Genomic DNA, 288,358 nt, shown 5'->3' with positions numbered 1-288,358 from the left:
ATCAATGCATTCTCTATATAGCTGATCTATACATCAATACATTCTCTATATAGCTGATCTATACATCAATACATTCTCTATATAGCTGATCTATACATCAATACATTCTCTATATAGCTGATCTATACATCAATGTATTCTCTATATAGCTGATCTATACATCAATACATTCTCTATATAGCTGATCTATACATCAATGCATTCTCTATATAGCTGATCTATACATCAATGTATTCTCTATATAGCTGATCTATACATCAATACATTCTCTATATAGCTGATCTATACATCAATACATTCTCTATATAGCTGATCTATACATCAATACATTCTCTATATAGCTGATCTATACATCAATACATTCTCTATATAGCTGATCTATACATCAATACATTCTCTATATAGCTGATCTATACATCAATACATTCTCTATATAGCTGATCTATACATCAATGCATTCTCTATATAGCTGATCTATACATCAGTACATTCTCTATATAGCTGATCTATACATCAATACATTCTCTATATAGCTGATCTATACATCAATACATTCTCTATATAGCTGATCTATACATCAATACATTCTCTATATAGCTGATCTATACATCAATACATTCTCTATATAGCTGATCTATACATCAATACATTCTCTATATAGCTGATCTATACATCAATACATTCTCTATATAGCTGATCTATACATCAATACATTCTCTATATAGCTGATCTATACATCAGTACATTCTCTATATAGCTGATCTATACATCAATGTATTCTCTATATAGCTGATCTATACATCAATACATTCTCTATATAGCTGATCTATACATCAATACATTCTCTATATAGCTGATCTATACATCAATACATTCTCTATATAGCTGATCTATACATCAATACATTCTCTATATAGCTGATCTATACATCAATACATTCTCTATATAGCTGATCTATACATCAATACATTCTCTATATAGCTGATCTATACATCAATACATTCTCTATATAGCTGATCTATACATCAATACATTCTCTATATAGCTGATCTATACATCAATACATTCTCTATATAGCTGATCTATACATCAATACATTCTCTATATAGCTGATCTATACATCAATACATTCTCTATATAGCTGATCTATACATCAATACATTCTCTATATAGCTGATCTATACATCAATGCATTCTCTATATAGCTGATCTATACATCAATACATTCTCTATATAGCTGATCTATACATCAATGTATTCTCTATATAGCTGATCTATACATCAATACATTCTCTATATAGCTGATCTATACATCAATACATTCTCTATATAGCTGATCTATACATCAATACATTCTCTATATAGCTGATCTATACATCAATACATTCTCTATATAGCTGATCTATACATCAATGTATTCTCTATATAGCTGATCTATACATTAATACATTCTCTATATAGCTGATCTATACATCAATACATTCTCTATATAGCTGATCTATACATCAATGTATTCTCTATATAGCTGATCTATACATCAATACATTCTCTATATAGCTGATCTATACATCAATACATTCTCTATATAGCTGATCTAAACATCAATGCATTCTCTATATAGCTGATCTATACATCAATACATTCTCTATATAGCTGATCTATACATCAATGTATTCTCTATATTTGGCCTTCTGAGGTATATGTTCGATAATGTTATGAATTAAATCCATGATCTGGTATAGAAAGTGTATATATGTCAGCGGAGTTACACATTGCTGATGTCAGGAACGGTCTTATAACATTATTCACTACATACAGACAATTCTTGTTGCTATGAAACATATAAAATCATTTCTCCCAGGATTCGGCCAAAAACTACTTCTATAAAATGTTAAACAATTCTGTTTACTTCCCTATTTTAATCTATTCCTGTTATAGCCAGCTGTTCTTGGTTTGACGTCTTATTAATTCAGGAATATTATATCTGTACATCTGGCTTGGTTTTATCCTGAAGACATACTGTGATAAATCTGCTTCCCATTCTGCAACAATAAGTAAATAGCTTCATTCACAGGTGGACTGTCATGTCTAAGTTTATTTGATGCAATACCGACACTCCACGTTATGTAAAGTTATGACCGTTACCAAGATCAGAACAGCTAATGATTTACATAAACCTTCCTACAGTCTCGGCTTCAGGGGGGCAGAGTCCCAAACTGGACTTTCTCTCGTCATTAGTTGGTTCCCTGGTGTACGGCCCACCTTGGTCACTCTGCTCTGCTAATGACCTGGTTCAGTTATCTTCATTCTCACCACAAACTCTTTTGAATACAGAGACTCTACAGGGTTGTGATACCGGATCTGAGATTGGCAAGTCTTAATGTGTAAAAGGGAGAAATCGCAGTCAGTGTGCAAGTCAAAATCAGAATTATAGATACACGGATAAATGGAGTAACTAGCCAGGTCTTGGTCACATAAATTCGGGATATCGTATAAACTAGCCAAGTCAGCGTTACAAAGGAACACAAAATTCCAGAAGCAAACCAAGGTCAAACCGGGAAAATTGAGAAACAGAAATACTAACAAACTAATCGGTTACTAGAACAGAAACCTCAACAGCGCAATGTAAAAATAGATAGGTGTGGCTTTAAATACGTTGATGTGCAAACTGATTGGTCCAAGTCACTACTGTGATCCTAAAAACTGTAGGAATGAGACACATGACACACTATCATACAAACTAGGCCAGGGATAGGCAACCTTCCGCACCCCAGATGTTGTGGACTACATCCCCCATAATGCTCTTACACCCACAATGCTGGCAAAGCATCATGGGAGGTGTAGTCCAAAACATCTGGAGTGCCGAAGGTTGCCTATGCCTGAACTAGGCAATGGCCCACTGACTATCTAATTTCTAGGCAACACTTACACACACCAGCTGAACTGGGTCCTGCAAGATAGCTAAATGGGATTCAGCACTGGGAGTGCATGTAGGGTTAAGGTTAGTAACTCTCTATTGGGAGTTTTCGCCTGGCAGCCATGCTGTGCAGTAGCAGATAGTGTATTACAATATTTGGAAGATTTTCCCTGTTTTTTTACTCCAGATTTCAAACTTTCCCTCGCCTTATGCCAGCAAAGTCTTTATGTCAAGTAACACTGAGGCCGAGTCTGCTATCCTGGTGGGGGAAGTGGCCAATCTCCTGCCTGGGACAAGCACAGTCTGCCAAAGCAGGGCTTTTCAAGTCCCCATTTCCTCACCACATCTGCCAAGGGACTTGAGACTCATCATGGGACTGTGTTGGCATCATTCTGCTGCGAGGTAGCAGATTTACACTGTGGATATCCAGACCAGAACTCCTAGAGTTGGTGTGGGCTGAGGGGGGCCTACACATTGTGCTGGACTTGTTTAATTGATTTGACTACAATTGACTACTATTACTATACACAGAATGCTAGGGTTATTTTGTGGTTGAATAAATCGCTAGGCATCGTTACAGAGTTCCACAGTTCCTCCTCAATTGTTTCATTTATGTGCTTTGGCAGTGTCTTCTTAATGTCTTTACTTTAGTTGTGTATGCATACCTTCTAAGCTATCCAGGGCCGGTGCAAGGATTTTTCCCGCCCCATTTGTTCCACCCTCTCATGCAGATTTACATACCACACACTGACCCCCCTCCACACACACATACTGACTCATAAAGACACACGCTGACCTATACACACAGAGACCCATACACACACACAGATCCATACATACACACACACACTGACTCATAAAGACACACACACTGACCTATACAGACACACTGACCCATGCAGACACACACACAGACACACTGACCCATGCAGACACACACAGACCCATACATACACATACACACACACACCCATACATACACACACACACACAGACCCATACATACACACACACACAAACACACAGACCCATACATACACACACACAAACACACAGTCTCATACATACACACACAGACCCATACATACACAAACACACAGTCTCATACATACACACAAAGTCCCATACATACATACAGTCCCAAGCAGACAGACATACACAAACATACTGACTGAAATATACTGACACACATTCTATGAAACACACTGTGTATGCTGCCTTACCTTCATTGCAGTTTGCTCTTCATTCCTATCTTCTTTACTGCATCCGGCGGCCGACACTTTTTTCCCAAGCCCCATTTCCTGTTATTCTCCTGCCCCCTTGTCCCTTCGTACAGGGCAAGGGGTGGGAGCGAATGAACGACGCGCCCTTGCGCTGCCGCGGTACTTCACTGGGAGAGCGGTCCTGACTCTAGCAGGCTGTGGTAAATGCCGGACCGACCAACGTTCTGCGAGCGCTAGTCTACAAGTAAGTGCTCCCTAGCACCTGGTAACGCGACCGGTGGTCACCACGGCCCGCTATATATAATCAGTCCCACTTTAGGGGTGCGGCCAGACAAGCAGTAAAGCCACTGCTGGCGCCCCCCCTAAGTAGACACCCTAGGCGGCCCCCTACTCAGCCTGTAGGACATGCCGGCTCTAAAGCTATAGTAACACAATGAACTGTAATAACACAATGTACTGTAATAACACAATGTACTGTAATAATACACTGTGCTGTAATAATACAATGAGCTGTAATAATACACTGTGCTGTAATAATACACTGTGCTATAATAATACAATGAGCTGTAATAATACAATGTGCTGTAATAATACACTGTGCTATAATAATACACTGTGCTATAATAATACAATGTGCTGTAATAATACACTGCTGTAATAATACAATGTGCTGTAATAATACACTGTGCTATAATAATACAATGAGCTGTAATAATACACTGTGCTATAATAATACACTGTGCTATAATAATACAATGAGCTGTAATAATACACTGTGCTATAATAATACACTGTGCTATAATAATACAATGAGCTGTAATAATACAATGTGCTGTAATAATACACTGTGCTATAATAATACAATGTGCTGTAATAATACACTGTGCTGTAATAATACAATGTGCTGTAATAATACACTGTGCTATAATAATACAATGAGCTGTAATAATACACTGTGCTATAATAATACAATGTGCTGTAATAATACACTGTGCTGTAATAATACAATGTGCTGTAATAATACACTGTGCTATAATAATACAATGAGCTGTAATAATACACTGTGCTATAATAATACACTGTGCTGTAATAATACACTGTGCTATAATAATACACTGTGCTGTAATAATACACTGTGCTATAATAATACAATGAGCTGTAATAATACACTGCTATAATAATACACTGTGCTGTAATAATACACTGTGCTATAATAATACACTGTGCTGTAATAATACACTGTGCTATAATAATACACTGTGCTGTAATAATACAATGAGCTGTAATAATACACTGTGCTATAATAATACAATGTGCTGTAATAATACACTGTGCTGTAATAATACACTGTGCTATAATAATACAATGAGCTGTAATAATACAATGAGCTGTAATAATACACTGTGCTATAATAATACAATGTGCTGTAATAATACACTGTGCTATAATAATACACTGTGCTATAATAATACAATGAGCTGTAATAATACACTGTGCTATAATAATACACTGTGCTGTAATAATACAATGAGCTGTAATAATACACTGTGCTATAATAATACACTGTGCTGTAATAATACAATGAGCTGTAATAATACACTGTGCTATAATAATACAATGTGCTGTAATAATACACTGTGCTATAATAATACACTGTGCTATAATAATACAATGAGCTGTAATAATACACTGTGCTATAATAATACACTGTGCTGTAATAATACAATGAGCTGTAATAATACACTGCTATAATAATACAATGTGCTGTAATAATACACTGTGCTGTAATAATACACTGTGCTGTAATAATACACTGTGCTATAATAATACACTGTGCTGTAATAATACAATGAGCTGTAATAATACACTGTGCTATAATAATACAATGTGCTGTAATAATACACTGTGCTGTAATAATACACTGTGCTATAATAATACACTGTGCTATAATAATACAATGAGCTGTAATAATACACTGTGCTATAATAATACACTGTGCTGTAATAATACAATGAGCTGTAATAATACACTGTGCTATAATAATACAATGTGCTGTAATAATACACTGTGCTGTAATAATACACTGTGCTGTAATAATACACTGTGCTATAATAATACAATGAGCTGTAATAATACACTGTGCTATAATAATACACTGTGCTATAATAATACAATGAGCTGTAATAATACACTGTGCTATAATAATACACTGTGCTATAATAATACACTGTGCTGTAATAATACAATGAGCTGTAATGACACAATAACATGTAATAGATGCAATGATACCATAACTGTAAGGATACAATAAACTATGATGATACAATAAGCTGCAATGATACAATTAATTGTAATACACTGTGCTGTAATAATACAAGAACCTGTAATGATACAATAAATTGTACTAATACAATAACCTGTAATAATAGAACAAGCTGTAAAGATACAAAAAAACAATGATCCTATAAACTTTAATGATACAATCATGCTAAATAAGCTGTAATAATGCAATGAACTGTAATAATACAATAAGATGTAATAATAAAATAAGCTGTAAGGATACAAAAAACCATGATCCTATAAACTGCAATAATACAATAATCTATAATGGTACAATAGATTGCAATAACACAATAAGCTGCAATAATACAATGAACTGTAATAATACAATAAGATGTAATAATAAAATAAGCTGTAAGGATACAAAAAAACAATGATCCTATGAACTGCAATAATACAATAATCTATAATGGTACAATAGATTGCAATGATACAATAAGCTGCAATGATACAATAAGCTGCAATGGGGCCACGAGCAGTAACGATGCATTAAATTACATTAATACAATACAACGTAATTATATAATAAACAGTAGCATTCTTGGTGCTAAGATTAACCCTTTAAATACCTGCACAGTCACAAATAACAATTAAGGATTATACTCCAAACAACAGTATTTACAGACGTTAATCAAACATGCAGAAGGGCTATAGCAATGTCATGGAAGGTAAAATGGCAAGCCATGCTTTGAATGAAATGTCACAGTGAGAGAGAAGCTATATTCCTAATTCCACTTCAAGAGACTAATGTGTTAATAGTAGGTTCTCCAATGGACAGTAATCTGATAATACACTCACTAAATGGGCAGTAATATGGCGAGTCACAGAGCAGATTAATTCCTGGGGCCATATTCAATACCCAAGCCCAGGTTGACATACGTTTCAATTATAACCATCGGTTTATTAAAGCATTATGTGCTTACTAAAGTCCTGCTTTAGCTCAATGACAACTTTAATGGGTTTTATGTCTTTCTGACTGCTTTAACCGCGACCTTCAAACTGTCAGAAAACGCAAATATCATCCAATCAGTGTAGAACAGGCTTCAAGATTCATAATGGCAAATTGTAGGTATCCTAACAATCTAGGAATGTACCAATTTACCCTGAGAATCTGCCAATTCACCTTGAGAACCTTCCCATTCTGCCCAGAGAACCTGCCGATTCCATATATCAAAGGAAAAACATAGACAAAAAGCAAATCATCTATATGTAGCTACAGAAAAAAGAGATCACTCTGAGAGAGAGAGAGAGAGAGAGAGAGAGAGAGAGAGAGAGATGTATGAAGATAACTGAGACACAGTGGTGTATCCTGGTTTTGTGCTGCCCTAGGCAGGACAAATCTCAGGCGCCCCCCCGCGCCACCCCCACCCAACCTTTCCCCCCGCCCCGCATTCTAAATACACACACACACATTCACTGACAGATACGCATACACTAGCTAACAGAAACACACACTCGCTAACAGAAACACAAACACACTAACAGACACACACTAACAGACACACACTAACAGACACACACTCACTCACTAGCAGACACAAACTAGCAGACACACACACTCACAGGCAAACACACACACTAACAGACACACACAGTCAGACACACACTAACAGACACACACTCACTCACTAGCAGACACAAACTAGCAGACACACACACTCACAGGCAAACACACACACTAACAGACACACACAGTCAGACACACACACATTCACTAACAGACACACACACTCACAGGCAAACACACTGTGACAAAAGTACTCCTTTCCCTTGTTACCTTGTCCTGGGATTGGGGTGTTACACACAGTCTTTTCAGGCTTTAGAGACACTTCACACGCTGGATGAGGTAAAAGGACTTGCTCTTTTATTGTGGCTCCAAAATAAATGCACAGTAAGGTATAAAGGTAACAAAAATATACAAAACAAAAGCCTTGCTCTTCTGAGCACTAACTAAACAAAATAATCAGCTAACTGGGTTGGATGGCTTGTCCATTTCCCAACATAAACAACCTTACTGTTTCAGGTTTTCAGCTCTCTGTTTCCACTCACAGAAACCAAACACAATCTCCCTCCTTCCTTGGCAGGGGAGTACTTAATAGCACCGGTAATTGATAATCCTTTTCAGGTGAGTTAAATTAGGATTCAAACTCTGGAACTGGACTTCTCACCTGTAGGTTACAAGCAACTTCCAAAATGTGGAGTGGAGCACTGGCCCACCCTACTCTCCAAGTACTCCACCCCAGGGCCCAAATATACACATATTTAAAGTGCAACATTCATTATAACATTACACATTTCCCTGGGGCTAATTACACAAAGTAGGATCCTTGCAAAATCTGGGGAGGTATATAGATTCCCTCCAGCACAATTCCTTGCTTTCGGTCACAACACTAACAGAAACACACTAACAGACACACACACTAACAGACACAGACAGTCGCGAGGGAGCTGAGCAGACAGCTCAGAGGAAGTGCTCCCTTGCCAGCCGCCCAGCAGCGCCGCCCAGCAGCCCAGCATGTCTGTTAGCTGCAAGGCTAACAAGACATTTGCCCTAGGCATGTGGGGGGGGCTTTTTTTGCCGCCCCCTGGAAAATGCCGCCCAAGGCAAATGCCTTGTTTGCCTCGCGGCTAATACGCCCCTGCTGAGACAGTCACACTGGGAGATTACTGAGCAAGAATGAGAGACGTAGGAAGATCCCAGAGAGTCATAGAGAGCATTTACAGAGACATACACGGAGAATCCTGAGAGAGTGCTTGTGAGAGAGACTGAGGGTCATGCAGATAATTGACAGAGATAGAGAGTCTAATAGGAAGAGACCCATGAACAAAGAGGGCGAGTGGAGACACTGGGTGAGACAGACATGCAGAGAAATGAATGACAGAGAGTAATATAAGACAGCCCACTGGCAAGGTGATGCATACCAGCAGGTCACTAAAAGACTTGTAGGTGCAGGTAACTGAAATCTATGTGGTCTGCAACAATCTGTTAGTAGGTGGTACGTGTGAAAGTAACAGCTGCATGAATGCCTGAACCCAAGGTTTCCAGCAGAACATTGCCCAGAGTATAACACTGCCTCCGCCAGCCGTTCTTCCTCCCATAGTGCATCCTGCTGCCATCTCTTCCCCACGCACCCAGCTATTCACATGCTCTTAAAGAAATCATGATTCATCAGACCATGCAACCTTCTTCCATTGCTCCATGGTCCACTTCTGATGTTTTTGTCCGGCGGTGGACCAGGTCATCATGGGCACTCTGACCGGTCTGTGGCTACACAGCCCCATACACAGCAAACTGTGATGCTCTCTGTGTGTTCTGACACCTTTCTATCATGGCCAGCATTAAGCTTTTTGAGCTTTGGTAGCTCCTCTGTGTGATCGGACAAGATGGCCTTCGGCCTTCGCTCCCTATGTGCATCAATGTGTCCATGATCCTGATGCTGGTTCATCAGTTGTCCTTCTTTTCACCAGGTACTAATCAATGCACATCCCACAAGATCAATCACTATTTGGCCTTTGTCAAAATCACTCCGATATTTCGCTGGCCCATTTTTCCTGCTTCCATCACAAGAGCTGACTGTTCACGTGCTGCCAAATATATCCAACCCCTTGACAGTGACATTGTAAGGATATAATCAATGCTATTCACTTCCCCTGTCAGTGGTTTTAATGATCTGGCTGATCACTATATTTATATTAATATACCTATTTCAGTGACCTGTAAATAACTGTATTTTAGTGCAATGCTGGTATGTTTCATGACATTAAATTGTGACTTTAGGCTGCTTTCCATTATTACAAATGACAGACAGTACTCTGCACCCTGTTTTCCTGCTGGTGGTTTATAACTGCAGTAATGTGTAAAAAATAATACTATCCCCTGGCTCAATAACATCAAAGGAGAACATTTACTTTGTCTTTTGCTACATACGATCCCCCCAGCTTGTACAGAGATCCCTTTGAGTAACTGCTACACGTGTGCAGTCAGCCCTTCGGACGATTACGGCACACAGCCCGCTAACAAAACTGAACTAGACTGGGGACATACTGATAGAGCTGCCAACAGACCTTCTGCTCATCACACCAGTGATACTTTACTGGTGGGTAAATTACAATTGGGTTTATGTATGGACCAGAATGATGGGCTATTGACTGATGGAGACATTTTCTAGTCCGGACACCTGCTAGTGTCACAACATTATAAACTTCTATTATATACATTTGTTCTAATTTCAATGTTTTGCATATGTCTTTTAAATTATCTCTATTGATAAAGGGGCATTGATTTCTGCCTATTGTGCCAGTTTAATAAAAAAAGGCTTGGGATGAATTGCTGGGAGATTAAACAGTCCAGTCTTTCTCTCCAATTCACACAATGGGAAACATTAACATTAATTAGTCGATCCTTTTCTCTAAGTCACACTCTCTGGGCTAATAGTTTACACAGTAAAAATGCATTGTGCAGCCCGACTGATACAGGCATCAGAGCTAAACGAAGGGTTATATTCTGCAAGCCATTGGTATACTATCAGAATAAACTGTACCTGCAATCACTCATCCTATAATAAGCAGGCATAGAAGACCAGACTAATGACCACACGACTTACCACTGTGCAATGAAAGCGTCTGCTTATAATAGTGGAGATTTATACAGATTTCTATGAATTCCTGCTTGGAAATGACAGAAACCAGCTTAGGGAGCCCTGCATGCCAGCGAACCTTCTCTCGTCGGGCTCACCGGAGAAGCCACGTCACTGCCATTCACGAGTTTCAGCTAACCGGCTTCATCAGAAGTGGATGTTCTAATCCTGCTTATTACCTTGTGCGTAATCACTGATCTGCATTAATTCTCGTACTATGCTATCCAGCAGCACAAGATAATCTCCAATTAGACATCTTATAGCTTTCATATATAACTGATGGACAAGATTTTTTTTTTCTAAAACACAAGTGGCGCCATTTGAATGTGTCTATAAACTGAGGGCGCCTTTCAAGGTGCAAATTATAAGCAGACGTTTTACAGAACTTACACGTAACAGATACCCAAAGCTGTGCAACTCTGGAAGGCCTTATCTCACCAGATAAAAACAATTTTAAAAATGTATAGTTTCGGACAAACGTTAGGCCAAAATAGCATTAAATCAGTTATGCTGGTGTAGAAAGCTCTCAGGGTGAGCTGAAAAACTCCCACAGAGAAACATGGAAATAGTGATGAGGAATGGTATTTATTAGATGGAGTAAGCAACTTACCCGTGGAAATGGGATACATTTATCTCAGAAACCCTACACTTGCCTGGGGTTGGCATATCCACATACCTGTTGCTACTTTTTACTAGCCAGCTGCTACATGCTAAAATACCTCTGTATATCTGTGTGTCTGTGTATCTGCATGTGTCTGTATGTGTATCTATCTACGTGTCTACATATGTAGCTGTCTGTTTGTGTGTCTGTGTATCTACATATTTGTATGTGTACCAGTTGTCTCTCTGTGTATCTGTGTGTCTGTGTATCTATCTGTCTGGGTGTGTGTCTTTCTCTTTGTGTGTGTATCTGTGTGTCTGTGTATCTATCTGTATATGTATATCTATGTGTCTGTATATCTACATGTGTCTGTACGTGTGTCCATGTATCTGTGTAAATATGTGTGTGTCTGTATGTGTTTCTGCATGTGTATATATGTGTCTGTGTGTGCCCCTGTGTATCTGTATGTGTTAGTGTGAGTATATGCATACATCTCAGCATTCATCTCAGCCAACACTACACAAAAATACACCTGCATTCAAATGTCACCACTAAATTCAGACACACCCCTACATTCAAAGGTAAACACTACACACAAGTAAACCACTGCCATAAAATGGCAAAAGTACAAAAAAACCAACACACAGCACTACACACAAGTACACCCCTACATTCAAACACATACAAAAACATGCTTACATTCAAACATACTAACAGTACTCTGTGCTAAGTACAGCCTTGCAATAATACTTTGCCCAGCCCTTATTATCACCCGAGGGGCGGCATGTCCAAGTGACTGGTAGGAGAGGAGCGCACAGCACTCCTCTCCTGCCGGTCAATCCACGTAGCAAGGCCAAGCTCTGCCATCATCTCCGTCCAGTCCACCGGCTCTGTCGCATGCCGTGAGCTGTGTGGAGGTGGCATGCACCCTGTATTCCTCACCTTTATTCCATCTGTCTTCAGGACACACAATGCTCTAGTTTTACTACATACAGTTTGATGTTTCTACGAAATAACAACAAAACAACCCATTTACAAATTCCACTGCTTTCAGGACTTCTGTTTCTCCTGAAAGTGACCTGGCTTAAATGGAAACTATAGTGCCAGGAAAAAAGTTGTTTTGTTTCTACTATAGCTCCCTATATTGCTCAGCCCCCCTCCTGCAGTGCAGAAGGGGTTTAAAACCTGAGTTGAGTGCAGGTGTCCCTCCACGCTAGCTCAGGTCCGCCTCTGCTCCTGGCCGCGCAATGACCGCAATCGCACTAGGATTTCCTAATAGGAATTCAATGCTTTCCTATGGGATTCCAGTGAAGCTGGATGTCTTAATGCATAGCGTGAGGACATCCAGCATCAGTTAAGTGGCCAAAAGTCATCTAACGATCGGGAAGTCCCTTTATTGGCTGTCTGGTAGATAGCTGCTAGAGGTGGTTACCCCACAGAGCTAATTATTGCAGTTTATAAAAAAAAACTTCAATCATTACCTTTGCAGGGTTAAGGGTGCTAGGACAGTGCACCCACACCCCTTCAATGAGTTGAAGTCTTCTGGGTGCCTATAGTGTCCCTTTAAGAATGAAAATGCTCTGCAGAAAACATGTATAGTCTTAAACATGAAAAGAACTTTAGCCAGCTTAGAATAGTATGCAACATTGCAGAGTTCAACTATAGCAACGTGTTTAGGATCTATTTCCGGAGGATACTCCCTGTGCAAAGTGTCATTGCTTGTCATTGCTTCACAGTGCATTTTAACACAGTGGTAACACATATCCCTCTGCTGCACACTAATTGCCATGATTTCAATCATTGCTACTGTATTTAACCAGTGGAAAAGTGGCACGGACTCTGATTAAAGTGACAGATCAATATACTTTCATATTCATAGACATTCAGTAAAAAAGATTGCAACAAAATCACAATATCTGTGGATTACTGGGAAGGTTAACTACAAAGCAGACAACATTTCACTCATCTCTCATCCCCAGGGGTGTTGCCAATCTGAGGAGAACCTATTGACATACTATACAGTTGTGGGATCTAGCAAACGAGACTGCCCAATGCACAGAATTCCATCTTGAGAACACTTTGTTTACGCACACAGGTTAACTTACTACAGTGAGAGTTCAATGTGATTTTCAAGTTTCAGGTCAGAATAGCAGAGCTAGAAGAATTCTCTAAGCTAGCTATGCTATTAGCTCTGCTTTGGCCTTAAATTTTAAAATCATATTGAATTTACCCTCATTAACTAACAAATTGCCCCTTCCCAATGGAGGGGGGCATAGATCTCACACCTGTAGGCATCAGATGGGGGGAGGATAGATCCATTAAAATCACGTTACCCTACCTACCCCCTCACCCTAATAACAGGGAAGGGATGGGAATATTAAACTAATACTGGTACAAAATATTAAATTATACTGACCATCATAAGTCTTCTTTCTTATAAATCTTTTCTCCAGCCCCCAAAAAAGGGCAACATAAAATCCATAATAATGATATACAAAATACCCAATGAAATAAAACCAAAACCCAACACGGCAAACGCATATCCATCTTCACGCAGCATGAGCTTCTTCAAGGTGGGAATAGCCATTCTTTGAGTTCTCATGATAGTGCTCTTGTAAGCCAACCAATGAGAGCGCTCTGACAGGCAAGTCTCATATCTCTTCAGGCTTGCCATGGGATTTCAGCCATGTTCACCAGATCTTGTCATAACTTCTTTCTCATCTTTTGTTAATGTGAATAGAGTGCATATATTTGGGATTCTGTTGTCCTCACTGTAAGATATTTATTTTCTAATAGAAGTTCTGATGGTGATCTGATCTAATTTTACATCAAATTAATGGAGTAATACCATTAAATTGGCAGGATTCACAAGCTTCTTCCTATCACTGCAGATAGAAATCAAGTAAAACAGAGAACATTTATGTGAATAAAAAAGTATAGTGCAATCCTGTCACGGCATGGCTATGCCATACTCTTGTTGTCCTCAAAGGGTCTGTGGTCAACAAAACACCTTAGACAAAACACGATAATCCCTAAATCCAGGACTGGTAGGGGTGCCTTGAAGACTGGTTTAGGAACCACTGTTCTAGAGTATTGTAAGGAAAGATATTGACACTGGTAAATGTTCTAGAGTATTGTAAGGAAAGATATGGACACTGGTAAATGTTCTAGATGATTGTAAGGAAAGATAAGGACACTGGTGAATGTTCTAGAGGATTGTAAGGAAAGATAAGGACACTGGTGAATGTTCTAGAGGATTGTAAGGAAAGATATGGACACTCGTTAATGTTCTAGAGCAGGGGTAGGCAACCTTCAAACTCCAGATGTTGTGAACTACATCTTCTACAATGCTCTTGCATCCATAATGCTGGCAAAGCACTGGCCGAGATGGAGAATTGATAAGGAAGCTAATGAATGTTCTAGAGAAGTTCTGCCTCTGAGAAAGGACTGACTGAGGTCCGAAATGCATGAGACTGTCTTTGACAAGCTTGTGTAGGTTACCTATATTTTTTAGTTCAATAAAGATCACATATAGACGTTATCTAGGAACACCATGTCTTTGTTTTGTGCTTTGGGGGTCTGGTTTAAATGTTGATTTTGTTTCTATGAGCATTGGAACTTTGATGCCTGGTGTTTTCTGTATGAAATGGATAAGAGTAAATGTTTTTAATCTTTTTGTTCTGTTAACAGATTGCATGCCCTGTCTTTGTCTTCTCTTTGTACTACAGCAGGAAAACCATGGAGGTGTCAGGGTACCTGTTGTCTCTACCTCGGAGGAGGTGAGACACTTAGACGCTCGTCCTCTGAGAGGGGTTGACTCACTCGTTCCTCGCAGTCCTCTCGGCCGTTTACACGCCGGCCGCGATTGATCCGCCTCCTTTTATGACGCGGCGCTCTGTAGCCGACGTCATGACGACTATCCGTTCCGGCCTGTCAATCAAACCCCGAGCAACGAATCAGGACTCGTCGGGGGTGGGATCATCAATTTAGAACCAGGGTATAAAATAGGGTTTTGTGTATTGGTTCATTGCCCTGTCGTGGTTCTAGCTAGTCTAGTCACTCAGTGCTCTTATTACTGTTTGTCTCTTTGGTTCTGACCCGGCTTGTATTGTTCTACTCTGCTTATCTCTATTATCCTTTTGACTCGGCTTGTCTCTCGCTTACCTGTCCTCTCGTTCCCTCGACCTCGGCTTGTCTCTAGACCATTCTTTGCTTATTCCTTACGTTAGTCCGGCCATTCTAAGGTTCGGTATACGTACCTAGCTCCTGTTTGTACTCTGCGTGTTGGATCCCAGTCCCGATCCTGACATTACGACAGGGCCAATGGATCCTGCAGGTACAAACGCTCAGGTCGGTTCTCTTGACTCTAGATTTGAGGCCATGGATCATAGAATGCTTTACTATCTCGTTCTAGTAATCAATCAGAAGAGATGCTTTACTATCTCGTTCTAGTAATCAATCAGAAGAGATGCGTACTACATCCATCTCTCCTGTAAGTTCAGGCCTAGAGGTAGCCACAGTAGGTGCTTCCTCCCGTATTACTCCTCCTGTACGCTATGGTGGTTCTCCGGATACCTGTCGAGGTTTTTTAAACCAGATAGGCATTCATTTCGAATTACAACCCCGCTCCTACCCTACAGATAGGGCGAAGGTTGGATTCATAATCACACTACTCATTGATAAAGCTCTGAGATGGGCTAATCCTCTATGGGAGAATGATAACCCGTTAGTCTATAATTATAATGCCTTTGTCGCTGCTTTTAGAAGGACTTTTGACCCTCCAGGAAGAAAGGCCAATGCAGCTAGACTACTGTTACGTCTTAGACAACATAACCGAACCCTTGTGGATTATGCGTTAGAGTTCAGATCCTTGGCAGCAGAAGTCAAGTGGAATGAACAGGCTTATATGGACGTATTTCTAAACGGACTATCAGACGATATTCTAGATGAGGTTGCCACAAGAGAGCTTTCTGAAAATTTGGAAGATTTAATTTCTTTTATTTCTCGAATTGATGATGTTTAAGACAGAGGCAGAACACTTGAGATAGAACCCGTAGACCTTCCTTTCGACTAGCTCCCTCATTTCAGAGTCCTGAATCTACAACTTTAGCTCTGCCAGAACCTATGCAGATAGGCAATACTCGTCTCTCAGAAGATGAGAGACAGTACAGGAGAAGGGAGGGGTTGTGTATGTATTGTGGAGTAAGAGGTCACCTACGCCTAAACTGCCCTAACCGTCCGGGAAACGCTCGCACCTAAGTTTCTCTAGAGGACAGGCCTTGGGTGTTTCTATCTTGTCCTCTATACATGATTATAAAGATCATAGGCTTCTGTTACCTGTTTCTTTAGCTTGGGAGAAGGGAGTACTAAATACTATGGCATTGATAGACTCCGGAGCAGCTGAAAGCTTTATTGACCAAGCCTTTGTCACTTACCACTCTATCCCATCCCAGCTAAGGGATACACCCTTGGCCGTTGAGGCCATAGATGGTAGACCATTATCTGAACCTGTTATTTTTCGTGAAACCATACCTGTTAACTTAACTGTTGGTATTTTACACGAGGAAGGTATATCCCTTATGCTTATTTCATCTCCTTCAGTTCCAATAGTCTTGGGGTATCCTTGGCTTAAGAAACATAACCCTATTATTGATTGGGAACTGGGTGAGATAGTCTCTTGGGGTCAGGGTTGCCAGAGCAGGTGCTTACAGAAAGTCTCACCGGTTTGCGTAGTTGACGCACCGGTTAATTCTTCTCAATCTACAGACTTACAAATACCGCCTCTGTACCTGGATTTAAAGGCAGTCTTTGACAAAAAGAATGCTGACACTTAACCTTCACACAGGCCCTTTGACTGCAAGATCAGACTCCTGCCTGGTACCATGCCCCCGAGGGGTACGGTATATCCTTTATCCACCAAGGAGAACTTAGTCTTAGAGGAGTATATTCGTGAGAACCTAAACAAGGGATTCATTAGGAGATCCTCCTCCCCTGCCGGGGCCGGGTTCTTTTTTGTGAATAAGAAAGATGGTACTCTAAGGCCTTGCATTGATTATCGGGGCTTGAATAAAATAAGCATAGGAACTATCAGTCAAAGCGCAAACTCTGACCAATAGTTAAGGAGGGGTTACAGGGGTAGTATAGGGCTTAACCCTGAATATATAACTATCAAACAGAGGGAGTGAGAAAAGCTCCCCGTAAGAACGGGGTCCTTAATCTCACAACCACTACCCCCAGTCTTAGTATCAAAGCAGTTAAAACAAAGAAAATAACAAAAACTTTAATAGAACAAATTTTATCCAAAAAAAGAAAAAAAGTATAATATCAAAAAACACACCACCTATCAAATCACCCCACAACGTGAGGGTTAAAAACAAAATGATGATAAGATGCGACTGTAAATGTAAACTGGCGGACCAGTATGGCTGGGAACCTAATGGAATACAGGCAGCAACAGCAATCACAAAAATGCTAGTGTATCAAGTTTCTAAGCAAGATTACAATTGTGAAGATACATAGTTGCTAATACAGCCTCCCTTGGAACCTCAGCCTACCTGTCACTAATTTATGCCAGGAGACAGCAAAAAAGCCGAGGGATACCCCCAATTAAAGCAGTCCTAGGAACAGCTGAAATCTAGTTATCCCTATAATAACTTCCGATAGTCCTAAGGTGTGCTTAACTTTAGTCCATTATCAAAATACCTGGTATATCTAATGCACCAAAAGGAAGTAAATCGAAAGGAAAGTGAGATCAAAAAATATATAGAGAAAACAAAGTAATGAAAGGGGCTGAGTCTAGACAGAGTTAAGCAAAAGATTCAGTTACCATAGCTGCTCCTAACTCAGAGTAATCCCTCTAGTCTGTACCTAAGACTGCGGGGTATCCCTCAGGCTGTCAAAACAGTCGACATCGGAAGTTTTTCTGTGTGTCCAATTACAAAATCATGTGGAACAAACTGCCCAACGCGCGTTTCGGCGGTCTCACCGCCTTTCTCAAGGGCAAATAGTAGTGCATAATGAGCCTCCCCTTACTTTGTTTATATACCCAAACAACCTACTAATCCAGTAGGAGGTGGGATTTCAAAGTACCCGCCAGCCGAATACACTGATTACCGCTGGTGGTGTGCGCATGTCCATTTCTCCGGCGCATGCGCGGGAACTTCTCCCCCTTCGTGGGTATAAAACCTCCTTTGCATGCGCATGCGTCGGGACTCAGTCTCCGGGCCAGGCAAATGGCCCGCTCATGGACATGCGCATGTCCGTTACTAGATACCGGCGCATGCGCGCGGACTTTGTTTGCAACTATATGTCCGTTTGATCGCGCATGTGCCAGGACTCAGGGTTGGGCGATCCGCTCGTGGAGGTGCGCCTGTCCGTTGTCAAGTATTGGCGCATGCGTGCGGACTTTATGCTTACAAGTATGTTCTCTCGCGCATGCGTCTGAACTTAATCACCAAACCAGGCGGTCCACTTGGTAAAGATGATAAATAATAAACCGGCTGCCTACCGGAGTATCCCCTAACGATTTCAGCGGAGTCTGAACTCTAGAAGAGCCCAGAGAAGATTACCTTAAGCAGTATTAAGGACCCCAGAATATAGGCATATATTTCCCACGTCGGGATATCATTGGTCAAACCGTGTCTGCTAATAGGCATCTATGGTTAGTCTCTGTCATAGTACGATAGGGGTTACGCATCTCAACCAATATCCCCGAAATTGTTTAAAGAAGGGGAAGGCGGATGTATGTAAAGCGGCTTGTTAGTCCGAATATTATATAATTCAGTATCTAGTGAGGGCATACATTTAGGAGAGGCACAATTCATAATAAATGACATATTATGTATCAATAGGAAAAAATAAATAAAATTAAAAAAGTCCAATCAAATGTTATGAACTAAGTTGATTGTATACAATGAAAGAGTGGTTTATGAAACAAGAGAAGGCATGGTTCAAAAAACAAAAAAACTAGATATTTAGTCCATATCAAAACAATACAAGTATAAATCATAAATTAAGTATACGTATATAGACAAGTCAGATGAATGGGGCAAAAGAGAAGCCCTCATTTAGGCCTCTGGGTTGGAGTGTCTTTAACCGATAAATCCATTTGGATTCTCTCTGTCTTAGGATTCTATCGAAATCTCCACGTCTTTGGTTCCTTTTTACCAGTTCAAGGCCACAAAATCTAAGGTTATTAGAGTCACCGTGGTGATGTTCCTTTAAGTGTCTAGATATTGGTGTTTCTAAACGATTCCTTGGGGACCTTATATGCTCCATAATTCTCGCTTTGAAGGCCCTGAAGGTCTTGCCTACATATTTCTGTCCACAGGAGCAGGATAAAAGATATACTAGTCCCTTGGTGTTGCAATTAAATAAATCTTTTATCTTTACGGAATTTTCACCTGTGTTATCAATTACAGTCTTTGAGCCTTTGGAGATGTATCGACAAGTGACACATCTACCGCAGCTGTATGAGCCACAGGGTGGGGTACCTAACCAGGTGGCTCTTGGTTGTGTTGGAGTAGAGAAGTGACTTGGTACCAACATGTCTCGGATGTTACGTCCCCGTCTAGCCGTAATATCAATGTGAGGGCCAAGGACCTGTTTAAGGTGGACGTCATTCAGCAATAGAGGCCAAAATCTGTCCAGTGACTTCCTAACCTCGGGCCAGCCTGCATCATATGTCGCGATCATGCGTATTTTGCCAGCTTCCCTATCATCCTTGTCAGGTTGGTCACTAAGGAGTACACTCCTCTGGGTCCCTAATGCCCTTTTGTATGCCATCTTCAAGCAGCGATTCGGATAGCCCTTAGCCTTAAAGTGGGCTCTGAGTTGTTGTGCTTTGAGTTTGAAATCTAGAATATCGCTGCAATTCCTACGGAGACGGAGGTATTGACCCGTAGGGATACCTGCCTTCAATGGTCTTGGATGATAGCTACTCCAATGGAGAAGCGAGTTTGTAGCAGTTGGTTTTTTGTACAGTGTGGATTGGAATGTACCCCCCTCATCCATGGTGATGGTCACGTCTAAAAAGTTGATAGAACGTCCCCCAAATTCAAATGTAAAGCGGAGATTCTCTTCATTGTGGTTAAGAAGAGTGACCAGGTCAGAGAATTCCTGAGGGGTGCCCTGCCAAACAATTAGAACGTCGTCAATATAGCGACCCCACCATAGGATCTTGGGTGAGTACTCTGTCATATTCTCCAGAGTGGATATCCAACGTTCCCACCAACCCAGGTGAAGGTTCGCGTACGATGGAGCACACGCTGTGCCCATAGCGGTACCCCTCACCTGGTGGTAGAACTTGGAATTGAACAAAAAATAGTTGTGTGACAGAATAAAACCCAATAAGCGTAGAACAAAAGTGGTATGGGGATCATCCTTAGGTGGTCTCTCATTAAGATAGAATCCTACATGTTCAATCCCCCTCTCGTGGGGAATGGAAGAATAGAGGGATTCAACATCCAGGCTACAAAGACTCGCTGTAGATGGAAATTTGAGCTCTGATAGTTTGTTTAGGGCTTGTTTTGTATCCCTGATATACGAAGGGAGGGCTTCGACAAAAGGTCTCAAGATCTTATCTACATACAGACTGCCGTTCTGTGTGAGATTATCCACCCCCGAAACGATTGGGCGTCCGGGGGGGTTCTCTCTGTTTTTGTGAACTTTAGGCAGGCAGTAGAAGGTTGCTATCTTAGGGTGACGATTAAGGACGAAGTCATACTCGTCCCTAGATAGCAACCCCCTACTGCGGCCGTCATCCAGAATTTCTTTGTATTTCTGGAGATAATCATTTGTCGGGTCAAACTTGATAACTTTATAGGTCTCAGAGTCACCCAAAACGTGTTCCACCATTTCAACATATTTATTTACATCCATTATCACGACATTACCCCCCTAGTCCGCTGGTTTAACAATGATATCACTATCACTTTGAAGTGATTTCAAGGCCCGCTGTTCCTTTTTTTGGAGGTTGTCACTTGATCGGATGGAGAGAGTTTTAAAATTAATTTTTTCGATCTCATTCCTTGCTGCTTCAAGAAAAAGTTCAATATTTCTGAAGCCAGCAAAGCTTGGTGTGTATCTACTCTTAGGTTTAAGGTCGGTATATTTATGGGTGGTACTTGGGTCGTTCTCGTCCAAAAGAGACATGAGAGTGGTCAGGCACTGATAGTCTTTGGTCGTGAATCCAAGATCTCTAGCCTTTTTCTCATTCTGAATTGAATGGAACTTGTGTAAAGCCAGTTTACGGATAAAAAGGTGGAGATCCTTGATCCAACTAAATCTGTCAAATGATGGAGTGGGTACAAATGATAGTCCCCTTCCGAGGACCCTAAGCTGGTCTTCGTTCAATGTATGGGATGACAGATTTATGACCTGTGACTCAGGTCCTGTATTTTGAGCGGCATCTAGTACCTTTTCCTTCTCCCCCCTCCCCCTCCCCTTGGGTACCTGGTTTGGTATCGTGTACGTTGGCTTGGGAATTCTTCCTGATTGCCCATGGCTAAATAATTAACCCCTTTCTTAAGAATCCCCCTTGGGTTAGGAGCCATTGTGGAGGTGGAAGGTTGTGATTGGGACTCAGATGGGATTATTTGGCTGCCTGAGTCCGTATCTGAGGAGTCGTAGTCTGATGTTAAGGCGTTATCTGAGGTACGTCTCATTCTTCGATTAAAAGATTTGTAGATGTTCCCGGTCTCATAATCGTTCAAATCCCTTAAAAATTTATCATGTTTCCTAAATTTTATTATATCTTGGTATTTATCTAGATTTTGTTTTAACCTAGATTCCATGAAAGTAAAATTAGGATCATTTTGAAATTGTTTAATCGTAGTGATCTCCTCATCAAGACTAGCATTTACTGTCTTAAGTTTGTCTTGCTCAAATTTACAAATGATATGCATAAAAGTTTTAGAACAGATTCCAGCTGCACACTCCCATTCCTTCATTAGCTCAATGTTCTCTGATTGAGATGAAGGGGTATTCCTCACCCTAAGGCCCCTCGGTATCATTTCCCTCTTTATGTAGTTTTCAAGAGAGGAAATTTCCCAGCAGGTCCTGATCTGACTTTTATATAGACCCTGAAGTTTGTTAAAGGATCTGTTTATATCCGGGGTCATGGCATTGGGGTCTAGTTTAGTATTGGAAAAGACATTGTCTGCATCCTTACACCAGATGCTGCTGTCCAGCTTATTAGATAAAAAAACAGCCATAATATCTTCTTAAAATAAATATAACCACTCACGTAACCCAGGTATTGAAACCAAAGAAATATGAGCATAGGAACTATCAGTCAAAGCGCAAACTCTGACCAATAGTTAAGGAGGGGTTACAGGAGTAGTATAGGGCTTAACCCTGAATATATAACTATCAAACAGAGGGAGTGAGAAAAGCTCCCCGTAAGAACGGGGTCCTTAATCTCACAACCACTACCCCCAGTCTTAGTATCAAAGCAGTTAAAACAAAGAAAATAACAAAAACTTTAATAGAACAAATTTTATCCAAAAAAAGAAAAAAAGTATAATATCAAAAAACACACCACCTATCAAATCACCCCACAACGTGAGGGTTAAAAACAAAATGATGATAAGATGCGACTGTAAATGTAAACTGGCGGACCAGTATGGCTGGGAACCTAATGGAATACAGGCAGCAACAGCAATCACAAAAATGCTAGTGTATCAAGTTTCTAAGCAAGATTACAATTGTGAAGATACATAGTTGCTAATACAGCCTCCCTTGGAACCTAAGCCTACCTGTCACTAATTTATGCCAGGAGACAGCAAAAAAGCTGAGGGATTCCCCCAATTAAATTAAAGTTATGGGCACTATGGGCACTATGAGTACACGGTAATGCCCTTTGGGCTCTGTAATGCACCTGCAGTATTTCAGGACCTGATTAATGAGGTTCTTAGGGAATTTCAACATGATTGCGTTATTGTATATCTGGATGATATACTAATACACTCTAGAGAAATTGAGACTCACCACAGACAAGTCAGAAGGGTATTGCGCAAACTTCTACAACATGGATTGTACTGCAAATTGGAGAAATGTAGTTTTGACCAATCTCAGATAAACTTTCTTGGGTACGTTATTTCTGGAGACGGGTTTAAGATGGATCCGGTTAAACTCCAGTCTATTTTAGATTGGCCATTACCCAGGGGGCTCAAGGCCAGTCAGAGGTTTATTGGATTCTCCAATTATTATAGGCGCTTCATTAAAGGGTACTCTTCTATTATTGCTCCTATTACCAATATGACTAGACAGGGTGCTGACACTAAGACTTGGTCTACTGAAGCTCTCGTTGCTTTCAAAACACTCAAGGAACTTTTTGCATCAGCACCGATTTTAGTTCATCCTGATACGTCTTTGCCTTTTTTACTCGAGGTAGACGCCTCGGAGACGGGTATAGGCGCTATCTTGTCTCAAAGGTTAGGTGTGGATAAACCGTTACATCCATGTGTTTTTTTTTCCAAGAAATTATCTGGGCCTGAAAGCAGATATGACATTGGTGACAGGGAACTATTGGCAGTTATTATGGCTTTAAAGGAGTGGAGACATTTATTGGAAGGGACCTTGCACCCTGTTACTATTTTGACAGATCACAAGAACTTGTCCTATATTGGGGAGGCCAAGCGCTTGTCCGCCAGGCAAGCTCGTTGGTCCTTGTTCCTCACTCATTTCAATTACGTGCTCACTTATAGACCTGGTTCTAAGAACTCTAAGGCCGATGCTTTGTCTCGCCAACATGAACCTTCTACTATATCTGATGCGGTTTTGTCTTCTGTAGTTCCCAAGTGTAATATTATCGCCAACACGAGCCTCAGGATACACTCCCCGTTGCTTGCCGAGATCATGAAGGTACAGCATCTGGCTCACAGACAGGTTCCTGGGGTACGGTACTTCGTTCCTCCTGAACTCCAACTGGAACTGCTGCAGTGCTTTCACAACAGTAAGGTGGCTGGGCATCCTGGCATACGCAAAACGTGTTCTCTGATTTCCAAAGATTTCTGGTGGCCTTCATTACGTAAGGATATTAGGGATTTCGTCGGGGCATGTGAGGTCTGTATGAAGACTAAGCAACCTCATACGCTCCCATGTGGGCTTTTGCACCCCTTGGAAATTCCCGAGAGACCATGGTCCTGTTTGGCTATGGATTTCATTGTTGATTTGCCTGTTTCTAAAAAGCAGACTGTTATTCTCACGGTGATTGACAGGTTTACTAAGATGGCTCATTTTGTGCCCTTACCTAAACTTCCATCTTCTCCCGAATTGGCTGAGATATTTGCGAGAGAAATTTTTCGTTTGCATGGTATACCCTCCGAAATTGTTTCTGATAGAGGTTCCCAATTTGTTTCCCGTTTTTGGAAATCCTTCTGTTCTCAAATGGGCATCAAATTGAATTTCTCTTCTGCCTATCATCCCCAGTCTAACGGAGCTGCCGAACGCACTAACCAAAAGATTGAACAGTATTTGCGTTGTTTTGTTTCCGAACACCAGGACGATTGGGTCGGTCTGATTCCTTGGGCGGAGTTTGCACACAACAATCTCGTTTGCGATTCTACTCGCTCTAGCCCCTTTTTCATGAATTATGGCTTTCATTCTTCCGTCGGTTTCCCCTTCCCAAGGGGTACCGTCGGTTGATGTTCATGTTGCCAATTTGAGGAAGTTGTGGGATCAGACTCGAAAAATTCTCCTTCGTAATTCCACGTTGTTCAAACAACACGCAGACAAGCGTAGAAGGGCAGCTCCGGTTTTTGCTCCAGGTGATAGGGTGTGGTTGAGTACCAGAAACATTCGCTTGAAGGTTCCTTCTATGAAATTTGCTCCTCGTTACATTGGTCCTTACAAGGTTCTGACTCAAATTAACCCGGTTGCGTATCGCCTTGCTCTTCCACCTGCCTTGCGCATCCCTAACTCTTTTCATGTTTCCTTGTTGAAGCCTTTAGTTTGTAACAAGTTTTCCTCCGCTGTCTCCTCTCCTCGCTCTGTTCAAGTTGAGGGTCAGGAGGAGTATGAGATCAACTCCATCCTCGATTCTCGAATTTCTCGAGGCAGGGTACAATATCTTGTTGACTGGAAAGGATATGGTCCTGAGGAGAGGTCTTGGGTGGTTCAGGAAGATGTGCATGCTCCTCGCCTCCGCAGGGCTTTTCATGCTCGTTTTCCGTCTCGTCCCGGTTCCTTCCGCCCGGTGGGCGTTTCTGAGAGGGGGGGTACTGTCAGGGTACCTGTTGTCTCTACCTCGGAGGAGGTGAGACACTTAGACGCTCGTCCTCTGAGAGGGGTTGACTCACTCATTCCTCGTTTACACGCCGGCCGCGATTGATCCGCCTCCTTTTATGACGCGGCGCTCTGTAGCCGACGTCATGACGACTATCCGTTCCGGCCTGTCAATCAAACCCCGAGCAACGAATCAGGACTCGTCGGGGGTGGGATCATCAATTTAGAACCAGGGTATAAAATAGGGTTTTGTGTATTGGTTCATTGCCCTGTCGTGGTTCTAGCTAGTCTAGTCACTCAGTGCTCTTATTACTGTTTGTCTCTTTGGTTCTGACCCGGCTTGTATTGTTCTACTCTGCTTATCTCTATTATCCTTTTGACTCGGCTTGTCTCTCGCTTACCTGTCCTCTCGTTCCCTCGACCTCGGCTTGTCTCTAGACCATTCTTTGCTTATTCCTTACGTTAGTCTGGCCATTCTAAGGTTCGGTATACGTACCTAGCTCCTGTTTGTACTCTGCGTGTTGGATCCCAGTCCCGATCCTGACAGGAGGTTGGTGAATGTTCTATGGGTTTGTAAGGAAATATAAATATTGGTGAACGTTCTAGAGGATTATACAGAAAGTTTTAAAGGTTGATAAAAGTCCTGGAAGATTGTTAGTAATAATATGGATAGTTGTAAAAGCCCTGGAGGATTTCAAGCAAAGACTGGTGAAAGCTGTGGAGGCAAATGAAAGTTCTTGAGGATTGTGAGGAAATTTGAAGAGTCTGGTGAATGTTCTGGAAGATTGCAAACAATAATATAAATTGGTGAAAGTTCTGGAGGCTGTAAGGAAAAATATAGAGGATGATGTGGTAGATTGCTGGTTGTTAGTGTGCGATAGTAAGGGGAATAATGAGAAACGCATGCTGTTATCAGAACAGAGGAGGGACTGGGAGAACGTGGTAGAAAAGGGTTTGTCTTGCTTAAGTGATTTTAGTACATGGAAAGCAATAAGCACACAGCTCAGATCAAATCACCATGACAACATGACCAGAAAAAAATGTGTGAACAAGATTTTACTTGCTATTTTAATTAACCTATTATTTTCCTAAACCGATACTTTAACCTCGTTATTACTTATTGCCCTGGCCGGCATTGAACATGTCGAACCCATTATTTGAGGTTTTGTGATCACTGTACGTTCACTTATTGGTCAGATACTGTGCTTGATTAAACCCATTAGGGCCTGAGCCATATATAGTCCATTTAAATGTGTTGCGTAACCCGTCTAGAATTAGTGTCATACTATGCTGATATAGCCATTACTGACGTATGCCCTGTCTGCGTCTCTCAGTTATTAATATAAATATAGTAGATTCATGAATAGTTAGCCTGGACAATGTGATAGCAATAATTCTATTTAGCAGTAATCATTATCATACATACACAGCATCACCAAGAGCTGGCAGAAGTATGGCTATTTCTTCTCATTATAGCTGTTGCCCCCCACCTCCCCCCAAAAAAAAAGGATTTGGTCACAAACCAAGAGAAAAGTTAAAAACACACAGCAAACACAAATTCCTTAGTTACAGATTTTCCCAGTGAAAATAGCAGATATTCATACCTTCCAAGTGTCCCTACTTAGGAGGAACAGCCCCTATATTAGGCCCAAAATCCCTCTGTTCCTCTTTTCTATCCTAATGCTAATTGCTTTTTTCTAGGAGCTCCATATTGTTGGTGTGTCTCAGTGTGTAACAGGGATCCACACCAATAATACTCCCAATAAAATGCATTGTCCTTCTAAATTACATTTTAGTAAGTCATTTAAGATTTCTCAGAGCCCTCACCCATGTCTCCACTCCCACTCCTACAATTAAAGTGTCCCTCTTTGTCCATTTGAAATTTTTGGCAGGTATATGAATTTGAAAAAGTGATCAAGAGTCTCATAGTTGCAGAATTATTATGATTATATTAATATATCTGCATTAAATAAAAAGGTATTAGACCCAGATACTACGCGTTTCGCTCGTGTTTTCTTTATACCTTTTTATTATGATTATTTTACTCGTTCTCAATACTTTGTTCTAAGCTCTATGTAGCATGGTGCGCCTGCGCTATTTGGATCCATAATAAAGGTTTTCATCCTTATCTTACAATCTTGAAAATGTCACTGTTATGATCAGCATGTTTTAGCACTACTATCACATTGTGCACGCGTTTCATATGCCATATATTTGCTCTCTTATATGTTGTATTGCGCTTGCTTTAGCTGTTGTGGCATTGCAAGTCTGCGTGTGATTTGTCTCCTCACAGCAGAAATTACAGAAAAAAGATACAATAGCAGCCATATTCACTAAAGTGTGAATTGGTGGGAAGTAAAGTGATTTTCAAATGTGACAAAAGCTTAACAGAAAACATTGCTGGCTTGTCGAATTTTTCTAATTTGGCTTCTTAGGCACAAAACGTTACAATCTGGATTCCAAACAATTTACACATTAGTGAATAACACAAAAACACAGTAATCTGTCTCCAGATTTATATATATTAAACTCTTATATAGTTAACTCGGCTGTGCTACATATCGTTTAACAATGTGGTTTAGTTTTTTGAAAAATTAAATTAAGAGAGAATTGTCAGAAACTCAAAGTGAATTTAAGTGAATTCAAATTTGATGCCAAAATAGCAAAGCTAGAAGCATACTGTGCTATGGAGCTCTGTGATACACTCACACTGCATATTACTGTGAGTTTTGTTGCTATGAAGCTCTGTGATACACTCACACACTCTGAATATTACTGTGAGTTTTATTTGCTATGGAGCTCTGTGATACACTCACACTGCATATTACTGTGAGTTTTGTTGCTATGAAGCTCTGTGATACACTCACACACTCTGAATATTACTGTGAGTTTTATTTGCTATGGAGCTCTGTGACACACTCACACTGCATATTACTGTGAGTTTTATTTGCTATGGAGCTCTGTGATACACTCATACACACTGCATGTTACTGTGAGTTTTATTTGCTATGGAGCTCTGTGACACACTCACACTGCATATTACTGTGAGTTTTATTTGCTATGGAGCTCTGTGATACACTCATACACACTGCATGTTACTGTGAGTTTTATTTGCTATGGAGCTCTGTGACACACTCACACTGCATATTACTGTGAGTTTTATTTGCTATGGAGCTCTGTGACACACTCACACTGCATATTACTGTGAGTTTTATTTGCTATGGAGCTCTGTGACACACACACTGCATATTACTGTGAGTTTTATTTGCTATGGAGCTCTGTGATACACTCATACACTCTGCATATTACTGTAGATTGTATTGTTGTGTTTCTCTGTAATACATGTATTCACACTGTACATTTATGTGTGTATTTAAATGTCTTGTTGCTCACAAAATGAATTTATAGAATAGTATAACAACAGGTAGGAAGCACGTACAGACAGATTTGGGACTAAAAATAAGTAAAACTTATAAGACTCATACATTTAAGAATGATGGGTGGTTTAAGTTGGGTTTATTCCTGGAATGCCATCACAGTCTATAGACTATGAATATACCCAGCAGGTAATCTATCTACCCAGAAGCATCCTGAAGACTGATAGTGACATCAGAGTTAAACATTAACTCTGCAATACTTAGCAATGTCTGGCAGCCGCATGGTTTGTCTTGTAAAGAGCTGGCGAGAAGACAGATGAGTTACAGTGGAGGCTGATCATTAACCCTGTCACATGTACAAATAGCTGCTACACATGGAGACTGTGAATTTAGGACATGGGACAAAACTATGTATATATCACCTGATGTGCTATTATTTCAAGAATTGTTTAAGTCCTTTATATTGCGCATGCATTAAAACCTGTAATTCAGTGACTGACACTCTGAGTCCCTGGGTCCCTAATATCAGGCAGCACCCCAATATATACCTGTGCATGTCACTGCCTGACTGAGATTAGTAGGAGTTATACTATTGGGCAGTAGTTGATATTTGCAGCAGCCTCTATTAATGAAGTTCTTCTCCTGATACTGATAGACCAGAAGAGGAGCTAGTTACAAGCATAAGCAACCTTCGGCACTGTAGATGTTTTGGACCACACCTTCCATGATGCTTTGCCAGCATTATGTGTGTAAGAGCTTTATGGGGGATGTAGTCCACAACATCTGGAGTGCCGAAGGTTGCTTATGCTTGTAACTAGCTCCTCTTCTGGTCTATCAGTATCAGGAGAAGAATTTCATTAATAGAGGCTGCTGCAAATATCAACTACTGCTCAATAGTATAGAGGCTGTAGAGGCTGAAACTGCTATGTTTACAGCAGGCAGGGTTAACCCTAGCTGGACCTGGCATCCAGACCACTTCATTAAACTAAAGTGGTCTGGTTGCCTATAGTGGTCCTTTAAATTAGAGATGCAAAAAGAGAAGTCCTGCGCTCACTCCCATCACTACTGGGCCTGCAGCAATGACTACAGTACACATCAGCCCCAATATATCTCTCCTTAATCCCTATGTTAATATACATAGGGATTAAGGAGAGAGCGCAGGTAACTTTTTCTTTTCTTCGTTTTTTACTATATATTGGGGCTGATGTGTACTGTAGTCATTGCTGCCGGCCCAGTAGTGATGGGAGTGAGTGCAAGACTTCTCTTTTTGTATTTTTATTTACTTTGTATCACACAGCCTGGTTACAATGCTGCCGCCCATCCCATATGTTCCCTATTAAGGGTTAATAAGTATATAGGGGTGAATATTATTATTATTATGATATTTATAGAGCGCCATCAAATTCCACAGCGCTTTACAATGGGTGGACGAACAGACATGTAGTTGTAACCAGACAAGTTGGACACACAGGAACAGAGAGGTTGAGGGCCCTGCTCAATGAGCTTACATGCTAGAGGGAGTGAGGTAAAATGACACAAAAAGGTAAGGATAGTATTAGACTAGTGATAGTTGCAGAAGAGGAATAAGTTGGGAGCTATTAACAGTTTAATTGATAGGCTTTTATGAAGAAGTGGGTTTTTAACGATTTTTTTGAAGGAGTGGAGACTGGGTGAGCATCTAACGGAGGAGGGAAGCGAGTTCCACAGGAACGGTGCAGCCCTTGAGAAATCTTGAAGGCGAGCATCAGAGGTGGGAGTACGGACAGAAGATAGACGTAAGTCTTCAGCAGATCGTAGGGGCCTAGACGGGACATACTTGTGTATAAGGGAGGATAGATAGATGGGAGCAGCATTATGTAGAGATTTGAAAGCAAGAAACTGAATTTTAAATTGAGCTCTATATTTTATAGGAAGCCAATGTAGGGACTGACAGAAGGGTGAGGCATGGAAGGTGCGGGCGGACAGGAAGATGAGCCTCACCGCCGCATTCATTATGGACTGTAACGGCGCAAGTTGGGAGCACGTAAGACCACTGAGAAGCAGATTACAGTAGTCAAGGCGAGAAAGGACAGTGGAATGGACCAACACCTTAGTCGCATCTGGCGTTAAGTAGGGGCGGATGTGCGCAATGTTTTTGAGATGGAAATGACAGGATTTGGCGATAGATTGAACATGAGGCTTGAAGGAGAGGTCGGAGTCAAAGAGAACACCTAGGAAGCGAGCCTGCATGGTTGAGCTGATGGTAGCACCGTTGACTTGGAGGGAGACAGACACAGGAGTAACAACACTTGAGGGAGGAAAGACCAGAATTTCAGTTTTGGTCAAGTTTAGTTTAAGGAAGTGGGCAGCCATCCAGTTAGAAACAGCGGAGAGGCAGTCAGAGACACTAGTCAAGAGGGACGGGGAGAGATCAGGATAGGACAGGTAGATTTGCGTGTCATCTGCGTAGAAATGATATTGGCAGCCAAAGGAGCTAATGAGTTTACCAAGGGAGGCAGTATAGATGGAGAACAGTAGGGGACCAAGGACTGAACCTTGGGGGACACCAACAGAGAGGAGTTGGGGAGAAGAAACAGAGCCAGAGAAAGAAACACTGAAAGAGTGCTGGGAGAGGTAGGAGGAGCACCAGGAGAGAGCAATATCTTGTAGACCGATATTGCAGAGGATGAGAAGAAGCTGTTGATGATCGACAGTGTCAAAAGCCGCAGACAGGTCAAGGAGAATTAGGATAGAGTAGTGACCACGAGATTTTGAAGCGAGTAGCGAGTGTATATAAAAAAATACCCCTCTCTGTCTCATTAGAGATATCTTTGCAAGAAGCTCAAGGAAGCAGGCTGAAGGGTCAGTGTTAGGACCCGCTTAGGGGGGTCTACCTTGATGTTGGCAGGCGGGCATTCCCTCCAATGGCCATTGGAACAACTAAATGACCTCCATTTGTCTAAATACGCAAAGGGATTAAGGAGAGAGCGCAGGTAACTTTTTCTTTTCTTGGATTTTTACTATATATTGGGGCTGATGTGTACTGTGGTCCTTGCTGCCGGACCAGTAGTGATGGGAGTGAGTGCAGGACTTCTCTTTTTGTATTTGTATTTACTTTGTATTACACAGCCTGGTTACAATGCTGCCGCCCATCCCATGTGTTCCCTATTAAGGGTTAATAAGTATATAGGGGTGTATATAAAAAATACCCCTCTCTGTCTCATTAGAGATATCTTTGCCAGAAGCTCAAGGAAGCAGGCTGAAGGGTCAGTGTAGGACCCGCTTAGGGGGGTCTGCGTTGACGTTGGCAGGTGGGCATTCCCTCCAATGGCCATTGGAGCAACTAAATGTCCTCCATTTGTCTAAATATACAAGGGGATTAAGGAGAGAGCGCAGGTAACTTTTTCTTTTCTTCGGTTTTTACTTTAAATTAGAGGGGCAAAGGTTTAAAAATAATATCAGGAAGTATTACTTTTCTGAGAGGGTAGTGGATTTATGGAATAGCCTTCCAGCTACAGTGGCAGAGGTTAACACAGTGAGGGAGTTTAAGCATGCGTGGGATAGGCATAAGGCCAGGGACTAATAAAAGTATTTAGAAAATTGGGCAGACTAGATGGGCCGAATGGTTCTTATCTGCCGTCACATTCTATGTTTCTATGTAAGTACCTGAGACTTGTGGAAAAAAACACTTGTTCATTTTCCAACAGCTACTGTATCACAGGATCAGTTAGATCGCAGAATGCTAACACGGGTGGTTACGTGTTTTCTTCATACGTGATAACCAGTTATTATTAACAGCCTGAGGGTTTAGTATACATCATCTATTTACATTGCTTTTTTGTCTTTTGGCTTAGTAAACGTGAATTGTTTGTATTCTGTCAGAACCTGCGAATTCTGTGTAGTACGAAAAACGTGTGGATAATGTGCCGTGCCAGATATGGCGTTCTGTATACAACTGCAGGTTTTGTGTGTCGAGGAAAGCTATTCTTAGTAAAACCCAGCGATTACATAATCTGTGCCTCAAATGTTCTTCTCGGTCTGCACATCTATTAAAAGCAATCATCAGTATCTCGTAGTGCTATACTAACTGAACTGAAACATAGATTCTGATAATAGGGATCAAACGTGGAGAAACACGGGAAAGCAGTCAGATTTACTAAAGCGCAAACTGTTAGGATTTTAAAGTCAATTTAGCATTATTAGGCCCAAACTGCTTGGCTGAAAACAGAGCCGATTCGAAGAATTTTCTCAGTTCAACTACTGTGCCCTGAAAGTTTAAATTCTCTATCCACACTCTCGTTAATAGCCCTAACAGTGTTTGCATATAGGAGACACATTCTGGGAGCATATCCACGACACTAGTTAATATGTAGAATTGAATATAGATTAAATATTATTAGTCAAATTGGGAAAAAAATCAGCTACTGTGCCAGCCTGGCTCTTGTTTCCTAAAATATGCAGTTCCCTTGTCAGATCTGTACAATTCTCAGCTTAGTGAATACATTCCGATGCAAGAACTATGATTATACACAGCAGATTATCTATCCAGGAGCATCGTGAAGACTGATAGTGACATCAGAGTTAAACATTAACTCTGCAACACTTAGCAATGTCTGGCAGCCTCATGGTTTGTCTTGTAAAGAGCTGGCGAGAAGACAGATGGGTGTCAGCGGAGACTGATCATTAACCCTGTCACACGTACGAATGGCTGCTCTGCCTAGGGATACTAACAATAATATATGCAGACTTACAGTACAGGAATCTGTCAATATTCACAGAGACAATTAAAATGATTAGGTGGACGGCATGATGTTATTATGCTCTAAGATAACTTTAGAAACATTGTACAAGAAACTCTTAGGAAACCTCAAATTCTGCTTTTATGTTTCTTTGATGTAGCGGTAATTTTGCCAAATCATTACCAATAGCTCAGTTGAAAAATACCATATTTAAGGCAAAGGCAAAGGAAAGGGTTTTTTTTACTGTAAGAACAATCAGGATGTGGAATTCTCTGCCTGAAGAAGTGGTTTTATCAGAGTCCATACAGATGTTCAAACAGCTACTAGATGCATACTTGCAAAAACAGAATATTAAAGGATATAATCTTTCAATGTAGGGTAATAACTGCTTGATCCAAGGATAAATCTGACTGCCATTCTGGGGTCAAGAAGGATTTTTTTGTCGTAGCTTGTTGCAAAATTGGAAGTGCTTCAAACTGTTTTTTTTTTTTCCTTCTTTTGGATCAACAGCAAAAAAACAAATGTGAGGAAGGATGAACTTGATGGACGCAAGTCTCTTTTCAGCCTATGTAACTATGTAACTATGTAACCCACTGATTAGGTACAACCGCTCACAGTGACAAACCTGAGAACAAAATGACTCCTTTATGCTTTATTATTGACCCGTACAGAATGCCTGTATAATTTAATTAACATTGCACTGATATATGAAACATAATATTTGAGAGTGTGTTGCTATACACGGTCATGGTGAATACATGTAAATACTACCCTGAAGTTATGTAGAATGGAAACCCTGTAGGTATAAAGGAGAACATGTAGTATATGAGTGGTAAATACTATACCTGTATAAGTAATATGTGTTCTGGAAAACATGTTGGATCTGGAAAGCGTAGCATCAAGGGATTGTGGGTGCCAGACCACCCAACCTTAGCAGATCTGTTATTGGGAGATGGTCAATGGATTCTCCCATAAAGGAGACTCCACAAATGCTGAGCACTACTAAGGAACTTGCATATGGGCTTCAAGAAACTCACTTTTGTGAATTTAGAGATAGTCACTTTTGAGCTTTTTGTTCTATATGACAAGTTTTTTTTGTTTTGCTAATATTTTTTTTTTTATTGTGCAGTTTTACATAACAGCCAGCAGCCACCAGGGCAGGAATTGATTGAATGCCATGGAGATCAGCAATGGAGGCAGGGCCTTCGGCAGAATCTTTTTAAGCAGAAAACACCGGTGTCCAGCCAGGTGAGGTTAGTTGAAGACCACAGAAGACAGAGCTGGACTGAGAGAGAGGATAAGTGTTTCTATGTCAGGGGTCAAGTCCTGGGGAATAAAGTGTGGGAACTCTCCCAAGATTCCCTCTCCCCCCCCAAAAAAATAATAAAATACACTTGTGTATTCATGTATATACACACAGGCATGCAAACACAGAGACACACATATACATATACGCCTGCACACACACACACTCAGACACACGCACATACTCACACACATACATTCACAGAGACACACACATACATTCACATACACATTCATTCACAGACACACACACAGACACACACACACTCACAGAACACATACATACACTCAGACACACACACTTACAGACACACACATACTCAGACACATACACTCACAGACACTCACACTCAGTCACAGACACACACACACACTCAGACACACACATGCATTCACAGACACACACATGCATTCACAGACACATACACATTCACAGACACACACACATTCACAGACACACACACTTACATTCAGTCACACACACACATACATTCACAGACACACACATACATTCACAGACACACACATACATTCACAGACACACACACACATACATTCACAGATACTCAGACACTCACACACACACACAGACATTGTTTGTTTGTTTTTCAACTAAAAAATGTCCACCCAGCATCCCTACCTGTAGAGCTGGCGTGGACGTGTTCCTGGGGTCTAGTGGTGCGGGCGGCTCTCTCTCTGTCACACGCGGCGAGGGAGCTGTGTCCTCTCTGCTCCCTCGCGCCGCGCAGGCTGTCTGCTGATGCTGGGAGCCGGAATATGACGTCATATTCCGGCTCCCAGCATCAGCAAACGGCGCGCGCCGCGTGTGACAGAGAGAGAGACGCCCGCTGGGGGGGGGTCCAGCAGGTGGCCATTAGGCCACCTCTGGGCCCCCCCATGACAGGGGGAACACGGGGGCATTTGGGAGCGGCATGAGTCCTGCAGCAACAGCGGGAACGGCGTTCCTGCTCAAAAGAAAGTGCAGGAACGCTGTTCCCACGCGTTCCTGCAGGACTCGAGCCCTGTTCTATGTGTGTCAGTTTTTGTGTGTGTCAGTGTATGTATCTGTGTATGTGTGTCAGTATATGCATCTGTGCCAGTATTTGTGTGTGTCAGTGTATTTATCTGTGCATGTGTTTCAGCGTTTGTGTGTGTCAGCGTATGGACCTGTGCATGTGTGTTGTGTATCTTTGCATGTGTGTCAGTGTTTGTGGAGCTGTGTGCGGGAATCTGTACATGCATGTCAATATGTGTCTTTGTAACTGTGTATGTGTGTCAATTTGTGTGTATATCTCTCTCAGTGTAACTTTTTGTATATATGTCTGTGGGGATCTAAGTGTTAGTGTGTTTCTGTGTGGAAATGCATGTGTATTTGTGAATATACCTATGCATGCAAACACTAATATTACACACAAACACACTCCTGCATTCAAACGGCAACACTGTACACTAAAACAGTCCTTCATTCAAACGCCAGCATTGTACACAAACACACCCCTGCATTCACATGCCAACATAACAGACAAATACAACTCTGCTTTCATTCACTACATAAAAATTGCATTCAAACACCACTACCACACACGCACTACTCAGGGCTGTATTTACTGCGAGGCTAACAAGGCATTTGCCTTTGGCTTTCCAGGGGGCAGCAAAAAATGCTGCACCCAAATGCCCAGGCAAATGGCTTGTTAGCCTCGTTTTAAGGGGGCCCAAGAGCTGGCCGGCAGGCCACCTTTGGGCTCCCCTGGGGCGGGTGGCCAGTTCTGTCCCTCGCGCGCCAGTTCTGTCCCTCATGGCATTACTCTGTGGCGCGTGAGTGAGCTGAGCAAGAAGAGCTCAGCTCCCTCACTTACTGCTTTTCCTGCCAGCCTGCCCGTCTTCCTGCCTGCCCAGCAGCACCATCAGCCAGCCCAGCAGCCCCACTGAACCCCAGGTAAAAAAAATCCAGCCAGCTCTCTCAAAACTAGGGAGGCTGGGTAGATTTAAATTGGCAGTCACACTTTGCATATGATTCCTACATCCATTCTGTCAGTCGTTACATATGCATGCACACTCACAGTAGCCCTTTCCATCCTCTTTTCGATGCTCCTGTGATATCATTTTGATATCATTTTAAAACAGCCAGTATTTTAGTTCTGTGCTTGTAGGCAGAGCATGATTTATAGGTAGGCAAGATAATAAGCACCTTCCTACTTGTTCATTCTTCATTAGAGCACTTGTTTTAGCACCTTACAAGTGCATTATTCACAGAAAATGTTAATTGAGGCAGTAATGCAGCAATTTGGTGTCTGTATATGGCATATGAATATCAAAGGGAGGGATCAGGCTGAAGAGGGAGCTCTGTCCCCTTAGTCTCCCATCTGAAATATTAGATGTTGAATATTGATAAAAAAGTACGTTTTCCCTAGAATATGTTGTATATTCTAAACATTTATTCATTTCTTTTTTAAATAACTCCTTGTAGCTGAACACCTGGTAACCCGACCAGTTACCTCCACTATTTCTCTTCCTTCAGCTGAACAGGAACCATTTAGGATATAAAGACGACACACAGTTCTGAAGGTACAACAAACACTTTATTGGCCACACACGGCTTTTAAGCATAACCCCATGCAAGAGGTGTGACACACAGCATAACATGTCCCCTCCCAGGGTCTGCACCCTCCCCGGGAACCTAACCAAATATTGTGGTAGTGACCAAATATTGTGGCTTTGTCCCTTTGTCTCCAAAGTCCCGCCACCTAAACACAGGGTTTCCCACATCCGGTGACAGGGAGGTAACAAGGGGGGTCTTCAAGCGCAGGAAAAAGGGAATGTCCCTTTGTCTCCCAGGCACAGAGAACCGCCAGTGGGAAAAGAGCTGGTCTCTTTGTCCCAGCGGGCACCAGAAAGCCCGCCAAATGCGCCAGCGCCCCAGAAGTGTCCACACCAACCTCAGGGACACTCACAAAGGCCCCTGTCGCAAACTGCCTGCATTCACAGCACCCCTGTGTGGAAACCAGGCAAGGAAAGCATCTCCTTTCGGGATACAAATGCTCCCCCTGGGTGCCATTCGTCTATACGAAATGGCAGCCACCCAGGGTAGCATTCATTAATTACTTTCCTTGTGTTGCGAGTGCAAACGTTCTAATTGATTGTCGCAAACATTCTAATGGGGTACTGGGGAGGCCCTCGTACGCGAAACGAACAAGTTGGGAAACAATCCTGTGTGTACGAATGGCCGCCAGCTGGAGGAGTGCTCATTAATTGTTTCCCTTGCGGTTTGACACTATGTGGCGAGGTGTGAAGGTCCTAAGCCAACATTCTAAATGGGGTATCGGGGTGGTTCCCATTAGGGAGGCGAATGAACTCCCTTCGTGGATGCACTCCCGAACGGGGAGCGGGCAGAAGACACGAAAATATGGGGAAACACACATAATATCAGACAATTCATGGACCGGCAGCCGTCCCGCCACACTCATGTTTTATCTCTTTTTAAGGGAACTATTAATCTACTGCTCTTTTATTTTATTGCTTTCTACCTTTGTATTTGGTAGTGACCAAATATTGTGTGTGTGTCTGTCTGTCAGTGTGTGTGTCTGTCAGTGTGTCTGTTAGTGTGTGAGTGAGTGTGTCTCTGAGTGAGCATTTGTTTGTGAATGAGTCAGTCTGTCAGTGAATGTGTGTATGTCTGTCAGTGTGTATGTGCATGTGCGTGTATGTCTGTGAGTGAGAATGTGTGTTTGTCAGTGAATGTGGGTGTATCTGTCAGTGTGTACCTGTGAGTGTGTACATGTCTGTCAGTGAATGTGGGGGGTGTCTGTCAGTGTGTGTGTGTGTATGTCAGTGAGTGTTTGCATGTCTGTCAGTCAGTGTGTGTGTCTGTGAATGAGTGTGTGTGTCTCTCAGTGTGTGTCTGTGAGTGAGAGTGTGTGTGTGTCAGTGAGTGTGTGCATGTCTGTCGGTCGGTGTCTGTGAGTTAGTGATTGTGTTTGCCTGTCAGATTGTGTCAAATCAGTGAGTGCGTGAGTTTGTGTCTGTCAGTCAAAGTGTGTGTAAGTCTTTAAGAGGAAGAGGTGTGGCTTTGACAGGAAGGGGTGGGGCACATTTAAATTAAGGGGTGCCCAAGTTTCGTCATGCCTAGATTCAAAATACACCACTGGCACTAATGCTCCACAGTAATAATACTCCCAGTAATGTGTCTGAGTGTATAACAGAGCTCCACAGCAATGATACTCCCAGTAATGTGTCTGAGTGTATAACAGAGCTCCACAGCAATAATACTCCCAGTAATGTGTCTGAGTGTATAACAGAGCCCCACAGCAATAATACTCCCAGTAATGTGTCTTAGTGTATAACAGAGCTCCACAGCAATAATGCTCCCAGTAATGTGTCTTAGTGTATAACAGAGCCCTACAGCAATAATACTCCCAGTAATGTGTCTTAGTCTGTAACAGAGCTCTACAGCAATAATACTCCCAGTAATGTGTCTGAGTGTATAACAGAGCTCCACAGCAGTAATACTCCCAGTAACGTGTCTGTGTGTATAACAGAGCTCCACAGCAATAATACTTCCAGTAATGTGTCTGAGTGTATAACAGAGCTCCACAGCAATAATACTTCCAGTAATGTGTCTGAGTGTGTAACAGAGCTCCACAGCAATGATACTCCCAGTAATGTGTGTTTAAACTACAATAAATGTGTTTAGAAATCAGTCTGTGTAAATAAGCTACATTGTTCTTCTAAAATACATTATTATAAATGTTACCCAACATTTCTCAGAACAGCCCCACCCCTGGCCACATCCCCAGTCACACCACTGAAATGAAAATGTCTTAGTCTATTTGAAATGTTGGGAGGCATTGTTGAGGGTTATTTTTCAATATTGATAAAATAAAGTGACATAGCCCGGCTGAATGTGTCACAGTCCTATGGCTAAGCTCCCAGTGACATAACGGAGAGAGTGATAAACTACTTCTCCGGTTAACCATTTACCGTGTCAGAGAGAGACTGAGAGGGCATGCCACCTCTCACACTGTACGTACTGACCACGTGGACATCTCAGCTGTGTAAAGGGCAGTCCTGCAAACGGTGTCAGTCTGGGTGCTTTCACAACCGTGGGAAAAACATGGCCGAAAACAGGGAACGAGTATTTTGTCTGCAAGCTCTCCGCAGTGTGCCCATGCAGTAATGGCCGGAATGTATTGATGCCCAGCGTTCTTTTATACTAATGCACAGCCATGGTGCACTGACAAATCAAAAGGGTATATTTATTATCATACTGATTTTCTCTCATTGGGACGTACATGACTGACTGTTAAGTAACCAGGTGTAGATGTATGTCTATTAACCCAACCTCTGCTATTGCACACATTAAAAATGTTACACAACATACTGTGAGGTCACAGGTCAGCTTTAGGTATCATTTTATATTTCAATATAAATGTATCTGCCTTTAACTGTCCTGGCTATATTAGTAAGTGCTGTGTTATTTGGATTATACAGTGTTTCTCGTAGTTACTGTATGTCCTGTATCCAGAGAGCAGGCAGATCATAGAGCTGGGATCCCAGGTTAAACATTAAGCCTGATCTCTGCAGGAGGTTTCAGAACACACAGTTGAATGGGGAGAGTGAGAGATGGATAGGGGGCACTGGATTAAAGTTTAACCCTGTCACTTTGGACCAGGAGACTGACTGTAACAGAGGGCAATGTTTGGGACAAGGTATCGGGAAGATGGATTGATGCTAATCATGAAATCCATCAACATATCCAGGATGTACAGGAACAGAACCCATAATTAGTGTATAGACAGATAGAAATAAGGAGGAATGTTGGGCCAACTCTAAATTAGAACAAACTCTAAACTTGAAGTATTCATTCTTAAAATAAATCTGTTGTTTTACAAAAGAGTGCTTGCATTTAATTGGAATGAGTCTAATTCTTGGTTATGACATCACTGTGTAAGTGCAATGGTTCTGAGTGTGTTTCGCCATATATTGACCTAAATGAACATGGCACTAGTTGGTGGATCATTCTCCATTGGTAAATAAAGCCCAGTGTAGTATTTAGCTCTGAATATATAATATGTAAATAGTACATTAGCCCATTTATGAGACTCACACCAGTGTCAGGCTCCCCATTGCTCTGAAATACCATATTGCGTCAGTTAACCAATGACTAACAGGTATAACAGCAGTGATGTAATAATAATCCACTGGTAGAATATTGTAACATGTTATAACTGTAATACAATAGTAATATCGCCTTGGAGCTGTATATGAGGACACCAGAGACCAAGTGCACAGGAAGCACACAGCTCACCTCCCAGCATTCAATGTCAAACACAATCTACCCACCAAGCAGCCGTTTTACACTGTACGGATTTATTTCTGCTGTCAGGTACACGTGGTTAACTAGCTGTGTAGGTAACCGGTATGATCATATTTGGCATTAGCCGTGTGGGTAACCGGTATGATCATATTTGTTATTAGCCGTGTGGGTAACCGGTATGATCATATTTGGCATTAGCCATGTGGGTAACCGGTATGATCATATTTGTTATTAGCCATGTAGGTAACCGGTATGATCATATTTGTTATTAGCTGTGTAGGTAACCGGTATGATCATATTTGGCATTAGCCCTGTAGGTAACCGGTATGATCATATTTGGCATTAGCCGTGTGGGTAACCGGTATGATCATATTTGTTATTAGCCATGTAGGTAACCGGTATGATCATATTTGGCATTAGCCGTGTGGGTAACCGGTATGATCATATTTGTTATTAGCCATGTAGGTAACCGGTATGATCATATTTGGCATTAGCCCTGTGGGTAACCGGTATGATCATATTTGTTATTAGCCATGTAGGTAACCGGTATGATCATATTTGGCATTAGCCGTGTGGGTAACCGGTATGATCATATTTGTTATTAGCCCTGTAGGTAACCGGTATGATCATATTTGTTATTAGCCATGTAGGTAACCGGTATGATCATATTTGGCATTAGCCCTGTAGGTAACCGGTATGATCATATTTGTTATTAGCCATGTAGGTAACCGGTATGATCATATTTGTTATTAGCCGTGTAGGTAACCGGTATGATTATATTTGGCATTAGCCATGTAGGTAACCGGTATGATCATATTTGGCATTAGCCGTGTAGGTAACCGGTATGATCATATTTGGCATTAGCCGTGTAGGTAACCGGTATGATCATATTTGGCATTAGCCGTGTGGGTAACCGGTATGATCATATTTGGCATCAGCCGTGTGGGTAACCAGTATGATCATATTTGTTATTAGCCGTGTGGGTAACCGGTATGATCATATTTGTTATTAGCTGTGTAGGTAACCGGTATGATCATATTTGGCATTAGCCGTGTGGGTAACCGGTATGATCATATTTGTTATTGGCCGTGTAGGTAACCAGTATGATCATATTTGTTATTAGCCGTGTAGGTAACCGGTATGATCATATTTGGCATTAGCCGTGTGGGTAACCGGTATGATCATATTTGGCATTAGCCGTGTGGGTAACCGGTATGATCATATTTGGCATTAGCCGTGTGGGTAACCGGTATGATCATATTTGTTATTAGCCGTGTAGGTAACCGGTATGATTATATTTGGCATTAGCCATGTGGGTAACCGGTATGATCATATTTGTAATTAGCCGTGTAGGTAACCGGTATGATTATATTTGGCATTAGCCATGTGGGTAACCGGTATGATCATATTTGTTATAAGCCGTGTAGGTAACCGGTATGATCATATTTGGCATTAGTCGTTTAGGTAACCGGTATGATCATATTTGTTATAAGCCGTGTAGGTAACCGGTATGATCATATTTGTTATAAGCCGTGTAGGTAACCGGTATGAACATATTTGTTATTAGCCGTGTAGGTTACCAGTATGATCATATTTGTTATTAGCTGTGTAGGTAACCAGTATGATCATATTTGTTATTAGCTGTGTAGGTAACCGGTATGATCATATTTGGCATTAGCCGTGTGGGTTACCAGTATGATCATATTTGTTATTAGCCGTGTAGGTAACCAGTATGATCATATTTGTTATTAGCCGTGTAGGTAACCGGTATGATCATATTTGGCATTAGCCGTGTAGTTAATCGATATAATCATATTTGGCATTAGCCGTGTGGGTAACCGGTATGATTATATTTGGCATTAGCCGTGTAGTTAATCGGTATGATCATATTTGGCATTAGCCGTGTGGGTAACCGGTATGATTATATTTGGCATTAGCCATGTAGGTAACCGGTATGATCATATTTGGCATTAGCCGTGTGGGTAACCGGTATGATCATATTTGGCATTAGCCGTGTAGTTAATCGGTATGATTATATTTGGCATTAGCCGTGTGGGTAACCGGTATGATCACATTTGGCATTACCACAGATGTAATTATCAATTATTAAGGTTTTTTGTGTATCCGGCATTAGCCGTGTTGGTATCCTGTATGAATATATCTAACAATTCTACTTATCTATATCTAACAATAGCCGTAATTATTTTAATTTGAATATATCTGAAGCTTCCAGGCTGGAGGCATTGTATAAGTAAGTCCTGCATTATTTGGATTATGCAGTGTTTCTCGTAGTTACTGTATGTCCTGTATCCAGAGAGCAGGCAGATCATAGAGCTGGGATCCCAGGTTAAACATTAAGCCTGATCTCTGCAGGAGGTTTCAGAACACACAGTTGAATGGGGAGAGTGAGAGATGGATAGGGGGCACTGGATTAAAGTTTAACCCTGTCACTTTGGACCAGGAGACTGACTGTAACAGAGGGCAATGTTTGGGACAAGGTATCGGGAAGATGGATTGATGCTAATCATGAAATCCATCAACATATCCAGGATGTACAGGAACAGAACCCATAATTGGAGAAATGTTCTAAATGGCTCATCAATTACTGAGCCATAACATCTACTAGTGGTTCATAACCATTCTTGACAGGACACAAATGACCTAAACGGAATTATCCCTGAAACCCATTCTCCTGTTATAAAATTAAAAAACTCCGCAAACGGATACTGGAAATATAAAAATTGAACTTTTACTTAACATTCTGGCAAGAGATGGGGTTTAATATAATATATCATATATAGCACCTTCATCTTGCCCATTTAAAGGGCTCTCCCTTGCTCTGACGCTACAAACTAGAACGTTCTCGGCATCTACTTAGCATTTGGTAAATATTAGATTTGTGGACAGCGAGAATATTTGTTTCAGTCAAACCATTTAAAAAAAAACCATATATATATTTTTGGGGACGGACGAATTTCACCCATTTGTCGGCCTGGCTGTATAGAATTCTGGTACTAAAACGTGATCAGAAATTAATTGGATTAACCAAAAGGGCACAGAAATGGGCCAATCAGTGTACAGCAAAATATGTCCATAATGTAATATTATGTATTTCTTTTCAGTACACTGAGAGGAGCGTTTTTGAGCCATGTGGTTCACATATCAAGTCAGAAAAATAAACCAATAAAGGGAAAAAGTTGTATTTATTAATTCTATAATTAATAAATAAAAATATGGATTTTTTTTACCGCTCCTTCTTTTTAGCTCTGTTGTTCACTTCACACTTGATCTGAATAAAATCCACATTTAGTGACTGACCCTAACCATCGATCATCTTTTTTTCCCATCAACCATCTCTTTTTTTGGACTCACGGACAGGAATAGAAACATAGAAACATAGAATGTGACGGCAGATAAGAGCCATTCGGCCCATCTAGTCTGCCCAATTTTCTAAATACTTTCATTAGTCCCTGGCCTTATCTTATAGTTAGGATAGCCTTATGTCTATCCCACGCATGCTTAAACTCCTTTACTGTGTTAGGAATCAGAATCACCAATCACGAATCGGGTGAATTGCAGTTCGGAACAAAACAAATCTCGAAGTCTAATAAACATAATGAACATGACATACCTGTTCCAGCAAGATGGACCCTCTCAGGCTTTAATCACATTGAAGCCATTTATATTAACCTGCTTGGAACCAAATCTTTGCTTCTAAGTGTATAAGCAAACCAATAGAAAATAAATCTTTTATTCACACATATTTATATACAATGATTGTCAAAAGTAAATTCTACTGAATTGAGTTATTTTTAATGAAAAAGAAATGGTTACCCATTAGATTGGTTACTTCAGTCTAAAGTCCTAATCAGTCTTAATGTCACTCGGAGTTAGAAATCTGTACCAACAATAAAAGTGTCCTTTTTAGATGTTGTCCGAGTTAACAGGGCTGGAAACCTAATTACATTGGTCATTAGTGAAGGTCTATAATTACTTTAAATATAGGTAGCATAGGCTCCTGTTTCGCATCCCTCTCCACAAGTGAGCAGAAAATATCTAAACATGCTCCATTAGACCTGGAAATCGGGCAGTCTGTGATTAGCTGAAGGTCAATCTTTAAGATGTATCACCAGAACGAAGGTGGTGTCTGTAGCTCTTGTGCCACAACCATCAAGCAATATCTGAAACTCCGGTGGTTAAATGTGGCCAGTCAGAACGACTTCCCAATCAGAAAAAGAAATTCACAGTGTTTGGTCTCCATTGAACTGTCCAATGAAAAACAAGCTTTAACCCTTAAAGGATGGGCACAATTGTCCATGTTCTGAACCAAAACAAAACCTAGAATTTGCGCTATATTTGTCTGTCCAACCGTAATTCACTTTTTTTCTATTAAGTACACCCACACTTATTATATATCATTTTATTCAAGAGAAACAGGGCTTTCATTTAACATCAAATATTTATTTATAAAACATAATTTAATATAAATAAAATCTAAAAAGTGTAGGAAATCTAGAGATTGTTATTTAAGTTCTGCATGGCATTATGACATTACCTGTGAATGTCATACTACTGTTAGATTTTACTTAAATAAAACTCACATATTTTCATGCTGTGATGTCACACAAGTACAACGATGCCCCCATATACAGGTTTGACCGTGTTTTTTGGAAAATTTCTGAGTCAAACATAGGGCTTGCCCATTTAAGTTTTTTACACATTACAATTTTCCAGGCTGGTTTGCTGGGCCTATGTTGCCTTTGAGACTGTATGGCAGTCCAGGAATGGAAATTATCTAAGGAAACAATTAGCAAAAGTAGAAAATCCTGGGTATTCAAATGGCGTCTACTCATATATGTCTCACAAGTACAACAGTACTCTTCATGTTCAAGTTTTATTTTGGAAAGTTACAAACTCAAATATAGAGTTTGCAAATGAAATATGTTATTAAATATACACACTTATTAGGGTGGGGGTGAATAATAGGGTTATTTGTTTTTAATGTGGGTGGCTGGGGAATTGGGGACTCTTCACTGCAGGCATTGAAGGTGGGGTTCTCTTTTATATTATAATCGCTCCCACTCACTGACCTCAGTAGTCTGTCAACCCTCATTATATATTTTACTGTCCCCCACCTGATGCCCGGGAATTTCATATTTAAGGTCATAAAAGTCAGGAACTCATTACCCAACTCATGCAGCAGATTTACGTTTATTTTACTAAGCTTTTTCTCAGAATTCGTAAGACCTTAATCAACGAATATTAAGAAATTGGCTCAATTTGATGTAATACGAGTAAAGAATGAAAATAAAATATTAGGATTAATTTGAGATCTTATTCTCCATAGTAACTTTCATTTTCACCTTTCATTTTGTTAAGCCCAGGAGTGCCACCAAACCAAGTATCGGAGCCCCCTTTGGAATTTGCAGGGTTATTGGTTAGTGTTGGTTACAGACTCAAACTCCAGTAACATTAGTCTGGACTTGGATAACATTGGACGTTATCCATGCGTGTGATTCAGGCACTGATTGCAGTCTGTACATAAACACACTGTGGGCTATTGGATTCCCATCCCCTCCCACTGACAAGCTCACCCATTGTGTACCAGACATGCACCAGCTGGATTAGAGGGCACAATGAACGCCTATTCATCTCTCAATTAGTTGCACTCCTGTAACAATGTCTCATTTACATGTCTACACCAGCTCTCATCAGGGAGGAAGCTTGTTTTATGTTTCCCCCTTTATCTTACCCAAATGAAGGCACAAGAGGATTCATTCACAACCAGAGAGAGAAAATATCACATAATAATGAATGATAATGGCAAGTAGCAGGGGCTTTAGCTAGGGTGACCGTAATGTCCCCAAATAAAGATATGTCCTGCAATTATATTATAATGACACATGGAGTATGTTATATTTTTTTTTACTTAAAGGGATACTATAGACATCAACACAACTTTAGCTTAATAAAGCCGTTTTGGGGTATAAATCATGCCCCTGCAGTTTCACTGCTCAATTCACTGCCATTTAGGAGTTAAATCGCTTTTGTTTCTGTTTATGCAGCCCTAGCCACGCCTCCCCTGGCCGTGACTCATACAGCCTGCATGGGAAAAATGGTTTATGTTCAATCAGACATTTTTATCTCCTGCTCTGTAAATTTAACTGTAATTACACACAGGAGGCTCCTGTAGGGTCTAGCAAGCTATTAAAAAGACCAGGAGATACGATTTTCTAAATTAAACATAATTTGCAATAAAGGAAGTGCAAACATTAGATTACTCTTTACAGGAAGTGTTTAGGAAGGCTGTGTGTCAGGATACACTAATAAGCCCAACATGCAGAAATTAAGTAACAATAAAAGAAAACTCTAAGACGTATTACCGGGCCTTAGAACGGCCAGATTTAGCGTATAAAAGGAAAAACACAAGACAGGCTGAGGTCAAGAATACAGATATAGCATAAACGGTATGTAAGCCATAGGTCAAGGAATATAGAAGTCAGAATAGTCAGGAGCCAGGCCAAAGGTTAAGGGATACAGAGATCAGAATAGTCAGTAAGAAAGCCAAGGTCAAAATACACAAGAAACAATACCAGAAACGCACTCACAGATACAGAATGGAAACCACGACAGGGCACAGAGAAATGAAGGAGAAATGTTTAAATAGTCTAAGGTGCTCTTTGATTGGCTGCAGGGAAGCATGTGACAGTGAACGTGTGTGTGTGATGTCACACACACGTTCCAAATGGATGGGCACTAGAAGGGTTAATTATGAACCTTAAAAGGATCTATCTTGCAGCGGCCGGCGTCTCTAATGTTTACAGACCTGGCAGCTGTGTAAGGGGAGGAGTGTCTGTCAGTGAGGCCAGGGAGCGTCGCAGGAGGAGGTGCGTAATCGGCGGCATTCCCATTGCCACGTGGGAGTGCAGCCGCAACCGGATGCAACGCCGGGTCCCAGTCCTCTCTCGGGCAGTAGTGGACCCGGCGGGTGCCTTGACATAAGGTGGGTATTCAGCGGCATTCCCTTGCAATGTGTGAATGCCGCCGCAACGAAATGCGGGGTGACACTGTTTAAGTCACATGCAGGGAGGTGTGACTAGGGCTGCATAAACAATGTGATTTAACTCCTAAATGGCAGAGAATTAAGAAGTAAGACTGCGAGTCATGATCTATACACCAAAACTGCTTCATTAAACTAAAGTTGTTTTGGTGCCAATAGTATCACATTAATGTAGGCAGCAAAGGGCTCTCCTGTAGTAGGAAGAAATTAAAAGTTCTGATGTACTGATATAATGTATTCTATAATTAGTTATTTTCCTCAGTGTTCCAACATGTCCTCTTTGCTGTGACTTCATTGTATACAACACAATACAGGGGAAAACACAGGGAACATCTCCTATCAATTCACGAATAGGCAGGTCCTGCCACACAGGCCATGGACCTTACGGATCATTTAAAAATATTGATAATAACGCTCATTATTAGTGATACATGGACTCCCTTGATCCGGCTTTATGACGTCAGAGGGGACACTATGATTCTTCCCATTTAATAAATCAATTTTTACAGTTCTGTTTTCCTGGTTTGCTGTTCTGGTGTAAGGTTTGTAAGTTGATTGTCAGCTCTTTGCTCTGTGGTGGGAGCAGATACTTTATTGTCTGAAGGATTTTTGTATTTTGTAGAAAAAAACGTGGACACATGATTGTATGAGAAATACACGTTTACAAATTTGGGCCCCTATCCCATCTTCCTGGGTTTGTATTTAATTGTCCCTCTGCAGGGGATGTAAGAGAACTAAGAGAATCATTCACTTCATTATTTGATCCATGCAGAGCGTATGCTGATAGTCCCCCTGCCGTGCACCCCCGCACGGGCCCCACCTCACCATTATATTGTTATTATTCACGTTGATGGTACTCAAGTTGATGACACATTGTGATGAAAGAGTGAGATGACTTAAAAAATAATTAAAATGTACAAAGCTGGAGCTGGAGCTGATTACAATAAAGGGTTAAACTAGTGTGTGTGATGAGCGTTTTCCATTCATTTACCACCATCTGTAATTCTTCAATGTGCGTTCCGTCACTGAGCGTCAGGATCATATGTTGTGTTTTTATTTTATTTCTGTTCCTTTAAAACAAGTTCCTGCTCTGATTTTATTATTTACCACTGTGGCCTCCCTTGCCTCTATTTCTGGAATCTCACCTGCTCCTGTTTAATTACTTGCTTCTAGACATGTGCAATTCGTTTCGGTCCGAATACGAATTCGGACGAATTTCGGGCAATTCTGACATTCGGGTACTTCCGAATGTCCGAAGTGCCGAATTGCCGAATTGGCGAGGTCCCGAAGTTCCGAAATTACCGAATTTCTGAAGTGTCAAAGTGCCGAAGTTCCGAAGTGTCAAAGTGCCGAAGTGCTGAAGTTCCGAAGCACAGTATTGCCTAAGTACTAATATACTTACCCAGTGAAAGAAAAAGAATGTTACATTGTATACAATTTTTAATAAAAAGTATACAAACATAGCCAGGATTCAGCTGTAAGCATTTGCAACACTTACAACAATCAAGTAACATACATTCATATAAAATGTAAGTAACTTGGCCAGTCAATGTAATGACAGGAATGAATAAGTAGATAACTCCCTGATTCCCACGGAATTAGGGAGCTATCTACTAAAAGGCTGAAAGACCTAAATTGGTCTTTCAGCCAAATTTACTAATACTAAGTAAAGATTACTTAGTATTAGTAAATTATGCCCCTACTCGCTATACCGCGAGTAGGGGCATGTCTATTAAACAGAGAGCAGCCTCTGGCTGCTCACTGTTAAAAAAAAAAAAAAAAAAGTTCCCCCACCCGCGCTTTTAAACTAAAGGGGGGACCAATTGCCCCCCCGGACCCCACCCCTGAGCGGCGGGTGGGGGCCCTAATGTAAAATAATGGGGGGGACCTATTGTCCTCCTCCCTGGCCCCCTCAGGGGTGGGGGCCAGGAGGGAGGACATTAGGTCCCCCCCTTATTAGTATTTAGGGCCCCCACCCACCTTCCTTGAGCCTCTGGCAAAAATCTTGTTACAATGCAGCCGCCCATCCCATGTGTTCCCTATTAAGGGTTAATAATGTATAGGGGTGTATATAAAAAATACCCCTTTCTGTCTCATTAGAGATTTTTGCCAGAGGCTCAAGGAAGCAAGGTGAATGGTTAGAGTTAGGACCCACCTAGGGGGCCTGCCTTGATGTTGGCAGGTGGGCTCATCCTCTCATGGCCATTGGAGGTAACTAAAAGACCTCCATTTGTTTAAAAATACATAGGGATAAAGGAGAGAGCGCAGGTAACATGTTTTTCTTTGGTTTTTACTATGTATTGGGGCTGATGTGTACTGTAGTCATTGCAGCCGCCCAGTAGTGATTGGGAGTTGAGCGCAGGACTTTTCTTTCTGCATTTGCCTCTGTTACCAGCCTGCCTCTGTTACCAGCCTGCCTCTGTTACCAGCCTTCCACTGTTACCTGCCTGCCTCTGTTACCAACCTGCCTTTGTTACCAGCCTTCCACTGTTACCTGCCTGCCTCTGTTACCAGCCTTGCACTGTTACCTGCCTGCCTCTGTTACCAGCCTGCCTCTGTTACCAGCCTTCCACTGTTACCAACCTGCCTCTGTTACCAGCCTTCCACTGTTACCAGCCTGCCTCTGTTACCAGCCTGCCTCTGTTACCAGCCTTCCACTGTTACCAGCCTTCCACTGTTACCAACCTGCCTCTGTTACCAGCCTGCCTCTGTTACCTGCCTGCCTCTGTTACCAGCCTGCCTCTGTTACCAGCCTTCCACTGTTACCAACCTGCCTCTGTTACCAGCCTTCCACTGTTACCTGCCTGCCTCTGTTACCAGCCTTCCACTGTTACCTGCCTGCCTCTGTTACCAACCTGCCTCTGTTACCAGCCTGCCTCTGTTACCAGCCTGCCTCTGTTACCTGCCTGCCTCTGTTACCTGCCTGCCTCTGTTACCAGCCTGCCTCTGTTACCTGCCTGCCTCTGTTACCAGCCTGCCTCTGTTACCAGCCTTCCACTGTTACCAGCCTTCCACTGTTACCAACCTGCCTCTGTTACCAGCCTGCCTCTGTTACCTGCCTGCCTCTGTTACCAGCCTGCCTCTGTTACCAGCCTTCCACTGTTACCAACCTGCCTCTGTTACCAGCCTTCCACTGTTACCTGCCTGCCTCTGTTACCAGCCTTCCACTGTTACCTGCCTGCCTCTGTTACCAACCTGCCTCTGTTACCAGCCTGCCTCTGTTACCAGCCTGCCTCTGTTACCTGCCTGCCTCTGTTACCTGCCTGCCTCTGTTACCTGCCTGCCTCTGTTACCAGCCTGCCTCTGTTACCAGCCTTCCACTGTTACCAGCCTGCCTCTGTTACCAGCCTTCCACTGTTACCTGCCTGCCTCTGTTACCAGCCTTGCACTGTTACCTGCCTGCCTCTGTTACCAGCCTGCCTCTGTTACCAGCCTTCCACTGTTACCAACCTGCCTCTGTTACCAGCCTTCCACTGTTACCTGCCTGCCTCTGTTACCAGCCTTCCACTGTTACCTGCCTGCATCTGTTACCAACCTGCCTCTGTTACCAGCCTGCCTCTGTTACCAGCCTGCCTCTGTTACCTGCCTGCCTCTGTTACCAGCCTTCCACTGTTACCTGCCTGCCTCTGTTACCAGCCTGCCTCTGTAACCAGTCTGCCTTTGATACCAACCTGACTTTGTTTCAACCCTACCTGGAGATCACAGACTTTCTTTATTATTTGCAAGTATCCTGTTTTGTGGCATATTGCCTTAATTCATTTTTTTCTCAAGTTTCATAATCTGTCTAAAACCAATAAAGTCTCAAATAACAACCCTGGCCAAAGTCTCCTATCTGACCTGCTCAAGATCATGACACTGAGCGTTTTGGCCAATTTTATACAGATTACCAAAAATGCTAAATATGATTCGCAGGATCATCCTATGTATCAGATCTAAACTGGAACATTGTTTGTGGCAACAATGCTTTAACATGCTATTCATAAAATAAAATCATCGGTGACATCTTATCTGTATCACAAGTTATAAAGAAGAATACATTCAGGAGAACTTGTAATGTCTGCTGTCTGTTACCTAAATAAAATAGATCATCGATTAAAATGTATTTTACTCCCATATCAAAAAGAGAATAATTGAATCCACTGTAAAGGGGGAGCTGGGGATAGCAGACGCATTGTAGAGATAAGTATGTCTCCTACACTCCATCCATTATTACCATCAGCCAGTTGTAGAAGGCGCTCCAAAAAATCTTGCACCAGGGCCCTTTATTCATTATTTCCTTTATTGCTGCCCACAATACTATATTAACCCCACAACATGCTGTATTAACCCTATACCTGCCACACTGAATGGACACTCCACTGCCCAAATGGGCAAAAAGGTGCAAATCACTGTGTAGTAGATATGCCCCCAATGAATACAATCATGCATTTTTCACGCATGTAGCTGTTGTTATGACCTGGTGCCTTTTCCCTGGGACAGACTAACCGTTTATTCACAGGGAAGAAGACTCTGAATCTGACTCCATGCTTGTCTGATTGGATGTCTGAGAAGGAGCCAGGAGGTATGGAAGAGGAGGCAGGCATGCTCAGGTAAAAAGATACCTCCCTGGTGGTTTGATTGGCAGCTCGGGGAGTGTGTTATTTGATTAATGATATGAGAAATCAGCACTTTTCTAAGGTACCTGTGACATGGGATTGTCCTCACTCATAAAGCATTTCAGCAAGCTAAGTGCTTTACATGTTATTATTATTATTTTATTATTTATATAGCGCCAGCAAATTCCGTAGCGCTGTACATGTGTGAATGGTCCTTTAATCTAAAATTAAACAGCATTAAACCTGCTCCCACTACATTAACATCCTGCACCCACAGCAATGCCGCCACAATGTGCTGTATAATTAACTCCAAATATGGTGTGCTAATGTGGCACTGTCACAAATGATGTCATTTGAGGTGTTTTTCTTATTTTCTCTCAGTGGCATTTTGGGCTAACTATAGAATAATGGGTAAATCAGACCTGTGGCTCATTAGGACCCCACTAGATACAGCAATAGAGAGATGGATCAGTGTTAGACATTAAACATGTCACTAATACAGGCAGCCCAGTGATTTAAATTGGCTTTGACAAGCAGACTTCTTGTTAACTCGCCAGCACTACCTAGCTGTGTTTATTGGAACTGCATGTAAAAAAAATCTATCAAACTTTCACTTTTCATTTTACAATCCATCCTATTTGGTAACCCAGAGAACTCACAAGGCTTTTATTTATAGAAGAAAACTGTAAATATATGAAAATAGCTGAATTGAAGAACATTTCCCATTCCCAGGTCAGTTGGGCACATTCCCCAGTTTAGTGACTGGGATGATTGGCGATGTAGCAGCTGGAGAGTGTAATTATAAAACTATCTGGGCTATTCACCAAAACAGAATTCAAAGCGAGGTTTTCATTTTTCGTCTAAAATAGCAGAACTCAAATTATAAGTGATTCAGAGAATGTTTTGATTTTGAACTTTTAAATTTTGTTTAAATTCACTTTGAATTGTTGACTATTCCCATTGAAGTGAACTCCAGTACATGATTGGCAGCTGAATGTCTGTCAATAAACAGCCTAATTCTGTGTTTGATTTATTAACTATTTTCACTCTAGGAAATGCTAAAGTTATCCTTAGCTGTGTGAATTGCGCCAGGATCGCAGTTTTTCCAGCTCTGATTGCCGTTTATTACATGAATACAGTAAATATTAAGAAACTACGTGCATGAGACAGGGCATGTAAGTGGAGAGCTGTGTTAAGGATATATTTAGAGACTTCTGTGAATATTGCTGCCTGTGAGGTCACCGAATGGGAATCTGCTCTCATCTAACGCACTGCAGTGGTTATGGTGCCAGGAGAGACCCAGGTAAGTGTCAAATGGGCTAATCTGGGTGTGGTGGTTATGGTGCTTGGTGTGTTTGCTATCTGCCGTAGCTATACCTTTAATAAATGGACCTATTTTCATTCACCTATTCTTTATTTGAAGTGGTCTGGGTGCTGTGTCCCTTTTGCACTTAGTGCTGCAATGTTAAACATTGCAGCTCTGAGTCTGCCCTCAGTGGCTGTCTACCAGACAGCCACTAGAGGGCTTCCGGAATCCAAACGGACCATTGGTCCGTTATCTGACGCTGGACGTCCTCAAGGGCCTCCAGTGTCAGTTTTAACCCCTTTAGCCACGAGGGAGGGGGTTTTCCTGGCACTATAAGATCCCTTTAATGAACACCGAGCTCAGGTGCACCCTCTGCAGGTTACATTGTATATTGCACTGAAATCTTTCATAGGCAGACATATTTGTAAACGATCTTTATTTGAGATATGTTCTGCAGTACAAACAATGAAGCTGCAAAATACATCATATACAAAATTGTAGAAAGGATACCAAGTTTGGCAAGGTCCAATCCTGTTCCAGCATGACTGCTCCCCTGTGCGAGGTCCGGGAAGACATGGTTTGAAGAGTTTGGTGCGGAGGAACTTGAGAGTCCTGACCTTAACCCCAATAAAAATCTGTGATATGAACAACACCCGCTCACTGCAGAGCATACAAACTTAGACACATCGCATACAACACTCTACCCGTATAAACCTAACATTGCTCACAAGATTTGGTCCACACACCGTTCAAACACCATAGCACCATCATCCCAATAGGAGAATGAAAATACACCAGGAATACATATGGGATCATAAAGGATAAAATGTAAATGTTACATTGTTGCGGAACATGATAATATTGTTGGTATTGGATGATGAGACAGCTCTACTTTTTCATGTCACTGCACTATGATCATATCCTATTGTTGCGGGCCTACGTGCCCACCGAAGTTTGTACCGTGACTATTAAGTACCCACCAAGCATTGGCACTCGACACTACACATACACTCTTCCAATAACAGCGACTCCAGTATGATGGCGTTTAACGGGACACCACACACATCGACACTACCACACAAACGACATTCACACGACAACCACCGCTCACTATGGGGCATGTGACCCTTTACATACCACATGCACCATACTAACTACATAAACACAATACTAGATGACAAGTCTTGGCTGACACATCACTCACGCACCACAACACCACCTCTTCATGTGGGATACGATAACGCACTTGAAATATATGAATGGATATATGCTGATAAAATGTACCTGTATTATTACTATCAAACGTGACATTGTTTACCTATTGATTGTCATGCCTACGTCAATATTAACAATCTATGTACTAACCCTGACACCAAATAATCACGGGCCTGCGCGCCCGATTGCTTTGTTCTATTTGCTTCACAATAAAACTTGATTAACAAAAAAAAATCTGTGATATGAACTGGAGTTGTAGACCTTCTCATCCAACATCATTTCCTGACTTTACCAATGCTCGTTTGGATTGATGGGTACAGACACAATCCAATATCCTGTGCAAACCTTTCCCAGGAGAGTGTGGCTATTATAGCTGCAAAGCGGGAGGTGGGAAACTCCATATTAATGCACTTGGTTTCTGAATAGGATGACCAACATGCTCATGTAGGTCTGATGGACAGGTGTTCACATACTTTTAAATATATATTATTTGCCCCCAGAGGAGGGCGCTAATATTTCCCCTTATTAATGCCCAATTAATACTTGCCTTATTAAAAATAGCCCATTGCATATATCCTATGTACATGTAATATTGATGCCCAATGGAAAGCTTGCTCCCAGTAGAGGGGCCTGTAATTTTTAATATCTAGTCACATTGACAGAAGTGTTATCATAATGAGGCATATCAATATTTGATCCACTGTAGGATCATCTCAGTTTAGATAACATATTCAAGGAATGGCAAACCTAAAACAGTACACAATAGCGATAAAAATATCAAAATATAAAATACTCTAATATTGAAATAGTCCCTAATTGTAAAGATGGAAAATAATCCTTAAATGTCCATATAAAAATCCAGCCCTTTGTAGTCACAGCTTGAATACACAGTATTTCACCATTTTCCAAATCACATAAAAAATAGAAAGCACAAAAAATTGTGTTAAAAATATTCCTACTATAAAGACCAAGAATCAATATAGTAAAAATGTGACACTTTAATGAGATAAAAAGTAAAATGTTTAAGTTACAAAATGAAAAGTAATTTGTAGCATAATCAGCACATAGCTCTATACAAGGTCTGATAGCCAATCACTGGCGATCAGACCTGAGATTACTAGCTCGGCATTCCAAATTTTCGCTGTAGCAGGATTTTGTAGAAGTTACTGAGATTACTAGCTCGGCGTCCCAAGTTAGTTCCATGTTTTCACTGTAGCAGGTTATTGTAGAAGTTGCTGAGATTACTAGCTCAGCTTACCAAGTTAGTTCCATGTTTTCACTGTAGAAGGTTATTGTAGAAGTTGCTGAGATTACTAGCTTGGCGTCCCAAGTTAGTTCCATGTTTTCACTGTAGCAGGTTATTGTAGAAGTTGCTGAGATTAGTAGCTCGGCGTCCCAAGTTAGTTCCATGTTTTCACTGTAGCAGGTTATTGTAGAAGTTGCTGAGAGTACTAGCTCAGCTTACCAAGTTAGTTCCATGTTTTCACTGTAGAAGGTTATTGTAGAAGTTGCTGAGATTACTAGCTTGGCGTCCCAAGTTAGTTCCATGTTTTCACTGTAGCAGGTTATTGTAGAAGTTGCTGAGATTACTAGCTCAGCTTACCAAGTTAGTTCCATGTTTTCCCTGTAGAAGGTTATTGTAGAAGTTGCTGAGATTACTAGCTCGGCGTCCCAAGTTAGTTCCATGTTTTCACTGTAGCAGGTTATTGTAGAAGTTGCTGAGATTACTAGCTCGGCGTCCCAAGTTAGTTATAAGTTTTCGCTATAGGGAAGAAGACTCTGAATCTGACTCCATGCGTCTGCATGCACAACGCTTGTCTGATTGGATGTCTGAGAAGGAGCCAGGAGGTATGGAAGAGGAGGCAGGCATGCTCAGGTAAAAAGATACCTCCCTGGTGGTTTGATTGGCAGCTCGGGGAGTGTGTTATTTGATTAATGATATGAGAAATCAGCACTTTTCTAAGGTACCTGTGACATGGGATTGTCCTCACTCATAAATCATTTCAGCATGCTGAGTGCTTTACATGTTATTATTATTATTTTATTATTTATATAGCGCCAGCAAATTCCGTAGCGCTGTACATGTGTGAATGGTCCTTTAATCTAAAATTAAACAGCATTAAACCTGCTCCCACTACATTAACATCCTGCACCCACAGCAATGCCGCCACAATGTGCTGTATAATTAACTCCAAATATGGTGTGCTAATGTGGCACTGTCACAAATGATGTCATTTGAGGTGTTTTTCTTATTTTCTCTCAGTGGCATTTTGGGCTAACTATAGAATAATGGGTAAATCAGACCTGTGGCTCATTAGGACCCCACTAGATACAGCAATAGAGAGATGGATCAGTGTTAGACATTAAACATGTCACTAATACAGGCAGCCCAGTGATTTAAATTGGCTTTGACAAGCAGACTTCTTGTTAACTCGCCAGCACTACCTAGCTGTGTTTATTGGAACTGCATGTAAAAAAAATCTATCAAACTTTCACTTTTCATTTTACAATCCATCCTATTTGGTAACCCAGAGAACTCACAAGGCTTTTATTTATAGAAGAAAACTGTAAATATATGAAAATAGCTGAATTGAAGAACATTTCCCATTCCCAGGTCAGTTGGGCACATTCCCCAGTTTAGTGACTGGGATGATTGGCGATGTAGCAGCTGGAGAGTGTAATTATAAAACTATCTGGGCTATTCACCAAAACAGAATTCAAAGCGAGGTTTTCATTTTTCGTCTAAAATAGCAGAACTCAAATTATAAGTGATTCAGAGAATGTTTTGATTTTGAACTTTTAAATTTTGTTTAAATTCACTTTGAATTGTTGACTATTCCCATTGAAGTGAACTCCAGTACATGATTGGCAGCTGAATGTCTGTCAATAAACAGCCTAATTCTGTGTTTGATTTATTAACTATTTTCACTCTAGGAAATGCTAAAGTTATCCTTAGCTGTGTGAATTGCGCCAGGATCGCAGTTTTTCCAGCTCTGATTGCCGTTTATTACATGAATACAGTAAATATTAAGAAACTACGTGCATGAGACAGGGCATGTAAGTGGAGAGCTGTGTTAAGGATATATTTAGAGACTTCTGTGAATATTGCTGCCTGTGAGGTCACCGAATGGGAATCTGCTCTCATCTAACGCACTGCAGTGGTTATGGTGCCAGGAGAGACCCAGGTAAGTGTCAAATGGGCTAATCTGGGTGTGGTGGTTATGGTGCTTGGAGTGTTTGCTATCTGCCGTAGCTATACCTTTAATAAATGGACCTATTTTCATTCACCTATTCTTTATTTGAAGTGGTCTGGCTGCTGTGTCCCTTTTGCACTTAGTGCTGCAATGTTAAACATTGCAGCTCTGAGTCTGCCCTCAGTGGCTGTCTACCAGACAGCCACTAGAGGGCTTCCGGAATCCAAAGGGACCATTGGTCCGTTATCTGACGCTGGACGTCCTCAAGGGCCTCCAGTGTCAGTTTTAACCCCTTTAGCCACGAGGGAGGGGGTTTTCCTGGCACTATAAGATCCCTTTAATGAACACCGAGCTCAGGTGCACCCTCTGCAGGTTACATTGTATATTGCACTGAAATCTTTCATAGGCAGACATATTTGTAAACGATCTTTATTTGAGATATGTTCTGCAGTAAAACAAACAATGAAGCTGCAAAATACATCATATACAAATTGTAGAAAGGATACCAAGTTTGGCAAGGTCCAATCCTGTTCCAGCATGACTGCTCCCCTGTGCGAGGTCCGGGAAGACATGGTTTGAAGAGTTTGGTGCGGAGGAACTTGAGAGTCCTGACCTTAACCCCAATAAAAATCTGTGATATGAACTGGAGTTGTAGACCTTCTCATCCAACATCATTTCCTGACTTTACCAATGCTCGTTTGGATTGATGGGTACAGACACAATCCAATATCCTGTGCAAACCTTTCCCAGGAGAGTGTGGCTATTATAGCTGCAAAACGGGAGGTGGGAAACTCCATATTAATGCACTTGGTTTCTGAATAGGATGACCAACATGCTCATGTAGGTCTGATGGACAGGTGTTCACATACTTTTGAATATATATTATTTGCCCCCAGAGGAGGGCGCTAATATTTCCCCTTATTAATGCCCAATTAATACTTGCCTTATTAAAAATAGCCCATTGCATATATCCTATGTACATGTAATATTGATGCCCAATGGAAAGCTTGCTCCCAGTAGAGGGGCCTGTAATTTTTAATATCTAGTCACATTGACAGAAGTGTTATCATAATGAGGCATATCAATATTTGATCCACTGTAGGATCATCTCAGTTTAGATAACATATTCAAGGAATGGCAAACCTAAAACAGTACACAATAGCGATAAAAATATCAAAATATAAAATACTCGGGGGCGGAGCCTAGCAGCCGGACTGAGCGGTTGTGCTGAACCTCAGCTCCCGCTCTAATCCACACTTTCTGGGGTGAATTCCCCTAAAAAACGGCACAAACGCGCACCAACTGGCAGCTATCATGTCGGGGACACCCGGGGGAATCTCCCGACACCAAACCCAAGCCTGTAACCCTCTGGGGACCCGACAAAATACCCTGAGGCCTGCCGGAGATCGAGCAGCGGGGAGACGGCCGCTCCCCGCGCTGACTGACCTGGACAGTGATTCCTCGGTGTTACCACCTCCTACCCCCCCCCCTCTGGACCGATGGGGGTCATCTCGGTCCGCTCTAAACGACGGGAGGAGCAGTCACAGGCGGAATCTACAGTTTGAATCACCGCAGCACTCGGGCAGCAGAGCGCATGGCGCACCCAAAATGGCGGCGACGAGCAAGCTGAGCTGCGACCCTGCAACGGAGATCCACAGCGATGTTGAGCGGCGTATAGAAGCCGCCTTTACCCGCTTCTGGCACAACCTAAACAAACGGCTGCAAGCACCCCGAGCAACACTGCAAACATCCCCAAGAACGAGAACCGCACCTAAAATGGCGGCGTCAGGCCCAACCACGAAAAAAGCCTCCACTCAGCCCCCACAAGAGCGGCTAGACACACTGCTCCGTGGGCCCTGGCAGATGTTGGAGGAGCGGAAAGCATACCAAGCCTCTACACACTTGGCAGAGGTGAGACAGCCCCAAACTATGCAGAGAGGGCAGACCCCGGGAACAACCGCCACGCACCGACGAGCGGTTCACCCGACCGGGCAGGGGAACGTCGGGAGACTCCCTCCCGCACACCAACCACACCGCCGGAGAGCCACCCGCCGCAGGCGGCGGACGACCACCAGGACCCTCCAGAGCGCCCACCATGGGAAAGACCCGGCCCCGAGAGGCAACCGTGTCTGTGGTGACTGGGTGCCAACCCCACAATATGCCCGGACGACGGGTGACGCCTCCTGCACCTACCATCCCCACTCCCCGCTGACCAACCTACAGCCGTTACCAGCGAGCCTACCCAGAGGGAACCGGTGCGACTGCAACACGCCGACAGCATTATCTCCCTGGGACCTTACGACATATACCCTACCAATGCCGACTACAGGGGTAGGCTGACTCTCATTATCTACCACTGCCGCGCGGCGGCCTGGACTGTGGCCACACCACCGCAGCTATGCAGTCACAATGGCCTACATCCCAGCAAAAACCCAAGCCTGAACTCCCTGAGGAAGACAACCGATGCCGATGTAACCAGAGGAATAGGCAGAACAGGCCCCACTAACTGCCAGTCCAAACACCATCACTCTGAACCAACGGCTGCCGTGACCTAGCCTGCCTTCCTCACATGGACTCCCCTCGCTGGACTTTTGTATGTAGCTATACTTACCGCATTGCCTACTAGTATAACCTCACGTTACTATTGTATTTTATTCTCTATATAGGCACCTCTCACATGCCCAGTGAATTGTACATGCAAGCTCCTAGTGAATTCACACAGCCATATATGGTTAGCCTTGAGTACAGCCTACACTGTATGTATGCTCGTTTAACATAGTTGTCTCCCTGCAAATTGTTCTTCCTACTGATTAGTGTCCAGATTGTAGTCTAACTTACAGTTCTCCTGAATGTTTTAGCCTGACGATTTAATCATATAATGTGGGTCTGTGATGTTGCATAGCCTACTGACTCCATATGTTGATAGTTTACCTAGATGAGCACCGTTTATGGTTATACTCTGTTCATGCTGCACAGACATTACCTTCAGACACTCGTGCACCTCACCATGGGGCCCAACAGTAATACAATATCAATATCGCCACCTGTCTTGTACCTGTATCTGTTCTGACTTTTGTGTTTCTCTCAATTGTGAGTATACCGTCTAATCTTGGGTCACCTGAGTTCTGATTATCATAATGACTTAGCTAGTTACTAACCGGACCTTACGGTCCATAGCCTGAATTTACAAACTACAGATTAACATTAAAAATTAAAAAATGAGGCATCGCAACTCTGGAAACGTACTCTGATATCGCTGATTGTTGTATCAACCCTATGCTGTAACCCTCTTGAATGTTTCCCCCAACTTCTCTTCTGTACCCCATACTACATGCCTTAATAAAAGAAAGATTGACAAAAAAAAAAAAAAAAAAAAAAAAAAATATAAAATACTCTAATATTGAAATAGTCCCTAATTGTAAAGATGGAAAATAATCCTTAAATGTCCAGATAAAAATCCAGCCCTTTGTAGTCACAGCTTGAATACACAGTATTTCACCATTTTCCAAATCACATAAAAAATAGAAAGCACAAAAAATTGCGTTAAAAATATTCCTACTATAAAGACCAAGAATCAATATAGTAAAAATGTGACACTTTAATGAGATAAAAAGTAAAATGTTTAAGTTACAAAATGAAAAGTAATTTGTAGCATAATCAGCACATAGCTCTATACAAGGTCTGATAGCCAATCACTGGCGATCAGACCTGAGATTATTAGCTCGGCATTCCAAATTTTCGCTGTAGCAGGATTTTGTAGAAGTTACTGAGATTACTAGCTCGGCGTCCCAAGTTAGTTCCATGTTTTCACTGTAGCAGGTTATTGTAGAAGTTGCTGAGATTACTAGCTTGGCGTCCCAAGTTAGTTATAAGTTTTCGCTATAGCCGGAAATTGTAGAAGTTGCTGAGATCAGTAGCTCAGCGTCCCAAGTTAATTCCAAGTTTTCGCTGTAGCAGGTTATTGTAGAAGTTGCTGAGATTACTAGCTCGGCGTCCCAAGTTAGTTCCAAGTTTTCGCTATAGCCGGATATTGTAGAAGTTGCTGAGATTAGTAGCTCAGCGTCCCAAGTTAGTTCCAAGTTTTTGCTATAGCCGGATATTGTAGAAGTTGCTGAGATTACTAGCTCGGCGTCCCAAGTTAGTTCCAAGTTTTCGCTGTAGCAGGATATTGTAGAAGTTGCTGAGATTACTAGCTCGGCGTCCCAAGTTAGTTCCAAGTTTTCGCTGTAGCAGGATATTGTAGAAGTTGCTGAGATTACTAGCTCGGCGTCCCAAGTTAGTTCCAAGTTTTCGATGTAGCAGGATATCGTAGAAGTTGCTGAGATTACTAGCACGGCGTCTCAAGTTAGTTCCAAGTTTTTGCTATAGCTGGATATTGTAGAAGTTGCTGAGATTACTAGCTCGGCGTCCCAAGTTAGTTCCAAGTTTTCACTGTAGCAGGTTATTGTAGAAGTTGCTGAGATTACTAGCTCGGCGTCCCAAGTTAGTTCCAAGTTTTCGCTATAGCCGGATATTGTAGAAGTTGCTGAGATTACTAGCTCGGCGTCTCAAGTTAGTTCCAAGTTTTCACTGTAGCAGGTTATTGTAGAAGTTGCTGAGATTACTAGCTCGGCGTCCCAAGTTAGTTTTCAAGTTTTCACTGTAGCAGGTTATTGTAGAAGTTGCTGAGATTACTAGCTCGGCGTCCCAAGTTAGTTCCAAGTTTTCGCTATAGCCGGATATTGTAGAAGTTGCTGAGATTACTAGCTCGGCGTCTCAAGTTAGTTCCAAGTTTTCGCTGTAGCAGGATATTGTAGAAGTTGCTGAGATTACTAGCTCGGCGTCCCAAGTTAATTCCAAGTTTTCGCTGTAGCAGGATATTGTAGAAGTTGCTAAGATTACTAGCTCGGCGTCCCAAGTTAGATCCAAGTTTTCGCTGTAGCAGGATATTGTAGAAGCTGCTGAGATTAGTAGCTCGGCGTCCCAAGTTAGTTCCAAGTTTTCGCTGTAGCAGGATATTGTAGAAGTTGCTGTGCTGCTGGACAACAGGTCCTGGATGGGAATGATGAGTGTTGGCCTCCAGACGCGTTTCTCTGCTACGGCAGCTTTATCAATGGATGTCGGCTGTCACATAATTCGCTCATTTTATATGATTGGCATTTCAATTAGCAGTTATTCTAAAATCTTGCTCTGTACATAAAAACGTAACTAATAATAGATGTGATTGGAACTAATCCTTTTTTTCATATTTGCGGACGCTAAAAATGAAAAAACTGATTATTTTGCATGATTCTTTAATAAAAGTAAAAGACTTGTTGCGGGCTGTCATAGTTACTCCCGCAAAAATTCAAAATTCAAATGGTGCTTAATATGTTATATAGCACCTTAATGGGAAGGGGGTTCATCTTAGCTAGAAATGAAGTATTCGTATGCGAAAGGGAATCGCTATTAAAATAATAGTACGAGAGGTTGAATAATAGTAGAACAGATTAACTACTATGAGCTTTTTTTCCCATTATTCCTAGTTCATTTAATAAAACTGTAACCGTCCAAAGTGTGCTTGAAACGTTTATTAGCACCATATTCCTCTTCATTTGAAAACTATCATGATCATAAAATGGAACAGCATCAATGCATGATTTATGGTATTTGAGGTTAGATCCTGTTCAAACGTAATTAGAATGATGTAGATTAGATAGGTTAAAAACGGATTATTCTCTATGGTCTTTTCATAGTTAACTTCATAAAAATTAGGCAGTTCAAACTGTGCTTAAGGTGTTTATTAGCACCATATTCCTCTTAGTTTAAAACTATCATTTAAAAAAAACAATAATCTTTTTATAATAAACGGAACAGCAACAGTGCATGATTTATCTCGTATATGATGTTATATCTTATTCCCACTTAACTGGAGAAAATAAAAATACAGATGAAAATCACTTAATGCTTGCTAACAATCATATAAAAAGATAATATACATTTTGGTTGTGTTTACTTAAAGGCATATACCCACACGTGTATATATATATATATTTATTTAAAGGGGTATCTTTTCTTAATATTCATAAATGCCTTAAACATAAATGATTGAACAAAAAATCCTTTAATTTTATACAATTCTCTTCATAATGAGCCTTTATGCTCCTAGTTGCAAGATAAAAAGGAGATCGCTGCAATTAAAACATTTCCAAAATGGAAAAGACCTGCAGATATTACATCTAAAAAAAGATATAAACAGATATAACAAACGATCAGAGGGGATAATAATATTAATGACAGTATAAATAGACCATATATATATATATATAAATTATATATTAAAAGAGCTTAGTGGTGTACTAGCAAAACCATTAACAGATTTATTTAACCAATCATTGATAACAGGAGTAGTCCCAGAAGATTGGAAGTTAGTGAATGTTGTGCCCATTTACAAGAAAGGTAGTAGGGAGGAGTCGGGCAACTCTAGGCCAGTAAGCCTAACTTCAGTGGTGGGGAAAGTGATGGAAACCATGTTAAAGGATAGGATTGTTGAACATCTAAAAACACATGGATTTCAAGATCAGAGACAACATGGGTTTACTTCAGGGAGATCATGCCAAACTAATCTTATTGATTTTTTTGATTGGGTAACTAAAATAATAGATCAGGGTGGTGCAGTAGACATTGCTTACCTAGATTTCAGTAAGGCTTTTGACACTGTTGCACATAGAAGGCTTATCAATAAACTGCAATCTTTAAGTTTGGATTCCAATATTGTTGAATGGGTAAGACAGTGGCTGAGTGACAGGCAACAGAGGGTTGTAGTCAATGGAGTTTATTCAAAGCTTGGGCTTGTCACCAGTGGGGTACCTCAGGGATCTGTACTTGGACCCATTCTCTTTAATATTTTTATTAGTGATATTGCAGAAGGTCTTGATGGTAAGGTGTGTCTTTTTGCGGATGATACTAAGATATGTTACAGGGTTGATGTTCCAGGAGGGATAAGCCAAATGGCAAATGATTTAGGTAAACTAGAAATATTGTCAGAGTTGTGGCAACTGACATTTAATGTGGATAAGTGCAAGATAATGCATCTTGGACGTAAAAACCCAAGGGCAGAGTACAGAATATTTGATAGAGTCCTAACCTCAACATCTGAGGAAAGGGATTTATTGGTGATTATTTTGTTATGGACAGAAGAATTAAGCCAAAATGGCTATTTACTAATGTCTATTTATTCTGTGTTCACTATGTTAAAACTGGCTGCTAGAGTAAATATTCCCTTCCCCCTACAATGTGTTCAGTCACAATTTTCTCTGCAAATTCCTCCCATCCTGCAAGCTTCTTGTAACACATTACTGTGTTAACAGCTTCCTTTACTAACTCCTCCCCCACTTCCTTTGTGCCAGTTAACAGCTATATGCCACGTGTAACAAAATGGAGAATCACTGTTAAAGTAACTCGTGTATCCAAGAGGCGCTAGAGGCGCGTCTGCCCTTCTCACTGTGATTTTCACATTGAGAATACGCCAGCGTCCATAGGAAAGCATTGAGAATGCTTTCCTTTGAGACTGACTGAATGCGTGCGCGTCTCTTGCCGCGCATGCGCATTCAGCCGGTGACGGAAGGAGAGGGAGGAGAGTCCCAGCGCTGAGGGAGCCCGGCGCTAGAGAAAGGTAAGATTTTAACCCCTTCCTCCCCCTTCAGCGCCACGGGAGTGGGACCCTGATGGTGGGGGCACCCTCAGGGTACTATAGTGCCAGGAAAACAAGTATGTTTTAATAATAACAATAACACTGTAAGTAAAAAAGAGACATATAGAAAACTAAAACCATGTGTGCAACTTCCCCTAAAAATGGTATGAATCAAATTCTGCATTTTATCCATTTGGGTGCATAGAGTCTAAGTTATTAATCCATGTCATCTCTTCTATTTCTAATTGTTTGGTATGGTCACCTCCTCTCCAATAATTACTTTTATAGGTTTCCTATTTTTCTCTACCCTTTTTTCACTACGTTAGTGGACTGTCTCTCTTTTTTTCTACTTGCTCCACTTATTTATTTGCAAATATTCCAGAAATGGATTGTACGTCTTTCTACTTTACCATTGAGTGATCCAGATGCCATGGGGATTAAATGTGACCAAAATTGCAATGTAGGCACCTCTTTTAGTTTTTGGACTCTCAGAAAGGTCCTCCAGTGTTTTATTTGAAAGTTTCCCAAACTCAGTACAACTAGGAGTGTCTGTAGGGAGAGGTCTGGGGGAGCTCCAGCCGGAATGTAGGGCCTTTGAGTCCTAAGTCTTTTTTTAACAGCCCTCTCCCTCCTAGGTCTCTTTAGTGAGTGTGCATGCAGTTTCTACTATTGTCATTTAATGTTTCTAATATTTCATGTACACAGTTATTCATATTTTGGGTGATAGAATTTGGTTGCTAAACTTTCCAATTATATTAACTCCTTAAGGCCTGGACTGTTTTTGCGATGTACATTTGCGACCAGGCATCTTTTTACACTTTTGTGGTGTTTGTGTTTAGCTGTAATTTTACGCTCTCTCATTTACTGTTCCCATACAAATTATATATTGTTTTTTTCAGGACAAAAGGGGCTTTCTTTACATACCATTATTTATATAATCTCATGTAATTTAATTTAAAAAAAATGAAAAAATATGATGAAAAATTGAAAAAAATACATGTTTTTTTACTTTTATGTGAAAAATCTTTTACTCATCTACAAAAGCGAATGAAAAAAAATGCTAAATAGATTCAAAATTTTGTCCTGAGTTTAAAGATACCCAGTGTTTACATGCTTTTTGCTATTTTTTTGCATGTTATAGGGCTATAAGTACAAGTAGGATATTGCGGTTTCAAAACATACATTTTTAAAATGTATCAATAGTGACATTGTAACACTATTATCTGTCATAAATCGCTGAATAACACCCCACATGTACATATTTTTTTTAAAGTAGACAACCCAGTGTATTCAATATGGGGTATGTCCAGACTTTTTTAGTAGCCAGTTAGTCGCAAACACTGGCCAAAGTTAGCGTTCATATTTGTTTGTGTGTGAAAAAAGTAAAAAACTAAATTGAACCCTAATTTTGGCCAGTGTTTGTGACTAAGTGGTTACTAAAAAAGACTGGACATACCCCATTTGCAATACCTTGGGTTGTCTTCTTTTGCAAATGGTATGCCATCATGGGGGTAATTCTCATTCCTGGGCTACCATCCTCTCTCAAAGGCAACGTAACCAACCTGGCCATTTTCAATGTAAAAATATTTGACCCATATATTTGACCTTGTAACTTTCAAAAACGCTATAAAACCTGTACATGGGGGGTACTGTTATACTCAGGAGACTTTGCTGAACACAAATATTAGTGTTTCAAAACTGGAAAATGTATCACAACAATTATATCCTCAGTAAAAGTGCTGTTTGTGTGTGAAAAATGCAAAAAAAAGTCACTTTCACTGACAATATCATCGCTGTGATATGTTTTACTGTTTTGAATCACTAATATTTGTGTTCAGCGAAGTCTCCCGAGTAAAACAGTACCCCCCATGTACAGGTTTTAGGGTGTCGTAGAACGTTACAGGGTAAAATACAGTGATAGCAAATTAAATTCTCTGGACTTTCGGCCTGGGTTGGCAGGCAGGTCCCTTAAATTGCAATCAATAAAATAACTTAATTATGTAAAAATATAACATAAATACGCACGTAGAATTTAAATATAAATGCATATTTATATATTTGAAGTCTACGTGTATATTTATATAATTATTTATGTAATTTTGTATATGGACATATGAATAGTTCGTATTCTTTTTATTTATTTATATATACATAGATATATATACAATTTCATTCTAAGTGTATTTTGATATAAATATATATATTATTATCAAAATACAGTTAGAATAAAATTTCGTATAGATATAACTTTTTTTAAAATTTTTATTATTATTTTTATTTTTTTTAATTTAATTTAATTTACTTATTATTTGTATTTTATAATAATATATATATACAATATATATAGTTTATTATATATATTATATATATACGTGTGTAATTTAATAAGTGTATTTTTATATTAATATATGTACATATTAATATAAAAATAAACTTAGCATGACATTATATATATGATATATAGACATATATTGTATAGGTATAATATATGTCTATATATCATATATATATATATACACATATATAATAATATTTTTTTTTTATTCACTATAACTTTAATTTTTTATTTTTTTTTTGTAAATCTGTTTATTGAAATATAACGAGTACGTTGAGTCGGCTCGCAGGCCGGAAAAAGAGGTACATTGTTTTATAGGTTAACATGATAAACATTAAAGTATACGTTTCAACAAAGTACAGGCACTCATATCATGTCTAATCGCATTCTAAAGATCTGAGTGTGTGGCTGGTTACATAAGTTATGGCATCTATCCCAGAGGAAGAGGTGCAACAGATACCTCTCATCCAAGATTGGTATATTCGCATAGATAGACCTAACCACAGTTGTAAGCACGATAGGCTGCTATACACTTTTGGTCGCTTTAGGTGATAAAGTTACACACTTTGTGAGTAGACAAGCGAAAAGAGGGTTTAACAAACTGTAGATAGGTTCAACAATTATATGTAGGTATGTGTGTTCCCAGCGTACTGCCATTCTCATATCGGAAACTACTTGCGTTCGTGCTTGTTGTAGGTTAGGTTAACACAACTTATATATAGTGTCATCTTCAACTGTACATAGTCAGTCATACCCTGTTATGTCGTAGGGAAGGAGGGTCGGGTGGCCCAGTAAGAAGAGCATGCCAATTCGGGTCAGAAGGGACAGAGCAGAATCGAGTCTAGAAGGGGCACGGGTCGGGGATCAACTAGGTCATATCGGGCACATGCGGTAGGGCATCAAGGTTAGCGCCTCTTCTGCGTCTTGGGCGTGTGTCAGTTATGCTTCTATGTGTGCAATAGCGCCTATGTATCTTTCTCTGCTGAGTTTATCATCCCGCTCCTCGCCCCTCCCCAACTCCAAACACTCAGACCACATCCCACATATGAGATTATCATAACCTAGGGCTCCCGTCTAAGGGGAGGGCTCACCCGATCTCCGCGACCGCCACCTGTAGCAGAGCTCGAGAATCAGTTGTTAGGCTATGTCAGCCCCAAGCCGTTGTGTCATGTCCATATGTCAGGGTCAAGTCTTATATGAGTCATGGCAGGAGTTACTAAATCCGTCACTCATGTATTGGTAGGCAATTTTCAGTCAAACTTTAATTTTTTTATGATTTTACACTGGCAGCGAGACTGCCTGTCAGCACAGACAGTCCCCCTGCAGGCAGACACATGGACACCTATTGTGACCATGTGGTCTCCCTGTTGGGCGATCACATGGCCCCAGGGGTCCTAATCTGCCATGTGGAGACTGTCTGGGCTGCAGGCAGTCTCCCCACAACGGGAGCACCGCCGATCGCCGCCGGGGGAACGACGGCGATCGGGTAAGTACATTTTAAATTTAGGACGGTTCAGGACCGTCAACGGTCGGCAATGGGAAAATGCAGATGACGGTCCTGAACCGTCCTGCGTCCTTAAGGGGTTAAACACATGGCTAATCTGTTTAACACAGGCACAATGGCCCACTTATAAACATAGAATGTGACGGCAGATAAGAACCATTCGGCCCATCTAGTCTGCCCAATTTTCTAAATACTTTCATTAGTCCCTGGCCTTATCTTATAGTTAGGATAGCCTATCCCATGCATGCTTAAACTCCTTTACTGTGTTAACCTCTACCACTTCAGCTGGAAGGCTATTCCATGCATCCACTACCCTCTCAGTAAAGTAATACTTCCTGATATTATTTTTAAACCTTTGTCCCTCTAATTTAAGACTATGTCCTCTTGTTGTGGTAGTTTTTCTTCTTTTAAATATAGTCTCCTCCTTTACTGTGTTGATTCCCTTTATGTATTTAAATGTTTCTATCATATCCCCCCTGTCTCGTCTTTCCTCCAAGCTATACATGTTAAGATCCTTTAACCTTTCCTGGTAAGTTTTATCCTGCAATCCATGAACCAGTTTAGTAGCCCTTCTCTGAACTCTCTCTAAGGTATCAATATCCTTCTGAAGATACGGTCTCCAGTACTGCGTACAATACTCCAAGTGAGGTCTCACCAGTGTTCTGTACAATGGCATGAGCACTTCCCTCTTTCTACTGCTAATGCCTCTCCCTATACAACCAAGCATTCTGCTAGCATTCCCTGCTGCTCTATTACATTGTCTGTCTACCTTTAAGTCATCAGAAATAATCACCCCTAAATCCCTCAGAGCTAATCCCTCACCCCTAAATCCCTCAGAGCTCCCCCAGACCTCTCCCTAGAGACACTCCTAGTTGTACTGAGTTTGGGAAACTTTCAAATAAAAAACTGGAGGACCTTTCTGAGAGTCCAAAAACTAAATCCACTTATATACAATACAGAGACACAGTAAACATGCCCATGACACTACCATAAACACACCCACAAAATGTCCCCAAAATGCAATGCAACCGTGACTCAGCAATGAATGACAAAATATGAAAAACACAAAATAAATTACATATTTCCCACCTAGGAACCCACATAGGTTATACATCCCCAGATAGCCTGGATTTGAGCGCCCAACACAAATTTCTGACCAGCCGCACACATTGTCCAGGGCATTTTGAGCTTTTGCCGGTCAACTTCGGGAGTTCCATGTGAATGAAATACTGAACGCACACTCTGGTTATTTAGTTAAGTTCGTTCGTATGGTTCATATGAACAAATCTACCGAACGTCGCTCTCCTGACATGTGTGGGAAGGAAGCAGGCGTTCATAAAAGCATTCCCGCGAACAAGATGGCCACCAGCACAGTTCCCACGTGTTCGTGCATACAGAACCGCCGAATTAGAACACTCAATTAAAACACATGAGATTTGAAGTGTCAGGAGAGGTTACCAGGGGTTAACAAACCCAGAGGTGTTCCGCAGTTCCTGAGTTGGTTCGGTTCCCGAATAGTACATATAAATCCCACAAACTAAGTCTGTTTGTAAGCCTTTTCCACGGCCCATAGTCAGTGGGCAGGAGGCTAGCTTCAACACTCCTCCAGGAGCCCGTGGCGAACATCCAGGCCAAGGGGCGTTTGTTACACAGCCCATATCTCTAAAAGTGTTGCATGAAGTCTGATTCTAAGTCAAGTGTATTACAATCACGCATTTCTCATAATTCATAAAGTATCTAGTCTGTGGAAAATAACAATTCATGATAGATTATGACCCGTCGTGTTCCAAAGGCATTTTATTACAAAGGAATTATTATATAGAAAGACAATCATCAACTTGGCTATATAAACATGCACCAATAAAATCTAACGGGCAGAAAACCCCCAGAAACAACTGAAAAATTCCAGGTATCGGCATAGTAAAGAATGCCTCAGAGTTAAACATTTATACTGAATGACCATGAGCTGGACAGAAGATTATTCTACTATATGAGGGTTATTTAATAGCTTCATTCTTTTCTCTGCAGTTTAAAAGACGACTGCAAAAGGCATCATTCTATATAAAGCTCGAATAGATATTATTATTTTGTTCTAATGGTTAGAAAGACTTTTAACTTGCGTAGTGGCTGCTGGTGAAGGTTTAAGATGGCGGGATGCATGAATCTGCCAATTAAATCTGACTCAACCCCCTCTCTCTCCACCTGTGGATCTATTGATCTATCTATTAAATATATAAATGGCTGTCAGATAACAAACAACCGCTTTATTTCATCGCGTGCAGGAAACTGCTTAATCTAATGAGTTACTGTTACCGAGTAAACTAGCAGAAGCCAAACACAGAGAGATGGATGCAGGTCTTCAGGAAGTAAGAAGTCTTTATTAACATACCGATCGGGCCTCAGATGAACTCCTGTTCCAAAAATATCTGAGAGACCAACACATGGTGTACATTCCTTATATAGCACTATAACTCCTCCCATTAATAGCTACACCCACATATACCTTTAACCCCTTAAGGACACATGACATGTGTGACATGTCATGATTCCCTTTTATTCCAGAAGTTTGGTCCTTAAGGGGTTAAAGGGACACTATAGTCACCTGAACAACTTTAGCTTAATGAAGCAGTTTTGGTGTATAGATCATGCACCTGCAGCCTCACTGCTCAATCCTCTGCCATTTAGGAGTTAAATCCCTTTCCGCATACACCTCCTTCCACTGCTAATAGATAATCTAAAGCTAATCTATTATTATAGATGGCTGATCTCATCCTGGTATTTTGCTTAGCTAGAAGATTAAGCGCTTGAGCTGTCTCCTTAGTAATAATCTCAACCAACGCCTGTAGTCTAATAATGCGGTTGAGCATATATATCGGAGTTCTATATCCATAAGTGCCATCTTCTGCCCAAGTAGCAGGTCCATAATAATTAATAATACGTTGAGGGGGCCACTCATCATCTTCCCAACTACCTATATTCAAGGATGCTCTCTTCCTTTTATGATTTACATCGTAAACCTTAACTCCCAAGGTCTCTCCTGTCTCAATTGGCAACAAGAAGAAGGATGGTTTGAGCATACCTAATACACATGCCCCTTCCCAATCTTGTGGTAACTCCGAATAAGCTTTCTTACCACAGATCCAGTATAAATTTGCTGGGGCTTTCCAACTAGATGTAGCAGATAAGTCAAACCATACCTCCTTTAATGAGTGTAATTGGCAAACAGATTAGTAGGCTCTGAGACATTTGAAGCTGACCACCAAGTAGTATTTTTAGTATTAACATTATAGGCTTTTTGTCCCAAGCAAGTTAGCTCACCTACAGACGTGTTATACATCGTCCCTTTCCTGGCTATACAAACATGACCTATAATGGAGGTTTTTAACCGCCCTTCCGATTTACTTCTAGTACTTACTTGATGATCAGACTGAGAAGGTACCTGTTGTTCATATGTCTCAGAACCAGGGTACCATATTTCCTTTGCCTCCCATGGCCACTGGTCTCCCATATTAGTACCTCCACACACATAGCAATTAGTTACATTAAGACTACCCGCAATACTCTCAGCCAAATCAATAAATAGGTTCTTATCATTATGGGGAATTTTATCCTCAACACTCATCTCCTCATCAAAGGAATGGAAAACCTGATTACTTTGGGTTGCCACTGTCTCAGTTTCAAGACCTACATATATTATTGTTCCTGGATCTACTCCTGTGCCATGTATTTGGAACCCAAAAATATTTCCAAATTTGTCAATAAAATGCTGGGGATTAGAGATGGTCATATGGACCGGATTACATTCCATAGATTTACAGTATGGTGTGGTAGGCAACCTTTGGATAATCATATCTTGATCCACGGTTTTTCCCCAGGTTGCCCACACTACACAAGACCAATAGGGACTGTGGCAAAACTAGCCACTTCTGAACTACATTCAGTACAGGTTGTCCGTAGGCTGAAGATATCATGTGTAACGTTTAATGTGTATGTATTGTACTATGGCCGTTCGCGTGCTGGCAGCCGTATGCTGCCAGCACACCAAGCATTCATACGACGAGGCACGGCTGTCCTGGCCGTTCGCCGTACGGATACGGGCTCCCCAGGTCGACCACACATTCCCAAGTCGTGTGGTGCCAATTCACCGATTGCAACATTGTTGCAATCGGTAATTAGGGGCTCTCCTGGGTGGCCGTCGATCCACTACCGACCATGCGGCGGTCGGCCATCTTGGATCCTTTGTCTCTGCGGCGGTGTTCGGTCGTCGAGAGCCTGGAGCTGAGAACGGCTGCTCGATGATTTGAGCGCCGCTGGACTTCCAGAGCGTTCGGGAGTCCCGCGTTCGGTACATTGTATGTCCCGTACTTATTCGGTACTTTTAGACCCGCTTTAATGTTTTATTGTATTATGTGCGGCGTTCGGTCAATTCAGCTGGGATCGGAGCGGTATTCTCACAAAGTGTGCGCTCCGACCTCAGCTATCTACCGAACGTTCGACTATTGCAAAGTACCGAATATTCTGTGATTTCTGTATTTTAATGTCAATTGTCGGTTTTGCTGCACGAGGAGATAATCCACTTAGTCGTCCATTTTAGTGGAAGTATCTTTCTCGTGCAGCAAGGCCTGTTGGGAAAGTCACAGTGCATGGTGGGAGAAATCCCCTGGAATTACTGTCTGGAAACCCCTTGCATGGGGAACTGTATAAATATGCTGCCTGTGAATAAACCGAGTTAGTTGACTCCCAAACTGTGTTTCGTCCGGTTATTGGGAGGATTGGGAATATTGCCTTGCTTTCTATTCTGACTGTGGATTTCCTAGATGTACCAACGGATATCGTATGCTGTTACACTGCATTCCGTTACAATTGGTGGCAAGCAACGGGATCCGAACCTTACAGCCGAAAAAGCAGCGTTCGTGGAAACTGGAACGACCGAACAAGGAAAGCAAGGGCAATTCGTATGGAGATTGATTATACCATACTAAAACGACAAACTTTAAAAGAGCTACTGGAAGCCAGGGGTAAGATAGCCAGCAACAAGTCTAAGGCTGTGCTGATCGCTGAACTGATGGAGGGAGACAGAGCCCGCAGCGCTACACCCCCACCAGCCAAGGAAGAGACCCCATTCCAAAAAGAGCTACGAACCAGGTTGGAGTTTTTACCGCAACCAGTACCGCTGGAAATACTGACCGTGATGGTATCGGATGTACAGGATTATCTGATGGCGACCAGCACACCAGCGACCCCGCCTAGGGCAGAGTCTGTTACTGCCTCCACCTACGGACAGGTAAAGCCCAAAGTCCCACATCACGCCTTTAAAGCGTTTTGTGAAGAAAAGGACGAAATCGATGGGTATTTGCAGGACTTTGAGCGGCTGTGCGATCTGCACGATTTGGAACCCGCGGTATGGGTGCCGCTGCTGGCAGGCAAATTATCGGGTAGGGCAGCTGAAGCCTACCGTGCTGTACCCCGAGAGGACAGTAAGGATTACCCTAAAGTAAAGAGGGCAATCTTGGAGAGGTATGCTATTACCCCAGAGGCATACCGGCGGAAATTCCGGGGCTTGCGCAAGCCTGAGAAAGATTCTCATGCAGAATGGGCGCACAAGCTGGACCAAGCATCACTAGGCTGGATACAGGCCAGCAACGCCACTAACATGGAGGAGTTGAGGCAGTTAATGCTGCTGGAACAATTTTTTAATGGTTTGTCCCCAGAAGCACAAGAATGGGTGAGAGACCGGAAACCACTCACCCTACCCGAAGCCGCTAAATTGGCGGATCAGCATTTTGATGCCAGGAGGCATCACGGGGCCCAAAATAAGACTCTCCCTCGGATTACAGGGCCCCCCAATAATTTTACCCCTACCGGCCCCACCGCACCCCTGCACAGGCCGGCACTGAATACTCCACCAGCCCCCTCCCGATACAACGGCAGGGCTAACATTCAGTGTCACACCTGCAAGCAGTGGGGGCACATTTCTCGAGAGTGCACCCAAAACCGGAGCCGGCAAGCTTGGAATCAGGTGCGACAAAATTTGGCACCCAGGGCTGCTGCGCACCATTATCAGGTAGCACCCGCCACCCAAGACGTGCTGAGCGCTCAAATTGAGGAGCCTCTAGGGGTGCTGCACGAGGTAATGTCAGTCCGAGCCACCGACAACCGACAGCATCATCGGCAGCTAGTGACCCTGGAGGGGAAGGAGGTGCAAGGGCTCCGGGATTCGGGAGCCACTTTAACTTTGGTTGCACCACATTTGGTACCAGGCGCAACCCACACTGGCGGCTCCGTGGCAGTACGAGTGGCCGGGGGAGCAGTATACCGGCTACCTACTGCCAAAGTTCATTTGGATTGGGGTGTGGGAGAGGGGACCGTAGAAGTGGGGCTGATGCAGAATTTACCTGCCGATGTTGTACTGGGGAATGACTTGGGCCAAATGACTTCCGCTTTTATTCCCCAGACTCCGTACCAGGAGGCCCTTCCCGTAACCACCCGGCAACAGGCTCGCACCACGGCTACACCAACGCACTCTGAGGCTCAGACGCTTCAATGTTTGGATTGGGGGCAGTACTGAGCCAAGTGGGAGCCGATGGCGGAGAACACCCCGTAGCCTATTTAAGCCGCAAATTGCTGCCTCGTGAAGTGAGCTACGCCGCCATCGAGAAAGAATGCCTGGCCGTGGTGTGGGCCCTTAAAAAGTTACAGCCCTATTTGTACGGACAACCTTTTTCCTTACTCACAGATCACAACCCGTTAGTGTGGCTAAACCGTGTGTCTGGAGACAATGCCAGGCTGCTGCGCTGGAGCTTGGCGCTGCAGCCCTTTGACTTTACTATCCATTACCGGCCAGGAAAACAAAACGGTAACGCTGACGGGTTATCCAGACAGACTGAACTCGAGAAGTGATCTGTGAGTACTCTCCCGGACATCCCCAAGCCGATCCGTTGGGATCAGACTGTGTATGCCGGCTTGGTTCTGGGGGAGCATTGTGGCAAAACTAGCCACTTCTGAACTACATTCAGTACAGGTTGTCCGTAGGCTGAAGATATCATGTGTAACGTTTAATGTGTATGTATTGTACTATGGCCGTTCGCGTGCTGGCAGCCGTATGCTGCCAGCACACCAAGCATTCATACGACGAGGCACGGCTGTCCTGGCCGTTCGCCGTACGGATACGGGCTCCCCAGGTCGACCACACATTCCCAAGTCGTGTGGTGCCAATTCACCGATTGCAACATTGTTGCAATCGGTAATTAGGGGCTCTCCTGGGTGGCCGTCGATCCACTACCGACCATGCGGCGGTCGGCCATCTTGGATCCTTTGTCTCTGCGGCGGTGTTCGGTCGTCGAGAGCCTGGAGCTGAGAACGGCTGCTCGATGATTTGAGCGCCGCTGGACTTCCAGAGCGTTCGGGAGTCCCGCGTTCGGTACATTGTATGTCCCGTACTTATTCGGTACTTTTAGACCCGCTTTAATGTTTTATTGTATTATGTGCGGCGTTCGGTCAATTCAGCTGGGATCGGAGCGGTATTCTCACAAAGTGTGCGCTCCGACCTCAGCTATCTACCGAACGTTCGACTATTGCAAAGTACCGAATATTCTGTGATTTCTGTATTTTAATGTCAATTGCCGGTTTTGCTGCACGAGGAGATAATCCACTTAGTCGTCCATTTTAGTGGAAGTATCTTTCTCGTGCAGCAAGGCCTGTTGGGAAAGTCACAGTGCATGGTGGGAGAAATCCCCTGGAATTACTGTCTGGAAACCCCTTGCATGGGGAACTGTATAAATATGCTGCCTGTGAATAAACCGAGTTAGTTGACTCCCAAACTGTGTTTCGTCCGGTTATTGGGAGGATTGGGAATATTGCCTTGCTTTCTATTCTGACTGTGGATTTCCTAGATGTACCAACGGATATCGTATGCTGTTACACTGCATTCCGTTACAGGGACAAAAATTATAATCTCTATTTGGGCAATCAGGATCAGTAGATCTTTTACTGGGACATAAGTATTTATCATTAAACCCATAAATGCGTTCCCATTTAAGATTACCAAATACATTCCAAGGTTTTCTACTACCAGAAATCGCCTTACATGCATCAAATAGCAGAACACCCGTAGAATGTATGGTATTTATCACAGTCCTATTTATCAAAGTTCCCTGGGAATTACTATTCCTAATTACCAACCAAATTGTACAGGGTTGGAATTGGGGATCGAAACATTTAGACTCTCCTGGTATTGGCTTGCACACACTATAATCAATATCCAAATATCTACATTTAAATACAGATCCCTTACATTCATACTGTGAGTGCCAGATGAGAGTTTGGGATATTTGGTTACCTGTTTTAGTAGTCTTAATGCAACTATCGCAATTCGGTATGTCTGTACTCCTACCTTCCTGAAAAATCACACAAATACCTAAACACACAATATAACACATAATTTCAAAATTCCTAATTTTTCTTCGACCGTACAACGGCACCTCAGCTTCCCGTTTGTGAGGGCTGCAAGGATGTTGTTCTTCTGATCCTCACTTTCCTTCACAGAGATCCCTACGAGACACTCTGGCTATGACACGTAGGTAGGTGGTCAGGCTTTATTATGGCCGTCAAAACACTTCTTGTTGATATCTGTTGTTATTCTAAATGTCCCAATATCTCCTCGTCACTCCGACTGAGTTGCACGCTTCAACCGGATCTTGCAAGGATTCTCAGGATCTGGGATAGCTTGCCAAGAGTCTGATGCTGGTTTAACCCTAGAATGATGAATCCACGGAGTCACCTCTGCCACCTTTACAGCTGTTGGGGTAGATAAAAGAACAACATAAGGACCCCTCCACTTTGGACCTAATGGAACAATATTCCATTCTTTTATCCACACTTGATCTCCTGGTTGATAGGAATGAACAGGTGGATATATGTTCACAGGTAACCTATCTTGCACTCATTTCTGCACCTCCTCCATAGTTTTACCCAACTGTACAACCTGCTGCTGAGTAATTCCTTCACCCAACTGATTTAAGTCCCCCCTTAGATTACTTAGTATGGGAGGTGGACGCCCATACATAATTTCAAAGGGAGACAAACCCATCCTTCTGGTAGGCGTACTACGTATTCGCAACAGAGCTATTGGCAAAAGGACATTCCACTTGAGCTGAGTTTCCTGACACATTTTAGCCAACTGGGTTTTTATTGTTCTGTTCATCCTTTCCACCTTTCCAGAACTCTGAGGTCTATAGGCTGTATGAAGTTTTCACTTGAAACCAAGCACATGAGTTAGTTGTTGCAAACAATGATGAATGAAGGCTGGTCCATTATCTGATCCTATAGAACACGGAAGTCCATATCTGGGTATAACTTCTCGCAAAAGAAATCGTACAACTTCTCCTGCCTTTTCTGTACGAGTTGGACAAGCTTCTACCCAGCCTGAGTAGGTGCACACAGCTACCAACAAATAACGATATCCCCCAGATTTAGGCATCACAGTATAATCTATTTGCAAATCTTGCATTATTTTGGGCACACAAAACAGATCTCCGAACTATGGCTTGAGTCAGACTAGATAACCTTGGTATATAGAAATGTTTCCTAAGAGATTCTTCCATACTATCTCTTCCAGTATGTGTACCATTATGGAAGTTTTGAACAATCTCTATAGCCAGAGATGTCGGAATAACTATTCCTCCATCTTCTAACTGATACCACTTATTCTCCAGATATTTCCCAGCTTCAGTCTTCAACCACTCCATCTCTTGGGTTGTATATATTGGAGTCCATTGAGACAGAGGTGCCGGTACAAGGGCTGCGACATATCCCACATATTCCTCTTGCCCAGATTCAGCAACATGTTTTGCTGCGTTGTCGGACATGCGATTTCCTTTGATGACATCACTATCACCCCTCAAATGTGCTCTACAGTGTATAATACCGACTTCCTTCGGTTCCCATACCGCCTCAAACAGTTTGAGTATTTCAGCCGCATACTTGATCTCTTTTCCTTCCGAATTCAGCAATCCCCTTTCTTTATACAATGCTCCATGTGCATGGGTGGTTAGAAAAGCATACTTCGAATCAGTGTAGATATTCACTCTCAGCCCTTCAGCTAATTGCAAAGCCCTGGTTAATGCAATCAGTTCTGCCTTCTGTGCTGATGTCCCTTTTGACAGTGGCCGTGCTTCTATCACCTTATCTATAGTCGTTACTGCATATTCTGCATAACGTACACCTTCCTTCACATAACTACTACCATCAGTATAATACTGTATGTGACAAGAGCAATCTCGCCACATTGCATTGGAGAAGCCTGGTTGCCCGCCTGCTGCCTTTGGACTATGGCCCTGGGAGATTGGGCCCTTTAAAAACCATATTCAGCCCTAACAGAGTGCATGTCACTCATTCTGGCCCTTTAAATACAGTGGGGTCATTCGGTACTTGCCCTGTGTGAGTGGTCATACCCCAGATAGCTATGCCATGGAGCCCATTCATACAATGAAAGACTATGGGAAAGACTTTGGCTCCATGGCAATTGAACTGTATGTGTGTGGTCTGAGCGCCATTCAGTAATAATGTGTGCTCAGACCTAAGCTATCTGGGGATATGTTGCATGTCTTTATTTTATGTAGTAAATGTAACCTTGTGTATTTTATTGTATTTTATGTCTTTTTGCAACCACGTGCTCAATGGAGTCTGCCTCTATCACTGGATATAATTGGATTATTTTCCCATTGTCTCCAGGAAAGAGGGCTCTGTAAAACCGGTCTGAGCCAGATAGCCATGTGCCAGCCAGAGCCCAAAAGATATTTTACTAACTTTTGAACCCCTGGTCTGATTCATGCCATTTTTTAATATGTTGTTCCCCTGAATGGATTGATTGTGCATATGTAATTTATGTGAATGTGATGTATGGTTTTAGAGTTATGAAAGTTGGGTAGAAAGTATGTTTAACTGTATGTATAATTTAGTTTCCTCTCAGGATAAGGGGAGGGAATATGTGGGATGTAACTGATATGTGATTGGTTGTTTTATACCTCCCTGTGGGCGGTCCTGTATTTGAAAAGACTGTAATAAAAACCAGGCTGGGTGTGCCAGCACCTCAGACCACTGCTTGACCCTCAACATGGAGCCTTGTCTCGTTCTTGGGGGGGATTCACTGTATGCTGTTGGAGACTGATTGCCAGGAATGTAAGCTGATGTATGCTTTTCCTGTTCGTCTGCTAGCAGCTATTCGTGAGGTTCCAGTTTGGAGTGCTATTTTGTATCCAGTTCGGGAGTTTGCAGTGCTATCTTATTCCCTTGTATGCAGTTCGGGAGTTTGGTGCATTCACTTATATCCAATTCGTGAGTTTTGGTGATTTTACAGTAGCTGTGCCTGTTTGAAAAAGGGGATTATCGCCTAAACAGATTTTAACCCCTTGTCTGCTGAAACGGTCCGTTACACTGTATGTCTGGATTCTGGATGGGAAAATCATGAAGATCAGGCCTGCTTGAAAACACTTCATCCATTATCTCCAAACAATCATGTTGACTTTCAGTAGTCTGAGGCAAAAGGGTAGCTGGATTCAAATTGTTGACGGTTTCGAGGTGTACTCTTGGATTTTCACACAACATAGCCTGATATTTGGTCATTTGACTGTTGCTAAACCAATGATTTCCTTTATAATCCAATAGGGTCTGTACTGCATGGGGTACTCGCACATAGAGTTCCTGACCCAAGGTGAGCTTGTCAGCCTCTGCTACCAGTAGGGCAGCAGCAGCCACTGCTCGCAGACAAGGTGGAAGACCACTGGCCACTGCATCCAACTGTTTGGACATGTAAGCTACCGGTCTTTGCCATGATCCCAAGTATTGAGTTAATACTCCCACAGCCATTCTTCTTTGCTCATGCACATACAGATAAAAAGGACGCGTGTGATCTGGTAAACCTAAGGCTGAAGCTCTCATAAGAGCTTTCTTAACATCTTCAAATGCCGTCTGTTGTTCAGAGGTCCACAAAAAGGGGTCATATTCTGTTCCTTTCACAGCTTCATATAGAGGTTTCGCCAATATTGTATAATTAGGAATCCATATTCTGCAGAATCCTGCCGCTCCTAAGAATTCTCGCACTTGTCTTCTACTCTTAGGTATAGATATCCAACACACTGCTTCTTTTCTTTCAGGTCCCATCATTCTTTGACCTTTGGATATATGGAATCCTAAATATTGTGCTTTCTTCCTCGATACCTTGTATCCTGCTCTCCATAGAATATGAAGCAAATCATAAGTGGCTTGTTGGCATATCTCTTTAGTAACAGCCGCTATCAATAGATCATCCACATATTGAAGTAGTACACATTCTCCTGGGATGGACTTGAAATCTTGCAAATCCTGGCTTAATGCAGATCCAAATAGGGTAGGTGAATTCTTGAACCCTTGAGGTAGTCTGGTCCAGGTCATCTGACGCTTTGAACCTGTAACACCATCCTCCCATTGGAAAGCAAAGATATGTTGACTCTCAGCAGCAATTTGAAGGCAAAAGAAAGCATCCTTAAGGTCTAGAACTGTGAAGTAGGTTGCTCCACCTGGTATCAAAGCAAGCAGATTGTAAGGGTTGGGTACAACTGGGTGTATATTAACTACTGCATCATTAACTGCTCTCAAATCCTGTACAGGACGATATTCGTCCGATCCTGTTTTTTGAACAGGTAATAATGGAGTGTTCCAGGAGGATGTACAGAATTTTAGGATGCCATACCTTACGAACTTATCCAAGTAGGTTTGTATGTTTTCCTTAGCCTTTTGGGGTATGTGATATTGACGTAGGCTTACAGGATAGGCCCCAAGCTTTAGTTCAATGTGTATGGGTGGGATATTACGAGCAAGTCCTGGTGGATTATTCTCTGCCCATACTCCTGGAATGTCAAATAAGGATTCATCACTCTTAGGGTTAACACTTGTCACTATGGAGTAAAAACGCCATTCTTCTTCTCTTGGCACCGATACCGCCATTATGCCTGGTAATCCATTAAACTTCAGAGACGTTGATCCATTAGGTAAAAAGGTTATCTGGGCTTGATGCTTCGATAATAGATCTTGTCTTAGAAGTTGAATCGGACACTCTGGCATATATAGGAACTGATGCTTCACCAAATGGCCTCCCAGAGTACAAGTGCGACTCTTAAGAACCGGTCTAGCTGCGCTTCTCCCAGTAGCTCCTATCACAGTTATAGTCTTCCCCGAAGGCGGAGCCACCATCTTAGTTACCACGGAATGTTCAGCACCTGTGTCAATCATGAAAGAACTTCTCTTTCCCCCTATTGCTACATCGACCATAGGCTCCGCTCGGCCAAAGGGGATAGAGCCCGGTCGGTATCAATAGTCTTCCATGATAGTGTCAGCCAGACCCACAAAATCTCTATCCTCTCTTTCTCTAGGTCTTTGCGTGGGTGGATAGTATCTGTCTCCTTGAACACTTCCTCTACTATTCCCACTGTTCCCTCCATAACTTCCTCTTCCTCTATAATTACCACTATAACCTCCCCGTACTCTTCTCTCTCCTTGTCTGTTGCCTTCAAAATGCTCTCTCTGTGGACACTCATTCTTCCAATGTCCCTCCTTTCTACAAAACGCACATTGGTTCCTACTTAAAGATCCCTTACTCAGCCTATTCTCGTCTCCTCTATTCACTTCCCTTCCCTGTCTTTCTACGCTTGTGATAGCTACCGCTAGCATATCTGCCTTTTTCCTCATTTTACGTTCTTCCTCCCGCTTTACCTCAGTCTCCCTATTCATATATACTTTATTTGCAATCTCCATTAGCTGTGATATGGACATCCCTACAAATCCCTCTAATTTCTGCAATTTCCTTTTAATATCACCTTGGGCCTGGCTGACAAATGCTGAATTAATCATCCTAGAATTCTCAGGAGCTTCTGGATTAAGAGGAGTATACAACCCATAAGATTCCAACAATCTCTCATAAAAGGTACTAGGTGACTCATCAACCTTTTGCAACACCTCAGCCGTTTTTGACATATTAATTGCCTTCTTCCCTCCTGCCTTCATGCCAGCAATTATGGCTTCCCAATAAGCCCTTAGTTGGGGCATGTCAGCACCATTCACTTTCCAATTTGGATCAACATTTGGATAATGGGCTGCAGCCCATGCAACTGGATTGGCCTGATTTTGAGTACGGGACGTTTCCTCAAGCGCTTTAATAGCCGCTTGATTAATCCGGGTCCTTTCCTCACAATTAAATAAAGTTAATAATAATTGCTGGCAATCAGCCAGGTGGGATTATGTGTTTGGATAATTGAAGTAACCAAATCTGTCATGACTTGAGGTTTGTCAGTATATGAGGAGTTATGAGTCTTCCAGTTAAATAAATCAGTCGTAGTGAAGGGGACATATACAAACACTGGATCTGCCCGTTGTATTTGGCCATTCTCATCCACGTGTGTTGGGCCTGGTGTAAGTCGGAGGGGCATTTGGTAATGTCGGGGTTGGAGGCTACCAGTCATCTGTCGGGTTAATATGGGACTACGATACGATGATTTCATAATGAGTTCCGGTCTAGGGGTAGTAAGGCAAGGGGAGTGAGGCGGATTAATTTTGCTGGGCGGAAGTTCAGTCAACAGGATATTACGGGCCGAACTGGGAGGAGCCTGACCAGGAACCAGAAGTGACATCAGTTCCGGATATATGGAACTAGTGGGGGCCGATACCGGAAGGGGAGGGCTCAGAGTCAGTGGGCTGGACTCTGAAATAGATGCATGAGTGGGTAGGGACAATGGAAAAGGGGGAGTGGCATCACCAGTAACACCACCTCTAACCTTAGAGGAAGTGTAAGGGGGTGGGTAGGGAAGTTCAGTTTCAGAGGGAGAGTCTAAAATGGGCGGGGTTGCGGCCCTAATGGAGAGGCGAGCCCTGGCCACCATGAGACGACATTGCTCCTCATGGCATACCTTAACCCATTTAGGCAATTCTTCTACAATCTGTTTCCAACAATCAATATACGGAAACTGATCATAAAATTCAGGCCTACTAGATACAGCCGCGTGCACACGTTGTACCAAAATTAGATCGAGGCTACCACGTGGTGGCCATGCGGTCACCAGGATAGGCCATTCTCTACTACATAAGGTAGTCAAACGTTTTGGGGACAATTTTACCCCAAAATCACAAGCTTTATATCCCTTTGTAAAATTCTTCAACATACACGACAAGGGATCAACGATCTTTGAGTCAGACGCACCCATACTGGCAACGGAGCGTCTAATACAAAGAAACACAATACTCCAAATACACTTCCAACAGTCACACTTGTTTCCCTAGCAACAGCACCACGTGGCACAGTTGCTAAGCCAAATATTCACACACGATAACACGCAGAGAATTCTCGTGCATACAGTGATATCACAGCGTCTCACTCACAAAGAATTACCAAACACTAGCTACTTACCTCTATAACTATAAATCGCCTCTACAATTATCCGTATTATAAATTAACTTTTAACTAACCGACTATATCACATTCTAGTAATCTCATCTTTACAGTCAGTGGTTATGGTACAGTTAGTAAGTAGTTATAATACAGTTTTAAAGTCACAGATCAGTTAGTAACAGTTATGGTATTATACATATAACATAAAACAACAATTGTTAGTAATTTTTACACAATGTCAGTGGTTATGGTACATGTCAGTGGTTATGGTACCGTGCGCTATTTTACAGTTATACACACAATTTACACTCCCACTAGAGGGGCAGGGCTCAAGCTTTCTAACAGGACATACAATTTAACCAATTCAGGTTATTGAATACACTCCCACTAGAGGGGCAGGGCTCAAGCTTTCTAGCAGGACATACAATTTAACCAATTCACCAACTACAGTATATTTAACAACATTTACAATAATCCCAACTATTCTAACTGGCCAGCACCTCGAGAGCTTTCGATCTATTTGTACACCAGAGATTCGATAAGTCTTCGCTGCCCAGACATTACATATAGCGAACTAGAGGGCAGAATTTACACCAATACCCTTTTAGTCTATATACGCTATCAATAATTTAGTGGCTGGATTTACAAGCAAGCACACTTAGTCAGAGATAGGGCGAGATCTAGCGGACGGAATATACACCAATATCCGCTTAGTCTCCCGGTCTCCCCGACCTAGCAACCAAAATTTACACCTAGCATGCTAGTCAAGATAGGACACCGGTGTCTGACATGAAGTATGTCCACCAAGTTTCTGTCTGACTATACCACCTATATTAGACGGGCTGACTACAGAGTGTCTAATGTCCAATAAGCGTTGTGCCTTCGGTTCTTCCTTCCAGAGGGAAGGGGCCAATTCCAATAACTGGTTCCAAATATAAAACCCCTTGTGGGTCTACCGCTCTAACGGTATCAGTCTTACCTGTTAGTTCCTGGCCCTGGGTTCACATTCAAACGACGGGGAACCCCGGTACTCACTGCGCAGAAGCCGATGATCTCCTGGACAAAAGGCCAGTGGCGCCGAGACGAAAGGAGGTCCACGCAAAGGTCCAGGGGTGCTGCCGTGGAGAACGTTGGTAAAGTTTTACCGTCTCAAATCTCTGCGCCAGCTTCCGTGCGATGAGAAGTTCCCGCCAATGCACCAATTATGTTACCGAGTAAACTAACAGAAGCCAAACACAGAGAAATGGATGCAGGTCTTCAGGAAGTAAGAAGTCTTTATTAACATACCGATCGGGCCTCAGATGAACTCCTGTTCCAAAAATATCTGAGAGAGCAACACATGGTGTACATTCCTTATATAGCACTATAACTCCTCCCATTAATAGCTACACCCACATATACCTTTAACCAATCAATGAGGAGAATATAGACTTGTACATCTGGTCAGACCACATGGCTCATCCAAGACAAAGGAAATAAGTGCAATTTCAGTTCCTGCATTCCTGCACATGCTCAGTACATTGATGACAGTATCCTAGCTATGTGTAGCTAACTAACTGACACAACATACACATATACCACGTGGACTAAATTTACATTCACTGAAATTCCACCACATTTTCTTATATGGTTGAACAGAGGGTGATCCAGAATCCAGGCTAGAGGTATTGAATGAGGATATGGGAGGTGAGCATTATAAAACTCTATAAGAAGCAATAGCAGCGTTCATCTTTATCCTGCTGGCTGTGATGATGCTGGATGTTGAATTTTGAATCTTGTAATGAGGAAATATTGGCCACTAGAGGCCAATCCTCTAAGAAACGTTTCTAAGAAATGGCAATGTTTACATTTCTGTGAGAAAAGAGGCAATGCCAAATCCTCTATTTTAGGATGTAATGGTTTTAGTGCTTAGAGTGTCTCTTTAAGAATAACATGGTATCTTACTATATAGAAATATATATCTGACTGTCCAAATAACTTTACAGGAAACTCTCCAAACACCATGATCACTACAGCAAGCTGCAGTGGTTATGGTGCTAGCAAGCTTCGCCCATTGGCTGATAAAGTAACAGATGTTGTAATTCAGCTATCAATATATCCCATTTCCTTCAGACTGACTATATCCTCCTCTGCCTACACCGTGTCTAAAACCCCATAACATTCCTGAAGGTAGGTGGCCACGTTTGTGATGTTTTTCTGAATTCCTATGCAGGAGGAAGAAGATAGGTATTGCAGGAGTTAAGGCAGTAAACCCACAATGTGTCCGCAATCAGCTTCAGAGCCCTCGGCAGACAGCATGTAAAATACCTGTATTTAGGATATTTTTATAATTGCCACATAATAGAGTGAGCTGGAAACCTGCGCTGAGACCAGAAGTAACCCAGTACATGGCATACCGGCAAACTAATAATGAAAGGGAGCATGCGGGGCAGAACAAAACATGTTCTAAAATAGGCCTGTACAGAACCACGTCATTCCCTGCCTTGTACTTAATCCAGGCATTAACCCTGAGTGTCCCAGAGATAACGCTGCAATAGTACGCGCAATGGCTGCCCAGGGAAAACATCACCCCCCGCCTTTATCCTATCTCTTTAATATAGGAGTTGTCAAACCTCCAGGCATTCTATTGACCGCTTTGTGTAAGATAAAACTGAACTGATCCTGTCAGTGCCCTATAGACTTAGCATTGAATATTGCAGAGTTCTCACAAGCAAATTTAATCCTGCTGGGTTCTAAAAGGGTTACATTTATGGAATTATTTAATTCTCATTCGACAATAAGAAAACGGGGAGTTTATTGACAGGGCCACAAACAGTTATCCCTTTCACCGTCCGTAAACGGGTGGGAAAATGTAAAATTAAATTTAGCAAATTCATCAATTAAAAAAAACGTGTTTATACAGAGACAGAATAAAATTAATATTCATTACAATGCTACTGTAACACAGCACATCAGCAAACACCCCTCTGATTTACAGGATTCTGTGAAGGAATGTGACCGGGGAGATCCCCCCACCCACGATGCTGTAGATTTGTTTTAGCCTTAGCTTTTAAAATAACATCTCAACAGGAAGATTCACAAAATATCGGTGAAAGCACAGCAATATATTCGTTTTTGTTACTTTTTCTAACTTATTTGAATAGATCCTCATATTTTCTTTAACATATCATTTTTTTTAGAACAAGACTGACAGAAGGGACGCCATAACAATATTTAGGGTTCAGTGAAAATTCAGCAGTTTAAATGACCCCATCAATATTAACAACCAATGCTTACCATTTAATAGAATTAGGGAGAAACAATATGAAAACATGGGGAAAAGGGTAAATAGTAAGAAGGGGGTGTGATGTCAAGAGAAATGTGTAGGCATTGCACAAAGTCACTTTATAAAAATAGAAATCCAGCGCACTCCCTTATCTACTAAACAGCTACTTTGATGCTGACAGATTTGACTAGTTTTATTAAAAACACCTAATCTAGGCAAATAATAATGGGGGTTTAGTTACATTATATGATCATACATTGCATAAGCCTGCCACAACGTCAATGTACCCCATCTTTGGCAGGTCCTACTCTCACTGCCAACTGTCTACTAAATGAGCTACTCACTTGGGGAAATCCTTCCATCTCGAGTTCTCTGCAGTACAAGGCTTAAATAGGGTCCTGAGATGAGACACCTGTGCAGTGGCGGATCCAGGGGGGGGCAACGGGGCAATTGCCCCCCCCGAGATTCTCCCCTGCCGGCTAATGCAGGGCTGGCATTGCCCAAGTGGCAGCCCTGCAAAGTGCCTGCGGACCGGAGGGGAGATCAGAGGGAGAGAGGACCCGGGAGCTCAGCCTGCAGCTCCTCCGGGTCCTCCTCTCGCGAGATTTGGAGCGTTGCCGCGGTAACCACGGCAACGCTCCAAATCTCGCGAGATGAACTCTAGCCTTGTAGCTGGGTTTGAGTTCATCTTACCGCCACTGGGACCACCAGGGATTCCCCACCGGACCACCAGGGACTAAGAAATGTCCCCCCTCCTCCCAGTAAAGGTAAGAAGGGAGGGGGACATGAATATATTATTTTTAATTAAATTAAAAAAAAAAAAGCCTCCCTACCCTCCTTACCCCCCATACACACACTACCACACACTGCCCCAGAAACACTGCCCCCATACACACACTACACACAATGCCCCATACACACACTACCACACACTGCCCCAGAAACACTGCCCCCATACACACACTACACACAATGCCCCATACACACACTACCACACACTGCCCCAGAAACACTGCCCCCATACACACACTACCACACACTGCCCCAGAAACACTGCCCCCATACACACACTACACACAATGCCCCATACACACACTACCACACACTGCCCCAGAAACACTGCCCCCATACACACACTACACACAATGCCCCATACACACACTACCACACACTGCCCCAGAAACACTGCCCCCCATACACACACTACACACATTACCCCCATACACACACTGCCCCACAAACACTGCCCCCATACACACAATACCACACACTGCCCCAGAAACACTGCCCTATACACACACTACCACACACTGCCCCAGAAACACTGCCCCCATACACACACTACACACACTGCCCCATACACACACTACCACACACTGCCCCAGAAACACTGCCCCCCATACACACACTACACACACTGCCCCCCATACACACACTACCACACACTGCCCCAGAAACACTGCCCCCATACACACACTACACACACTACCCCCATACACACACTGCCCCACAAACACTGCCCCCATACACACACTACACGCACTACCCCCATACACACACTGCCCCACAAACACTGCCCCCATACACACACTACACACACTACCCCCATACACACACTACACACACTGCCCCACAAACACTGCCCCCATACACACACTACACACACTACCCTCATACACACACTGCCCCCATACACAAACTGCCCCCATACACACACTGCACACACTGCCCCCCGTACACACACTACACACACTGCCCCCATACACACACTACACACACTGCCCCCCATACACACACTACCCCCATACATACACACACTACACACACTACCCCCATACACACACTACACACACTGCCCCACAAACACTGCCCCCATACACACTGCACACACTGCCCCACAAACACTGCCCCCATACACACACTACACACACTGCCCCACAAACACTGCCCCCATACACACACTACACACACTACCCCCATACACACACTACACACACTGTGTTGCGGTCACCGGCCCGCCGAGCCTCACGGTCGTGCCCGACCGGCACGACCGCTCCGACTACACGAGCTTACCTGCTCGTCGGCGAGCCGGGAACCGCGCGTGTAGTTCTTCCGGGCATCACGCCCGAATCCAATATGGCGCCGACCACGTGGTCGCGTCTATGGATAGCCCCGCCCCCGAGAATTATACTAACGTGTGCGTGACGTCACGACGTCAACGCACACGTACGTTCTGGGGTCAGAGGTCGCCCTCTGACCAATCATAGCTTAGAGAGGGGTATTTAAACCCCTAATTCACCCTAGTACTTTGCCATGTCGTGGTTTCAGTTTCCTGGTTTCCTGAAAGTGCTAGTTTCGTGTTTCTGATTTCCTGGTATCCTGATCCTTGGCGTTTCCCTGGTTATTCTGATCTCTGGTTTCCCTGACTTGGCTTGTCTTATCGGTATTGAGTATTTTCTGGCTTCCTTGACCTCGGCTTTCCCTTTGACCATTCTCTGTCTCTAGCGTATTAGTCCGGCCATTCTAAGGTCCGGTTTACGCTCTGTCCTGTTATTTTTCCTTTTCTGACTTATGTATATGTTTACATAGATTCTGCGTGCTGGACCACATTACTAGTCGTGACATTACGACATGGCCATGGATCCTGCAGAACTATGCAAACATATGATCGCCTGTGAAAATAGGGTGGAGGATATGGACCACAGGTTAGACCAATTTGCTCAGGCATTTCAGACCTTGCTCCAGAGGACTGCCTATTTAGAGGTCCCTCCTGTACCACCTGTGGTTCCGCCACCTGTAGTGGTTCCCGTACCACATAAACCACCGTCCATAACTTTGTCACCGCCCCCTCATTATGGAGGTGATTCTAAGGAATTTAGAGGTTTTTTAAACCAAATAGAATACCACTTTGAGGCCTCCCCAGGTTCATTCCCAACAGATAGATCTAAAATAGGCTATCTGATGAACCAATTAACTGGAAAAGCCTTGACTTGGGCTAACCCCTTATGGGAAAGTGGTGACGCAATAGCCCGTGATTACAGTACCTTTCTTACGGCCTTTAAGGCTACATTTGAACCTAAAGGCAGGGAGAAGAACGCTGCCAAAGCCCTTATGAGAATCAGGCAAGGCAATCGTTCTGTAGCCGATTATGCAATAGAGTTCAGGACATTAGCGTCTGAGGTTGATTGGACCAATAGCGGTCTGGTGGCTGCTTTCTCTGAAGGTTTAGCTGAGAATATACAAGATGAAACTGCAGCTAGAGACCTTCCGGTTAGTCTTAATGAGTTTATTGCCTACATGATAAACATTGATAACCGGCTCAGAGAGAGAGAGAAAAACAAACAACGTAACAGACGTTCTAATTTGTCCATAGCTCCTCGTTTCTCTAACCCAGTGGTGAGTAGCCAAACGCCTCTTCCAGAACCTGAACCCATGCAATTGGGTAGTGCTAAACTCACTGAGGCAGAGAGACAACACAGACGTAACGAGGGGTTATGTATGTATTGTGGCAAGAAGGGACATCTAAGATCGTCATGCCCGGTTCGGCCGGAAAACTTGCACACCTAAGGCACGTACGGGGACCGACCTTAGGTGTGATGTATATGTCCCCTAAATTGACTAAGAACCGTTTCCTGGTCAAAGTAACCTTATCTTTCGAGAACACTACTGTTCAGTGTGAGGCTATGATTGACTCTGGGGCAGCGGAGAATTTCCTAGACAAAGAGTTCTCTGCTAAACATCTCCTGCCCTTAAGACATAAAGAGAAACCTATAGCAGTCGAGGCCATTGATGGAAGGCCTCTTACCCAGCCTTTCATCACACACGAAACTCTGCCAATCACTGTTTCAGTGGGTATTCTCCACTCTGAAGAAATTACCTTTCAAATCATATCTTCACCTACAGTTCCGATAATACTCGGTTTCCCTTGGCTCCTGAAACACAATCCACGTTTAGATTGGATTGAAGGAGAGATTGTGAGTTGGGGTGAGAGATGCAAAGGTGTTTGCTTTAAGCAAATCCCACAACCTATTGGCACCATTAATGTTCCTGTTACACCTCCCTTGACCACACAAATTCCTCAGCAGTATATGGATTTGAAAGAGGTATTTAACACGGTCCAGTCAGAAGGGTTACCTCCTCATAGACCTTATGACTGTACTATAAACTTATTACCAGGGACTATGCCTCCCAAGGGAGGAGTCTATGCCTTGTCCCCCCAGGAAAATCTTTGTTTGGAGGAATATATTAAGGATGCTCTCAGAAAGGGTCATATCCGTAAGTCCTCCTCACCAGCCGGGGCTGGATTCTTCTTTGTCTCTAAAAAAGAAGGAGACCTACGCCCTTGTATTGATTATAGGGGTTTGAATAGGATTACCATAAAAAATGCCTACCCTATTCCCCTTATATCAGAGCTATTCGACAGATTAAAGGGAGCTCGAGTCTTTACCAAGCTCGATCTCCGAAGTGCCTACAATCTAGTCAGAATTAAGGACGGTCACGAATGGAAGACCGCATTTAACACCAGAATGGGACATTACGAATACCTGGTTATGCCGTTTGGATTATGTAACGCTCCAGCGGTATTCCAGGATTTTATCAACGATGTCCTAAGAGAGTACCTTCACATGTTCGTTCTAGTGTATTTGGACGACATTCTCATCTATTCCCCAGACCTAGAGACACATCACGAACATGTGAGAATTGTACTGAAAACCCTGTTACAGAACGGCCTTTACTGTAAACTGGAGAAATGCCAGTTTGACCAAACGGAGATACAATTCCTTGGATACGTTATATCTCCGTCTGGTTTCCAGATGGATCCTCGTAAACTGGAGGCAGTCTTACAGTGGCCATTACCCAAGGGCCTTAAAGCTACTCAACGCTTTATAGGTTTTGCGAATTACTACCGCAAATTCATAAGGGGATTTTCCTCCGTGATTTCCCCTATAACCAATTTAACAAAAAAAGGAGCAAATTGTATATCTTGGCCCAAAGAAGCAAGAGAGGCATTTGAACGATTAAAATCTTTATTTTCCTCAGCACCTGTCCTGACCCATCCTGATCCATCCAAACCATTTATCCTAGAGGTGGATGCATCAGAGACAGGAGTTGGAGCCATTCTGTCTCAAAGAGAGAGTCCTGATACGCCTTTACATCCCTGTGGATTTTACTCTCGCAAACTCACACCTGCAGAGAGGAATTACGACATAGGGAATAGGGAACTTTTGGCCATTGTACTTGCCCTTAAGGAATGGAGGCATCTCTTGGAAGGTTCCAAAGAGCCACTTTTGATCTTTACTGATCATAAGAATTTGGCTTATATTGGGGACGCTAAGAGACTGTCCTCTCGTCAGGCTAGGTGGTCATTGTTCCTCTCCCGATTCAATTTCGTAATTACATACAGACCTGGTACTAAAAACACCAAGGCAGATGCACTTTCTCGGCAGTTTGAGACAGATGAAGTTCCGGAACAGGTGATATATCCTATTGTACCTCCTGAATGCCTCATTGCCACTACAGTTTCCGAAGTGTCTTCTCCACTCTTCTGTGCCATAATAGCAGATCAAACTCAGGCACCTGTGGGAAAACCTCCGGACAAACTGTATGTGTCACCTCAGTTTCAAAAGAAGGTACTAGATTTGTTCCATGACAGCCTCACAGCGGGCCATCCTGGAGTCCATAAAACTCTCTCTGCCATCTCCAGGAGATTTTGGTGGCCTGCTCTTAGAAACGATGTCAAAGATTATGTTGGGGCATGTCAAATATGTGCTGTTTCTAAAGTTCCTCCCAGGTCACCTCCTGGACTATTACAACCACTGCCCATACCTAGTGCTCCATGGACCCACTTGGCCATGGATTTCATTGTGGATCTACCCAGTTCAAACGGGTTTAATACAGTCCTTATGGTCATTGATAGATTCACGAAGATGGCACATTTCGTCCCACTTAAAAAATTACCATCTGCTCAAGATCTAGTTCAAATATTCTTGAGAGAGATCTTTCGGTTGCACGGTGTACCCAAAAGCATAGTATCTGACAGAGGTACCCAGTTTGTTTCTAGGTTTTGGCGTTCCTTTTGCAAACAATTGGGCATCGAACTCTCCTTTTCGTCAGCATATCACCCTCAAACAAATGGAGCAGCAGAGAGGGAGAATCAGTCTTTAGAAGCCTATTTACGTTGCTTTATAAATGCCAATCAATCTAACTGGTACGAGCTCTTACCCATGGCTGAGTTCGCCAGAAACAACGCCACTCATGAATCTTCTAATCACAGTCCATTCTTTGTTAATCAGGGTTATCACCCCACTGTTTTTCCTTCTGCATTCTCAGACACAGAAATCCCCGCTTTGAACACCCGTTTAGATTCGATTCATGATACTTGGGATTCCGTCCATTCAGCTCTGCAAAAAGCCTCATTACGAGCGAAGGTCCAAGCTGACAAGAAACGGGGCGCTAATCCTGTCTATATTCCAGGTGACAGGGTGTGGCTCTCCACAAGACATATCAAGCTTAAGGTCCCGTCCATGAAATTTGCCCCTTGGTACATTGGTCCCTTTCGAGTTACCCAACGTATTAATCCAGTGACCTATACTTTGGCACTACCGGCTCATATGAGAATAGCGAATACTTTCCATGTGTCTCTGCTCAAGCCCCTTACTTGCAATCGCTACACAAGGGTATCCACTCCTCCTCCGCCCTTGGTAGTGGGTGATCAAGAGGAATACGAAGTCCGTTCTATCATGGACTCCAAATTATCCAGAGGTGTCTTGTCCTATCTCGTTGACTGGAAGGGTTATGGTCCCGAGGAACGTTGTTGGGTTCCTGCTGACCGGGTCCATGCGCCCCGTCTTATCCGGTCATTTCACAACCGCTTTCCTCTTAAGCCGGGTCCTTCCCACTCGGTGCGCGGTCTTCGAGTGGGGGGTACTGTTGCGGTCACCGGCCCGCCGAGCCTCACGGTCGTGCCCGACCGGCACGACCGCTCCGACTACACGAGCTTACCTGCTCGTCGGCGAGCCGGGAACCGCGCGTGTAGTTCTTCCGGGCATCACGCCCGAATCCAATATGGCGCCGACCACGTGGTCGCGTCTATGGATAGCCCCGCCCCCGAGAATTATACTAACGTGTGCGTGACGTCACGACGTCAACGCACACGTACGTTCTGGGGTCAGAGGTCGCCCTCTGACCAATCATAGCTTAGAGAGGGGTATTTAAACCCCTAATTCACCCTAGTACTTTGCCATGTCGTGGTTTCAGTTTCCTGGTTTCCTGAAAGTGCTAGTTTCGTGTTTCTGATTTCCTGGTATCCTGATCCTTGGCGTTTCCCTGGTTATTCTGATCTCTGGTTTCCCTGACTTGGCTTGTCTTATCGGTATTGAGTATTTTCTGGCTTCCTTGACCTCGGCTTTCCCTTTGACCATTCTCTGTCTCTAGCGTATTAGTCCGGCCATTCTAAGGTCCGGTTTACGCTCTGTCCTGTTATTTTTCCTTTTCTGACTTATGTATATGTTTACATAGATTCTGCGTGCTGGACCACATTACTAGTCGTGACACACTGCCCCACAAACACTGCCCCCATACACACTGCCCCACAAACACTGCCCCCATTCACACACTACACACACTGCCCCACAAACACTGCCCCCATACACACACTACACACACTATCCCCATACACACACTGCCCCACAAACACTGCCCCCATACACACACCGCCCCAAACACACACACTGCAACTCTCACACACACTGCCACCCTCACATACACACTGTACCGCTCACACACACACACACACACACTTCCCCACACATACACTGCCCCCTAACACACACACACTGCAACCCTGACATACACTGCCGCCCTCACGCACTCGCACTTCACCACTCACACACACACTGCACCTTTCACACACACTTCACCCCTAACACATACCACTGCTCCTATGCCCAATATCCCAGCAGACCCCAGGTAAGTTGTCAAACTGTTCTTAAACGGTTTGACTACTTACTCTGGGATGGGATCCTGGCACTACTGGCGCCATAACTACTACACTGAGATGTAGTGGTTATTGTGCCTGGATTATTTCTTTAAATAATCTACAAGTGCCCCTCCCGAGATCAGGTTCTGGATCCGCCACTGCACCTGTGACAGGGGGCGGTGCAAAACCAAGGAGCTGGCTAGAACATCAAAGTAGCTGTTTAGTAGATAAGGGAGTGCGCTGGATTTCTATTTTTACTGTACTTAATGGCAGGCAGTCTTATCGGGCATTTTGCAAGGGCACAGAATTGCATCGCTATGTAGGTTTTATACAACAGCCACAAGCTAAACCATTCTCTAATGTTAAAGCCAAACATATAGAAAATAATTGCTCTTTTTTTAATTAAAAGAATTCTACTCTGCGGGGGTGGAGCTAACTAGCAAACGGAGAGGTATCCGATACAGAGCTGTCTTGTCCCCTAAAATTACCGCATTTGTGTGAGCTAATATGCTCTTTCAAGGCACTACCTGGAGGAGGAGAACATGGGGAAGCACCTTACACAAATCTTGGGGTTCGAACGGGAGCCATACCCAGGATATCGGCTTCTTACTCCCCCAGTCATCCACGCCTAAAATGGCGGACCTAATGCCAGATACACCACGCGGTTCCACATTGGCCTCAGATGAGGATGACCCAGAATCAGAAGAGCTTCAGCCACAACCCCGTAGTGGCAGAGCAGTTCCCGCAGTGGGCCACAAAAACAGACATCACCGTGATGGTGAAGGACATCAAGGACTACATCGCCTCAGACATGTCAGTCCTGAAAACAGACAAAGAGTAAACAAGCAAAACAAATGATACATATGGTCACAACCAAAAAAAGTATGTGACTCACTGTATCTCCTGGAAGGTAAAGTAGCCTAATAGTTACAGAGTATATATATACAGAAAATGTGTCCAAATATGAGTGAGTAGAATATCACTCAAGAGTGGTTCTCCATAGCAACATCATCTTTTTTCCTGATGATTTTCCTTATTTTCATCATCTGATACCGCACCGAAACGCGCGTTGGGCGTTTTGTTTATTATTTTGTTTGGACTATGGGCACTTGACACGGCACTGTAGTTTGCTTCACATGCTTTTTTTTGTAATATGTGATTTCTCACTATCATTTTCTCTCCTATTTCTGCCTAGTCGGTTTACCAGGGAGAGAGGCTATATTAACTACTCTTTCCTGCTAGCTTTTCTAGCGGTCTTTTTGGAATGTTTCCCCTTTCTCCTGCATCTATCTACCCTCTGACAGACTGACTCCTCCACTATCTTGTCATTGAATATCCCCATGGGGGATCCAAAGTATCAATATTAAGGGCACCCAGAGGGAGAAATGATACAGTATGTCAATTTGCTGGATATAACTTAATAATGATCTGCACCTCTGTCTGCTTAGTCTATCAATGGAGCTTATAGGACTGGATTTCATTGCTAGCTGATGTAGATTAATTTAGAAATAAACAAATATGTTTAAATGTCTATCTGTTCCTGTCCAAATCTGAGATGATTAAATTGCGTATACGCAGAAGTAAGTTCACACTGACACATGGAGTTCAGGTTAAAAGCACTTCAGAAATTTTAATGGCATCTGGTTAGAAAACGAGTATGCAGACCCTTTTAAAGGCAAAATGACATCATCATTGAATATCAGATCATAACAAATAAACATCATTAATTGGATTAAATGTTAAGTGGCTATATCAGTGTCCACCCATCAATATTATTAATTGGCTCAGGGATTTGAGTGACTAGCTAGGTGTCCTCCCACCGGGAGGTGGTATTGTTCTGGACACGGGTGTGGACAGAAGGCTCAAGCGCCATCTTTCCCAGCATGAGGTTTACTCGGTGGAAAGGGGGGCTTGAGCGTCATTTTACACAGTCAGTGATGTCAGGTCTTGTGGTCAGGTGCAAGGTTCTCTTATGAATAGAACATTTCATTAGTACAGTGTTCTCATGGCCTTGACTCTGGCCTTGGTTATACTTTGTTGCATGTTACAGGAGATTCAAAAATTCCGCAGTCAGCTATGTCTTTATAGAAAATACAGTCTCTGTTCATTGTATTGAATGTTGCTGGGAAATTCTGTCATGTAATGTAGTTTAAGATGGAGGATCTGTCAGGTAATGAGGACAAAATGGAGGGTCTGTCACAGTGTAAGGTTAAAATGGAGGGCTTGTCACAGTGTGAGGTTAAAATGGAGTTAGTACAATAATTCAATACAAGTTCAATAAAGATTTTTAATAATTCTACATCACTTCCAACCCTGTACTAATAACATGTATCTTTTACCTAAAATCTAAGGACTCCTCTTGACAGAGTGTGTGTATATATACAAATCTTTTTTTGACAGAGTGTACTTTTGGACGTTAAATCATCTGACATTCAGATAGTATTAAGTTGTTGTGCAGTAAAACTTCTCACTAGGGGATGGGGTAATATGCTGCCATTGGCTGTCTGATGCCAGCATGCTGTGTTCTGCATGCTGGCATCTGACTACACATTTGCATATTATTCACATTAGCCACCCAGATTTCTTGTTGTGGGCTGGCTGACACCTCTTAATTTCAATCTTTGTTTAGCAGATAACGCTTCTATTTGCTATCCTTTGTGGGATTGCCATATTTAAGGACACCAAATAAGGTGCTATCTGCTAAAGAGCACCCTCATTTAGTATCTTTAAATATGGAAATCTCACATACGGGCACCAATTCAGGGAATGATCTACTAAACAGCTAAAGGATAAAAAAAACGCCCTCCTTATTTTCAGTTGTTTAGTAGATAAATCCCTTATTTGTTATCCTTATGTGGGATTGCAATATTTAAGGACAGGAAATAAGGGAGCTATCTACTACACACATATGCAGAGATACACACAATCACAGGCATAATCACAGATTTACACAAACACAATCACTGACCCACACACACACACACATTTAATAATTAAGAGGTCCACCCAGCCTCCCTACCTTGCTCTAGAAGGGCTGGAGTGGATCCTCAGTCCCTGGTGGTCAGTGGTTGCTGCTGGGATCTCTGTGCTCTTTCTGCACAGGTCCATCGCACGCCCTGTAATGACGCCGAGGCCGCGATGACATCATATCCTGGCTGCCGGCTCACTGCAGGGCGAAGACCGTCAGACACAGTCAGATGCACACAGTCCCACACACAGTCACTCACACAGTCACTCACACACAGTTACAGGCAGACAGTCAAACACGCAGGCAATCACACAGGCAGACAGTCACACATACACACACAGATTCACAGACAGTCACACACACAATCACAGGCAGACAGTCACACATACACACAACACAGGCAGTCACTCACACACACACACACACAATCACAGGCAGTCACACACACACACAGTCACAGACAGTCACTCACACACACACACAATCACAGGCAGACAGTCACACACACACACACACACACAGTCACACAGACAGTCACACACACAGTGGCACACACAGTCACAGACAGTCACTCACACACACACACAATCACAGGCAGACAGACACACACAGTCACACAGACAATCACAGGCAGACAGTCACACACACACACACACAGTCACACACACAATCAGAGGCAGACAATCACACAGGCAGACAGTCACACATACACACAACATAATCACAGACAGTCACACACACACACAATCAAAGACAGTCACAATCACAGTTACTCACAGCACACACTCTCTCACTTACAGTAAGCTTGGGCTGGAGGAGGAGTGGATTCAATCCCTCCTGTGCTGTAGTTGGGGAAGCAGGGACTCCTTCCTGCTTCCCCTCTGTGTGATCAGTAAGTAGCTTCGCCCCCACATCCATCTTGGCTCTGCCTCCACAGCCATTTTAGCTCCGCCCCCATGGCCGTTTTAGCTCCGCCCCCAAATCTCTGTGCAGGTTTCCTGCTTCCAGCCCCTGCGTGTGAGCTGTGTCGGCTGCCCGGCGCCCCTGCTGCTACGGCACCCAGTGCAGCCACACAGCTCACAGAATAGAAATCCTGGCCAGCCCTGGTGGCACCCCCCTGCCTGATGGCACCCGGGGCGGACCACCCCCGCCCCACCCCCACCCTTAGTACGCCACTGCACTGAGACACTAGGGACATTGACTGGGAGACATGGGGACACTGGGAGACATGGAGACACTGTGTCCCTAGTGTCTTCCAATGCCCCTATGTCTCAAGGTGTCCCCTAGTGTCTCAGTGTCCCCATGTTTCCTTGCTGCCTTTCCCCCCTCATCCTTCACTTCCCTGAGCTGTTGTCTGTCTGAAGACTGGGAGCTGCTGTCTGAACTCCCTGTGCTGTGTACCTGCTCCCCCGTGGATCAGTGAGTAGAGAGAGGCAGGGAGGGATATGCTGTAACTTCCTATCCCTGCCTCTCCCCACACACAGTGATCCCTACTGGCTGGTGCTGGTATTGCAGAGTAATCTCCATTTATACTGAGAAAAATATCTGCATTTGTATTGCCGGGATTACTGCAATACCGGCACAGCCAGGCAGCCCCAAATACCGGCTGTGCTGGTAAAATACCAGTCAGGTGACAAACCCAAGAGTTGTGTGTAAAAAAAAAAAAAAAAAAAAAAAAAAAAAAGTACAAAAATGTTTTTATAATTTTTTAAATGGGCCTATTCCATGGGCCTGGGCCCGGGGCTGCAGCTCCATCAGCTCCTATGTTAATCCGGCCCTGTATAGAGCCAGATCAAATAAAGCTTGTTCAGTTAACACAAGACATAGTACCTACTTATCCGAATATCTGTATACTCCTGTATATATAGGAGCAATTCTATAATTACTTTTATTTTATTATTAATTTTTTTTTTTTTCATTCAGACTACTATTTTGTCTCCATCATGTTGCTATGGAGAACCACTCCTGAGTGATATTCTACTCACTCATATTTGGACACATTTTCTGTATATAAAAACTCTATCTATTAGGCTACCTTACCTTCCAGGAGATACAGTGAGTCACATACTTTTTTGGTTGTTACCATTTGTATCATTTGTTTTGCTTGTTTACTCTTTGTCAGTAACACTTGGGGTTAAGCCCCTAGAGACCCCTGGAATCCCTACTTGGTACTCCAGACAGCAGGTTGACATTTGCCAGAGTGGCTCAGTGGTGCCCTGCTGCCCCATATAAGTTTCTTATTCTCTGTCCTGAAAACAGACCTCAGCACTCTGGCATTCAGAATGAACTCCCCGGAGGAAACTGTTTGCAGCCTCGGAGTCAAACAAGACACCACTGCAGCTCAACTACATGAGGTATCCCTTACAAGTGCAGAGTTGACCAGAAAAGTGTAACAGCTGGAAGATATAGCAAGACAACACAATTTGAAAATCCGGGGGATTCCAGACACTGTTGATGCTGGCGAGCTCCCACAGTTCATCAGGAGGCTACTCTCCACTACCCTGACACCTAAACAGGGAAAAGGGAACGCTGCTTGATTGGATATACCGCCTCCCATGGAGCCCTACAAGCAAGTCCTCTGGATCCAGAGATGCAATACTATGTTCTCGGTCAAACTGACAAGGACACATTTATGGCACAAGTTAAAGGCCAATCACCATTTATTTTCAAACAGCACTGCAGTGGCGATCAACTTTGAAGGAGATGACCTTTCAACTGTGAAAAGCAGGTATTCAGTACAGGTGGGGGACTCCACGGGCACGTGTGGCAATGTGAAATGGCAAACAGCACACACTCACCTAAGTGTCTAACGCTGATCGCTTCCTGCAATCTTTGGGACTGGCTTCTATCACCACCTCAAGGCCAAACAGACCTACAAACCAGTGGGGCGTGTACAACGTTACTGTCTTTACACCTTCAAGCTCAATGACCTCAGGATGAGGCAACTAAACGAATGGCCTCCCTCTGCTAACTTCATTTAAAATGTGCATAACTTACCGTTAAATCTGATTTCTGTAATATTGTACCTCTGCACTTTGTTTTACGTTAACGTTTTTGTTCTCCCCTTGATATGTCCTCCGAGACCCTTAGACCTTTATGGGTCATTAACAATTTAACACAATGTGACACTACTTGAACTTGCTCCCAACCCATCCCTTGAGTTCTGGGGTTATGCAGCTTACTTAATTCTCTCTTGGGCTCATCTGCACTCCTGCTGCAAATAAATACAACACAGCCCAATAATTCTTGTTGGTAATTTCAACTTACTAAACTCTTCTGCAATAGGGATTCTGGAAATGACTGTGTGTCATGGGCATGAAGGGGTGCTGCCCAGAGACAGCACTATCCCTTTAAATGTAGGAACCAATTTAGCAAAGAATAAATGCAAAAGACGCAATGAATAGTGCAAATAAAGAAATATATATTATAGTAAATCAAAGTACAAAAAGATAACAAAACAACATAATAAATATATACAAAGTCACAGAACAAAATGTATATAACAATATAGGATAAGCATGAATAGTGCTGGCAGTGAATACTTAAATAGTCCTTTGGTATGAAGGCAGGATTGTGCAGGCACCACTAGTAATAGGTAGGACACAGATCCAAAGATCACAAGGCAGATATACCAGGAAGCAAGACCAGAGGCAAAATAAATGAACCAGGCTGCAGGGTCAGGATCACTGGAAATAAAGCAGAGATCACGGAACCAGGACACAGGATCGGAGGGCACAGCAATGAAGGCCCAGGAGGACACAGGATGAAGCCCAGGAGAACACAGGAACAAAGAACAGTATGCAGGATCAAGGAGCCAGGAGGCAGGAAACAGAATCACGGGAAACCAGGAACCAGGGAAACAGGAAACAAGAAACAATGATCTGGCAAGGAGTGAGGGGAGAATCCAAACTAAATAGGTGCTAAACAAGGACCAGGTGAAGTGCTAAATGAAAAGAAATGAGGAACAGTGCCAAACAGAAACAGTGGTGAGTATGAGTACTGCACAAGGGCAAATCAGCTAAGGAGTGGCGTGACAGTACCCCCCCCCCCCCTCAAGGAGCGACTCCTGGCGCGCCAAAACCCCAAGACCCCCCATGGGTGACAGAAGAAAAACAGGGTCACCCAACCAGTAGAGGAAAACAAGGAGGAGGTTCAGGAGGAATGAGAGGTGGAGAATCCCATGGGAGAAACCAACGAGGCAGAATAGAAACATACAAAAGCAAGGACTGTAGAGTACCATTTAGCATTAGAAGGGCAGACACATAAACAGAAGGTAAAGGCACATACGATAAGAAATACTCTTTACCAGTGACCGACAAATGTGCTAACCCACTAGATCTGGGACTATTGCTGGTAACAGGTGCCTCACTCAGAAGTCCTGGGTCTGACTTGGTTTCTGGCTTGTAAGATCCTCGGAACAAAAACTGCGATGCAACTTCAGTAGAAGGGAGAACAGTCTGTGTAATCTTGGGTAGATGCCACTGGAATCAAACGAGGAGAATCCCCTGAATTAACGAGTACAGGATCAGGAGCACTCTGCGAGCCCTCCTCCTCAGACATGCATCAAGGAATAGTTCCCCCAATATCTCCGAGCATGGGGCCAGCCGAAGCAGGAACGACTCTCTCTCGAATTGAAATAATTCTGTAACGGCTAGTGATACCTGGTTACAGAAATCATTCGCTTCTTCACTTGTGAGCTCAACTTGAGGTAGTTGTTTACTTGTCGCAGAAGTACTTTCAATAGAAGGCAAGTCTTCTTTTAATACTTGCTGGAGTTTAGGTGGTGTGACAGACATCATGGATACTGATATGTCATAGAAGGAGCTTCCTTCATCATGGGAATAGGTACCCCTTGTTCGGTTTCACTCACTTCTTTTGGCGTTTGGTCAAGCGGCTGATTTGAATAATCTTCGGCGCTTGGTTCAGGTACAAGTGTGGTAGTTGGTGTTTCCTCTTGCAGTAGAGAAATTGTTCTACCAGAGCATGTATCTTGAAGAACGGTATTATGCTTGCATAGAACTGTAGAGTCTTCTTCAGACTGTGGGTTCAGAACAAGCCTGGTCTCATTAAGATCCTTTACTTTGGCTTGATCCATCACAGGTTTGTCACGTTGCACTAAGTCTGACTCTTTGTCTTCTTTACTTGGCGACAACTCATTTTTCACAGTTGCGGTTGTGAGAGAGGTGCCAATCTTCGAACCCCCAGAGGTAGAAGGGTTAAAATTGGAATCATCAAGCCTCTCCTCATCAAAGTCATGAACTGCCTTCGGCACAATAACCTCTTCTTCCACGGGTTGCTCTGAAGCTTTCACCTTAGGTTTTTCAGCATTCTCAGACAATGTTTTGAAAGAAGTAGGTCGTTTACCACGTCTCCTACGTGGTGGCTTTTTGGCAGGAGGATCACCTTCCACGAGGTTGGTTTCCAATTTCAATGGTCCAGCCTTGTCGTCACTTGCAGATCAGATCCAGTCACCTGGTCAAGGTCACTGGTAATCTCCTCAATAGGCACTGTGAGGGAGGAATTAGTATCTCTGGTTGCAGACTCAGGGGAGTCTGTTTCTGCTTCGTGGCTGGGCAGACTTTGCTTGAGACACTTTCTAACCTGACTTGTACCCTCCTGAACAGTGTCAGAGTCGCTCCTCTTGGTGGCCTGTATCCTCACCCTGGGAATAGGCGAGTGGATCTTACAGAACAGAGACGGTGGGACAAGAGCATAGTGGGTCTCTTGTACTGAGATACTATTAGGAAATTGCGTATTTGTACTCCCTCCAATTTCAGACTGCTCATCCTCCAAAGCCGCTGTGCAAAGAGCACCCAGTTCATCAAAGACCTGGTCCATGACGGGATCGCCTGTGCTATATAACCCCTCAATATCGTCTTCTGGAAAGCATTCAGCTTTAATTTCGTGAGGAACCTTGGTGGGAGGATCAACAAGCCATTTGCCCAAGTCAGAGTCAGGAGGATTAGGGATGCTGTGCAAATTAGGAAAGGAAACATAATCGTCATTAGCAGACTTAAAGACACTCATCCTTTCCTGTACTAGATCAATAAGGAATTGAATGTTCTCGGTCAAACTGACAAGGACACATTTATGGCACAAGTTAAAGGCCAATCACCATTTATTTTCAAACAGCACTGCAGTGGCGATCAACTTTGAAGGAGATGACCTTTCTGGAAATGACTGTCTGTCATGGGCATGAAGTGGTGCTGCCCAGAGACAGCACTATCCCTTTAAATGTAGGAACCAATTTAGCAAAGAATAAATGCAAAAGACACAATGAATAGTGCAAATAAAGAAATATATATTATAGTAAATCAAAGTACAAAAAGATAACAAAACAACATAATAAATATATACAAAGTCACAGAACAAAATGTATATAACAATATAGGATAAGCATGAATAGTGCTGGCAGTGAATACTTAAATAGTCCTTTGGTATGAAGGCAGGATTGTGCAGGCACCACTAGTAATAGGTAGGACACAGATCCAAAGATCACAAGGCAGATATACCAGGAAGCAAGACCAGAGGCAAAATAAATGAACCAGGCTGCAGGGTCAGGATCACTGGAAATAAAGCAGAGATCACGGAACCAGGACACAGGATCGGAGGGCACAGCAACGAAGGCCCAGGAGGACACAGGATGAAGCCCAGGAGAACACAGGAACAAAGAACAGTATGCAGGATCAAGGAGCCAGGAGGCAGGAGCCAGAATCACGGGAAACCAGGAACCAGGGAAACAGGAGACAAGAAACAATGATCTGGCCAGGAGTGAGGGGAGAACCCAAACTAAATAGGTGCTAAATGAAAAGAAATGAGGAACAGTGCCAAACAGAAACAGTGGTGAGTATGAGTACTGCATGAGGGCAAATCAGCTAAGGAGTGGCGTGACACTGTCCATTACCAAGCAGACGTCCAGAAGCGCGCATAATGACTGTGAATCTGAGCTTAGTGTGCCTCTACGTAGTTCAAGGATACACTTCATCATAATGTGTATTAATGTTATCGACCTCCTTACTTTCAAGACATGTCTAATCTGTTATGCAGGCTACTTCATGTTTACACCACACATAACTTTTCTTTAAATACAAACAAATGGGTGTTAATGCTAGACGAAACTGTTAGCTTCCCCTCTTATGCATATATTACTTTTTGTCTATGTTTATGGTGATATTCTAACACCTGCAAAAATTAAAATAAAAAGTTATATTCTTGAGATCTGAAAAGGGAATCAATTAGCAGGTAGACCCATGTTTTGTGTTTACATGGGGAAAAAAAATCCACCTAAAAGAACAACCAAAAACCAAAACACAGAGAGCAGTAATGCCTTCTATAGAATGATCGATTCTAGGCATTTAGAAAGCCGCAGTACAGGTGAGCAAAAATAGGAGCCATTTTGGCGCACACCACAAGGGCTCTCTGTACAGTTTGCTCTGAGCTGAGACCCAAAACTACAAGAAATAAAGTATTGTTTTCTATTAATCTAGAGCTACAGATCTGTCTGCGGAGACGTTACAGGAAGATCGTACATCAAATGAAGGCCTTAATTAGCCCACAAAGTGAGGTGTAGTGTGGAAATGAAACTTTCAGGGATGTAGTGTACCCGGCGCGGGGAAGGGAACGCTGTGCAATGCTTTGCAGTCGTTGCATTACGGCGGATGTTCTGTCAGTTTTCTATCTCATGAACTTAATGTTCTCTATACTGTATACCCTCATACGTTCCCAAGCCAGCTGAGACAATTAATGTGTGATCACTGGGGCTGACTGTGCTCCCGTTTCTAGTCAATCATTTCTCTGTCAATTTCCGCTCTGCTACTTCAACAGAGCGACACTTCCAGCAGAAATAGGAAGATTGGGACATGACGTCCCACTCTGCTTATTAATCTTCCAATATTTTAGTCATCTTACAGTGATTTCTGTACATGACCATTAATGAAAAGTAGTGTGACCCACTAACGGCTAGTGACCTATATCTGAATAATAACATTAAGGCACACACAGACTGTTATTAAATAACTTGTGGCGGAAGTGAAGTCTTTAGAAGTAATGCAACGTTGAAGCAAAGAAGGAACAGAACTCTTCCTTAAAGGGACATTATATGCATCTCAATGAAGTGGAGTGGGTGCAGTGCCCCTGTCATTTTAGCCCTGCAATGGAAAATACTGCTTTTTAGTAAATATGGCAATCTTTCCATTGCAGAGCTCACAGCTGTCTTCCTGAGAGCCACTAAAGATGGTTCTGCTTTGAGAACCAATGCAGACTCAGTTACCTCCTTTGAATGCATCTCACAGAGCATTCAGTTGCAGGAGTGCGGCACTTGCTGCTCATGTGCTTCTCGTCCCCAATGCTTCCCTACGAGAAGCATTGGATTGGATGAGAAGATGAAGAAGACACATGTGAAGGAAGCACTGGACAGGCACATGGATAGGTAACCGCTGGCACTCCAGATGTTATAAACTACATCTCCCATCATGCTCTTACCGCCATAAAGCTGGCAAAGCATCAGTGGAGGTGCATTCCACAACATCTGGAGATTGCCTACCCCAGATTATTGTATGCATAGAAACAGAATGTAAACTGGAAATGTGGGGCAATGAATCCACCCAAAAACATCACGTGATCTCAGCGTTCCAGTTGAATAGTATGTTCCCAGTGATCACAGGACGTAAATAAACAAAGGAAATTAAAGACATTATTTTAAAACCGTTATAGAAATTTCTACATATAAAATAATCAAAGACTATGCAGTGTCCTGGTAACTGTATAAAATGAAAGTATGACATACAAATCACAAAATAATCCATTCATAAAAAAACTGCAAGTGAAAAACTATATCCCAATTTCGTCAAATTGAGAAAAAAATTAAACCAAGTTTCATTATGACCATATTTTGTATGGACTCCTTAATCAAAACATATTTATTCAGACGACACAAAATACCTTTTCATAACAAAAACTGTAACCATATTATAAAATCTTATTGAATTTCCGAATATTAGTTCACCTTGACGTGGGACAATGGACTGCTCATCAGACGTGGGACATTGGACTGCTCATCAGACGTGGGACATTGGACTGCTCATCAGACGTGGGACATTGGACTGCTCATCAGATGTGGGACATTGGACTGCTCATCAGACGTGGGACATTGGACGGCCTGATGGCCACTCTTGGTGCTTCATAATTCTTGCATGTAATCATTGCAAAATAAACAAAGAACAGAAAATGAAAAATCAATTAAAAATGATATAAAAGGGAAATTATTTTAATCCCTCTTCACTCCCAGTTGTAAACGTTTTAATTCTTTTATCCAGAAAAGGTCTTTTTACTTCATTTGTTTAATTGTCTCTACTCCCCCTTAATCTTTTAACTGAAGATGTAATTGTCAAGTACCGGTTAAAGTCAAGCTTTTCTATTAGTAGAATAATAAGTAGTAGAATAATGTTAAGAGAACCTATACACAATCTCTTTTTTTCTTAGTCCTATTTAGATAAAGTAACATGCAGTGAATAATATGTCAGTTCCACATATAAGAGGACAAAGTTGTATTTCTATCTATTGACTATTGTGTGCCCGTTCACGATCCATCCTTTTATGATCATTCCTGTTTTTGATATATCAATTCATATTTGAATTTCTCATCAAATATAGGAACTCAAACAAGTGTGTGGCAATGTATATAGTAACATTTCAATGTCAACGGTAATGACCTGTTGAGAGAAACAGAATATCTGAAGGAGACGTAAACAGTGACAAAGATACACCATAGTGCAAAATGTTGGTGTAGTTAGCTTGCAACAATATGACATTGCAACCTGGCTTTATCAAATTTGTTTAGAGTGCTTAAAAGTCTATGCAGCATTTCCTCATAAAGATTATTGCTAGCCAGTCTCACTAAAATGGGGGGATATATTAGGACGGAAGTCAACGGTCAATTCTTGAATTTCATGTGTTGGAAGCAGAATAAATGGGCAAAAATTGTCAAGAGCCAAATAGTGATGGCTTGATGACTGGGTAAAACCATTTCCAAAATACCAGGAATTGTAGGGTGTTCCCAGTATGCAGTGGTTAGTACCTACCAAAATTGGTGCAAGGAAGGACAACTGGTAAACCAGCATTAGGTTTATGGATGTCCTAGGCTCATTGATAAACTTGTGGAGCAAAGGCTAACCCACCAGGTCCGATCACACAGAAGAGCTACTGTTTGCTCAAATACTTAATGCTGGCCATGATAGAAAAGTGTCTACATAGCCACAGACTGATCTGAGTGCACATGATGACCTTTGCCCACCATCTAAAGTCTTTTGTTAGGGACCTGAGCATCAAAAATGGAACTGGGCCATGGAACAATAGTTGAGTCTGATGAGTCACATTTTCTTTCATATCAGGTGGATGGTCAGGTGCGTGTGCATCATTTAACTGGGTAAGAGATGGCAGTTTGATCCTGTCACACTGCAAAAATTCCTCAGTTCTCAATCCAATTGAGCATTTGTGAGATGTGCTAAAACAACAAATCTGATGTATGGAGGCCTCACTTGTAGGATTTAACTTGTAGGACTTAAGGACCTCTATAGGCACCCAGACCACTTCAGCTCAATGAAGTGGTCTGGGTGCAGATCCCCCAGGTTTTAACCCTGCAGTTGAAAACATGTTTACATTGAGTATGTAAAAGGATAGTACTGGTATACCTAATGTAATACCCAGGGGAGAGGGAGTCTGACTAACAATAGGTCGCTCAAAACTGGAAAAATAGGGATTCACTAAAACCTATACAAAAAATGGAACACTCTGCTATAGTATGCAGAAACCAGGAGCTAACCTATGATACTGGCTGAGTGTGGTGAATGGTGAGGGATTGCAAAATATAAAAGGTGGACTGTGCCTTTAAGGTGTAAGAAATATGTGCTGTGCCTTTAAATCTCACATAATGTGCCTGGTAGGTCTGCTGGTAAGAGGGAAAATGAGACAAAACAAAACAAAACAAAAATGGATAATCCAATAGATCACAAAAAGAAAGAAAGATGAGAAAAATAAGAGGAAGAGGGATGAAGAGAAGAAAAGAGTGAAATGAAATAGAGTACGGAAAATAAAAATAATAAAAAGGAGTACGGAAAAAAATAAAAATGAGTAAAAAATGATAATAATAAGATGGATGAGTAGTGGAAAACGCAGCCGATGATATGTGCAGTGCAGATAACTCTATCCCTAATGGGGTATAGGGTAGATGGTATCTGCTCCAAATATTATACTTTGTATGTGTCAAAGATCTGGTTCAAATAATAATAGCAATACAGTATATGGAACTGGATGCTAAGGTGATAGTCTATTCAAAAAGTGTCACTCGATATAGAAAGCAATGGTACAAACTGGATGTAAATAACAAAGCCAGTTTATTGGTAAAATTATAAAAATATAAAAATATGTAATAATATAATACAGGAACTGTTCATACAGAGGTTACCAGTCTAATGAGTTTCAGAAAAGTGCAGGAACCCTTGGATTTGGCTGGGATTGATGTGGATTGACTCGGGCCGATGAGCTTCAGAAATCCTGCTGCCGGTGAGGACGGCGGGCTTTTCGGTGTGCGTCCCGATAAGGATCTCTCTCCAGGGGACGTGCTCTGTAAACGGCTCCACTCGGCAAATACACAAAAGGTCCTGTGCGAATACTGTTCTCTGCTGGTAAGCGCTCTGCGCGCTGGAACTCAGTCCTGATAGATTGCTGTGCTTGTCTAACGCGTTTCGTAGGAGGGTGCCCTACTTCTTCAGAGACGGGATATCGACCATTGCTATCTAGTTGCTTAAATATACATTTTGTAATTTGCTAATAAAAAACTTCTAATCATATACTGCTTTTTCATTATTGTGAGGATTTATAGGATTCATCGGTCTGTATGCAATACATAAACCTCACATAAATTTCATGTATGATATGTTTAAAAATACAGATTATGACACAATTATATGGGAATCCGGACTAAATTGGTAATTCAGACCGCATCATTCGTGATACTTAATAATCATACAGGTATACAAAATGATGTTATTAATGACTTAATATTGTTACAATGCATAATTGCTCAGTGTACAAAAAATGTTACAGAAGGAATACAGTAGTGGAATAAATAAAATAAAATAAAACAAAATAAAATATGATGGATGAAATAGATCTGAGGGTATATAAATGTATGGCTACCGTATAATAAAATGATATTAATAAAATACGACAATAAATGTGACACAAAGTTGAAAAATGGCAATATCAGTTAGGCATAATGAAGAAATGGGGCTGCTTGGTGTCGAATATTGGAAGATTATACAAAACAGAGACATAAACATATGTAATCCTATGTATATGATAAACTGGGAGATGGGGTAGATTGCTGTACAATAATATTAAACATATGGAGTATGGAGTATAATATACATATTCTTCTTATCTAAAAGGGAAACACATTGGTTAGTAATCAATAAATGAATAAATAAATATAAGGTCCAAGACTGAAGGTGGACTCATAAAAGATACATTAAGTAAAAAATACATTAAGTAAAAAATAAATTAAATCCATTAAAGGGGCAACGATTAAAGTGCCATTAGTGAAAAAAGTGATACGTGCATAGTATAGTGCATATCGGAAAAGGAATGACCAAGTGTATGGTATCAGATTGGGGGAATCAAATTATAGGAAAGCATGTAGCTCAAAATCAATGTTCAGTCCTTTAGGAGCTAGGGTGTCTAACTCAAAGATCCATTTTGCTTCAGTCTGATCTAATAGTTTATCAATACTGCCACCTCTCCAATGGACATTGACTTTTTCTATAGGTAGAAACTCTAAACCTGTGGGGTCTCCCCCATGTTTCTCTTTAAAATGCTTTGAGAGGTTGTGTGTTAGAAGTCCCTTTTTGATGTTTCTGATGTGTTCGGCAATGCGTACTTTCAGAGGTCTTTTCGTCCGTCCCACATATTGCTTTGGGCACGGACAGGTAATGAGGTATATGACTCCTGAGGTGTTACAGTCCATTCTGCTTTTCAAGTCATATTCCTCTTGGTTGATCAGTGAAGTGAATCCGGTAGTAGTTTCTCTCATAGTGGGATTGTTTTTACATGCCAGACATTTCTTACACTTTGTGAATCCATGAGCAGGGTTTCGACTCCTAATGGTGTGTGGAGGTTTGATGGTAGGTGCCAACATTAGTTGGAGATTGGGTGCTCTAGTGAATATGATCTGTGGTTGGTGATCAAGGAATTGAGAAAGGGATGGGTCACTCTTTAGGATTCCCCAGTGTTTTCTCAGAATCTTCTGTATGGTCGGTGCTTGGTGATTGTACTTCGTGATAAAAGTAGGTGCCAAGGTGTGTGGTTCCAAGGTCTTATTTCTTTCCTTTAGAGTGTCTTCCCTTGGGATGGATAGTGCTTTCTCCATGGCTTCTTCTAATAACGTTGTGGGGTATCCTTTGTTCACAAATCTAGTCCTCATTTCGTCCATTTGGTTCTTGCATACATCCATTTTGGAGCAGTTCCTTCTAACTCTCCTGAACTGGTTTTGAGGGATGTTCCTTAACCATGTGGGTTTGTGGTGACTGTTAAAAGGAATAAAACTATTGCAATCAACATTCTTCTTAAAAGTCTTCGTGTGGATTTTTCCTTCCTCAATATAGATGTTGAGGTCTAAAAACTCTATTTGTTCCTTCGAATGGTTAAAAGTTAATTTCAGATGGTGAAGTAAGTAATTCTCTCAGAATATGTGGATCACTACCTACAACGTTTAGTTTTATGCCTCAAATCGTATCTGAGAGAAACTACTACCGGATTCACTTCACTGATCTCAGGAGTCATATACCTCATTACCTCATTACCTGTCCGTGCCCAAAGCAATATGTGGGACGGACGAAAAGACCTCTGAAAGTACGCATTGCCGAACACATCAGAAACATCAAAAAGGGACTTCTAACACACAACCTCTCAAAGCATTTTAAAGAGAAACATGGGGGAGACCCCACAGGTTTAGAGTTTCTACCTATAGAAAAAGTCAATGTCCATTGGAGAGGTGGCAGTATTGATAAACTATTAGATCAGACTGAAGCAAAATGGATCTTTGAGTTAGACACCCTAGCTCCTAAAGGACTGAACATTGATTTTGAGCTACATGCTTTCCTATAATTTGATTCCCCCAATCTGATACCATACACTTGGTCATTCCTTTTCCGATATGCACTATACTATGCACGTATCACTTTTTTCACTAATGGCACTTTAATCGTTGCCCCTTTAATGGATTTAATTTATTTTTTACTTAATGTATTTTTTACTTAATGTATCTTTTATGAGTCCACCTTCAGTCTTGGACCTTATATTTATTTATTCATTTATTGATTACTAACCAATGTGTTTCCCTTTTAGATAAGAAGAATATGTATATTATACTCCATACTCCATATGTTTAATATTATTGTACAGCAATCTACCCCATCTCCCAGTTTATCATATACATAGGATTACATATGTTTATGTCTCTGTTTTGTATAATCTTCCAATATTCGACACCAAGCAGCCCCATTTCTTCATTATGCCTAACTGATATTGCCATTTTTCAACTTTGTGTCACATTTATTGTCGTATTTTATTAATATCATTTTATTATAAGGTAGCCATACATTTATATACCCTCAGATCTATTTCATCCATCATATTTTATTTTGTTTTATTTTATTTTATTTATTCCACTACTGTATTCCTTCTGTAACATTTTTTGTACACTGAGCAATTATGCATTGTAACAATATTAAGTCATTAATAACATCATTTTGTATACCTGTATGATTATTAAGTATCACGAATGATGCGGTCTGAATTACCAATTTAGTCCGGATTCCCATATAATTGTGTCATAATCTGTATTTTTAAACATATCATACATGAAATTTATGTGAGGTTTATGTATTGCATACAGACCGATGAATCCTATAAATCCTCACAATAATGAAAAAGCAGTATATGATTAGAAGTTTTTTATTAGCAAATTACAAAATGTATATTTAAGCAACTAGATAGCAATGGTCGATATCCCGTCTCTGAAGAAGTAGGGCACCCTCCTACGAAACGCGTTAGACAAGCAGAGCGCTTACCAGCAGAGAACAGTATTCGCACAGGACCTTTTGTGTATTTGCCGAGTGGAGCCGTTTACAGAGCACGTCCCCTGGAGAGAGATCCTTATCGGGGCGCACACCGAAAAGCCCGCCGTCCTCACCGGCAGCAGGATTTCTGAAGCTCATCGGCCCGAGTCAATCCACATCAATCCCAGCCAAATCCAAGGGTTCCTGCACTTTTCTGAAACTCATTAGACTGGTAACCTCTGTATGAACAGTTCCTGTATTATATTATTACATATTTTTATATTTTTATAATTTTACCAATAAACTGGCTTTGTTATTTACATCCAGTTTGTACCATTGCTTTCTATATCGAGTGACACTTTTTGAATAGACTATCACCTTAGCATCCAGTTCCATATACTGTATTGCTATTATTATTTGAACCAGATCTTTGACACATACAAAGTATAATATTTGGAGCAGATACCATCTACCCTATACCCCATTAGGGATAGAGTTATCTGCACTGCACATATCATCGGCTGCGTTTTCCACTACTCATCCATCTTATTATTATCATTTTTTACTCATTTTTATTTTTTTCCGTACTCCTTTTTATTATTTTTATTTTCCGTACTCTATTTCATTTCACTCTTTTCTTCTCTTCATCCCTCTTCCTCTTATTTTTCTCATCTTTCTTTCTTTTTGTGATCTATTGGATTATCCATTTTTGTTTTGTTTTGTTTTGTCTCATTTTCCCTCTTACCAGCAGACCTACCACGCACATTATGTGAGATTTAAAGGCACAGCACATATTTCTTACACCTTAAAGGCACAGTCCACCTTTTATATTTTGCAATCCCTCACCATTCACCACACTCAGCCAGTATCATAGGTTAGCTCCTGGTTTCTGCATACTATAGCAGAGTGTTCCATGTTTACATTGAGGGTTAATCCAGCCTCTAGTGCCGTTTTCCCTGACAGCCACTAGAGGCCACTTTCGCGATTCTCAGTGTGAAAATCGCATTGAACTCACACTGGATGTCCATAGGAAAGCATTGAGTAATGCTTTCCTATGGGCGTTTTGAATGCCTCTGGACGTCGGCAGGGGGAGAAGAGGTCACCAGCACCAGCGCCGAGGGAGTCCAGCGCTGGATTAAGGTAAGAGGCTTAAACCCTTCAGCCCAGCTGGAAGGGGGCTCCAAGGGAGGGGGGGATCCTAATAACCCTATAGTGCCAGGAAAATAAGGGCCCAGACACATGATGGCAGTGGGGGTGTGGGCTTTTTGGCAGAGGGCAAATGGCCTCTACCTGTCTGAGCAATGGTCCCCAGGAACAGGGGCACTGCCCCCAAGCAGCTGAGTGAGATCAAGGAGGAGATGGAGTATGGGTTGCTCTCTCCCCAGTGTCCCAGGCAGCTCCAGTGGTAGAGCACAACTGGATCTCCTCCCCAGAAGCCAGCCAAGACCCCAGCGACTGACAGTTAGCAGAGAAGTGACGGACTCCACAAACTACTCCCATTATCCTCAGGCAGCCGGGAAAACCGCAGAGACCCTGGTGATGGAATGGCTGGGAGGGCACGCTTGTTTGGGTGGGGGGGGGGGGGGGGGGGTTACAGGCTCGGAGACTCCTGTGTACCGGAGCCTGGGCTGGGTGGCCTCCCTAGCTAATGGCACCTTATGTTTAAGTCACCCTGTACCCAGGACTGTAGGGACTGGCTGAGGGTTGTTTTAAAATTGTTTTTTTTTTGTACCTGGGAGATAATTGAGATTGTATAGTTCTTGACTCAATTATCTCCCAGGTACAGGGGAGTAGTTTGTGTGTAATTGTATGGAGACCCCTTGCTGGGGGTTTCTGTATAACGTGGCTGTACCATTGTCAGGGTACCTGTGGTCTCTACCTCCGAAAGAGGTAGAGACTTAGCTGTTCCTCCATCCAGACGGTCTGATGGCTCCCTTCCCCGCGGTCTATCCGGTCATGCTAGGCCGGCCGCGAGGGAGTGACTGCCTTTTACAGCATCTAGGCAGGAAGTAGTCATCAGGACACTCCCCCGGAACAACCTGTCAGTCAATGGCTGCAGGACCAATCAGGACGCCTTGGAGGCGTGGTTACTGCTCTGAACAGGGTATTTAACAGAGCTTCTTTCATTAGCTCATTGCCCTGTCGTGGTTCTAGCTTGTTCTAGTCACTCAGTGCTTGTGTATTCTATTATCCCTTTTGGTTTTGACCCGGCTTGTTTACCTTACTCTGCTTATCTCTGTTACCCTTGATTCGGCTTGTCTCTCGCTTACCTGTCTCCTGTTACCCTCGACCTCGGCTTGTCTTTGACCATTCTATACTGTACTACTTACGTTAGTCCGGCCATTCTAAGGTCCGGTATACGTATCTGGCTACTGTTTGTACTCTGCGTGTTGGATCCCTGTCCCGATCCTGACATTACGACAGGGCCAATGGATCCTGCAAGTACAAACAGTCAGCTGGCTGCTCCTGATCCTAGGTTTGAAGCCATGGATCACAGAATGGATCAGATGGCGCTTGCGCTACAGGCTCTATTAGCTTGTGCCAATAACCCACCAGAGGAGATACGTAATACCCCTGTTTCTCCTGTCTGTTCAGGTCTAGAGGTAGCCACAGTGGGTGCTTCTTCTCGCATTACCCCCCCAGTACGCTATGGTGGGGCTCCTGAGAAGTGTCGTGGTTTTTTAAACCAAATTAGTATCCACTTTGAATTGCAACCTCGCTCTTATCCTACAGATAGGGCAAAAGTAGGATTTATTATCACCCTACTCATTGAGAAAGCTCTGAGATGGGCCAACCCACTATGGGAGAACGATAACCCATTAGTTTATAACTATAACGCATTTGTAGCTGCTTTTAGAAGAACATTTGACCCTCCAGGTAGAAAGGTTAATGCAGCCAGATTACTGTTGCGCCTGAGACAGGAGAACCGAACACTGGTGGATTATGCACTAGAGTTCAGGTCTCTGGCGGCAGAAATCAAGTGGAATGAGCAGGCGTATATGGATGTATTTTTGAATGGCCTATCTGATGTAATCCTTGATGAGGTTGCTACCAGAGAACTCCCTGAGAATTTAGAGGATTTAATTTCGTTCATCTCTCGTATAGATGAACGTCTAAGAGAGAGACAGAACACTCGAGAGAGGAACCAGAGACCTTCTTTTAGGTTAGCTCCTGCTTTTCCAAGTCCTGACTCCACGATATCTTTGCTTACTGAACCTATGCAGATAGGGTATACCCGCCTCTCTGAGGAGGAAAGACAGCACAGGAGAAGAGAGGGTTTGTGTATGTATTGTGGAGCCAAGGGTCATTTACTCTCGAACTGTTCTAACCGCCCGGGAAACGCTCGCACCTAAGTCCCTCTAGAGGACAGGCCTTGGGTGTTTCTATTTTGTCCTCTACTCCTAATTATAAGGATCACAGGCTTCTGCTACCAGTTTCCTTAACTTGGGGGAAGGAAGTAGTAAGGGCTATGGCATTGATAGATTCCGGTGCTGCTGAGAATTTTATCGACCAAGCCTTTGCTAGTAAGAACAATTTTCCATCCCAGCTAAGGGAGACGCCTTTGGCCGTTGAGGCCATAGATGGTAGACCACTACTAGACCCTGTTATCTTTCGTGAGACCGTACCCATTGATTTAAATGTTGGTATCCTACACGTGGAGAATTTATCTCTTCTGCTCATTTCGTCTCCTTCCGTTCCCATAGTTCTGGGGTACCCATGGTTGAAAAAACATAACCCTATTATCGATTGGGAGTTAGGAGAGATACTCTCGTGGGGCCAGGGCTGCCAGGATCGGTGTTTGTGCAAGGTTTCTCCATTAGCTAATATTAACATACCGGAGAATCCTACTCAGTCCACAGAAAGACAAATACCAGACCTTTACCTAGACTTAAGGGCAGTGTTTGACAAGAGGAATGCCGATTCTTTGCCTCCACACAGGTCATTTGACTGTAAGATTAAGCTTCTACCCGGCTCTATGCCTCCGAGGGGTCATGTATATCCTTTGTCTGTTCAGGAAAACTCGGTTCTAGAGGAGTATATTCGGGAGAATTTAGAATAGGGATTCATCAGGAGGTCTTCTTCTCCGGCCGGGGCTGGGTTCTTTTTCATTAAGAAGAAGGATGGCACGCTGAGACCTTGTATCGATTACCGAGGCTTGAATAAAATAACTGTCAGAAATGCCTATCCTATCCCACTGATTACCGAGTTATTTGATCGTCTTAAGGGCTCCAAAATCTTCACCAAGTTAGATCTCAGAGGGGCTTACAATTTGGTGAGAATTCAGCAAGGTCACGAGTGGATGACGGCATTCAATACCCGGTATGGCCATTACGAATACACTGTTATGCCATTTGGACTATGCAATGCTCCTGCAGTATTTCAAGATTTGATTAATGAGGTACTTAGGGAGTTTCAGCATGATTGTGTTATTGTTTACCTGGACGACATACTAATACACTCTAAGGAGATTGAGACTCACCATAGACAGGTCAGAAAGGTATTACACAAGCTGCTGCAACATGGTCTATATTGCAAATTGGAAAAGTGCAGTTTTGATCAGTCTCAGGTAGACTTTCTTGGATACGTGATTTCTGGGGAGGGTTTTAAAATGGATCCTGTAAAACTCCAATCTATTTTAGACTGGCCCTTGCCCAAAGGACTCAAGGCTATCCAAAGGTTTATTGGTTTTTCCAACTACTATAGGCGCTTCATTAAAGGATACTCCTCTATCATTGCGCCTATTACCAATATGACCAAACAAGGGGCTGATACTAAGTTCTGGTCTAAGGAAGCTCTTGGTGCTTTCAAGACTCTCAAGGAACTTTTTGCCTCGGCTCCCATTCTAGTCCATCCTGATACGACTCTGCCTTTCTTGCTCGAGGTCGATGCCTCTGAGACAGCAGTTGGGGCTGTTCTGTCTCAAAGGTTAGGGGTGGATAAACCGTTACACCCTTGTGGTTTTTTCTCTAAGAAATTTTCTGGGCCTGAGAGCAGATATGACATCGGGGAAAGGGAACTGTTAGCAGTCATTAAAGCCTTAAAGGAGTGGAGACATTTGTTGGAGGGGACCCTACACCCTGTTACGATTTTGACGGACCACAAAAACTTGTCCTATATTGGGGATGCTAAGCGCTTATCCTCTAGACAAGCTCGTTGGTCCTTATTCCTGACTCACTTCAATTATGTACTGACGTACAGACCTGGTTCTAAAAACTCTAAAGCCGATGCATTATCTCGCCAATATGAACCTTCTACTGTACCTGAACCAGTTCTTTCTTCTATAGTTCCGAAATGCAATATCATTGCTAATACGAATCTCAGGATTCATTCTCCATTACTGGCCGAGATCATTAAGTTGCAACATCTAGCACCTAAACAGACTCCTGCGGGCCGTCATTTCGTTCCTCCTGCTCTTCAACTGGAACTTTTACAGTGTTTACATAGTAGCAAGATGGCGGGACATCCTGGTATTCGCAAAACTTACGCGTTGATCTCTAAGGACTTCTGGTGGCCTGCTTTACGGAGGGATATTGAGGAGTTCATCGCTGCATGTGAAGTTTGTACTAAAACCAAACAACCCCATACGCTTCCATGTGGATTCCTGCACCCCTTGGAGGTTCCAGAAAAACCATGGTCCTGTTTGGCCATGGACTTTATTGTCGATCTACCTATCTCTAAAAGACAGACTGTTATCCTCACCGTGGTTGACAGGTTTACTAAGATGGCACACTTCATTCCCCTGCCTAAACTCCCGTCTTCTCCCGAATTGGCAGAGATATTCGCTAAGGAGATTTTTCGCCTACATGGGATACCCTCTCAAATTGTATCGGACAGAGGCTCCCAATTTGTTTCCCGCTTTTGGAGGTCCTTCTGCTCTCAACTTGGTATTAAATTAAACTTTTCTTCTGCCTATCATCCTCAGTCTAACGGAGCTGCTGAACGTACCAACCAGAAAATTGAACAATATTTACGATGCTTTGTTTCTGAACACCAGGATGATTGGGTCGGTTTGATTCCTTGGGCGGAGTTTGCACACAACAATCTCGTTTGCGATTCTACTCATTCAAGCCCCTTCTTCATGAATTATGGTTTTCATCCGTCTATTCTTCCTTCGGATTCCCCTTCCCAGGGGGTGCCGTCGGTTGATGTTCATGTTGCCAATTTGAGGAAGTTGTGGGATCAAACTCGACAAATCCTTGTGCACAACTCTATGTTGGTCAAGAAACACGCTGATAAACGTAGAAGGGCGGCTCCGGTCTTTGTTCCAGGTGATAGGGTATGGCTGAGCACGAGGAACATCCGTTTAAAAGTGCCCTCCATGAAGTTCGCTCCTCGTTATATTGGGCCCTACAGGGTGCTGACCCGTATCAATCCAGTTGCGTATCGTTTAGCTCTTCCTAATACCTTACGCATCCCGAACTCGTTTCACGTTTCATTGCTGAAACCACTCATATGTAACAGATTTTCCTCCACAATAGCCCCTCCTCGCCCCGTTCAGGTGGAGGGTCAGGAGGAGTATGAGATTAACTCTATTATTGATTCTCGAATCTCCCGGGGGAGAGTACAATATCTGGTTGATTGGAAGGGATATGGTCCTGAGGAGAGGAGTTGGGTACCTCAGGAGGATGTTCATGCTCCCCGTCTCCGCAGGGCGTATCACTCTCGCTTCCCATCTCGTCCCGGTTCATTCCGCCCGGTGGGCGTATCTGAGAGGGGGGGTACTGTCAGGGTACCTGTGGTCTCTACCTCCGAAAGAGGTAGAGACTTAGCTGTTCCTCCATCCAGACGGTCTGATGGCTCCCTTCCCCGCGGTCTATCCGGTCATGCTAGGCTGGCCGCGAGGGAGTGACTGCCTTTTACAGCATCTAGGCAGGAAGTAGTCATCAGGACACTCCCCCGGAACAACCTGTCAGTCAATGGCTGCAGGACCAATCAGGACGCCTTGGAGGCGTGGTTACTGTTCTGAACAGGGTATTTAACAGAGCTTCTTTCATTAGCTCATTGCCCTGTCGTGGTTCTAGCTTGTTCTAGTCACTCAGTGCTTGTGTATTCTATTATCCCTTTTGGTTTTGACCCAGCTTGTTTACCTTTCTCTGCTTATCTCTGTTACCCTTGATTCGGCTTGTCTCTCGCTTACCTGTCTTCTGTTACCCTCGACCTCGGCTTGTCTTTGATCATTCTATACTGTACTACTTACGTTAGTCCGGCCATTCTAAGGTCCGGTATACGTATCTGGCTACTGTTTGTACTCTGCGTGTTGGATCCCTGTCCCGATCCTGACAACCATGTCCCATTAAAAATAATTTGAGTTGTGCTCCCAGAACTGTGTGTTGTCCTGTTACTGGGGGGGAAATGGATGTCTGTATATTTTAAAGGTTCCAGAGTGGCTGGGGGAACCGATCGGGTTACACGTGGTCCACTACACTGTAGACAGTTTGATTGGTTATAATGGTACAATTTATAACCATGGTATTACATAGAGTGCATTCAATGATCTGACAAGGGAGGGATGAGAATACATTATGTTATGTTAACTAATCTCTAGAACACAGCAAGTAATGTTTGGTTATTCATATATTTTATTAGAAGCCCATTCAGCTCTTTACTATAGGTAAGTGTGATTATTTAAACTGTGTAACGGATCCCCTGGCACCCCAACTAGGTACCTCTGTTGAAGGATGCTCCTAGCGCTTCCTGAGGGCTCCAAGCACTCCAGCCGACACCATAACCACTGTAGACTCCTCCAGAGACCAAGACAGGAACAAGCTCTTACAATAGCTTAGTAGTGATATAGCAAGGGAGTATGACTAGCATAGCAATCCCTTGTAGCAGATTCCCCCAGTAAAGAGACGACACTTCGTTTTGAAGGTCAAGCAGAACTGACTGTACTGGCACATACAGCCTCTTTTATTCCCAATCCACAAACATAGTACTGCCCACAGGGTTTTACAGAACAACGAATCAATCCGTACAATACACACAGACACTCCCACACAAAATCCTCCCCTCTGCCTGTGATATGATTACTGAACACAATGGTTAATATAATTATCACAGGCAGAGAAATACAGTTTTTACCAAATATTAATAACGTCCAAAATATACATGCCATAATCACATATTCGAACTCAGCACACTTTAATTATAAACATAGTCAAAATTCAGCCAATTCCATCCAGGGGCTAAAAAGTTAAGGGAAAGTCCTATTTGACCAAATGAAGCATGGCTTTTCTGCCCAAAACCAGTTCCACCGAGTCTTCTATCCTAGAGATAATTGGGAAGTAATCCAATTATCTCCAAGGACAGAGGCAAAACTCCATTAGCCACATGGTAGCAAAATACAATAAAATACAAAAAAATATATAACTGTGCAGCTATTGCATAAAACATATACATTCAACATATCTCCAGATAGCTTAGATCTGAGTGCACATTATGACTGAATGGCGGTCAGATCCCATACATACAATTCAATCGCCATGGAGCCAAAGTCTTTCACATAGTCTTTCGTTATACGAATGGGCTCCACGGCATAGCTATCTGGGGTAACACTGCTCACATAGGGAAAGTACAGAATGACCCGGCTTTCGGGTCCTTGCAGGGGAAATCAAGCGTTTTAACATGGGGCCATAGTCACAGGGCAGGAGGCTGGCAATCAGTCTTCTCCAATGCCCAGTGGCGAGGCTCGTTTTGCCACAAACTGTATTTGTCCTTCCATTTAACTGCCATTCGATTACGTATTAAATCAGTTGTATCTGTAGCGGATTAATACCGGGCTGTCCTACCACATGTATGGGAATAATTGTATTTGGTCATATTGCTGGTTTAATGTATGTGAACATGTATAGAAATCATGGTATCCGGTTATACTGGCAGTTGAATGTATGTAAAGAACTGTATTCCTCTGGTTGTTCGGTAGAATCAGTCAAAATAAAACAAGGGAATGAAACTACCGAACAACCAGACCACCCTGTGTAAAGTGTGCCTTCAATTACCGTTTGCAACAATGTTGCAAACAGGTAATTACCTATTCGTGCAGTGGGGTCTTTGTCCTCTGGGTGGCCGCCATTCGGGATACAAACACGTGGCGGCGGCCATCTTAACTTGCCGAACAGCGGTGTTTTGCCGTCGAGTGTCTGGAACCGAAATCGGACACTTGACTAGGCAACCACCGCTGAGACCTCCAGACTCCTAATACTTCGTGGGGAAACTACCGAACGGCCCGCCGTTCGGTAGAAAGGACCCCACGAACTAGGGGATTCATCCGAATCCCCGTCAGGCCACTTAACAGCAATACTTCACCCGTTTATATTCGCCTGTTTGTGGCCGACCGCAGGGCCAAAATGCATGGAACTGTTTTCGGATACTTTACCCCTGTGGTCGGTCCAAACTTTAAAGTCTCATAACTCCCGAACGCGTTATCCGAATAGGCTGATTTTTAAATATGTTGGTCCTCCAGACTAGGGCTATCTGGAGATATCCAGATTTATGGATTTATGGATGTACCCCAAGTATTTAGGGTACATCCAAAACTTGGGGAAAATTATGTACAGGATAAGAGGATTATGATGCTAGAGGAGGGGAGGAGACCTGTGGGAGGTTACTGTTTGTAGATTGGATAATGTCTTAAGTGATAGAACCTCCTCTCTTGCATGGGAGAGGGCTTTATAAGGAACTGTGGAATAAAGCTTGTCAGTTCTACTCCTGAAACTGTGTGTCGTCCAGTTATTGGGATTGCGATGGGGATATTGCTGTATTACTCTACCTGCTAGAAACCTTGCATGCGGACTTATCATCACCTTGTTCCTGAGCCTCACTGGGATCTCTAGTGGAGAATAGCTGTGCAAGATCGGCTCTCCGCTACAGTATCTCTATATGTCTGCAAATTTGGCTATTTTCAAATAACAATCTTGATGTCAAATATTCTTTAGTTTCCATTATTTTGATCCATTTTCCCAGATACAGACCCAGGATTTGTATCCGTAACTCGAAGACCATCAAAACTAAATCACTATATTGCTCCCCCCAGCCACCTTTGCCCTATAATGATACCTTGATTAATCATTATAATATATCTTTGTACCATCTTGGAAACCGCAGGCATTAATGCTTTATTTTACATTAATAAATGTAATGGTTTATGTTAAATAAATAAAATATAGCTATAGCCTGTCACAGTAATAAAACGCTCGGACTCTAATCTGAGAATGTTGCCAGATGGTTCAATGTAGCTTTAAAAGTGCAGTCTTGGCAGGTTTTAAATTAAGTTCATAGTCCCTTGAGGTAAGGGGGATTTTGGGACACTTTTAGGCCTCAATTTAATATTTTTGGATAAAAAATTTTTTTAAATGTAATATTTTTAAAAACAAAAATATAAAGAATATCAAAATATAAATATAATAATTGTTTTCATTTTAAACCATTTTAAAAGTGTATCCAAACATATAAAATCAAGGTCAAAATTGTGGATTTTATATTATGATAAAAGATGTGTGCAGTCACCATGGAAACTAATGGAATGTTAACTGCTCCACTTTTAGACTCCGCTTCCCTGTGCATGTGTAATCTACATGTCTACTGGTGGCCAATAGCAAAAGAGATGACAAGATAGAACCATAGAAACATAGAATGTGACGGCAGATAAGAACCATTCGGCCCATCTAGTCTGCCCAGTTTTCTAAATACTTTCATTAGTCCCTGGCCTTATCTTATAGTTAGGATAGCCTTATGCCTATCCCACGCATGCTTAAACTCCTTTACTGTGTTAACCTCTACCACTTCAGCTGGAAGGCAAGATGGTATGAACTGAACAGGCTCTTGTCAAATAATCTTTAAACTCAACATTACTAAGCGCATTTTGTTTTAGAAATATTAGCATAACGTTTATTTAAAAAAAAAACAAGTTATGATCATTTGCAAAAATAAATTTCATGCAGTGACAAAAAAAATGATGGAATTGTGACAATACAGATTCCTAAAATGGCAATATTATGCAAAATAATCTCAGTATATCAGCATAATTCATAAAATACAGGGATTTGAAAAGTGTTATAGCAACTTGTATTTAGTTCTGTACATTAAAATCTGCACAGTAAAATCATGAACTAATGCCTTCGTTCTCAATTTAATAATATTTTCTATGAATCAATACTGTTGGAAAAACTCCCCAAATGTTTTATCTACAACAATTCTCATAGGCTTTAATAGTGACTGCTGTAGATGAATCGTTGGTTTGTCTAACAGATTTAAATCACATCGCTTATTAAATTGAGGTCATTGCTAGAGAAGTGAGGTTTGTTGATGTTGAGATTTGGTTTAATTTACGAGATGGATCTGTTTGTTGCTTTTTGATGTACTATAGCATTATTCGTATATCCCTGGAAGTTTCTTTTGAATTTTGTCGTTCCCTAAACCCGATGTATGCAAGGTTTGCAAGATATTGTGGCTTATTGGTGCAGCTCTCACTGTTCCTGATTCTTCAGTTAGAATATTTTTATTAATGTTTTGATAATGTGTTGATCCTTGTTTTTATGTATTGTACATAGTATCACTGCAGTAACCAGTTTCCGACTGCAGGTGGCATAATATAATTATTCCGCGGAACAATTTAAACATTAACATTGCTGCTTGTGACAATCCACCCTGTCCCTGGATTATTACAGCTCTTTTCCATTCTCCTGTTTGTTTGGTGTATCGTGTTTGTCTAAAATGTTATTCTTATTTTGTTTGAATACTGAACAAACCCACGAACTATCAGACCACCCGTATGCTGCGTGTGCTGCTTGTTAACCTCCGTCACCTCTGTCAACACTTAATTAACACTGCTCACCGCAGTGTTCTAAGCGGCTGGCTGGTTGCTGTTCGTATGCACGAACACATGGTGGCGGCCTTCATGAGCCGCGAACACAGGCAGTGGTGTTTGGTTGTCAAGTGCGTGGAACTAAAATCGGACACTCGACCATCCGAACACCGCTGAACTTCCATCTCTGCCTTCGTTCGGCTATATTCATCTGAAAGGAACACTGTTCGGTGGGAACTTACTCCCGAATGAGGGACACATAACCAGCATATGGGCTAATGTCTACGTTCGGTATTTTGTGAGATTTTTGTACCCCCGAAAGGGACCGACCATCCTGATTCCATGGAACTATTCTGGGCAGGAGTCTCGTGTGTGGTCGGTCAGAACTTTACCCTGGTGGTGTTTCAGTTGCGTTCGTTTGACCTGAGCACTTTTTGGAAATGTTGGCAGTTCATGTGATGGACCGCCTGGCACCCTGTCAATCACTTCTTCCTATTAATCCTTGAGTACCATAAGCACCGCACCAGACACCATAACCACCGTAAACCCCACAAACCGCCACAGCTTGATTGGTGTCTCGATGTCCTCCACCCACTCTGGATCCAAGATCAGGATCCAGCTTCCAGTGGGTAGACCTGTCCTAGTCCAGAGAGCGAAGCAGGTTGCTCTTACAAGAGCAAGTGTTGTGATCCAAGGGAGTATAGTGATTATAGCAATCCCCAGAGTGAATATAGCTCTCCAATCAACCAAACATGAGCCTAGACTTTATGAAGGGTAAAACAAATCTGTTTATTGGCAGCCACAACCGGCCTTATATGCAGGTCCCCATGCAAGTGGCACTCCCCCCTGGACATGAGAGTAGACTACAGTAAAAACATATACACAATTACATTGGCTCTCAGGTCCAGGACACTCCCTTACAAAACAAGATAATCCCTCCCCTGTGCCTGGGAGATAATTAAGTCAAGCACTGTATTAAACTCAATTATCTCCAAGCACACAAAACACACATTTCCCAACACCCCAAAAGTACCTTAAAAATACATAAAACCCCATAAAAGTATATATATCCCCTAATAGCCCCAATCTGGGTGACCAACGTATCCAAAAATAACCCAGATTGGTTCAGGAATTTCCTGGAAGTCATAATTTGACCAACGTGCCGCTGGGTACCGACCGGGAATCGCGAAGTCTTCATGCCAAAAATAGTTCCAGGGCTTTTGCGGCTAAGTCCCCCTGAAGTCTATTCGCAGTTTTGGTCTGTGCGAACGGCTGCCATGGAACTAGCGTTCGTTCTGTGAGCACTGATGGAAAGTACGGAACCAGGGGAAATAAAATATGGGTCTTTACAGTCGCTGACCTGGCCAATAGTTGTGTGGCCAATAAACCAGTTCACCCCAGCATTCAGTCTCGACTAATGTCTGTGGGGGAAATCTAAACCTGCAATACCTGCTTTGGATTATCACTATTGTGAAAGCCTGCTTGGGATTATTACAGCATAACTCACTACTAGGGGGAAAAGGACATCTCTGGCGGCGAAACCCGTGTCCCTAACCGGGTGGCCGTCACACTGCTTAATCCCTTTTCTGGAGTCTATTCCCTAAACAGCAAAATGTTTTAGAAAACGGAATTACAAGTCTTATACCAAACAGCTGAAAACATTCTCCACGTGAGGTACTGTGATGGTGGCAGCGGGGATGGTGTCAGTGTGCTGATAGAAATTGCTGAACAGTGTGTGTCCATATTGAAGCAGGTTATTCACTAAAGTGTGAATTATTGGGGATTCTAAGAGAATTTCACATTTATGGCAAAATCAGTGAACCGAAAACAGATGGCGTGTAGAATGTTTAATTCATTTCTTTTGCCCTAATACTTTGTATTAAGTTTGAATTCCTCAAAACTCCCACCTTAGTGAATACCCGTGTTTGGCGGCATGCCATGCTCATTGATAGCTCTGTTTTATTTATCTCATCGTTTATCATCTTACTGATACCGGAGAAACTGACGGAAGCCAAGCACAGAGAGATGGACACAGGTTTCTTCAGGAAGAGATTCTTTATTGGATCACCGATCGGGACTCAGAGGGACTAATGTCACCAAAATACAGCAAGTTCTGAGCCCCGGACAATAGTGCAGGCTCCTTATATAGGCACATAACTCCTCCCATATTAAGCTCCACCCGCACATTCTCTTTACCAATCAATACATATAAGAATTAACTTCCTGCTTGACCGCATGGCCTGTCCAACACAATGGAGGAGGGGAATACTATATCCTGTATTCTTGCACATGCTCCGTACACTACTGATCGTATCTTGCCTCGTGCAACCAACTGATCGATACGTCAGCATATGCACGTACACATGCCACGTGGTAATCTCGGCCTACTAAATTTATTTTTACCGAGATTCCACCACATTACCAGTTGGATTTTCTAGAGATTTTTTAACACATTTCTGTAATAATTATAAACACAGGAACATTAAATGTATCATTTCATCTTCATTTGTTAAATTGGTGTCAGAGGGAGAAAACCAAAATCTCACTTTTCTACCTTATTTTCTCATAAATGTCGCTTCTGAACTATACTTTGTGTTGCTTCACTCCATCCAATAAATTGGTGCATGATCGCCACCTGCTGTCTGTTTGTTCTAACTGCAATACAAGCTGCATTTTATCATCCCGTAATACATTAGCAGACAGTATAAGATGCACATCTGGATTTCTAGAAGACAAATATTAATGATTTCACCACAAAATACCCAAACCTATTAAGAGAAATTGTCAAAATAGAATGCATTCTGGGTATGGCAGATTACTCTGAATTCCTACATAGGCTGAAGTAGACATGGGTCCATCAAGTTCAGCTTTACTCACATCTGGTTTTTTTGCTGTTCACCAGTTTTAACTACTTTCCATTTTTGCAACAAACTAGGAAAAAAATAATTCTCAACCCCAGTATGGCAGTCGGATCTCTCCATGGATCAAGAAGCTGTTACCCCATATATTAAAAATTATATTCCTAAAAATTATGTTTTTGCAAGAATTCATCCAGTTGCTGTCTAATTAATCTGATAAAACCACCTCTACATGCAGATAATTCCACATCCGTATTGTTCTCACTGTAAAAAAAACCTTTCCTTTGCCTGCTTAGACCAAATTCTTCCAGTCTAAACTCACCACTTGCCACCTCTGTCCAGCTTAAAAATCTAGCATTAATCACAACTCGTTGTACTCTATCCTTAAGCCAATGTTCTACCCAAGAACAAGAATATTCATCTAGACCAATTTCTTTTAGTTTGAAGCCTAACCTATTGTGAGGACATCCACTGCAACACCCTGATCTATACTTCTACTTACTTCTTCATATAATGCAATTAGGTTAGTTTGACATGACCTATGTTTCATAAAACCGTGCTGATTATTGCTAATGATGTTCTTCTAAACTAATTCTATAAGTATCCATTAAACCCTTAAAATACTTTTGCAGCAACATAAATTAAGCTTGCAGTTTTTTTTGAAAATTGAAATTACATCTGCCTTCCTCCAGTCCTCTTGTGGTTCATATCTGTTGCACCACTTCTGATAAATTAATTATAACGGCACCTGTGCCCATCAGTCTTAGATCTTTAACTTACCCAAACAGCCAGGGACCAAGGCAACCAGTCAACAGATCTGACGGCTCAGTTGTTGGGATCCCCAAATAAACCAACCAGGACACGCAGTTACAAAGAGAGCTATCTCACAACACTTCATTTTTCACTCAAGACTAGCCCATATCCATATTACATTACAATTATGGTGCCAATCTCAATCTAATACAAATAACCAAATCTTATGGGAAAACATGCAGGAACTCATAATAACAAAATAATATATTCATAAAGGGGTGGGGAATAGAATAACTAACGAGAAATATCTATCTGGCCTGCAGAGTTCATAATATCCAAATCTAATCTGAGTATGCAAATTAACAATCTTTGCTATTCGGGTAGTGCAAATAGCTGTTTCAGGATCCTTGCAACCAACAGATGGCGCTGTACAGGCTTCACAGTCAAATCCACCTAGTTGGTTAAAAGCAACAGCAGGACAGGAGAGCAGGCAAAACATTTAACAATAAATACATTATACACACCCTGCACCTATAACGGCACAGGGTGCCTAAAACATAGGAATAATCTGGGGACCTACATAAAGTGTGTGCATTCAGTCCCCCAGTGATAGTGATTACTGTTACATGTACAATATCTAATGGTACCTCTGATCTTGGGAATTCAATCTGGGAGCCAGCCCACGCTGCTCATCAAAAGCCTCGCTAGGACTGCAGAAACTGTTATTTGGCTGGACTGCAAATACTAGCGTTTTCTTATATATCTGCCTTTTATTTAATCTGCTTGCTTGATGTAATGATTGTAATATCTTTTTATATGTGACTGCTTTTACTCCTAATAAATGTTCCATTATCAAAGCGATCTTCTGGAAGCATTTGCTTGAGCCGTAGCGATAGGCTGAGGTTAAGTAGTCAAACGGGTCTGCAATGCTAGCTCTAGTGGTTATAGTGGTTGTGCCATTTTTATTTTAGATTTATCATTGGTGGAAGTTTAAAGTTTGAGATTAGAGATCCCAGACCTGTATAGGTATCTTCCTGTCTTCATGACGCTTTTCATACGCCATCTTACAATCTCCGAGTCTCTCCACAAAGAGGTGTAATTATTTTGAGATCATGTGACACTTCGCTTGCACCATCATTGATCAGTCAATCGTTTTGTTATTTCCCATGAATGATAATGGGTTGCGCAAAAGTGGTGCCACAGCAGCTGGGGCGAGTGCCTATGTAAACCATTAATGTGTGTTTTATTTTATTTCATTTAATTCAATCTTGTGTCACAATAAAATATATTTATTGCATTCGAATAATACTTTAGTATGTAAGGTAAAAATCCTAATAAAATGAGTTGTAATTCCAGTTTTTAAATCTACATAATATGGAAACATCCAATGATACGAATGCACTTTCTTCATGTAACAAGGTTATTTAATGAATTGAAACGCGTTGGGAAATCAAAGTAGATTTCCATGCTACGGCAAAAAAAGGCAAATTGGAAAACATAGCCAGCCATGTCTCTTGTTTAGCTACTTCGGCCTTAAATTTGAAATTGTCTTTGCATTCACTGAGAATTCTGGACAAAGTAAATGTTTGTGATTGAGTAGAATAATGTTAGAAAAAAAACTTGTTCGGTATTGCCGAGCTTCATGGTAACCATAGAAACATGATGTCCGAGTCTGTTCATCTAAGGTTTACTTGTTCTCCATATTTAACCAATGTGTATCTTTGAGGTGTGAACGATCACACAAATCAATATCTCTTTATCCAGCAACTGTTTGCCTCTCTCTTAGCTCCCTGTCAATCATGGTTACAAGCTCTGTCCTTTGCAGCTGTCAGTCAGCGTAGAGAAAGAAGAGCGAAGAGGAAATATGAAACAATGTTTGTGATGACATTTGCCAAATCTTTAAAGCGACCCCATCATCATTTTTAAAATGTTGGCTTTCTTTTAATTTTGCCACTGTATCTTAAAAGAACACTACATCATTAGGAATGCAAACATTACTAACGCTATTGTTTCAAACTACCAATTAAGATAACCCCTCCCTGCGCCTGTGAGGGTTTAAAAGGTGATTTATTTATTGGGACGCTTCAACCACCAAAGCACTTTTTATTATCTTTCAAAGATTTCAACAGAAATTGGCATTTTTATACGTTTATTTAACTCTTTTATTTAACTGAATCTAAACTCAGGAGGCAGCAATTTCCCAGAGGACCTGCCTTGCACAGATTTCTCATTGAGTTGTGATTGGACAGCCACATAAAGTCTGGGCGGGGTTAGAAGGGGAGGGCTTGCAAAGACTGCAGACAAGAGAACTGCTGCTTTTGTAAGCTGTTTTTAGATAGAACTCCAATAAGGAGATGCAAAATTAAATGCATACAGTATTCATTTGGGGTATATCTACTAAACAGTGAATTTTTATTTGTTTTGTATCTGGGAAGTGGAGTGGCCCTTTAACTTTTATTTCAGGCTGAACCAGGCTCGATCCTGCCGATACACCTCCTTGGCTGAGATCATCAGTCAGTTGACGATCTCAACCAACTCTTCATTCACAAAACTGTCTTGAAAAAGTTTAAAAAAAATTTCAAGGCAGTTTTATGAGTGGGGAGGCTCACTTTGGGGTTAAACCATTCGAGAACAGTTTAACCTCTTGAGTGCATCCAAGAGCCATCTGGCACCATAAGGTCTTCATTTAGATTAAGTTGTTATGATGCCTAAACTGTCCCTTTAAATTTGAAATTCCATTGAATTATTAAATTTACATGGAATTCTCACTTTAGTGAATAACTCTGTACATCATTGCAAGAAGGTTTTAATCACGTTAGATTGACCACTGATATATTAGTTGTAACAAGTCTTTAAACTAACCAATGCTAAATGACATATCTGATATCTAAATGAATACATATAAATGACATATCTAAAATCTTAATAAACAAATGAATACAAATGATTCAAAAGGTAACCAGTAATACAATCACAGGTTCCAAAATGAGAAAATGAAAAATGGCACTGATTAGAAAAAGGTGATTACTGATTGAAAATAAATAAATCTCTTGTCAAAGGTTTATCAGTGCTATCATGGTAAATAGAATACAAATAAACCAGTGATAATTCAATCCTCCAAATGACATTCCAATTACAGTCTCTTTCAAGTTAAAGGGACACTATATTCACCAGGACAACTACAGCTTATTGAATTTGTTCTGGTGAGTAGAATCATTCCCTTCAGGCTTTTTGCTGTAAACACTGTCTTTTCAGAGATAATGCAGTGTTTACATTACAGCCTAGTGATAACTTTACTTGCCACTCCTCAGATGGCTGCTAGAGCTGCCTCCTATCTCAGTCTTGCCTAGTTTGAATCACAACATTCAGTGTCTCCTTTCTCTGCATGCAGGCACTGAACTTTCCTCATAAAGATTCATTGATTCAACTCTATGAGGAGATGCTGATTGGCCATCCTATGGGGAAGCATTGTGATTGGCTCAGAACAACACTCCTGATTATGTCAGCAGACAGCTTGCTGTTCTGAGGCAGTCAGGGACAGAGCCAGCAGCGTCAGGCTTGAATACAAGTACGGTTTTACTATATTTAGGGAGGCAAGAGGGGGCCATGGGGCTAGGTGGTGGTTTTAACACTATAGGGTCAGGAATATATGTTTTTCTGTTCCTGACCCTATAGTACTCCTTTAAGTTTTGAAATCTTTTCTGGGATTTTGTGTTACAGTTTTTTTCTTTTTTGCTCTTGTAGTCAAACGTTGTGAAGTTAGGGCGCATGCGCGATAATAACCCGTGATACACCAATTGAATGCTGCTTTGTGAGAAGCATTTGATTGAGATCCTAATTTGACTAGGTTCTCAACACGGATGAGACTCTTCCAGACAGCCACTCGAGGTGTGTTAACCATTTAATGGAAACATTGCAGTCTCTATAAAACCAGAATATTTTACATTGCAGGATTTATTGAGATCAAGTGGTCTGGGTACCTTTAGTGATCCTTTAAAGTGTATATTCCTCCCGTTTGCCACTTGCCTTCATATATAAATATATAATTTCTTTTCTTCCTTGTGTTGGATCACATTTGGATTTGGACAAACTGTGATTCGGGTAAAAAATGGAGGGTTTGGCAGTTAGGCCAAATAAGAAATGCTAAAATCGCCTGAAGACCGAATCAGATGAGTGCCAAATGATGGATGCAATTCTTTCATACGGGTACCAACTTAGAGAGGCATCTAGTAAGATGGAAATAAAATATATTGCAATTTTGATTTTACAGCTATTTAATAGCTCCATAGTTTGTTACCCCTATGTGGGATTGACATACTTAACGATACCAAATTAGGGAGCTGTTTGGTAGATAGCTCTTATTTGGTATTCTTGAATATGGCAATACCACATAAGGTACCGATTTAGGGAGGTGTCTACTATAGCTGAAAGAAAAGTGCTTGTCATTATATAGATCTTTCAGCTTTACTAGATAACTCCCTAAATTGGTACCCTTATCTAGATTGAAATATTGAAGGATAACTAATTAGAGAGCAGTTTAGTAGATCACTATTTTACTTAATATCCCATGTAACGATACCAAATTAGGGAGCTATCTGCTAAGCAGTTGAAAGGTGAAACTTAATCTGATCTTTCTGTTATTTAGTATATAAGTGCATAATTTGTATGTGAGATTGCCATATTCAAATACACCAAATTAGGGGCTATCTACTAAACGGGCTGAAACATCAAAATTGAGAAAAGTATGCATCATTTGATTTGACTGAATTTAAAGAAAAATAACCAAATTTTTTGTATGAAATTTGGACAAACCGAATTGTTCAATGGATGAAATTTGGTTTGTACGGCCTCACATTTTTTTAGGGTGAATACATTCAGAGGAACCACATTTTTTTGCTGCTGTGCACAAGTCTACAAGTCGGTATTGGTAAGAAGCCGTTTTTTTTTCTGTCCATGGTGCCTGCTATGTTATGTTCCCTTTCGTTCCATTTCGTACCCCAAAAAATGGCAATCCCAAAGTTGAAAAATTAAAATTAATAAAATGCTTTTTAAATTGTATTTTGATCTTTCAGCTGTTTAGTAGATAACTCCCTAATTTGCTATCCTTATGTGCCATTGTCTTAAAGAAACACTCTAGGGTCAGGAAGACAAACATGTACTCCTGAGAGTATAGTGTTACAACCACTATCTAGCCACTCTGCCCCCTGCTCCCCTCCCCCTCCCCCCATATATATATTAAAATCTTACTTTTATCCAAGCTGCTGCTGGCTCTGGCCCTGATCTGCCTGCTTGGCTGACATCATCAGAAGTGGTTGAATGGGCTAATCACAATGATTTCTCATACGAGAGCACTGGATTGGCTGAGACTATCAATTATGCAGATCAGCCAAACATAGCCCTGACCAATCAGCATCTCATAGAGATGTATTGAATCCTCTATGAGGAAAGTTCAGCGTCTGCATGCAGAAGGTGGAGACACTAAATGTCAGTGCTGCTCACTGTGCAGCACTGCCCCAGGAAGCACCTCTAGCACCCATCTAAGGAGTGGCCAGTGGAGTAATCACTAGGCTGTAATGTTCTATGAAAAAACTGTGTTTACTGCAAAAGGCCTGAAGGGAATGATTCTACTGACCAGAACAAATGCAATAAGCTGTCGTTGTTCTGGTGACTATAGTATCCCTTTTAATATGGTAATCCCACATATGGGTACCAAATTAGGGAGCTGTTGTGTTTAGTAGCTAGCTCCCTAATCTGATATCTTTAACATTGAAATTCCACATATGGGTAGCACATTATTGAGCTATCTACTAAACAGTGGAATGACCAACATTTTAAAAAAGCACTTTTCATTATATTGCTCATTCAGGAGCTTTATATATAAGTTCCTTATTCGTTTCCCTATTTATGGCACTCCTACCAACAGATACCAAATTAGGGAGCTATCTACTAAACAGCTGAAAGAAGAAAAATACGATAAGCCTTTTTTTCTTCATTTTGCACGTTCATTTGGTTAGTAAATAAGTCCCTTATTTGTTATCATTAAGAAAACGAGTAGATCAGAAATAATTTGTTTTGAGTCTTTCCAAATTTGGTCCTTGGTTTGTTAAGTATGTGGAATTGATGAATTCTGATGACATTTGATTAATTGCACGTATCTAATAAACAATCAAATTCAAAGAATTCAAAGCGAAATTCAAATTTAAGGTCAGAATTGGTGAACTGAAAAAAATCTTAGTCAGCTGTGTTTCTATTGCTGTTCCTTTGGCCATAAATGTGCAGCTCAGTTTCAATTCACTTGGATTTTTTTGTGAATACCTTGGAATTGTCTTTCAATTCATGGACATGAAAATATCTGCTCCTGGAATAGGAAAAGCGATTGGCGTTAAATAAGCTGTTCAGAGCTGCCAGTTGCACGTTTTCTGTTATATTTTTTTCCTGTGACATTTTGTCCTGTACTCCTGGAAAGCATAGCGGACAATGAGTGCACAAATATAATAATAAAAATAGAAATTGGTTATAAAAAAATGTCACCTGTTTTTCCCTTGGTATATTTCCCTATTACTATTTGGTGGCAGATATAATACGGACAAAATAAAAAGGAATGCAGAAAAATCAGACAGACATTCACGCAAACAGACTTATAGACAGAAGTTTTTAAACCTACAGACAAAACATGAATGGATGGATGGAGAGATGAGTGGATGGATGGGTAGAGAGATTATTATTATTATTATTATTTTATTATTTATATAGCGCCAACAAATTCCGTAGCGCTGTACAATGGGTGGACTAACAGACACATAATTGAGATCAGACCACTGGACGTACAGGAACAGAGGGGGTTGAGGGCCCTGCTCCATGAGCTTACATGCTAGAGGTGAGTGCATGGATGGAGAGATGAGTGGATGGATGAATGGATGGATGGAGAGATGAGTGGATGGATGGATGGAGAACGGATGGATGGAGAGATGAGTGGATGGATGTAGAGATGAGTGGATGGATGGATGGATGGATGGGGAGATGAGTGGATGGATGGAGAGATGAGTGGATGGATGGAGAGATGAGTGGATGGATGGATGGATGGGGAGATGAGTGGATGGATGGATGGGGAGATGAGTGGATGATGGATGGATGGAGAGATGAGTGGATGGATGGAGACGTGAGTGGATGATGGATGGATGGAGAGATGAGTGGATGAATGGATGGAGACGTGAGTGGATGATGGATGGATGGAGAGATGAGTGGATGGATGGATGGGTGTTGGGATGGATGGGTAGGTAGATGGATGGGTGTATGGGTGGATGGATGAATGGATGGGTGTTTGGATTGATGGATGGATGAGTAAATGTATGGGTGTTTGTATGGATGGATTAATGGGTGTTAGGGATGGATGGGTGTTTGGATGGAGAGATGAGTGGATGGATGGATGGATGGAGAGATGAGATGATGGATTGATTGAGAAATGAGTGGATGGGTGGATGGATGGATAGGTAGATGTATGGGTGTATGGGTTTATGGGTGGATGGATGGGTGTTTGGGTGTATGGGTGGATGGATGGGTGTTTGGGTGGATGGATGGGTGTATGGGTGGATGGGTTTATGGGTGGATGGATGGGTGTTTGGGTGTTTGGGTGGATGGATGGGTGTTTGGGTGGATGGATGGATGGATGTATGGGTGTATGGGTGTATGGGTGGATGGATGGATGGGTGGATGGGTGTATGGGTTTATGGGTGGATGGATGGGTGTTTGGGTGTATGGGTGTTTGGGTGGATGGATGGGTGTTTGGGTGGATGGATGGATGGATGGGTGTATGGGTGTATGGGTTTATGGGTGGATGGATGGGTGTTTGGGTGTATGGGTGTTTGGGTGGATGGATGGGTGTTTGGATGGGTGTATGGGTTTATGGGTGGATGGATGGGTGTTTGGGTGGATGGATGGATGGATGGGTGTTTGGGTGGATGGATGGGTGTTTGGATGGATGGATGGGTGTATGGGTGGATGGATGGGTGTATGGGTGGATGGATGACTAGATTGTAAACTGTCTCCTGGATTTGCTTTGCTAATTGCTGCACTTGTTGCTCCTCCTGCTATAATATAATGAATTATTTTGCCCACAGACAGCTGGAGCCCTGTTATTAGCCCCTTTATTCGCTATATATTACCATGTAATGGCAGCAGATGGGCTGTCCAGGGCTGGCCCCTTGGTGCTGGCTATATATGATCTGCATAGTAATAGGGGGTGATACTCAGTACCTGTGTGTACTGCTGTCTGCCAGGCTGGCACTGGAGGAGTTAAATCAGATTAGCTGAGAATAGATAAAACTATTGCATTTAATAGGAGCAATTTAGACACAGTATCACTGCTGGAAGCGTTAGGGATCGTGGATAAATTCACCCTCCCCGCGGCAGACGTTGTCAGCCCCCCCACCTCCCTATGCTGGCTGAGTAAGGGCGGACAGCGGGCTGGCACGGACAGCGGGTCTATCCCCGGACAGGGTGCCCGCTCCGGAGCGGTACTGGGGGGCTGAGCCGGTAGGTGGAGGTGTGAGGATCCGGGAGGGGGAGGTGAATTTGCAGACGGCCCCTTAGCAATCCGCACATCTGGGCAGCTCAGGAGGTCCCTGTGCAGAGAGCCACTGCGGGCATCGCAGCCTGGGCAGGGGAGCACAGGCAGAGGTAAGGGGGCACAGCCGGGGGGCACAGGGGGCATGCCAGGAGGGCAGACAGGATGGGACCCACTGCTTCCATCCAGTGCCAGCAAGGGGCCATGCCAAGCTCCCAGCACTGCCCATTCATGGGGCCACAGGGGACTCCTCATACAGAGTAACACCCCATCCCTGCAGCAGGGGTTACAATCCGTGCATGCCCACCTACTGGGGGCATCCTGTGAGGGGGTAGGTGGGGGTGCCAATAATCCGTGCATGCCCACCTACTGGGGGCTGGGAGTGGGCATCCTGTGAGGGGGTAGGTGGGGGTGCCAATAATCCGTGCATGCCCACCTACTGGGGGCTGGGAGGGGGCATCCTGTGAAGGGGTAGGTGGGGGTGCCAATAATCCGTGCATGCCCACCTACTGGGGGCTGGGAGGGGGCATCCTGTGAGGGGGTTAGGTGGGGGTGCCAATTCTTTCATATCACTGATACTGGGTGCTCTATGGAGGCATTTCATGTAAGATTTCTAAGGGAGCAGTATTGGGATATTGTAAGATGCAATGTTCATGATTAAACCTTCCAATGAGATTAACTAACATTCCATCTTTATCCTTACAGATATATTAATATGTATTGCCCCTCATTGACTGTGATCTGTATCCCTTACAGGGGGGGTCAGTGCCAGAGAGCACAGGATGAGGGGATGCATGTGAGCAGCTCTGTATAATTCATCACACTCCTTATAGGGGGATATAGACAGCCTGCATCCTCACCTCTATCTGCAACAAGACAGGCTGCAGCAACATGCCTGAGGTAAGCATCACACATTGATAAAATAATGCTGGGAATGCAGGGATCCATGGGGGTGGCTGGGTGGCATGATTGGGGGTCCCCACAAAGCTGGGTGGGAAGGGAAAGGCTTGCATAGTGCAGGATTCAGCTGATTTTAGCTGGGTTTGCAGAGAGGAGCTGGCCAGGCTGGCAAGATGTATTGCAGCTGTGATGATCTTAGAAGGAGAGAGGCAATGGAGGCACAGAGCAGACAGTACACCAGGAGGAATTGTCAATAGCTCCAGATTGATCAAGTCTGGATACATTTCTTTATTAATCCCTGGCAGGATACACAGTGAGGATCATGTAGTACAGAGGGAGGAGAGGGTGATACCTTGTGCTGGAGGAATATTGTGGGTGATTGAGATCAGACTGTATAATAAATAGCTTGGCAAATAAATGATAACAGGTATGTGTTTAATGGAATTCATGTGAATCGGATGAGCAGATCCCATGAGGATGTACAGAATGGGGGCTTATTCTATAAAAAAAATATACTGTATATAAAGCATATATATGGGTAAATATATTTAAACGCGTGTGTTTATATATATATATATAGAGAGAGAGAGAGAGAGAGAGAGAGAGAGAGAGAGACGTAGAGAGAGAGAGAGAGGGAGAGGGAGAAAGAGTGCAAAATACATAGCTGCAAATAGTGCCATCAGGGGGATCTAGCGACAGCACAATAAAATGCGAGACCGAAGGTCAAGTGATTTATAAATGTCCCCAGAATGCCGAGATGGAAGTTTTTTGTTTTTTTTAATACAATACATGCTTGCTGTACTGTTCTATATCTTTAATATTACATGCTATTTTTAGGTTAGGGGTAGTATATGTGTACAGCTAGTGTAGGGGGTTAAAATTGTAAGGAATATTATATAGCATTATATAAAGGTCAATAATAAAATTAATAATGGGGTTTATGATTAATAGGGGTTAATGAGTAGTCTACTGTGTTAGAGTAGTGTAGGGGTATATGTGTATTTATTGGTAAACTATTTATTTGTTAAAGGAACAATCCAAGCACCACCATAACCACTACATCACGCTGTAGTGATAATAGTGCGACTAATGGTTTGACTTCTTATCTGTGGCCTGCCTGGCACAACTCCTTGTCTCTTGTCTTCTAGAATGGACTGTTTGAAGCTCCTGCTAGGAGCTTCTGTAAGCTCTGCTGAGCTAAGCCCTACTTTGCAGAGCCAGATCATTTGCTGAGAGCATCACCTAATTGCTCTCAACCAATACGTTAAATCCTGTGCATACCGGCGCAGCTCAGACAGAGAGTGTCTTGCTGCAGAGAGACACAGAGTGCCGCCCGGCTGATCCCAGGTAAGAAGTCAAACAAATAGTAAATGTTTTGTCTACGTACTTTGGGGGGCACCAGGGCAATTGTGGTACCATAACCACTATATAGTGTTGTAGTGGTTATGGTTGTGCGGGTTCCTTTCTGTATTATGTATATGTTTTGCCCGTTGTGTGAGTGATTATAATGAATGCTAGATATGGTAAAAACTATTGTTAGTACTTCATTCCCAGGTTACAATTTCCTGCAATCAGTTTGGACCAAATTGGATTGTATATACATAGTATTTAATACCTACTAGTTATATGTACATGCCTGCTGCTATCTGATTCTGATTAAATTAAGAACTATTTAATCATGTTATGAATTAGGGTTAATAGAGCTGAACCTCTCAGTCGCTGGCTTGGCACAATTTGAACACCTTGTGGTACAGAGATTATTTATTCAACTTAAATTACATTTTCACTGGCAACCCTCTTCACTGACTAAGCCAACACTTCACTAGTCTAATAGAGCCAATACCGACTGGAGTATGATTTACTAGACTTGTTACACCATCATTACTGTACCAATACTCACTGAGCCAATACCGACTGGAGTATGATTAAATAGACTTATTACACCATCATTACTGTACCAATACTCACTGAGCCAATACCGACTGGAGTATGATTTACTATACTTATTACACCATCATTACTGTACCAATACTCACTGAGTCAATACCAACTGGAGTATGATTTACTAGACTTATTACACCATCATTACTGTATTAATATTCACTGAGCCAATACTGACTGGAGTATGATTAAATAGACTTATTACACCATCATTACTGTACCAATACTCACTGAGTCAATACCGACTGCAGTATGATTAAATAGACTTATTACACCATCATTACTGTACCAATACTCACTGAGCCAATACCGACTGGAGTATGATTAAATAGACTTATTACACCATCATTACTGTACCAATACTCACTGAGTCAATACCGACTGCAGTATGATTAAATAGACTTATTACACCATCATTACTGTACCAATACTCACTGAGCCAATACCGACTGGAGTATGATTAAATAGACTTATTACACCATCATTACTGTACCAATACTCACTGAGTCAATACCGACTGCAGTATGATTAAATAGACTTATTACACCATCATTACTGTACCAATACTCACAGAGCTAATACCGACTGGAGTATGATTTACTAGACTTGTCACACCATCATTACCGTATTAATACTCACTGAACCAATACTGAGAGGAGTATGATTAAATAGACTTATTACACCATTGTTACTGTATTAATACTCACTGAGCCAATACCGACTGAAGTATGATTTACTAGACTTATTACACCATCATTATTGTACCAATACTCACTGGGCTAAAACCGACTGGAGTATGATTTACTAGACTTATTACGCCATCATTACTGTATTAATACTCACTGAGCCAATACCGACTAGAGTATGATTTACTAGACTTATTACACCATCATTACTGTACCAATACTCACTGAGCCAATACCGACTAGAGTATGATTTACTAGACTTATTACACCATCATTACTGTACCAATACTCACTGAGCCAATACTGTCTCGCACCCATTCCTGTATCTTGGTAGGGAGCCCGTTATAAAAGTGTTCCAACATAAACAGCTGGAGGATCTCTTCGGGAGATTTTGTCTGCTGTGAGTTCATCCAGTTGTGGGTGGCTCGAGTCATGCGGCATGCCCACTATGCATGGGAGTCCTTCTCCCCTTTCTTTATCTCCATGAACGTCCTGCGGTATGCCTCCGAAGTTATGGCATACCTGGATAGCAGGACCTGTTTTACAAAGTCATATTTTCGCCCGCCTTCCCTGCTAGCTTTTGGGCCAGGATGTTGATCCAGTTTGTGGGGGCGACTTCTTGCAGGAGGCACTGGCGTTCAAAGTACTGCAGGAAGTCGTCAATGCCTTTCTCTGCGTCCCTCCGGTTGGAGTACAGCTGCCCCACTGCTTTGCCGGTCGTCTTCCATGAGGATGGCATTTGGCTCAGCCTTTGTACGAGTGCCGGCTGATTACCCTCTGACTTCCAACAAATCTTGTAATGTTGGCCTTTTTAAATTCGTATAGTCCATGGGTATGTTCGGCTCACGAAAGCTGATTCCATATGGCTGGGAAGTGTGATCCTACCGCTTACCACCAGTTGTAGCGGAACACGGGTAACCCGACCGGTTACCTCCTCTGATTCCCTTTCTTCAGCCGATCCAGAACCATTTAAAATACAAAGAGACCCATTTCCCCCCAGTAACTGGACGACACACAGTCCTGGAGGTACAACAACCACTTTATTGGCCACACATGGCTTTTTTACATAACCCAAGCAAGGGGTGTATCATACCATCATCCAGTGTCCCCTCCCTGGGTCCCCAGCACGGGAAAGAACTCTGTTCCCTTTGTCCCCATCTCCTTCCACTAAAGGTATAGGGTTTCCCACACCCGCCGCCAGGGGGTCTTCCTTCCAGAAGCCTCTGTGCCTGGGTGTCTAGGCATGGGAACAAGGGACCATTCCTTGGTCTCCCAGACACAGAAAGCCTGTCCGCGGGAAAAAGAGCTAATCTCTTTGTCCCTGCAGGCACCGAAAAGCTTGCCAGTGCCCCAGCAGTGCCCACACCAATCTCAAGGACCCTCACAGCGGTACCTCCCTCGACCGGCCTCTGCTCGCGAGGTCCCTGTGTGAATTTCTGCATGGGAAGCGTCTCCTATCGGGACATGAATGCTCCCCCTGGACGGTATGCGGCTTTGCGAAATGCCCGCCAACCTTGCGGTTTCACACTTAGGTTGCCAGTGAGAAAGTTCTGATTAATTGGTGTGAACGTTCTAATGGGGCACTAGAGAGGTTCTCATTTGGGAAACGAACGAGTCGGGATACAATTCACGAATGCTCCCCCTGGCTGGCATTCGTCTTTACGAATGGCGCCCGCCCCGGGGAGCACTCATTAATTGTTTACCTTGCGGTTTGGCACTTATTTTGCGAGGTGAGAAGTTTCTAACATTCTAAATGAGGTATCGGGGTGGTCCCCGTTCAGGAGGATAATTAATTCCCTTTGTGGAGGCACTCCCGAACGGGGAGCGAGCACAACATATGAAGAAACACACATACTATCAGAAAGGCAATTCACGGACAGGCAGTGGTCCTGCCACAACCACCTCCTGTGCACACTACTGATTTAAGAACCCCCAGTGCTCTGCACCATGACACCACTGATCTAAGAACACAACCTCCATTGGATTATGACACCACTGACTTAAAAACACTCAGTCCTGTGCACCACGACACTACTGATCTAAGACCACCACCTCAATTAGACCATGACACCACTGACTTAAAACACTCAGTCCTGTGCACCATGACACTACTGATCTAAGAGCACCACCTCCTGTGCACCATGATACCACTGACTGAAAAACACTCAGTCCTGTGCAGCATGAAACCACAGATCTAAGAGCACCACCTCCTGTGCACGATGACACAATTGATCTAGGAACACCACCTCATTTGCACCATGATACCACTGATCTAAGAGCACCACCTCCTGTGCACCATCACACCACTGTTCTAAGAACAGCACCTCCTGTGCACCATGATACCACTGATCTAAGAACACCACATCCTGTTTACTATGACACTAATTATTTAAGAACACCAGCTTCTGTGCACCATGGCACCACTGATATAAGAACACCACCTCTTTTGCACCATGACACTACTGATTACTGATTTAAGAACCCCCAGTGCTGTGCACCATGACACCACTGATGTGCACAGTGACATTACACGCAGTCCTTTCTCTGAAGACAGGGCTGACCTGAGAACACCCAGTCCTGTGGACCATGACACCATGCTTGGGTACCACGACACTACTGATCTTAGAGTACTCATGCTTGTACATCATTACACTGCTGAACTAACCACTTATTTGCTGTATTTGTATTGTAGACAAAGCTCCCATCTGGACATCAATTCCCAATGTTCTGTTCAGCGGAGACCTTTTAATGTAGTCCAGTTGGGGAGATAAAAAAAATTCCCCATAACAGGTCAATATGGCTATGTGCATCTGAGTGAGTGAAGCAGTGTATTACTGTAAATGTGTCAAGCAGTGTATATTTGTGTGTGCCTAGCAATGTGTGTGACTGTTTTTGTGAATTTGTGCATTTGTGTTTCTGAGTTTGTTTGGAAATCTGAATGTGTAGTTGAGAATGGGTATGAGTAAGTTTGTATCTGTGTTTCCATGTGTTTGGGAGAGTATCAATCTGTGCATATGTCTGGGAACTGTGGAGGAACCAACCTCGCCACTGTGCACTGGAGAAGCCTGGTTGCTCGCCTGCTTCCTTTATACTATGGCCCAACAGTTAAAACCTTTTATTTTCCTTGCAGAAAGGCGTATTCGTGCCTTTCTGCCGGGGTGTTCGGTAGATTCAATCTACCGAACAAAGTACCGATCAAGGGACCACCTGGGAACTGGAGTGTGCCGTCAATTGACCACCCAGCAGCTGCGGTTAACCGCAGCTTAATTGACGAACGCTGGGTGGCCTTTGTTCGTCAAACGAACACGTGGCGACGGGCATCTTAAACTCCCGAACAGCGGTGTTTTGCCGTCAAGTGTCTGGAACTAAAATCGGACACTCCACTAGGCAAACACCGCTGAGACCTCCAGACTTCTGTGGATTTGTGCCAAAACTACCGAACGAGTCTTTTGATAGAAAGACTAATGCTAACATGGGGATTCTAACGAATACGAGGAAACCCACGGATGGCAAGCCGTTCGAGACTTTTTATAGCACTAACAGAGACCGACCGCAAGGCCAAACTTCATGGAACTATTTTCGGCTACTTTGCGGTCAAAAATTTAAACCTCCATAGCTCCCGAACCCCTGGTCTGATCTGGGTGATTTTTGAGTATGTTGCTCACCCAGATCAGGGCTATCAGGGGATACCAGACATTTGGGGTACATCTAAAACTTGGGGAAAATTGTGCACAGTTTAATTATGTTAACAGATAATGTGGTGGGAGGAGATGTGTGGGTTGTACCTTGTACTGTATTGGTTAATGTCCTAATTGTGGTGGGTGCCTCCCTTGCATGGGAGAATCCCATAAAAGCAGGGGTTGTGTGATTAAACTTGAGATTCTGCTTGACCCTCAAAATGAAGTGTCGTCTCGTTCTTGGGGGGGAATTGGATTGTATGCTGACTGCCAGGAGTGTAAGCTGTTCGTATGCTTTTCCTGTTCGGCTGTTTCCAGTATTCGTGTGTTTCCTGTTCGGGAGTTGGTGAATTCATGTGTTTGCAGTTCGGGAGATTGGTGCTTACAGTAGCTGTCGGTGCATCTGGAAAGGGGACTATCGCCTAAACGGTTTTTAACCTCTTGTGTGCAAAACGGTCCGTTACAGGAACATATATGTGTTTGTGATTGTATATCTGTGTGTATGTCTGGTGTGCTCGGGGCCATTAAAATGGCTTTGTGGTTCCCCTATAATTTCTGAGGACAGCACTGACTGTAAAGCTTTGTTGGGGTCCAACATTCCCAGAACCGTTACCTGCAACATGCAGAGTTCTGTTACCATCCCCTGTAGATTCACTCTGTATATATTTACTGTACACGGACATTGTGTGCTGCTCTGCTCGCTTCTCTATGGAGAGTTATAAATGCTGACTGGCCTATTTCTATAAAACAAAGTACACACTGCAGGTACCTTTGTGAATAAATGAACTGGCCTGAGCTGCACGTGTCTGTCTAAATATGAAGGATCCAATCTCTGCCTTGCTTTCCAGTTTTCCTTGGTAATTTTTTTCTCTTTTGAAGTTTTTACTGTTTGCCATTTTAAGATCGTGTTAAAGGTTTACACCAAGCAAAATGCAGGATTTTAAGAAAACAAAGTGTTGGTTAGAGTAACTCTTATTATCCTGATCATCTAAAAAAAAAAAAATAGGTAAAACTCGCCTTTCTTTCCAGAGCAGAGGCCGGTATCGCCCCTCAGACTGAGCCTCCTATGATGAAGCCATTCTCCCTCGCTGTTAGGGGACAGATATCAGGGAGGCCGGCCTGATGGGAAGACCGAGACGGCACAGAGGAGAGGTGTGTCACCATTAGCCACCACCAAACATGCACAGAGTATGGCCCCAATGATGCTGCCAGAGGTGGAGTTACAGGTACAGACAGGTTAAACGAAACACTACTACTACCCCAAAAGCTACTGACAAAGCCGCCAGGACAACCTCTTTATATTTAACATGTTGGTGATAAGGTCCAAAAATCGGACATGTCCAAAAAATAGTTAACCAAAATATTGAGAAATTGTTGGAAGAGAAGATAAGGATGGGCAGAAAGTAACATAATCACACTGTGCCTGGAAGGTCCACTATAAGGTCCAGAACTGAAAGTGGACTGATAGAGAGAAAGAAGAAGCAAGAGAAAATAAAAGGAAAGAGGAGAAAACAAATGTTCTCCTGACTTCCTCATGGATCCTGGTTCGACTGAACTTGTAAGCCTCTGCTCAATTTTTGGAAAGTGGCCACCTGTATGGTTATTACATACGTACTAAGCCACCAGGCGTGTAATGACACCCCCTCCCCCGTCCCTACAACCTCTGAAACACAGAGCAGAGCTGCCCCTAGAAAGCTGAGCCAAGTGTCATCACACCAGGACTTTGAAAGAGTTTGTCTTTATCAAACTGCTGGATGTTATATGCATGGCTTTGTTGTAGATCTTGTCTCACTCCTCCTGACCCACGAGCTCCAGACCAGAACCAGCAGCATGCTGACGAGCCCCATAGGTTCAAAACCTTCCATGATTGGTTTCTGGTCACTGGTACGTTTTGTTCAGAACCCATGTTATGTTTAAAGCAGCATTCATTGCTAAATGTATCTGCAGAAATGTCTGCAAGGGGAGAAGCTGACATCATCCTTTTTACACAGAATTAACATTAGGCAGCCCCGAACAGAGCTCTGAGCATTCAAGTCATGCTGGGGGTGCAACTAGCCCCCGGCACAAAAGGGCAGATTAGTCTGTATGTGTAGCTTTAGGATGAAAACCTGCCCATACAGACTCATACCACCATTACCGTTTCTAAAAGCATAAGTGGTCTTGGTGGTTGAAGAGCGTTCCATTTATTTCACATAGTACACCCCTCGCCAACGAAGGGGTTAAACTCTTTACAGGTAGTCCCCGACTTTATGAACTTGTTGCTTCCAAAGCCTAGTTCAGGGGTAGGCAACCTTTTAGCAGCACTGTGCCGATATAGGATTGTGATGTCCCGTAGCGTGCCGGTCCTATTTTTTTTAAAAATGAGGTGTGTATGCTGCCGTATCCTGCTTGTGTTATTTTTACTGTAATGTTTGTATCGTTGTATTGGTGCGTATATGCAGGGCCGTCTTTAATATTGACTGGACGCTGGGCAAAGCATTTGTTTGGGGCCCCCTGGACCCTGTCCCCCCTCCCCAGGCGTGCAATCACGTCCTCCACCTCAACGCAGTGGGGGACCTAAAGTAGAGAGGTGCAATAATTTTTTTGGGCCTCCCTGTTGCACGAGTGATTAAAAGGTAGATCCCCATCTGTCGTGCAACTCCAATAATGCATTGACAGCTGGGGCTCTACCATTTACCCATGTTTCCAGGTCTTAGCACTAAGCGTTTTTTGTGTGTTTGAATGTAAACAGGTTTTTGTATGGAATATGTTTGTATGTGGTGTTGGCGTGACTGCAAGCATGTATTTGTGTAGTGTTGGTTTTTGATTGCAGAGGTGTATTTACATATAATTTTGGTGTGTAACACAGACATGTGTTTGTACGTAGTGTTGAAATTTGAATGTAGGGGTGTATTTGTGTGTAGTGTTAGTGTGTGAATGCTGAGATGTATGCACATATACACGCACACAGAGATATATACACACTGAAACACACACACACATACTGACACACACAGAGATATACTGACACAGATTTACTGACACACACACAGACATACTAACACACACACACACAGACACGCTGACACACAAACATACTGACACATACACAGATATACTGACACACAGATATACTGACACACACACAGACAGACATATGACACAGACATGCTGACACACACACACACTGACATACTGACACACACAGATATACCAACACACACATACTGACACACACACAGATACTAACACACACACTGACAGACATACTGACACAGCCATACACACATACAGATATACTGACACACACAAAAATTAAACTTTTAAACCCACCCTCCAGTTTCCTACCTTTCCTGCTGGTGGCTGAAGGTGTTGGGAGTTGGGGTCTGGCTCTCTCGACCAGCCCCCCTCCACTCTGCCTACTCTTCTTTCCCGCACGCTCCTCTCTTTGTGGGATGAAGTGATGCACGGCCGTCACTTCCTCCCAGCCTGTTGCCAAAAAGCAAGGGGCCCGCTCGCGCTGTTAAAGCGCCTCAGTGCGCCACCGGGACCCTGCTGACAGAAGCCCACCGGGTGGCCCTTTGTGCACGGGCCATCCGGTGGGCCTCCTTAGTGTGTGTGGATTACCGGCCGGGGGTTAGAAATAGTTGAGGCCAGCGGGGCTCACGGTGCAGCTGCCTAGTTTGCCCCACATTAAAGACGGCCCTGCGCATATTAGCTATTATATTGTATATGTTCATGAGTAGTTTATGGTATTGTGTATGATGCATATGAATGTGAGTTGTGTATGGCGGCTGCTTGTGGAATTGTGTGAATGGATATGTCACATTGTGTGTTTGGTAGTATGTGTGGGGGCTGTTTGAGGTATTGCATGTGAGAGACTGCATGTGGGGTTGTGTGCATGTATGTGGATTGTTAGTGGTGTTGCGTTTGTGCAGATTATGTGTATGTTTGTGTGTGGGCTGTCCGTACTATTTGTATGGGGGATTACACAGGAATGCAGGATTCTGCATTCCTGTGTATATCTAGCAGTCTGGGTGGCTTCCCTGGGTTCCAGTGGGGACCAGACCGGCCAGGTACATGTCAAGGACAGGAGCTGCAACAGCAACTGCGAGCTGCTCTACTACAGTGTGGATTCCTATTCACAAGTGCTGTGAGGAAGTGATCTGAGATCACTTCCTCTACATGCTGCAATGCATAAATTGAGGATTGTCCTTCACCACCTTTTCGGATTAGCAGATATCTGAAGTTTTACTGGGATTCCTGATAGGCCAGAGCCTATTTGTCTCTAGCAGCCTTGAGTGCCGTGCAAAGACACCTCGAGTGCCGTGCATGGCACTAGTGCCGTAGGTTGCCTACCTCTGGCCTAGTTCATCAAGTGAGAACTAATTTCCCATAGACCGCAATGTAATGAACATGGGTTCCGTTCCGTTCCTGACCAACAAATTTTACCATAGAAAACCTAAATTATTAAGTAGAATACAAAATGAAAGCATAGCAAATACATATATATTGTAGGAACATAAAGGAATACTTACCATATTGAAATCTTCATCAAATCCTCATCAATCATTATCGTCCTCAATGAAGAGACATACTGCCCTTGTTGAACAGGGCACCGCACAGTCCACTTTTTACCTCCCTCCTCCTGCTTCTCACTGATGCGGCCTGCCAAGACATCAACACACACACACCCCACACACGCACACGCCGCACACACCCCACACACGCACACACACGCACACACCCCTCCCCATGTGCGAAATGTCATAACAAAACACTACATATCCAGGGTCCAAGTTAAAGTCATGGTGCTTGTTACAAATCACTATGTAACAGTGTGTCCTGCTGACATATTAACTTATGATTTCAGGATTCTGTATTTTTAGAAAGGTAACATTTTTATATTAATTGTATTATTATTTGTAACTTTATATATAGTCTTATATCTGAAAGAAATTGTAAACGTGTAAATATGAGAGATGCTCTTTAATAGTGAATTTGCACACTGTTTTATGTTTTTACACACAGTTTTGCACATCCACTGTCTTTTTGTGTAGAAATTACAATAGATCTAAAACCTTAGACCAAGAGTTTCTGGAAGGATTGGTAAACAAGTAGATATGTTCCTATTTTTTAACCTTACTGTGTAGATCGTTAGCCAGGCTGTGTATCACTAGCTTATTACTAATACCTCTAGCAGAACATGGAAATACATATACTGTACGTACATTGCAATTTGATCATTGTTGCACATTGTTAGAAGTGAAAATGAACGTCATGTTTGAGTGAATATAGGCAATAAATTGTCATTTCTCATGATTAACACAATCTGTCTCTGTTAGAATTACATGGAGAGTGTCTATTGGGGAAAAAAAGCCCTGTGATGGTGCTGGAGGCCAAATCCAGCCCACAGCTACATACTGAGGAACCCAAGCAGATATATCTAAATGTCCAGCCACATGCTAAAATTACCATGTATCCGATTACCACTAATCTCACCATGTATCCGATCGCCACTAATCTCACCATGTATCCGATCGCCACTAATCTCACCATGTATCCGATTACCACTAATCTCACCATGTGTCCGATTACCACTAATCTCACCATGTGTCCGATTACCACTAATCTCACTATGTATCCGATTACCACTAATCTCACCATGTATCCGATCGCCACTAATCTCACCATGTGTCCGATTACCACTAATCTCACCATGTGTCCGATTACCACTAATCTCACCATGTGTCCGATTACCACTAATCTCACCATGTATCCGATCGCCACTAATCTCACCATGTGTCCGATTACCACTAATCTCACCATGTATCCGATTACCACTAATCTCACCATGTGTCCGATTACCACTAATCTCACCATGTGTCCGATTACCACTAATCTCACCATGTATCCGATCGCCACTAATCTCACCATGTATCCGATTACCACTAATCTCACCATGTGTCCGATTACCACTAATCTCACCATGTGTCCGATTACCACTAATCTCACCATGTGTCCGATTACCACTAATCTCACCATGTGTCCGATTACCACTAATCTCACCATGTGTCCGATTACCACTAATCTCACCATGTGTCCGATTACCACTAATCTCACCATGTGTCCGATTACCACTAATCTCACCATGTATCCGATCGCCACTAATCTCACCATGTATCCGATTACCACTAATCTCACCATGTGTCCGATTACCACTAATCTCACCATGTGTCCGATTACCACTAATCTCACCATGTATCCGATCGCCACTAATCTCACCATGTATCCGATCGCCACTAATCTCACCATGTATCTGACTACCACTAATATCTGCATGAATTTAATCACCATTAATATCACAAAGTTTCTGATCACCATGATATCATCATGTAGCTTATCACCAATAATATATGCATGCATCTAATCACCATTAATATCACCAGGTGGCTGATCACCAATAATATCACCAGGTAGCTGATCACCAATAATATCACCAGGTAGCTGATCACCATTAATATCACCAGCTAGCTGATCACCATTAATATCACCAGGTAGCTGATAACATTAATATATGCATCTGATCACCAATAATATCACCAGGTAGCTGATCACCATTAATATCACCAGGTAGCTGATCACCAATAATATCACCAGGTAGCTGATCACCAATAATATCACCAGGTAGCTGATCACCAATAATATCACCAGGTAGCTGATCACCAATAATATCACCAGGTAGCTGATCACCAATAATATCACCAGGTAGCTGATAACATTAATATATGCATCTGATCACCAATAATATCACCAGGTAGCTGATCACCATTAATATCACCAGGTAGCTGATCACCATTAATATATGCATGCATCTGATCACCAATAATATCACCAGGTAGCTGATTACGACTGATTGTTTATTGTTAAAACCATAATCCAAACCTGTTAAATATTATTTCATAGGGTGTCAGTTATGAGCAACAAAATTAAATAATTTATGTTTAAAACAAAACATTTCTCATCCATCTGAATTCTTCGTCTGGAATAGTGTAATATACAGTGTTGGCTTTGGAAAGAGTGCTTGTATATAGTTTTAGTGTTTTAATATAGGGGTCTGTTTGTATGTAATGGTTGTGTTTGATTGCAGGTGTGTGTTCGAATGTTATGTTCACTTTTAAATGCGGGTGTACATTTGTGTGAAGTATTTGTGTTTGAGGGAAGGTATGTGTTTGTATATGCTTTTGGAGTTTGAATGCAGGGGTGTGTTTGTATGTAATATTTGTGTTAGGAGTGTCTTTGTATGTTGTGCTGGTGTATGACTGCATGGATGTATGCACATAAACTACCACATACATACACAGGGCTGGTGCAACCTTTAGGCAAGCTAGGCATTTGACTGTGTTTGACTGTCAGTGAGTGTGTTTGTTTGTGTCTGCCTGTGTGTGTGTGTTTGACTGTCAGTTAGTGTCTGACTGTGTGTGTGTGTGTGTGTCAGTGAGTGAGTGTATGTCTGTCAGGGAGTGTCTGAGTGTATGTCTGTCAGTGAGTGTGTGTCTGTCAGTGAGTGTGTGTGTCTGCCGGTGTTTGTCTGTCAGTGAGTGAGTGACATGAGTGGGCGGCAAAATGGATCTTTGCCTAGGGCAGCAGAAATCATTGCACCAGCCCTGTATATGCATACTTACAAAGATATACATACACACAAATTCATATAGACACAGACACATACACACACACTGACACACTGACACACTGACACACATCTTAACACGCATACACCGACATATACACATGCACCCTGACACACACAAACATTGATACATTCACACACCATAATACAGGTACACACACTAATATAAAAACACACACAATGACACACAGATGCACATGTACAGACGCATATCCTGACACACAGATGTGTGCACACACACTGACACAGCAGAAACTGACATATATACACAAACAGATGTACAACCTGACACACACAGATGCAAAACCTGACACACACACATACACAGATGCACAACCTGACACACAGATGCACAACCTGACACACAGATGCACACCCTCACACACACACACACACACACACAGTCATACATACACCCATGCACACTCATACATACTCACACTCACACATACACAATCATGTATACGCACACAAGTGATATTTTTATATCTCCAGCCACCCTCCTGTTAGCTTACTTTGTGTGTCCAGGAGGGTGGCTTGGAGTCCTGCACCTCTCCCCACATGCTGCGGCTGCCTCCTCTCCCTCCTGTGCCGTATCCCTGCATGATGCTGGGAGGAAGTGACAGGCTGTCACTTCCTCCCAGCCAGCCGACATTATAGGAGCCCGGTCGTGGTCTTAAAAGACAGCGACACCCTACCTGACCCTTGTTCAGAAGTAATGTTATCCCGGTGCAACACAGTTTGGGAACCGCTGCCTTAGAGTCTATGGTGTTTTTATTTAAAAAAAAAAAATGAAACACCTTTTACTCACCCAGTTAATCCCTAAATCCTGGACTGTTAGTTGTGCCTTGTGGAGAGGGTTGAGGAGCACTAGCCTAACTTACGCTGGGAGTCCTCACGCTATGCATGAGAACATCCACGGTCATGTAAAACCCCAAATACTAATGAGAGAGTGGCCATTGCCACGCATGCGAATTAGGTGTCCCATTGGTGAGACGTCAAAATGGAGGAGTGGAGGTGGAGCCCGAAGCAGCACTAAGGGATATCGGCGCTGGACACTGGTAAGTGACAGAAGGTTTTTTTTTAACTCCTTTTACACCACGGAGGGGGTGCGAAGGAGGGGGGCACTATAGGGAGCTATAGTGCCAGGCACTATAGTTTCCATTTAACCTTGTTAAAATCAAACCAACTAGCTCAGTGAAACTAAGCTCAAGAGGCAAAAAAATTGCCCAGAGCACCTGCCTTGCAAATACTTCTCATTGAGCTGCATTGAGAAGTATGTGATTGGTCAGCCACTAAAAGTCTGGGCGGGGTTAGAAAGGGAGGGCTTGCAAAGCCTGCAGATAAGAGAAATGCAGGTTTTACAAGATGTTTTTAGATATACCCCAATGAAAAATGCTAAATTAAATGCAGGCAAGTTTTCATTGGGGGTATATTTAGTAAACAGTGATTTAAAAAAATATTATAATGTATTTGGGCAGTTTAATATTACACAGAGGGAAGTAGGAGCCGTAGACATAAGGGGATACTAGTGAGGATTTTTAAAAAAGGGGCAATCCTTAGGATGAAATAAAAGAGAAGAAATGCCCCCAAATAATATTTTGTACAATAACGTTTTAATGATGTAATCATTAAAATGAGGTAGTGTTCACATGACATCAGCTGACAAACATATTGAACATGTAATATGACAGCAGGTCTAAATGGAGATTAAAATACTGAACGTCAACATTCTATAACCAGAATTAATTAAAATCAGTTTATGGTAGTAGGTAAAATAATTAAATGATCAGTTAATTGTAAATGCAGAATGTCCCTCATCTGCCCGATATTAACTGTAAGGCAAAAGGTAAAAAAGGGGTCTCCAGGGGAATGCAAACCGTTTAATGGGTTTCACTATTGGACGTAGTGTTTTGAATTGTAAGTCCTTCAACATGTTTTCTACTAATTACTAGTTTTTAAAAGAGGCATAGATACAGTGACTAAACTAAATTATACCTAGCTTTGCCACTGGCACGGTGAATGGGTCAATGCTCAGATATCTTACAGAATCAGTTGTTACATTGAGCATTGTTATGCATTGGTAGAGTGTGCTACAACATTAATGATGTGGGCGGCTGTATCTTTTATTTTAAGTTATCTCTGCAGTTATTGATTTTTCCACTTATTTTACCAGCTGTTGTGTTAATTGCAGATTGTCATTGTGCATTTTGTATGTACATACGTAGACGACACTCCTCACTGATACATTCATTAAAAGATGGACAAAGAACTTAGTTTATTTACATGGTGGAAAGGATTTATGGCTGAAGGCTGTGTCCTACAGGCAGGGCCGGTCTAGAATATTGTGCGCCTTAGGCAAGACTAGCTACTTGCACCCTCCTCCAAAACAATATTCGACAACTTTGTGTTGTCAGCAGCTATTTTGTTGGTCTCTTTTTCTCCTTCCCCAACCCCTCTGTGTGTCTCTTCGCCCCCAACCCCTTTGCTTCTTTCTCCCCTCCAGATCCTTTGTGTTTCTCTTCCTCCAGCCCCTTTTAGCATATCTCTCCTCCCAGCTTCTTGGCATGTCTCTAGCCCCTCTGTGTGTGTTTGTGTCCCCCCTCCTGGCCCTTCTGTGTATGCCATTGACCCCTCTATTTGTCTCTTTGTCCCCCCAGCCCCTCTATGTTTCTCTTTGCTAACTCAGGCCCCTCTGTGTGTCTCATTGTTAATGCAGGCCCCTCTGTGTGTCTCTTTGTCCATCCACCCTCTCCTGTGTCCCTTTTTGGTCTTTCCTCCACACTTGTTAACCTCCATTTAGTATGGCCGAACGGACAGTGGTAGAGGATCTTCTGTTTCCTCTACCTAGTCTGACAGGAATATTCTTCCTGTCAGACCAGGTAGAGGATATAGAAGCTCCTCTTCTGCAGTCCGCTTGGCCATGCTACATGCAGTGACCAGCAGGAGGGGTGCGGTATGCAGGACACTCCCCTCCTCGCAGTCACCCACAGGCTGAGTCCCCCAGGCCAGTGTGCTGTGCACTAGCTCCTGCTAGTTATAGAAAAAAACTGGTTCTCTACATATACATACATAATTCTGCTGACAGTAATGACTTCTCTCATTTATTTTGTGTCCGTTACCCTGTATTGGTTAATTAATTAATTTAAAAAAAAATTACATTCTGTATAATTGTAACTTTTCATATACCAATTCTTTCTTATTCATGTAAAAAGTCAGAGGTGATAATTCCAATAACTGTACTGACTGCATTAAATCTGAGAATAGTTCATTCTATGCTTTGCAACTTCCTTCCAATTTAAAGCCTGTAATATCCTTTATGTACTGTTTATGCGACTGCCAAGCTAGCATTGTTACGATTATTATAATTATATAAATATTTATCTTAAAAACAATTAGCATACTAATTTTGTGGCCGTCTTTGAGGAAACGTCCCTTGACAGCCAGGTTTGGAGAGAGCATGCTGTATCTCTTCCCACGTGATCACCGTATCACAGCCAATCCCACCACGCTCCTCCACTGGTAGATATATAGAAATTATATGATATATTGTCAAATCAAGCAGCCCCCAGGGATACAGAATGGATAAACGGATCCACTATCCATTAGTGGTCTAAAGTATTGAAAGACTGGGTACTTGTCTTGAACATTATTTACTTGTCTACGCTTGCTAACAGCCTTACTAGATCTGATTTTAACCCCTTCTGGAATAAAAGGGAATCATGACATGTCACACATGTCATGTGTCCTTAAGGGGTTAATGTGCGATCGTCTGTAGAGCAGACATTGAGAGAAACAATTTCCAAGTTTGATTGTAGGACATTTCTACTCAATTCCATCTCAACATTGCTTGAACTCAGCAGGCCACAAGCTACCGAGAGATCTGACGGAGTTCAACTGCTGCAGGCTCCTCGATCACTCAGTGCATTTATAATGCTATAAGCTGATAATACGTATTGTCAAACTTTCAAAATATCGCCCACACTGACGGGTCGATTACAGTCAAAATCCAAAGTTATTCAGCTTTGGGTCAGGTTCACAAATGTTGGGGTGATACATGTTGAGCAAACTCTGCACAGGCTGGACTTCCCATTCATAGAGGGACTTTGTGTAGGGCTCAGCACAGTGCTAGATGTTATCCATCTTTTCGAGATATTATGTTTGAGAATTATCTAAAAGGGACACTAGAGTCACCCAGAGTTACATTGCACTAGAGGCACTTCATGATTGCTAGGCGCCTTTAGATCACCAAACTGATGCTGGACTTCTTAACTCTCAGGATGAGGGCATCCAGCGTCAGTGAAATCCCCATAGGAAAGTGTTGCTACAATGCTTTCCTAAGGGGAGAGCCTAATTCTCTTGCCACGCATGTGCACTAGGTCCCCCCATCGGAGGAGGGACGTTGGTGCTGGGATTGGGTAAGTAAATAAAGGGTTTTTAACCCCTTATTGGCCGGAGGGGCCGTGAAGAAGGGGAAAGACAGAGGAAGCTATAGTATTAAGGATACAGATTTTTATTCCTAACACGATAATATCCCTTTAATCCCATCAACTCAACTTGGCAGGTTGTGAATAAACCCATAGAACAAGAAACTCCAATTTTAATTTTGCACCTTAGAATATTTATTTATTTTTTAATTTATTTAGTTTGAGTATAAAATAGTCTGTTTAAATTTAACTCCTCTTTTTATTTGTCACGATGTGTAAATGTGGTTCTCTGGATGATTTGATAATGAAGGCACTTTCTGTCCGTCTGTTCAGAGATTGAGATTTCCATCCCAAGATTGCAACAGATCGGCTAAATGTTCTGGAACATTCTACTAGTGGGTTTTCAGCACACTGACTCCCCTCCCACCCCCCCTACCTGACAGACTGGAGCGGCTTTTATTGCGTGACCAGGCTGCAGCAAGCCCATAGAACAAAAACAGACAGGTGTACACAGACAATGCACGCTGGCGTGCTATGAACTGCAGGAATCAGATCCAGTTATATACTGTACACAGCTGCAGATTTAATTCGCAACTTTCGCTAACTTTCACAGCTTTAACTCAAAATAGTAACATTTTTATGTATTTAAAGGGATGATGAATGCACAGAATCTCTCTAAAGTCTAGAAGACAGCTGAGGGGACCAGTTTCTCAAAGCTTATCACATGATTTGTATGGGGATTATTCACTAAACATCGATTAGCGAAATTTAGCCCAGAGCAGCTGATTTAGGAAAACGGTCTAAACTAGCTATAGTTATACAGCAATAACCTGGATTTTGTAATGCAGTTTCCAATTCACTCCACTACAAATAGAAAGGTAAAAAATAAAGAGAGATACAATGATTGCTTATATTCTATAAATACAGTGAGCTGTAGTGGTGATGGTGCTTGGAGTGTTGCTGTACAGAGGTGTGCTGTAATTCTAAATGAAACCGAATAAGGAAATATATTAAAATACATTGTGTCAGCCTTAGCGCTGCTGATGTTGACCCAAGATTGCACTGTTAAAAACTTCTAAATGAAATGTTGCCTCCAGTCCCAGATTTACTGTAATCCTGGGTAATTGACACAACGAGATATATTTAGTTCTAGAATTATTTGTGTGTGTATGTGCATGCATGCGTGTGTTTGCGGTCCCAGGACACCTTCTACAGCTGATTGCTCCCCCCATGTGTTAGACAATCATGATAACTGTAAGTAGATTTAATACATTGTATTTACGATTATTCCCATTGTTACCCATATCACCCATCTCACTGGCTTCCTGCTGCCCCAGGTCATGTGGACCACTCTTATCTTTATTGGCCATCTACTCCACATGGAGTTGGCGAGAAAGTCTAATATGTGCTAACCCTCACATTCAGAGGCCTGCAACACTTTCTTATTCTTGTTATAGTAACAGCCCCATGACGTACTTCTGAATGTACCTTTCCTGGTTAAATACTTTGTTATTATTATTCATTTTGGTAATCGTGAATAGCCTATTTGGACAGTATTTTATTCTGAATGCCTACAATGTGTTCCCCTCTGATAAAGTGCAATAGTAACAGGTTTGGGTGAGTGAAATTCTTAGTCATTAACCTCTATTCACTTTAATGTATTTCCGATGACGTTGAAGCTTGAGTTTTACCACGGCAAGGGAATGTGTCTACTGTGCATTTGTTACAGTAAACTAAATCCTGGGGATGCTGGTTTTAGAGACTAAAATGATTTTAAAAAAGTTATTTTCATTTGTAAAACAAGACTACAATAATATGGACACAGGAAGACATGATTCCGATTAACTGAAGTCCATTCCATAGTTCGATGTGCACACAGTAAGACCAAGCAGCAGGCTGGCCACCGCTACCTGAGCCATCTGCTCCTGCTCTTAGTTTTGAGGAAATATGGGCTTTAGAGAGGGCTGAACTAAACCAAAGGACAGTATTGATGAGCTGACTCACTGAATAGTGTAATAATGTGATTTACTGCTTACATAAACATATTCCAGGTTTTAAAGCAACAACTTGGTGAACAGCAGAGACATGACACACTTTGTTCAAATATGTCATCTACCAAGCACAACTGGAATGTCCACTAACTCGTTATTTATAATGCCTAGTCTTAGATCCTCTCTGAAAAACACTTTTATGGAACATCCGCTTCATTCATTTTTAAATAGTTTTCTTAGTATGGTTAATACAATAATAGAACCCAATGAACCAATCAGTGAAATACTGTGAAGGTGCTGACTGCTCCAATACCTCTCTACTATTGCTCCTCTGAACCTTGACCCACTACATCCATCTGTTTTCTCGGACTAGTAGAATACTTATAGACCATTTTCCTTCACTGGAGTACTAGACCATACTTAAATTATGTGTTTCTGACCATCACCACTCGGGGTGCCCTTTTATGATGCTACAGCTTCAGCACATATAGTCTATGGAATGTATACCCATTACACCTATGGATTTGCCCCACCTTAGGTTTGGGTCCCCTTACCTAGCAACACATAAGAGAACCTATGACCCATATATTATGCTATCTCTGCTATTTCACCAGTGACCTTACTTCTGCCCAAGTTTGTTGGAAATTTCACATAGGGTTACCAGATCTACCATATTTTCTAAAAAAAAACATATCTAGTCTTTTCTGGTATTATGTCTTTGTGATGTATTATCTTGACTAATACATCATTATGAACGGGTTATCAGAAATCTCTGAGCCATGGGATGAGAAGAACATTAATGTTAAACAGGACAAGTTACAGATCTTATATAACAAGCACAGGCTTTCAGCCCAACACAAACCACTGGACAGGCCATTGACAAAGAGAAATATAATCTCTGTATCTGAGAGAGTGTAATCCCAACGTTGATCTATGGAGTATCCTGTGGACTTACACTGACCTATGAATTACGTGAGGGTACACCAATGACATTAACAAGTAAAGATGCCAAAAAAAAACACAAGTCAGAGTTGAAGAGGAAGATGGCAACATCTAGAGGTGAGAGTAAGAATATCTTCTTTTTACCTCTCAGCCCGGTACTACCTTGCAAGCGGTTTCTATGGGGGTCTTTCAAGCAGCAAACCATTGGTACACGGTGCTCAGCGTAATGGCTCTTTTATGAGTGGAAGAGTAAATGATGTTTACCTACCACTCACTGTCTAAATCCAGACTGGCAATGGTTTTGTTTTTAAAATGTATGTAATCTCTTTATTTTGTGCGTTAATTTAAACATATTTAATGACTTTACAAGCTGTATAAACCAATAACAAGACTGAAATGACAGATTGCCTGAGCAGCTTCTGCTGGGGTCTTCCTGGCAGACATTCCGATCCAAACTCTGTGTTTCCCTTACCCTGGCCTGACTAATGTGAGCATTGCCATGCTAGGATTTTTTTATTTTTATTTTGGAAAGCGAATGGGCAACGGGATTTGTCAGTTGTTCCATTCCTGTTGGAGTACTGACATTATCTATGATCTTGGAATACTTCTAGAATCAATAATATAAGCTAAATATGTTTATATAGAGTATTAATAGTTTGAGCACAGTCTTTTATGCCAATATAGGTTATATGTGAATTTATGTGCCAGTATAAATGTGAGTACCAGTGAAAATGTATAAAAGCATGGCAAGGTGGCACCTGATAATTAAGGCTACTGATGTCATTCTCCTGGGGAACGGGTGGCCTGGTAGTTTAAACTCTGGCACCCATTGGACTAAGTATTAGAAGGGATGTTTTTCTTTCATGATCAAAGTGTAATGTGAGTAGTGTCAAGGGTGTGGGGATTAAGATTGGGAGAATATAAGGAGGATTTGGGAGCAGAACTGGCAGATCTCCAGTTCTATGTATAATTAGATCACACAAGTCCATGAACCATACATAGATGCCATCAATGTGCGCACAGGGGGTGTCTTGCAAAGGGACGGTGGCACAGTACAGATACAATGTCCCCACTTACTTTACAGTGGTTTGCTGGTTTACAGTGCATGTGTGAGCAGCTACAATTTATTTATACAGGGAAAGAGTGATAGAATCAGAGTAGGGAAAGGAAATACATCAACTAACATGACCACTGGTCCGATACTCGTTGATTGATGTGCTACATTTTTCCATGCTATATTTCCCATTAATAAAGCACACAATTGTGCTTTGCTCTCCAGTAGAAATGGTTGGATGGAGATGAATTGCATTGCACACACACACACACACACTCACTCACTCACTGACAGACACATACACATACCCTCTGACAGACAGATACACACACACACATACTCACAGACAGACACACACACACACATACTCACAGACACACACACACACACACATACTCAGACAGACACACACACACACACACATACTCACTGACAGACACACACTCACTGACAGACACACACTCACTGACAGACACACACACACTCACTGACAGACACACACATACTCACTGACAGACACACATACTCACTGTCAGACAGACACACACACTGACAGACACACACATACTCACTGACAGACACACACATACTTGCTGACAGACACACACACACACTCACTGACTGACAGACAGACAGACACACACACACATACTCACTGACAGACACATATACGCACTGACAAACACACACACACAGACAGACACACACACATACTCACTGGCAGACACCCACATACTTGCTGACAGACACACACACACATGCAGACACTGACACACATACACTCACACACACACACACACTCACAGACAGACACACTGACAGACACACATATACTCACTGACAGACACACATATACTCACTGACAGACACACACATACTTGCTGACAGACACAAACACAGACAGACACACACACACACTCACTGACAGACATACACACACACATACTCACTGACAGACAGACACACACACACACACACACACACATACTCACTGACAGACACACACACACTCACTGACAGGCAGACACACATACATACTCACTGACATACACACATACTCACTGACAGACACACACACACAGAATCACTGACAGACACACACACAGACAGACAGACACACATACTCACTGACAGACACACATACTCACTGACAGACAGACAGACAGACACACACACACACACACACAGACAGACACACATACTCACTGACAGACACACACACAGACAGACACACACACATACTCACTGGCAGACACACACATACTTGCTGACAGACACATACAGACACTGACACACACACACACAGACAGACACACGCACTTACACACACATACTTTTATTTATTGCTCCTTACCTTATGGAGCCTATGGGGGGGGACATCTCCCTGGGGTCCTTCCTGCTCCTCACTGCTCCCTCGCGCGGTTTAGTGATGCCGGGTGCCGGAATTTGACGTCATATTCCGGCGCCCAGCTTCATTTCAGTCGGCACGCGCGAGGGAGCAGTGAGGAGCAGGAACACTGAGCTCCTTTGCTGCCAACAGAGACCTCTCCCCCGGCCGGGTAAATGATAACAGAGTAGACACCTGAAAAATGGGGAAAGCAGTTGCCTACTCTGCTTGGATCATTAGGCATGTACTCGCGGCTCGCTGGGCCGCAAAGATGGTCCTTGTGGGCCGCATGCGGCCCGCAGGCCGCGAGTTTGACATGCTTGATGTAGATGTATTGTATTGCTCTCCAGTAGATGTGGTTGGATGTAAAATGTTTTATATTTCCCATTAATAAAGCTCACAATTGTGACATTTTCTGTAGAAAGATTGTACCATTATAAAATGTTTTATAAGTGAGGCATGGTACAAGCACACTCTTACCCAGTGGAAGGCCCATCCTGCTCTGAGACGGCAGAGGTCTTTATGGACTTATAATTCAATACCTTCACTTGGAGAAGGGTATAACAAGCATGCTTTATTCAGGCTAACTGCCTGGTTTATATGCAGTTAATAATGTACAGGGTTTACGTTGACATATTCCAGAGGCATTCCCCACTGGACCTGAGAGGGGACACTAACAAAATACATTCTGCAAGTATATTGGCTCTCAGGTACAGGACACTCCTACTGACAATAATATAATCCGTCCCCTGTACTGGGGAGATAATTGAGTCAAACACTATACGAAACTCAATTATCTCTCAACACAAAAAAACATACATTTCCCAAAAAATTTAAAAGTACCCCACTCCATGGGAACTCCACAAATCATATCCCCTGATAGCCCTGATCTGGGGGACCAACATATTCAAAATTCACCCAGATTGGTTCAGGGGTTCAAGAGTTACATGGAGATCTTAATTAGACCGACCACACACGATGCTCCTGCCCAGAAATAGTTCTACGAAATCAGGCTGTGCGGCCGGTCTGTTTTGCAAAGTACAAAAAACAAATAAATCCACGAACGGTTCCCCTGGCTCATATGTGGCGTTTGTTTTCCTAGTTTGTGGGAACAAATCTACAGAATAGCGCTCTCCTGGCTGCTCAGTGAAAAGAAGCAGGCATTTGTGCAGTTTGACCGGCGTTCTGGAAGTCGAGTGTCCGATTTTGGTTCCAGGCACTCGACACCCAAGTACCGCTGCCTCCTTGAAAACAAGATGGCCACCATTTTCTCTTGCACGTGGCGTTCGTCACAGAGAGAGCACTGAATTGGCAGTTTGCTTTGAAGTGAATGAGCCGGGGGGGTGGTCGGTGTTCGGTAGAAAAATAACAAGGGTAGTTTCTTCACACCCATAATGCTCACCCAGGAGAATGCAATCATCAAACATCTGCAGTGCCAAGCCGAGTCACCAGTCCCATAAGGGGTCCAAGGCATCATACAGGCTGTGCTGCAGAATGGAGAGAAACACACTGCCGGCTCCTGGTATAGAACCTTCAGCCAGCCTTGTACTGATACCAACTGCGTTCTGGACAAACATGAGCCATGGCTAGCTGTTATTTTCTGCTGTCCTTTGCTGAAAGTTTAATATATTCCAGAGCCGTGCACAGGTTGTCCTTGCTTTAGCTCTGACTGAACGTGTTGGGCCCCTGGAGATTTTGCCTCTGGAATGCTAAGCAATGCAGCAAGGCACAGTGATCAGACGCAGTGAAATATCAGTCTGTCTCTTCCCCTGAGACCAGCGCTCTCTGTAATCCCACAGCTGTCTAGGAAAGGTCTACTTTACATCACTTGGCTGCATCGTGCAGCTCTGGGGTGCCGGCTGGGAATATAGCCCCCACCCCCCAAAATCAAACTGCCTGTCACAAAAGGGGAGACAGATCCAACCAAGCACATACATTCTGCTGCTTGTAGTGCTATTGTTAATGCTATAAGAATTCTGTTATTTATATAGTGTATAAAAGTGCAAGACTCACATTAACTGATCATGTTTCAGTAAATGCCCAGAGGGAGGCATGACATAAACCACTTCCCTACTTAGAGCAGTTAGTATTTTCCCTTGTCATATCATTTAATTTATGTTAAAAAGGGAATCCATGTATGACCATAAAAAAATAATATTAAGCCATTATTGCGAGGCTACGCATTGGAGAAATTATTATATTACTATTATTTATGTGAAAAATCGTTATTGCCGTCCCAGTGTAGAATCTGTACTGCCCTCACTGTAACAAATCTGTACTGCTCTCACTGTAACGAATCTGTACTGCCCTCACTGTAACAAATCTGTACTGCCCTCACTGTAACAAATCTGTACTGCTCTCACTGTAACGAATCTGTACTGCTCTCACTGTAACAAATCTGTACTGCTCTCACTGTGTAGAATCAGTACTGCTCTCAGTGTATAGAATCTGTACTGCCCTCACTGTAAGAATCTGTACTGCCCTAACTGTATAGAATCTGTACTGCCCTAACTGTATAGAATCTGTACTGCTCTCAGTGTAACAAATCTGTACTGCCCTCACTGTAAGAATCTGTACTGCCCTAACTGTATAGAATCTGTACTGCTCTCAGTGTAACAAATCTGTACTGCCCTCACTATATATAATCTGTACTGCATTCACTGTATAGAATCTGTACTGCCCTCACTGTAATAATCTGTACTGCCCTCACTGTAAGAATCTGTACTGCCCTCACTGTAATAATCTGTACTGCCCTCACTGTATAGAATCTGTACTGCCCTCACTGTAATAATCTGTACTGCCCTAACTGTATAGAATCTGTACTGCTCTCACTGTAACAAATCTGTACTGCCCTCACTATATATAATCTGTACTGCATTCACTGTATAGAATCTGTACTGCCCTCACTGTAAGAATCTGTACTGCCCTCACTGTAATAATCTGTACTGCCCTCACTGTATAGAATCTGTACTGCCCTCACTGTAACAAATCTGTACTGCCCTCACTGTAACAAATCTGTACTGCTCTCACTGTAACGAATCTGTACTGCCCTCACTGTAACAAATCTGTACTGCCCTCACTATATATAATCTGTACTGCATTCACTGTATAGAATCTGTACTGCCCTCACTGTAAGAATCTGTACTGCCCTCACTGTAATAATCTGTACTGCCCTCACTGTATAGAATCTGTACTGCTCTCACTGTGTAGAATCAGTACTGCTCTCAGTGTAAGAACCTGTACTGCCCTAACTGTATAGAATATGTACTGCTCTCACTGTAACAAATCTGTACTGCCCTCACTATATATAATCTGTACTGCATTCACTGTATAGAATCTGTACTGCCCTCACTGTAAGAATCTGTACTGCCCTCACTGTAATAATCTGTACTGCCCTCACTGTATAGAATCTGTACTGCCCTCACTGTCAAGAATCTGTACTGCTCTCACTGTATATAATCTGTACTGCCCTCACTGTAATAATCTGTACTGCCTTCACTGTAAGAATCTGTACTGCCCTCACTGTAAGAACCTGTACTGCCCTAACTGTATAGAATCTGTACTGCTCTCACTGTAACAAATCTGTACTGCCCTCACTATATATAATCTGTACTGCATTCACTGTATATAATCTGTACTGCCCTCACTGTAAGAATCTGTACTGCCCTCACTGTATAGAATCTGTACTGCCCTCACTGTAAGAATCTGTACTGCCCTCACTGTAATAATCTGTACTGCCCTCACTGTATAGAATATGTACTGCCCTCACTGTATAGAATCTGTACTGCCCTCACTGTAAGAATCTGTACTGCCCTCACTGTAATAATCTGTACTGCCCTCACTGTATAGAATCTGTACTGCTCTCACTGTAAGAATCTGTACTGCCCTAACTGTATAGAATCTGTACTGCTCTCACTGTAACAAATCTGTACTGCCCTCACTATATATAATCTGTACTGCATTCACTGTATATAATCTGTACTGCCCTCACTGTAAGAATCTGTACTGCCCTCACTGTAATAATCTGTACTGCCCTCACTGTAAGAACCTGTACTGCCCTAACTGTATAGAATATGTACTGCTCTCACTGTAACAAATCTGTACTGCCCTCACTATATATAATCTGTACTGCATTCACTGTATAGAATCTGTACTGCCCTCACTGTAAGAATCTGTACTGCCCTCACTGTAATAATCTGTACTGCCCTCACTGTATAGAATCTGTACTGCCCTCACTGTCAAGAATCTGTACTGCTCTCACTGTATATAATTTGTACTGCCTTCACTGTAAGAATCTGTACTGCCCTCATTGTAAGAACCTGTACTGCCCTAACTGTATAGAATATGTACTGCTCTCACTGTAACAAATCTGTACTGCCCTCACTATATATAATCTGTACTGCATTCACTGTATAGAATCTGTACTGCCCTCACTGTAAGAATCTGTACTGCCCTCACTGTAATAATCTGTACTGCCCTCACTGTATAGAATCTGTACTGCTCTCACTGTAAGAATCTGTACTGCCCTAACTGTATAGAATCTGTACTGCTCTCACTGTAACAAATCTGTACTGCCCTCACTATATATAATCTGTACTGCATTCACTGTATATAATCTGTACTGCCCTCACTGTAAGAATCTGTACTGCCCTCACTGTAATAATCTGTACTGCCCTCACTGTAAGAACCTGTACTGCCCTAACTGTATAGAATATGTACTGCTCTCACTGTAACAAATCTGTACTGCCCTCACTATATATAATCTGTACTGCATTCACTGTATAGAATCTGTACTGCCCTCACTGTAAGAATCTGTACTGCCCTCACTGTAATAATCTGTACTGCCCTCACTGTATAGAATCTGTACTGCCCTCACTGTCAAGAATCTGTACTGCTCTCACTGTATATAATTTGTACTGCCTTCACTGTAAGAATCTGTACTGCCCTCATTGTAAGAACCTGTACTGCCCTAACTGTATAGAATCTGTACTGCCCTAACTGTCAAGAATCTGTACTGCTCTCACTGTATATAATCTGTACTGCCTTCACTGTAAGAATCTGTACTGCCCTCATTGTAAGAACCTGTACTGCCCTAACTGTATAGAATCTGTACTGCCCTAACTGTATAGAATCTGTACTGCTCTCACTGTAACAAATCTGTACTGCCCTGACTATATATAATCTGTACTGCATTCACTGTATATAATCTGTACTGCCCTCATTGTAAGAACCTGTACTGCCCTAACTGTATAGAATCTGTACTGCCCTAACTGTATAGAATCTGTACTGCTCTCACTGTAACAAATCTGTACTGCCCTCACTATATATAATCTATACTGCATTCACTGTATATAATCTGTACTGCCCTCACTGTAAGAATCTGTACTGCCCTCACTGTATAGAATCTGTACTGCCCTCACTGTAAGAATCTGTACTGCCCTCACTGTAATAATCTGTACTGCCCTCACTGTATAGAATCTGTACTGCCCTCACTGTATAGAATCTGTACTGCCCTCACTGTAAGAATCTGTACTGCCCTCACTGTAATAATCTGTACTGCCCTCACTGTAAGAATCTGTACTGCCCTAACTGTATAGAATCTGTACTGCCCTCACTGTAAGAATCTGTACTGCCCTCACTGTAATAATCTGTACTGCCCTCACTGTATAGAATCTGTACTGCTCTCACTGTAAGAATCTGTACTGCTCTAACTGTATAGAATCTGTACTGCTCTCACTGTAACAAATCTGTACTGCCCTCACTATATATAATCTGTACTGCATTCACTGTATATAATCTGTACTGCCCTCACTGTAAGAATCTGTACTGCCCTCACTGTAATAATCTGTACTGCCCTCACTGTATAGAATCTGTACTGCCCTCACTGTAATAATCTGTACTGCCCTCACTGTATAGCATCTGTACTGCCCTCACTGTCAAGAATCTGTACTGCTCTCACTGTATATAATCTGTACTGCCCTCACTGTAATAATCTGTACTGCCCTCACTGTATAGAATATGTACTGCTCTCACTGTATATAATCTGTACTGCCTTCACTGTAAGAATCTGTACTGCCCTCACTGTAATAATCTGTACTGCCCTCACTGTAAGAATCTGTACTGCCCTAACTGTATAGAATCTGTACTGCCCTCACTGTAAGAATCTGTACTGCCCTCACTGTATAGAATCTGTACTGCCCTCACTGTAATAATCTGTACTGCCCTCACTGTATAGCATCTGTACTGCCCTCACTGTCAAGAATCTGTACTGCTCTCACTGTATATAATCTGTACTGCCCTCACTGTAATAATCTGTACTGCCCTCACTGTATAGAATCTGTACTGCCCTCACTGTATAGAATCTGTACTGCCCTCACTGTAAGAATCTGTACTGCCCTCACTGTAAGAATCTGTACTGCCCTAACTGTATAGAATCTGTACTGCCCTCACTGTAAGAATCTGTACTGCCCTCACTGTAATAATCTGTACTGCCCTCACTGTATAGAATCTGTAGTGCTCTCACTGTAAGAATCTGTACTGCTCTAACTGTATAGAATCTGTACTGCTCTCACTGTAACAAATCTGTACTGCCCTCACTATATATAATCTGTACTGCCCTCACTGTAATAATCTGTACTGCCCTCACTGTATAGCATCTGTACTGCCCTCACTGTCAAGAATCTGTACTGCTCTCACTGTATATAATCTGTACTGCCCTCACTGTAATAATCTGTACTGCCCTCACTGTATAGAATATGTACTGCTCTCACTGTATATAATCTGTACTGCCTTCACTGTAAGAATCTGTACTGCCCTCACTGTAAAAAATATGTACTACCCTCACTGTATAGAATCTGTACTGCCCTCCCAGTATGGATTGTGTACTACCCTCACTGTATAGAATCTGTACTGCCCTCCCAGTATGGATTGTGTACTACCCTAATTGTAACAAATCTGTACTACTCTCACTGTAACTAATCGGTACTGCCCTCCCAGTATAGAAGGGATAGTACCCTCACTGTAAGAAGTAAAAAAAATCTGTACTACCGTCACAGGCTGCTCATTAGAGAGATTATAATATTACTATCATTTATCTGAAAAATCTATACTGCCGTCCCAGTGTAGAATCTGCACTACCCTCACTGTAAATAATCCATACTGCCATCATTGTAAAGGATCTGTACTACCCTCACTGTAAATAATCCGTACTACCCTCACTCTAAAGAATCTGTACTACCCTCACTGTAAATAATCCGTACTGCCATCATTGTAAAGGATCTGTACTACCCTCACTCTAAAGAATCTGTACTACCCTCACTGTAAACGGTAAAAAATCTGCACTACCGTCACTGTAAAGAATCTGTACTACCCTCACTGTAAATAATATGTACTGCCCTCCTAGTAAAGAATCTGTACTACCCTCACTGTAAATAATATGTACTGCCCTCCTAGTATAGAACGTGTACTACCCTCACTGTAAACAGTATAGAATCCACACTACCCTCACTGTAAAGAATCTGTACTGCCGTGACCGTCACATTATAGAATCTGCACTACCCTCACTGCAAAAAATCTGTACTGCCTTCACAGTATAGAATCTGTACTACTCTCACTGTAAATAATCTGTACTGCCCTTCCAGTATGGATTGTGTCGTACCTTAATTGTAATTAATCCACACTGCCCACTCAGTATAGAATCAATGCTACCCTAACTGCAAAGAATCTGTACTGCCCTCCTAGTATATAATCTGTACTACCCTCACTGTGAAGAATCTGTACTATTTTCATAGAATCAGCAATAATTGAAGTGAAGCCCTTCCACTCACCGGAAGCTGTAGGTGCAGGTGGCACAGTGCACCCCCCTCCACCGCCCCCTCAGTTTTTATAATAACCAATTTTATTAGCATCATAAGGAACCATTATACTAATAAGTGTGTTTAAGAAAATATATGGGTCTGTATATGAATATATCTGCAGTTCCTATTATACCTACTCATATATTGCAGCTGGTTCTGAACATGGTATGGCATCTCACCGGGTTAAATAGGTAGACTCCAACAAATCAGAGCACCACCATAGATGGAGCCCAATAAGTCCGCGCCTTACCATAGATAGAGCCCAATAAGTGAGTGCCCCACCATAGATAGAGCCCAACAAGTCATCGTCCCACCATGGGTACAGCCCAACAAATCAGTGCCTGACAATAGGTAGAGCCCAACAAGTCAGCATCCCACCATGGGTATATTCCAACAAGTCAGCACCCCACCATAGGTAGAGCCCAGCAAAAGAGTGCCACAACATGGGTAGAGCCTGACATGTCAACGCCCCACTATAGATACAGCCCATCAAGTCAGCACTCCACCATAGGTACAGCCCAACAAGTCAGTGTCTCACCATAGATACAGCCCAACAAGTCAATATCTCACCATAGATACAGCCCAACAAGTCAGTATCTCACCATAGATACAGCCCAACAAGTCCATGTCTCACCATAGATACAGCCCAACAAGTCAGTACCTCACCATAGGTACAGCCCAACAAGTCCGTGTCTCACCATAGATACAGCCCAACAAGTCAGTATCTCACCATAGATACAGCCCAACAAGTCCGTGTCTCACCATAGATACAGCCCAACAAGTCCGTGTCTCATCATAGATACAGCCCAACAAGTCCGTGTCTCACCACAGATACAGCCCAACAAGTCAGTACCTCACCATAGGTACATCCCAACAAGTCCGTGTCTCACCATAGATACAGCCCAACAAGTCAGTACCTCACCATAGGTACAGCCCAACAAGTCCGTGTCTCACCAAAGATACAGCCCAACAAGTCCGTGTCTCACCATAGATACAGCCCAACAAGTCCGTGTCTCATCATAGATACAGCCCAACAAGTCCGTGTCTCACCATAGATACAGCCCAACAAGTCAGTACCTCACCATTGGTACATCCCAACAAGTCCGTGTCTCACCATAGATACAGCCCAACAAGTCAGTACCTCACCATAGGTACAGCCCAACAAGTTCGTGTCTCACCATAAATACAGCCCAACAAGTCAGTACCTCACCATAGGTACAGCCCAACAAGTCCGTGTCTCACCATAGGTACAGCCCAACAAGTCCGTGTCTCACCATAGATATAGCCCAACAAGTCAGTATCTCACCATAGATATAGCCCAACAAGTCAGTATCTCACTATAGATACAGCCCAACAAGTCTGTGTCTCACCATAGATACAGCCCAACAAGTCAGTACCTCACCATAGATACAGCCCAACAAGTCCGTGTCTCATCAAAGATACAGCCCAACAAGCAACGTCTTTAAATTTTACCAGCCACCACTGAGTGGAAGTGGAATATGAGATGTAAAAAATAGCTCCGAGAGGTAATATCCCTGTTATTTATGTTAAATAGTTGAAGGGACATATTAAATATAGAAGGAAAGCAGTGATTTTCCTGGCAGCCCACTATGAGCACGGGAACCCTTTCCTGACCAGTTGAAGACTTACTGCTGTGGGGTTATGTTCTTTACATGTTAAGAAACACATTTTGTTCTATGTTTCTGTGTCCTGTTGTTTGCTATTGATTATTTTGCAGGTTAATGTAGATGGTAGTGTGTCTCACTCCATGAAACTTGAGTCATTATAAACTGGGTTACACGTGTTCCACTAATATAGATTTTCATCTAATGTGCATCATTTTCTAGACAATGTAAGTCTTCATGGAAAACGTGAGGACGTCCAGTGTCGTTCCGCAGAGTCAAACTCTGTGTGAGTCAAAGATGCGCCTTATAGGCAGCCAATCGAGGCTGTCATAACCCCAGAATGTAAACATTGCATTTTCTCTAAAACTGTTTTACATTGCAGGACTAAGGGGGACAGGAACACTTCAATGAAGTGGTCTCGGTGATTATAGTGTACTTCACTGATTAGATATTTACAGGTACAAATATCTTAAGATACAGCATCAGACTTAGCCAGTACATAGACAAAAAATACACGCCTGATAAAGATCAACTGTATTGCACTGTTTTGGGGTTTAATTCTATAGGACAGGAGAATGGACATATCCGATCTCTATTCCCTTTAGTATCATATTTCACTACCTGAGGCAAAGCTCCTATTGACAGATAATGTGAAATAGCTCAGTTGGTTAAAGTACCAACTTTAGCAGCTGTTCATACCTTAAAATATGTTTTTTTAAATTCCTTTCAGGTTTATAAAATGAGTATCATTTAACTGAGCAATACTATTTTATACTCAAGAAATACGTGAAAACAATAGACAATCTCACTGTATCTTTCCTAGTAAAACACATTTGTTGATGTTGTCACAATATATACGATCTATGACAGGCTTGTAACATTATCCCATGTCCATGGTCGCAGGGCCGGTGCAAGGATTCTGCCGTCCTAGGCAAAGATCTATTTTGCTGCCCTCTCATGTCACTCTCTCACTGATAGACACACACTTGCTGACACACTCATACATTGACAGACACACACAGAAACTCAGTCACTGACAGACACCCACAGAAACTCACTGACAGACATACACTCATGACATACAAACAAACACTCACTGACAGACACACACTCACTCACTGACAGACACACACAGGCAGACACTCACAGACACACACACACACACACACACACTGACAGTCAAACACTCACTCACACACTCACTGACAGACACACAAACAAGCAGACACTCACTGACAGACATACACTCACTTACTGACAGACACACACACACAGGCAGACGCTCACAGACACTGACAGTCAAACACTCACTCACTGACAGACAGACACACACACACACACACAAACACACTCACTGACAGTCTGTCAGGACCGGGACAGGGATCCAACACGCAGAGTACAAACAGGACAGGATACGTATACCGGACCTTAGAATGGTCGGACTAACGTACAGAGAATATAGAGAATGGTCAGAGACAAGCCGAGGTCGGGGGAACGAGAGGACAGGTAAGCGAGGAACAAGCCGGGTCAAGGATAACAGAGGTAAACAGAGTAAGTCAAACAAGCCGGGTCGGAACCAAAGGGATAACAGAAAATACCAGAGCACTGTGTGACTAGGCAGGCTAGAACCACGACAGGGCAATGAGCAAATGAGAGAAGCACTGTTAAATACCCTGGCTCAGAGGGGTAGACACGCCTCCGACGAGTCCTGATTAGTCTCCAAACAATTGAGTGACAGGTCGTTCCGGGTTGGCGTCATGACGTCGACTTCCGGACGTCATGCTACAAAAGGAAGTGACTCCCTCGCGGCCGGCGTTTATGTGACCGGGTGGACCGCGAGGAACATGGGAAACAGACCGTCCGGATGGATAGACGTCTAAGTCTCTACCTCTCCCAGAGGTAGAGACCTCAGGTACCCTGACAGTACCCCCCCTCTTAGATACGCCCACCGGGCGGAATGAACCGGGACGAGATGGGAAGCGGAAGTGAAACGCCCTGCGGAGACGAGGAGCATGAACATCCTCTTGAGGCACCCAACTCCTCTCCTCAGGACCATATCCCTTCCAATCGACCAGATATTGTACTCTCCCCCGGGAGATTCGAGAATCGATGATAGCGTTAACCTCATACTCCTCCTGACCCTCCACCTGAACAGGGCGAGGGGAGGAGACCGTGGAGGAAAATCTGTTACAGACTAGTGGTTTCAGCAATGAAACATGAAATGAGTTAGGGATGCGTAAGGCAGATGGAAGAGCTAGACGATACGCAACTGGGTTAATTCGAGTCAGCACCCTGTAAGGTCCAATATAGCGAGGAGCGAACTTCATGGAAGGCACTTTTTTTTTTTTTTTTTTAAATTCTTTATTTTTCTGTGCATGAGTTAATATAACAAGCTTTTATGCCATGCCCCAACAGCAGTAGCATGTTTCAACATAGACAGAGTATAACAGTTGTGGCATATAAAATAGATGCACATTTTTTTTTTTTTTTTGTATGATGGTTATCAAGAGAAAACAAGCTTAGTATAAGTATGTTACGACACTCGCCGCCTGGAGAGAGAAGCCGCCGTTTAGCCGATAATCCCCTTTCTCCAGAAATGCAGTTCCAGTATAACCGATCATAAGACTCCCGACCGGAGCATACGAATGCGGTAACTCCCGATCAGCAATCCATCCGAAATCCTTCCACAGCTAGAAATAAACGAAAACGCTGTCCCAATAGTCAATCCCTCCACAAACGAGACAAAGCTCCGTTTTGAAGGTCAAGCAGAATGAGTTTAATGGGGGCTACCTGCCCAGTATTTATGCAGGTCTCCACCAGGTAGACACTCCCCTAGGGGACCTGGTGGAAGACTGTAAAATATATTAAACAGTAGCCAATCGCAGTGGCTATAACACAAGCCCTCCCCATTTTACCCATAAGACATTTCTTCCTATCCCGGAGATAATTAGGGAGAAACCCAATTAACTCCGAGGATAGGAACCATCGCCATTTTAAACACAAACACACAAAATGCAATAAAATACATAAAATCCGAAGTACCGAAGATATAGTGTTCGTGCAACGTATCCCCAGATAGCCTGAATCTGAGGGCATATTCCTGCCGAATAGCGCTCAGATCCGAAGTACACAGTCCAATCGCCATGGAGTCAAAGTCTCTCATAAGTCTTTCGGTGTACGAAGGACTCCATGGGACGGCTATCTGGGTAAGTTCATACGGATGAAGAAACCCCCGAACGGAACAGTGTTCGTATGCCTCCAAGGGAATAAAAGGGGAGACGGCCGTCTCCAGCGGTGTTCGGTAGATAAAGAGTCCGTTTTTAGATCCATGGGTTTTGCACCGAACACCGCTGATTCGCCTCGTGTCCAAAATGGCCGCCGCCTCGTGGTCGGCATACGAACGACGACCACCCGTATGAAATGGAATGGAGAGGTGTTTGCGGTTAACCACAGCGTTCTAATTTGTGGTCAAGGTGTTAATGAGCCGCACACTCCTCTCCTGGGTGGCCGATGTTCGGTAGTTTTACTCGGTACTTTAGGAAACGAAAAACCAATAGCGTACGGACAGGAAATCCACGAATCCCATGGAAACAGATGAACCCGCAATACAGGTCTATGCAGTAGGGTTCGTCACACGGCTCCCCCCTTGTGGAACACTCCGGCAGACCCGGCTTGGCCCTTTAGCGGGTCAACGTGGGGATGACCGGACTAGGAAGTAGCAAGGACGTCGGTTTGCCGGGATAACCCATCTGCATTCCCATTCTGCTTACCGGGTCGGTAGCTGATGGTGAAGTTATATGGCTGTAAGGCTAAACTCCACCGCAGCAGTCTACCATTGTCTCCCGAGACCCGGTTAAGCCAAACAAGGGGATTGTGGTCCGTGATAAGGGAAAATTCCTGTCCATACAAATAGGGGCTCAATTTCTTCAATGCCCAGACCAGGGCCAAACACTCTTTCTCTACTGCCGCATAACTCACTTCCCGGGGTAACAGCTTTCGACTGAGGTATGCGACAGGGTGTTCTCCTCCATCTTCCCCGACCTGGCTTAGCACAGCCCCCAGTCCATACATGGAAGCATCTGTATGGACGAGAAAACGTTTGTTAGGAAGTGGGGCAGCCAGGACAGGGGCATTCACGAGGGCCTGCTTAAGTGCTTGAAACGCAGCTTCACAAGCTGGAGACCACAGGACCTGCTTAGGGAGGTTCTTCTTAGTCAGGTCTGTCAGGGGTTTAGCTATCGAGCTATAGTCGGGGACAAAGCGTCTGTAATACCCTGCAGTCCCTAGGAAGGCCAATACTTGGGTCTTGGTTATAGGTGTGGGCCAGTTCGCTACTGCCTCTATCTTGGCCGGCTCTGGTCTCTGGCTCCCACACCCCACCCTGTGACCCAAGTATTGTACTTCAGCCATACCTAGATGACACTTCTCTGGCTTCAACGTCAGGCCAGCGGCCCGAATTTTATCCAGTACTACCCCTACGTGCACCAGGTGTTCCTCCCAGGACTCACTGTAGATCGCAATATCATCCAGGTATGCACAAGCAAAGTCCTGGAAGCCATCAAGGAGCCTATCCACCATTCGTTGGAAGGTAGCTGGGGCGTTCTTCATCCCAAATGGCATAACCTTAAATTGGTATAAGCCAAAGGGGGTGACGAAGGCCGACTTGGGGATGGCGTCCTTGGCCAGGGGAATCTGCCAGTAGCCCTTACACAGGTCTATGGTGGTCAGGTAGCGTCCCCTGGCAATGCGGTCTAATAACTCGTCTACCCGTGGCATCGGGTAGGCGTCAGTGGTGGTCCGCTCGTTGAGCCTCCTGTAGTCCACACAGAACCGGGTGGTCCCATCTTTCTTAGGCACCAGGACTACAGGGGAGGCCCAAGGGCTATCGGAGTGCTCGATGACCCCAAGCTGGGTCATCTCCTCTATCTCCTTCCGCATTCCTTCTCGGACTGCTTCAGGGATACGGTAAGGGGGCTGTCGTAAGGGGTTCTGTCCAGGGGTCTCTACCTTATGTACAGCTAGGGTAGTGTAGCCGGGTTCTTGGGAGAACGTCGCCTGCTTCTCCCACAGAAGCTGTTTCGCCTGTTCCTTCTCCGCGGGGCTTAACCTGTCCCCTAGCTGTACGAGCTCAGTCAGATCCGTCTGGGCACCTCTGGCTAATAGGTCGGGTAGGGGTAAGCTTTCGGTATCGTCTGCAGCGGGGGCACACACTGCGGCTACATCCTCCGGTCGTTCCTGATATTCCTTTAGCATGTTCACATGAAAGGATCGCTGGATCCTGTCATCTGAACAGCTGGCTATAAGGTACGTAGTATCGCACACCTGGGCTAATACTTTATACGGGCCCTGCCAAGATGCCTGCATCTTGTTCGCCTTCACAGGTTTGAGCACTAGTACCTTCTGCCCAACCTGGAATACTCGCTGTCGGGCACCCCGATCGTACCATTCCTTCTGTCTCCCCATGGCCACCCGGAGATTCTCTCTTACCATCAGAGACAGTTTCTCCATGCGGTCCCGAAGTTCCAGAACATACGGTACTATGGGGGTACCTTCCTGCTCTGTCTCCCCCTCCCAGTGGCCTCTAATGAGATCTAGAGGTCCGCGGACCCTTCTCCCATAAAGCAGCTCAAAGGGGGAGAACCCAGTAGATTCCTGGGGCACCTCTCTGTAGGCAAACAACAGATGAGGCAGGAATCGCTCCCAGTCTCGGCAAGTGTCAGAAAAGGTCCTCAGCATCTGTTTGAGGGTGCCATTAAATCGCTCGCAGAGACCGTTAGTCTGTGGATGGTATGGGGAACTAAGTATTGGTTTAATGCCGCATACCCTCCACAGCTGCTGGGTGAGCACAGCGGTAAATTGGGTTCCCTGGTCAGAGAGAATCTCTTGAGGGAACCCGACCCTGGTAAAAATCCTAACCAGGGCATCAGCAACTGTCTCTGCCTCTATGTTAGACAGCGCCACTGCCTCTGGATAGCGAGTGGCATAGTCCACCACGGTGAGAATGTATTTCTTACCAGATGGACTAGCCCTGGCCAGTGGACCCACAATATCAACGGCTATGCGGGCAAAGGGCTCCCCAATAATAGGCATCGACATAAGCCTACCTTTTGGGTGGTCCCCCCGCTTCCCTACCCGTTGACAAGTGTCACACGTGCTACAATATATCCGCACAGCCTGGTTAATTCCTGGCCAAAAAAAATTCTGCATAATCCTATGGCCTGTGCGGCGGGACCCTAGATGTCCGGCTAGCGGGACATCATGCCCTATCCGCAGAATCTCTCGCCGGTATTTCGCGGGCACTACCAGCTGTCGATTCGGCGGAGAGGCAACACTTTTCTGGGATGGCTTAGGGATCCGATATAACCTGTCCCCCACCCACTCATACCGCTCCCCCTCTGCTCCCTCCTCTCCAGTGTCTGCTCTGCCTCTATACCTCTGGAGAGATGGGTCTGTCTGGGTTTCCCTCCCGAACTCCTCCGGGGAATCCCAACTAGCTAACGTCGGCCCTGGGGTGTCAGTCGGGGAATCGGTCCTTACCTGGGTCTCAGCAGCAGGTGGGCCGGTTCCAGCAGCACGGGTCTGAGCACGGGTAGTCACTGGGTTGGCTTCGCCAGGTCCCATAGTAGCATAGGCGGAAATCAAAGGGGCCAAATCATTTCCCAGCAAAACATCGGCAGGCAAGTCCTTCATAACCCCCACATTCACATGTCCAGCTCCCGCTCCCCAGTCCAAATGAACCCGGGCAACAGGCAGACGGAACACGGCGCCTCCTGCCACCCTTACTGCCACAGTGTTCCCGGTGTGTTGGTGTTCCGAAACCAGGTTCTTTTGGAGCAAGGTCATCGTAGCCCCGGTGTCTCTTAGACCAGTGACCTCTTTCCCGTTCAACTTAACGGTCTGTCTGTGGTGTTGGCGGTTGTCCTGCTGAGCTGCGTGAACTGGGTCTGCTTCGTGCAGGAAACCCCAAAACTCCTCCTGCTCCAGGCAGTGAGCAGAAGGCTGAGGTGGCTGCTGGGCTCCGCCGGCTGGGTTTCTCCAGGATGGTGCTTGGTTGGCGTGGTTTAAAGGGCATTCTGGTCTTTTATGTCCCATCTGCTTGCACCCAAAGCACTGGACCTGGTTGGAGTAACCCCGTTTGTTGAATCGGGCTGACTGCCCATGGTTGGTTGCTGGCGGTATAGCGGGGGTACGTTGTGCTGGGGGGTGATATAGGTTGGTGGTTGGAGGTGCTGCCGGTTTGTATTCCACTCGGGCAGGGACCTTGGCTGCTGTCTGATCGAGCTTACGGGCATCAGTGTATTCGTCAGCCAGACGAGCAGCTTCATGGAAGGTAGCGGGTTTACGGTCCCTGACCCACTCTCGAACTCCTGCAGGTAATTTGTCAAAGCAGTGTTCTAGCAGGAACACTTGCAGCACCTCTTCCCCAGTTACCGCTCGACACCCTGTCATCCAGTGGGCTGCCGTGCGGTGTACCCGGCATGCCCATTCCACATAGGAATCACCAGCCTGTTTATTATTGTCCCGGAATCGCCTCCGGTACGCCTCAGGGGTAACAGCGTACCGGGTCAAAAGAGCATCTTTTACTGTCCGGTAGCTAGTGAGTTCCTCCTCTGGGATGGCCCGAAAAGCTTCACTAGCCCGGCCGGATAACTTCCCAGAGAGTATAGGAACCCATTCTTCTGCGGGTACCTGGTGTAAAGCACACTGTCGTTCAAAGTCCGCCAGGAACCCGTCTATCTCTCCTTCAGTCTCAATAAAGTTTTTAAAAGCAGCGAATGGTACGTTTTTCTTCCCATTGTTATTATGGGGTACCTCTGCTGTTGCAGCTCCGCTTCTCTGGAGCGCCTGTTGTGCGGCTACTGCGGCTTGTACTTGCACCACAATATCCGCTGCAGGGTTGGGGCCAAAGTGTGCCAGCCTGATCTGAACTGCCCGGTTAAACGCTATTTCCTCGGGTGTTAGATCCAGCAGGCCAGGCACATTAGCTATCTCCCTTCCCTGTGCTGTATCCATCTCTACCAATATAGCAATAATCTCTCTTTTCTTGAGATTGCTCGCTGATCGTCCTCTGCGCTCCAAAATGTCTTTAAGGGTAGCACGCCTTAACTCCTCATATTGCATTTCCAATCCGGGGTGTGTAGCTGGCCTTCAGGGCGTTGGGATTCATCCCACCGCTGCCACCAATTGTTACGACACTCGCCGCCTGGAGAGAGAAGCCGCCGTTTAGCCGATAATCCCCTTTCTCCAGAAATGCAGTTCCAGTATAACCGATCATAAGACTCCCGACCGGAGCATACGAATGCGGTAACTCCCGATCAGCAATCCATCCGAAATCCTTCCACAGCTAGAAATAAACGAAAACGCTGTCCCAATAGTCAATCCCTCCACAAACGAGACAAAGCTCCGTTTTGAAGGTCAAGCAGAATGAGTTTAATGGGGGCTACCTGCCCAGTATTTATGCAGGTCTCCACCAGGTAGACACTCCCCTAGGGGACCTGGTGGAAGACTGTAAAATATATTAAACAGTAGCCAATCGCAGTGGCTATAACACAAGCCCTCCCCATTTTACCCATAAGACATTTCTTCCTATCCCGGAGATAATTAGGGAGAAACCCAATTAACTCCGAGGATAGGAACCATCGCCATTTTAAACACAAACACACAAAATGCAATAAAATACATAAAATCCGAAGTACCGAAGATATAGTGTTCGTGCAACGTATCCCCAGATAGCTTGAATCTGAGGGCATATTCCTGCCGAATAGCGCTCAGATCCGAAGTACACAGTCCAATCGCCATGGAGTCAAAGTCTCTCATAAGTCTTTCGGTGTACGAAGGACTCCATGGGACGGCTATCTGGGTAAGTTCATACGGATGAAGAAACCCCCGAACGGAACAGTGTTCGTATGCCTCCAAGGGAATAAAAGGGGAGACGGCCGTCTCCAGCGGTGTTCGGTAGATAAAGAGTCCGTTTTTAGATCCATGGGTTTTGCACCGAACACCGCTGATTCGCCTCGTGTCCAAAATGGCCGCCGCCTCGTGGTCGGCATACGAACGACGACCACCCGTATGAAATGGAATGGAGAGGTGTTTGCGGTTAACCACAGCGTTCTAATTTGTGGTCAAGGTGTTAATGAGCCGCACACTCCTCTCCTGGGTGGCCGATGTTCGGTAGTTTTACTCGGTACTTTAGGAAACGAAAAACCAATAGCGTACGGACAGGAAATCCACGAATCCCATGGAAACAGATGAACCCGCAATACAGGTCTATGCAGTAGGGTTCGTCACAAAGTATTTTAGCATGCGGTTGTTGCAGTAGCGTGTTACAAGATAGTGTTTTATGGTAGGCAGGCTAGGTACTAGCTATGCATTATTATTCTGCTCGGCTATCCCATAGTATAGGCAAGAGTACAGCACATCTAATATGGTGTCTCGTGTAGCATACTAGCGTGGTTTGTGTATATATAGTGTGCTTGTGAGAGAGATTTTTAAGGTGAGCTGTGGCAGTGTTGCTAGTGTGACAAGCCAGGTCGTCTGAGTCGGCAAGAGCTCGAGTGATGCACGGGTTTGTGTTCTGTCAAAACAGTGTGAGTGGCCATGTCAGAAGCATGTTATGTGTGTCCCTGCCCTGTGATGTTTCTTTCTGGATGTGGTAAAGCAAGTGTGGTTGTCTGGAGAGCGCTATCGAGTGCAGAGTTGTGTGTATTAGCAGATGTGTTAGTAAATGAGTCCCGGTATGCTAGGAGTCCAGCACTTCAGGCTGGGGTGGAAGTCCCTGGGCAATCTTTGCTTTGGCTCGACAGTGGATCTGATGGGCAGATCATGGTCGGAGGGCAAAAGTCGGGCACGTCTTCCACAAAGCCTTGGGCTGTCTGGAGGGCTTGCATCCTTGGGCCACGGCATCTCCTGTGGGGGAGCCGGATCTTGTCCCTGTAAGTGGCTGCAGTGTGTCCCGGTGGCGGGCTGCCGTTCCGATCGTCTCGATCCGCCATTGCTTGATCCGCACGTGGCTGGGTGTCGTCTGCCATCTTAATGAGCTCTGCTTTATCTGTAGTATGTTAGAGTGGGAAGGAAGAGGGCAAGTAGTAAACCCGGTATGGGTCTCAGCAGATACTCGCCGGTTTCCTCTTGGCCCATGTCCACTTGTCACCAGTGTGAGGTTCGTACCTCCAACTTCCCGCTTACTGTCTCCGCTATTTTCTTCCTCGGAGTCTTGGCTCTCCATCTCAGCCTGGTGCAGGCGTTGCTGCTCGCTGGTGGGCCTAGGGTGGGGACCGGGATCACCCCCCCGGTCCAGAGGGGGGGGGACCGGGACCGGGTCCGCAGATAGCACCCTTGTGTCGGGCCCCTTCGGGCAGGATAGTGTCGCGGCGGCCGTCCGCTCCACTCACCACAAGGCGAGGGCCCGCCTGGCGCAGCGGCCCCTCTCCTCTGAGGGACTATAACTCCGGGAGCAAGTCTCTCCCCAGCTCAGGCAGCCCGGTTACTTTGAGGGTCGCAGGTATTGGTGGGTTATTTCCATATATACGAGCTTTAATTCCATATATACGAGCTTTATGCATCTCTTTTTGCAGGAGCCGAGCTGTCCTGCGACCGCTCTGCTCGGCGGCCCGGCCCCGCCCCCCATGGAAGGCACTTTTAAACGAATGTTTCTTGTACTCAACCATACTCTATCACCTGGAACAAACACCGGAGCCGCCCTTCTACGTTTATCAGCGTGTTTCTTAACAAGCATAGAATTGTGCAGAAGAATTTGTGGAGTCTGATCCCACAACTTCCTCAAATTGGCAACATGAACATCAACCGACGGTAACCCTTGGGAAGGAGAAGCCGAGGGAAGAATAGATGGATGAAAGCCATAATTCATGAAGAAGGGGCTTGAATGAGTAGAATCACAAACGAGATTGTTGTGTGCAAACTCCGCCCAAGGAATCAAACCAACCCAATCGTCCTGGTGTTCAGAAACAAAACAACGTAAATATTGTTCAATCTTTTGGTTGGTGCGTTCAGCAGCTCCGTTAGACTGAGGATGATAGGCAGAAGAGAAATTCAATTTGATACCCAGTTGAGAGCAGAAGGACCTCCAAAAACGGGAAACAAATTGGGAACCTCTGTCAGACACAATTTGGGAGGGTATCCCATGTAAACGAAAAATCTCCCTTGCGAATATCTCTGCCAATTCGGGGGAAGACGGGAGTGTAGGCAGAGGAACGAAGTGAGCCATCTTGGTGAATCTGTCAACCACGGTGAGGATAACAGTCTGTTTTTTAGAGATAGGTAAATCGACAATGAAGTCCATAGCTAAACAGGACCATGGCTTCTCTGGAACCTCTAAGGGATGCAGAAATCCACATGGGAGTGTATGAGGTTGCTTAGTCTTAGTACAGACCTCACACGTACCGATGAAATCCTTAACATCCTTACGTAAAGCAGGCCACCAGAAATCTTTGGAGATTAAAGCATACGTCTTGCGAATGCCAGGATGCCCAGCTACCTTGCTGTTGTGGAAACACCTTAACACCTCCAGTTGGAGAGCAGGGGGAACGAAGTGTCTATCCCCAGGATATCCTCGGCCGGCATTCATTGGCCTCGGCTGGCCATCAGGGTAAAGCAGGTTCCTGCTCTGCCATTCTAAAAAATGGACAGCTTTGGGTCGCCCTAAGTTGGCCATATGGCCAACTCCTGGGCCCTCTGTGACAAGGCTCCACCGGGCGCACCCATTTTCAGGCGTCTGGAGGATCGGCCCGACGCTGAGGGGGCGGCTCTAAAGCCGCTCGCCAAGCGCTGCGGCTCAGGACGGGGAGTTCAGAAACATCCTTATGTGCGCCCCCAGTGAATGCCTAGTTTGCCTAAAGGTGGCGCCGGACCTGCTTGGGCGATACCACTGACTTTAGCAGAATATGACAGGATGACCTTCACAGTCTTTGATTACAGCAGTGGAATAGGTAGAGCGCTATTAAATAGAAATGTATTTATTTATTTTTATTTAGAGTGCTTTACTTATTGCAACACTAAATTGGTAAATATAAAAAATGTAGATTACTTACCGTTTTTGCATTTTCCGATATTACATAACTCCATAGCAGCAAAGTAATGAGAAAACTGAGATCCAATCACAGACATGCATAGGTTATAAGAGGCGGGTCTCACTGCAGCGCTTTCTCTTTAAACTGCGACATCACAAGTCCATTAAACAACAAAACAATAGAAGAACACGATGTGGTAAACTTTAAACACGAACACGATGAATAAGGTCCCATCGAAGAAACGTCTTGGGTTCAACTCTAGGTTCCAATTAAACTGAAAAGGAAAATATAAAGAGTTTTAGTCTCCAGAAAGGGTTGCATAAAAACGTATACCCTGACTGTCTGGGTTAAGCATAATACAATTAGTCCAAACCACTCCTCCCCCAACTAGTGTAACTAACTGAAACAAACAGCTTCCGTACAAAGCCAACGACAAAGTCCCAAGGTGAAAAACACAACGTTAGTGTAGGCAATACATAGTAGGGACATATCATTAGGGTAAACCATAAGCAAAGTAGTCAGAAAAGGGAGGGAGAATAGTAAGAGAAGGAAAGGGAGGGAAAATACTCGCCTCCTGTAATTATTAAAATTAACATTATTAGTACACTAAAGCTAACATAATCTTCAATTTTACCACATGACAGGAGGCTTCATATTTAGCAGTTTCAATGCTGAGATAAGAGGGAAAAAGAAAGATTTGACTGAGGTGACGTGTATATGGAGGATGGCGTAGTTGCATGCCCCGAACAAGTCTGCAAATGAGGGGATCTTGTCCCAATCACTCTCCTCTGTTTCGGTCCTGCCACATAATGGGCCCGTTTGGGAATGGGCTTGGCAGTGTAGTGTTCCGTTGGGAAAGTTTTGGAAAAGGCCTTCTTTATAGAGGCAGCAACCGCTGCTGCGATCATGGCCTGCAAGTCAAATGGGGTCTGTGTCTCTTCCATGGTGACTTGCTACAACAACTCGGGGCTCACCCTTTGGTATTAGCATGAGGGCAGTAATGTAGTGGCAAGGATAGGAGAGGCCTGGGGACCAGGCGGGTGTTGTGGAAACAGGTGTGACCTGTACTAATTGCAGCCGGTAAGCCGGTACAAGCAGATGGAGAAGGTATGTAATCACTGGGGCTCACCCAAGAGATCGGAATCCTGCATGAACAGGTCCGTTAAGCAGCACAGAAATGGGGCTTCCCCCCACCAGAGTGAGGAATAAAGCCATCTGGACTGAACCAACCCCTAGTGCAGAACACTAACTTGGACTTGGTCCCACTGATATCCTTGAGAGGGAGTGCAGAAATAGGCCCTGTGCCTGACAGGACACAGCTGAATGGAGCTCTGTATTCACAGCAAGAAACTGGCTGAACCAAAATGGCCACCGGACTGCACGTCCGTGAAAATCGCAAGAAATCAAGCACCTCCCTAAAGTGTTGAGGGGAGGGAGTTTGTGCGCTGAATGCATGCACAGAGCAAAGTTAAAACTACCGAACGCACACGAACGCCCAGCAAAGCTTGGTGTTCCCGCGCAAAATACAGACTACCATAAGCGCTCAGAACCCGGCGTTCACGGCTAACTTGTCGAAGGCTTGGGGCGTTTGTCTAACGAACACACCTCTCGCGTACAAATGCCTGGACGCAGGCTTTTGGATAGTGAGTGGGCGTTTGGTTACCGAAGTGGCAGTTTTTGCAGGAAAAAAACACTGAACGGGGAAAAAAGAAACCCGCGCAAATCAGGGCAAGGGGGGCCCACAGCGCGAGGGTACTAAACTAGGACCTGGAATAGGCAGGGTCCCCCAAAAAGCCAGGCAGGCAAAGGGCCCAGTAGGAGAGCCCAAAGATCCCAAGAATAGAATAGGGAAAGCCTGAGGTGAAACAGGTAGGGATAGTAAGACCTCAGAAGGGAGTTAATTTTAGCCAAAAGCAATATTCCAAGAACAGATAAGGAAAGGAGTACCTAAGGAGAGTAAAGGACAGAGAGAGAGAATAACCAAAACTCTGTACTTATCTCATGATGGAGCAGCAAAGAAAGGGGAAGCGCATGCCTCTTATAACCTATGCTTGTTTGTGATTGGTTATCAGTTTTCTCATTACTTTTCTTTGCTGCTATGGAGTTAGTAAAGAAAGATTATGCGAAATATGAAGCCTCCTGTCATGTGGTAAAATTACATACAAGACATTACAAACTAGTTAGCAATTATTTACAGAAATGTGATCGCTGTGTGCCAGAACCATGGTTAATCCATTTTGTCTGGGTGACATGACTGCGGCTGATGTGCAGAATTTTGAATGTGATGTAGGGCTTCTAGGACCAAGTGATGTCTTGAACTAATGCTATCAGGATAAGTCTGCCTATCACGGGAGCCTGGCACAACCACGATCAATGAGAGGTGATGTGTGTGTGTGTGAGTGCTCTGAACACAGAGATTTATCACTGTGAACAAGAAGGCCACATCTATTTTACAGTAATCAGGTCCACAGGAGATGTCTATTTGAGTGATCAAAATTGGGCTTAATTTATTTGATGATCTGACACTTAACAGTTTATCGTCATGTGCATGCCTTTTTTTTTTTTAGTACTGATGTCATAGATTTACTGTGGATGAACTGTACCCTACCAGTTGCTCAACAGCTGTTGGGGAGTTGTAAGGCTGATTGTGTGTGACCATGGGAATTATAATCATTCCAACGTAGGTTATGATTCTTAGTAATAAGACAAGAACCGGCATATTGTTGTAGATTTATTTCTACAGACCTGATGGTTATTTTTCATTGGATTTGTGTGACATTCCAATTGACTTTTCTTTTTGTTTTGTATCTTTTGTCAATTGTGTTATTTTTCTATTTTTGATAATTCCCTAAAACATTTAAACAGTTATAAGAATTCCATTGATTATTGCTAAGGTGTGCGTTAGGCTGGCCACAATAAAACTGCACAAACAGTTTGTGCAGAAATTCTTTGGTTATGCAAACCGTTTAGTGCAGCCGCTGTGAGGGTAGCTGGTCTCAGACGATCTTGGAGGTGAAGATGCTGGATGTGGAGGTCCTGGGCTGGTGTGGTTACACGTGGTCTGCAGTTGTGAGGTCGGTTGGATGTACTGCCAAATTCTCTGAAACGCCTTTGGAGACGGCTTATGGTAGAGAAATTAACATTCAATTCATGGGAAATAGCTTTGGTGGTCAATTGCACGCTCCCTCAAAACTTGCAACATCTGTGGCATTGTGCTGTGTGATAAAACTGCACATTTTAGAGTGGCCTTTTATTGTGGCCATTATTTATTTGGATAATCGTGGGAGAAGGAACAACCTGCGCATAAGGGGGATTCCAGAATCCCAAAACGAAGATTTAATAGCAATCTTAACTGAGCTCTTCACTCTTATAATAGGAGACTCTAGTGTCAGCCAAATGCTTCTGCACAGGGCCACTTCGACCTAGGGGGTTATCCCAAGACTCCCCTAGGGACATCATCTGTAGGCTACACTACTTTACAACCAAAGATTTGGTACTGAGAGCATTGAGGGACACCTCGCAACCGCTACTATTCCATGGGAATCCAATACAGGTATATCCTGACCTCTCCTGGTATACCTTGCAAGCAAGGAGGGCACTTAAGCCTATTACAGAGCACCTACGTAACAGAAGCATCAGATACAGATGGGGTTTCCCATTCGCCCTGATAGGGAATAATAAAGGAATTATCCACCAAATCACCTCAACCTTAGACGTCCCTCCTTTCCTCAGAGCACTGGAATTGCCCGATACAGCTATCATGGACTGGAACTATCCATTACCAAACCAAGACAGCAACCAACCGTCACAAAGACAGAAGTGGACCACCCCAGCGAAGACAAGGAGGAATGAGAACAGGCTCTTCTCTCCGCATCTCCGACGAGAAAGACAGCTTAATACCCACAATCAACTGAGAATCACCTCCAATGACTAAGACAGCTCCACGGGAGGATGTCCCACCAGCTATCCAACACATAGACTGGACTTTGTCATTTTTCGACCAACCTACCCCAGCATTTGATTACCTCTACGCGGCTACACAACAAGGGTCAATTCCTGCCTCCACACATGTCAGCATTTGGGACCTCTTAGGCTGAACGCCCACTCGCACAACCACCAGACAGGTGACTGACTCCAACCATTGGATTCGGGACAATGTCTTGACCCTGAACAGATCCAGCTAGTGATTTGCTACAATCATCACCCTCTACTAGGGGGAAGAGCACGTACACGTACTCAGGTCGTATATTTAAAGACAGTTCTGTCTCAAACGCTTGGTCCTCATCTATTAAATTGTTTACATCTCATTCGGTTCCATATTTGTTTATATGTTTTAAAGAGTATTTTCATGTTACGATTGCCATTTAAGTGAAGACCCTTTCCGAGACAGCAGACCAGTGTCCGATTTATTGACCACCCACACTTTGACATTGGGAATAGCTATGAGTCAAACACCCCTGCAATCGGGGGACTGTAACTCACCGATAAGGACCCACCACCCTGACGCGACCAGTAGAACACTTCCTTTCCACACCGTAAACTACACGCCTGACTGTTTGGGGCGGCTTATACTAAGAGATCAGACTTGATCGCAGAAGGAAATAGGTAACATACATATTATCAAATAAAAAATAAAAATAAAAAAAGGGGAAGGGAGGAATACATATGAGTATGTGTAATTATCCTCCATAGCGGAATATGGCATTGTTGACCGACCACCCAAGTTGTTCCCCCTCTCACCACTTACGCCCATATCTATATGTCACTTGACTATCTCTCCTAAAGGTCGATTGAACAAATAGGATCAATAAGTCCCGGGTCCTAGGCGCATTCTCCTAGCACACAACCCCAATTGACCTACGGTTCTCTCTCTAGCGCCGAGATAGAACTGTATTCCCCTTAAGGGATACCCGCACCTTTTGGTGTAATAACGTATACACGTCTCCCAAGATATTCCTTCAAAGTAACGTAAATATTACCTAAGACAGAGAGTACACGAACCACATAGACATATGATACGAACTAATACGTTCCTCTCTACTGACTGCCTGCAAAACGACAGCATACCAGTACTAGAGTGCTAGGGAGTTTCTAACATTGTGCTGTAACGCTCTCACTGTTGTTAATATTGTTAAGTTTCTTCTTTTTGTTTTTATGTTGTATTGTATATGCATCAAGGTTCAGATAGTACCTGCCAAGGGACTTAAACCGAACGCTTAAACCATTTACTGTGCTACCGCGACCGAGACTGAAATTCCACTCTGACTATTGGGTCTGCTGCTCAACCGGGTGTCTAGGGCGGGTCTGGAGGGCTCCCTCGTCCCCCCTCGGACACGTCTTGGGACAAGGTAACTTACAACACTCCTGATCTACACACAAACACCAAAACCCTGTACACATAAGACAATTTGAGAGTTGCTCCAGCTCACCAACATTACATAACTTACTGACCGTAACGAATTCAGTACTGAGGGAACTCCAAGCATTATATCGACACTCACACAGTAGCGATGCCCATCATAACTGTCGTCACACAAAATGCCAAGGGTCTAAACGTCCCAGAAAAAAGGTCTCTAGCCCTAACGAACTTCCGTAGACACAAGGCGAACTTTGTTTTCGTACAGGAAAGCCACTTTCGTAAAAATGCTCCCCCTAAATTACAGAACAGGGACTTCCCAAGAGGTTATTTTAGCCACTACACGGAAGCTAAAGCAAAGGGGGTAGCCATACTCGTAAGTCGTCAGACACAATTCACATTCCAAGACCAACATTTAGACGATGCAGGCAGATTTATATTTGTAAAGGGGAAAATAGGGAACACCCATATTACTCTGGCCAATATATATTTACCCAACAAGAAACAATCCCAATCCCTCAAAAAAATATTGCGTAAATTATCAACCTTCTATGAAGGGATTCTTATAATAGGTGGGGATATCAATGTCTCCTTAGATGAAAACCTGGACACTACCTCCACTTCACACCACTACCAGACACAATCAAGACTACAAATGAAAAACATCCTATATAATGCTCAACTACACGACAGCTGGAGAGCGGTCAATCCTACAAAAAAAGATTACTCATTCTATTCACCCCCCACAGGCACATACTCACGTATAGACTCGATTTTTCTCCACCATAGACATCTGCCCCTAATAACCTCAGCTTCATGTGGCCCTATCACGTGGTCAGACCACGCGCCACTCGCACTTACGCTGACCATCCCTTCAATACCCAACCCTACCGCACAATGGAAACTCAATGACTTGATATTAAATAGTACAGAAGCTATCAACCATATACAAGAGACTGCCACAAACTACTTTAAAGAAAACACTAACCCAGACACAACTCCAATCATGACATGAGAAGCCCACAAGGCAGTCCTTCGAGGAGAACTAATTCAGTTAGCATCATCATTAAAACGTAAGAGGGAACAGACAATCACCCAACTCACTCAAGACATTAAAGCCTTAGAAAGTAAACACCAGGGCGCCTCTTCCTTAGAAACTTACAATCTATTACTCACTAAAAGGTCGGAACATCGATTCTGACACTACATGCAAAACTCTCGATCACTAAGAGCTCCTACTACATGCAGGGAGGCAAGGCGGGAGAAACTCCTCGCACAAGCCTTGCAGGTAGAAAGGCAATCCAGCTTCATCTCTGAAATTAAACCCGAAAACGGCAACTTAACTTGTAACATGCCAGACATAATTAATGCCTTTCATAAATTCTATACTCATCTATGCAACTTGAAATCTGCCCAACCCACCTCACAAGACATATTAGATTTCTTAACACCCAGAATTAAACGTGCCCTCCCACCCATAGACATGGCATTCCTTGACGAACCCATTACGATTGAAGAATTCCATCAGGTAGTTAAGACTATCCCCATAGGCAAAAGCCCGGGCCCAGACGGCTTTACCGGGAAATATTACAAATGAATGTCTCAAACCTTAGCGCAGCCCTTTATTAATGCATTTAATGCCCCAAAACTCTCAACTAGCATACCCAGAGCTGCACTAGAGGCGACCATTACTTTGATACCTAAACCGGGAAAAGATCTTGTGGCAGATATCGACCTATATCGCTGATAAAGCGGACCTCAAAATTCTCACAAAAATCATGGCCACAAGACTGAAACCTCTATTACCGGGTCTTATTCACCAAGACCAGGCGGGTTTTGTTCCATGTAGGGAAGCCAAAACCAACACCACAAAAATCATTAACCTTATACACTGGGCTCAATCGCGCAAAATCAATAGCATCCTACTGGCCATCGATGCAGAGAAAGCCTTTGATAGGGTTAGCTGGGCACTACTAAAACACACAATGCAGCATTTCGGCTTTGGCCCACGCTGGCTTGAGTGGTTGAACGCCATATACTCCACACCAACAGCTAGGTTGAGGATCAAGGGCCAGCTATCACAGACAGTAGCCATCACGAATGGAACAAGACTGGGGTGCCCTCTCTCTCCTATTCTTTCTATAGGAACCATTCCTTCAGGGAATTAGAGACAATAAAAATATCCAGGGCTTCGAAATCAACAAACAAGAATACAAAGTCACGGCTTTTGCCAATGACCTATTATTCACATCTCAAACCCGATCTCGACGTTGCCCTATTTACTGGCGGAAATGGAAACATATGGTAAAATCTCCAATTTTCAGGCAAACCTAACTAAATGCGACCTTCTACCAATCCACACCACAGAAACCCTTGACACAATATTACAGACTAAATTCAAGTTCACCTGGGTGCCAAGGTTCATTAAGTACTTAGGCGTTCACATTCCAAACAAATTAGACTCGACTTACGCACTAAACTTTCCCCCTCTGATGGCAGCCATCAACAAGGACCTCCAGGCGTGGCATAAACCTTGCTTTGGTTGGCTATGCAGGATCAATATAATAAAAATGAATCTCCTACCCCGAATTCTATATCTCCTACAGACCCTTCCCATTGCCATCCCACGCACATTCTTCAACACGATCAGCTCTATATTCACGAAATTTTTGTGGGCACACTTGCCACCCCGTTTTGCCCACGCCACCCTGACCAGAAGTAAGGAAATAGGAGGAGTAAATCTCCCTGACGTTGAGCTCTATCACCAGGCAATACACTTACAGAGGATCTATGAATGGACCAAAAACACACAAATCCAACAATGGGTTATCCTTGAGGATACCCTCTCTAGAACTCCCCTGCCCAATAGCACTTGGTCTCATCCAGACCCTATAAAATCTCCAATGAGACAATACAACAACCACCCGACGGTTGACACGACCCTAAAAGTTTGGCACCGACTCCGACAGACATTAGACCTATCTCCAGTCCCATCTCCGCTCTACCCAATTACGCAAAACCCCTACTTTCAACAGGGGGACTCAGGCAAATCGATTGAGCTCTACCACAATAGCACAACACTACAATTACGAGATGTAGTCCAAGACGGTAAGATTAAAACCCTGACTCAAATCATACCAACTCGCACCCACACGATAATACAACAATTGCATTACCACCAATTGAAACACTTCATCAAAACCCAAAACTTGTTACCCAAAGGGGACAGGCCCCTAACTAAGTTTGAGCAATTATGCTCCTCACATCCTCTCACTAGAAAAGTTCTATCTGCCATGGACATACTGATTAAAGAGTCCCATGCACCTAATCTCCCGGGGTATACAACCAAGTGGTCAGATGAACTCAAAGTAGACTTCACGCGCCCACAATGGCAAACCATTCTTAAAGCGACACATAATTCCACCACCTCGTTAACAGCACAAGAGAGTAATTTTAAACGCATAACATGTTGGCACTTTACATCAGTGAAAATCCGCACCATACATAATACGACCACAGACCATTGCTGGATTTGCAACCAACCAGGAGCACACCACGCACACATATGGTGGCAATGCCCGCAGATAGAAAAATTTGGGAGCAGAATTCATACTATCATTCATAACATCTTCCACACCAAATTTTCCATGGCCCCAGACCAGTACATCCTTCTGCCCCCCCCCAGGGCCTATCTAAAATAAAAACGGCCCTATTCCACTATCTGGTTATGGCTGCCACTCAACTAATTCCCAAACACTGGAAACAGCCTAATCCTCCCTCGCTTAGGGAATGGATCCAGAGGGTAGAAGACACAAAACAACTAGAAGGTATAACTCAAGCTAAAGTAGGAAACTATTTGAAATTCACTAAGATATGGGCACCGTGGAACACCTTCACAGCACTCGGGACCCACTTGACAACCGATTACAATCCTCACACTGCTAATGCTCGAACTATGAGGGAAGGGGGACATCGGGGGCGGCACCGGGCGCCTGGGCACGCAGTGGGACCCAAGGACTAACACCGACATAACTAGATATCTGGCCTTTAGTGACAGTAACCAAACCCAGGGACGACTTTGTACTTAGTGGCACTCACGCGTGCAATACATACTAGTTATAATACGTAGGGACAGGAAAGATTTGTAGCACCCTCATGACTATACCAATACCGATAGGCGTTCTACTGAACCATGAACTATCTATGATGTACTACTCAAGTTGTACAATCGATACTCTCCTGTAATGAAACCTACTATGCAACATTGTTCAGTTACACCTGACTAACTCTCTGTATCAAGTAATCGCGTAACAGCATACTGTACTTATGTGACCAATACTGAAACCATGTACTTCTTGTCTCTATGTAACTACTGTAAGAATATGCTCACACTACAAATGTTTTGTGTAATTATCGGAAAAATAATAAAAACCTTAAATTCAAAAACAAGAAAAAGTTTTAGATCTTTGAGTTCAGCTCATGAAAAATGGGGCAAAAACAAAAGTGTTGCATTTATAATTTTGTTCAGTGTATATCACAGCATTGACTACTTGTACCTTGAGTGTGCTCTCAGTCTGGGCTGTGTATCTAGGATGGTTTTCATTGAAAACAGCCAAATATGGCTGCGTAGGACAGAATCTTTAAACACAGGGGGAGAAAGACTGAACATTTTTCACACTCTCAGCACTTTTGTATAGCGTGTTCCGTGACTATCTCTGCCAAGAACTGTCTGTATCTGTTCTCAGGGTTCCTGAACACACATTGGAATGGGCGTCACTAATATATACAGCCAGTGAAAGCATGCAGGCCTCTTCTTTGTAAATCACTATGGTAGTTTTTCTCATTTATGCCATAAGCAAGCAGAACGTTCAGCGTTTGTGTTGCGGAAGGAGCAGTTCTGTGTCTGAGATGTTATCACCATTCATTCTGTACAACATGAAGCCATCTTTCCAGAATACTAAACAGTCTGGTGCCCATCAGACAAGCTTCCAGATACCCATCTAGACTTAATGTAATTCATGGTGCTCATACATCGTGTTACCATTGCACATGGGGGTGAGGTGAAGATTTGAAAAGGTACTTGGTGTTTATGCTGTAACTGAGACTTTGGCTTGCTTTTTTTCTGTAACCTCTGACTTGCTTCCATGCATTCATGGACAGCATGCTTGGAGGAGCTTGTTGATCATACTTACCTGCATTGCAGGAGCCTGGCATCATGCTGCATGCTTGCGGGAGCCTGTGGGTCTGGCTTACTAGCTTGCTGGAATATATGCCTGGCTATCATGCTTGAAGGAGCCTATCAGCATTGATACTGGAATCTTTGGGTCTAGGTTACATGCTTGCTGAGATAATTGGATTGGTTTGCACGCTTGCTGTAAATCATGAATCTGATGAGACTACTCGCTAGAGCAGGCATAAGCAACCTTCGGCACTCCAGATGTTTTGGACTACACCTCCCGTGATGCTTTGCCAGCATTATGGGTGTAACAGCATTATGGGGGATGTAGTCCACAACATCTGGAGTGCCGAAGGTTGCCTATCCCTGCGCTAGAGCCCGAGGCCCTGGCATCTGTGTTTGCCTAGTGGCTTTCTTTCAATATATAAAAGGCGCTATGCATTTGTTATAAAATCCCAGGATTGTTGGTTTGTATCTATTGGCATGTCCTGTCTGGTTCTAAATGGCTGTGCAGTATGTATCTATATGGACCTAGCAGAACAACAACAAAATGTTTTGAGATAGAAAAACAGCATCATATGTAGCTGAACAAATACCATGTAGAATAATCTGCAGCTGGTGCCACTAGGTGATATCACAAAAGGCACTATATTAAGACTCATTTAATTCAATCAATGGTTGTGTTTTTTTATAGCTCTGCGAGCACAGTGTTTAAATAATGATGTATTTTCCGTGCTCGCACTCCATACACTTTGTAAATGAATGCCACCATCTGAGCACACTTTGACGCCTGCAGGACTCGAGGGCCTTGGCAGAGATTGCAGCACAATGCTGACTTGCTCCTATTTTTGGATTAATAAAGCAAGTTCTGCAAGTTTTGTAATGACCATTTCTGAGTCCGTTTTCGCTTCAATAAATGTTGACAGCAGAGCAAGCCTTTAACAAGTCCCCGTCCACAGTAGCGCAGCGTGGGTTAACTCTTGTAAACATGGCAGCACAATAGTTACCATGACAACATAGAGGAGCAGTAAAGACGGATCTTTAAAGCAGTTGTATTGAAGTTTGCATTGTATGCTTGGCTCTCTACATGGTGTTTACGAACTATAGTGCAACCTATGTAGGAGCACATTGTAACCTCTAGATTTGCCCATAAAACACTGCCCGACCAACAAGCCTGCAGAGGGTCTGCAGTTGTGGAGGGGAGCCGACGTGCATATTGTTTAGATGTCTGGCAGCACAACGAAGCATGGACGTCTTAGCTTTCAGAGTCAGGTAGTTCTCAACTTCCTTTGGTGTCTATAAATGTCAACATGCTGGTCATTAAAACGCTGAATTATAAATATTAGTATGAAGTTATATGGGTTTGTTTTGTGTTACAGCATAGGTATACCTATGCAGGGAGGTGTGACTAGGGCTGCATAAACAAAGGGATTTAATTCCTAAATGGCAGAGGATTAAGCCGTGAGACTGCAGGGACATGATCTATACACCAAAACTGCTTCATTAAACTAAAGTTGTTTTAGTGACTATAGTGTCCCTTTAATTCCTGCTTTCATAGGTTAGATGGGTGTTACATATAATGCAAGCTCTACAGCATCTGTTTGGAAAAGTTATGGAAGCAACACCACTGCACTGTGCACCATACCCACATATACCTTGAACGTTTGCTGCTTGACTACAGTGTACTGCAACAATCCAGTCCCCAGCACAACATGACACCAGATCTACATTTTCCATCCAAGTTATAGAGCACTTCGGAAAGTCAGTAAAAAATACTTAAATTCTCAACTAATAGATACTACTCAGAAATGGGAAACCGAATCAAGCAGAGGGAGGCATCATCATGGAGAAAGGATCGACCGAGAACAAGACAAGGTTCATGAATTAGACATCACTGGGAGAGAAAATATCAGCCAAGCACTGGATGTAGACATCTCAATAGAAGAAAAGATTATCCAGTGCGGGAAGTTGACATTGCTGCAAAGAGAGGGATACACCAAACACGTGAAGTGTGCATTACTTAGAGAAGAAGGGGCAGTCAAAAACAGCAAGTTGGCAGAACCAGAGAAGGAAGCCAAAGGTACAATGTAGATATCACTGGACAAAGATGAAAGATCAGGAAAGAACAAGACATTAGACATCAATGGACGAAGAAGAAAGATCAGCCACGGACTGAAATGTAATATTATCATTTTGACACACATGACATGGGCATTACTACGAAATCAACAACGAAAAGCTCAGACAGTGAAAGTCACTAATTGTCAGGGTACCTGTTGTCTCTACCTCGGAGGAGGTGAGACACTTAGACGTTCATCCTCTCAGAGGGGCTGACTCACTCGTTCCTCGCAGTTCTCTTGGCCCTTACACACCGGCCGCGAGGGATCCGCTTCCTTTTATGACGCGGCGCTCAGTAGCCGACGTCATGACGACAATCCGTTCCGACCTGTCAATCAAGTCCCGAGCACGAATCAGGACTCGTCGGGGGCGTGATTCCTATCTAGAACCAGGGTATAAAGTAGGGCTTTCTGCATTTGTTCATTGCCCTGTCGTGGTTCTAGCTTGTCTAGTCACTCAGTGCTCTTGTTTTCTATTTGTCCCTTTGGTTCTGACCCGGCTTGTTTGTTCTACCCTGCTTATCTCTATTACCCTTTGACTCGGCTTGTCTCTCGCTTACCTGCTCTCTCGTTCCCCCGACCTCGGCTTGTCTCTAGACCATTCTTTGCTTACTCCTTACGTTAGTCCGGCCATTCTAAGGTCCGGTATACGTACCTACCACCTGTTTGTACTCTGCGTGTTGGATCCCTGTCCCGATCCTGACATTACGACAGGGCCAATGGATCCTGCAGGTACAAACACTCAGATTGGTTCTTCCGACTCTAGATTTGACGCCATGGATCATAGAATGGATCATATGGCTCTAGCACTGCAGGCTTTATTATCTCGTTCTAGTAATCAACCAGAAGAGATGCGTACTACGTCCATCTCCCCTGTAAGTTCAGGTCTAGAGGTAGCCACAGTAGGTGCTTCTTCCCGTATTACTCCTCCTGTACGTTATGGTGGCTCTCCGGATAAGTGTCGTGGTTTTTTAAACCAAATAGGTATCCATTTCGAATTACAACCCCGCTCCTATCCTACTGATAGGGCAAAGGTTGGATTCATTATCACACTACTCATTGAGAAAGCTCTGAGATGGTCCAATCCATTGTGGGAGAATGATAACCTGTTAGTCTATAATTATAATGCCTTTGTCGCTGCTTTTAGAAGAACTTTTGACCCTCCAGGTAGAAAGGTCAATGCAGCTAGATTACTGTTGCGCCTTAGACAAGATAACCGAACACTTGTGGATTATGCACTAGAGTTCAGGTCCTTGGCGGCAGAAGTTAAGTGGAATGAACAGGCTTATATAGACGTATTTTTAAACGGATTATCAGATGAAATTCTAGACGAAGTTGCTACAAGAGAGCTTCCTGAAAATTTGGAGGATTTAATTTCTTTTATCTCTCGTATTGATGAACGTTTAAGAGAGAGGCAGAACACTCGAGATAGAACCCGTAGACCTTCCTTTAAACTAGCTCCCTCATTTCAAAGTCCTGAGTCCACAACCTCAGTTTTTCCAGAACCTATGCAGATAGGCAATACTCGCCTCTCAGAAGAAGAGAGACAGTACAGGAGAAGGGAGGGGTTGTGTATGTATTGTGGAGTAAGAGGTCACCTACGCCTAAATTGTCCTAATCGCCCGGGAAACGCTCGCACCTAAGTTTCTCTAGAGGACAGACCTTGGGTGTTTCTATTTTGTCCTCTATACATAATTATAAAGATCACAGACTTCTGCTACCTGTTTCTTTAGCTTGGGAGAAGGGAGTACTAAAAACTATGGCGTTGATAGATTCCGGAGCTGCTGAGAGCTTTATCGACCAAGTTTTTGTTACTAAACACTCTATTCCATCCCAGCTAAGGGACACTCCCTTGGCCGTTGAGGCCATTGATGGTAGACCATTAGCTGAACCTGTTATTTTTCGTGAGACCATACCTGTTAACTTAACTGTTGGTATCTTACACGAGGAGGGTATATCTCTTATGCTTATTTCGTCTCCTTCTGTTCCTATAGTCCTGGGGTATCCATGGTTAAAGAAACATAACCCTATTATTGATTGGGAACTAGGGGAGATAACCTCATGGGGTCAGGGTTGTCAGAACAGGTGCTTACAGAAAGTCTCACCGCTTTGCGTAGTTAACGCACCGGTTAATTCTACCCAGTCTACAGACGTACAAATACCGCCTCTGTACCTGGATTTAAAGGCAGTCTTTGACAAGAAGAATGCTGATACTTTACCTCCACACAGGTCCTTTGATTGTAAAATTAATCTCCTACCTGGTACTATGCCTCCGAGGGGCAATGTATATCCTTTATCCACTAAGGAGAACTTAGTCTTAGAGGAGTATATTCGTGAGAACCTAGACAAAGGATTCATTAGGAGATCCTCCTCCCCTGCCGGGGCCGTTTTTTTTTTGTGAATAAGAAGGATGGCACGTTAAGGCCTTGCATTGATTACCGAGGCTTGAATAAAATAACTATTAGAAATGCCTACCCTATTCCTTTGATTACTGAGCTCTTTGATCGTCTAAAAGGCTCCAAGATTTTCACCAAGTTAGATCTCAGAGGGGCCTATAACTTAGTGAGAATTCAGCAGGGAGACGAGTGGAAAACAGCGTTCAATACCCGTTATGGGCACTATGAGTACACGGTAATGCCTTTTGGGCTCTGTAATGCACCGGCAGTATTTCAGGACCTGATCAATGAAGTTCTTAGGGAATTTCAACATGATTGTGTTATTGTATATTTGGATGATATACTAATACACTCTAGAGAAATTGAGACTCACCACAGACAAGTCAGAAGGGTATTGCGCAAACTTCTACAACATGGGTTGTACTGCAAATTGGAGAAATGTAGTTTTGACCAATCTCAGATAAACTTTCTTGGTTACGTGATTTCTGGGGACGGGTTTAAGATGGATCCGGATAAACTCCAGTCTATTTTAGATTGGCCATTACCTAGGGGTCTCAAGGCCATTCAGAGGTTTATTGGATTCTCCAATTACTATAGGCGCTTCATTAAAGGATACTCTTCTATTATTGCTCCTATTACCAATATGACCAGACAGGGGGTTGACACTAAGACTTGGTCTACTGAAGCTCTCGTTGCTTTCAAAACACTCAAAGAACGTTTTGCTTCTGCTCCGATCTTAGTCCATCCTGATACGACTTTGCCTTTCCTACTCGAGGTAGACGCCTCAGAGACAGATATAGGTGCTATCTTGTCTCAAAGGTTAGGTGTGGATAAACCCTTACATCCATGTGGTTTTTTTTCCAAGAAATTATCTGGGCCTGAAAGCAGATATGACATTGGTGACAGGGAACTACTAGCGGTTATCATGGCTTTAAAGGAGTGGAGACATCTATTGGAAGGGACCTTGCATCCTGTTACTATTTTGACGGATCACAAGAACTTGTCCTATATTGGGGAGGCCAAGCGCTTGTCCGCCAGGCAAGCTCGTTGGTCCTTGTTCCTCACTCATTTCAATTATGTGCTCACTTATAGACCTGGTTCTAAGAACTCTAAAGCCAATGCTTTGTCTCGCCAACATGAACCTTCTACTATATCTGAGGCGGTTTTGTCTTCTATAGTTCCCAAGTGCAATATTATCGCCAACACGAGTCTCAGGATTTATTCTCCGTTGCTTGCCGAGATCATGAAGTTACAGCACCTGGCTCCTAAACAGGGTCCTGGGGCACGGTATTTTGTTCCTCCTGAACTCCAACTGGAACTGTTACAGTGCTTTCACAACAGTAAGGTGGCTGGGCATCCTGGCATTCGCAAGACGTGTTCCTCAATTTCTAAAGATTTCTGGTGGCCTTCATTACGTAAAGATATTAGGGATTTCGTCGAAGCATGTGAGGTCTGTATGAAAACTAAACAACCTCATACGCTCCCATGTGGGTTTTTGCATCCTTTGGAAATTCCCGAGAAACCGTGGACCTGTTTGGCTATGGACTTCATTGTCGATTTGCCTGTTTCTAAAAAACAGACTGTTATTCTCACGGTGGTTGACAGGTTTACTAAGATGGCTCATTTCGTGCCCTTACCTAAACTTCCATCTTCTCCCGAATTGGCTGAGATATTCGCGAGAGAGATTTTTCGTTTACATGGGATACCTTCCGAAATTGTTTCTGATAGAGGTTCCCAATTTGTTTCCCGTTTTTGGAAATCCTTCTGTTCTCAACTGGGCATCAAATTGAATTTCTCTTCTGCCTATCATCCCCAGTCTAACGGAGCTGCTGAACGCACCAACCAAAAGATTGAACAATACTTGCGTTGTTTTGTTTCCGAACACCAGGACGATTGGGTCGGTTTGATTCCTTGGGCGGAGTTTGCACACAACAATCTCGTTTGTGATTCTACTCGTTCTAGCCCCTTTTTCATGAATTATGGCTTCCATCCTTCCGTTCTTCCATCGGTTTCTCCTTCCCAAGGGGTACCGTCGGTTGATGTTCATCTTGCCAATCTGAGGAAGTTGTGGGATCAAACTCGACAAATTCTCCTGCATAATTCCATGTTGTTCAAGAAACACGCTGATAAGCGCAGAAGGGCGGCTCCAGTTTTTGTACCAGGTGATAGGGTATGGTTGAGTACCAGAAACATTCGCTTGAAGGTTCCTTCTATGAAATTCGCCCCTCGTTACATTGGTCCTTACAGGGTCCTGACTCGAATTAACCCAGTTGCGTATCGCCTGGCTCTTCCACCTGCCTTACGCATTCCTAACTCCTTTCATGTTTCCTTGTTGAAACCCCTAGTCTGTAACAAGTTCTCCTCCGCTGTATCCTCTCCTCGCCCTGTTCAGGTTCAGGGTCAGGAGGAGTATGAGATCAACTCCATCATCGATTCTCGAATCTCTCGGGGGAACTTACAATATCTGGTTGACTGGAAAGGATATGGTCCTCAGGAGGATGTGCATGCTCCTCGCCTCCGCAGGGCTTTTCACTCTCGTTTTCCATCTCGCCCTGGTTCCTTCCGCCTGGTGGGCGTTTCTGAGAGGGGGGGTACTGTCAGGGTACCTGTTGTCTCTACCTCGGAGGAGTTGAGACACTTAGACGTTCATCCTCTCAGAGGGGCTGACTCACTCGTTCCTCGCAGTTCTCTCGGCCGTTTACACACCGGCCGCGAGGGATCCGCTTCCTTTTATGACGCGGCGCTCAGTAGCCGACGTCATGACGACAATCCGTTCCGACCTGTCAATCAAGTCCCGAGCACGAATCAGGACTCGTCGGGGGCGTGATTCCTATCTAGAACCAGGGTATAAAGTAGGGCTTTCTGCATTTGTTCATTGCCCTGTCGTGGTTCTAGCTTGTCTAGTCACTCAGTGCTCTTGTTTTCTATTTGTCCCTTTGGTTCTGACCCGGCTTGTTTGTTCTACCCTGCTTATCTCTATTACCCTTTGACTCGGCTTGTCTCTCGCTTACCTGCTCTCTCGTTCCCCCGACCTCGGCTTGTCTCTAGACCATTCTTTGCTTACTCCTTACGTTAGTCCGGCCATTCTAAGGTCCGGTATACGTACCTACCACCTGTTTGTACTCTGCGTGTTGGATCCCTGTCCCGATCCTGACACTAATAAACAAAGAAACAGCCCAAAATGGACTTTGCATGCGTAAACAAAGAATCTGTTAGACACAGGAAGTGGACAGCAGTGGCGGATGTTCCTTAACCTTAATATATAATGTACCCCGACCCATAGGGAGTGGGATAACCGAGAAATTCGAACCATAGACGTGAGGGGAACCCGGTCGAGGGCTGTGATGCCCCACAGGACTAGACGTTCCGCAGACACAACACCACACACACTGACAATAACAACTGGCGACACCGCCATATAAAGCTCCAAGTCGACCACGCTAACTATACTGGCGACAAACACACATATTTAGCTAATGATTTGATAATGAAAATAAAACTGAAATGTTACATGCTATCGCTACGATACACTTACTATGGTCACTTCGACCTACTCTTTAAGGGACCTCCGCATCCCGTTGTTCGTAAACGCTTATGCTGTTTTCTACCGCTTCATTACTTGTACAAAGGCAAACTGGCCAATAAGCACACCCAGACCACATAGAGCGAGGCAGCCACTTTTACTCCACGTCCAACTGTATGCCTAACTACTGTGGATCTGCGCATCCAACATGTCTGTTGTTGATGTCACTTGAATGGAGACCTGCGTGTCCCACTGCTATACCATTTGACTGCCATGTTTGCTTGTTCACTTTGTTGACAGATAATAATAAAGAGTGACTTTACAAAAAAATATATATATATATATAATGTAGCAATTGTACTCTGGCATTTGATTTGAATTATGTTTTGTTTGTTAATTGTTTATATTATTAAATTTACAGCATAAAAAGAGATATATCTGGCCTCTCTCTGAGCAATCATAACATACTTCATTTTTCTGACATTTCCCACATACCCCAGGCAACTTATTATTTATTAACTCTATGGATTTTCTGTACAATTCGCTCACGTGTGTGATTGTGTGGGATTGGGTTCATTGAAAGATAAAGCGTTTGGATTTTCCTTGCTCTTGTATGCAATGTGCCATCGTTTTAGAATTACACAGCCAGAAAAATAAGGCTCCAGGGAACAGATATCTTGATTTCCAGCTTTCTAAATGAACCCTTTCAAGGTTAGCTACTAAAATAAAAGTTGTGAGAAATTCACAAAAACAGCCAAATTAGAGACATGTCAGCTTTGCTGTCAGTCCAGCTACATTGGCCTAAAATCTGAAATCCATTTTGAATTGTCAACAATTCTCATCTAGTTCTCTTGGACTGAATGCAATGATTTACATTTTGGATTTTAACAGTTCAAAGATTTTACAGATCATACCAGATTTCAGAATATGTTGGGATAATATCCCTAATGAAAATCTGTTTAAATAGAGGCCTGAGAAATATCACTGTCAAATCACACCACATGTTACAGCATGTTACAGCATGTTACAGCATGTTACAGCATGTTACGGCATGTTACGGCATGTTACAGCATGTTACGGCATGTTACGGCATGTTACGGCATGTTACGGCATGTTACGGCATGTTACAACATGTTACGGCATGTTACAGCATGTTACGGCATGTTACAGCATGTTACGGCATGTTACGGCATGTTACGGCATGTTACAGCATGTTACAACATGTTACGGCATGTTACAGCATGTTACGGCATGTTACGGCATGTTACGGCACGTTACGGCATGTTACGGCATGTTACGGCATGTTACAGCATGTTACGGCATGTTACAGCATGTTACGGCATGTTACGGCATGTTACGGCATGTTACAGCATGTAACTTGCACATCGTCCGCTTCGAGCAAGACGTATGGCTGTTTTCTCGACCAGTGGTTCCCAAACCTTTTCAGTTCAAAGCGCCCTTAATATTTCAGTATTTTTCCAAGGCACCCCAAGTCAAAATTTCTAGGTTGTATATCTGTGCAGCGCTACAGCCTTTACTGGCGCTATAGTGTAACGTACAGTGTTGGTGTTTGAAGAGGTGCTTGTATATAGTTTTAGTGTTTTAATATAGGGGGCTGTTTGTATGTAATGGTTGTGTTTGATTGCATCGGTGTGTTTGAATGTAATGTTCACTTTTAAATGCAGGTGTACATTTGTGTGAAGTATTTGTGTTTGAGTGAAGGGGTGTGTTTGCATATCATTTTGGAGCTAGAATGCATGGGTGTGTTTGTATGTTGTGCTGGTGTATGACTGCTTGGATGTATGCACATACACTACCACATACATACATACATACATACATTCATATAGACACGACACGTACACACACATACACACTTTAACACACACGTACACCGACATATACACACACATGCACCATGACGCACAGAAACATAAATAAATGCACACACCATGATACAGATACACACACTGACATAAAAACACACACAATGACACACAGATGCATGTACACAGATGCAGATCCTGACACATAGATGTGAGTGCACACACAGACACACCCTGATATATACATACACACACACACACATGCACAACCTGACACACACACACACACACATACATACACTCACACACTCTCATACACACACATACACACACTCATACATATACAGAAACACTCATACATATACACACACACACTCATACATAGACACACTCATACACACTCATACAAACATATACACACACACACACAATCATACACACACACACACACACACGCACACACACGCACACACACACAGACTGATGCATACACACTCTCATACATACACACACACACACACGCACACACACACAGACTGATGCATACACACTCTCATACATACACACACACACACACAGACTGATGCATACACACTCTCATACAAACATACACACACACTCATACATATACACACACACAATCATACATACACACACACACACACACACACACAGACTGATGCATACACACTCTCATACATACACACACACACACACACACACACACACACAGACTGATGCATACACACTCTCATACATACACACACACACATACACACTCATACACACACACACACATGCTTTGTGCTCCTCTCCCCTCATGCTGCGCTGTCTCCCTGCATAATGCTGAAAGGAAGTTACAGGCTGTCACTTCCTCCCAGCTGGCTGACGTTACATGTGTCTGGTTGCGGTACCCGCCCCTGTTCAGCAGTAATGTATAATCATAGCACCGGGGCAACATTCCGCAGCTCCCCTGTGTGCCTGTCGCATCGTTTGGGAACCGCTGTTCTAGAGTATAAATTTGTAACTGTGCTAATTGATCTCAGACAATACCAAATGTGCCCATCCAGAGAATGGTGGGAGGTGGGAGGGGAGATTACGTGTTTTCTGGGGTAATTAAACCAATTATTATGTTACTGTACCTTTTAAAGCTATAAAACATGAATTTAGATCACATCCATCTCCACACAAATAATATTCAGTCATATGCAACCATCACCTCTTTATAATGATCTCAGCTGGTCCTGCTGCTCAGAGAGAGAGAGAGAGAGAAAAGGAAAGATTGAGACTTGAAATAAGAAATGCAATATATTGTGGGACTCTTGTAAGAAATGTATCTATTGTTTTGTATCGGCTCCTTTGGTATGCTGTATGACCAGCTTGCTGCCTAGGTGTTCTCTTTGACTCCGACCTCTCCTTCTCGCCTCATGTTCACTCTATCGCCAAATCCTGCTGCTTCCATCTCAAAAACATTGCGCGCATTCGCCCCTACTTAACGCCAGATGTGACTAAGGTGTTGGTCCATCCCACTGTCCTTTCTCGCCTTGACTACTGTAATCCGCTTCTCAGTGGTCTTACGTGCTTCCAACTTGCGCCGTTACAGTCCATAATGAATGCGGCGGCGAGGCTCACCTTCCTTTCCGCCCGCACCTCCCACGCCTCACATTTCTGTCAGTCCCTACATTGGCTTCCTGTAAGATATAGGGCTCCATTTAAAAGACTTCTCCAGGGCTGCACTGTTCCTGTGGAACCCGCTTCCCTCCTCCGTTAGATGCTCACCCAGTCTCCACTCCTTCAAAAAAAATCATTAAAAACCCACTTCTTCATAAAAGCGTATCAATAAAACTGTTCATAGCTCCCGACTGATTCCTCTCTTGCAACTGTCAATACTATCCTTACCTTTTTGTGTCACTATACCCCACTCCCTCTAGCATGTAAGCTCACTGAGCAGGGCCCTCAACCCCTCTGTTACTGTCACTATACCCCACTCCCTCTAACATGTAAACTCACTGAGCAGGGCCCTCAATCCCTCTGTTACTGTCACTATACCCCACTCCCTCTAGCATGTAAACTCACTGAGCACGGCCCTCAATCCCTCTGTTACTGTGTCACTATACCCCGCTCCCTCTAACATGTAAACTCACTGAGCAGGCCCTCAACCCCTCTGTTTCTGTTTGTCTAACTTGTCTGGTTACAACTACATGTCTGTTCGTCCACCCACTGTAAAGCGCTACAGAGCTTGCTGACGCTATATAAATAATAACATAATAATAATAATACTGTAGCACACATGTAGCACACATGATATAGCAAGCAGCATATCTAACATGACATATATAATCTACATTATATTATATGTAAACATATGTAATATTGTATTCTGCTGGGAAAAGTTATGAAGGCCATACATATGTGATTTTATGCCGGAATTGGGTGAAGATTTACTTGGTGTGCTAATGGCACTCTCTTGGTTAAACTTGGGCAATCTACAGTCTGATGGCGATTTTTATAGTTGTTAGTTTTATAGTTGTTATAGAAGATACAGTTTAACCCCTTAAGGACACATGACGTGTGTGACATGTCATGATTCCATTTTATTCCAGAAGTTTGGTCCTTAAGGGGTTAAAGGAATTGACTAAGGAAGATGGGATGCATAGCCCAAAGTTTCCTCACCAAGTCCTCAAAACACTCACACAGTCATAGATTTGTCAATATCCCCCATGGAATAGAACCAGGGGTTGTCTAAATTGCAGACAATTTCTGTGCCTCGCATACTCTGTTTAGAACCAATGCATAAAATCAAGGCTCCTCTTTCCATGTACTACCATTCAGTCAGATACCTATTGCCACATGCCCAGTGTGGCCTCTGAGTCAATGTAGGATCTCGAGACCCATAAATAATCCATAGCATAGTACATAATGATTCCTGTTCCAATCAGCAGTATTCACCAATAGGTGATAGAAAATAGCAACTCTGATAAAACGTGAGACAAAGTGGACCTTACTTTGTCTCTTGTATATTTTATCATATTGAAAAAAAATAGATGGGACATGGTAGTGGTGAGGGAGAAGTGGACAAGAAATCAGGGGTAGTGCACAATTGATATCAGAAATCGGGGAGAGACAGGTGGGGCTAGGAAAGGGAGATGGCACGGGCAGAGCCAGAGTGCAAAACGAAGTCTGTAAAGGATCTTGACTCCCATGGATAATCCATAGCACACCGAATAATGATACTGTTCCCCTCAGCTGTCTTGACCAATAGCAGATAGGAAGTAGCTGCAGTAACTGTGCTCTGCTTGACACTAAGTGTCTCTCTCTTTTTTGTATATGTTTGATTGCATGAAATTTCAGATAAATTGAGGGGAAATGGGGGAGGGCAGGTGGGTCAAAAAATTAGGAAGAGACAGTTGGTGCCAGAAATGGGTGGGCAGTTAAGGACAGAAATGGCGAAGAGACAGGTGGGGCTAGACATGGGTGACAGGTACAGGGTCAGAAATGTAGGCGAGACGGTTGGGTCTAACTACTGAGTAGAGATAGATGGGGCTAGAAAAAAGAAGAATCAGTTGGAGAAGAAGGAAAGTAATGAGGGATGTGGGAGGAGGATTTCTGAGATACCCCAAAAAAGGAATGGACTGTTGATGGGTAAAAGACTGTAAAGGTGATGCAGAGAGACAAAAGTGGAGGAAATTAGATAAACATGGAAAGTGACTGGGGAGTGAAACACGATTAACAAAGGATAAAGTGATCTGCTGTAATGGACGAGCGACACATATAGGGAGAGATATATGTTAGGAGATGGGAGACACAGGAACTGATGGGAAGAGGGAGCAGAAAATAAAATGGGTTTACACCAGCGCTGGTAAAATACTTTGACATTATACGTACACACCCCATAGAGTTACATCCCTGCGTTCACTTCTCACACGTAATCCATATAATACGCTGTACTTCACAAGAAATGTAGGGAAATAACAGTGCGGATATTAACAAAAGCACCCCAAACGTTATTTGCTTATTTATTTGAAATGCCATCCATCACAGTGGACAGACATGCAGCAATTCCTACTTTATGGATTTGGCATTTAAGGCGAATTCCTGCACCCGTGATAAATGATTGGCTGGGTATCACTAGCTAGTCTAGTGTATGTTTTAAAAGCTGTCAGCGTGTCCCTTCCTTTCTTCCCTTACATTGCCGACACATTATCAGAATTGCTCATTGTTTGCAATGTATGCTCCCTCTATCTAGTGTTAATCCTGGCCCATTGCAAGTGGTATGAATCACTTTGTATCCACACCCCCTGCTCTGTTATGTAAGATTACATTATCATTTATTATATAAACAACCAAACATCCATTGCTTTATTGATTCCAACTTCAGCTGTGTTGATATTGTGTTACAAGTAGTATGATGTAAAGGATATGACACAGTCTTTCTTCTTTATCCTCGGATGTTTTTTCTGCTTTTATTAATTCTCCATAAACGAACCGTGTGATTCATCTCTCACTTCTCATTATTTCTAGTTCTATGTTTAACAGATGAGAAGCAGAGTTTTTCAGTACATTTGTTTAGTGGCATTGTAGTTTTCATTTCATAATACCTTTTTTTTGTTTTAAAGTGACTGTCTCGCCACTCTATGAGCTTTGAGTATTTTCCAGAAGTTAAAATGTAGTCTTATATCATATGTTCAAAGTCCAAGGTGACGAAAGGTAAGGCTTCTGCAGTCACGTTTTGTCAATACCCGACGCTGTTATTAGAGATGGCATCCTTTTCGAACAGACATATTTTTGCACATCAGGAGAGTCAGTCTTAGTAGGACCCTGACGTTTTGGAAGAACCTCCAAAGATATATGTTGTTGTACTTTTGTACATGAGTAGGCCATTGATGCAGCTCCTCAAAAGACGTTCGTGAAAACAGAGCTGGGCCACCTACGGGGAAAAATTAATTTATGTATATCTACCATCAGCTTGCCCCATCTGGCCGCCTCAAGCAAGCGGCCAGGTCACTTTTGTGTTTTTTTGTTTTTTTTTGTTGCAAAGACTGTTTTTGTTTTCTAATGTTTCCCGTTTTCAAGTTGGTGTTGTTGTGTAAATGTGAAAAATCTGAATATTAATTTCTAGTAGTTAGACCTCTCACACCTCACTACATCTGAACATAAGTCAGATAAAGTAAAACCGTTTCGGCACAACAATGGAAATAATTAAACTCAAAGCACTTCAACCACATTAAATTATTGAAGTGCTCATGAAGCTTGGGATAACCCTTTATGGTAATTGAACTGTAATGGCATAAAATGTGCTTTTTATGATTGTTTGCTCGTAATGCCACAATACTAATTATAAAACAGGTATCCTGGTTTTAAGGAACCAATTCTTAGCTGCCATCTTTGAAGGGGCTGATTGCTCTTGGAGGGTGTTGTCTGGTAGTAGGTGTTAAGATGTGATCTGTTAGTTGACAGGAGGAGAATTCTTTACAACAATGATACATCTACTTGTGAATGTTGATCTAGTAGTTCATGAGTTTAACCAACCTGGCCAACATCTGATCTTCATTCTCTGGACTGTACACTGATCTCCTGATAACTGTTTTAGTAATGGAATAATACAGAGCAAGACAAGTAAAGACTAATTAAGATGTCACAGTACTCCCCTGAAAAATGAAGATAAGAAACAATATAATGTATAAGTAGAGAACGAGACTGGCGAAGGGCATGAAAAAGAGGTATTAAAGAAAAAAAATATGCATGCAGGGAAGAAAAAGGAGGAGAATCTGAGAAAAGGCAGGGAGGGGTGAGTTAAAGATTTTGGCATGGAGGGGGAAACATATTACCCCCCATTTTCCACCCCTTTTTTCCAACTTTCTAATAGTGGAAGAAACATAAAAGGTCCAACACTTGGGAGACACACACTTGGAGAAGAATTATGTTGGTGGAGGTGAAGTCAAATACTGTTGCCAAACCAACTAGATGTTTATCATGAGTATCTGAAGAAAGGGCAACAGTCTCTTTACATGCTGCAAATGTCTTCCACCCAGTCTGACCAGGATGTGAAATATTACCAGAGGTCTTCCAAAGAGCTTGTATGAGACTCTTGGAAACCACCAGAAGGTACAACCAAAAAAGGCTCTTTGTAAGGGGAGAGGGTTGCTAGGGTATGGCTAAAACATGAAGGTGCTTGAAGCATCTGACAAATCATAAAGGTGTACTGCGTACATCAATAGATTTCCAAAATAATTGGGGGACAAGGCTAAAAAAAAGGTAGATAGGGATTCTATCAGCTCTAGCAGTAGTCCATCAGCAATGTCCAAAATGTGAGGACCCTGAAGTGTGTGATACAACAGGCGAAGAGCTGATAGGCATTTTCTTGGTGAACAGAGAACATTGGTGACCAAGATCTTATGTTATTTTGCTAATATTTCGAACAGTAATATTTCTTTCAGATCATGTAAAATAAGGAATACTTTACTGCTATGCAGGTATGTTTTATCACAGTTACATCAGTTAGTCACCTTTTATCCTTCTTTCGATAATACTAAACTCATTGTGAACAAGGAAAATATATAAAAAATACATATAAAGGAATTATAATTTTTTCGAAGCATCATGCACAGTAAAAGTTGCCATGGAAACAGATAATATGTAGAGAAAACGGTCAGAAACAGAAATAAAAGCATTAACAGGCATCCGAGTGATTTTTATAGAGATTTACTGCTTAGATACAATTTAACCTTTTTGTAAAAAATAGATTTAAAAATTCTTCCTGTCACTAAAACAAGCTGTGAAATAATAGTGGACTCTAATTGACATCATCCGAGACAGAAGGCTCAGTTTAAAAACAAATGATCTCATGATAGATAAAAAGATGGGGACCTGGTCACGCTATATATACATTCTATACTTGGTCACGCTATATATACAGTCTATACTTGGTCACGCTATATATACATTCTATACCTGGTCACGCTATATATACAGTCTATACTTGGTCACGCTATATATACATTCTATACCTGGTCACGCTATATATACAGTCTATACTTGGTCACGCTATATATACATTCTATACCTGGTCACGCTATATATACAGTCTATACTTGGTCACGCTATATATACATTCTATACCTGGTCACGCTATATATACATTCTATACCTGGTCACACTATATATACATTCTATACCTGGTCATGCTATATATACATTCTATACTTGGTCACGCTATATATACATTCTATACCTGGTCACGCTATATATACATTCTGTACTTGGTCACGCTATATATACATTCTATACCTGGTCACGCTATATATACATTCTATACTTGGTCACGCTATATATACAGTCTATACCTGGTCACGCTATATATACATTCTATACTTGGTCACGCTATATATACATTCTATACTTGGTCAGGCTATATATACATTCTATACCTGGTCACGCTATATATACATTCTATACTTGGTCACGCTATATATACAGTCTATACCTGGTCACGCTATATATACATTCTGTACCTGGTCACGCTATATATACATTCTATACCTGGTCACGCTATATATACATTCTGTACCTGGTCACGCTATATATACATTCTATACCTGGTCACGCTATATATACAGTCTATACTTGGTCACGCTATATATACATTCTATACCTGGTCACGCTATATATACATTCTATACCTGGTCACGCTATATATACATTCTATACCTGGTCACGCTATATATACAGTCTATACTTGGTCACGCTATATATACATTCTATACCTGGTCACGCTATATATACAGTCTATACTTGGTCACGCTATATATACATTCTATACCTGGTCACGCTATATATACAGTCTATACTTGGTCACGCTATATATACATTCTATACCTGGTCACGCTATATATACATTCTATACCTGGTCACACTATATATACATTCTATACCTGGTCATGCTATATATACATTCTATACTTGGTCACGCTATATATACATTCTATACCTGGTCACGCTATATATACATTCTGTACTTGGTCACGCTATATATACATTCTATACCTGGTCACGCTATATATACATTCTATACTTGGTCACGCTATATATACAGTCTATACCTGGTCACGCTATATATACATTCTATACTTGGTCACGCTATATATACATTCTATACTTGGTCAGGCTATATATACATTCTATACCTGGTCACGCTATATATACATTCTATACTTGGTCACGCTATATATACAGTCTATACCTGGTCACGCTATATATACATTCTGTACCTGGTCACGCTATATATACATTCTATACCTGGTCACGCTATATATACATTCTGTACCTGGTCACGCTATATATACATTCTATACTTGGTCACGCTATATATACAGTCTATACTTGGTCACGCTATATATACAGTCTATACCTGGTCACGCTATATATACAGTCTATACCTGGTCACGCTATATATACATTCTATACTTGGTCACGCTATATATACATTCTATACTTGGTCACGCTATATATACATTCTATACCTGGTCACGCTATATATACATTCTATACCTGGTCACGCTATATATACATTCTATACTTGGTCACGCTATATATACAGTCTATACCTGGTCACGCTATATATACATTCTATACCTGGTCACGCTATATATACATTCTATACCTGGTCACGCTATATATACATTCTGTACCTGGTCACACTATATATACATTCTATACTTGGTCACGCTATATATACATTCTATACTTGGTCACGCTATATATACATTCTATACCTGGTCACGCTATATATACATTCTGTACTTGGTCACGCTATATATAGATTCTATACTTGGTCACGCTATATATACATTCTATACCTGGTCACGCTATATATACATTCTATACCTGGTCACGCTATATACACATTCTATACTTGGTCACGCTATATATACAGTCTATACCTGGTCACGCTATATATACATTCTATACCTGGTCACGCTATATACACATTCTATACTTGGTCACGCTATATATACAGTCTATACCTGGTCACGCTATATATACATTCTATACCTGGTCACGCTATATATACATTCTATACCTGGTCACGCTATATATACATTCTATACTTGGTCACGCTATATATACATTCTATACTTGGTCATGCTATATATACATTCTATACCTGGTCACGCTATATATACATTCTATACCTGGTCACGCTATATATACATTCTATACTTGGTCACGCTATATATACATTCTATACTTGGTCACGCTATATATACATTCTATACCTGGTCACGCTATATATACATTCTATACCTGGTCACGCTATATATACATTCTATACTTGGTCACGCTATATATACAGTCTATACCTGGTCACGCTATATATACATTCTGTACCTGGTCACGCTATATATACATTCTATACCTGGTCACGCTATATATACATTCTGTACCTGGTCACGCTATATATACATTCTATACTTGGTCACGCTATATATACAGTCTATACTTGGTCACGCTATATATACAGTCTATACCTGGTCACGCTATATATACATTCTATACTTGGTCACGCTATATATACATTCTGTACTTGGTCACGCTATATATACATTCTATACTTGGTCACGCTATATATACATTCTATACCTGGTCACGCTATATATACATTCTATACCTGGTCACGCTATATATACATTCTATACTTGGTCACGCTATATATACAGTCTATACCTGGTCACGCTATATATACATTCTATACCTGGTCACGCTATATATACATTCTATACCTGGTCACGCTATATATACATTCTGTACCTGGTCACGCTATATATACATTCTATACTTGGTCACGCTATATATACATTCTATACCTGGTCACGCTATATATACATTCTGTACTTGGTCACGCTATATATAGATTCTATACTTGGTCACGCTATATATACATTCTATACCTGGTCACGCTATATATACATTCTATACCTGGTCACGCTATATACACATTCTATACTTGGTCACGCTATATATACAGTCTATACCTGGTCACGCTATATATACATTCTATACCTGGTCACGCTATATACACATTCTATACTTGGTCACGCTATATATACAGTCTATACCTGGTCACGCTATATATACATTCTATACCTGGTCACGCTATATATACATTCTATACCTGGTCACGCTATATATACATTCTATACCTGGTCACGCTATATATACATTCTATACTTGGTCACGCTATATATACATTCTATACTTGGTCATGCTATATATACATTCTATACCTGGTCACGCTATATATACATTCTATACCTGGTCACGCTATATATACATTCTATACTTGGTCACGCTATATATACATTCTATACCTGGTCACGCTATATATACATTCTATACCTGGTCACGCTATATATACATTCTATACTTGGTCACGCTATATATACAGTCTATACCTGGTCACACTATATATACAGTCTATACCTGGTCACGCTATATATACATTCTATACTTGGTCACGCTATATATACATTCTATACCTGGTCACGCTATATATACATCCTATACCTGGTCATGCTATATATACATTCTATACCTGGTCACGCTATATATACATTCTGTACTTGGTCACGCTATATATACATTCTCTACTTGGTCACGCTATATATACATCCTATACCTGGTCATGCTATATATACATTCTATACCTGGTCACGCTATATATACATTCTATACTTGGTCACGCTATATATACATTCTCTACTTGGTCACGCTATATATATATTCTATACCTGGTCACACTATATATACATTCTATACTCGGTCACGCTATATATACATTCTATACCTGGTCACGCTATATATACATTCTATACCTGGTCACGCTATATATACATTCTGTACTTGGTCACGCTATATATACATTCTATACTATACTCAGGACCAGATTTCGAAGGATAGGCAGCTGCCTACAGGGACATGTCTTCTAGGGGCATCTACCGTGAATACAGATGAGCTTTTAAAAAAATATATATTTTGATTTTTAAATACATAAAGGGAATCAACACAGTAAAGGAGGAGACTATATTTAAAAGAAGAAAAACTTCCACAACAAGAGGACATAGTCTTAAATTAGGGGCAAAGGTTTAAAAATAATATCAGGAAGTATTTCTTTACTGAGAGGGTAGTGGATGCATGGAATAGCCTTCCAGCTGAAGTGGTAGAGGTTAACACAGTAAAGGAGTTTAAGCATGCGTGGGATAGGCATAAGGCTATCCTAACTATAAGATAAGGCCAGGGACTAATGAAAGTATTTAGAACATTGGGCAGACTAGATGGGCCGAATGGTTCTTATCTGCTGTCACATTCTATGATATAATTTTTTCTTTTGCAATGTGGCCAGTTTATGTGTTTTTTTATTTGCAGATATGAAATATAAAGCCTGGCATTGCAACTAAAACAGAGAATGGGCAAAAGCTTAAATAAACTCAGTAGCTTGCCCTTCAGGTAGTCCCCGCTCAGGTCTCAATAATATTTTTGCTCACTTGTGCCATTACAGAGAGAATCTATACCACTTACATATCAGACTGATCCCACCCATAAAGGCAGCCCAGAACTGAAATACCTGCACTTTCCCTCTGCATGACAGATACAGCAACCCCAGACCATCGTTTTGGCCTGCTTTGGGCCTCGTCAGCGAGGAGTAGCTGATACCCCTCTAGGTACAGTAAGTATGGGGTCCACATCTGGATTACCATTTTAGCTTAGGGAGAGCCAAATCAAATGCATATTCTCTGTTTTTGTTGTAATGCATTTGCTACAAATATACAAGTCTGAGATCTGTGCAGATAAAAGTGGGGAGGCTTGTTCTCCATGGTCTTAGCATGTCAATGGTGCAGACATGGCTTCTAGCCACTGCTGCGCTGGTAGAAGACAGTCTTGAAGAGATTAGGGCTTCTCTCTGACACGGGAGATTGTGTTGACAGTACCCCCTGTGGCTGAGGAGGGAGGAGGGAGCGGTGCGGCTTCTGAATCTCTTTGCTGTGTGCAGATCTGAGATCTCTCCTGCCTGTCACAATCAATCTCTTCTCCCTGAAGGCCACCACGTCACCGTAGAGTGTGCCAGTCAGAACAGGTTATCCATTTTAAAAGGCAGAAAAAGCAGCCCCTCTGTGGCCATATACTTAGCTGGAAGCACATCTTAAAAATTGCAAATCTGTTAAAGTGACTCAGTTCCCATTACTTTTCAAAAAATGATCTGGTTTAGGAAGCTGATGTGCATAAACTGTCTGCTAATAACAGCATAAAAACAGGTTATGCATTCTGTTAACATTCTTTGAAGCGGTTTCTTTTTTTATTGTACCACATACATTGAACATGTAACACTTGCAGATTTCTGCTAAAACTGGTTTGTACGGCCAACTCACGCTTGCAGGACTTCTCACGGGCGGCTCCTCTCCTATGGAATAACTTGCCTACTGCCATCAGACTCTCCCCTAGTCTTCAATCATTTAAGAAGGGCCTTAACACCCATCTCTTCAGGAAAGCGTATGGCCTCCCAGAGTAATCTCTCCCTTACATACCTGTCTCTTGCTCTCCTATGGGATAGTGCTTTGCTCTCTCCTCCAGCTCTGCTTCACTCCTACTTGATATTTCCTATCCTAATGTTTCTAATACCCCACCTCCTATAGACTGTAAGCTCATTTGAGCAGGGTCCTCTTCAACCTATTATTCCTGTAAGTTTTCTTGTAATTGTCTTATTTATTGTTACATCCCCCCCTCTCAAAATATTGTAAAGCGCTACGGAATCTGTTGGCGCTATATAAATGGCAATAATAATAATAATAATAATAATAATATTACCTGCCCTGCAATAGATCTGATTATCCTCCTTTTTTCTTGAAAGATCTCTGATCAATCACAAAACAATCAAATGTTGTGCCACATAAAAAAAACCAAAACAAAATAAAGAACCCATACAAACAGTTTAATGTGCTCCTGACTAATGTAAAGTCGATTTTAAGCTAGAATCCTCTCCATCCTTTTTTATAACTCTTTACGTCTGTCACCGAACTTGGTTTTCTGAGCAATATTCATCTTTATGCTTGATTGCTCTCAATGCTTTACACGTCCAGTATTTTTTTCCTTAAGATTTTAAAATAAAGCAAAATACTCTGCATCTTTTTATGGTATTGCAACATATCTACAGCTCGTTGCTATGTTTTGACTTTGCTACAAGAACAAATAATATGGGCAGAGATGGATCTGTCAGTGTAGAATGGGGTGCATGTGGTTTCTGGTTTAATGTTACACAGTGTGCACATTTTCTTTCTTATATAAACGCTTTATTTTAATTAAAGTGATAATAGACTATTTTTGTATCTTTGAAATTGGGTTTTGCTTCACTCACTTATCTTGAATAGCTCTTGCCTACACCGGTGTAGCCTGGTATTTCTTGGACTTATATCTTGTTTGTTGGTATGATGTTATATCCAGACAATAGCGTTAAAACATAATTAAAGCAGAGGAGATGGGCACTGGCACTGAGAGCCCAGTTAATTCGTAACCCTGTGGTCGTAGGAGTAGCCTCTCAGTTTATGGGGGCACAGTAAAGCAGACCCAGCGTTGGTTGCTTCCTCAGTGAAAGATCATATGCAGATCTTTCCCCGGTGTCAGCCAGATACTGAAATTATGGAAAATCATTTGTAACAAAGTATTAAAATTACCGATGCGCTGTAAATTTCATTCCTGGCTATCATAAATTGTCCATAACTTGGATGAAATTAAAGGTACATTGAACTGCCCAAATACAAAATTAAATAAACAAATTGTTGTTTAGTAGATATATCCCCAATAAAATCACGTATGCTTTTAATTATATATTTTTTTCATTTGGGGGTATATCGAAAAACAGATTGTAAGAGCTGCAGATCTCTTGTCTGCAGCCTTTGCAAGTCCTCCCCTTGTAACCCCACCCATACTCTCTGTGGCTGTCCAATCACAGACGTCCCAATGCAGCTCAATGAGAAGTCTTTGCAAGGCAGGTGCTCTGAGTAGTAGCTGCCTCTTAAAGGACCACTATAGTGCCAGGAAAACATACTCATTTTCCTGGCACTATAGTGCCCTAAGGGTGCCCCCACCCTCAGGGTCCCCCTCCCGCTGGGCTCTGGGGAGAAGAAAGGGTTAAACACTTACCTTTCTCCAGCACCAGGCGGGGAGCTCTCCTCCTCCTCTCCGCCTCTGATCCTCCCTTTTGGCTGAATGCGCATGCGCGGCAAGAGCTGCGCGCGCATTCAGACGGTCTCATAGGAAAGCATTTACAATGCTTTCCTATGGACGCTTGCGTGCTCTCACTGTGATTTTCACAGTGAGAATCACGCAAGCGCCTCTAGCGGCTGTCAGTGAGACAGCCACTAGAGGATTTGGAGGCTGGATTAACCCCATTATAAGCATAGCAGTTTCAGGGTTAATCCTAGAGGGACCTGGCACCCAGACCACTTCATTAAACTGAAGTGGTCTGGGTGCCTAGAGTGGTCCTTTAAGTTTATCTTCACTGAGCTAACCAACCAGGAATTAACAGGACCGGTTGTCTGATTGACAGTCAAGGGGGCTTAACTAGGTTCATTTATAAAAGATCCAAGCTGAAGTGCTTCGAGTGTTTGGAGTGTTCCCTTAACAGAACACACCATACACTGTGTTTTCCAAGGTTCCCCTTTCTTTACACACTAGCTGAGTGTTTGCCCACTATCCGCACCCAGGGCCGGATTAACATAGGGGCTGATGGAGCTGCAGCTCCAGGCCCAGGCCCATGGAATAGGCCCATTGATTTAAAAAAAAAAAAATGTTTTTTTTTTTTACATTTTTTTTTTTACACACTACGCATAGGGTTGCCAGGTATTTCTCATGTATTTCTTAGGGTTGACAGGTATTTCTCAGAAGTATTTCTCAGGTATTTGAAGCTGCCTAGCCGGTGCCGGTATTGCAGTAATACCGGCAATACAAATGTCTGTCTCAGTATAAACAGAGATTATTCTGCAGTACCAGCGCCGGCCAGTAGGGGTCGCTGTTTGTGTGGATAGAGGTAGTGATAAGAAGTTACGGCATCTTCCTCCCTGCCTCTCTCTACTCACTGATCCACGGGGGAGCAGCTCTGCACAGAGAGTCCAGACAGCAGCTCCAAGACATGGGGATGCTGAGACATTGGGACACTGGGGAACATGGAGACCCTGAGACACTAGGGACACAGTGGCCCCATGTCTCGCAGTGGCCATTAGTCTGTGTCCCCATGTCTCCCAGCCACTGTCCCTAGTGTCTCAGTGGCCCCATGTCTGCCAGTGTTACCATGTGTCCCCATGTCTCTAAGTGTCCCCTAGTGTCCTAGTGACATTGGGACATTGGGAGACATGGGGACACAGACTCTAAGGGACACTGGAAGACATGGGGATACAAACATTAGGGGACACTGGGTGACATGGGGACACTGAGACACTAGGGGACAATGAGAGACATGGAAACACTGGGGGACACAGGGAGACATGGGGACACTGGGCGACTTTGAGACCTAGGAGACATGGGGCACTCCCAGTGTCCCCACATCTCCCAGCCAGTGTCCCTAGTATCTCAGTATCCCCATGTGTCCCTGGTGTCTCTCAGTGTCTGTAGTGTGCCAGTGTCCCTAGTGTTTCCTAGTCTCCCAAAGTCCCCTAGTCCCCCAATGTCCCCATGTCTCCTAGTGTCTCAGTGTCCCCTAGTATAAAAGAAAAAATCTCAGGCACTCACTGTAATAGATTTAGGCAGGTTTATTGGACACCGCAAAGTTTCGACCTTTACCCAGGTCTTTATCAAGTCTCCAATGTCCCCTAGGTATCAGTGTCCCCTATGTATCAGAGTATCTCAGTGCCCCATGTCTCTCAGTGCCCGATGTCTCTCAGTGCCCGTAGTGTCTCAGTGTCCCCTAGTATAAAATAAAAAAATCTCAGGCACTGTGATAGCTTTAGGCAGGTGAATTGGACACTGCAACATTTTGACCTGTACCCAGGTCTTTATCAAGTCTCCAGTGCCCCCTACATATATCACAGTGTCTCAGTGCCCCATGTCTCCCAGTGTCCCCTCGTGTCTATCACCCTGTGTCCCCATGTCTCCCAGTGTCCCCAAGAGTCTCAGTGTCCCCAGGTCTCCCAGTGTTCCCTAGTATCTGTGTCCCCATGTTTCCCAGTGTCCCAATGTCTCTCAATGTCCCCATGTGTCCTAGTGACATGGGGACACTGGGAGACATGGGGACACAGACACTAAGGGACTGGGAGACATGGGGACACAGACATGCACCCTTTTTGTGTATGTTCGCCCTTTCGGACGTTCTGGTTATGTGATTTGTGTCAGTGGCCCACCCTTTTACTGCATCCATAGACTTCCTGCTTTACTTGACACTGCTGTTAGGGGGTATGGGTTTACTTGAAAGATGAAAGCGTGAGATTAGCAAAGGGTTTGTGTTTTCTCATAGTTGCATCCTATGAGTTTCCCTCCAGCACCATCTCCATCAGATACATGACGCTTAGGAGGTAGGACTGTTTTAGTGTTTTTGGTCAATAAGATTTTGTAATTAGGCCCATCATAATTATCAGCACCAGGCCCACTGGGCTCTTAATCCGGCCCTGTCCGCACCCTCTCTGTAACACTGACTGTAATACTCCCGTACTATAAAGATTGACTCCAGTTCTCTACTCCATCATAATTCAAGATTGCCAGCATTAACAACATCTCTCCTCTTTTCTCCTGACCCTTCCCTCTTCTCTTCCTCCTTTCCATTCTCTTCCTTATCCAGCTTCTTTGATACTCCAACTGTCCTTCATTCTAATTCTTCCCTCCTTTAGCTTTGTTCATGGATACCAATTTTCCTGTTGCCAAGCCACCCAGAGTAGTATGTGTGTAAAAATAATATTTAATTTTGGGGTTTTTTGGATTCTGAAAGGAAAATTGATAACATTTTATTGAAAACATTTTTTTATTTGCAATCTATCATTAATTCTATTAAATCATATAAAGCACTGAAGGCGTCTAGCTGAGAATTATGGGAAATAGTAGCTGAATATGAAAGGATTGCTAGCACAGCCCTTAAACCAATCACTACTAACTAATATTCTCTAGCACCCTCCGGGGAGGTTAATTCTAGTATTCTGTTACTACAATAATCGGAATGGAGCAAATCTGAGACACCGCTGCTAATCACTAGATTTCCCATCATGCTCTGGAAGTCCAAGTCCAGCAGCTGCAGTGCCAAATGGGTTCTGTATTTGTAAGGAATATCAAGAACGAGCGTCTTGAAATAAAGTCAGCTCACCACGAGCACCTAGTCATCTTTTTCCAAATATAGAATAACTTGCCAGGAACCTCCCACTATAGACACAGAAACAGATTAGTTTGTATAATTAGCCGATGAACAGATTGATGAGACACAAGACGTGTCTGCTGTCTTCAGCTTCGAAACAGCACAAATAAAGATTTCTGCATTTAAAGGAACACTATAGTCCCCTAAATTACTTTAGCTAAATAAAGCAGTTTTAGTGTATAGATCATTCCCCTGCAATTTCACTGCTCAATTCACTGTCATTTAGGAGTTAAATCACTTTGTTTCTGTTTATGCAGCCCTAGCCACACCTCCCCTGGCTATGATTGACAGAGCCTGCATGAAAAAAAAACTGGTTTCACTTTCAAACAGATGTAATTTACCTTAAATAATTGTATCTCAATCTCTAAATTGAACTTTAATCACATACAGGAGGCTCTTGCAGGGTCTAGCAAGCTATTAACATAGCAGGGGATAAGAAAATCTTAATTAAACAGAACTTGCAATAAAGAAAGCCTAAATAGGGCTCTCTTTACAGGAAGTGTTTATGGAAGCTGTGCAAGTCACATGCAGGGAGGTGTGACTAGGGTTCATAAACAAAGGTATTTAACTAATAAATGGTAGAGGATTGAGCAGTGAGGCTGCAGGAGCATGTTCTATACACCAAAACTGCTTCATTAAGCTAAAGTTGTTCAGGTGACTATAGTGTCCCTTTAACGTATGTTCGATTGTGTTGGCATTTGTTAAACTATTACTAAATGGTTTTTTTTTTTACCCTTCACTGGAAACATAATTCCCATTTGCGTTTAGATTTAAACTCTGACATTGACCTTGTGTTATAAAATGCACTCAGCATCCCGCTGGAAGTATTCATCTTAAAATGTTTAGATTGTAGCAATAATAGAATACCTGGCCAGTGACAATTCTTAGAGCACGGTGACAGTCAGAGGGTGTTCTTGGTTTTAACAGGCCCTGAGGTGTCCGCAGGGGTCCCTAATGGCACCGTGACTCTTTATAGGGGGGGGGGAGCATTTGCCTCCTCTTGCCTTGATGCCCACTACAGGATGCTATTGAGTGCCCCAATATATTCCACATAATATCTCACAACTAGAACCAGTGACACCAGTCAGCATGGCATCAGAAATCAATGAGTATCAGCCTACTACACTTTTGGTGGTCATGTGTCCATTATAGCCATATCTTCCCATTATTAGCAAAATAAATAGAGAGAGATTCCGCCAAATAACAAACATAGAAAAATAATGAAAGTAATATGAAAATGATATAAAATATAAAAATATATATATAAAAAAAAAAAAGAGTCCTATAACAATGATGATGGTAACAGATCACAATCAATAGCAGAAAAAAAAGAGTCCGAATGCACAACTTGCCCGGAGGACAACCAATTGTCTGTGGGGAAGAATGTACCATATATACTCGAGTATAAGACACGTTTTTGGACAAATTTTTTGTGCTGAAAAACCCCAACTCGACTTATACTCGAGTCAATGTCTGTATTATGGCAACTTACATTGCCATAATACAGACAAGGACCGCCGGGCTCATTACAAGCCCGACGTTCCTGTTGGGGGCTGGCATAGAGCTGTAACTTACCTTTCCTGCAGCTCCTGTCAGCTCCCTTCTCTCTCCTCCGGTCCGGTCAGCTCTCTTCTCCTCCACTGCAAGTCTCGCGAGAGCCGCTGGGTCGTGGCAACGCTCCGCGCGGCACTCACACCGCAAGAGAGCTGACCGGACCGGAGGAGAGAGAAGGGAGCTTACAGGAGCTGCAGGAAAGATAAGTTACAGCTCTCTGCCTGCCCCCTCCTACACAGTGCACACCACTGGACCACCAGGGAATGAGAGCCCCCCTCCCTGGCCAGCTAACAAGCAGGGATGGGGGACGAAAATAAATAACATAAAAAATTAAATAATACAAAATAAAAAAAATATTAATAATATAAATAAAAAATAAATAATAATAATAATAATTTTTAAAAAAAGCCCACCCCCCACAAAGGCTCTGCATCACATACACACACTGCACTCATACACACACACTGCATTCATACACACACAGCATTCATACACACACACACACACACACATCATTCATACACACACACTGCATTCATACACACACAGCATTCATACACACACACACACAGCATTCATACACACACACACTGCATTCATACAAACACACTGCATTATATATATACACACACACACACACACACTGTATTAATACACACACTGCATTATATATACACACACACACACACTGCATTCATTATATACACACACTGTAAATTAATATTCAATTAATGTAATTTTTTGGGGATCTAATTTTATTTAGAAATTTACCAGTATCTGCTGCACTTCCCACCCTAGTCTTATACTCGAGTCAATAAGTTTTCCCAGTTTTTTGGGGTAAAATTAGGGGTCTCGACTTATATTCGGGTCGACTTATACTCAAGTATATACGGTACTTAAATGGAGCTAGATAAGGACAACTTGGTAAAATCCATATGTAGAAACAGAGAGAAGATAATAGTGCAATACGTCCTATACAAATCAGAATTAAAATATAGGGTCTAATGTGTTCCTACTCACGTGTGGTAGAGCTTTAAACCAGCTCTAGTATGAATTGCATACAGAGGTACAATCCCCACTTATAGGATACATGAAGAGGTGTGTGAATATCACAGCAGTGTTTAGACCATAAAAGGGTTAAAAAGAGACAACAAATAGTGCTCACTGTATAAAAGGACAATAGGAGTATAAATATCAAAATTTTACCCACATTTAATTGAGCAGGCGGACTGCTCAATGAATCAGTCATGACTGGAATTATAAAATCTGGATATCAGGTAGTAGTAGAAAAAATATAAAAAATGATTAAAAAAAAAGCAAAATAGCAAAATCAAATAGTTAAAAGTAGCCAAAATACCTTTATTTAACAACAGAATTAAAATATCCACAACGCGTTTCGCCCCTATGGCTTTCTCAAGTGGCTCTCATATATTTAGATCTGGGGATTTAGTAGGCCACCACCTAAGGTTTTCATTCTTTTATGCAATCCCATTGTGTGGGGGCATTCAAATCCTGGAATGTGGACACGTCATGTGGGAGCAGTGTTTGCAGAAGTGAGGGCACAGGGTTCTGTAAAATGGCTTTATACACTGAGCATTACACAGCCATACAGAGGAGGTTAAAGGGACACTGTAGGCACCCAGACCACTTCAGCTCATTGAAGTGTACTGAGTTCAGTGTCTCTACTGCACTTAGTGCTGCAATGTTAAACATGTTTACATTGCAGCACTAAGTCTGCCCACAGTGGGGCATTAGGTAAGCAACCATTTATTTGCCAGGGAGGGGGGACGCGAGGGAGGGGTGAGGCATGGGGAGCGATAGTGCTAGGAATACAGCTTTGTATTCCTGGCACTATAGTATTCCTTTAACAACCTAATAACTTAATAAGGTTAGGTTTAACACATAATGTATTTTGCCATTTGTTACTCATGGTGCTATATCAGTACATGCAGCTATCCCACTGTAGGAGTTATTGGGGATATTATATACCGATATCGCACCATGAATAACAAATGGCAAAATACATTATGTGTTAAACATAACCTTTTAGCTTTTATCCCAATGCAAACCTGTCTGTATATGGAAAATAGGAAGTAAGATGACTCATCAAACCTCATTATGTTTTCCTTTGCTCCGACTGGGTTTTAGCATACATTGTGTTATTTTCTCTGTTGACCATGGCTGCACGGCCATAAATGTCAGCTTTGTAAAGCTCATGGCTTACAGTTTCTGATGAGATTGGGGTTCAAGGATGCTGATTTAACTCTGTATTACTTCTGAGGACATTGTGTTCAGCCATGTCTCGTGTGTACATTACCCCCCATGTACAGGTTTTATGGGGATTTGGAAAGTTACAGGGTTAAATATAGGGTGAGGGAGATCTGACCTTCTCGCATGCCGCTTAGTGATGCCGGGATTGACGTCATATTCCGGCTCGGTATCACTGCAGGACACGTGAGGGAGCAGAGCAGGAAAAGTTCACTCACCGCCCACCTCCTCGGGGGTCCCTACGGTGGCCAGCTGTCCAGCTCTCGTGCCCCTCAGGACAAGAGGCTGACATGGCATCTGCTGGGGCATAGGGGCGGCGTTTTTTGCTGCACCCCTGAAAGTGCCACCAAAGGCAAATTACTTGTCAGCCTCACACTAAATATAGCGCTAGTACTGTGTGTATCAGAATATCGTGAGACTCATAGTAATGTTCCGTATAGGTGAATGTATCGCAGGGTTCCATGGCATTTAAACTCACAGTGAGGCGGAGTGTGTAAGAGTGTATTTCGAAGCTGTGCAGCAATAAGACTTACACAGTAACATGTCTGGCATTTCATGGTTCATCAGCTTGAAAGTAATGAAAACCGCAGTAATATATAACAAGTATGAGTAAATAACAGAGCTCCAAAGCAATAAAACTCCCTTTTAGTAGTTACACTAAATTATTAATTTGTGTAAATGAATGACTTGTATGTCTGTTGCTAAAACATTTAACCATTCACATTATTAGCTTTTGGTAAGACTGACAAGATAAACAAGACATTAATATAGATGAAGGCACTCAGAGCACGTGTTATATATCAACATCCACCGCGACTTGAAATCTCCTCACACCTGCAGCTATGGTAGTTATATTAGAATAAATAGCCTATGGCCTAGTACTGTACATAGCAGTGATTGAAGTGTTAACGTGGGCTTGTTTGTTTTAATTAAATATTAAATGGATTTTTTTTTTTGCTTGACTCTGCTCGTTCACACACACACACACACACACACATACATACATACACACACACATACATACACACACATACATACACACACACATACACACACACACACATACATACATACATACACACACACACATACACACACACACACACATACATACACACACACACACTTCTATGCCTCTCCCCTTTCCCCCCTCCCCCCGAAAAAGTAAATAAATGTGGGTGGAGTTATGTGAGGGTCCTTTTCCTAGCTGTTTTAGTGTTAACGTACTTAGATTCTGACTCTGGAAGTCCAAGGGTTAATAATGTATTTCTCTGACTCCAACTTGTCCTCATTGAGAGAGTTTAAAAGGCCTTGTTAACGCCAGGTCAAACTATTCCACCCTTCAATAGTTCCAACTGGTGATATCCAATCAGAACATAGCCGTTATTATTGCCCTTATAGTGCGGCACCATGTGTGAGATTAAGCTATATGTCTGTTACTAGGCAACCAGTACAGCCTGACAGTACTTGCGCAGCTCTAATGAGGATGGACATGTACAGTGAGAGCTCAGGCAAAATGCGTCCCCTAATGTGTAATGAAGCCATCACAGTGGGCTGACAGGCCTCCTTTATATGTCATGTTAAAACACACTTCTCAATTGTGCATAAACCTTTTCTCTGCTAGAAGGAGGGAATCCCAGCTGTAAGGAGGGAGTCTGGGTGGCAGCCTCTAGAGCACTCATTAAGTTCTCTTTTTTTGACAAGTTGCGTTTTTCTCTATGTTTGTTCACTGATCACTTAGTAAGTCCTTAACTCCAGCTGTTCACAAAACAAATGAATCCAAGGTCACAAGAATTAAGCTGTGAATGTGACTGGAGTGTTTCTACTGTCCCATGGTGTAGATGTGAGGTATTCGCTAAAGGGTGAGCTGTGGTGAACTTGCACATAGTTTGCAAACTTCAGACAAGTTAACGAAGGTATCCAGGCTTACTGTCAGCCTCATACCACAGTCTGCGGGTAACGGGTGGAAGGGACTTGCCAGCACTTCACATCTGGACTGGCCTTTAGGGTGGAATCAGTCTGATTTGTAGATGTTATAGGTTCTCTATATAATGGTGCTAGTGAGACAAAACATTCGTGGGTGCTAACCCAAGGGGTCACTTTTGTGGTTTCTCTAAGGTGTCTCAGAGTTCTAGTATTCCCTGTTTATGTTGCAAGGGTCCAACAGATCCTCAAACATCAAATGGGACCCATGAAAGGCTATATTAAAGAGGAAGGGTAGGTGTCCCTGTAGGAAGGGCTTGATAGGGCAATCATACCCACCAGTGAGCAGGCAGATATCCGGGCAGACTTTTATTACCAGACCAGTAATATTGGACTTTTTGTGGAAGCACTTCATTCCGAACCTGGTGTTTACACAAGGTCATTTTTGTTTTGCATCGCACTTAGTGTCCCTATCACATGAGAAGAGCTTCTATGACTCCAAGTACAGTGTCTGTATTCGAGAAACCTGGGGCAGGACAATGCAGAGCTTTGTACATAGTGGAAGGCTATTGTTACAGTTACTTTATGAGGAATGCTGCACTGTGTACACACAACTCTTGCTAAACATCCACCCTAGAGGAAGTGTGGGGGGTATAACTACACAACCAGACATTTTGTATATGTTATGTTACTTGTACACTAAGGATTTTATAATTAAATCTTTCCCACTTTATAATCTACAGCATCTAATATAAATTGAAACCGGACCAATATTTCTTACTGTGATTTGATTATGTCATTAGCAGCTTAGTTAATTAGCTCGTGTTTTTTTACAGAGAGAGAAACATGTTAACAGGCACAATCAGTGTCACCTTGCAACACTCCTATAATATTTAAATTAATATCTCTCGAATAATATCACGCAAATCATGGTTTCCCAGGTAAATCATTTAAATCATTAAAGTCCCAGCTAATTTCATATAAATCAACATCTCCTAATATCCTTTAAATCAGAACCAAAATTCCCTGTAAATAAACATTTTATACAGAACCAAAATTATGTTTCTATTGTTTCTGACTTTATTTTCCTCTGTCTTTCCAGTGGGTTGTTCCTGAAGAAGATATCTTCATACTGGACTGAGGGCCTGAAGAAGCAGATCACATGTAACTTTGCATAGAAAGTGCAATCTACTGCTTATTAGTGTCAGACATGATCCTGTGGATGAGAAGACTTTTAAAGTGGAACTCCCTTCGAAGTTCTGCCACATGCACACCCCGTGATACACCATGACCCTCAGCTTTCCCCTGCTCTGTTTGGAGCTGCCTGACAAATACCACCTTTTTAGCTGAGGGATGGCCTCTTTGGATCTTCCTTATCGTTGCCCAAGGTGCGGTGAGCACAAACGTTTCCGGAGTTTGTCCTCTCTTAGGGCCCACCTGGAATATAACCACACCTATGAGACCCTCTATGTCTTGTCGAAGACCAATAGCATATGTGATGCTGCTGTCTTTCCCTTAACTAGTGAAACTGCTTTGATAACCCCAACCCACCGCAGGGACGTATTCGAAAGTACATCCTTCCAGGGAAAGGAGCAGAGGTTTACCTGTGACATTGTCCAAACTGAAGACTTTAGTCCACCATCTTCTCGTTACGCACAAGAAGTGGATATCCCCTTAGGTGAGATATTCACCAAGACGACCAGCATGGCATCCCATTCCTCGCCACCGGCTGCGGTGGCTGCTGCTGCTGCAGCATCGGCCGCTGTGGATGCTGCCTATGAGGAAGGCTTGGCGAGGTTGAAGGTGAGAGCCTTTGAAAAGCTAGAAGTGGACAAGCGGCTGGAGAAACTAACTGAGGAAGTAGAGCAAAAAATAGCAACCCAGGTAGGGCGGCTACAAGTAGAACTTGAAAGGAAAAGCTCGGAGCTTGAAAAAGCCAAACAAGAGAGCGTAAGATTGGGCCAGGAAAAACAGGAGTTGGAGGACAGAGCCTCGGAGCTTACCCGGCAAGTTGATGTCAGTGTGGAGATGCTGGCCTCACTCAAACAGGACCTGGTTCAGAAAGAGCAGGAGCTAACCAAGAAACAACAGTGAGTCTGTTTATTTTGTACTAAAAATTAGATCTGTCTGTCTGTCTATCTGTCTGTCTATCTTGCTCAGTCACAGATGAAGCCATTACAAATTCTGCAGAAACAAAGTTTTAAGCAAATATGGCCTGCATGCCCTTTATAAAGAATGTATCTGCTCTTTACACACAAACGTTCACTAGCAAATATCCAGATCCAAAGAGATCGCAATATAATCATTTCGGTTTATTTTGTATTAATTCACTGTCAGGCATAAGGGCCTTCAAGCCATGCACCAAGAACATATAACTTGGACTAACGTAATATTTAATGTCTTGTAACCCAAATGGTCAATCCACTGGAAAATGATTTGATAAAGGGGGTTATTCACTAAATTGGCTTAAGGGAATTGAACATTTTAGGATAAAAATTCATTTCAAGACTCAGCTTATAGGTAGGGTATGTTAGGCAATCCTTCAATAGTGACCAACCAAATTTGGTTTAGCAACTAAACCCCAAAGACTATTACTGGGTTATTCACTCCACAGAGTTGAGAATGCCATGTTTTTTGAAAGTGGTTATACATCGGAGAAGCTAAACTGGATGCTTAGCCGACTTGGAGAACTTTTACAACGGAGCTATTTTGAGCCTTAAATTTACTTTAAATTCTCACTTGTTTGAATTCCTGACAATATTCTCATTTTAGTAAATATCTCTATTACCGGTTCGGAGAATATTTATACTTTGCCTCTTTTTGTCATTGATTTAACAAATCCTGTTTTAATTATGCTTAGTATATAAACCTTTTACGCTGATACTCTTTGCTATTTATTTTTATTATCTGTCTCAATGCGAAGTAGGCCTGGCAAAATAGAACCACGGTGCTGTTATAATCTCTTAGATACTACATTTGTTTTCTAAATCTTTTCATTGTAAGTGGTAGGGCCAGGGTGTACCCTGCCCAAACAGTGGTCATTGTCACTCTCAGCTGATGATGTCCGGCCCCGTGATATCAACACAGTTATTGTGTCTCATATAAAAGATCACTGAATTGCATTGAACTGCAGAACAAATGGCAAACTTTTGGCCAAACAATAGATTTAGAAGAAAATTCTATTTAGTCACAGCTTGTCAATTATATCTCAAATTATTTAAAAATGTGTTCGGGATAAATTCCTCTGTGCTTTGTTCACTGAATAGCACCCAGCACCCATCTTACCTCTTGCCCTCACACTGCACCCAATATCCCTCCTGCCCTCACACTGCACCCACCATCCCTCCTGCCCTCACACTGCACCCACCATCCCTCCTGCCCTCACACTGCACCCCATATCCTTCCTGCCCTCACACTGCACCCAATATCCCTCCTGCCTTCACACTGCACCCACCATCCCTCCTGCCCTTACACTGCACCCACCATCCCTCCTGCCCTCACACAGCACCCACCATCCCTCCTGCCCTCACACAGCACCCACCATCCCTCCTGCCCTCACACTGCACCCACCATCCCTCCTGCCCTCACACAGCATCCACCATCCCTCCTGCCCTCACACTGCACCCACCATCCCTCCTGCCCTCACACTGCACCCACCATCCCTCCTGCCCTCACACTGCACCCACCATCCCTCCTGCCCTCACACAGCACCCACCATCCCTCCTGCCCTCACACAGCACCCACCATCCCTCCTGCCCTCACACTGCACCCACCATCCATCCTGCCCTCACACAGCACCCACCATCCCTCCTGCCCTCACACAGCACCCACCATCCCTCCTGCCCTCACACTGCACCCACCATCCCTCCTGCCCTCACACTGCACCCACCATCCCTCCTGCCCTCACACTGCACCCACCATCCCTCCTGCCCTCACACAGCACCCACCATCCCTCCTGCCCTCACACAGCACCCACCATCCCTCCTGCCCTCACACTGCACTCACCATCCCTCCTACCCTCACACAGCACCCATCTTACCTCTTGCCCTCACACTGCACCCAATATCCCTCCTGCCCTCACACTGCACCCACCATCACTACTGCCCTCACACTGCACCCACCATCCCCCATACCCACACACAGCACCCATCTTACCTCTTGCCCTCACACTGCACCCAATATCCCTCCTGCCTTTACACAGCACCCACCATCCCTCCTGCCCTCACACTGCACCCACCATCCCTCCTGCCCTCACACTGCACCCACCATCCCTCCTGCCCACACACAGCACCCACCATCCCTCCTGCCCTCACACTGCACCCACCAACCCTCCTGTCCTCACACAGCACCCACCTTACCTCCTGCCCTCACACTGCACCCAATATCCCCCTGCCTTGAATTTGTGATTGTGAATAATCACAATCCACTGTGAATAACCCATGTTATTAAGCAGCCTGGTGGCATCATTCATTAAAGCTGTAGCAGAGCAGTACGGCTTCTGGGGAGTCTAATTAGGAGAGAATTACATTAATCCATGCAAGATATTACCTGAGCTTGAACAAGCTCCTTGGCAGCATCTTGCATAAGAAAGGGGTGAATGTGAGCAATGTTTTTAAGGTGGAATCGACAAAATTCAACGTACTGGATATGAGGTGCAAAGGTGAGGCCAGGATCAAAGATAACACCAAGACAACGAGCTAGCAATGCAGGTACCATCATCTTGCAGGGAAAGTGAAAGAGGAAGATCAGCATTATGAGGTGGCAAAATAAGAAGCTCTGTTTTAGAGAGATTGAATTTCAGAAAGCGGGAGGACATCAAGTCAGTTTGAAGAAAGGCAAGAGGTGACACGTTGTAGGACAGTGGGGGAGAGATCAGGGCTGGAGAGATATATTTGGGTATCCTCGGCATACAGATAGATGGTGTTAAGACCCCTCTGGCATAAAGGAGTAAAACCGCCGTTTAGTTAAGATTCCCCTTTTGCAATAATGCAAACTCCATTCGTATACTCCAACCGTACGAACTGCAACCAGGGGAATGTACCAGTCTCCCGACCGGGACTTGTACAGATCCCAAAACTCACGAATAATAAATCCACGAATCGCGGCTAACAGCCGATCAAATATAACATCCAAGCGGCTTACGTTTCCAGTAATCAGTCGCTAACCGTGTAGTAAATCTCCCCTCCAATAACGAGACCAAGCTCCGCACTGAGGGTAAAATAAGAACTGGCTTTACTGTGGGCTACCCGCCCGTATTTATGCAGGTCTCCCACTTGGTGGACACTCCCCTACGGGACCAAATGGGAGACTGTAATGACAGACAGACATATGGCACTTTCAGACATACAGGCACAAAATATTCCCACAATGCATCCCGGTTTCCTCCCCTCTGCCCTGGAGATAATCAAGAAGTAATTCAATTATCTCCAGGACAGAGGCAAATCGCCATTTTAAATTAGACACAAAAAACGTATAAAATTGCATAAGTTTACAATTACCGAACATATTACATTCGTGCAACATATCCCCAGATAGCCTGGATCTGAGTGCATATTCTTAGCGAATAGCGCTCAGATCCCATACGTACAGTTCAATCGCCCCGGAGTCAAAGTCTCTTACAGTCTTTCGGTATGCGATTGACTCCATCGGACGGCTATCTGGGTTAAGTCCATCCGTGCAATCCAAACTCCCGAACGGCCGGTGGTTGCATGCCTTGTCGACTGAGAAGTAATTTCAGCGGTGTTCGGCAGAAAGAGTGTTTTTTAGTTCCATACCGCTGGTCTTTCGCATGGTGTAAAATGGCCGCCGCCTCGTGGTTGGCATAAGAACGACGACCACCCTGAATACGGTTGGAATGGAGAGGTGTCTGCGGTTAACCACAACGTTCTAATTGGGGCCAAGAGGTTAACCAGCAGCACACTTCTCTCCCGGGTGGCCGTCCGTTCGGTAGTTTTAATCGGTTCTTTCAGGAAACAAACGAACAGGGGTATACGAACAGACAAATAGACGAAAAGGGGCAAACAGACAAACCAGCAATCTTAGTCTATGCAGATGGGTCTGTCACAGATGGTAGCAGAATCCAAAGGAATTTATGAGTTTGCAGAGAGTATAAAGTGAGAACAGAAGGAGACCATTCTCCTTGGGGGACTCCAACCGAGGCAGAACGAGGGGAGGAGGTGCTATTAGAAAAGGAGACACTGAACGAACGTTTGGAGAGATAGGAGGAGAACCACGAGAGTACAGTGTCACAGAGACTGAGGGACTGAAGAGTTTGGATATGGAGGACACAATCAGTGTCAAAGGTGGCAGAGGTGTCAAGAAGAATTAGTAGGGAGTAGTGGCCTTTGAATTTGGCTGTGGTTTAGGTAATTTGTAACTTTAGTCAGAGCAGTCTCAGTAGAGTGGAGAGGATCGAGGAGAAAGTCGGAATTGAGGAAGTGGATGCGCTCACACTGCACCCACACTGCACTCACACTGCACCCATCCCCTCTCCTACACTCATATACTGCAACACCATTACTCCTGCACTCACAATGCACCCACCATCTATTCTGACCTCACACTGCACCAATCCACTTTCCTGTACTTATACACTGCACACATCATCTTTTCGGCACTCACACTGTACACATCGTTTCTCTTGCCCTCTTACAGTACCACCATCTCTCCATTCACACTGCACCTCATTGTCTCACTCTGCACCTATGATCCCTCCTGCTCACCAAGCATCCTCTCCACCCTCACATCGTCTTCAACATCCTTTCCACCATGCCCTACACCCATCCCTTCTAATCACACAGTTGTAATGTAAGGAGCCTCTCCTTGCATTCATTCAGCGATTCACATTATTTTGATAGCTCACTATAAAAGTTGGCTTGAACGGGTTAATAAGCCTCATATCTTGACCACATTCTGGTTCCCACCTAAAGCCGAGACACGAAGTGCAATTACACTTGATCCAGATGACGCAGGTGGGTGCAAACTGCTAAATCAGGATGTTTTATTAACCAGCGTGAAGAACCAGTATTTATATATAGCACCAGCTAAGGAAATCTGCTTCTTACACAATGTGCAAATTCCCCCTTTCTGTGCCGGGCAAAGCATGAGCATGGAATCACAGTTTACATCTGAATACTGAGTTTTCCTTTTATCAAATCCATTTAATTTTTAAACAGTTTTTATTTGACAGGTATAAACTAAAAACAGAGGAAGAACATGACAGGTGGATTCTGCAAGAAATCATCAAACAAAATAAAGAATAAGCAGTCAGGTTTAGACACTGAACATTACTGGAAAGTTTTTACTGTCTCTCAACATTATGACTTTGTGTGGCATCATTATAAGAGATTACACATTAACAGACATAAGAGAGCTGAATTGGCTCTGCCCTTGGGTAGAGAGTTAGATTGGCTCTGACTTCAGCTAGAGACATTGGCTATGCCCTGGGGTCGAGCATTGTGTTGGCTTGCTGCTCAACAAGAGAGTTGCATTGGCTCTGCCCTCAGGTAGAGTGTTAGATTGGCTCTGTTCTCAGCTAGAGAGATCGGCTCTACCCTTGGGTATAGAGCTGACTTGGCTCTGCCCTCAGGTAGAGAGTTGGAGTGGCTCTTCTTTGGCCAGAGAGCTATGTTGGTTCTGCCCTCGGGTAAAGAGTTGGCTTGGCTCTGCCCTCCGTTGGGAGAGTGGGATTGGCTCTGCCATCGGGAAGAGAGTTGGATTGGCTTTGTCCTCCTGTAGAGAGTTGGATTAGCTCTGCTTTTGGGTAGAGAGTTGTGTTGGCTCTGCCCTCAGGTAGGAAGTTGGATTGGCCCTGCCCTTGGGTTGGCTCAGCCCTTGGGTAGAGAGTTGCATTGGCTCTGCCCACTGGTAGGGAGTTGGATTGGCTCTGCCCTTGGCAAGAAAGTTGTGTTGGCTCTGCCCTCGGGTAGAGAGTTGTGTTGGCTCTGCCCTCGGGTAGAGAGTTGCGTTGGCCCTGCCCTTGGGTTGGCTCTGCCCTTGGGTAGAGAGTTGCGTTGGCTCTGCCCTCGGGTAGAGAGTTGCGTTGGCCCTGCCCTTGGGTTGGCTCTGCCCTTGGGTAGAGAGTTGCGTTGGCTCTGCCCTTGGGTAGAGAGTTAGATTGGTCATACTGATGGGGCAGAGCTGTAAAGAGATCACCGCCATCTAGATTTGAGGTAAGTTAACTCTTTAAATTGACCGGTACTGGGGAAAAGGGGGCCCAGGATACTCACCAACACTCAAGCATCGGAGTGTAACTGTAAGCCATGCTGCTCAATCCGAAGCTCCTTCTTCTGACATCAGCAACAGACAACAAAAAGAAAAGCCCTCACACTGGACATCCATAGATACATAGGGACCGCTCCTCAGCCCTAACCAAGATACATATTTTATTGTATTACAAAATAGCATTAAAAGACATTCTGCAATAACATTCTGTGTGACAAAGAAACAGTGTGTACAGTGTTCCCAGCCAAATAGAGTATATTCCTGAATGGGGGAGTTCTTGTTTGTTTATAAAAGAAACGTTGATAGGCTGTCTATTCACTTGGCATCTCACTGGATATACTTATCCTCCTCTCTACTCTGCCTAACAGATGATTATTATTTTTTTATCTCTGTCTACCAGCGCCCTCTGCTGGCTGTATTTATATTCATTTTTAGTAATAGTGCTAGTATTTTTTTTAAAGCGCCAGCATATCCATTGCAGCCAGCAGGTTAATTCCATTAGTTTCCATGGTGATTGCTCAAGTGTTGGACCCATGTCACACAAACCCCCAAATTACCCCAAAAACTGTGCAGAGCAATACTCATGCAGTTCTCTAAAAGAGTAAAATTAGCTACGCTCAGATGAAACCCCATACATTTTCACAAGGATGTTCCATGAAATATTCTGTTTATCCATCTGTTTGTTCCTATGTGGCTGTAAAACAGACCATATAAATGCAGACAATCTAGTACAGGAATAACATGTACACAAGCTATAGTTTAACCCATCAATAGTAATGTCCCCCCCCCCCCTCCGTCATGTGAGATTTGCTTAACTTTCTGCCCTCTCCATGCCGGTCACTGTCCTGCTGGTGTGTCTCTCTGGCAGATATTATAAAGACAGATCTCAGACGACACAATGCTTTCCCAATACAAATCAGATATTCTGTCTGAGACCATTTGATTGAAATAGCCAAGTTTCATTGGAAGCGGCTCTAGTGGCTGTATGTGTGACATTTTAACCTGCAATGTGAACATTGCCATTTTTGTAGCACGGAGGTGCTTTCATTTGCTGGGTTAAAACATGGCACTCAGAAAACTTCACTGAGCTTAAGTGGCGAGGGTGACTATAGTGTTCTTTTATTACACAATAAGAAACTGGTCTACAAACAGGAAAAAAAAAATGGAATTGCTGAGCAGATGTCGGTGGTAGGCAGGGCCAGAATTTACTCTCTTTGCTGCCCCAAGGCCAGTTTCCTCAGTATCTCCCCAGTCCCTAATTTATACATGCATATTAATGTATGTTATAGTAATCTTATAATCTGCTTATAATATATATAGCTGCCATACTCCCTCACTGTCAAGAAGGTCTCCACTCATTCGTTGGACCTGGGTTCTGGGAGGCCATACCTGGTTATTTACACACAGACAGGCAAACAAATGTGTTTCTTATGGGCATCACTGGGCTCTACTTTCCTCCTCAAAGACACATTGCCCCAGGCAACTTCTCCAGTGGAGTAACAAGCTATGCTGGTTCCAGCGGGTGAATGAGTTGAATGGGTGAAGGTGAGGTGAACTGCCCTGCACTCCTGTTTAGTATCTTGTTTTAAGTTTATTTTATTCTCATTATTGGTGTGTTGTGACTACGTCTCATCTGTTTTATTTGTCCCTCGTACATTTATTTCTTGGCGCTCTGCTAGCCACTGTAACACCACCAGATCGAAGCAGGGCCTCTCGGTTGGGCACAAGCTAAAGCAACAGTAAAACACCCAATAATGTGTTTGCATTCTTATGTTTTTTTAATGTTAAGGGGACACTCTACGGCCCAAATATAAAAAAAAAATCACTGCTTAGTAGATATACCACCAATAAAAACACGCATGCATTTGATTATAATTTTTTTCATTGTGGGTATATCTCAAAACAGTCTTTCCAAGGGAGGTGTGAAAAGGTTAACTCATAAAAGTTCTAATTTCTTAGAAAGATTAAGTGCTTTAGGGATCTGGAGTGTCCCTTTAAGTGTTTTTCGATCTATTTATTATTTATTTGTATTAACCTCTTGTCTGCTAATTCTTTTCAGGATGCCTAAAGAGTAAAAATGTTTCAGTTTAGAAAATTTTATTTTTTTTTACCCGCACATAAGTCCAATATATCAGGATCTCTGACAACAGCACTAAAGACTTCAGTTATCAGTTTACTTTCTGTAATGATTTTTATAAAGTTAGTATTTCTTTTGATAATATACAGTTTGCTGATTCTGGCAATCCTACAGATATACCGGCAGTGTTTGATCAGCTAAGCAGCATTGGCCTATATTACCCGTGGGATGCAAAAGATTTAATTTGCCTTATCTTTTGCTCATTCAGACTGGTTATTAAGAAGGCTAAATCTTAGTGCCTCTTGATAACAGAAACGCTTGTGTACATAATCCTTCATATAGAAACCGAAACTCTTAGGTTAAGGAACGGAATCATAGAGAAAAATCATTTATTTAACATGTTCTTTTCATGAAATTGCAGCATTTGAACTGATTCATTATTTGCTATTACTCTCAATCAGTGGTTCACAACATTTTTGGACCAAGGCACACTTCATGGAGAGACATCATCCCAGGGCACACTTCATGGAGAGAAAACATCCCAAGGCACACTTCATGGAGAGACAACTTCCCAAGGCACACTTCATGGAGAGACAACATCCCAAGGCACACTTCATGGAGAGACAACATCCCAAGGCACACTTCATGGAGAGACAACATCCCAAGGCACACTTCATGGAGAGACAACATCCCAAGGCACACTTAATGGAGAGACAACATTCCAAGGCACACTTCATGGAGAGACAACATTCCAAGGCACACTTCATGGAGAGACAACATCCCAAGGCACACTTCATGGAGAGACAACATCCCAAGGCACACTTCATGGAGAGACAACATTCCAAGGCACACTTCATGGAGAGACAACATCCCAAGGCACACTTCATGGAGAGACAACATCCCAAGGCACACTTCATGGAGAGACAACATCCCAAGGCACACTTCATGGAGAGACAACATCCCAAGGCACACTTCATGGAGAGACAACATCCCAAGGCACACTTCATGGAGAGACAACATTCCAAGGCACACTTCATGGAGAGACATCATCCCAGGGCACACTTCATGGAGAGACAACATCCCAAGGCACACTTCATGGAGAGACAACATTCCAAGGCACACTTCATGGAGAGACAACATCCCAAGGCACACTTCATGGAGAGACAACTTCCCAAGGCACACTTCATGGAGAGACAACATCCCAAGGCACACTTCATGGAGAGACAACATTCCAAGGCACACTTCATGGAGAGACAACATTCCAAGGCACACTTCATGGAGAGAAAACAAGGCGCACCTATTTTCTTTCTTTTTATCATCTTTCGTTAATAAATGTCACATTTAATGGAGAGATATGCACACGTTTAACCAAATTGACTTATTAGTTTTAATTAACTGCCAGATGGAAGTTTATTTGCAATGCTAACTGGGCCGGAGGTGGTTATCTCGGTCCACCCTGGAGCCCTATTTATGCCAGAAATGGTCGGAGGTCACACTCAACTTGCAATCTGGCGGCAGAGCCTGCTCTGAACCTTGAGCACTCTGTGAAGAAGGCGGCCTCCCTCTGGGCTCTTGGCGCCCTCTGTGGGCATCCATTGAAATCGGATCACTTGCAGCTCTAGGTGCCCAAACTGGGTGCTATCATATATATAGTGATATATATAGTGGAGAGTACTTGCTGCCCTGCAGCTGTGCCATTACACAATCAGAGGGGATAAACCGGAGGCTCAAGATGACTCCTCAATACTCACCACAAGAAGAATACCCGATGCAACGGCTGTGGTCCTGCAGCAATTCAACCTAGAGCGATCGGACACAGCCTCGGTGGCAGTCTGGCTGTGTGCTGGCATTCTCATATCGGTGTGATGGGATGGATTCTTGCTGGTGGAGGGGACTGAGTGGTCTCCATGTGGGCATTGGGGGTGCCTCTTCATGCCTAACACAGTAACTTTGCTTATTGTGCTTTGCTTTATTTTTGCAATACTCATCTGGCTAGCAAAAAATCTGGTTGGGCTCAGGGATCTTTAGTAACAATGGCATATGTTCTTTTGATCTGCACTAGCTTTTTGTTAATATCTTACATGCCACACTGCCTTAAGTATTTCTGTTTATACATTTATTTTCAATGTTTATGTGACTAGCAATAGCTGTTGTTGCATTGCCATCCTGTCTGTTACTAAATACCTGGGGCTCCCCTCTGTCACCTGGGCTTCCCTCTGTCAGAATTACTGGCCCCATGTACTGCATAAAGCTTTTCAAATCTCCATGGCTGAACTTCCAGGTTCGGCCATGGTCCCTCTGACGTAGAACATCACTGGGGATTCCCTCCAGCGAGGGAGCCCACTGCAGCAAGATCACAAGGTCTGCAATGGTTCAACAGCACTGGGCTATGCAGGTTGCCGAGTGCTGATAAACGTGTGTGATCGAGGCTGAAGTCAGCAAGGGAATCCCTCTGCTAGGGTTAGGATTAGAATTAGGTTTCAGATAAGTGCTATGATTGGTATTAGGATGAGAGTTATGTTTAAGATTAGGCTTTTCTCTTTTTTTTTTTACTCTTTCCTCCCTCCTATTTCCCTTAATTAAGAATTTTTTGTTTTTGGATTTCTTTGTTTTGTCCTGATTGTTGATTATTTTATTTAAGACTGCAGCATCAATACAACTACAAACTACCGCTAGTAGGGTCTAAGCTTTGGGTTATGGCGTATTTAGCATTGGGGGAACTAGAGGCACAATAAATCATGAATACTGTATTTCTATTATTGGTTTTAGATTTTTTGTATTATTGCTGCTGTGCATTCCGTTCTCCCTTGGTTATCATGCAAGCTGGGATGGAATTTTATATCTCTCTGCATGATGCAGTCTCTCTCTGCAGGATAGTATTGCGAATCAATGATGTAACTTTGGCTGATCAGCTTAAGTCGCTGAGATTTCCGCTCATTATGCAGGAATTATATAAACTCTTCAGATATCTGAGAAGGGATGGGAGAAAGCTTGCACCTTGTTGGGGATTATTGTGAATGTGTCTTTAGCAAATCGAGATTTAAACATGTAAGAGCCTCGAGTCAACTTGACTCTAGTCTACAATGGAGAGACCGATGGTCCTCAACAGAATAAAGGAGGAAATGCATGCAGAAACATGCAAATAATGACAGACAGACAACATGCAGTAACAGACTGAAAGACAGGATGGAGTTAGATATGATACTTGTTGTAGAACTTAGAACTGAGGAATAAATATGATTTAATATCGAGTTTAACAATAAGCCACATCCGACGATAGGAGAAATGTCTCTAAATGTTAAAGATATCAAAAGAAAATGTAGATATGCAGGTATAAACACCTATAGGGTGGACAAGCTTGGTATGCATGAATAAACAAACCGGTCATGTACGCAGGTGTAGGTAGACATGCAGGCAAAAAGATTCAGAGATTCGAATTAGAAGAAGGCGTTAAAACAAAACAAAAACAACGCTGCTGTGGAAACATACACCATATACCCAGCAGTACCAATGTTAGTTAAGTGTGGCCAACACATGAATATGGGTATATGTAGCAGGTCATCATGCTTGGAACCGGACAGGCTAGTTGTCCAGAGTGGACACCTAGAAACGAAGCCTACTGATTAAAACTGGGTTCGTCGTGCTAAGAGCAGTGAGAGGGACACGACAGCAGCAACGTTATTACTAGTGACACATGAGACTTTATGTCAAGCTTGGGCTGTTTATTAGTATGCACACAGAAAAGACCACCAGGTCCACAGCGGGGTTACTCGGGATACTAATAAGCAATATAAGTAAATCTGAAGGAAATGCTTCCCCATTATGGTCATTGAGCAGGCACATGAGACAAGAAACAAAATAAGAACTAACTAAGACAAGACCACTATATATATATAGAAAGCAGGGTGTCAAAGCCAAATAAGCTGTATTGTTTGGTTAAACCCAACAGGGTGCTCTTTGAGTCCTAGTGAGAAGAAAACTCCACATAAAAATGAATTATTAGTATTAGCTGTGATAATTATAACTAACCCCTGCACAGAGAAATAATGGAACAATACAGAGCAAACAGCTCTCATTCATACATCTAATAATGGGATTTTATATATATATTATCATGTGTTATGTCACTAAAGGGACTGTGTATCGGGTGGTCTACACCCAGACATATCATAAAATGAGATATCTGACTAGATATGACCTTTTCTTCTTTCTTTGATTTTTTTAAAATTAATAAAACAATCATAGATATTTTATAATATGTGTTTTTCTGTTGATATTGTAACATTCAACCTATCACTGGCCTCTATTTGTTGCACATGACTACAGGCTAGCATAGAATCTGATCAGATGTAAAACCTGATTAAAAGAACACTCCATTAAAAAAAAAAAGAAAGTAAAAAAGAAATAGATACACCCCAAAGAGATTATACATTTAATTTGTTTGTGAGCATATAACATATTAGCTTGCAATAGCTGCAGATCTAATGTCTGCAGCTGCTCAAAGCTTATCCCTTCCCTAGCCCAGAGTTTCTGTAGCTGTCCAATCACAAACTACATTTTGGCTCATTGAAAACGAGAAGTCTTTACAACGTAGGTGCTCTGGGCAATTGCTCTCCTCTGAGTTTAGCTACTCTAAGCCAAACGATCGGGAAGTAACAGAACTTGCTGCCTGACAGTCGAGATGTTGTAACAAGATTAATTTATAACAGTGCCCATTTCTATTTAAGTTGGCATGCTTATAACATGAAATAAATAGATCACATCCTTACACATAAAACACTTTAGCAAGTGGAGCTGTTTAGAGTGTTCCTAAAAAATTCCTTATAGTTGATGTATATCCATTCATTACAACATGTTATAAGAAATCATATCTTGGTTGGATTCCAATTTCTGAGGCATACTCTGAAAAACACAACTTAACTACTGTATTCACAAATAGCTCCTAGATTTAATTCATGGACAGTATCATTTTATATTCTGTGTTATCATTCATCCAGTAGAGTTGGTTTCAGATTATATTAATTGGTTATGTACATCTCATCCATCCTATAAGCTTGTCACAAGCCTTCATGTAAAGAATATTAAATGTCCAGTAATTGTGCCCTGCAGGGAGGTGGTGGAAATTGACCTATTCCTGAAGGAGACCGCAAGCCGTGAAGCCAACGCTAAAGTGCGGCTGCAGCAGTTCATAGAGGAGCTCCTGGACCGGGCAGACAGGGCCGAGAAACAACTGCAGATCATCAGTAGTTGTGGAAGCACCCCTAATGGCAGTTTAGGAAGGGGCAGCGTCCCCGGGTACAAGGCAGCACCCAGACAGGTAAGTCTCACTAACCCTGTGCAGGGAAAATCTTACAGTAAACAGATTGGATAGGTCCTCCTGGGGACATAAGGTGACCATTTAGGAAGTTAAAATTAAAGAAAGAGTGTAGGACACACAGCTTGGGCCACACAGTATTTGCACGGTCCTGGATGTGTGTATATAAGCATGCTATGTCAGTGGGTGTGCACAATCTGCTCAACAAGTCCCAACTACTTATATACCCAAACAAATTATCTGTACTTATATCCTCACAAACATGGTCATTAAGCACCATTTACACTCCCATATAATGTTACTCTTTCCATATCAATAACAATCTGTATATGGAAGGGTATCAATATACAACCATATCCAAGGAATTCACTCCCCTTAACGGCTTCCCTTGAGAAAGGCATCACTTGTTGTTTCGAAACGTTGGGGGTTCTTGTGGCTCGTGTCCTGCTCTGGTAGGCTGTTGTTGGATTTTTGCGGCATATTGTTGTCTAGTAATTACCCTAGTTGTCACTGTTTTCTTGTGTTTTTGTTGTCTTTTGTACTGTTTATTGTTCTAATACTTCTAATACTTTAATGAATGCTTATTAATTAGGTGTGCATCCTGGTGACCATTTATGGCCTCCAACATCGCATTCACTCCATTTACATCCCCACAACACCTTACCCTTTCCCACCGCTCCCTTTGATCTTCCAGGGACTGAAAGAATTGTTTACATATTCCAGTGTCTGGATCAAACTTAATCTAGGGAGTTTCTTCCTGATCTTACAACTTCATGAATTCTCAGTGTGTTCATCTCAAGGTTAGGTGACTACGCAAAAATGCTGTTCTTGGAATAGGAAGGATAGATAGAACCTAAAAAATAAAAGCCTGCACCTCCCAGAACTGGGATTCAAATCTTTCCAAGTCTGAAATCCTAAAGGAGCAATGATTCTCCTTACAATACGGTAGCCAAGTTTTTCTTGTTCCAACAGGTTGACTTGATATGTTCCTCCTAAGACTCTATCTCCGCTTTCTCAGCTTATATTTGTGGTCAGCTTGAAACATGATAGACTGTCCGAGGCAGATCCTTTTCGGGTTATTCAGACGAACCAGCAAAATCGTGGCAGAGACTAGCAATGAAACCTTATTCCAGCACTATATAGTCTGTTTTATATTAAGTATAATCATTGTTAAAGTTTGAATTAAAATTAGTTGCGGGTTCCTTATTACTTGGCTCTTTTACAACTTGTAAGTTTGTGTTTACTATTTTATTTCTGCACTGACAGGGGTATGGTGTCCTTTAGACCAGCAATAGACGCCCAAGTGGCTAGAGATGCCATGTATCTTCATTCATGCACTTTCCATTTTCATAATTCTATCTCTAGACACCAGGTAGCTGGAGACAAGATGCAAAATGCGTTGGGAAACTGTAAATTACAACCTATTGCTGTCCACTCAGCCAGCAGATATATTTTTATAGAAACAAAGGACTATCCTACACTGCATAGCTAATCATTTATAACAACCACCAACTGCACATATATCCTGTAGTATTTTCTGCAATGTGTTGTTAGCTAATCCTTAATTAGCAGAATAATGGTAAAACAAGAGATTACCCAATATGACTGTTTTCTCTGTTGACTTCCAAAGAGAGAGAGACACACTGGAGCCGGATCAGTTACTCAGAACTCATATTCAGTGGCCAATCAAAGGCCTCCCTCCAGCATTGGGTGAGACATTGTTTTGTTATTCAAAATATTTAATGATTCAGGTTCGCCTATGTCTAAACATGTCAGCTCCAGAGGTGCATGCACTGGTGGACTGTAGGACCATATTGCCTTAGAGAGGGAAAAGAAAGTAGTTTAATAGACCAAGGAAAATGTTGTGTGGAATAGACTAAGAGAAATGGGGTGTGGGGAGGAGGGGGGAAAAAGATGAGAAAAAACAGAGAATGAAAAGAGAAGATAGAAAGAAGGTCTAAAAAGGATGAGGGGTTAAAATAAAAAGAGCTGGTGTTGCGAAAAGTGGTGATTATTACACTGTGATGGAAGTGCATGCTGGGAAATACTATAAGCAGAAAAGATAGATCATGTGAACAAAGATATATCATCAAACTGTTACAAACAGTTAAACTATAAACTGTGCGTTGTTTGTGGTACATTCCAGTGATGTGAGAATTGGTAGGGTCAGTTCCACTGTAAGTAACTTCAATGACATAGGAGATATATTTTAAAAACTATGCTTTGTCTGTGTTTTTATGTATTTTTTGATGATGGGCTGGTAACTATTGCTGACCCTAAAAATTTCCCAGGGCATCGGGTAGAGTGAAGACCATGTCACAGAGCTCCGGATGTTATGATAGTGATGGTGGAGCAGAGCTGGTAGCAGCAGACAACAGCTTGGAGAATCGATACTCAAGAAATAATCAAGCGTTAGATAGCAGCTTTGAAAGGAATAATAATACTCAGAGCTCAGGCCTTCGCCGGCAGGCTATCCAGAACTGGCACCGTCGGCCATACCGTAACAGCACCGAGGGGGAGGAAGGCGATATCTCTGATGTGGGATCCAGGACTACCGAATCAGAGGCTGAGGTTTGGGAACAGGAGAGTTATGGATCCGCTGAGCTCAACTCAAACAGAATGTCAGGAGGATGCCGGCCAAAAGGTGAGAAATGATGAGCAAACTAAATCTTAAATCCTGCATGGCTTTAAACAGCAGGAAACATTTCTGGTCATTTAATATAAAAACACAGCACACAGCAGATGGATGCTAAGTTTAGCTAGTGAACAGCTTCATTATATGTCAGTTTGAAGTAAAACATAGCCTGAACTGGATTAACATAGCGGCTGATGGAAAGGGTCTCCGGGCCTCTGTCAAGAATGCTGACAAAATCAATATAAATATATATGTTTTCATACTCGTCCATTTTAAGGTTGTGTAGAAGGTGGGGTCTTCGAATGGAAGCAAAAGAGTACTGTTGATTGGCTAGTCATGTAAAAAGTTAACCTAAGGATTACTTTGTGCACAGTGCTGTGGGGATATTTATGGGATGATAATAGTAAACAGTCGAGAATTGCCCACTATTTCAATTCTCTAGATCCCAAAGATCGTTATCATGTAAGTATAAATAAAATCACAATTTGGTATAAAAATAGATACAATGTATTGTGACAAATTAAATAAAAATATGTAACATGCGTGATAATAATCAATGAATATTTAGTATAACATGAATATGCAATACAATGACATGGCTATACACGTTCAATGGCTAACACAGTCAATTGTCAAGACAAGATTAATGAGGGTACTTTAGAGAAAAAAAAAAACTTTCACACAGCGCAGCGAAAGGCCATTAACCCCTTAAGGACACATGACATGTGTGACATGTCATGATTCCCTTTTATTCCAGAAGTTTGGTCCTTAAGGGGTTAAACCTTGGCTAGCAGTTCACTAATAACCCTTTCAACGCTGGTTAGATCCTCCTAGGCATATAATACGTATTCTCATATAATTTTAATTAAAATAACATTTAAACCAGCTCATTAATCATTTCCTGGAACCATCCAATAAGAGTAATCTACCAGATTCTATAAGCCGAATTTTAATTTGCCTAAAAAGATATCTTATCTTATTTTAGAGCAAATCAATACACCTGGATAAAAATAACGGTATGCTAACGTGATAAATCACATTAATATATACCGTATTTTTCGCTCCATAAGACGCACTTTTTTTCCCCTCAAAAGTGAGGGGAAATGTCTGTGCGTCTTATGGAGCGAATATGAAGCTTTACTTACCTGTCTTGCAGCGTTGGCCGGCACCACAGGGCGCACCGCGGTAGTGTAACTTGAATTTCATGTTCCGGTTTCCGGCGGGACTGAAAGGAAGTGTGCACAAGCTGAGTGCGCACTTCCTTTCAGTCCCGCCGGAAACCGGAACATGAAATTCAAGTTCCACTACCGCGGTGCGCCCTGTGCTGCCGGCCAACGCTGCAAGACAGGTGAGTAATTATGGGACAAGGGGAGGGGGACAGTATGGGAGAGAAGAATATGGGGAGGGGGATGAAGTCTATGGGGAGGGGGGGGGATGAAGTCTATGGGGGGGGGATGAAGTCTATGGGGAGGGGGGGGATGAAGTCTATGGGGAGGGGGGGGATGAAGTCTATGGGGGGGGATGAAGTCTATGGGGAGGGGGGGGATGAAGTCTATGGGGAGGGGGGGGATTAAGTCTACGGGGAGGGGGGGTATGAAGTCTATGGGGAGGGGGGAGATGAAGTCTATGGGGAGGGGGGGATGAAGTCTACGGGGAGGGGGAGGATGAAGTCTATGGGGAGGGGGGGGATGAAGTCTATGGGGAGGGGGTGGATGAAGTCTATGGGGAGGGGGGACATGAAGTCTATGGGGAGGGGGTGGATGAAGTCTATGGGGAGGGGGTGGGTGAAGACTATGGGGAGGGGGTGAGTGAAGACTATGGGAGAGAGGAGAAGACTATGGGAGGGGGGGGGGGACACTATGGGACAGGGGAGAAAAAAAATATTCTGTACAAACTGTCCCATAGTAAGAAAGACTATGGGACAGTTTGTTCAGAATATTTTTTTTCTGGGTTTCTTCCTCTAAAAACTAGGTGCGTCTTATGGTGAGGTGCGTCTTATGGAGCAAAAAATACGGTAATTACTCTTAATTACACCTGCAGAATGGAATGTTTATAACTATATATTCTTTAGTTAACTAAGATTTCTAAATATTAAAATCTGACCGTCATTTATCCAGTCATATATCACGCTATTAGATTTTTAATTAATTTAGATTAATTAAATAAAACCAGCGTAATTACCAGTTAAATAGATGTTTTCATCAGATGCTTTTAGATAGTCCCAGGAACTTGAATGCGTGTATGATTGATTGCATGGAAATATGCAAGTGTTGCTTGAGTGTTAGCCTCAGAGTATTTGTCTGTCATAGATCTTTCTGCATGTCCGAATCTGGAAGCCCAACTTTCTCTTTCAACTCTGACTGACTCTTCTCTGACTCACTTGCTTCTCTCACTTAGCCTGCGATCCTGACTTTTAAAGGGCCAGACTCTCTGTACGTCATCAGTTGATAAGCCAATAGGAAACTGAAGGTGGGGTCACCCTGCATATAGCAATTTAGGTATTTGGTCCATAGAGGGCAGTCTCGTCTCACTAAACCTTCCTATCCAGAAAAGAGTTAACTTTTCCTGATGGCTATTTTGATGTCATTTGGCTTATCTATATGGCCACATAACTTAAATTTACTTGTCAGTTCAAAGCGTTTCTTTGGGTTTTCTCCAGACAGTGTGTCGACAATTTATGTTGTAATTTCTAAAATGATAGTTGTAAACTCAGTCTTACCTTTCACTTACAATGGGATCTTGTAAAATTTAGAAAGTAAAATTAATTACTGAGTCTGGCTTTCTTGTGTGAAGCTAACATTAAGAAGAGTATTCCATCCCCCTTCTCTGTTAGACTCATTGCCTTGTTTATATAATGCATTCCTTAGTTCAGGCTAGTTACAGAAATGTTATGTGTCTCTTTGTTAGCTTGAAATCCAAAATGGAGTCTGCTCTGTTCTGAGTGACTCTGACAATATACACTTTTAATTTCTATCATAGCACAAAATGTCTGCCGATATAAATATCCTGACAGTGCAAATTATCCTGCTAATGCACTGTTTCGTCTAGTCTTACCAAATCCATCTTTTCTCTGTCTCAGATAGCATACCATGAGCCAAGTTCTGCTTGTTAGTTAGAAGGGTGGGTGAGGGTTAAACAAAAACTGAGATGATAGCATTTTAGAATTTGTGATTAGTGATGGAAAGGGTTTAAAGTTTGGCTGGTAAAATGGACAGATAGAGTGGGTTAAGAGATGGAAGAGAGAGATAGACATAAAGTATATGTTGGCACTCTAAGCACCAAAATGACTTTAGATTAATGAAGCGGTTGTGGTGTATAGATCATGCCCCTGCAGTCTCACTGTTCTATTCTCTGACATTTAAGAGATAAATCACTTTGCTCATATAACCCTAGTCACACTCCCTGGCTGTTACTGACACAGCTTTCCTAAACACTTCCTGTAAAGAGTCATCTAATGTTTACACTTCCTTTATAGCACATTTTGTTTCATTTAGAATGTCTTATCTCCAATTTACAGAGCAGGAGGACGTCTAAAGTAAGATCTGAAACCATTTTTTTCATGCAGGCTGTGTCACTGCCAGCCAGGGAAGGTGTGGCAAAGGCTGTACAAACAAAAGTGATTTATCTCCTAAATGGCAGAGAATTGAGTACTGAGACTGCAGGGGCATGATATATACACCATAACTGCTTCAATAAGCTTACATTGTTTTGTTGGTCAGTGTATAACTTTAATCAATTCTCCAAAATATCTGATGAATCCAAGAACCACAAGACACTCAAACTATAACAAGTTCATGAGATCACCATTCTTCTCCAAAATTGTCAGTAAATGGCACTCACTAAATCAGACAGTGAGCCATTTTTGTCCTGGGCAATTCTGGCAGATTTCTGTTCCTGACACCTTGCAATGTTCGGGGGAGGGGGGTAAGTCCCAGAATGATTGGCATCCAATAAGCAAGGAGAACGTTTCCTCCCAAGATATCTGTCTTCAACCCAGCAACTCACATGATGTTCTTCAACCTATTTTAATCCTTTACTTGTCTTGCTCAATGTTTTAGCTTCAGTTTAACGTATTAAATTATGCATCTAGGACACAAAAATGGATTATAGACTTAATGGTCCTTTGCTGATATTTTCTTCGGAAAATGGGGAATTCTGAGTTATTTCAGATGATTTAAAGGCAAACAGATTGTGTAGCAAAGTCAAGGGAATGCTTTGGAGTATCCATTGAAAAGCATTTTATAAAATATAATAATAATAATAATAATAAAAAAAAGGAAGAGGTGTAAGCAGCAGAAAAAATAAATGATTTAATTCAGAATACAAAGTAGATTCACATGGGCTTGGACTCATCCATTCTTTATCTAAATCTTCCATGGCAGTAGGATGGGATTAGAGTGCTCTGTAAGAACTGTTAAAAGGAAGCTCTCATGAAAACGACTTTAGATATTTTAAAAGAGCTGAAAGTTCCCTCTTTACATTGTGTTAGCAGTTTTGCTAGCAGATGTATAAACTTAGGTAAAAATAGTTATTTTTTTCTTCCATCGGTCTGTCATTTCCTTGAGGGAGAGCAGAAGAGATCTCCCACAGGAGGTCCTTCTGCTCTCCACCCATAGCGTGTGCTGTGGTTGCTATAGTTACTCCCCGGGACTGCTCGGGAGTATAGAAACGGAGTGATGTAACGTCACTTCGGTCAGATGCTGGAACACTGGACAATGAAGCCAGCATGTCAACCTTCACGCTGGAGTTTTGCCCTGATTGTGGCAAATCGGGACACAACAGAGGAGGAGCGTGGGGTGGACTGGCGGTGGGTTTAACATCCACCTTTTTGATTAGATCAAGGTGGGGGAGTGGAGGGCCAGGTAAGGGATTTTTTCCATGACTGGTTTTAATGAAAATAAATAAATGATTGATTGCTATAAGTACATTTGTGATCGTAAATGCAACGTGCCATTGAAGAAGCTCTCTTCACCGACCAATAGCTTGGATTATAGAGGTTTTGATGACATTGTGGTCCATGCACACTATTGGTGAGGTCATGCTGGTGTTTACATTTTTCTGAATTCCTGCCCTTAGGTCGCTGTGAAGGTCGAATGCAGAGGCCAGAAAAGGGGAGTCCTTCTCGATCTAATGAAGTCATCAGCCCTGAAATCTTGAAGATGCGAGCGGCATTGTTCTGCATCTTCACCTACCTCGATACAAAGACTTTGCTGCGGGCAGCGGAGGTCAGCAGGGATTGGAAGTTTGTAGCCAGGCATCCAGCCGTATGGACTCGGGTGTTCTTAGAAAATGCAAGAGTGTCTGCGAAGGTGAGATAACTGTTTTGACTGGTATTTTCATCAGCTTATCTATTTGTGACCCTTGTACCATAGTTGGCTATCATCAGAAATTATGAGGGCCAGTACAAACTAAATATGCTCCCCACATGTTCTTGAAACCTCTCTTATGCCTCATATAATATTTTAACCTCATTTTCATATTCTGTGGGTTCTTCTAAGTATTTATTTATTTACTGTAACTGATTTTATATACTACACAATCTTTCACGCAGATTAGTAGATTGACCATGTGTTCACTTCACCGTTAGCTGACTCAAAGTATCTGTTTAATTAAATTCCATGGCAAGCACACTAAGTTTCTGATACTGGAACAAGGAAGGTGCATTCACACAATAATCATTTTTAAAGGGGACACATTTCTCATAAAAATAATTAGAAGAAATATAGCCACGTTTTGATAAATAATGTTTATTTTAATAAAGACACGGTTGATCCTCTATAAATAATCTAGATGTGAAAAAAAGAGAATAAATGAAAAGTTGAAGAGTGAAATGTGGAAAGTACTAGTTAACCACATTCCCTTTTAACGCACTTGACTGCACGACAACCATATCTACGCCCTCTAGTGTTGGTTCTGTAAAGCGCTGCAGGAGCAGTCGACGTGCCTGCCACCATTGTTGAGGTGATTTGGCTTATTATTTATTTCATACTGATGGTGGATATGAAATAATAACAGTTCATGGAAGTTGGAGGATGCCTCTTACTAACTTGTTCTAAAATAAATGAATGTACTCTCAGAGTAATGATTGACATTGACAGATTAGAATGTCCCACCTGTCTCCAATTAGATGGGTGGGCTGGGATGTCTGTAATAGTCTATGTACTCCCAGTTATTTTACTTTACAAGAGTTACCATCTGGTTTCTGTGTCCTGCAAGTTACTTCAATAAAGATTTCTCCTCAAAACTAAATGTTAACCATGACTGTCGTCCTTTATGCCCTCCCCTCCACATATTCCGCAGACCAGTCGTCCTCACACACTGCTAGTCCGTGAGCATAGAAGATTCTTTGGGGTATTTATCTAAAAAGTGTAAAAGAGAGGAGTCAGCAGTCGTCCCCCTGGTTTCCATAGCAAATTCCCTACTTTTTCAACTCAAGATGACTTTTTAAGAGCAGAACACTTTGATAAATCTTCCCTGTAGAACGTCCTGCTGCATGGATAGAGGTAAAACAAGGGGTGCAGAATGCTTAATAAAAGAAGTTGGACTGCTCCCCAGTATAAAGACGGGATCCCCTGATGTCCGCCCTTCTTGTTAATATTCATAGTTTAAATATTCTTTTAAGGTTTAATCTTTAAAGTACAATCTACCATTCTCCGTGTGTATGCTCAGTTTATTTTATATATCCGTATGTCTTTTATGGTTATGCTAGCGAGTCTAACCCGTACTTTGCTGCATTTTCTGCTGTCGGATGGCTTCTCTTAACAACACTTTTGGGCTGGATGTCATTCAGAGAAATCAATATCCAATTACACAGTACTTTATACACTGACTGCACTTTAAATGTCTCTTTAAATCACTCTCGTTTTTGGGCTAAGAATGTGTCGGATATCCAGCTGGTTTGTGCCCCTGGGTGCTGTTCATGATACTTAACTAATATATTTCCTGGGAATCACTGCTTTATCCCAACATTTTAAATTGCTACCATGATAAAATACAAGTACGGTAATAGTGGATTTTAGGAAATCTGAAAAACAATATTTAAAATCAGAAAAAAAACTGGTAAAAAAAAAAAGCTTAAGCTATTTGCAATAACACCTTGACGCTCTTGTAAAATTATTCCTGCCTGTCTGTCTTCTAGTTAAACACTTATTTTGGTACATCTTTGACTGCATCGCAGTAAAAGGTTCCAATATGAGCTTTTTTTGTACAGAATTCCTGATGTCCTTAAGCTTTTTTAACAGGACACTCTAAGCACCATAACCACTACAATTACAATGCTAAGAGGTTATTGGTGCAGCCCTTTATGAACCCTTACAGACACCACCACAATGGACTGAAGCAACTCAGCGCAGCCAAACGTTACCGCAGCTCACACTTATGTGAAACTCATAACAATATCAGAAAGAGAGAGCTTAGGGTGACAGAGGAACCTGCTTGAAAACATTATGGCAAAAACCATGCAGTGTGCACTAATAGCCTCCAGCCCTCGCACTATACTGCACAGAAACTTTAGTGGATTTGGTTCTTTGGATGTGCTGAACCTCCCTCCCCCTTTCCTGTCTATGTGTCATTTTAGCTTCACTTGTCAAATGGTCCCAAAGCTGACAATCCATTGGTTATTGTTTTCTAGTTCCTGGTCACGCTGTCTCAGTGGTGCACTCAGACTCACTCACTGACCCTTCAGAACCTCAAACCCCGGCAACGAGGAAAGAAAGAAACCAAGGATGAATACATGAAGAGTACGCGGTGAGATGGGGGTCACCATTTGGTGCTACTTACAGGATAATTTACTATTGTGAGAATTGTAGGGAAATCAAATCTCATTACAAATTTAAGGCCAAATAGCGTGATTTGATTTGGGTGATTTTTACAGTTGAGCTATTTTGGGCCTTAAATTTGAATTCCAGACTCCAGACTGATCCGGCTTACAAAGTTTCAGCTTACCCTGTTTACTAAGTGGCTCATCTAGCCCTCCCAATCTCCAATACAATATAATAGGGTTAAAATGATATGTCTTAGGCTTCTAGCCAGGCCTTAAAAATGACCAGCCGTTGCAAGCCTGGATTGTCCACACTGACCAGAGGTGACTTTCTGCTCACCAGGGCTATATTTTACTTTTCAGTGAGTAGTGTTGAGTAGCCGTTGGAGTCGAGTGATATAATATAATGTTATAGTATATATATATCTTTATATTTATATATTAAGGGCAGCATTAATCAAACACCAGGTGTAACGGTGCTTGCCTCCTCCATTTCTACTGGAAAGCTAGTCATGGTTCCAGAAATAATTTGACCAATAAGGTCTCTGTAGCAAAATAAAAGGACATGTTTGATATTGGAGAAAATCCTGACTGATCAAAGGATTTATTCATTAAAGGGACATTAACAACTTTAACTTACTGAAGCGGTTTGTGTATAGATTATGATTCTGAAGTCTCACTGCTCAATTCTCTGCCATTTAGGAGTCAAATCAGTTTTGTTTATTTCCCTGCAGCCCTAGCGACACCTCCCAAGCCTGCATAAAAAAAAGTTTCATTTTCAATTAGAAGTTCATTCAAATCATTTTCAATTAAAGGTTAACTTACTTTTGAATTTTTATCTCCTGCTCTGTTAATTGAAATGTAATCACATACAGGAATCCCGAGCAATGTATTTTAAGCTATTAACAGAGCAGGAGTTAAGAAGTTCTTATTTAAACAGACTGTGCAATTAAGGAAGTGTAAACATTAGATCTCTCTTTACCAGAAGTGTTTAGGAAAGCTGTGCAAGTCACATGCAGGGAGGTGTTACTAGGGCTGTATGAACAAAGTGATTTAACTACTAAATGGCAGAGAATTGGCCAGTGAGACTGCAGGTGCATTATCTATACATCAAAACTGCTTCATTAAGCTAAAGTTGCTTTGGTGACTATCAGCGGTGTATCTTGGTTTTGTGCTGCCCTAGGCAGGACAAAACTCAGACACCCCCCCCCCCCCCCGCGCGCGCGCCACCCCCACCCAACCCTTCCCCCGCCTTCTAAATACACACACATTCACTGACAGATACGCATACACTAGCTAACAGACACACACAGTCAGACACACACAGTCGGACACACACACACACTAACAAACACACACAGTCGGACACACACACTAACAAACACACACAGTCGGACACACACACACTAACAGACACACACAGTGAGACACACACACACTAACAGACACACACAGTCAGACACACACAGTCAGACACACACACACTAACAGACACACACACTATCAGACACACACAGTCAGACACACACACAAACATTAACCCTTTTTTTTTTTTTATTTACTCCCCCCCCCCCCCGTCTCCTTACCTTTGGGAATGCTGGGGGTGGGGGGGTTCTCCCATTCCCTGGTGGTCCAGTGGCTGCAGGGCGGCACTGGCGGGCAGGCTGGGTGGCTGGCGAGGGAGCTCTTCCCCTGAGCTCTCTGCTCAGCTCCCTCGCGCGCTGCCCGCAGAGTGAGGCTGGGAGGCGGAGCCGGAATATGACGTCATATTCCGGCTCCCAGTCTCACTCTGCGGGCGGCGCGCGAGGGAGCTGAGCAGAGAGCTCAGGGGAAGAGCTCCCTCGCCGGCCACCCAGCAACCAGCCCAGCATGTCTGTTAGCCGCAAGGCTAACAAGACATTTGCCCTGGGCATTTGGGGGCGGCGTTTTTTGCCGCCCCCTGGAAAATGCCGCCCAAGGCAAATGCCTTGTTTGCCTTGCGGATAATACGCCCCTGGTGACTATAGTGTCCTTTTAATTGAAAATGTAGACAATAACTGAGTTTTGAAGAGAGCTTTAGTTGACAGGTTCAGTCGTGCACAGTATTCACTATAAGTTGTTGGACCGGGTATACAAATCAGCCTGTCTGACCGGAGTACCAGGGCAGTTACCTCTTTAGAAACTCTTCACAATAAGACAAAAGCCAAGTAATTTAATCACAGGGTTATATACTAATGAGAGAATTATTGGGAAATCAGAGTGAATTCAAGTATTAAATGTATATATATATATACACGTTTTTGTATTCAGAGTAACACAGCTTGTTATATGTGTGTTTACAGGGGTTGCCTCGAATCTGGCCTGGAATCAATGCTGAAGGCAACAGGGGGCAACCTCCTGATCCTGCGTATATCCCACTGTCCCAATGTCCTGACTGATCGATCGCTTTGGCTGGCCAGCTGTTACTGCCGAGCTCTGCAGGCTGTTACATACAGGTACTGATACTGCCAAGCTCTGCAGGCTGTTACATACAGTTACTGATACTGCCGAGCTCTGCAGGCTGTTACATACAGGTACTGATACTGCCGAGCTCTGCAGGCTGTTACATACAGTTACTGATACTGCCGAGCTCTGCAGGCTGTTACATACAGGTACTGATACTGCCGAGCTCTGCAGGCTGTTACATACAGGTACTGATACTGCCGAGCTCTGCAGGCTGTTACATACAGGTACTGTTACTGCCGAGCTCTGCAGGCTGTTACATACAGGTACTGATACTGCCGAGCTCTGCAGGCTGTTACATACAGGTACTGATACTGCCGAGCTCTGCAGGCTGTTACATACAGGTACTGTTACTGCCGAGCACTGCAGGCTGTTACATACAGGTACTGATACTGCCGAGCTCTGCAGGCTGTTACATACAGGTACTGATACTGCCGAGCTCTGCAAACTGTTACATACAGGTACTGATACTGCCGAGCTCTGCAGGCTGTTACATACAGGTACTGATACTGCCGAGCTCTGCAGGCTGTTACATACAGGTACTGATACTGCCGAGCTCTGCAGGCTGTTACATACAGGTACTGATACTGCCGAGCTCTGCAGGCTGTTACATACAGGTACTGATACTGCCGAGCTCTGCAGGCTGTTACATACAGGTACTGATACTGCCGAGCTCTGCAGGCTGTTACATACAGGTACTGATACTGCCGAACTTTGCAGGCTGTTACATACAGGTACTGATACTGCCGAGCTCTGCAGGCTGTTACATACAGGTACTGATACTTCCGAGCTCTTCAGGCTGTTACATACAGGTACTGATACTGCCGAGAACTGCAGGCTGTTACATACAGGTACTGATACTGCCGAGCTCTTCAGGCTGTTACATACAGGTACTGATACTGCCGAGCTCTGCAGGCTGTTACATACAGGTACTGTTATTGCAGAGTGCTACAAACTGTTAAATACAGGTACTGTTACTGCAGAGTACTCCAAACTGTTACATACTGTTGCTGTCAGGCACTGCAAGCTGTTACATACTGGTACTGTTACTGTCAGGCACTGCAAGCTGTTACATACTGGTACTGTTACTGTCAGGCACTGCAAGCTGTTACATACTGGTACTGTTACTGTCAGGCACTGCAAGCTGTTACATACTGGTACTGTTACTGTCAGGCACTGCAAGCTGTTACATACTGGTACTGTGACTGTCAGGCACTGCAAGCTGTTACATACTGGTACTGTGACTGTCAGGCACTGCAAGCTGTTACATACTGGTACTGTTACTGTCAGGTACTGCAAGCTGTTACATACTGGTACTGTGACTGTCAGGCACTGCAAGCTGTTACATACTGGTACTGTGACTGTCAGGTACTGCAAGCTGTTACATACTGGTACTGTGACTGTCAGGCACTGCAAGCTGTTACATACTGGTACTGTTACTGTCAGGCACTGCAAGCTGTTACATACTGGTACTGTGACTGTCAGGCACTGCAAGCTGTTACATACTGGTACTGTGACTGTCAGGCACTGCAAGCTGTTACATACTGGTACTGTTACTGTCAGGCACTGCAAGCTGTTACATACTGGTATTGTGACTGTCAGGCACTGCAAGCTGTTACATACTGGTACTGTTACTGTCAGGCACTGCAAGCTGTTACATACTGGTACTGTGACTGTCAGGCACTGCAAGCTGTTACATACTGGTACTGTTACTGTCAGGCACTGCAAGCTGTTACATACTGGTACTGTTACTGTCAGGCACTGCAAGCTGTTACATACTGGTACTGTGACTGTCAGGCACTGCAAGCTGTTACATACTGGTACTGTGACTGTCAGGCACTGCAAGCTGTTACATACTGGTACTGTTACTGTCAGGTACTGCAAGCTGTTACATACTGGTACTGTGACTGTCAGGCACTGCAAGCTGTTACATACTGGTACTGTGACTGTCAGGTACTGCAAGCTGTTACATACTGGTACTGTGACTGTCAGGCACTGCAAGCTGTTACATACTGGTACTGTTACTGTCAGGCACTGCAAGCTGTTACATACTGGTACTGTGACTGTCAGGCACTGCAAGCTGTTACATACTGGTACTGTGACTGTCAGGCACTGCAAGCTGTTACATACTGGTACTGTTACTGTCAGGCACTGCAAGCTGTTACATACTGGTATTGTGACTGTCAGGCACTGCAAGCTGTTACATACTGGTACTGTTACTGTCAGGCACTGCAAGCTGTTACATACTGGTACTGTGACTGTCAGGCACTGCAAGCTGTTACATACTGGTACTGTGACTGTCAGGCACTGCAAGCTGTTACATACTGGTACTGTTACTGTCAGGCACTGCAAGCTGTTACATACTGGTACTGTGACTGTCAGGCACTGCAAGCTGTTAGATACTGGTACTGTTACTGTCAGGCACTGCAAGCTGTTACATACTGGTACTGTTACTGTCAGGCACTGCAAGCTGTTACATACTGGTACTGTGACTGTCAGGCACTGCAAGCTGTTAGATACTGGTACTGTTACTGTCAGGCACTGCAAGCTGTTACATACTGGTACTGTTACTGTCAGGCACTGCAAGCTGTTACATACTGGTACTGTGACTGTCAGGCACTGCAAGCTGTTACATACTGGTACTGTGACTGTCAGGCACTGCAAGCTGTTACATACTGGTACTGTTACTGTCAGGTACTGCAAGCTGTTACATACTGGTACTGTGACTGTCAGGCACTGCAAGCTGTTACATACTGGTACTGTGACTGTCAGGTACTGCAAGCTGTTACATACTGGTACTGTGACTGTCAGGCACTGCAAGCTGTTACATACTGGTACTGTTACTGTCAGGCACTGCAAGCTGTTACATACTGGTACTGTGACTGTCAGGCACTGCAAGCTGTTACATACTGGTACTGTGACTGTCAGGCACTGCAAGCTGTTACATACTGGTACTGTTACTGTCAGGCACTGCAAGCTGTTACATACTGGTATTGTGACTGTCAGGCACTGCAAGCTGTTACATACTGGTACTGTTACTGTCAGGCACTGCAAGCTGTTACATACTGGTACTGTGACTGTCAGGCACTGCAAGCTGTTACATACTGGTACTGTTACTGTCAGGCACTGCAAGCTGTTACATACTGGTACTGTTACTGTCAGGCACTGCAAGCTGTTACATACTGGTACTGTGACTGTCAGGCACTGCAAGCTGTTACATACTGGTACTGTGACTGTCAGGCACTGCAAGCTGTTACATACTGGTACTGTTACTGTCAGGTACTGCAAGCTGTTACATACTGGTACTGTGACTGTCAGGCACTGCAAGCTGTTACATACTGGTACTGTGACTGTCAGGTACTGCAAGCTGTTACATACTGGTACTGTGACTGTCAGGCACTGCAAGCTGTTACATACTGGTACTGTTACTGTCAGGCACTGCAAGCTGTTACATACTGGTACTGTGACTGTCAGGCACTGCAAGCTGTTACATACTGGTACTGTGACTGTCAGGCACTGCAAGCTGTTACATACTGGTACTGTTACTGTCAGGCACTGCAAGCTGTTACATACTGGTATTGTGACTGTCAGGCACTGCAAGCTGTTACATACTGGTACTGTTACTGTCAGGCACTGCAAGCTGTTACATACTGGTACTGTGACTGTCAGGCACTGCAAGCTGTTACATACTGGTACTGTGACTGTCAGGCACTGCAAGCTGTTACATACTGGTACTGTTACTGTCAGGCACTGCAAGCTGTTACATACTGGTACTGTGACTGTCAGGCACTGCAAGCTGTTAGATACTGGTACTGTTACTGTCAGGCACTGCAAGCTGTTACATACTGGTACTGTGACTGTCAGGCACTGCAAGCTGTTACATACTGGTACTGTGACTGTCAGGCACTGCAAGCTGTTACATACTGGTACTGTTACTGTCAGGCACTGCAAGCTGTTACATACTGGTACTGTGACTGTCAGGCACTGCAAGCTGTTACATACTGGTACTGTTACTGTCAGGCACTGCAAGCTGTTACATACTGGTACTGTGACTGTCAGGCACTGCAAGCTGTTACATACTGGTACTGTGACTGTCAGGCACTGCAAGCTGTTACATACTGGTACTGTGACTGTCAGGCACTGCAAGCTGTTACATACTGGTACTGTGACTGTCAGGCACTGCAAGCTGTTACATACTGGTACTGTGACTGTCAGGCACTGCAAGCTGTTACATACTGGTACTGTTACTGTCAGGCACTGCAAGCTGTTACATACTGGTACTGTTACTGTCAGGCACTGCAAGCTGTTACATACTGGTACTGTTACTGTCAGGCACTGCAAGCTGTTACATACTGGTACTGTGACTGTCAGGTACTGCAAGCTGTTACATACTGGTACTGTTACTGTCAGGCACTGCAAGCTGTTACATACTGGTACTGTGACTGTCAGGCACTGCAAGCTGTTACATACTGGTACTGTGACTGTCAGGCACTGCAAGCTGTTACATACTGGTACTGTGACTGTCAGGCACTGCAAGCTGTTACATACTGGTACTGTGACTGTCAGGCACTGCAAGCTGTTACATACTGGTACTGTGACTGTCAGGCACTGCAAGCTGTTACATACTGGTACTGTTACTGTCAGGCACTGCAAGCTGTTACATACTGGTACTGTTACTGTCAGGCACTGCAAGCTGTTACATACTGGTACTGTTGCTGTCAGGCACTGCAAGCTGTTACATACTGGTACTGTTACTGTCAGGCACTGCAAGCTGTTACATACTGGTACTGTGACTGTCAGGCACTGCAAGCTGTTACATACTGGTACTGTGACTGTCAGGCACTGCAAGCTGTTACATACTGGTACTGTGACTGTCAGGCACTGCAAGCTGTTACATACTGGTACTGTGACTGTCAGGCACTGCAAGCTGTTACATACTGGTACTGTGACTGTCAGGCACTGCAAGCTGTTACATACTGGTACTGTGACTGTCAGGCACTGGAAGCTGTTACATACTGGTACTGTGACTGTCTGGCACTGCAAGCTGTTACATACTGGTACTGTGACTGTCAGGTACTGCAAGCTGTTACATACTGGTACTGTGACTGCCAGGCACTGCAAGCTGTTACATACTGGTACTGTTACTGTCAGGCACTGCAAGCTGTTACATACTGGTACTGTGACTGTCAGGCACTGCAAGCTGTTACATACTGGTACTGTTACTGTCAGGCACTGCAAGCTGTTACATACTGGTACTGTGACTGTCAGGCACTGCAAGCTGTTACATACTGGTACTGTGACTGTCAGGCACTGCAAGCTGTTACATGGAGGTACTGTGACTGTCAGGCACTGCAAGCTGTTACATACTGGCACTGTTACTGTCAGGCACTGCAAGCTGTTACATACTGGTACTGTGACTGTCAGGCACTGCAAGCTGTTACATACTGGTACTGTGACTGTCAGGCACTGCAAGCTGTTACATACTGGTACTGTGACTGTCAGGCACTGCAAGCTGTTACATACTGGTACTGTGACTGTCAGGCACTGCAAGCTGTTACATACTGGTACTGTGACTGTCAGGCACTGCAAGCTGTTACATACTGGTACTGTGACTGTCAGGCACTGCAAGCTGTTACATACTGGTACTGTGACTGTCAGGCACTGCAAGCTGTTACATACTGGTACTGTGACTGTCAGGTACTGCAAGCTGTTACATACTGGTACTGTTACTGTCAGGCACTGCAAGCTGTTACATACTGGTACTGTGACTGTCAGGCACTGCAAGCTGTTACATACTGGTACTGTTACTGTCAGGCACTGCAAGCTGTTACATACTGGTACTGTGACTGTCAGGCACTGCAAGCTGTTACATACTGGTACTGTGACTGTCAGTTACTGCAAGCTGTTACATACTGGTACTGTGACTGTCAGGCACTGCAAGCTGTTACATACTGGTACTGTTACTGTCAGGCACTGCAAGCTGTTACATACTGGTACTGTTACTGTCAGGCACTGCAAGCTGTTACATACTGGTACTGTGACTGTCAGGCACTGCAAGCTGTTACATACTGGTACTGTGACTGTCAGGCACTGCAAGCTGTTACATACTGGTACTGTTACTGTCAGGCACTGCAAGCTGTTACATACTGGTACTGTGACTGTCAGGCACTGCAAGCTGTTACATACTGGTACTGTGACTGTCAGGCACTGCAAGCTGTTACATACTGGTACTGTGACTGTTAGGCACTGCAAGCTGTTACATACTGGTACTGTTACTGTCAGGCACTGCAAGCTGTTACATACTGGTACTGTGACTGTCAGGTACTGCAAGCTGTTACATACTGGTTCTGTGACTGTCAGGCACTGTAAGCTGTTACATACTGGTACTGTGACTGTCAGGCACTGCAAGCTGTTACATACAGGTACTGTGACTGTCAGGCACTGCAAGCTGTTACATACTGGTACTGTGACTGTCAGGCACTGCAAGCTGTTACATACTGGTACTGTGACTGTCAGGCACTGCAAGCTGTTACATACTGTTACTGTTACTGTCAGGTACTGCAAGCTGTTACATACTGGTACTGTGACTGTCAGGTACTGCAAGCTGTTACATAACAGTACCATTACTGCTGAGCACTGTAAGCTGGTTACTGCAAGCTGTTATAATTTATGTGATGCAAACACTCCTGGAATATTTTGCAGTTAAACAGATACTAAAACCATTAATTGAAGAATAGGGGGGAGGGGGTACTAGAATGATAAAAATCTCCATCTTCCTAACCTGTGTGTACTGTGCTTCTATCCATACAGAAGCTCCACTGATCCTGTTGGCCATGAAGTTATCTGGGCATTAGGAGCTGGTTGCAGAGATATCATTTCCCTCCAGGTGGCGCCATTGCACCCTTGGTAAGTTTGGGTGGATTTATTGATGATAATAACAGTGAACATTTCAGCTAAATATTGTAATTATGGTGACTAAGGTATAACTGCAGAACATAAATCCCTAAATTGAACAGTTTAAATTATTATGTGGGATTTGCTGAGCACCGCTGCCCACATCCACTACTTCCTATGGAGAGGTGCTGGCTCTCTGTGTGAGCTAAGCCTACTGGGACATGGATTGGCTAATTGCTTGAGAGCCTTCAGGTTCTCGGCCCATAAGCTAGCCATTGCAGGTCTTAGCTCAGGGGAGCTAACTGAAGCTCCTGCTTAGGAGATCCTGTCTCTCCTTAGGAAATTGTTTAGGCAGGAGCAAAAGCCGCCAGACCCCAGGTAAGAAATCAAACAATTCTATAATTGTTTGATTACTGTTAATGGGAGAACGCCAGGGCTCTGATAGTACCATAACTACCACATAACAATGTATGCATACATTAACCAGGATAGAATACTGTCATTATAACATTGTGTTAACCTATGTAACATAGTATTATTGTAATGCTATATTAACCTGGGTATCAGTGTCATTATAACACTGTATTAATCTGGGTATCATAGTGTCATTATAACACTGTATTAATCTGGGTAACATAGTGTCATTATAACACTGTATTAGTCTGGGTATCATAGTGTCATTATAACTCTGTATTAATCTGGGTAACATAGTGTCATTATAACACTGTATTAGTCTGGGTATCATAGTGTCATTATAACACTGTATTAATCTGGGTAACATAGTGTCATTATAACACTGTATTAACCTGGGTATCATAGTGTCATTATAACACTGTATTAGTCTGGGTATCATAGTGTCATTATAGCACTGTATTAATCTGGGTAACATAGTGTAATTATAACTCTGTATTAGTCTGGGTATCATAGTGTCATTATAACACTGTATTAATCTGGGTATCATAGTGTCATTATAACACTGTATTAGTCTGGGTATCATAGTGTCATTATAACACTGTATTAATCTGGGTAACATAGTGTCATTATAACACTGTATTAACCTGGGTATCATAGTGTCATTATAACACTGTATTAGTCTGGGTATCATAGTGTCATTATAGCACTGTATTAATCTGGGTAACATAGTGTCATTATAACACTGTATTAGTCTGGGTATCATAGTGTCATTATAACACTGTATTAATCTGGGTATCATAGTGTCATTATAACACTGTATTAGTCTGGGTATCATAGTGTCATTATAACACTGTATTAATCTGGGTAACATAGTGTCATTATAACACTGTATTAACCTGGGTATCATAGTGCCATTATAACACTGTATTAGTCTGGGTATCATAGTGTCATTATAGCACTGTATTAGTCTGGGTAACATAGTGTAATTATAACTCTGTATTAGTCTGGGTAACATAGTGTCATTATAACTCTGTATTAATCTGGGTATCATAGTGTCATTATAACTCTGTATTAGTCTGGGTATCATAGTGTCATTATAACACTGTATTAATCTGGGTATCATAGTGTAATTATAACACTGTATTAATCTAGGTATCATAGTGTCATTATAACACTGTATTAATCTGGGTATCATAGTGTCATTATAACACTGTATTAGTCTGGGTATCATAGTGTCATTATAACACTGTATTAATCTGGGTATCATAGTGTCATTATAACTCTGTATTAATCTGGGTATCATAGTGTCATTATAACACTGTATTAGTCTGGGTATCATAGTGTCATTATAACACTGTATTAGTCTGGGTAACATAGTGTAATTATAACACTGTATTAATCTGGGTAACATAGTGTCATTATAACACTGTATTAATCTGGGTATCATAGTGTCATTATAACACTGTATTAATCTGGGTAACATAGTGTCATTATAACACTGTATTAATCTGGGTATCATAGTGTCATTATAACACTGTATTAGTCTGGGTAACATAGTGTCATTATAACACTGTATTAGTCTGGGTTTATAGTGTCATTATAACACTGTATTAATCTGGGTAACATAGTGTCATTATAACTCTGTATTAGTCTGGGTATCATAGTGTCATTATAACACTGTATTAATCTGGGTATCATAGTGTCATTATAACACTGTATTAGTCTGGGTAACATAGTGTCATTATAACACTGTATTAGTCTGGGTATCATAGTGTAATTATAACACTGTATTAATCTGGGTATCATAGTGTAATTATAACACTGTATTAATCTGGGTATCATAGTGTCATTATAACACTGTATTAATCTGGGTAACATAGTGTCATTATAACACTGTATTAATCTGGGTAACATAGTGTAATTATAACACTGTATTAATCTGGGTAACATAGTGTCATTATAACTCTGTATTAGTCTGGGTATCATAGTGTCATTATAACACTGTATTAGTCTGGGTAACATAGTGTAATTATAACACTGTATTAACCTGGGTAGCATAGTGTCATTATAACACTGTATTAATCTGGGTAACATAGTGTCATTATAACACTGTATTAGTCTGGGTTTATAGTGTCATTATAACTCTGTATTAATCTGGGTAACATAGTGTCATTATAACTCTGTATTAGTCTGGGTATCATAGTGTCATTATAACACTGTATTAATCTAGGTATCATAGTGTCATTATAACACTGTATTAATCTGGGTATCATAGTGTCATTATAACACTGTATTAATCTGGGTAACATAGTGTCATTATAACACTGTATTAATCTGGGTATCATAGTGTCATTATAACACTGTATTAATCTGGGTAACATAGTGTCATTATAACACTGTATTAATCTGGGTATCGTAGTGTCATTATAACACTGTATTAATCTGGGTATCATAGTGTCATTATAACTCTGTATTAATCTGGGTAACATAGTGTCATTATAACACTGTATTAATCTGGGTATCATAGTGTCATTATAACACTGTATTAGTCTGGGTAACATAGTGTTATTATAACTCTGTATTAATCTGGGTATCATAGTGTAATTATAACACTGTATTAGTCTGGGTATCATAGTGCCATTATAACTCTGTATTAGTCTGGGTATCATAGTGTCATTATAACACTGTATTAATCTGGGTAACATAGTGTCATTATAACACTGTATTAATCTGGGTAACATAGTGTAATTATAACACTGTATTAGTCTGGGTATCATAGTGTCATTATAACACTGTATTAATCTGGGTATCATAGTGTCATTATAACACTGTATTAATCTGGGTAACATAGTGTCATTATAACACTGTATTAGTCTGGGTAACATAGTGTCATTATAACACTGTATTAATCTGGGTATCATAGTGTAATTATAACACTGTATTAATCTGGGTATCATAGTGTCATTATAACTCTGTATTAGTCTGGGTATCATAGTGTCATTATAACACTGTATTAATCTGGGTATCATAGTGTCATTATAACACTGTATTAATCTGGGTATCATAGTGTCATTATAACACTGCATTAATCTGGGTAACATAGTGTAATTATAACACTGTATTAATCTGGGTATCATAGTGTCATTATAACACTGTATTAGTCTGGGTATCATAGTGTCATTATAACACTGTATTAGTCTGGGTATCATAGTGTAATTATAACACTGTATTAATCTGGGTATCATAGTGTCATTATAACACTGTATTAATCTGGGTAACATAGTGTCATTATAACACTGTATTAGTCTGGGTATCATAGTGTCATTATAACACTGTATTAATCTGGGTATCATAGTGTAATTATAACTCTGTATTAGTCTGGGTATCATAGTGTAATTATAACACTGTATTAATCTGGGTATCATAGTGTCATTATAACTCTGTATTAATCTGGGTATCATAGTGTCATTATAACACTGTATTAATCTGGGTATCATAGTGTAATTATAACTCTGTATTAGTCTGGGTAACATAGTGTCATTATAACACTGTATTAATCTGGGTAACATAGTGCCATTATAACTCTGTATTAGTCTGGGTATCATAGTGTCATTATACCACTGTATTAATCTGGGTAACATAGTGTCATTATAACACTGTATTAGTCTGGGTAACATAGTGTCATTATAACACTGTATTAATCTGGGTAACATAGTGTCATTATAACACTGTATTAGTCTGGGTAACATAGTGTCATTATAACACTGTATTAATCTGGGTATCACAGTGTCATTATAACACTGTATTAATCTGGGTAACATAGTGTCATTATAACACTGTATTAATCTAGGTATCATAGTGTCATTATAACACTGTATTAATCTGGGTATCATAGTGTCATTATAACACTGTATTAATCTGGGTATCATAGTGTCATTATAGCACTGTATTAATCTGGGTAACATAGTTGTAGCGGAGTAGAGGTATGATCCAAGGTAGCTCCGCTGGTAGACAGGAACAGCAATCCAAGACAGGTATAAAACAGGTAGCGTAGTTACAATCCCTTCCCTCCAAGAACTAGACGACACATAGCGTGGAGGTCAACTGTCAGCTTTATTCACACATTTGCTTTTATGTCTTTTTCCCATGCAAGGGAGGTAACTTAAAATATCCAATCGCATCGTGGTCACCTCTCCTTCTCCTCCCCTTAGATTAACAGTTAAGCTCATTAGTGTGAACAGAGTTTTCCCCAGTTTCTGGATGTCCCCTAAATACAGGGGGTACGATGACAAATGAGGGGTCCCCTGGTAGGTCTGGTCTGGGTGAGCAACATACTCAAAATTCACCCAGATCAGACCAGGGGTTCGAGAGTTAAAGACATTTAAAGATTTGACCGACCGCAGGGATTCGGTAGCCGAAAACAGCTCCATAGATTCTGGCCCTGTGGTCGGTCTATTTCACTGAACAAAAAGTACCGAACATTTCAGCCATCCGGCTCTAATCTTACGTTCGGATGAATCCCCTAGTCTGGGGGATTCATCCTACCGAACGGTGGGCCGTTCGGCAGTTTGAATCGTGCGTTTCTGTGGTCCTGGAGGTCTGAGCGGTGTCTGGGTAGTCGAGCGTCCGATTTTAGTTCCAGACGCTCGACGACCAAACACCGCTGTTCGGGCGTTAAGATGGCCGCCGCCACGTGGGTATTATGCGAACGGCGGCCACCCACGAACCCAATATGGCTGTTGCAACATTGTTTCCTTCTATTAAGGGTAGGCACAAGACCACAGCAGGGTGGTCTTGCATTCGGTACTTTTAATCGGTTCCCGAACCGGCTAAGAGTTTCTGGTTCGGGAACCGATTACATTAACATGCTGTTCAAATACAAGGTAACATTCAATGACATGTAGTTCAAATACAATAGAACATTTCAGGTAACAGTCTCTTGTGGCTGCTTCTGCCACAATGCTCCCCCAGAACCAAGCCAGCATACACAGTCTGATCCCAACGGATCGGCTTGGGGATGTCTGGAGGAGTGCCCACAGATCACTTGTCCAGTTCAGTTTGTCGAGATAACCCGTCGGCATTTCCATTTAGCTTCCCCGGGCGATATTGGATGTTGAAATCAAATGGCTGCAGCGCCAAGCTCCAGCGCAGCAGCCTGGCATTGTCCCCTGACACCCGGTTCAGCCAGACCAACGGGTTGTGATCTGTGAGCAGTGAGAATGTTTGCCCATACAAATAGGGCTGCAGTTTCTTGAGGGCCCACACCACGGCAAGGCATTCCTTTTCGATGGTGGCGTAGCTTACTTCTCTGGGTAAAAGTTTTCTGCTGAGGTAAGCTACCGGATGTTCGCCGCCATCGGCTCCGATCTGGCTCAGTACTGCTCCCAATCCAAACATTGAAGCGTCTGTATGAACGAGAAAGAGTTTAGTTGGATCGGGAGCAGCTAACACAGGGGCATTAACAAGAGCATTTTTTAGGAGTTGGAATGCCTGTTCACACTCTTGGGCCCATATTACTAATTTAGGGAGGTTCTTGCAGGTTAAGTCGGTAAGGGGCTTGGCCAGGGCGCTGTAGTTAGGTACGAACTTTCGGTAATACCCTGCGGTCCCCAAAAAGGCTAGTACCTGGGTTTTAGTGCGGGGGGTTGGCCATTTAGCTACGGCCTCTATTTTGGCTGGCTCGGGTTTTTGGTGGCCGCTGCCTACTCGGTGTCCTAGGTATTGGACCTCTGCCATCCCTATATGACATTTACTGGGTTTGAGGGTCAGTCCGGCTTCTCTGATGCGGTCTAGTACTGCCCCGATATGGTCCAGATCGTCTGCCCAGGAATAACTAAAGATGGCTATGTCGTCTAAATAGGCGCAAGCGTACTCCTGAAACCCGTCTAACAGGCGGTCCACCATCCTCTGGAATGTGGCCGGGGCGTTCTTCATCCCAAATGGCATGACCCTGAATTGGTACAGGCCAAATGGGGTGACGAAGGCCGATTTGGGAATAACGTCCTCGGCTAGAGGAATTTGCCAATATCCCTTGCAAAGATCAATGGTGGTTAAGTATTTGCCCCTAGCCATTTTGTCTAATAGCTCGTCTATTCGGGGCATGGGATAGGCATCGGATACGGTTTTATCATTGAGCCTCCGGTAATCTACGCACAAGCGGGTAGTTCCATCCCGCTTCGGCACGAGTACCACTGGGGATGCCCAGGGGCTATCCGAATGCTCAATTACCCCTAACTGCAACATTTCCTTCAGCTCCTTGTACATGTTCCCCCTCACTGCTTCGGGAATGCGGTAGGGCGGTTGACGGAGCGGGGTCGGATCTAGGGTTTCTACTCGATGGGTAGCTCACGGGGTATATCCTGGGAGGTTGGAAAAAGTGGCTCCTTTTTCCCTAATTAGACTTTGGGCCTGAGCTCTTTCCTGAGGATCCAAGCGCTCCCCTAACTGTACAGCTGCGAGATCCTCTTGCAGGGTTCCTCGGGCTAGCATGTCAGGGAGGGGTAGGTTATCTGTGTCCTCAGCAGCCGAGGCGCAGATGGCGGATACCTCCTCTGTGCGCTCGTGGTAGGGTTTCAGCATGTTCACATGGAACATGCGTCTGTCCCCGGCCCCGACGCAGGGGCCAATTATATCGGTGGTATCGCAGACCTGCTCTACCACCTTGAATGGGCCCCGCCAGGAAGCCTGCAACTTGTCAGTAGGGACGGGTCGCAGCACTAGCACCTTCTGGCCGACCTGAAAGCTGCGGTACCTGGCTCCCCTATCATACCATTGGCGCTGGCGGGTCTGGGCCGCCTGGAGGTTGTTGCGCACAGCCCGGGTCAATTCCTCCAAGCGGTTCCGAAACTCCAACACATAGGGTACGATAGGGGTGCCGTCAGTGGTCGTTCCCCCCTCCCAGTGTTCTCTGATTAGATCTAGGGGTCCCCTTACTCTCCTTCCGAACAACAATTTGAAAGGGGAGAACCCAGTGGACTCTTGGGGCACCTCTCGGTAGGCGAACAGGAGATGGGGTAAGAACCGCTCCCAGTTTTTCTGGGTTGCTACGAACGTGCGGATCATTTGTTTTAGTGTTCCATTGAAACATTCGCAGAGGCCATTGGACTGGGGGTGGTATGGGGAGTTAAGGATAGCTCGGACCCCGCATACTTTCCAAAGCTGGTGAGTGACTTTGGCCGTGAATTGGGTACCCCTATCCGAAATGATCTCCCGGGGAATCCCCATACGGGTAAACATGCGCATAAGGGCGTCTACTATGGTCTTGGCGTGTACATTCGTCAGGGCTACTGCTTCGGGGTATCTAGTGGCGTAGTCTACTACGGTCAATATGTATTTCTTGCCAGACGGGCTTTTTTGTTTCAGCAGTCCGATGATGTCTACCGCTACCCGGCTAAAGGGTTCTTCGATTATGGGCAGGGTGTGTAGTTTGGCCTTGTATCGGCCCCCCCGTTTTCCCACTCTCTGACAGGTATCACAAGTATTACAGTACTGCTTAATATCCTGTGATATCCCTGGCCAGAAGAAATTCTGCAGCAGCCGATGTTTGGTTCGGCTGATCCCTAGGTGGCCTGACATGGGAATGTCATGGGCAATTCGCATTAACTCTCGTCTATACTTTCGAGGCACAATTAACTGTTTGATGGGTACGGGAATCGATCCGCCTACTACCTTTTCTGCATACCGGTATAATAACCCCTTATCCCAAGCATATCTCTCCCCCTCTAGGCCAGTCTGGTTTTTATCTACCCGGTCCTTGTAAACTTGTAGGGACGGGTCCAGGGCGACCTCGCTACCAAATTCTAATGGGGCAGCCCAGGGTAACACAGTGTGATCAGGGGGGTTCGGGCTTACCTGAGCCTCAGAGTCGATGTGTGGTGCCGTGGTGCGAGCCTGTTGACGGGTGACGACCGGGTAAGCCTCCTGTGGAGGCGGTCGGGTAACAAAAGCGGAGGTTAGCTCCCCCAAATCGTTCACCAAAATCACATCTGCAGGCAGATCCTGCATCATCCCCACTTCAATGTGCCCTGCCCCCGCTCCCCAGTCCAAATGTAGTTTAGCAGTGGGTACTTTGTAGATGGCTCCCCCTGCCACCCGAACTGCAATACAGTCTCCAGTGAGATGGTCCGGGGCCACTAGATGGTTCCGTACCAGAGTGATGGTGGCCCCGGAATCTCTTAATCCCTCCATCCGCTTTCCCTCCACATGGACCACTTGTCGGTGGCCTTGGCGGTTGTCTGATGCCGCCTGTACCGGGTTTACCTCATGGAGGGTGCCCAAGGGTTCCTCTATTTGGGTAGAGGTGAAAGGTTGAGCCAGTGCTCTGGCCTGATAGCAGTGTACTGCGGCTCGAGGGGTGGGCGGTGGTCGTTGAGGGGTCCAGGCCGGCCTGGCCCGGTTTCGGGGACAGTCTCGTTGCATATGACCAAGCTGGTTACAGGTATGGCACCGGATAGTTGCCCTGTTGTTGTACCGGGGGGGTTGTGACTGGTAGGTCCCCCCTGGTCGGGGCGAATCTACTGGGGTAAGTCGGGGAACATTTGGCGTAGATTGTACTCTAGTGGATGAGTGCTGTTCCCGCCGGGTGTCCTGATGTTCATCCGCTAGCTTAGCGGCCTCTTGCAGAGTACAGGGCTTACGATCTCTTACCCAGATCTGTAGATCTTCGGACAAACATTTGTAGAATTGTTCCAGCACCATCAACTGCGTGATCTCTTGGGACGTGACGGCTTTTGCTGCCTCAAGCCACCCGGTAGCTGCCCGTTGTAGGCGGTGTGCAAATTCTGCATGCGAGTCTTTTCCCGGTTTGTGTAGTTTCCGGAACTGTATTCGGTATGCCTCAGGTGTAATGGCATACCGTGCGAGCAAGGTTTGTTTTACCTTCTGATAGTCCCGGATATCCTCTGCCGGCATGGCTCGGTAGGCATCTGCTGCGCGGCCTGATAGGTTACCCGCTAGCAAGGGCACTTGGTCTTCGGTGCTAATGGCATGCAGCTGGCACAACCGTTCAAAGTCCTGTAAATAGCCATCAATGTCCCCCTCGGTATCAATAAATGCTTTAAACGCCTGGTACGGTATTTTAGCTTTCGCTGGCGGGGTGGGGACAGACGTTGCGATTCCTTCCCCCGCTTGTTGGTTCCTTTGCGTCGCTCGCAGCATGAGGTATGCCTGTACATCGTTGTAAACCTGGTCTGCCTTCTGCTCTGCTATGGCTGGTGGGAATAGAGCCATCCTGCTCCTATATTCCCTGGCAAACTCGGATTCCTCCTCCTCCCTTGGAGGTGCTGCAGCAGCTGCGACTCTGTCTCCTTCCATGAGCTCTGCGATTAGGACAGCCTTTGTTTTGTTGCTTGCTATCCTCCCTCTCGCTTCTAGTAACTCTTTTAGCGTGTCCCGTTTCAAGAGGGTATAATCCGTTTCCATTCAGTCCTTTTTAATTCCTGCTGAACACTTCTTGCTGTGTAGTACGATCCCGTCGCTTGCCACCAATTGTAGCGGAGTAGAGGTATGATCCAAGGTAGCTCCGCTGGTAGACAGGAACAGCAATCCAAGACAGGTATAAAACAGGTAGCGTAGTTACAATCCCTTCCCTCCAAGAACTAGACGACGGGCCGTTCGGCAGTTTGAATCGTGCGTTTCTGTGGTCCTGGAGGTCTGAGCGGTGTCTGGGTAGTCGAGCGTCCGATTTTAGTTCCAGACGCTCGACGACCAAACACCGCTGTTCGGGAGTTAAGATGGCCGCCGCCACGTGGGTATTATGCGAACGGCGGCCACCCACAAACCCAATACGGCTGTTGCAACATTGTTTCCTTCTATTAAGGGGAGGCACACGACCACAGCAGGGTGGTCTTGCATTCGGTACTTTTAATCGGTTCCCGAACCGGCTAAGAGTTTCTGTCTGGGTATCATAGTGTCATTATAACACTGTATTAGTCTGGGTATCATAGTGTCATTATAACACTGTATTAGTCTGGGTAACATAGTGTTATTATAACACTGTATTAATCTGGGTATCATAGTGCCATTATAACTCTGTATTAGTCTGGGTATCATAGTGTCATTATAACACTGTATTAATCTGGGTATCATAGTGTAATTATAACTCTGTATTAGTCTGGGTAACATAGTGTCATTATAACACTGTATTAATCTGGGTAACATAGTGCCATTATAACTCTGTATTAGTCTGGGTATCATAGTGTCATTATACCACTGTATTAATCTGGGTAACATAGTGTCATTATAACACTGTATTAGTCTGGGTAACATAGTGTCATTATAACACTGTATTAATCTGGGTAACATAGTGTCATTATAACACTGTATTAGAATGGGTAACATAGTGTCATTATAACACTGTATTAATCTGGGTATCACAGTGTCATTATAACACTGTATTAATCTGGGTAACATAGTGTCATTATAACACTGTATTAGTCTGGGTATCATAGTGTAATTATAACACTGTATTAATCTGGGTATCATAGTGTCATTATAACACTGTATTAGTCTGGGTATCATAGTATAATTATAACACTGTATTAATCTGGGTATCATAGTGTCATTATAACACTGTATTAATCTGGGTATCATAGTGTCATTATAACACTGTATTAATCTGGGTAACATAGTGTAATTATAACACTGTATTAATCTGGGTAACATAGTGTCATTATAACACTGTATTAGTCTGGGTATCATAGTGTAATTATAACACTGTATTAATCTGGGTATCATAGTGTCATTATAACACTGTATTAATCTGGGTATCATAGTGTCATTATAACACTGTATTAATCTGGGTAACATAGTGTAATTATAACACTGTATTAATCTGGGTATCATAGTGTCATTATAACACTGTATTAGTCTGGGTATCATAGTGTCATTATAACACTGTATTAGTCTGGGTATCATAGTGTAATTATAACACTGTATTAATCTGGGTATCATAGTGCCATTATAACACTGTATTAGTCTGGGTATCATAGTGTCATTATAACTCTGTATTAATCTGGGTATCATAGTGTCATTATAACACTGTATTAATCTGGGTAACATAGTGTAATTATAACACTGTATTAATCTGGGTATCATAGTGTCATTATAACACTGTATTAGTCTGGGTATCATAGTGTCATTATAACACTGTATTAGTCTGGGTATCATAGTGTCATTATAGCACTGTATTAATCTGGGTATCATAGTGTCATTATAACACTGTATTAATCTGGGTATCATAGTGTCATTATAACTCTGTATTAGTCTGGGTATCATAGTGTCATTATAACACTGTATTAGTCTGGGTATCATAGTGTCATTATAACACTGTATTAATCTGGGTATCATAGTGTCATTATAACACTGTATTAATCTGGGTATCATAGTGCCATTATAACACTGTATTAATCTGGGTATCATAGTGTAATTATAACACTGTATTAATCTGGGTAACATAGTGTCATTATAACACTGTATTAATCTGGGTATCATAGTGTCATTATAACTCTGTATTAGTCTGGGTATCACAGTGTCATTATAACACTGTATTAATCTGGGTATCATAGTGTCATTATAACTCTGTATTAGTCTGGGTATCATAGTGTCATTATAACACTGTATTAGTCTGGGTATCATAGTGTCATTATAACACTGTATTAGTCTGGGTAACATAGTGTTATTATAACACTGTATTAATCTGGGTATCATAGTGTAATTATAACACTGTATTAATCTGGGTATCATAGTGCCATTATAACACTGTATTAATCTGGGTATCATAGTGTCATTATAACACTGTATTAATCTGGGTATCATAGTGTCATTATAACTCTGTATTAACCTGGGTAACATATTGTCATTATAACACTGTATTAGTCTGGGTATCATAGTGTCATTATAACTCTGTATTAGTCTGGGTATCATAGTGTCATTGTAGCTACGTGATCTTTGTAAATTTCAGCCCATCCCGTTATTTGTCCTCCTCTTGTGTCCCAGCCAACAGCCAACGCGCTTTAGTAACCGCTGCTTACAGATGATTGGACGATGCTGGCCACACCTCCGGGCACTTGGTGTGGGGGGAGCTGGCTGTGGGGTGCAGGGTCTCTCATCACTAGGTAAGTGAGGGGCTGGAAGAACCACAAAGTTGCACTCTGCAACAAGGCATTTTTATTTGGAGAAGGCAAATAATGATGATCAATATATGAGTGATATGGAGATAGTACTTAAAACTTTCAACACCAATTCCTCAAATTATGGTACCTCCAACACTGACTATTAGGTTATATTCACTAGCAGTCAGAATTGTGGAAACATGTCGGAACTTTTGTATTTCTAACATTTGATGATTCTCGGCATCAGTCTTTTTTTGAATAATGCCATAAATTTGCATATCACCAAAAATATAATATCATGCAGACTGCAGTGCTGTATCAAGCATTATAGCTAATTAACCAGAAAAATTAATCCAACTGCCTTATATAATAGGCATTGAATTCCTTAACTCAAAACTGACCAATGGGACTACTTGTTCTGAGAGCCAATCAGGTGTTATTATAACACAGTATGGAACCAATAAGGAATTAGTATGAGTCACCTCCCATTTCCATGTATCAAAGCTTACTATTCAGTTGTGTGAGCGTCAGCACATTTAGTTTTTTTGTTATTTAATGATTTTTCTGGTCATGAAATGTTTTATTCTTTGATAATTTAGCAAGTTCCGTAACTTAGTAAGATGGTAAAAAACTAAATGAAAAGAGTTGACTGGTCTCCCAGAAAGCTACACTTGTGACGAAATGTAAAGAGAGGAAGTATTTCTAAGCTGTGGAAGAAATATCTGAAGACCAATTAAAACCAAACTAGTAAAGGCAAAAAAGGGCACAACAGCATGTAGTGATCCAAGAATTAAAATTGTGTTAAAATGACAGCAGATAAATTGTCTCAAAGCGGTTTAAAGATGAGTGCCAGAACTCATTTCTCTCTACCAAACAAAGAAGGAAGAGATTAGAATAGGTTAAAAACCGTGTAAATTGGTCTGAGGAACAATGGAACGGGGTCACCTGGAGTGGAGGCATCGGAATATCAATATTTGGTAGTATTGGAATGAAGTATTGAAGGAGGAGATTAGGTAAAGATTTTCTGTCTGAATACATTACAGCTACTCTAACGCATGCAGTTAGTGTTATCATATGGTGTGGGATGAGGGGATTTGCGTGTGATTGATTGATTGTATTCTAAATGGCAAAAAACAGCATGCAATACAGTGATAAACTGAAGCCTTCAGTAGGTGATCTTCACAGGATAAGGAGGCCTATATATTTAACCCCTTAAGGACACATGACGTGTCTGACACGTCATGATTCCCTTTTATTCCAGAAGTTTGGTCCTTAAGGGGTTAAACAGGATTGAACTTCTCGTCATGCTGCTGCTGTGTGCAAAAAGTGGTTTCAGGAAAATCCTATTACACTGCTAGAATGTCCAGGTAATAGCATTGACCTGAATCCAATAAAAAAAAGTCTGTGGAGCTGATTAAAAAAACGTATTCGTAAAAAGCAACCAATGAAGAAAAGACAACTTATGTAAAACAATCAATTATCTCCTATTGGATTCTCATTATAACACCTGATGAACCAGTTCTCGCCATCGGGTGCTGTTGTAAGGCTGTAATTGCAGGAAGGGGTTTCCAGACTCAATACTAACAGAAATTGTGAGAACTTAAAATACGCTTTACCATAGTTTTCTGTTTATAGCTTCTTGTAAAATGCTATTGCTTTCTATTTATTTTATTTAGTTATTTTTTTTACCGTGTGTTGCATTACATTCTCCAATAAATTATCTTTCTATTGTCATATGAGTTCATGATATTATTCTAAAATAATTGACTTCAGAAATAAAAAATTTGGCAAAACGTTTCCACAATTCTGTCCACTAGTGTTTCATTTACCATATATACCGTATATACCGGGTATAAGTTGGCATTTTAAACACACTCCAATTACCATATATACCGGGTATAAGTTGGCATTTGAAACATTAAAAAAAAATCCCAAATACTACATGTCAACGAAGACGCAGAACATAAAACATAAGGCTTCGGCCTAATGCTTTACTGATGCACACAATGCGTTCACCCATGTCATACATCGTTTTCACTTCCAACCTTCTTATGTAAAGAAACAGAACTTGCCTTACCATCATTGTTATCACTCAGATGAGTATGCGTAGGAGCCATTGTTTATTTGTTCTACACAAAGCTGGAGAACTAGTAGATAACATTAACATTTACATATGTACCCTTGAGCACAAATTAGGCAGGTAGGCGCTGTCAGTCAACCTCACTGTTAATCCCTTCCCCTCCAGCCCCTGTTAATAAACCTTCCCAGATAGATAGCGCTATAGAGAGAGAGATAGAAAAACAGAGATACAGATAGATAGATATTATTTTTAATAAACATATATGATACTTAATGAAGTGAGGAAATGTCTGTGTGTGATGTGGTCTGTAAGTTCTAGTGCAGGCATAGGCAACCTTCGGCACTCCAGATGTTTTGGACTACACCTCCCATGATGCTTTTCCAGCATTATGGGCGTAAGAGCATTATGGGAGATGTAGTTCGCACCATCTGGAGTGCCGAAGGTTGCCTACCCCTGTTCTGGTGTCTGAATACAGAGGACTCCGAAGCGTTGCATCATGAAGCTCCGCCCACTAAGGCGTGTCTCATGGAGATCACTGGAGCATGGCCATTGGTGGACAGTCTGGCTGAAATATAGGAAACAGGGAGAAAGCAAAGGGGGAAATAACATTATATCTGAATGACAGTAAATCCAATTAAAGTAAAGTTTAAAACAGGTACTTCTAAAGCTCATTTTTACACTATTTAGGGAAAAGAACATTTAATGACAGTAGGTTTACTGTTGGGGGTTAGATATGCATTTTTATTTTTACCTGTAAAGTTCCTTTAAAGGCATATGTTTGCATTAATGCAGTGAATTTCATATCTTTATCACCCGTAATTAAATAAACCTTTCTCCCTGTTGTAAGTGAAATCTCCTTTCATTGAGTCATAATAAACACCCTTGTTCCTTTTGGACAGTCCTTGCATTAGACATGTTATCTCACCCTTTCTAAGAGACTCCTCATTGTAGCAAACAATTTCCCAGCTCCATCCTTCTTCGTGATATACTTGGAGTCCAAATAAAAATACATCCCCTCTGTATTGTTTTTTCTTCCAATTAAGTAGACCTGGGGGATTTATGCAAAAACATTTCATGTGGCTTTATTTACTAAAGTGAGTAGTCGAAGTGCATTCAAAGTAAATTTTAAATAAAAGACACAGTAGCCGAACTAGAATCATTGCGGAGTTAGAGAATTATCCAATTTGTCTATTTTGACCTTAAATTTGAAATTTATTTTGAATTTACCTTGAATTCTTACTGTAGTTAATAACTCTGTATACGTTTGTTAATGTACAGATCCGTGGATTATCCTTTAACTCTTTACTTGATCATTACATAAATTGAACTTGATAGACTTAAAGGGTTACTGTAAGCATCATATTCACTGAGTCACACTGTAGCGGTTAGGTTGCCAGGAGTACCTTGACCGTGTTTCCCTGTAATGGGAATGTCACATCACCTGGGGCCGAGGTTCGTCTTTCTGTAGAGCTGGATGCAAATCCTGTTGCTAGTCATTGGTTGAGAGCATCAGCTGATCACTCTCAGTCAAGGAATGCCTCTTTATACATAGAACTATGCATATAATTGGTTCCAGGCTGGCTAATGACACCCCAACAATGTTGCTGGGGGACTTATTTCATCTCCAACCACATAGGGATTACAGTCCGTATGTGTAGTGTTTCACAGCGAAATGCGGCACATACAGATTCCAGGCACCATAACTACTTCAAATCAATGAAGTGGTCAAAGTGCTGCAGTAACCCTTTAGTGCTTATGAGCTTCTAAATACATTGATAGTTTGGATGTAGGAGACATTATCTGCTGAACCATTATTTGTGGTATTCACATGTCTTTCCATGTCAGGATTGTGCTGCCGTGTAACTATTTTATTGAGGTGATTAAGAAATGCATGTGCTAGAAATGTATGGGATTAACTACAACCCAGAAATATACATTATAATAATCCTTCATTAAAATACTGATACGGTGTAGTCTTAGTTCTTAGCGTGATGTGATATTGTGACGATAAGTTATTATATAGATATCCTTTCATTGTTGTCCATCTGTCTGGTAATGCATGCTGGGAGTCTCCATGTTGCAGTTGGGTTCATTCTTACAGAGCCTCCTAAGGTGGACAGGTGGTAAAGGAAACAGCACAGTAATTAGATCTAACGGGTTGAGGGTGGTAAAAAAAAAAAAACAATAGTTTTAAGACTTCATCATTTATATTGGATGGCACATGCTGTCTATTACTTACAGCGCCATCTTTCTCTTCACAGCACGGAACTGCATGAGGCTACAGGTACTTGAGTTGGACCATGTTACAGAGATCAACCAGGAGGTGGCAGCAGAGGTGTGTCGGGAAGGTCTGAAAGGACTGGAGATGCTGGTATTGACTTCCACCCCAGTCACCCCAAAAGCTCTCTTACATTTTAACAGTAAGTACTCTCTGTCGCTACTGGTTACTATGAAATAAGAGGATTACAGTATGAGTCAGGGGCTCATATCAAATGCCACACCAAATATTGATTTGATTAAAGTTTTTCTTTGGCTCACTCACTTTACATTTTGTTAATTGATAATAATGATCCATTAACATCTTCACTACCAGATTTCGAGTAGTTTGGGTATCCTGGAAAGTAAAGTTTAAATATACTTTTCCATTCAGTATTCTTATGTAACACATAATTTGATGGAAACAAAAAAATATATGTTTTTGTTTAGACAGTAAAAATTTAAAATCAAATTATTTACCAAAAAATGAAGTTACCAATAAGAAAACAGCATTGTAACTACCGTAAATAAAAATATGGTGCTTGCAGTGCTCCTTTAAGTTGGACCTTAGTTTGACCACAGACACGTGTTCTCTGCAACCACAGGTGTGTGTCGCAGTCTGAAATCTATTGTGGTGCAAGTTGGGATTGCGGATTACTTCAAGGACCCGAGTAGCCCTGAGGCCAGGAAACTATTTGAAGAAATGGTCAACAAATTACAGGTAATGATACGAGTGACTGAAGTGAACAAACGTGACATTTGGTGTTTGACCTAAAGGAAAGCCATGGTCATTAGTTGTCTGTAAGAGTAGCTCATTATGTGATAAAACAGAAGACTCTTCCTGTGCTATTAATCAGCAGTTGGGCCCATGGACTCTCATTTTCATCACTTAACCCACTTGTTCTTGCATCACACATTACACACTTAAAGGAACACTATAGGGTTAAGAATAAAATGTGTTTCCCTAACATTATGGTGCTCCGTTGGCCATTTAGGTCCCCAGCCCCAAGTGTAGAGAGAAAAAAATTCAATTTTATTTACCCTTTCTCCTTCACAGCTTTGGTCTCCGCCAGTTGATGTTCTCAGCCAATCCCATGCTTTCCCACAGGCAAATATTGGGTTGCTAGTGCAGATGCAAGTCAAAAAGCAGTTCCCTGCCAATCACATGGTCTCTATCATTGAAATAGTAGAGTTTATCTATCTATCTAATGCTATTTTGGTGGAAGCACCCCTAATCATAGATAAACATGACTGTGTCCAATCAGACGCTTGTCATAGAGAAGCATAAGGACACATGACATGTGTGGCAGTCAGAGCGATCCTCCAGCAGTGCTTCTCAAAGAGAAACAGTGAAAACAATTTTTATTCTCTGTATAATCTAAAAGATACAACGATAAATCAAATATAAAGAGCTATTTAATAAGAGCTAATTTAAATAAAATATCAGAGTCCCAAAGAAACTATTTGAACCATCCTATAGCTAAACTGGAAATTGAGAATGAGATAAATAAAATGGAGAAAATAAAGACACCGGGCTCAGATGGTCTTAGTAATTTATTTTATAAAACTTTCAAAGACCAATTAGTTGAACAACTGACTAAAACCTTTAATTATACTGTCTCGCAAAGGTCTGTCCCTACTGAAATGCTACAAGCTAATCCATTACCAATCCTAAAACAAGGGGAAAATTCAACAGCAGTTGAAAGTTATTGGCCAATTTATTTCATTAATGGAGATACCAAAATGTTCTCTACAATTTTAGCTAATAGTTCTAAAAATATATTGAGTACTAGAATACATTCAGATCAGATTGGTTTTGTACCAGGAAGAAGTGCCTCATCTAATACAAGAAGAAGAATTGATATTATTCATTCTGTCACAAGAAAAAAGTCCCCTTGCTGACTCAATTGATGCTGAGAAAGCATTCGACAGGGTCAGCTGGGAATTTGAGTCAATTATTACAACAATTTGGGATCCAGGGTTGGATTCATCAGGCTTTTTGGCTTTATATACAACTCCTTTAGCAAGAGTAGTGGGACTACATTTATGTTCAAATTGGTTTTCACTTAGTAATGGCACTAGGCAGGGATGTCCCCTGTCTTCACTCCTTTATATTATGTCCATCGAGTCCTTTTTTAATAGTATAACATAATAAGAACATCAAGGGATATAGATGTAAAGAAGGGGAAAAAAAAATTAATATTTATGAGGATGATCTACTGATTACAATTTTAGAGCTGAATAGCTTAGTAGAATATCTTATAAAGGAGAAAGAAGAATATGGACAAGTAGCAAACTATAAAATTAACATTGATAAAACAACAATAATGGATTTTAATTTAGATAATAGTTTAAAACAACATTTAAATATTGTGGAGATAAAATTGTTAACACTTAGAAAAAGATTTCTTTTTATAAAAACTCACACCCAGTTAGATTAGAATTTTACTCCAGAAATAGCTCTTTTGCACCTGAATTGGCCAAAACTAAACAACAAGCTATGTTTTTTAATTATACATTGTTTTTTATATATATATATATATATATATTTTATTGTAACACTAATAATTATTAAAACAGGCTTAATATGTTTAGTAAGAAATAGTGCAATATTGTATGTATTGTGTGTCGTGTTAGTGGATCTTTTATATATATTTTATGATCAAAACCTAATAAAGAATATATAACAAAAAAAAGAAAAAAAAACTATTTTTATTTATGAGAAGCTGCATGGGAAGCTGAATTACTTTAGGGGATTGCTATTCTTTAGAAAAAAAGCTGGAAAACCCCTTTTTACGATAGAGTGCAACTCGTTAAATAATGTGACCAAGTCTTTAAACTCATATGACATTTTATTGTGTGTACTAGAGGAACACTCCAGTATTATCAATAAATACATGTAATTTAGATTCCTGCCCGCCATTCCTGTAATCCATTGTACTTGATGGCGTCCTCACTGCAACGTTGCTTACTAGTCAATATTTCCCAGATCTATCCAATCCTTCTTCTCTTCTTTATAAAGTCAGTGACCAAAGCCCTCTTACACAAAGCATGACTTGCCTCTGTGACTCTGCGAAGGTTAAAGGATTGGAGTGTTCCTTTAACCTTTGTAGAGACACAGAGGCAAGCCACGTTTTTGGTCACTAAATTTGTACTTAGAAAGTTCAGGTTCTTTTGAAAGGAAAATGATTTGGTAAGGAGATGTACCTGTTTATCCTAATGCTAAATTAAATGCCCTTTCTTGCATTCTAGGCTCTGAAGAAGAGGCCTGGGTTCTCGAAGATCCTACACATTAAAGTAGAAGAAGGCTGCTAGCCAAATTAAGTATTAAATAGACACTGGTCTATGTGATCTCGAGGTCTCCTGTTCACTCAAATACCAAGAGCTAACTGTGCAGTCTCCCCATGGGAAAATGCCACAAGTCCTGTTGCCAAATATACATTTATAGAAGCGTGTCTGGAACGCCCTTCAAGGCACAAGTGTTCTGTAGAACAAGAAGGGCTTGGAGAGAAGCAAATCCACCTTGGACCTCTCCTTCAGCACTGGATGGTAACACCAAACTTCAGGGTCCTTTACCTAGACTTTTTTTTGTTGTTGTTCATGTTGTCTGTTTATCGAGATTGCCAAGAAACACAGCATTAGCTTCGCTCCGAAGGATGTAGCATTACAGAACATTTCTGATGAGCATTGCCAAGAATGCCTGTGTTTAATAATTTATGTTTCTGTCGAGTGAGATATACATATAAATCTGTATATTAATATATATCAATATTTTACATATAAATATATATATACAGTACTATTTAAATAATATTAATATTAGTACAGGAAACCCGCAGGTATTCCTGATCAGTTATTGCTACGGATAGAAATCTCTCCTGAAGATTAGTATGAGGACCATTTGTGCCCCATACTGGGAAAGTTAAATCCATCTTCTCTGTTCACTGTGTGAAGCTCCCTGGTGAAATGATATCAATATCCTTGGTAAGGCAATAAAACATATTGGCATCTAATTAACTCACCTTATTGTACTCAAGACTCAATGCACCCATATGGGTAGATACAAGGAGTTCTACCCAAAATGAGATATAATGGGCACCTGCAATTCTTCAAATTGATTCCATCTTCTGAACTTTTATCTGGATGTCGAGATATCAGATATTATGGACTCTTTGTTAAGGCCTGGACCCAAACCAAGGTGTCCTCATATGCATGCGGTGCTACAATGGACTATGTGTTTTCTGCTTTTATTGAGATTTTTAACAGTATTCTCTTAAAATGTTCTATCATGTTCGATTTATAAAATTCACCAGGGGCTCTAAAAAAGGGCCATGCTACGTCTTTTAACGTGTGATATGAAAACTAATTTTTATGACCTAGGTACTTGCCCTGGGTATGTGGCAAAACAATCACTTCAAGATGGTCAAGAAAGCACTTTAGGGTGATTCTTTGGTAAAGAGAGAAAAATCAAGCAGCGGTCATTGTTTTATGTAGAACCCAGCAAAATCGTTAGTTTTTTATTTAGTTTAATGATATTGTGTACTTAAATCGACTAAGAATAGTTTTTTTTTAGATTGACAAACTATTGTGCTGTGAAAAAAATATAAATAATTTACTGCTCCCCCTTTTTTCCCCTTTACTGGTCACTTTTGACTTGACCTGTGAATAAAATCAACATTTAGTGGCTGTCCGCTAACCAATAATTGTTTGTCCCATCAGTCATCAGAAGTGGCTCTACGGGCAGAACCCGAAACAAACAAATCTATTAATCAATTCAAAGTTTGGTTTGCTCTTTGATTCGTTCATAAGCTATTTAGGAGTAGGGAAATTCAGACGAGTTGCCAATCACCCAGAATTCTGTCAAATGCACAAGCCTATAGGTTATCCCTCCATTTATTGTTAAACCCTTTTTGAGTATTCCGGGCAGCTCACAGCCGGATGAAGCGGTTACAGTGCCTATAAAAGACTAGACAAAGATCATAGTTAATTTGTTTTGCTGGGTCTCTACATAAAATGTGCAATATTTGATAATGAAACTGACATTTCCTTGATTTTTGCCTCTGATAAGCAAGCACTGATTTAAAAAAAAAAAAAAAATAGCTTTTAAAATAGCTAGTAAAATGAAAATTGAAATCTGTGTGCACTCTTGAAAAAAAAAAATAGCATATCTGCCAATTAAACAGATATTTGATGAACTTGTCCAAAGCGCAGAGTATTGTAACATATTATGTGCCAGAGTTTAGAAGAAATATTTAATATTATTATATATAAGGAAGAAAATGTAAAGTATATGACACCTATAGCCCAATATAGTTTTAATTCAATCACATTGATATCGATGAGAAGAGTGCTTGAAGGCACAGACTCATATTGACTAGGAGAAAGGATTTAAGTGCAATGGCAAAATGTATTTATTTATTTATTTATTAGCGTGTCTGAATGTTTGCAAATTTCTGTTGTCTATGATTGCTTTGTTGTGGTCTTGGAGCTGCAGGAGAAAGCACTTTGTCTTTGCGGTTTGCCTTTTCCCTCTCCTGATTTACATGCACAAAGGGTGTTTTTCCAAAGCTGTTTTGAATTCCCGTACTGTTGACTCCTTTTGGCTATCTCTTCTGGAGGGCTATTTCGTGGTTTATATAACCCTGTCGTCCCACCCCCTATCTTTAGTGCAAGGCCACTAGTATTTGTGCTTCAATTTTCTTGAAACAAGCTTTGTGTTGCGTGAGATGTTCCTTTGCACTTTCTCCTGCAATTTATAAGGTTCTTCACTCCTTCCTCGACTTATTTGAAATACGTATGGACCAATGTAGCACTTGGCATCCTATAAACCATCTTCAGTGTCCTTATAAGCCATTATGCTCAGATGTAATGATGCCATTAACCTACCGGTATGTCAAAAACTGGTATTAATGGCTCAAAAAGTTATTCATATAAAAAATAATCCGAATTTAAAGTGCTCTTTGATAGATTAGATTGGCCTAAACTAAGGACCAAGGGCAGTTTTTCTTGGTAGCGTAAATAAAGCAGTTGGGTTCTTAGGACTGAGAAAAATGCAAAAACCTATAAATGTAATTGGTTACAGTGATAAGAGTCTCCCGAAATAATTACACTGAAACGTTACAAAATGAGACCTCTTTCTTCATCACACTATAATGGAAAAGCCTGATACCATTTAACACACATCGAGCAGCCGCAACATTAAAACCACTGACAGGTGAAGTGAATATCAATGATTAAATCATTACAATGGCACCTGTTAAAGAGTGAGGTATATCAGGCAGCAAATGAACAGTTAGTTCTTGAATTTAATGTGTTGGATGCAGGACAAATGGGCAAGCAAAAAGATCTGAGTGACTTTGGCGAGGGCCAAATAGTGATAGGTAGATGACGGGTCAGAGCATCTCTAAAATAGCAAGTCTTGTTCCAGGAGGTGGTGCAGTGGTTAGTACCTACCAAAAGTGGTGAAAGGAAGGACAACCAGTGAACAGGTCTCAGGGTCATGGGAGTCCAAGGTTCACTGATGCGTGTGGGGAGCAAAGGGTAGTCTGTCTGGTCCAATCACACAGAAGAGCTTTTGTAGCTCAAATTGGTGAAAAACGTAATGTCTGCCATTATAGAAAGGTGCATCTCAGTTTCATATATCCCTGTGTTTATATATCAAATATATCTGTTTATATGTCTTAACCACATTTATGGGCAGCATGTCAAAATGACTGTCCTGCAATACGTAGCATTCAAATGCTGGATTCCTCAGTAATAATGGACTGATATCCTTCCTCTTGAGTTGTGCATGCTGCAGGGAATCACTTTTCAGGAGATGCCCATAAACGCAGTGTGTGTGCCCAGGAAAGCAGCGTGGGTCTGGAATTACTAGATTGGAGTGATTGTTCTCTGTTCAATGTTGATCAGTTGAGCAAATGCTCCTGATTGTGTTGGTGAGCTGATAATTTGCTTGCTTTGTATAAATAGTACCAATGGTCCGGTGTAATCCTTCCCTTCATTGCAATGCCATACTGCATAGTGCTGCTATAGGGTTCAGTTTTCTGCATTCTGGTCAGCTTTGGGAGGAACTCTGGATCACAAAACAAGCAAAGCGTTTTGTCCTTTGCCCGCCTTATTGGTTATGTGATACGTATGGTGCTTAGAAGTTGTGGAATTTGGACAAAGTTTTAAACTGAATGCACA

At 42.6% G+C, this 288,358-nt stretch overlaps 1 protein-coding gene across 1 annotated transcript; it reads left to right on the top strand.

The window, feature by feature from the left end:
• The first annotated feature begins 140,101 nt into the window (after positions 1 to 140,101).
• FBXO41 (F-box protein 41) lies at positions 140,102 to 284,907 on the top strand. Its single transcript, XM_063457545.1, has 13 exons — positions 140,102 to 140,130; positions 230,033 to 231,020; positions 244,340 to 244,547; positions 246,175 to 246,254; positions 246,836 to 247,188; positions 252,256 to 252,488; positions 254,810 to 254,925; positions 257,260 to 257,412; positions 264,230 to 264,325; positions 276,722 to 276,840; positions 281,179 to 281,337; positions 281,779 to 281,894; positions 284,426 to 284,907. Exons 2-13 carry the CDS (start codon positions 230,284 to 230,286, stop codon positions 284,486 to 284,488), a joined length of 2,433 nt encoding a protein of 810 aa, XP_063313615.1. The 5' UTR covers positions 140,102 to 140,130; positions 230,033 to 230,283; the 3' UTR covers positions 284,489 to 284,907.
• The last annotated feature ends 3,451 nt before the right edge of the window (positions 284,908 to 288,358 follow it).

The sequence above is a fragment of the Pelobates fuscus genome, chromosome 6 (genome assembly GCF_036172605.1).
Source record: "Pelobates fuscus isolate aPelFus1 chromosome 6, aPelFus1.pri, whole genome shotgun sequence".
In the NCBI taxonomy this organism is placed as follows: Eukaryota; Metazoa; Chordata; class Amphibia; order Anura; family Pelobatidae; genus Pelobates; species Pelobates fuscus.
Note: the sequence above shows the minus strand (reverse complement) of the source record. Positions and strands in the feature narration are given on the sequence as shown.

What these genes read in the sequence shown, in the direction of transcription:
- FBXO41 (XM_063457545.1), top strand. Translation starts at nt 230,284, where the DNA reads ATGGCCTCTTTGGATCTTCCTTATCGTTGCCCAAGGTGCGGTGAGCAC. An exon ending in ACAAGGCAGCACCCAGACAG is followed by an intron (nt 244,548 to 246,174) that starts GTAAGTCTCACT and finishes TGACTTCCAAAG; the next exon opens with AGAGAGAGACACACTGGAGC. An exon ending in ATGCAAGAGTGTCTGCGAAG is followed by an intron (nt 252,489 to 254,809) that starts GTGAGATAACTG and finishes ATTGTTTTCTAG; the next exon opens with TTCCTGGTCACGCTGTCTCA.